The 288,358-nt window shown below is 43.3% G+C and overlaps 4 protein-coding genes, 1 long non-coding RNA gene and 1 pseudogene across 15 annotated transcripts in view; 4 read left to right on the top strand and 2 right to left on the bottom strand.

The window, feature by feature from the left end:
- Nucleotides 1–10,992: 10,992 nt before the first annotated feature.
- On the top strand, nt 10,993–51,317 carry si:dkeyp-73b11.8 (BPTI/Kunitz domain-containing protein). Its single transcript, XM_063070963.1, has 6 exons — nt 10,993–11,231; nt 32,395–32,586; nt 35,904–36,077; nt 43,494–43,538; nt 47,932–48,019; nt 50,846–51,317. The coding sequence occupies exons 1-6, from the start codon at nt 11,147–11,149 to the stop codon at nt 50,907–50,909; spliced, it is 648 nt and encodes a 215-aa protein (XP_062927033.1). The 5' UTR covers nt 10,993–11,146; the 3' UTR covers nt 50,910–51,317.
- LOC134358398 (sin3 histone deacetylase corepressor complex component SDS3-like) lies at nt 37,647–42,458 on the top strand (annotated as a pseudogene).
- Nucleotides 51,318–66,756: 15,439 nt separating the features above from the next.
- On the bottom strand, nt 66,757–79,829 carry LOC134358578 (uncharacterized). Its single transcript, XR_010020902.1, has 3 exons — nt 79,769–79,829; nt 77,530–77,610; nt 66,757–67,359 (listed from the first exon to the last, which is right to left on the bottom strand). It is a non-coding gene; the product is annotated as an uncharacterized LOC134358578 (long non-coding RNA).
- A 141-nt stretch (nt 79,830–79,970) lies between these two features.
- On the top strand, nt 79,971–198,765 carry usp3 (ubiquitin specific peptidase 3). 3 transcript variants are annotated; one of them, XM_063070960.1, is made up of 15 exons: nt 79,971–80,360; nt 95,748–95,808; nt 100,562–100,699; nt 109,339–109,422; nt 148,742–148,823; nt 149,567–149,649; nt 159,526–159,639; nt 171,713–171,826; nt 172,933–173,079; nt 173,218–173,324; nt 173,402–173,482; nt 183,027–183,145; nt 188,626–188,739; nt 190,598–190,665; nt 197,003–198,765. In XM_063070960.1, the coding sequence occupies exons 1-15, from the start codon at nt 80,270–80,272 to the stop codon at nt 197,169–197,171; spliced, it is 1,572 nt and encodes a 523-aa protein (XP_062927030.1). In that variant the 5' UTR covers nt 79,971–80,269; the 3' UTR covers nt 197,172–198,765. The 3 variants fall into 3 exon arrangements, with proteins under 3 accessions (XP_062927030.1, XP_062927032.1, XP_062927031.1); XM_063070961.1 differs by lacking the exon at nt 79,971–80,360 and adding an exon at nt 94,425–94,579; XM_063070962.1 differs by lacking the exon at nt 95,748–95,808 and having other exon boundaries at nt 80,224–80,360.
- A 19,989-nt stretch (nt 198,766–218,754) lies between these two features.
- Nucleotides 218,755–228,798, top strand: fbxl22 (F-box and leucine-rich repeat protein 22). The gene is made up of 2 exons (XM_063070252.1): nt 218,755–219,349; nt 226,150–228,798. The coding sequence occupies exons 1-2, from the start codon at nt 218,916–218,918 to the stop codon at nt 226,490–226,492; spliced, it is 777 nt and encodes a 258-aa protein (XP_062926322.1). The 5' UTR covers nt 218,755–218,915; the 3' UTR covers nt 226,493–228,798.
- Nucleotides 228,799–247,176: 18,378 nt separating this feature from the next.
- Nucleotides 247,177–288,358, bottom strand: part of herc1 (HECT and RLD domain containing E3 ubiquitin protein ligase family member 1) — a 270,719-nt gene continuing 229,537 nt past the window's right edge. For 5 of the 9 annotated variants that reach the window (XM_063070950.1, XM_063070953.1, XM_063070952.1 and 2 more), the window contains exons 62-79: nt 288,304–288,358; nt 287,176–287,241; nt 286,972–287,097; nt 285,481–285,619; nt 285,185–285,366; nt 284,302–284,457; nt 274,810–274,932; nt 274,493–274,595; nt 271,528–271,697; nt 270,272–270,410; nt 268,644–268,813; nt 268,370–268,539; nt 268,066–268,231; nt 266,272–266,348; nt 265,389–265,641; nt 260,515–260,667; nt 251,622–251,927; nt 247,177–248,537 (exon numbers count right to left, since the gene is read on the bottom strand). The exon at nt 288,304–288,358 is cut by the window's right edge and continues 239 nt beyond it. In XM_063070950.1, the coding sequence (XP_062927020.1) occupies nt 248,352–248,537; nt 251,622–251,927; nt 260,515–260,667; nt 265,389–265,641; nt 266,272–266,348; nt 268,066–268,231; nt 268,370–268,539; nt 268,644–268,813; nt 270,272–270,410; nt 271,528–271,697; nt 274,493–274,595; nt 274,810–274,932; nt 284,302–284,457; nt 285,185–285,366; nt 285,481–285,619; nt 286,972–287,097; nt 287,176–287,241; nt 288,304–288,358 (2,740 nt within the window). In that variant the 3' untranslated portion in view covers nt 247,177–248,351. The remainder of the gene's footprint in view (nt 248,538–251,621; nt 251,928–260,514; nt 260,668–265,388; nt 265,642–266,271; nt 266,349–268,065; nt 268,232–268,369; nt 268,540–268,643; nt 268,814–270,271; nt 270,411–271,527; nt 271,698–274,492; nt 274,596–274,809; nt 274,933–284,301; nt 284,458–285,184; nt 285,367–285,480; nt 285,620–286,971; nt 287,098–287,175; nt 287,242–288,303) is intronic. The other 4 variants (XM_063070957.1, XM_063070954.1, XM_063070958.1 and 1 more) reach the window with 1 other exon arrangement.

The following is a 288,358-nucleotide window of genomic DNA, read 5'->3' as shown; positions in this document are numbered from 1 at the left end:
TATGTTTCTATGTTTCTTGCTCCAGACTATCAACGTATTTCTCCCTGAACTCACTATCATCCATGTCCTACTCTTGGGGAATACAGATAAGAAATATCCATTTAGGACCTCGGTGTCTAGGCCAAGATTAGCTCTTTGATCCCTAAGGGGATTGACTTTTTCCCTGGTTACTTTCTTGCTCCTAATACCTATATACAATGATTTATGATTCTCCTTAATCTTATCTGACAAGGATATTTTTGTGGCCTTGTTTCCTAAGTACTCTCCTACACACTCTAAATTCCTCAAGGAATTCACTCCATCCTAGCCTTCCATTGTAATGTCCTCTTTGCGCCTGTGTGGGGAGCCAGAGAGCACTGGGCTTTGAAGTTTTTAGAACACCTGAATTCGTTAATTGCTGTTTTACGAGAGTCGTTAATCATTTAAGAGTTCCTTGTGTTTTTTCTCGAGCAACTTGCTCTTTGTAATGTGATCTCCTGGTGCTTTCTGTTTAAGCTTTTTAAGTTTATTTTGATGGGCTCAGGGATCCTGTGTTATTTGTGCTATTTAAGTGAATGCCTGATTACCCCTAATTGTGGGATCCTAGTTTTGAGAATGTGATGGCTCGTAGCATCACTCAGCTGACCCACTGATGTTCTGTCCAAGTTCACATGAATTGATCACCGTCTCTACACCAGAGTCCTTCTCTGCTCCACACTTGGATTCCAACACTGCTAGTGCACATCTATTCCTATAATGTCCTTCCTTTACTCCCCATCAAATCTTGATTAAACTTTGTCTTCCACAGTTCCCCAGTCAATCCTAACCCGAGCATTCTGGTCATAAGCTCTTCCTAACTCTCTTTTAACAGACTCCTAAGTTATCAGATGTTGTTTTATCCCCAAGCATCTGCTTCCAGTTGACTTTCACCAGGTCCTCTCTTACACTATCGAAATCAGTCTTTCCCATCTTAGTTTATCCCTCTCCAGAACTATTTTTAAACCTACTGATTTTTGGCTATTGGTCCCAAAGTGTTCCCCCAACTCTACCGATTGTCTGATCTCATTTGGAAATACAAGGTCAAGTACAGACCCATGTCCACAAGACCATAAGACATAGGAGCAGAATTAGGCCATCTGGCCCATTGACATGGCTGATCCTTTTTTCCCCTTCTCCTCCACCCGAGTTCCCAGCTTTCTCCCCGTAACCTTTGATGCCATGTCCAGTCAAGAACCTATCAATCTTTGCCGTTAATACACCCAATGACCTGGCCTCCACAGCTGCTTGTGGCAACAAATTCCACAAATTCACCACCCTTTGGCTAAAGAAGTTTTTCCGCATCTCTGTTTTGAAAAGGCGCCCCTCTATCCTGAGGCTGTGCCCTCTTGTCCTAGACTCTCCCACCATGGGAAACATCCTGTCCACATCTACTCTGTCTAGGTCTTTCAACATTCGAAAAGTTTCAATGAGATCCCCCCCTCATCCTTCTGAATTCCGGTGAGTACAGACCCAGAGCCATCAAACAGTCCTTGTATGATTCCTGGAATCATCCTTGTGAACCTCCTCTCGACCCTCTCCAATGCCAGCATATCTTTTCTAAGATGAGGGGCCCAAAACTGTTCACAATACTCAAGGTGAGGCCTCACCAGTGCCTTATAAAGCCTCAGCATCACATCCTTGCTCTTGTATTCTAGACCTCTTGAAATGAATGCTAACATGGCATTTGCCTTCCTCACCACCAACTCAAACTGCAATGTCAGGCACAGATGTAAATATATTGTCCCAAAATACTACCTTAACAAATTCACCCCATCCAGTAGTTAGTCCCAATCCCCCAAGTACATACTGGGCTTGTTTTCCTTGGAGTAGTCAAAACTGAGGGGGAGCTGGTAGTTATACAAAGTTATGAGAGGCATAGACAGGGCAAATTGTTGAAGCTTTTCCCTCTGGCAGAGGTATCTAAAAGTAGTGGGCATAGGTTTAAGGGGATATGTTAGAGGTTTAGAGGGGACCTGAGAAAGAATTGTTCACCCAGAATGAGATTGCACTCTGAAACATACTGCCTGGGGGGGGGGGGTGCAGGCAGATACACTCACAACACTTAAGAACCAAGGCAGCAAAGGCTAGGGACTGAGTGCTGGTAAATGGAATTAGCATAGATGGAATTTAATGGCCAGTATTAACATGATGGGCCAAAGGGCCTGCTTCTGTATTCTAGGACGCTACTAGCGCTTTTCTCTTAAACCAGAGAACTGCATCCCATGCTGCTGTCTTGTTCACCTTGTCACCTTTCCTGGGTATTCCTCTATACCCATCTTCCTTCGAGGGGCTCGGTCTATGATGGTGAGCCCAGGGCAGGGGTGCTCTGCGGGCAGTCCCAGCGAGTAAGTGCGGGCAGTACACCAGCACAAGTTGAGCCACAGCTGTCTCAGCTCCAGAGACCCAGGTTAAATCCCGACTCTCAGGTCCCATCCCTGTGACTCTGTCGGTTTGCCTTGGGTGCTCCCTCATCCCAAAGACGTGCAGATTGGTAGGTGAATTGACCAGTGTAAATTGCTCCTGGTGTGCAGGTGAGTGGTAGAATCGGGGGTGGGGGGGTAGTTTATGAATGTGGGGAGATTAAAATGATCAGCCTGCTGTCATGCTTCATGTCTCTGGCTTGATTCAGTAACCAGCAGGATTCTCCCGTTCGGTGGGAGGCTTGCATTCGGAAGCCACCATTTTGAACACTCTGCAGTGAATGTATTTCTGGTCTTGTTCTACGTCCTTGTCACCTGCTTATCTCTGCGGTGTGCTGATGTCATAGTCGGGCTTGCCCTTCTCCTCTCCACTCTTTGAATAGTCCCAGTTATTATTGATCTCGGTTTCATTTCTCACGTACTGCCTAGTGAGTTAACCACTAACTCCACAGTGGGTTCATCTCGACCCTGAGCATTAGGTGTAAGCTGGAGATGTGGAGCAGGACTGAGCAGACACTAGTGGGCTGTTGGGAAAGGTGTGGGCAGTGCTGGGATTCTGAGTAAATGAGTCCTGTTCACTGCATCGGTGGGAACCGCTGAGCGGTCCCAGAAACAGGGCGGTTGGGGACGGGGCAGACAGGTGTGGGGTGTGTGGAGGAACCGAGTGGATCAGGAGGAGAGTGCGAAGGGTCAGAGGAACAGCGGATTCCCTGAAATTGGAGCACGGATTGTTGGAAAAGCACACACCAGATGCCCACTTTGCTGAGCATCTGTGATCAACCACCATGGCCATCTGGAGCTCCTGGTTGCCAGCCATTTTAATTCCCCTCTGCATTTCCACACAGACCTGTTTGTCCTCGACCTCTTCCACTGCCAGGGTGACTATAAATGCAAACTCCTCATGTCCTGCCTGGGTAGTCGACAACCCAATACATTATCCGGAACACTGAATTCTCCGAGTTCACCTGCTGCAAGTAAGTTTCTTAACGCACTGGGCACTCTTGTGCATATGACAACAAACTTCACTTTGACATTGAGGTCAGAGTCACAGGCAGCTTTTCAGAAGTGTCCAGACAAGCACTCAGATTGCCTTGACATAGAAGGCTACAGACCAAGTGCTGGGAAATGGGACTAACGTAGATGGGTGGCCACTAGCTGGCATGGGGACAGCAAGCTGAATGCCTATTTACAAGTCGTATGATTCTATGACTATGAAAATAAGTTGTGGAGAGAAGATAACCACAGAGTCCAACCCAAAGAAATGGGACATTGCTGTCTTGTGAAGGAAAATAATGAACTGAAGTCTATGATCTAAACAGTGGGAGGTCACACACCCTGAGTTGCAAAGGTAACTGAGAGTCCTAGTGCACGAAGGGCTAGTATACAGATGGTGGAAGACCAACAGAATGTTACCATTGATTGCCTGGGAAACTGAGTACATAAATAGGCAGACAAAAAGGCGCTGCAGATGCTGGAATCTGAAGCAACACACAATCTGCTGGAGGAACTCAATGGGTCGAGTAGCATGTGCGGGATGAAAGGAAACATCGATGTTTGGGATTGTTTTGGATCACATTGGACTCTTGTCGTCAGATTTTCGTCTTGTCTTATGTAAGGTGTATGTGACCCCACTGCAGCCTCCTTATGTCCTCCTCACAACTTATTTTCATGGCTTATATTCACTTATAGTCTATCTCGGCACTTGGTTGATAGCCTTTTTTCTCAGTGGGCTTGAGATATCAGTGGTCATTTCTTTGGAGGTGAGTGAGCGCAAGTTTAAAACATGAGCCGCGCCTTTTGGAGCTTTTCAGCAGGCTTGAGATAGCGTGGCTTATTAGGCACTTGGCAAAAGCTTATAAAAAGAGGTGATGTTTTAAGTGGAGTGGCCATTGTGCGAGTGGGCCAACGTTAGATTGGAGTGCTGAGGATTTGGTGAGGAGAGACAGAGGCTAAGATAAGTTTCTGGTAAGTTTCTTTCTTTCTTTGTCTATTGTCTAGTAAGAATGGATTCAGGGTCAGGTGTGTGTTCTGCATGTCAGATCTGGGAGTCTGGGAGACTTCCAGGCTCCCTGATAACTACATCTGCATGAGGCGCTTCTAGCTGCAGCTCCGTATGGACTGGAGGAACTGGCGCTGCAGCTGGATGACCTTCAGCTTATATGGGAGAATGAGGAGGTGACAGACAGGAGCTCCAGAGAGGTCGTCACCCCTCACTTGCAGGAGTTGGGTAGCTGGATGACTGCCAGGAGAGGGAAAGGGGAAGGAAATAGTCAGACAGTGCCAAATACCCCTGTAGCTGCACTCTCAATAATGGGTATGCCACTTTCGATCCTGTTGAGGGAGGGGGTGACCTGCCAGGGGAAAGCTGTAGCAACCAAGTCTCTGAGTTTGGTTCTGGGCTCAGCAGAGAAGTGAGGGGAGGGGGTGGAGAGACGAGGAGTGCAATGGTGAACTGGGTTCAGTAGTTAGAGGCACAGACAGGATTTTCTGTAGATGTGAATGAGACTTGCGGATGGTATGTTGCCTCCCAGTAGCCACGATCCTGGATGTCTCAGATCACGTCCACAGCATTCCATAGGGGAAGGGTGAGCAGCCAGAAGTCACGGTACATATTGGTTTCAAGGACATGAGTTAAATAAGGCATTAGATGCTGAAGAGAGAATATAGGGAGTTAGGTAAGAAGCTGAAAAGCAGGACCTCAGCAGTGGCAATCCCTGGAGGGTGTGAACAGGATGATTTAACAGATGAATGTATGCTGAACTGGGGCAGGGGCAGGGTTTCAGATTTCTGGATCATTGGGATCTCTTCTGGGGAAGGGATGACTTGTAGAAAAGGACGGGGTGACACCTGAATTTGAAGAGGGCGACTTGCTGGGAAGACCTGCTGGAGCTGTTAGGGAGGGTTTAAACCAGTTTAGCTGGGAGGTGGAATCCAGAGTGATAAGCCAGAGGATGGAGCAGTGATATACAGGTAGATACAACATGAAGAGAGACTGTGTGGAAAGATAGGTAGCTGACAGGACAAGATTGCAGTTGGTGGGATGGATTGAAGTGTGTCTGGTTTAATGCAATAAGTAGCAGCAAGGGTGATGATCGTAGAGTGTGTGTTAATGCATGGAACTACTCCGTCGTCACCATCGCAGAGACTTAGCTGTCACCAGGACAGGAATGGCTGCTTAATGTTTTGGGCTTTAGATCTTTCAAAGGGGACAAGGGAGGGAGGTAAGAGAGGTTAGGAATTGGCATTACTAATCAGGGATGGTATCACAGATGTGGAAAGAGTAAACATTGTGGAGGAATTGTTTACTGGGTCAATGAGTGGCATTTATAAGGAGTGTCATGTTTTGTAACTGCAAAACACTAAATTAATTCGAAGAAAACAGAGAATCTGAAGAATGTGGGTCTGGCTTTATCTTTACTTTAACCGAGGCACGCACATATCACATGATAGAGTGACGATGTATGCAATTCATGTATTTTTACATATAACCCGTAATGAATTATTTAGAGGAAGAAGAATGCTTAATCAAACAACATTTATAACAGATTACTCAAGTACACAGCAGGGTGAATGTACTCAGTCTTACTCGACCCCCCTCCACCCCCCTCATCGAGAATGAGAGGCATAGGTTTGAAGTGAGAGGGGAAAGATTTAGTAGGGTTTTGAGGGGCAACCTTTTTACATGAAGGAGGAAGTGGTTGAGGTATAACACTTAAAAGTCATTTGGGTAAGTTTATGGATAGGAGAGCTTTAGAAAGACGTGGGCCAAACGCAGGTGATGTGACTAGCTCGGTGCTTGGTGTGGGTGAGTGGGGTTGCTTCCATACTGTATAATTCCATATCACTTTGGTGCATGGGTCACTGACTGGAGGGCACTGGTAGAATGAGGGGACTGTTGCCCAGAGAGAGGCATTGTGGTCAGGAATTCACTGTCTAGAAGAGGCTTTTGAAGGAGAATTAGAGAACTACAATTCACAACTGTGAAGTGGTGCGCTCTGGGAAAGTGGCTAAGTCTTACAGCAGGGCCTTGGGAAGTATTGCAGGGGGAATACAAGGATGTTGTTCCCGGAAAGTGGTAATGCGGGCAAACAAGATGCAATGCAGGCAAACAATGTTGAAATAGTTTTTTGATATGCTTGCCTTCATCAGTCAGAGCACTAAATATTGTTGGGATGCCGTGTCACAGACATTAACGAGACCGCAGTTGGAGTACTGTGGGCAGTCCTGGTCCCACCTATAGGAGGATGTCATTGGGCTGGAAAAGGGGCAGAAACAATTCACAAGGATGTCACCGGGACTGGAAGGCTTGAGTTATAAAGAGAGATTAGATAGGCTGGGTTTTCTTTTCACAGAACTGCATGAGGCTGAGGGACAACTTTATTTGAGGTTAATAAAGTCACAAGGGGCTTAGATAACGTGAACGAGTCTTCTCCCCAGGGAAGTGGGTCTAAAACTCGAGGGCAGGCATTTAAGGGGAGAGAGGAAAGATTTGAAGGGAACCTGAGGGGCAAATTTCTCACACAGAGGGTGGATATGAGGAACAAGCCAGAGGACATGGTAGAGAGAGACAGGTACAGTTACAGTGTTTAAAAGGCATTTGGACAGGTACTAGGAAAGATTTAGAAGGATATGATGCGTATACGGGACTAGCTCAGGTAGGCAACTTGGGATGAGCAAGTTGGGCTGTATAACTCTAAGCTTAGGTTTTTCTCTAAGACAACCCACCCACTGAAAGGTCTGAAGTTAATGGCTTAAGGGCTCAGGGAATCAAGTCAGACAGAAGCTGCGGAGAGGGAGATAGAGTGAATATTTTCCACTGATGACCTTCCATCAATCGCTTTTTGTCCCCTCACCGCACACACTTCCTAACCTGGAGTGTATCCAGGGCTTTCTGCTTTGTTCTAGATTTCCAGCATCGGCTTTTTGATTTATTTTGGTGACGTTGGCTGAGGTCTACATCTCAGCCAAATTCTGAGAAGAAATAGTCCGTGAGCCAGTCGGGTTGGTCGGTACCATCTGAGGGGAATAATGCTCATAGTGATTTTTGGCAAGGTATACGTCTCTAGAGTTAGAAAATATGTGATAGCACTGCACCAGTGGTAGCTTTATTGCTTCAAATAAGTAATCACTTTTTGTATATATTCCATATTAACATCACCACAGCAGAAAATGTTACCCCACCACCCAAAAGGTAAAAAACCTCATTTGGAGAGATTTCTGGGGTCTTATCAATGTCATGATATTTTCCATATTGTTGTATCAAACCAAAACAAGCTTAAGCTTTTGTCATAGCATATAGAATTACAGTACAATAATTTAAACGTGGGGTTCCACACGGCCATAACCTAGGCCCCATTTGGTTGCAAAATGAATATACTTAATCAAAAATTGCTTTCCATACTTTGTTTTCCATACTTTCATAACCTATTAATAATCATAATAATTTTCCAAGTCTTCCACATCTTCATCTGAACTTTCCACACTTTCTGAGGTGGATGCCTGGTTCTCACAGTCTGCCAGTCTACACATGTCAGTACACCTGAGGCCATTTGCAACACACATACATCTTGGGAGTGAACAATGTTTTGGACAGTTACAGGGCAGTAGATCCAGGACGGCATCGGGTGCTGGCTGGCCTTCCATCCAGTGCACCACCAACTGTTCAGTTTCCTCTTCTCTCTCCATCTTCCATCCTCTGCCAACAGGGCTTGGCACTTGTGGGTCCTTCTCCAAAGATCTTCTCCATATATCAGTCTGGTAGTTGGCTCGCTGTGCATGTTTTGTTAAGCAGTCCTTGCATGGTGGGAGTTGATGACTTTCGATTCACCTTGACCTTGAGCTCATTGACCTTGGTGGTCGATGCTTTTGGGGCATACAGGAGACATGTAAGTGCCTCCAGTTTGTCCATCAGTTCTGGGGAGAGGTCCCATTCCTGACCCAACTCTAAGAATGTGTCCTGAGTTTCCCTGTTGCTGGTCAGAAGTTTCAGGGCACTTGTCTTCCCTTTGCCTGCAAAAGCCCTTACAGTGTCACATCCTGTATATGCGTGAAACCCGATGAGAGCCCTACAAACCTCTATGCCAACAGTGGCAGCAACCTTCCTGATGTCTACAAGCCTTGTACGGGTTCTAGTGCCACACTTCAGGAACAATGGGGCCTCAATCTCATCACAAAATGCTAAAGACATGATAAAGACATCTGTGTCTTCTGAGCAGATCACTACAGATTGGTATCCCTCTCTTGTGGCATGGGCAGCATGGAGAAGTAGGCGGCCATCTGCTTCTTCTTGTTGACACTGAAGAGCTGACACCTCCTCACTGTCTTGAGATGTGATTCTGTAACAATTGTCATTCACAGTTGCATATAGAATCTTCTCCTGTAGCTTTGCTCTGTACTCTGCCTTCCTCCATTCATGGACTATGAAGCTAATGAGACTATTTTTGTTACTGACTTTGGTCAGGAAGCTCCTCCACTGCCTCACCATCTGTGTGCCTGTGATACCTTGCAACTCATGACCAGTCTCTTCACCCCATAGAGATCTTTCACTATTCTTGATAGAGTTCTCCTTGTATGTGTCGAACACAACATCTGTTCTGCTACTCTGACTGCCTTCCCTCAGAGCCATACCCAGATTTGTTGTGGCAACATCTCTGAAAGTAACTTGGTCACCTTTCACTCTTTGGACCAAGTTCATTCCATCAACCACTGTAGCAGAGTTTCCTGGGAGTTGTTCTTCTACTGCTACATTTTTCTGCAAGGTTGTGGCTAAAGTAGCTTTATTTGTCTTTCTCAGTGATCCTTCTGGTGTGGACAGGGCCCAGGGCAATGGTCCAAGGGGATGAGAAAGGATATCCTCCATGCGTAGACTGCACCCTTGTGACATCACTATGATGTGTCCAAACAAAGACCTGTCTGCGGAACAGTCACAATGCGCTGGAGGAACTCAGCAGGTCAGTCAGCATCAGTTGAAAAGATTAGTCGACGATTCGGGCCGAAACCCTTTGTCAGGACTGAAGGAAGAACTTTGGGGTGGGTTTGAAGAATGCTGGTAGTTGAAGAAAACAGTAATTTGAAAGACAAAGGGGTGGGGGAGGGGAAGCAGGAAGGTGATTGGCAGGAGAATCAGGATGTGGTTGAAGAGTCAGAGAGAGGCAGAGATCACAGAGGGGGGGCAGTGGGAGAGGGTCTCACTGAACTCCCGTCGAAGAGAGGATTTAAACTTCTTCAGGGTAGGCACACCTTGAAGAGCCTTTGCAGCGGAGTAGCAAATCGTAAACACAAAATAATCTGCTTTCAAGATGATCGCCCTCCCATTTGATTTCATTTCTCTCTTCTTAAACTTATCACTGAATGTTTTCAGCTTGTTGGTTTTCATTGGGTCATGGAATTTCTTTGCTGGTGGGTCTTCCTCTAGTCTCTCATCCTTAAAGGTTGCATAGAATTGCTCACCAATCTCATATGCCTTCATCAGGTCGGAGGCAATGTCCTTAGGGTCTGCCTTTGCCGTAAAGATGCTAATGAGGTCCCGCTTCGTTGCAAATGGGTTGACCCATTCATGTATGAGGCTAACCACTGCTGAAACTGCTTCCTCATCTTTCTGGATTCTTGGCCGCTGTAGCTCTGCATGACAAAGCTCTGATTTGTTACCTTGCACCATCTCCCTTAACTGTCCCAGGAATGCACTGTGGTGCTCAGCTATTATGTAGTAACGCTTGATAGCTCCAGCATTCAGGCTGAACCGTGATGTGCCTCCAGGAGTCTGTGTGTCTTTGTTCACTGTGGCTTCAATAGCCTGGTCCACAGGGATCTGCCCAAAGGGGTTGTTACTTGACAGCTGCACTGAGAATTGGCCTGTCTTGAAGGCTTCATACACAGAAAGATTCTTCTCTGGGAAGTTCATCATCTGAGCGAAGTAAGGGGACAAGTACCTGGCATAATTCATCTTATCATAGGCAAAGCACCATGGGATCATGGTTCTTATAGCATGGAGGTGCAACGAGAGGTGCGCAGAAGCCCAAATACTATGGTCTCTACCACGTCAATGTATGATATCCAGAATGCGGATAGCTCTCCATTGCTGTGACGGAGGTGTTCCAGAAAGTCTGTCCACAGGGTTATCAGCTCAGCTAAGAGTGGACTTTGCAGCAGATTGTTCAGCTTCTGTTGGTTCAAGTCACTGGCCGTGTCGTTCACATGGTCTAAGAACGATTTGAAGAAGCTACCACCGCAGCAATGCTATCACATATTTTCTAGCACTAGGGGTGTATACCTTGCCAAAAATCACTATAAGAATTATTCCCCCCAGAGAGTACCGGTGGCCCAAGTGCGGGGTCCTGGCTCACAGAGTAAAACAGTGTTGTCATGATCGGAGAGGCAGAGAGGCAGCGTCTCTGGGAGTGTCAGCCTGGTTATGTATTCATATCGAGAGGGCCCGTCCTTCTAACACAACAGACTATTTCTTCATTGGACATAACTTTGAATTTTCAGTAGGACGTCCTGGTAAAATATTAAACAGATTATTATCATTTTGTACCGGTGCACTGTACTTTTTATCAGACAAGGAACAAAGGCCACTGTCTCTGAAGTACCTCGCAGCCTAGATGCGGCAGTTGCACTGAGTTCCGTTCTGTGCACCCATGTTTCTCGCCACTCCTGAAACAAAGTGACTCTTTAAAGAGGCAAAAGACCAAGGATCTGTCGACAGCACCATGCAGCATCAGTACCATATGACCCAGGGCCTGGTACTCCTTGTGGTCCATTTCACTGCCCTCAGCCTGGGCCAAAAGCCAGAAGGTAAGCCTCCCCTTCCTTTCCAGTCTTGATGCAGGGTCTCAGCCTGAGATATCAAGTGTTTATTCCCCTCTTTGGAAGCCGTTTGACTTGCTCAGTTCCTCCACTACTTTGTACGTGTTGCTCAACATTTCCAGCGCTTGCAGGATCGCATGTTTCTGGTGTGAAGCTCCACCTCGTAGGAGGGAGAAAGGGAGCGTGAGTGGGATAATCAGCATTCATGAGAGGAGATAGGGTGTGTAAAGTATCTCTATCACCACTCCTGAAGTGTTTGCTGAGATTAAAAAAGGATCAGTATTCACCAAAGGATCAGTAGCACGCACCAGACTGCAGCCAACACTCTCGAATAGACACAACCAAACAAAAGCAGGAGCAGACTGCCAGTCATTACAAACTGATCTGCCCCAGGCCGCAGCACTTCCCTGCGCCATATCTCCACGGCCCTCAGTTCTCCAACCTTCCAAACACTTATCTGCGTCCTGGTTAAGTCCCTGCAGTGACCCTGGCTCGACCACTTTCCGGAGTAGAGACTCGCCTTCCTCTGCGAGATGTACAGTACTTCCAACACATCCCAGTTTTAAGCAACTGTCCCCTTATCTTGTACCTATGTCCTCGCCGTTCCGTGTTTACCCAGCAACTGATACGTCCCAGCACCAACCCAGCCATGCTCCCGTGGGAGCCTGTTGGCTTGGGTGAGATCATCCCTCATTCCTCTAAACCCTAGAGCAGCGGTGGCAAACCTTTTACATTCCATGCATTAATTTTTTCACGCATGAGTTCAGATGCAATTTTTTCACACATATTTTTACAAGAATTGAATGGGGGTACAAGAGCTGTATGGCGCATCTGAACTCATGAATGAAAAAATTGACGCATGGAATGTAAAAAGTTGGCCACCCCTGCCCCAGAGAATACAGGTCTAATTAAGTTCATTAAGTTAAGTTCAAGTTTAATTAGCATTCAACCATACATGAATACTCATAAATACAGCCACATGAAACAGCGTTCCTCCGGGGGCCGAGGTGTAAACCACGTACCGACAGTCCGACGCAGTACAAGGCTCGTATCGCACGCATCAAATAGCAAGCAAACATGCAACCACACAAAAAATACAGAACTGTGCTCAAGTCTTAGGTACATATACATAGCTAGGGTGCCTCAGACTGTAGTAATTTTAAGTATTACATTATACTGCTACTGCAAAAAAAACAAATTTCATGATATATGTGAGTGATGATAAACCTGATTCTGATCTGGGTTTCCGTTGAGGACTGGGAGTGGGAAGGGAGCAGGGAGAAGGGAGTCATGGTTGGGAAAATGGGAAGGGAGAGGGAAGCAACAGAGAGACATTCTGTAATGATGAATAAACCAATTGTTTGGAATCAAATAACCTTGCCTGGCATCTCAGATCTGGGTGTGTCTGCACCTGCACCACTCCCCACCCCTCCCCTGGCTCTCCTTCTCTGCCACCTGTCCCACGCCCCTCCCACAGCACTCTCCTCCCCCTTCTCATCGTCCTTTGCTGCTGCCAGAGTTACAAACTCGCTGTTCCTCGTTGACAAAAACTCTTGGGAACCCTAGCTGTAAGACTTTAGCACAGTGCTGTATATATAGCCCAAGAGTCTGAGTGTCACATCTTGTACGTTGATGGTTTTCAGCATTAAGTAACTGCAGTTCTGAGCAGTCTATACACACACACACACACACACACACACACACACACACACACACACACGTACGTGCACTCCAGTTGTCATTCCACTGATCGAACACCAGAGGGCAGCACTGATGAGCAGGACCCCCCCCCCCACCAACCCAACATGGTTGCTGCTGTACATCGCCCTCTGGTGTTTCCTATCCTAAACTGCTGTAATAGGCAAGCCCCTGGCTTAAGGCCCAGTCCTCGCTACAACCGAGGCCACACAGTCACACAGTTCCCCCGCCATCTGTCTCTCCAAAAAACAAGGGAAGCAGACTTGCAGTGTTTTACATTATCAATGTCAAGCAGGGTATTGCAACTGAAAGAGAAACGTCCAAGACTGCACACTGACTCCGATATCTTCCATAAGCAGGCAGTAACACAGTCCACATCAAGTCCAGCTCCCCCACCAATGAGCAGCTCACTGAGGGGGTAGACTTGCAGAACCTAAAGTTGTTAATGTCCAACGTTGTCTTGCAGTCATAAAAAGGACATTTTAAAAAGACAAAAACACTTTTGGTTGACCCCCTAGAGACCGGAAGTTACCTGTGTCCATTTATTTCAGTTGTCTGTGACAGAACATTTTATGATGGAGGGCCTGGGGTTTCCGATCTTCCTTTTACTGGAAGGGAGGTTGGACAGATTAGACCGGTAGAGCTGATCTCTGATTGACTACATGGGACAGTGGTCCCCAGAGTGAACTAGTTCAGGCCCACTCCTGCTGCAGTGAGCACTGACATGGCCTGTTTAGGGAGCACGGAAAGGGGAGGAGATGCGGTGGAATACAGTGGCAGAGCAGTGACAGAGACAACTGAGACCGCAGAGCTTCACCAAAGTACAATAAGTCTCCGAATCACAGACGCGTGCCAAGCATCTCAGTCCGCCCCCTCATCCCAAAGCATAGCCCAACCTTACTGGTATTGTCCAGCATTATTTTGGGAATCCTCATCACCTCCCATAGAGGACCCAAATAGAGCTGGTGCAGAATCTGAGACACAGCTCAGATCCATGGAGATCGTAGGCCCATGGGTGAGAAGCAGAAACCTTTAAAACAAAAATTGCTTTATTTTAGAGTTTTTATTTATTTTAACGGAGTAATTTTTTCATCAGTTGGGTTGAGATGTTCTTCGATCTTGACAATTTAGTTGCAAACATTTCGTCACCATACGAGGAACATCATCAGTGCGATGTTAATTGTGATGTGTGCTCTGAAAGCTTGGCCTTTATATACTTATCAATCAGCTGAATGGCTGTCATTATGGAAGAAAGCTTTTGGATAAGACCACTGTGGATTACAAAATCCACTGCAGGGACGGCAGTAAATATTACATCGGCCAAACTGGGAGAAAACAATCCACAATAATCCATGAACATCAACTGGATGCAAAGTGGCATGATCAACTCTCCCTCATCTCTACCCGTGACCAACTCTCCCTAGTCTCTACCCGTGACCAACTCTCCCTCGTCTCTACCCGTGATCAACTCTCCCTCATCTCTACCCGTGACCAACTCTCCCTAGTCTCTACCCGTGACCAACTCTCCCTAGTCTCTACCCGTGATCAACTCTCCCTCATCTCTACTCGTGACCAACTCTCCCTAGTCTCTACCCGTGATCAACTCTCCCTAGTCTCTACCCGTGACCAACTCTCCCTAGTCTCTACCCGTGATCAACTCTCCCTCGTCTCTACCCGTGACCAACTCTCCCTCGTCTCTACCCGTGACCAACTCTCCCTCGTCTCTACCCGTGACCAACTCTCCCTCGTCTCTACCCGTGACCAACTCTCCCTCGTCTCTACCTGTGACCAACTCTCCCTCGTCTCTACCCGTGACCAACTCTCCCTAGTCTCTACCCGTGATCAACTCTCCCTAGTCTCTACCCGTGACCAACTCTCCCTCGTCTCTACCCGTGACCAACTCTCCCTCGTCTCTACCCGTGATCAACTCTCCCTCGTCTCTACCCGTGACCAACTCTCCCTCGTCTCTACCCGTGACCAACTCTCCCTCGTCTCTACCCGTGATCAACTCTCCCTAGTCTCTACCCGTGACCAACTCTCCCTAGTCTCTGCCCGTGACCAACTCTCCCTAGTCCCTGCCCGTGACCAACTCTCCCTCGTCTCTACCCGTGACCAACTCTCCCTAGTCTCTACCCGTGACCAGCTCTCCCTCGTCTCTACCCGTGATCAACTCTCCCTAGTCTCTGCCCGTGACCAACTCTCCCGTCTCCGCCCGTGACCAACTCTCCCTAGTCTCTACCCGTGAACAACTCTCCCTAGTCTCTGCCCGTGACCAACTCTCCCAAGTCTCTACCCGTGACCAACTCTCCCTGATCTCTACCCGTGACCAACTCTCCCTAGTCTCTACCCGTGACCAGCTCTCCCTCGTCTCTACCCGTGACCAACTCTCCCTAGTCTCTACCCGTGAACAACTCTCCCTAGTCTCTGCCCGTGACCAACTCTCCCAAGTCTCCGCCCGTGACCAACTCTCCCTGATCTCTACCCGTGACCAACTCTCCCTAGTCTCTACCCGTGACCAGCTCTCCCTCGTCTCTACCCGTGACCAACTCTCCCTAGTCCCTACCCGTGAACAACTCTCCCTAGTCTCTACACGTGACCAACTCTCCCTCGTCTCTACCCGTGACCAACTCTCCCTCGTCTCTACCCGTGACCAGCTCTCCCTAGTCTCTACCCGTGAAGATCGAGAGGGACACAAATTCAACAGTGAAAGTCATGGCGCAAGCAAACATGGAGAATTCCCAGAAGCATGGTTTTCCACGAGCAATTCTGTAAACATACATTGTACAGCTCGAAACTACTTTGAGCCAATGTGGGCAAAATCCCAGACCAGCATGGCTGACGTTTGCCACGCAACCATTCAGCGATGTGATTTCCTCCCTACGTCACAACTGAGTTTCTATAATGATGACCAATCGGCTGATTGATTAGTACATAAAGGCCAAGCATTCGGAGGACACACCACGATCAAAAAAGATCTAACGATGTCTCCTCACATGGTAACAAAACGTTTCCGAGTGAATTGCCAAGAACACAACCATCAGCCACCCGAGCTACACATTTTCTGAATTATTTCTAATTGTTTCATCATTTTACTTCACTTGATTCAAGCTCCTTAGTTTTAGGATGATGGAATGTTAGCCTCAGTCATCTTAAAAATAATAAGGTTGAAATAAATTAACGTAAAATGGGAGAGTTTCGACAGTAGGCAAAGCTCTTGGCCAGCTCCCAGATGCGTCCAGTCCCGACCTGTTGGTGGGGTAGGGTTGTCTCCAAACTCATATCCCTGAGGAAGGCTGCCTGTATCCGGTTCCAACCCCAAAACTAACTCGCCCACATCTCACCGTGCAAACACCCTCTCAGGGTAATAACTCATTCTCACCCATCAATACACGAAGTCAATGCCAAAGTAACCGGGTGTGGTCATTTACAGCAAAGTACATTTATATTCCTGTCTTAAATTAAAGAAACATTCCTGGACTTTACTAAAGAACCTTATCAAATAAAGCCAAGTTGAGGGCAGGGAACGTATGGAGGGAGATGGGTGTTATGGGGAGAGTCGGAGAGAAGTGGGAAGTTTCAGAAGGAGATCCAGACCACCAGCACTTGGCAGCTGAAGGCAGCTCTGAGTAATACACAAGCTCTCTGATGAGGAAGAGTGCAAAAGGTGTCGATCGATGGTAAGGTTGGGGAAGGTCACAGTGATAGGAAGAGAAGGAGCTGTAATAGAACGTTAAAATCCTTTAACGTTTATGATCATCAAACAAAGATTAGATTAAACTCCCAACCATCAGTGGAGAAACATCCAATAAAATGTGTTCAATTTGCTACAATTTATAGTTATTAAACCTTGTGATACAAAGTGCGTTTATAATATTTAACTGATACACTCATTGAAAGTTCTCAAGCTGCTTCAGATCTTATATCATTTTTGTATTGATTGACTTAAGACAGGATTATTTGGAATACAAAGAGTTCACCCTGGGCTTGTAAAATAAATATAGAAGATACTAGAAAAACTTAGGCAACATCTGTGGGGTGACAAACAGTTCTCATGTTTTTAAAATTCATTTCAGGATCCAGGCATCACAGTCGAGGGCAAAATTTAATTGCCCATCCCTAATTTCCCTTAAGAAAGTGGTGGTTGAAAGTGCTCCCACAGGACTGTTGAGGAGGTTTAGACAGTGGGATTGAAAGACCGGTATTGGTTGGTGTGTCACGCGGAGGGAACCCTACACTGGTGGTGCTCCCATCCGTGTACTACCCTTATCGTGCTTGGTGCTAGAGGTTGGATTAGCATGGCTGAGTTTGTAAATGCTACTCACAGTAGCCACTGGGAGCCATTGTAGGGGGAGAGAAGGGCTCGGGTGCCGGATGAGGTGCCAGACAAACGCTTTAACCCTGTCCTGGATGGTGTAAAATCTCTTGAAAACTATCGAGTCATTCAACACAGAAACAAGGCCTTTTGGCCCACAACATCTGTGCTGACCATCGCTCATCTGGATTTGGGTCTGTATCCTTCTGTTGGCATTGGAACTGGAATTGGTTTCCTAATGTCACACATCAGAAATACAGTGATCAGCTTATCTTGCATACTGTTCATACAGATCAAATCACTGCATAGTGCAAAAGTTCAAAATTCTAAGTATATTTATTATCAAAGTACGTATTGTATGTGTCACCATAGACACCCTAAGATAGACTTTCTTGTGGGCATACCAAAGAACTCCACGTAAGAATAATAGCCATAGTAGAATCAATGAAAGACCGCAGTAGATTGGGCGTGGTTTTAAGCATTCAGGCTTGGAGATGCCGGAAACGGCCATGAGTGAAAACGAAATGATTTCACTACTTCAACAAGTTAGGACCTATGAGAAATTTGAAAGTATCAACAATCATCTTGAATGTTACAATGAAAATGAAGATTTGGAGGGTGCAATCGTTGAAAGCATTGTATGAAGGCAGTCCATTTTTTGCAGTAGGTGTCTGCGCTGAATTTGTTCATTTACAGTCAAAAGAACATGATGCAGATGAGTTCCTCCAGTGATAACTATTAAGACCTAATACCCAGTTATATACCTAAGAACAATCGTGACCATGATTGCTCTTGGCAAATTTTTCTGCAGAGGTGGTTTCCCACTGCCTTCTGGGCAGTGTCTTTACAAGACAGGTGACCCCAGCCATTATGAAAACTCTTCAGAAATTGTCTGCCTGGCGTCAGTGGTCGCAGAACCAGGACTTGTGATAGGCACCAGCTGCTCATACGACCATCCACCACCTGCTCCCATGGCTTCATGTGACCCTGATTGGGGGGCTAATCAGGTGCTACATCTTGCCCAGGGGTGATCTTCAGGTGAGCGGAGGGAAGGAGCACCTTATGCCCCCTTTGGTAGCGATGTATCTCCTCCATACCACCTTGCCACACTAATAGTATTGGCAGAGTTCTGATTTGCCCTGTATTTCATTTAAATACATAATTTGTTACTCAGTTAAAAGGTAGTTTGTCATTTTTATACCTTTTTAATTATTTCCATCAAACTTTGGTTAATTGTGGCAGCCACTTAATTGGGCCAAAATGTACAGGTCCCAATGGGTCCCAATTAACCAGAATCCACCGAACTCTGGTTTTCTGGTTTTGCACAGAGCTGTGTGGCTTTGTATCATTTGACATTATATCTGTGAGGAAGTGGTTGCAGTTGATACCAAGTGTTATGGGCTGTAATACGCCTAGTTGGAAGATGCAATGACATTTCTTGAGCTCACCTCAGGCATTGTTGGAGCAAGGTAGGAGGTCAGGGGGAGTGGGATAGTGAATTAAAGTGGTGACTGCTATGGAAGGCTTTATAAGGCATTGGTCAGAAGCAGTTTTTGACCCCATATCCAAGAAAAGATTTTCATTGGAGAGGATCCAGAGGGGGTTCTTGAGAATGATCCTAGGAATGATAGGGTTAATATTTGAGGAGTGTTCGATGGGTCTGGGCCTGTACTGGCTGAAGTTTAGAAGAATGGGGGAGGATCTCATTGAAACCTATCGAATACTGAATGGCCTAGACAGAGTGGACATGGAGAGGATGCTTCGTATAGTTGGACCGGGGGTACAGTCTCAGAACTGAAGTATGACCGCTTAGAAGACACGAGGAGGCATTTCTTTAGCAAGAGGGTGGTGGCTCTGTGGAATTAATTGACACAGATGGCTGTGGAGTCCAGGTCATTGGGTATGTTTAAAGTGGAGGTTGATAGGTTCTTATATAGTAAGGATGTCAAAGATTACAAGGAGAAGGCAGGAGAATGGGGTTGAGAGGGATAATAAATCAGCCATGATGGAATGGCGGAGCAGACTCGATGGGCCGAATGGCCTTATGGAACAAAAAGCTCTGCAGGGTGGTGACCCAGCCTGCGTCTGGTTTCTCCGCACGGTGACTACTGAATGCAGCAGCTGTGGTGGACAAGGTGCAGGGGAATCTCCCTCTGATTCGACGGACTGCATGGCTCCTGGAAGGAGGGGAGGGAGAAGTGAAAGGTCGGGCACTGCATCTTCTGGGAAAGTGATGCGAGAAGAAACATGGAAAGTGGAGACAGAAGAACGGAACAAAGAATGGCGGGGAGGGGACACACCCTTTGGAATGGTGGAAGGGGACAGGGAGGTGTATCTATAGGAGAGGATATTGAAAGTTGAAAACTGCTTCCAGCTAATGTCGTTTTGTGGCTTGGGCAGGAACATGGATGGGAACGTTTAGAGGGATGTGGGCCAAAAGGATGTAGGCACCTTGGTTGGCCTGTTTGTCTGCTCCTTACGTCTCAGACTCTGGCTGTACTCAGTGGTATCCCAGTAAAGCATATATTACATTATAAGACACACAGAGAACTATTACTAAAAGTAAGGATTTAATTTTGTGGTCCTTGTAATGTAAAATTGTGCTATGGTTTTGAATGAGGAGACACTGTTGGTTGCTCTGGTGGGATTGGACACGATGGGCCGAAAGGCCTCTTTCTGAGCTGTAACCTTCCAATGATTTTATCCTTCTTCGGCACGGTGCCACACTGATCTCATGGTAGGAGAACAGAAGCACGAACAGGTTGTTGTGCACAGACTTAATCTGGACTATTAATGACCTATGACCAACCATGCATGACCATAAACAAGGCATAGCATGATGCCTGTGGTTAGAAATACGACAAGACCACCATAAAGCCCTTTGCTCTCCACGGAGCGTGGCCGTACCACTTCCCTGGCCTTTGGATCTCATCAACTACCCGAAAGAGCAGAAAGGTGCGTTCTGAACTAGAGAGAAAAATGCTCAAGTGACAACAACGGAATAGCTGAGAGAGGTTGAATGAAGAGTCCGAGAACATGGCAGCGTCACCAGGAAGGGGTTGTGAAGGAGGTAACTGGCACAGGAGTCTGACAACAAAGGAGAGGGAACTGGTCTTGAGTCTGGTTATCTGGGCTTTCAAGCTCCTTTATCTTACCACAGAAACTAAAAGAGAGAAAAGGGGAAATTTTGACAATACTGTTAATGATCTTGAAGCAACACCCCATGAAGGTGGACTATAGGGAAGGAGGTGTTGTGGCTATGATGGACTGGGCAATGTTTCCGGCTCTCTGCAGGTTCCGGTGGTCTAGAATAGAGCAGTTGCCATATCACCAACCCATTAAAGTCAAAGTAAATTTATTATCAAAGTATGTAGTTTTGATAATATTATTCCACCTTGAGATTCATTTATATTGCAGGAATTTACAGAAAAATAAAGAAATGTATTAGAATTAATGAAAACTATACACAAAGACTGACAGACAACCAATGTACAAAAGAAGTTAAACTCTGCAAAGAATTTAAAAATAAGTAAATAAATAATACCGAGAACACGATTTACAGAATCCTTGAAAACAAGTCTGTAGGTTGTGGAGTCAGTTCAGAGTTGAGGTGAGTGAAGTTATTCACACTGGTTCAGGAGCCTGATAGTTGAGGCTAATAACTGCTCCTGAACTTGGTGGTGTGGGACCCAAGGCTCCTTTACCTTCTGCTTGATGGTAGTATTGAGAAGAGAGGGGGTCCTTGATGATGGATGCAGCTTTATTGTGGCAGCACTGCGCTCAATGATATGCAGGACTTTGCCTGTGCTGCTTTGGGCTGTATCTACTTTTCGTAGACTTATCAATTCATGGACAAAGGTGTTTCCATACCAGGCTGTGATGCAATCAATCAGGATACTCTCCACTTTGCATCTGCAGAAGTTTGTCAAATTTTAGATGACATGCCAAATCTATGGCAACTTTTGAGTAAATAGAGACACCATCCTGCCTCCTTTGTGATGGCACTTACATGTTGGACCCAGGACAGATCCTTGGAGATGGCAATGCCAAGGAATTTAAAGCTACTGACCCTCTCCTCCTCCCATCCCCTAATGAGAACTGGCTCGAGCACCCATGTTCTCTTCCTCCTGTAGTCAATAATCAATCCTTTGGTTATGCTGACATTTTTTAGATTAGATTATGAGGACACACAGTCCTCTTTCATTGTCATTTAATAATGCATGCATTAAGAAATGATACAATGTTTCTCCAGAATGATATCACAGAAACACATGACAAACCGACTGAAAAACTGACAAAAACCACATAATTATAACATATAGTTATAACAGTGCAAAGTGTGACGAGAATACACATAAATTAAGATGTTTGCTGGCCTGGGCTAGCATCAGTGGCATCAGCAGTTGGTCTGCCACCTGTCCTCAGGGGAAGGAGAGATAAGGAACAATGAAGCAGCATCTGGAGATGTGTAATGAAGGGACGGGAGAGAGAGCTGTCTAGAGCGGCTCCCCCTTTGAACCCTGAACTGTTTGAAGTGATGGACAGGCGAAACCCCAGCAGGGGGATAAAAAGGGACAGGTTCGCTAAGGCAGGACACACACGACACCCGAGGTAACGAGACCCTGGAAGCGGTGCGCCTCTCACAAGTCGGTGGAAAGCTCTTGGACGGCTGATCGGGGGATCAGCCTCAAACGCACAGGGTGGAAAGGTACGATAAATGGGAACCCGGTGTGTGTCCGCCCTTGCTTGGGTGCCGGGTTCACTGCAGAGGATCGACTGCATCTGGAGGAGGGGTCACAGTCGGTGACCTCAGGTGACATCACAAAGGACCCGCCCGAAAGCTGCTTGTGAGCAATATCGCCGGTCTGTGAGTGGAAGCCGTTTCTGAATGATCAGTCGTTCTCGTTCTCTCTCTCCCTCCACCCCCCCACGTTGTCCATCGCCACGGCAACGATTACTGCGTCTAACCCGATAGTTAAATATGCTTTGCGCATTTGGTTTCAATTCAGAAAATTTTTTGATCTTAATCAATTCGGGTTAGCGATTCCTATTTTAGGTAACATATTTTTTCCTCCCTCTTTTACGGATCGCACTTTTCAAACTTGGAAGACTAAGGGTATTTTACGGTTTTTGGATTTATTTTTAGATGGTTCCCTTATGTCTTTTGAACAATTATCTAATAAATATAACTTATCAAGAATACATTTTTTTAGATATTTACAAGTTAGAAATTTCCTAAGTACTATACTTTCTTCCTTTCCAATGCTCCCTCCTATATATATTTTAGATTCAATAATTAACCTCAATCCATGTCAGAAAGGTGCATCGGCTATGATTTATAATATTATTATGAAACTTAGGAAAGCTCCATTTGATAAGATTAGGGTAGATTGGGAACAGGAATTGGGGCTTACCATTTCTGTGGATGACTGGGGGCAGATTTTACAATTAGTTAATACTTCCTCTATTTGTGCTAAACATTCCCTAATTCAATTTAAAGTGGTTCATAGAGCACATATGTCCAAAGATAAGTTAGCGCGTTTTTACTCGTATATTAATCCTTTCTGTGATAGATGTTCGGGGCAGATAGCCTCTTTAACTCATATGTTTTGGTCTTGCCCTACTTTGGAAACTTTTTGGAGAGATATTTTCAATATTATTTCTAAGGTATTAAATATAGATATCTCTCCTCACCCTACTACTGCTATCTTTGGACTACCTAAAATTTCTAGTAATCTTTCCCCTTCAGCCCGTAGAATGATTGCATTTCTTACTTTAATGGCGAAAAGATGTATTTTACAACATTGGAAAGAGCTTAATGCTCCAACTACCTTTTTTTGGTTTTCTCAGACGATTTTATGTTTGAATTTGGAGAAAATTAGAAGTAACCTTTATGATTCTTCATTTAAATTTGAACAGATTTGGGGACCTTTTATTCGATATTTTCATTTAATGTAATATTTACCCTTCTTGTTTTTTTTTCACTGTTTTAATGGAGGTCGGGATTGAGGACGTGATTTTAAGTTTAACTCTGTTTGGTTTCAAGTTAGCCCATTGCTTTGCCTTGCTTTTAGTTAGTTGCACGGTGGGTTTTTTTTTGGGGTTTTTTTTTCTGTTTTTCCATTGATATATATAAAATTTAGTAAACTATTATGTTATCTTGGTTTCTTATGCTTAAATTACATTGTAGTATTTTCTTTTTGGTATTGTTATCTTTTGGAATTTTATTATACTTTAACATTGTATTAATGTTTATATGGCTTACCTTTTTTGTATACTTACTCAATAAAAAGATTTAAAAAGAAAGAACGATTACTGCGAACTAAACTAAATCCAACTGGACTTTTGTGTCACTTTGAAATTGGCCATTTACCCCTAGACAACGATAGAGCTTGATTGATGCTGTTATCTTAATTCTGTGCACATGTGTGTTTATCATTGCTGAACTGTTGCATTTATTATCCTTTTGATTACTGTGTTGCTTGTTTCTTTAATAAAACTTTCTTAGTTCTAGTAATCCAGACTCCAACTGAGTGATCCATTTCTGTTGGTTTGGCAACCCAGTTACGGAGTACGTAACATAAGCAGTACCGTAATTTGATAAGAACAGACCATAGGCACACGGTAAAAGTCTCAAAGTCTCTCGAAACTCCCATCATCTCACGCAGACGGTGAACCTCCAGCACCACAAACTTGCCTATGCAGCATCCTGGAAGCATCCGACCACAGTCTGACTCCGAGTCCGTCCGAAAACTCCGAGCCTCCGACCAACTCTCCGACACCGAGCACCATCTCTGCCGAGCGCTTCGACCCTGGCCCCGGCAACAGGTAATAGGCAAAGACAAGGATTTGGGGCCTTCCCCTCCGGAGATTCTCGATCGCACAGTAGCAGCGGCAGCGAAGCGGGTATTTCAGAAGTTGCTCCAGATGTTCCTTCGTGCTTCTCACGGCTGTCTCCATCAAATCTGGATTGTGCACAGCCCCCTAGTTACACATACGATATTCATTCGGAACAGCCACACGTGCTGCGTCGCGCCGCCATCTTCTCTTCCCTCCACATTGAGTGAGAGGTTGTTGTTGTGGCATCATTCAGCCAGATTTTCAACCTCCCTCCCCTGCTGACACCTTTGATTTGGCCAACAAGAGCTGCTGATGTTAAAGGCCAGGTTGTTAATTTGGCACCATGACACAGGCTTGCAACCTCGTTCTTGTACTCTGTCTCATTGGTGTTATTGAACAATGGTAACCAGCAGCAAACTTAACGATCAAGTCGGCACAGTATTTGGACAAACAGTAATGAAAAGCTATGAGAAGAATTATGTGTAATGGCCAACAAAGGAACGACAAAACAAAAATATCCACATTAGTAAAGGTGAGAAAGTTCGATGATCCTCATAGAGGGATCAGAAGTGGAGAGACTGAGCAATTTCAAGTTCCTGGTTGCCAATATCCCTGAGGATCTAACTTGGACACGACATATCGATGCAGCTACACAGAAGGCAGGATAGCAGCTATATTTCATCAGGAGTTTGAGGAGATTTGGTTTGTCAACTAAAACACTCAAAAGTTTCTACAAATGTACTGTGGAGAGCGTTCTGACTGGCTGCAACACCGTCTGGTATGGGGAGGCTACTGCACAAGATCGAAGTAAGTTGCAGAAACATGTAAGATTAGTCAGCTGCATCATGGGTACTGGCCTCCATAGTATCCAAGACATCTTCAAGGAGCGGTGCCTTAGGCAGGCAGCATCCACCATTAAGGATCCCCCATTACCTAGGACATGTCCCCTTCTCACTGTTACCATCAGGAAGGAGATACAGGAGCCTGAAGGCACACACTCAGTGACTCAAGAACAGCTTCTTCCCCTCTGCCATCCGATTTCTGAATGGACCCATGAAAACTACCTCACTACTCTTTTATTTGTTTTTATTTGGACTACTTGTTTTAACAGCTATTTAATAGACAGATATATATACTTACTGCAATTCAGTTACTTTCTCTATATTTATTTATGTATTTCATTGTACTGCTGCCGTAAAGTTGACAAATTTCACAACATACGCCGGTGATAGTAAAGCTAATTCTGAAACGCTCTGGACATTGGAAACAGGCACTTGTGCCATGTAACTGGCTGTGAGCTTTCCCAGTGGAACAGAATCCACGTGAAGGCCCAGAGTAGACAACAAGTCAGAAACTCAAATCCCTGAACTAAAATTAATACTGGCTCAAGTAGCTCAAAGTTACATCAGTCAGTGTGCGGACGGGGTAAAACTCAGAGGGATACACAGAGGAAAAGAGTTAACTGCTTGCGGCAGCTGGTTCCACAATTTCAGGGCAGCAGTCACGCAGTAAAGATCCTCATGGTGACAAGCCTGCACCCCAGTTAGCTCCTGTAGGTTGTGCATCCGTATTCTGTCAGGGAGAGGAGGAGAGTCAGTGAGTGTTGTGTAGTGTATCATTCAATGTGGTGTGCGCACGCAGTGAGATTGGGGCTGTCAGTGGGCTAGAGCAGTTAACCTTAACCTCACCAACCAGGGCTGTTGGACTCCTCAGGAATATGGAATTTTTTTGAATATAGCAGACATTATATATATCATGATTATATAACAAGAGAGTGAACCCTCAGAAGGTGTCAGGTCCCGATGGAGTATCTGGTAGGGCTCTGAAAACTTGTACCAACCAACTGTTCACAGACATTTCTGATTTCTCATTGTTACAGTCGGAGGTTCCCACCTGCTTTGAAAGGGTGACAATCATACCAGTGCCCAAGACGAGCAGGTGAGCTGCCTTAATGAGTGTTGTCCAGTAGCACTCCTCACATCTACAGTGATGGAGTACTTTGAGAGGTTGGTTATAGCTAGAATCAACTCCTGCCTAAAGAAGGGCCTGGGCCCACTGCAATTTGCCTATTGCCACAATAGGTCTACAGCGGATGTGATCTCAATAGCTCTTCACACAGTCTTGGATCACCTGGACAATACTAATACTTACATCAAGCTGCTGTTTATTGACTACAGCTCAATCATTCCTACAGTTCTGATTGAAAAGTTTCATTCCCTGGGCCTCTGTACCTCCCTCCGCAACTGGATCCTTGACTTCCTCACCAGAAGACCACGGTCTGTGTAGACCTCAAAGATGTGTGCTTTGTCCACTTCTCTACCCTCTCTACACCCAGTACTGTCTGGCTAAGCATAGCTCAAATACCACCTATGAGTTTGCTGATGACACACTATTCCTGGCAGAATCTCAGATGGTGACAAGGAGGCATACAGGAGAGAGACAGATCAGCTGGCTGAGTGGTGTTGCAGCAACAACCTGGCACTCGACGTCAGTAAGACCAAAGAAATGATTGTAGACTCAAGAAAGGGTAAGATGAGAGAAACACACCAGTCCTCATAGAGGGATCAGAAGTGGAAAGAGTGGGCAATTTCAAGTTCCTGGGTGTCAGGATCTCTGAGGATCTATCCTGGACCCAACATATCGATGCAGCTACAAAGAAGGCATGACAGCAGCTATATTTCATTAGGAGTTTGAGGAGATTTGGTACGTCACCTAAGGCACTCACAAATTCCTACAGATGTACCGTGGGGAGCATTCTAACTGGCTGTATCACTGTCTGCTGTGGGGTGGGGGGTGGTGGTGCACTGCACAAGATCGAAATGAGCTGCAGAGAGTTGTAAACTCAGTCAGCTCCATCATGGGCACCGGCCTCCGTAGTAACCAGGACGTCTTCAAGGAGCGATGTCTCAAAAAGGCAGCATCCATCAGTAAGGACCCCCATCACCCAGGACATGCCCTCTTCTCATTGCTACCATCAGGAAGGAGGCACAGAAGCCGGAAGACACACGCTGAACGATTCAGGAACAGCTTCTTCCCCTCTGCCATCCAATTTCTAAATGGACATTGAACCCAGGAACACTACCTCACTAGTTTTTTTCTCTTATTGCACTACTTACTTAATTTAACTTTTTAAAATATATTTATGTATATACTTACTGTAATTCACAGATTGTTGTTATTATGTACTGCTCTGTACTGCTGCCGCATAACAACAAATTTCACGACATATGCCAGTGATATTAAACCTGATTCTGATTAACACAAGACATTCTGCAGTTGCTGGAAATCCAGAGTAACACACAAAATGTTGGAGGAACACAGCAGCTCAGGCAGCATCTATGGAAAGGAATAAAGATTTGACATTTTGGGCTGAGACTTTTCATCAGGTTTGAAAAGGAAGGGGGAGAAGGCAGAATAAGAAGATGGTGGTGGGGGGGAGGTGATGGAGTACAAGGTAGAAGATATTAGGTGAAGTCAGCTGAGGAGAAGGTAGGTGGATTGAGGAGGGGGAATGGGGTAAGAAACTGGGAGCTGATTGGTGGAAAAAGTAAAGGGCTGAAGAAGAAGGAATCTGATAGGAGAGGAAGTGGACCAATGAAGAAAGGGAAGGAGGAGGGAGTCCATAGGGAGATGATAAGCGGGTAAGGAGAAGAGAAGAGGTAAGAGGGAACTCAGAAAGGGGAATGGAAAAAGAGAGAAAGGGGAGGGAGGGAGGGGGGAGAAATTTCTGGAAGTTAGAGGAATGATGGTCATGCTATCAGGTTGGAGGCTACCCAGATGAAATATCAGATATTTCTCCTCCAGCCTGAGAGTGGCCTCATCTTGGCAGCAGAGGAGGCCATGGCTGACATATCTATGTGTAGCAGACGTTAAGGTGGCTATAGACTTTATGTGGCTTAAACATGAATCGGGTCTGTCTCACTGGGTTTGTTTTGCTACTGCTGCGCCTGGGCAAAGGTTAAAGACTGACCTCACAGTGTAAGCCTCACTTGGCAGGTTAATGCCAGTGCTTGTGGCTTCACTTTGGCCCTTGATTCACAGCTACCAATAAAGACTGGAGCTTGCCTGGGTTGGTTCCGCAGAGCAGTGAGGAATTACCTCATACGCCATATCATAGGTAGATAAAACTACAGTGAGGGGAAGAGATTTAGATGTGAGAAAGGTCTTCTTCACCCAAGGAGTGGAGGAAACTGGGCCACTGACAATATTTTAAAAAGTGTCTAGACAAGTTCCTGAATCACACAGGGCTAGAGCCTGGTAGCTCAGCTGGTAGAGCACTAGACTTTAATGTGAGGGTCGAGTGCTCAAGATGCTGTCTTCATGCTGGGCATCGACTCCCCATCACCACATTCATCCCATGAAAAAGACAACTTTTGATGGCTTGGTAGCTAACACTAACAGTGCCAGCAACCCGGTGCAATTTCTGCCGCTGTCTGTGAGGTGTTTGTGCGTTCTCCCCTTGACCACGTGGGCTTCTTGCTGGTGCTCCAGTTCCCTCGTCTTTTCCACAGGCGTATGGGTTAGTAGGTCATGTGGGTGTGATCGGGCAGCGTGGGCTCAGATTGGCCTGGAACACCAAATAAACAAATAAATAAATAAAAATCAGAGCGGGGGACCAGGATGGGATTGATATGGAAGGGTGATCACTGGTTGGCGTGGAAAGTTGGGCTGAACGACCAGCTTCCATGTGGTACGATTGATTCTGTACAGTAAGATTTCAGCCTGGGCAGCAGGTCTATGCATCTGCCCCCAAGACTCTGGAGGAGCAGGTTTGGAAGCAAATCACAAAGAAAGATAAAAACCAAGGATTGCAACTTAGACGCATTATCATAGAACACTACAGCTCGGAGTCAGGCCCTTCAGCCCATCTAGTCTGTGTTGAACTATTCATCTGTCTAGTCCCATTGACCTGCATCTGGATCGTGCCCCACCACACCCCTCCCATCCACGTACCTGTCCAAATTTCTCTTAAATGCTGAAATCAAACCCGCATCCACCACTTCTGTTGGTTGCTCGTTCCACATCCTCCCAATCAAATCAAATCGTTCAAACCATCCACAGATACAGCTGAACGAGACAACGTTCCTCTGGTGCAAAGGTGAAAAACATTCAGAGTAGCAAGCAAACTTGAAAATAGCAAGTAAAATTCAAAAGGTGAGTATATAATTCAGGAACAGCGAGAAAAGAAGCATATTCACTCAAAAAACTTTTATATTGTCCAAGACCCTGAGCGACAATGTCTGGCAATCGATGGTACAGTCTTCCGGCAGTGTACAAACGCAAACAATCCAGCCTGTCATTCCACCACTCAAACACAGGAGGGGAGCACTGACGGGCAAGGCCAGGACCGGCCGAGCGTGGACACCAAGCTGTAGCACTTCTGCATCTGTCACCTGGTCTGCAGCAGCAGGCAAGCCTGAGGCTTTGAGGCCTGGTCCTCGCTACAGCCAAGACTACACAGCTCCCACGTCATCTGTCCCACCACCAGACAAGGGTAACAGGTCTTCAGCACCTTATATTATTGTCCAACAGAGACTTGCAATGGCAAGTGAAATGTCCAAGAAAATCTCCCGCGGTTATACTGCACCAACTCCGATGCTTCTGAGCAGTGGGCAGCAATACAGTCTGCAGCCAGTTCAGCTCTTCCATACCTCTGACATCCTGAAAGACTCCTCCAAAATCCTGATCGGCTCCTTCTCCTTCTCCGACCCAGCCGCTGGCTTCTCCTTCTCCGAGCCGCTGGCTGGCTCCTTCGATGCCCCGGCCAGCTGCTCAGAACAACGAGCAGCTCACTGATGCGGTAGACCTGCTGTACCTGTAGTTCTTGGAGTCCAGTGTCGCCTTACAATCATGAAAACCACAGTTAACAAAGAAAAGATCACCATTGGTTGGCCCCCGAGAGGCTCCTGCAACCCAACGCGCTGCCATCTAACTCCACCCTCTGAGTGAAGTCCCCCTCATGTTCCCTTTAAAGATTTCACCTTTCACCTTTCACCCATGACTCTAATTCTAGACTCAATCAACCTCAGTGTAAAAAGCCTATAACCCTCAGAATTTTGTATACAGTGTACCTCTATCAAATCTCTCCTTAGTCTCCTTTGCTCTAGGGGATAAAGTTCAACCCTTCCCTATAATTCAGGTGCTCAACACCTTTGTAAATTTTCCCTGCACTCTCTCAATCTTAATGATAACCTTCCCTAGGTGGGTGACCAGAACTACACACAGTGCTCCAAATTAGGCCTCACCAATGTCTTATACAACTTCAACATAGCATCCCAACTCCCGTACTCAATACTTTGATTTATGGAGGCCAATGTGCCGAAAGCTCGCTTTATGAACCTATCCACCACTTTCAAGGAATTATAGTTCTGTATTCCCAGATCTCTCTGTTCTACTGATATTGACTGGGATCACAGTAGTGAAACACTTAGGCAACCTCACGTTCAGTGTCAGCAAGACCAAGACGTGGATTGTGGACTTTAGGAAGGAGGAGTTGGGAGTGCACGCACTAGTCCTCATTGAGGGGTCAGTGGTGGAAAAGGTGAGCAGCTTCAAGTCCCTGGGTGTCAACAACACATTGACACAACCATACTGAAGAAGGTATGTCAGTGGTAACTATTTCATTAGGAGTTTGAAGTGATTTGGCATGTCACCAAAGACTAGCAGATTTCTAAAGAAGTACAATGGACAGCATTCTGACTGGTTGCATCATAGCCTGGTATGGAGCCTCAAATAGAAAGGATTGCAAGGTGCTGCAGAAGGTTCTAGACTCACAGGTACAACCCTCTCCACCAATGAGGACATCTTCAAAAGGTGTTGGCTCAAGACGGTGGCATCTATCACTAAAGACCCTCACCATCGGGGACATGCCCTCTTAGTGCCACTACCACCAGGGAGGTGGAGCAAGACCCCAGAGGCTCACACTTAATGTTTTAGAAACAGCTTCACCCCTCCGATATCAGATCTTTTGAGTGGTCCATGAAACTGTGAACCCTACCTTGTTATTCGTCCTTTGTGCTATTTATTTATTTTTTGTATCTTTTTTTATATGCCTTGAACTGTATTGCTGACACAAAACCACAGATTTCATGACATATTTTTGTGATAATAAACCTGATTCTGATTCTGGGGGGAGCATTATTTTTAAGAGCTCATATATATCATGTGAGTAAGAGAGATTTTGTCCTCTAGAGAACGGATAGAGCTGAACTTAGTCTCGGAAGCTGCTCTGGGACAAATGGTTGAAGAGTTAGGAGAGCACTTTGGAGATAATGACCATATCTCTGTAAGTCTTACTGTTGCTGTGGAGTGGAACAAGAGTAGTCCTGAAACTGAGGCTCTAATTTGGGGGAAGGCTGATTCTTTTCATCCCTCTTCCCTCCGGGAGAAGACTCAGGAGCTTGAAGACTCATACGGCCAGATTTGGGAACAGCTTCTTTCCAACTGTGATAAGACTGCTGAACGGATCCTGACCCGGATCTGGGCCGTATCCTCCAAATATCCAGACCAGCATCTCGGTTTTTTTGCACTACCTTACTTTCCATTTTTCTATTTATGATTTATAATTTAAATTTTTAATATTTACTAATTTTTATTATTTTTAATAGTTTTAATATTTATTATTTGTTTAATCCAGGGAGCGGGAAGCGCAGAATCAAATATCGCTGTGATGATTGTACAGTCTAGTATCAATTGTTTGGCGACAATAAAGTATAAAGTTTAAAGTATTCTGAAGTGAGAAGAAACTGGCTGCATAACCTACAACCCAATGGGATGAACGCTGAATTTTCCCGTTTTCAGATCATCCTTATTCCCTGTGTGTTCCCCTGCTTCTCCCACACCTTCTGATCCACCCCCAGTTCTCCCATTTGTGTTCCTTTCCATATAATCCCCTCCATCCTCCCATCACCCATGTTTGTCCACCTACTTACAATGCTGCCCACCAGTCCCCACCCCCAGCCATTTCCATCCACTTACCTCTCCCCAAATTGTCCCCATTATCATCCTCCTTCCTTAATGGATTCCAATGCTACCTCATCCTCTATCGCTCCTTGGTACACCTATTATCTACTGACCCCTATCTCATCTCATCCCCTTTTCTCTTTACACCAACTGTCTCCCCTCTCCACTCACAGTCCTGGTGTAGAGTCTCGACCCAAACCATTGATGTTCCGTTTCCCCTGCTCCCCCCTCCATCAGATGCTGTTCCTCCACCAGGTTGTGTGTTGCTGCAGCTTCCAGAACGTCCAGTCCCTTGTGCCTCTTTTCTTGTAATAACCTACTTCCTTACCTGCTTTACAGCTTGCAACCTGCCGATGGATGAAGGTCAGACAGGAAATAATCCTTCTGTGAGATTTTATTACGACAAACCTACAGACCGCTGTAAGATTTTTGCATATAGAGGGGCAGGAGGAAATGCGAACCGCTTCGCCGCTGACAAGGCCTGCATGAAGAACTGCTCAGATCGTGCAGATGAGACCTATCCAGAGGGCGGTATGTAACATCTTGATACACAATGTCTGTCTGGGGTCTCAGACCCAGTCTATTGGTGAGAGATCAGTAGCAAAGCAGGAACTGCTTCTACCTTGCCAGTTCTATGCAGTGGCCACAAGTCTACCTGAAATAGATGGCTTTAACCAGAGGCATGAGGGTTTGAGGGCAGGAGGTCAGCCCAGAGAGGGGTCAGCTTGAGGTGCAGGCGGCTGTAACTATTACCTCTCCTCTAAATATTCCAGTCCCACTCAAATCCCAACTCAACCTTGGAAAAAGGAGGAAAGTTTCGACACGACTTGGGTTAAGGTGATTGTTAGAAGGAGCTGAGGAATCAGTCTTGAGGTGGGATGCTTCCCCACGGCACTTGCTCCACCCCTGGTGTCCGTGTCTTCATCGGACTGAGCTCCCAGTAAGGGACTTCACTCTCCAATCCTCTCCACCTTCTCACTCTCTAAGTTGCCGGGGATGTTTCGTCTAGAGAGAGCAGTGCAGCAGAGCTAAGTTTCCAGCAGCATTTCCGGGAGAGGTCGAGAGGTGGAGAGCCTTAGGGAGTGAAATCCACAGCTGGACAGGTTATGTCCAGATCTCGGACCCACAGGAGAATGCAGATGTTGAAACAGAGTGACACACAATCTACTGCAGGAACTCAGTGGGCTGGGCAGCATCTGAGGGGTGAAATGGACAAGTTGGGACCCTTCGTCAGGAATGAAAAATAGAGGGGAGGAATACATTATATATATATATATATATATACACACATTAGATTAGATTAGATTCAACTTTATTGTCATTCTGCTGAGTACAGATACAAAGCCAATGAAATGCATTTAGCATCTGACCAGAAATGCAAAGAATAGTGTTATTTACAAACTAACTGCGAATAAAAAAAGTGCTACAGCACACAAATATATAAGTACTGAGACAGTACAATACGGATGCAATACTGCTTAGCGCTGTGATGAGAGGTTCAGCAGACGTAATAGGATGAGGTAGCCTCAGGGAAGAAGCTCTTCCTGAGCCTGCTGGTGTGGGAGCGGAGGCTCCTGTAACACCTAACAGATTGGAGGAGAGCAAAAAGTCCATGGTTAGGGTGAGATGCATCCCTGATAATGTTTTTCGCCCTGCCCAGGCAGCGTTTATGGTAGATGTTCTCAATGGTGGGCAATTGGGTGCCGATAATCCACTGGGCAGTTTTCACCACACGCTGGAGTGCTTTGCAGTCCAATACAGGACAATTGCCGTACCACACTGAGATGCAGTTGGTGAGTATGCTCTCAATGGTACAGTGGTAAAAGTCCGTCAGTTCCTCCAAATCCTCGTTTACCCCCTGGTAGAGTGGTGAGGGCTTTGGGGAGTAAGGGTGTTGCATGTCTGAGATACTTGAGTCAACAGCCTGCTCTGGCACTGAGTCCCCGGCAGGTAATTCCTCACAAAATCCCCTTGTCTGTGCCCCAGAGCAGTGTTGTTAGAGGTGTACAATCACAAATAGGGCTCAGGGGTGACATAGTGATGTAGTAGGACATTCAGCTGCCGCACTGCGCCAAAGACCTGGCTTCAATTCTGATCTCAGGTGCGGCCCGTGTGGAGGTTGCACGTTCTCTTCTGACACGTGGGTTTCCCCCGGGCGCTCTGGTTTCCTCCCACATCCTAAAGGCGTGCAGGTTGGGATCGGTCAAATGGCCGCTGTAAATTGTAGGTAGCTGGCAGGAGAATCAGGTTGAAGGTGATGGGCACACAAAAGGGTAGAGACTGCAAGAGACAAATTGGGGAAATGGGACTGGCGAAAATGCAGTGAGAGCTGGCAAAGACCCAAAGGGCTCTTTGGCCTCCTCCTGCACTGTAATGATGTGAGAAAGACCTCCATCTAGTGGCAAAATCTTGCATCTTCAGGGACACTGCCATGGCGTGGAGGACCAGCAGCCAGTTGCTAATGGGATGAGTCTCTCTGATCTCCATGCTGCTTATCACTTGGAGTAGAACCTAATCTTACACTGAACAGCACAGTGAGGCATGTCTGAGCTGGAACCATGATGCGTGAATTGGTGAATGATTCTGATTACATCGGGAAGAGGAGCAAGGATCAGCCACACCAGGGTCATAACTGAACTCCCTCACATTCCCTTACACATTCACAACTCTTAAACAGAGTTCCTCTCCTGTTCTCAATCCTAACAGGCAATCTCCTATTCCTGGGGCTAGAATTCAGAGTTCCAGACTCACTGGCAAGAGGAAAGAGCTTTCACAGCTCAAAGTAAATTTATGATCAAAGTATGTATATGTCACCATATACAACCCTGAGGTTCGTCTTCTTGCAGGCATTCACAGTAGAACAAAGAGATACAATAGAATCGATGAAAAAATACACACAAACAGAAAGTGGCTTCACAGGTTGAGAGGATGGTTAAGAAGGCATGCGGTATGTTTGCCTTTATTTGTTGAGGCAGTGAGTTGAAAAGTCAGGATGTTCTGTTGCTGATTTATAAAACTCCAGTTAGTCTACATCTGGGGTATTGCATACATTAGTTGCCCCATTATAGGAAGGATGTCGAGGCTTTGGAAAGAGAGAAGAGGTTTCCCAGGATGCTGCCTGGATTGGCGGGCATGTGATCGACTGACAGGGTGGATGAGTTTGGGTTCTTTTCTCCAGAGCGGCGGAGGCCAAGGGGAGATCTGATAGAGGTTTATAAAATTATGATAGACAAGGTAGGGTAGACACCATCTTTTTCCCAAGGTTGAAATTTCTAATATCAGAGGGCGTGCATTTAAGGTGAGAGGGAGCAATTTCAAAGGAGATGTCCGGGGCAAGTGTTTTACAGAGAGAGCTGGTGCTTGGAATGGGCTACCAAGGGTGGTGGTCGAGGCAGATACTTTGGAAACTTTTAAGAGATGTGCAGGTAGGCACGTGAATGTGAGGAAAATGGATGGATATAGACATTGTGTAGGTAGAAGAGATTAGCTTAGTTGGCCATTTGATGACTAATTTAATTGGTTCAGCACAACACTGTCGGTCAAGGGCCCATTCCTGTGCTGTACTGCTCTTAAGTTCTCTATAACAAAGTCTGTTGCATTCCAGTAGCCAGAAAGGCATGATTCTGTTTGTGACATGGCGCACAAAAGAAAACAGGATAAAAAGAGCAGGAGGCCACTCAGCCCCTCAAGCCTGGCCCACCATTCAATATGACCAAGCCCTCAACTCCTTTTCAGTGCCAGAATCCCATACTCTCCATGCCACTGATCTTCCTTGACCTTCCTCAGCAGCACTGCCCATTCCCCCTTGTGACTGAGGTGACCTTTCTTCCCCTGTGCTCTCTTGACAGACAGGGCTTGCCTGCTGCCGAAGGACCCGGGGGAATGCAAAGGGCGGTACCTGCTGTTTTACTTTGACCTTGCAAAGAAGAAGTGCAAGACCTTCCTGTACGGGGGGTGTGGAGGAAATGGGAACCGGTTCTTATTTTCCAAAATATGTGCCAAAGTCTGTGCGACCAAAATGGGTAAGTAACTTACACGGGTGCTGCCGGTCATTGGGGAAGGAACTCAGTTCCATATCGTCCTAGTGGAGGTAAATGAGGAGGGGAGTTGTGTTTTTGATTGGGGAGAACATCATGGCATACCTAGAGGATATTCGGAAGGTTGTGCATTGGCACTATATGGGTGGAACTTACGAGAAAGAATGGGATTGTACTATAGTTATCCTCAACATCCACAGGAATTAGAGGAACAAATATGTAAGGGGGTCAGAGATAGCTGTAAGAATAATAGGGTTGTGATGGAAGGTGATTTTAACTTCCATGATATTGAATGGGATTGCCATAGTGCCTAGGACTTAAATGGAGTAGAATTTAAGTATGTCCAGGAATGTTTGCTCAAGCAATATGTCAATGGCCCTCCTCGGGGGGGGGGGGGGTGCAATATTCGTGCCTCTGTTGAGAAATGAGGCTGGGCAGATGTTAGTGGGGGTGCACTCTGGGACCAGTTATCTTGGTTCTATTAATTTTTAAATAGTTATGGAATAAGATGGAATTGGTCCACAAATTAAAGCTGTTAATTGGGCCAAGGCTACTGTTGATGGCATTAGATGAATGCAAAGGTTGATAGGGAGACACTGTTTGTAGGTAAAGGGATATCTAGGAAGTGAGAGTCTTTCGAAAGGGAGATTGGAGAGTTCAGCAGCAGATCAAGTGTATCCTTGGACATTGTGAAAAGCAAGAGAGGGAGTTGCTGGGGTCGTTGTATCATTGTTAGCTATGGGTGAGGTACTGAAAGACTGGAGGCTAATGTTGTGCTTTAATTTAAGGAGGCCTGCAAGGAAACAGAACTACAGGCCTGTTGATTAACACTAATGGTGTGAAAGTTACTGGAGGGAATTCTGAGAGACAGAATCTACCTCCACAACACACACAAAATGCTGAAGGACCTCAGCAGGTCAGGCTGTATCCATGGAAATGAATAAATAGTGATATTTTGGGCCAAGAACCTTCTTCAGGACTGGAAAGGAAGGGGGAAGACAACAGAATAAAAAGGTGGGGGAGGGGAAAGAGGATAGCTGAAAGGTGATAGGTGAAGTCAAGTGGGTAAGAAAGGTACAGGGCTGGAGAAGAAGGAATCTGGTGGGAGAGGGAAGTGGATCCATAGGAGAACGGGAAATAGGAGGAGATCCAGAGAGAGGTGATAGACAGATGAGAAGAGTTAAGAGGCCAGAGTGGGCAATAGAAAAGGAGGAGAGGAGGAGGGAAAATTTTTTTACCAGAAAGAGGAAGTGATATTCATGCCATCAGGTTGGAGGCTACCCAGATGGAATGTAAGGTGTTGTTCCTCCACCCTGAGGGTAGTCTCATTGTGGCACAACAGGAGGCCATGGACTGACATTTTGGAATGGAAATGGGAATTAAAATGTTTGGCCATTGGGAAGATCTGCTTTTGGCGGGTGGAGCGGAGGTGCTCAATAAAGTGGTCCCCAAATTACTGTGGGTCTCACCAGTGTAGAGGAGGGCACATCGGGAGTTTGGAAAGACAAGGACTATTAGAGATAGCTTGGCTTTGTGTATGGGAGAACGTGTTTTATGAATTTGCTTGAGTTTTTTGAAGATGTGACTAAGAAGATTGATGAGGGCAAGACAGTATATGTTCTCTACAAAGTCTTTGACAAGGTCCCGCATAGTAGGCTAGTCTGGCAGGTTAGATTGCATGGGATCCAAGGTGAGCTAGCCAAATGGATATAAAATTGACTTGATGGAAGGAATCAGTGGGTGCTTGTGGAGGGCCATTGAACTAGGCCCCAGGCTGGGTGACAGCTTTTCAATCCAAACAACAGGAATTCTGCAGATGCTGGAAATTCAAGCAACACACATAAAAGTTGCTGGTGAACGCAGCAGGCCAGGCAGCATCTCTAAGAAGAGGTTCAGTCGACGTTTCAGGCCGAGACCCTTCGTTAGGACTAACTGAAGGAAGAGTGAGCAAGGGATTTGAAAGTTGGAGGGGGAGGGGGAGATCCAAAATGACAGGAGAAGACAGGAGGGGGAGAGATTTTAATTCCACATCCCATTCCCATTCTGACATGTCTATCCACGGCCTCCTCTACTGTAAAGATGAAGCCACACTCAGGTTGGAGAAATGACACCTTATATTCCGTCTGGGTAGCCTCCAACCTGATGGCATGAACATCGACTTCTCTAACTTCCGCTAATGCCCCACCTCCCCCTCGTACCCCATCTGTTACTTATTTTTATACACACATTCTTTCTCTCACTCTCCCTTTTTTTCCCTCTGTCCCTCTGAATATACGCCTCGCCCATCCTCTGGGTCGTCCCCCCCCGCCCCTTGTCTTTCTTCCCGGACCTCCTGTCCCATGATCCTCTCGTATCCCCTTTTGCCTATCACTTGTCCAGCTCTTGGCTCCATCCCTCCCCCTCCTGTCTTCTCCTATCATTTTGGATCTCCCCCTCCCCCTCCAACTTTCAAATCCCTTACTCACTCTTCCTTCAGTTAGTCCTGACGAAGGGTCTCGGCCTGAAACATCGACTGCATCTCTTCCTAGAGATGCTGCCTCGCCTGCTGTGTTCACCAGCAACTTTTATGTGTGTAGCTTTTCAATCCATTGGGTTTCAATTTTCTAAGTTGCTCTCTTTACTTTTGTACTGTATAGCCTACTTTATAATAAGGGACTACTTTATGTTTTAGTAACACGTTGTTGCATGCATTAGGCACGTATTGATCTGTACGTGTGTGCCGAGTTCGGATTCTGCTAGTAAAGAACCATGAAACTTAGCTCCCGTCTCCAGCGTTTTTACTAATAGCATTGTTGTGTAACCTGGCCACATACACAACAAATTGGCGACGAGGTTAATGAACCTACATCGTATCGGAATGCCGTGTTTTAATTGATAACGACACTCGGTGGAAGAGCACAAGGAACGAGCCAAGGAGCGGGAGAAGGAGGCAGAGCGAGGCCGCGAGTCTGAAAGGAAGCGGGAGCACAGCCGGGGTCAGGAACATCGGGAGACTAAGAGACACAGTCGGAGCCGCAGCACGTCCAGCCGAGACACAGCCGGCGCTGACCCCCAGGGACTGAGGGTCTGCCTGCCCCAGAAGGGAGATCAAAAGGAAAGACACACACACATCTAGATGGAGTGCACTCGTGGCGCTAGCAAAAAGGACATGTGACTCAAAAAGAAAACAAGGGGAAAATGGGGCTAAATTAACATAACAAAGATGGCGATGATTGGAACCATTACAGCATTTGATACTGGCATTGAAGACCGGGCAACTTACGTTGAGAGAGTGGAATTATTTTTTTTAATTAAATGCAGTCGTGAACAATAGCCAGATCAGAAATGCTGATCAAGTCAACTAGTTCCCAAAGAGAACTCTGATAGGCCAATCAGATGGTTCACTGCTGCTCAGCAACAGAACACAAAAAAAAAACAGGCACAAGAGTCGCTAGCCCCTGTACCCCAGAAACACACCTGAGCGGTGTGGCAGAGTTATGTGCTATGCATGATCTGACCTGAAAGCATCATGTTGACTCATAACAGATCGTGTTCACTGTGGAACAGTTTAGTCAAGGATCGGGTGATCAGCACAGATGGACAGATGGACAAATTGTACCTCCACTACCCCAATTGTGAGGCTAACGGTGTTAATGATGAAAAGAAAGCCAGCATCTTACTCAGTATTATGGGAGCAAAAACATACCGGCTGCTGTGGAGCTTGTTAACCCCTGAAAAGCTAGCTGACAAAACGTTCAAGCAAACAGTAGACACTCTCCAACAGCATTTAACCCCAAACCACTGGTCATTGCTGAAAGATTTAAATTTCACAATCGGAATCAGAGCACAAATGAAAGCATTTCTGAATATTGTGCTGAATTGCACAAATTATCAGGACATTGGCAATTTGGAGCTGGTCTATCGGACACATTGAGGGACAGGTTAGTGTGTGGCATGCACTGTGAAACCACACAGAAGAAGCTCTTGGGTGAAAGGGACCTTACATTAGAGAAGGCACTGAACATTGCAATATCAATGGAAATGGCAGCATGGGGTGTTTCAGAGATATAACAAAAATCTCTGGAATATGCTATGAATAAAATGTGACTGAACAGAAATGAATAAAAGAGATGTTACCATTGTAGGAACATGTCACATGACCCTGATGACTGTTGGTTTAAAGACAAAGAATGCAGAAACTGTGGCAAACAGGGCCACACTGGCAGAGTATGCAAAGCTAGTAACAGCAGAAAAAGGACAAAATACAGAGAAACAAGAAAACCCAGAAAGGAAAACACAACAATGTACACAAAATTGCTGTGCAAAATCCGGATTTGATGGGGACAGCTGTGAGAAGCGCAGAGGAACATCTGGAGTAACTTCTGAAATGCCTGCTTCGCTGCCACTGCTACTGTGCGATCGAGAATCTCCGGAGATGAAGGCCCGGGCCAGGGTCGAAACGCTCGGCAGAGATGGTGCTCGGTGCTCAGCGTCGAAGAGGTGGTCGGAGGCTCAGAGTTTTCAGACAGACTCAGAGTCAGACTGTGGTCAGATGCTTCCAGGATGCTGCATCGGCAAGTTGGCGGCACTGGAGGTTTACCATCTGCATGAGATGATAGGACTTTCGAGAGACTTTGAGACTTTTACTGTGCCATGGTCTGTTCTTATCAAATTACAGTATTGCTTTGCACTGTTGTAACTAAATGTTATATTTATGTGGTTTTTGTTAGTTTTTAAGTCGGCTTGTCATGTGTTTTCATGATATCATTCTGGAAAAACATTTTATCATTTCTTAATGCATGCATTACTAAATGACAATAAAAGGGGTCTGCGTGTCCTCATAATCATAATCATAAATGGAAGAAAGCAGTTCTGATGAAAACGACTCAGACAAAAGTGAATTGTCTTGTCTGCAACTTCACAGCATGAAAGAGTCAGATGATTTAAGAGTAATATGGATCACCCCACAGGTGGCAGGCATGAGACTGAATATAGAGTTGGACACAGGCTCAGCTTTAACAGTGATCTCTGTACATGACCACAAATGACTGTTTTTCTCACATACCTCTGAAACGAACTAAACTACTGCTAAAGACTTACACATGACAGAAAGTGCATCCCAAAGGCAAAACTAAAGTGACAGTGACCTACAGAGGCAAAACACAGCAGCTGAACCTCTATGTACTGAGAAATGGAGGACCACAGTTGCTGGGATGTGAATGGCTCAGGAAAATCCAATAGATGGCACACCATCAAGGCACTAGATGTGTCAACAAAGGAGGGCAGCTCGGCGGGGAAGGTGTCCGCAGCTCTCCTCTCACCCATTGTCGACTATTACAATGACAAGGAGGAGCTAGACAGCGTCAACGATGAGGACGAACGCAGTATCCGTGGCCGCAACTTGGATGAAGATACAGAGGATGCAAGGGAGACAGATATTGCCAATAAACAGGATGATGAAGACTACCCGGAAGTAAAAGAGCAGATGTACCAGGAGAAATTGACATCTCTCAAAAGACAGCTACAGCAGTTACAGGAAGACACTTTGCAGGAGCATCAGAAAAGGGTGAAGAAACTAGATCAACAAGACAAGGAAAGAATACGAAATGCAGAGCTTTTTCTGCAACTGGAGACAGAACAAATGGAAAGGAATTATATTAAAGAGAAAAAAGCAGCAGTGAAAGAATTTGAAGATAAAAAGATTGAGTTAGAAGAAAGGAAAAAGATGATTGAGAATGAGAGGCTAACAATGGAACTCACAGGAGATTCTATGGAGGTAAAACCAATAATGACTAGAAAACTAAGGAGGAGACCCAATGACCTTGCTCCAATTGCAGACAGAAGATGAAAACCTGCACCTGTGCAGTTAAATTACTTGTTAACAGATGAACAGATAATGGAAGATCTGCGAACTCGCGATAAGCTTAAATCTCCGAAAAGACCAGCATCTCCGTCTTCTCCTGAGCATCTTCCCAGCACTCCTGCTGAATCACCAGCACAAAGATATGAAGCATGAATAGAAGATGGAAAGTTATATTACGATAAGAGATGATATCATAAAGGTCAGGCTTTCTATTTGGAATCTAAGGAGAATATGAAGATTGGCTGTGTAATTAGCTCAGTTGGAACAAATGAGATATGGGTGAGGAAGACAAGTGATAGCACAAAGATGCGTATATATCTAGGACAGCTACATAGAGGAGTCTTCATTATACAGAGGTGATCTGCTGCCTAGAACTCTTAGCAAGTTGAAGGTGCACATCTTCTTAACCCTCTATGCTCAGAGATCAACTTCTCGTGATTTTTACATGAAAATATGTATTAAAACAAACAAGTTTATTGACAGACTGAAGAACACTCCATTTGAAGACACTTTCCAATGCCATCTCAGTTTTGATGATTGTACATATTCTTAAGAATAACATTCACCTTTTCACAGATTTCACATTGTTTTCGTCATCTTTGCAAGATGGAGGTGACTACTCTTCATGGCTGGAACCTGCCAATTTGTGGATCGTTCAATTTATTCCAGTCAATAGAGTGAAGACCTATTTGCTTCAGTGCCAGACAATTTAGAGAAGACACCACCCCCCACCGAGACTTGAGTTATAAATGTGTCTTAGACCAAAAGTTAAAAAAAAGGCTTGTTATAATTCGATATTATTACGCTACTTTGTTATAACTTGATATTATTAAGTTGCTGAGTAAACAAATGGTAGGCGTTTGTATGTTAAGGGTAAACATATTTGTTTAGCATAATGCCCCAGTAAAAAAAAAGTTGATACACTATTAAAATAAAAGGGGAGGAGTGTACCGTGTAGCCTACAGTATAATAGGGGACTACTTTATGTTTTAGTAACACGTCGTTGCATGTGCTATTAGGCACGTATAGATCTGTACGTGTGTGCCGGGTTCGGATTCTGCCAGTAAAGAACCATGAAACTTAGCTCCCATCTCCAGCGTTTTTATTTATAGAGCATTGTTGTGTAACCAGGCCACATACACAATTTTATTTCCCTTTCCGTACACCCTCCTCTCCTTCCCCTCCCAGATTTCCCTTCAAACTTTGCTTTGAGGGATGGTTTGCCAGTCCTGCCTGTATACCATTACTCTTGGCTATGTTCAGGTTATTCATGAGAGTCAAGATCTCAGTGAGCACTGCAAAGTCCACTTTAGAAACGGGGACTCTTCAGCAGTCAGGAGCCTGAAGGTCTGGGCACTGACTCAGGACATGGAACTGAAGGTCAGGAGTTTGAAAATGAAATTCCAAACTCCCAAATCACAAGGGCATTCCTACATGGGAATCATCATTATTTTCCAGTTGGCTTCCCTCAGTTTGAGACACTAGTCTTTGTTGAACTGTGCCAACATAACCAATTGCGAGCAGATCCCTAACTTTCTGCTTTGATGCTGTTTTGACAGAAGGACCACCTGGTGAGGCTGACGATGAATCAGAGGTGAACGAAGGTATGTAGAACTCAATGTCTGAATGCCTTTGTTCTTAGTCCTCTTTGTTAAATCCCAACTACATCTGTCTTTATCATGAGTGACTACCTTTACCCACACATTCCCACCCGAATTTTCCAATTTTGAATGCTGTAGATGTAGAGAGACAAGTATGAGTAAAAGGAAGGGGCTATCTACCCTGATAGAGTGAGATCAGCGTGGTTTGTATCTAACCTCAAGCCATCTCATTTACTAAATAAAAATCTGTCATTCTTGGATGTAAAGTTATGAAGCAAGAGTTACGATTATTGTGGGAAAGAGTCTCACATTGAACTTTCAATGATGTAGCTTTTTAATTTCTATCTTCTGGCAAAAGCAACAGTTTCCCTCAATCCATCACATGGACTCCATTCTGTACCCCATCTAAACCACACCCCTTGTATTTTATTTATTTCAGGATGTGAATGTCATTGGAGAAGCCAACATTCAGTGTCCACTTGTAGATGCCCCTGAGCCAAGGAGGTAGTCAGCCACATGAGTCACGTACAGGCCCTTCAGGTTAAGGACAGCAGATCTTCTCCCTCTGTTAGCCATTTGGGGTCTTCCATTCTTACTGTAATTTGACTTGTCTATTTAAATTTCAGAGCTACTTGAGGATTTTAGTTCCCCTAACTGACTTCCTGGGATTTGGACTCATTCCTATTGATCAATGGCTGCCAGTCCAGTGACCTAACCACTGCACCACCACTGTCATTGACCTCTACATTTGAAGGAGCATATGGCCAGTTTGAGACATCTTTCCTCAGAGTGGCCCATTGTGGAACTCCTTAAATGTTGCCTATTCAGTGAGCTGCGCACAGGAATGACGTCCTGCAGACACACACTCTGGTGGTGGAGGAGAGAGGAGTCGGCGGAGAGAAAGAGGTTGTGAGGAAGTTGCCACAACTCCTCTAGGTTAAGGATCAAATATCAGGGTAGAGCCTACGCCACAGTAGCTAGCATTTATTGACCCCAACAAAAGATCAATGACTATCATGGTGATAGTAGATGCCTGAAAAATGATTGAAAAAGAAGATTCAGCTGAGGACTCAGGAAAAAAAAAATGCTGGTAGTTGTGTTCAAGATGATGGGAGGAGTTTATTTAGATAGATGAGGAAGACCAAAGCTATGGATTAGAGTCACTAACAAGGAATTTTGAGGCAACATCTTCACCCAGAGAATCGAGATGTGTGTAATGCATTACCTCATAGAAAGCCTGTAGCAAAAAGTACACTTGCATTTCCTGGGAAGTGGGCTAGCTTGATGAGAAATGGAATGGAAGGATGTTCTGATAAAGCGACCTTAAGCAGGGTGCAGGTTGTAGGTAGGTGAAACGCACATAATTGAAGACAGGACTCCACTACTTTGTAAGGTTGACCATTTTCAACAGTCCCTCGGGACTGATGATGATTTGCTTCCAACTCCCAATTCTGTGGGCTCTCATCTGCCTGATGAGGCCAACATGGGACCTGTGGACTCAGCCACAAAAAAGGCAGATCGGCTTTACCGGTCAGTACATCCTCATCACTGATATGGCGACTTGCAACAAAAACAAACATTATTTCAATGTAGCAGAAACTTCCTAAGGTGCATCACAAGACCCTTATCAAACAGAAAAAATTGACTCCATGACACTTGCAGAGGTGACAGAGCACATTAGCAATAACCTGATGACAAAATTATTTTAAGAAGCACATTCAGGGAAAGAGAAATGAAGAGTAGTTTAAAGAGAAAGCTTCAGAACATTGGTCTTGGCAGCGAGGAGCATGACGATCAATAGCAAAATGATTAAATTCAGGAATGCGGAATATTATTGGAGAAGGTGGATAATCCACAGGGGCTGCTGAAGACCACTTACACAGGGAAAGGGATGATCGCAGAGTGACTTGAAAACAAGAATGTATTAGAATAAAATGGAATAAATCCTCTCATTGAGAGCCTAACTGTGTGGATGATAGTGACAGATGTACAAAGTATCACCAGTGATATTAGCACACTAGTTGCCCAGCAGGATTAACTATAGAGATTGGTCACAAAGTCACTGAAATGTACAGGACAGATGGCAGATATGAAGAATGCAGTTGGCATGAGAGCCACACTGGGCAGCCTGCCAGTATCTTCCTGGGGGTTGAGGGGAGGAATCGTTCCTGTTTGCATCAATTGCAGTAGAGAAGCTTCCTTCTGGGGACATTGAATCTTCAGTAGGTGTTTAGTCGTTCCTCCTCCAGAGTGAAGTGACATTTCAACACCATTACGTTGTCTCTGACCATTGTCTGGCAATCCAATCTGTCAGCTAGTGTCCCCTACTTTAAACAAGTCTTGCATCTCACTCCATCTTGTCAACTTCAGCTAAGAGTGTTCTTACACATTATTTTACATTAGATTTTTTAAAAAGGCAGTGGCCAATGATTTTTCTCTTGGTATGGTTGTTTGTGGCCATTTTAAAATCATTTTGAAGTTTTAAGTAATGGTGAAAATGGTAATGTGGATTCATTGAAATCTGATTTTAAAAAACACATGAAGCATTAAATGCAGACCAGCTTTCTCATGACTGTTCAGCTAATTTTTATATTGTTAAGCACTTTGTTTTAAGGCTGTTATAGACAAAGATCAAAGTAATCTAATGGACTGATACATTTGCCTTGTTGAGTAGGAAAGAGTACACACAAGCTAAATAACCCATAATTTTCTACCAAATGAGAGTCTTAAAAGCAGTGTGGTGAAAACCCCGACAGGCCAGACTGCAGAATGAGCCAACACCTCATGGGTCTTCCCCCTGTTGCATTGGCTCCATTTTTTATTCTGCAGATACTAGCCAGCTTGCTGGGTATTTCAGATACATCCGGTATTTGTTTCAGCATCTGCTTTGTTTCTCATTTTCATCCTGTGTATGTCAGCGGACACAGATGACGGATCAAGATGATATTGGTAGCTTGGTGCAAGGTGGGAAGAAGGGACCAGATTTTTGGTCGTGTTAGATTAGCAGAACCGTGCAAGTGGAAAGAATAGGTGAGGATGGGGCCAGGCCTGGTATTTCCTCTCACTTATCCTACCATCCTCTCCTATCGTACACTGGAAGCATTGATGTTGGGTTGAGTTGCAGAAAGAGATGTTGGTGCTTTAAAATGCTGAATGGATCAGACTTGTCAAGAACTGGCTGGACATCCAAGTAACTGGTCTCCATCCTTGGCTCAGCTTGCCCATGGTGCAGTGGCACAGGCAGTAGAGCTGCTGCCTCACGGCTCCAGTGACCTGGTTTCAAACCTGACCTCCGGTCTTGTCTGAGTGGTCTTTGTCTCCATGTGAGATGCTCCAATTTCCTCCCACATCATAAAGATCTATGGGTTGTTCGCTTAACTGGCCGCTGTAAATTGCTCCCCATGTGTATGTGAGTGATAGAATCTGGGGGAAGATGACGTGAATGTAGAGAGAATAAAAAGGGATTAATGTAGAATCCTTTGGGCAGGTGGGGCTTGTCAGCCTTGGACGTCTCCCCACCTAGAAGGAAAACTCTGATTTTAAACTTCCGCTGCCTTGCAGCCATAACCACCCATGGGAAAGGCTTCAGGAGTAAACCCTGAGGAAGAAATCCAGAGCCGGGGTCCCTAAGGCAGTTTGATGTTGTTTACAACTTCACTCTGGCAACCTCTGCGACGACACTGGTGCCAAGCTGTATCAGCTCTTGTCCTTCCCTTGGGCTACATCGGTGACGTGGAGAGGGGGAACCCACTGCATGGGCAACAGCCAGTTCTTCAGATCTTCCTGCCCAGAAGGAAGGGTGAAGATGCCAGAATACAAAGGTGGTTGGAGGGGAAGGAGACTAGTTGGAAGGTGATAGGTGGGAAAGGTCAAGGTCTGGAGAAGAAGGAATCTGACAGGAGAGGAGAGTGGACCACAGGATAAAGGGAAGGAGGAAGGGACCAAGGAGAAGTAATGGGCAGGTGAAAAGAGGTAAAAGATCAGAATGGGAACAGGGAAAGTTGGGGGGTGGGGGAGAATTTGTTAACCGGAAGGATAAATCGATATCCATGCCATCAGGTTGGAGGCTGCTCAGACAAAATATAAGGTGTATAATGTAGACGGAATATAAGGTAGGATTGGTGTTTGATGACTGTCATGGACTGTAGAGAGTTCACTTCTGTGCTGTGTAACATTGACTAATTAATATGTGTGATATAGGATTCCACTGAGTAGGAAATAGTGGGGGGTGGAGAGGGTGAGTAATGGGGTTGGGGAGTTGATCTTAAGTGTTGAATTTAGCACAGCATCCCAAGATTTGTTTGTGGAAGGGGTGATGGGTGGATGAACTCACTCTGCAGCAACACAAGGTGTTAATATTTTGTTAAATAATGAATAATGTGCTGTTCTCTTACAGCGTTGGTTGTGGGACTGGGAATGGGATGTGCTGTGGTGATCACTCTCATTGTTGCACTGGCTGTGTTCCTCATCCAGAGGACAAAAAGGTTTGCTCTTTTATCCTCTAACCACCCCCTTGCAGAAATTATACTTCCACATCAATTGGGTTAATATTACAGGAATGGAAGGCGTGTTAGAAATTTGGTTACACGGCCCCAATATCTAGGGGCTCTGGTATCCTCCGTGGCACACTGGATTGGGGGAGCCCACAGTCACACTAGGGTCAACTTGTGTCCTTATGTTCTCAACATCTATCATTTGATTTTACAGCACCTAATGAACGATCTGTTTTACAGTAGTTACCTCCTTCTAGTTAGAGAATCATGGCCCAAGAATTGATCCGGAATTTTTGGGGGCTTTTAGAATGGTGGATGTGACCAACATGGACCTTTGTGCTGGATGGCCTAATTATAACATTTGAGACTAGATATATAAAAATCTGCAATCAAGTATTGGAGAACTAAAACATAAATTGCTGGGAATACTTAGCAGGCCAGACAGCATTTGTGAAGCGAGAAGCAGTTAATGTTTTAGGTTGATAACATTTTTATTTTGTTTTAAAAAACTGCAATTTCTAAAAATGCCCTTCCCTTGGACAACATTGGTGTCGTGGAGAGGGGAGACTTGCAGCATGGGCAACTGCTGGTCTTCCATACAACCTTGCCCAGGCCTGCGCCCTGGAGAGTGAAGACTTTCCAGGCGCAGATCCATGGTCTCGCAAGACTAACGGATGCCTCTTAAATAAAAGAAGTATTAAAGACTATTCATCAGAACTGAAAAAAAGGGAGAAAGCAAGCTAGTGTAAGTAGCTGAGAAGACTGAAGAGGGCAATGGGTGGAACAAAAGGTGACCTATGGTGAGGTGGAGTAGCCGTTAAATGAACAGTTAAGCCTCTTTGTGGATTGTGTTGCTTATGTTGTGAAGTCTGGATGTGTTGTATGGCCATGCAAATGTAAATAAAGGGATGGGAGGAATAGCAAACACAATATTGGAGACTTCAGTATCCAGCCCCACAGACTGTAAGGTGCCCAGATGAGAAGTGAGCTGTGGTTGCTTGAGCTTCCATTGCACCTTGCTGTAGTAGTGCAGGCGGCCACAGGAAGAGTGGGATGGTGAATTAAAGTGGAAGGCAACTGGAAGTTCAGGGTCACTCCTACAGATTGAACTCAAGACACTCTGCAAAGCCTTCACCCCATCTGCATTGTTTTTTCAGTGTTGAGAAGACCACACTGTGAACATCAAATGCAAAATGCTGGGGGAGCACCTGTGGAAGGAAATTAACAATCAACGTTTTGGGCTGAGACCCTTCTCCAGAACTGATGAAGGGTCTCCGCCCAAACCATTGACTCTTCATTTCCCTCCACAAATGCTGCAGTTACACTCTGATGAAGGGTCTCAGCTCAGAACGTCGACTGTTTATCCCCCTCCATAGATACTGCCTGACCTGCTGAGCTCCCCAACACCTTGTGTGCTTTGCTCAAGATTTCCAGCACTGCAGAATCTCTTGTGACTCCAAATGCAGTACAGTACATCAGAAAAAGTGCAAGTGAATTGTTGCTTCATTTGGAAAAACTGTTTGAGTCTCTGGACGGTGGAAAGGGGTGACAGGACAGGCATTACAGCCCATGATGTTGCATGGGAAAGTGCTATACAATCCTATGCTTTGTCTACACGAAATGCAGATGCTGGAACCTGGTGCAACAGACTACTGGAGGAACTCAGTTAGTTGAGCGGCATACAAGGGTAGAGAAACTGTTGCTGCTTCAGATTAAAACACCAGCAGGACTATGAGTGGAGAGGGGAGGCGGCCAGTAGGAGAATGAGAGAGAAGTGTTGAGACAGAAACATGAGGTAATTGGTGGGTTCAGGGCAAGTGAAGGATGACAGGTAGATGGAAGGAAAGGGATAGAGATGGGAGACAGGTACAAGTAGGTGATAGATGGAAGCAGGGGTGCAGGGAGGGAAGGGTGAAGGTGGAGACAGCAGGTGGAAGCAGAACAAGATGGGGGAAGGGCGGGGAGCTGATGGGTGAAATCTGTGTGGAATGAGGGGGATGGGAGGATGAAGAACATAGAATAATACAGCACAGTACAGGCCCTTCGGCCCACAATGTTGTGCCGACCCTCAAACCCTGCCTCCCATATAAGCCCCCACCTTAGATTCCTCCATATACCTGTCTAGTAGTCTCTTAAACTTCACTAGTGTATCTGCCTCCACCACTGACTCAGGCAGTGCATTCCACACACCAACCACTCTTTGAGTAAAAAACCTTCCTCTAATATCCCCCTTGAACTTCCCACTCCTTACCTTAAAGCCATGTCCTCTTGTATTGAGCAGTGGTGCCCTGGGGAAGAGGCGCTGACTATCCACTCTATCTATTCCTCTTATTATCTTGTACACCTCTATCATGTCTCCTCTCATCCTCCTTCTCTCCAAAGAGTAAAGCCCTAGCTCCCTTAGTCTCTGATCATAATGCACACTGCATTATGAAGTGAAATGCAGAGCTGAAGAAAGGGGACAAAAATAAGTGGATCGGAGGATTGGAAGGTGGAGGAGGGAAACACACCATGGGTGAGATTGCCTGTAATTGAATTATTATTTTGCTGTTTGATATCTTAAAGATTCCTGCCCAGAAGGTGTTATTTTACTAAGGACTGGGTGTGGGTATTGAGTACTTTTTGTTCAGTCTCAACCGATAGCTTGACTAACCTATGGTTCTACGTAGAGGTTGCATGAAACCTGCTCAGTGTATTTGTACGGGCAATGGACAGGTGGGGATAATGGGCATGAGTGCACTAGATACGTCCTCCCATTCAAATGCATTGGGTTTACTTCCACTGTGTTTAATCTCTTTCTTTGTTTCATTACTGAAGGAACAGGAAGCCAGTAACAAAGTACATTGAGGATCCACTAACCAGAGGGATTGAAATGAAATAAAATGGAAGAAATAAACCAATAAAGCTCAAAGCTTTCTGATAAATATTTATGGAATATTTTGATGTAATTAGTAAGCTGTTCATTACATTTCTAACTGTTCTACTTTACTAAGCATATTTCATGCCAATAACCATTACTGTCAATGGTGCAATTCTATAAAATGTGTCTTTCACAATGGATGCATGGGGCTGTGAACTGCACTTACACCAAGTCTGCCCACAGGCTTCCTTGTTGCAGCTCCTAACACCCCTACCTCAGGGTCGGAAAGTGCAGATCCAATTCCCATTCCTAATCCGTGCATGTAGCCTAGTCTGGTGCCATTGTGCAGCACAGGGAGAGTTTTGTACTCCCATAGGTTAATCTGAGATGCAAATTAAAGATCAAATTCCTCTGTGCGGAAAACCAGGGAGAGTTTGTCAACTAATATTCCCAGAAAATATATTTATTGTCATTTATTTCAATAGTGTTAGTGGCAGACTGGAATTGATTTGGAGTCATACAACAGAGATGCAAGCCTTCTGCCTACCAAGTCTACATTGTCCATCACACCAGTTGACATCATTCTGACATTAAATCTACATTCCCATTAGCTCCCCTCTAAATTTTATCATTCACCTCAGCAATGGTGCAATTTTACACTGGCTAACTAATCTACCAATCCACAGGTCTTTAGGATGTGCGAGGAAACTGGAGCACTGGAGGAAATCCACTTGGGTCACAGGAACACGGTGTAAATTCCACACAATTAGTAACAGGGGTCAGGATTTAACTGGAATTGCCAGCACTGTGAGTCAATAGCTCTACTAGCTGTGACTCTGCGCCACAAGCAAGGCTCAAGGAGGGAATTTCTGGGTTTAATGAAGTTGCAACTGAAGGTACAGACATCAGCGGTGCAGCACATAAATTCAGCATTGATAAGTCCAGGGACGTGAACAAGAGGCTGAAACCTGAGGTTCACTGCAGTGAGAGTCGTCGTGAGGTAATGACAGGTTGAGAATTTACACCTGTGTGAATGACAGATAATGGGTAAGGCCAGGATTGGGTGTCATGGTGCCCTCTGTAGGTAACCAGCCTCATACCATTGACTTTGTGGTGTTGTCAACTACAGCACTGATAACACCCTTCCTATAGTCAGAACCTTCAGGAGTCAGAACTGAAGCATGTATAAGACCTAAGATGTGATCAGAACTAGACATTTAGTCTAACGTGTCCACTCCACCTTTCGATCATGGCTGATTTATTATCCCTGTGAACACCATTCTCCTGACATCTCATAACCTTTGACGTCCTTACTAATCAACCTCCACTTTAAACTTACCCAACAACTTGGCCTCCACAGGCATCTATGGCAATGAATTCCAGAGATTCACCGCCCTCTGGCTAAACAAATTCCTCCTTATCTGTCTTAAAGAGATGTTCTTCTATTCTGAGGCTGTGCCCTTTGATCCTCGACTCTTCCACTACCGGAAACATTCTCTCTGAGCCCATTCTATCTAAGCCTTTCAATATTTGCTAGGTTTCACCGAGATATCCCCCCCGCCCTTATTTCCTTCTAAATTCCAGTAAGTACAGGTCCAGAGCCTTCAAATGTTCCCCTTTCATTCCTGGGATCATTCTCATAAGCCTCCTCTGAACCCTCTCCAATGCCAACACATCCTTTCTCAGATTTGTGGCCTAAAACTGCTCACAATACTCCAAGTACAGTCTGACCAATGCTTTGTAAAGCCTCAGCATTACGTCCTTGCTTTTATATTCTAGTCCTCCCGAACTGATTGCTAACATTGTATTTGCCTTCCTTATTACCAACTCAACCTACAAGTTAACCTTTAGGGAATACTGCACTAGGACCGCGCCCCCACCCCCCCCCCCCGCACTCCCTTTGCACCTCTGATTTCTGAATTCACTGTCTTTATTCCTCCTACAAAAATGCATGAACATTTACTTCTCTACACTATATTCCACCTGCCACTTCTTTACCCATTCTCCTAATCTGTCCAAGTCCTTCTGCAGACTCCCTGCTTCCTCAACACCACGGACTCTTCCACCTATCTTTGTATGATCTGCCAACTTGTCCATAAAGCCATCAATTCTGTCATCCAGATCATTAACATATAACGTGAGAAGTAGTAGACCCAATACCAACTCTTCTGGAATACCGCTAGTCATCAGCATTCAACCAGAAAAGGCCCCCTTTATCCCCACTCTTAGCTTCCTCCCAATTGGTCAATCTTCTGTCCACAATAGATTCTTTCCTGTAATATCACGGACTCTAATCCTGTCTAGCTGCCTCATGTGCAGCACCTTATCAAAGGCCTTCTGGAAAACCGAGTAAATAACATACACTGATTCTCCTTCAGGCACGCACTTCCACCACGATTCAGCCTCTGTCAGAAGGTTTATGTTGGGCTTCTTCCAAAAGCTTTATTGCAGAGATCTAGACTGGTAACCCTGAAGAAGTACTGAGGGAGAGCTACAGTATCTGAGTTACCATCTTTCAGATGTGACAATGAATCAGGCCCTCTTAGGTGAAAACTATTAAGTAACCAGGAGATCTCTTCCTGATGTCCTGTCCAATACTTATCCCCTCAGCAGGATCAGGCCATCTATCCAATAATCATCAATAATCATCCTGTGTTCAAATTCATTGCCTTCTTATATTACTACAATGATACACTTCAAAAGGAAACATTGTCTTCACTTCAGGATGTGATCAAGTTGCAAAAGAAGCATGAAGAAATACAAGTATTCCTTTAATTGTAAAACTTTGACTTCTGCCTTTTATTTTCTTTAGTGACCTCAGTTGACCTTCTGTTTGGGTGCCTGGTAGCTCAGAGTAAAGAGTGCTACCTGGTTGGTGACTGATAGACTGCTGAATCTGTTTACCCAGTCACATTTTTAAATGAACTTTTACATTGCGGTTTGTGGTCAGAATGCGAGCATTTGCTGCTTCACAGCCATTAAATGCCTTAAAAGATATCTGCCTGACACAGGTGATACTCCCTGCACTATTTGCAAGTATTGCAGTCACAGTCAGAGATGAAAGTCTGATCTGTGGGTCAGGTGTTTCCACTAGCTCTCAACATTCCAGCAGGTGTAATGAATAACTGGTTTTCCACTGTAGAAGTTATGAAATAATTTTGCCCTTAAAAATTGGTGTCGGTAAGGAGGTGGCTGTTGGTACCTGTGGACAGGATTAGTTCACACATCTTACTCAATGAACCTTAGATCACAGATTTTCAAAATCAAATGGCATAAGAAGTAACTCAGCACTTAGTGTTTGGCCAGCAATTCTGTACAGCAATTAATTCTCAAGCTCAGTGTTCTCTTTCATTATTTGTCCAAAACAATACTGTATATTCCTATAGGTCAACTTCCAGCACTCTCAGGCAAAGCATTTAAGATCACAGACCTTCCACCGAATGAAAGAAACATTTGTTACGCCACGTACAGTATGAATCCTTTGGCACTGCCTTAAATGGTAGAAAGAAGATTTTGAAAGGATTTTGATTAGATACATCATAAATAAAATACCACAAACTAAGAATTGGAAAGTGGGATTAGCGTAAGCAACTCTTTAAGGTGGCATGGAAATAATGAACCAAAATGACAGAATGTGCATTGTGGTCCAGATGCCGAAAGAGAAAGAGACGTTTAAGCCAATCAATGACTTTTAATAGGAACTTTGCAGAAATAAAGGAAAAAAAACAATAAACACTAGGCCAACAGGAATTTTCAAACTAAAGCTAATGCTGATACAGTGGTTTGGCAGTAGAAGCTTAATACTGAACAAATACCATTCCTTAGCGTCAGTCTAATGGTACCCTTCTTTCCCGGAAACACAACGGTAAGTAGGAAGCATTGACGTAGCTCTGCGTATGGTCAAGTCATGACAAGACTGGAATGAGAGGAAGGGAGTTAAATACCACCCCAATGAAGCACTAATTGCTGGAACATGAGTACTCATGAGCGTGATTGCTGAACCTGTACTGCAGCCAGCCAGCCTGCCTGCACACCCCGCAGCAAAGCCGACGGTTGTGACAGGGACCCCCTCCCAAGGTACCAGAGATCTGTGCCTGCCAGAAGCCCTGGATCAGGGACTGATCCAGAATGACATGGGCCAGAATCGGAGAACGTTTTTCAGGGGCATAGCCTTGTGGACCCTGGACCCTGCTCCGCACTCAGCGAGATGCCCGGTGGCACCACATAGAATAGACCATGGAACCGTCCAGCAGGGAGGAGGGGGAGGGGGTGTGACTGGAGCCAGGGGAAGGTAGACAGCAGCTTGGGCTGAAACATGAAACACTGAATGGATCTTCACTGATGGTGGTAGACGCAATCTATATGAGGCCTTGTTGATAGCCTTCTCCCCTATGAATGGTCCCACATAGCACAGGGACAAAGATGCCGGCCAGACTTTCTCCCCTGGCTTGAGAGGCCCCACCTGTCAGCGAAGCCGATCAGCCTGCTGGACATGTTGTTTCTGAGCGCACAGCAGAGAAGCCCTGTCCCATCTCCATGTGTGCTTGTGGCGTTGGACCAACTGTTCAGCAGCGGGAACCCCCCACATCAATCAACTGGTCAGGGAAAAGCAGTGACTGGAATCCACTTTGGCATTCAAAGGGAGATATGTCAGTGGAGGATGACTGGAGGTTATAGTGGGCAATCTCTGCCCAAACCAATTCTGAATTCCAGGAGGTGGGGTTGTAAGAGATAAGGCAGAGCAAAGTAAGAGATAATCCAGTTTCTGATTCACTCTCTCATTCTAGCTGTTAGATTGGGGGTTTAAACCAGATTAAGAGGCTGGCTGTGGCTCCACAAGAGTACAGAAGCCCTTCTAAAAATGGAGATGAGCTGTCTCCTCAATCGGACACTATGTCCTGATGGAAGCCACCCAAGCCTGAACACGTGCTGAACCACGAGGGTGGCCATCTCATGAGCTGACAGGAGCTTAGGGAGAGCCTTGGGGAATCCATCCACAACCACTAGAATGGTTGTGTTTTCTTCAGACAGAGGCAGACCAGTGATGAAATCCACCAAGGGATGGGACCCGCAGCAGGCAGAGCAGATCCAAAGGGCACTGATATGACATCTTGTTCTGGGTACCAGTGGGGCATACAGAGACGAAGTTGTGGATGTCCTGGGACACAGATGCCCACCAAATTTGTCTGTTGATAAATTCCAGGGTCTGCTGAATTTCTGGATGTCAAACCAGAAGAAAGTAATAACCCCATTCCAACACTCTGGGGCACAGTGTGTCAAGAAAAAAACAGCTGGATGGGAGGTGTCTCACCGGGGCCTGGATCCAAAAATTGGGCAGCCTTCACCTCCTCCTCAATTCCCCAAATCAGTGGAGCAGCAATACACAACCAAGAAAGGATGGGCTCTGGATTAGTGTTGCCTTCAGACCCTCTGAACTGCTGGCAGAGAGCTTCAATCTTAGTATTCTTACTGTCAGGATGGTAGGTGAGGGTGAAACTAAACTGGGTGATGAAGAGAGCCCAACAGGCTAGACAGGAGTTGAGTCCCTTAGCATCCCAAATGTAGGAGAGGTTCTTGTGATCTGTTCCTATTCAAAAGGGGTGCTTTGTCCCGTGCAACCAGTGCTGCCATGCATCCAAGGCCCCTTGAGAGCCAGAGGTTCTCGATTTCTGACATCGTAGTTAAACTTGCGATGGGAAAGGAAGATACAGGGGTTCAGCTGGTCATTTACAGAGCAGTGCTGGGAAAGTACATCTCCACTGCAGACAGCTAATGCATGCACCTCCACGATGAATCAATGGGATGGGTCTGGGCATTGCAGCACCCGAACAATAGTGAAGCCTCGCTTTAGTTTTGAGAATGATTGGTCTGCTTCACTTGTCCAAAGGAATCCTGCAGAGATCTTCTTGGTGAGTGCATTTATGGGGGCAGCAATGGAACTGAGGTTTCTGACGAAGTGGCAATTAAAGTTTGCAAATCCCATGAAGTGCCACAACTGTTTGACCGTAGATGGTTTGGGCCACTCTGTGGTAGCCTGAAACTTACACTTGTCCATTTGAACACTGGAAGGGCTGAGGATATAGCCAAAAAGTGACACCTGTTCCCTTGTGAAACTCACACTTCTCTGGCTTGCAATACAAGTTACTCTCAAGGAGCTGTCTGAAGACCCTCTGGACATGCTGGAAGTGTTCCTGCTGAGAGTGGAAATAAATCAGAAGTCGTCCAAATACGTGAAAATAAACTGATTCAACAAGTCCCTCAGCACAGCAGGGGCATTGGCCAGACCAAAGAACATCACGAAACACTCACACTGGCCAGTGGAGTGCTGAAGGCTGTCTTCCACTCATCTCCTTCTCAGATATGAACCAGGTTGTAAGAATTGCACAGATCTATCTTGGAAAATAGAGTTGCTCCTTGGAGATGTTTGAACGCAGAGGCAAGTAGGGAAAGAGGGTAACAGTTCTTCACTGTCATTTTGTTGAGATGCTAATAATCAATGCAATGAAGGAGCATGCCATCCTTCTTGCTCACAAAAAAAAAGCTAGCCCCTGCTATTGAAGTTGACGGACAGATAAACCCTAAGACCAATGCCTCCTTGATGTACTCTTCCATGGCCACCATTTCAGGATGAGAGAGGGGGAAAAACAGCCCTGGAGAGAACTAGTACTGGGTAAGAGGTTAATGGTGCAGTCATATGGCCGGTGTGGAGATAGAGAGATGACCTTTTTACTGAAGACCTCCAGAAGGTCAGCATATTCAACCGGAATACCAGACAGGTCCACACCAGCAGTTGATACCAGACAGGATTTGCAGACAGGGGCTTTTAGTCGGAAAAGTGCAGAAATAAAGAAAAAAAAAACAATAGTATCACTATATGCAGATGATTTACTATTATATATTTCTAACCCTCAGAAATCTGTTCCGCCAGTATTATCTTTGCTTGCTCAGTTTAGTAGTTTTTCTGGTTATAAATTGAATCTTAGCAAGAGTGAGCTTTTTCCATTAAATATGCAGGCTCCCATTTATAGATGTTCACCTTTTAGATTGATTACTGACTATTTTACCTTATTTGGGGGTTAAAATTGCTAAGAGGCATAAGGACTTATTCAAGCTCAACTTTTTACCGTTAATTAGTCAGGTTAGACAATTGCTTACTAAATGGTCCCCATTGTCTCTATCACTGATTGGCCGAATAAATGCTATTAAAATTATTATTCTACCTAAATTTTTATATCTATTTCAAGTGGTACCAATTTTTATTCCTAAATCTTTTTTTGATACTATTGATTCTAAAATTTCCTCTTCTATATGGCAGAATAAAAATCCTAGGTTAAGTAAAAAATATCGACAGAAGTCCAAGAAAGATGGTGGTTTAGCATTGCCGAATTTAAGATTCTATTATTGGGCAATTAATATTCAATATTTAATATTTTGGACACAAGGTTGGGATATAATTCCAAGTCCACAATGGGTAAACCTCGAAAGTTACTCTGTACAAGGGTTTTCATTAGTTTCTATTTTAGGATCTTCACTGCCCTTTGTGCTTTCTAAATTGAATATATAAATGGTTAATCCAATAATTAAACACACATTACAAATATGCTTCCAATTTCATAAATTTTTTGGTTTGAACAAATTATTATTATCAAGCCCTATCATATCTAATTTTTTTTCCCAACCCTCTGTTATGGATCAAGCCTTTTTGATATGGAAAATGAAGGGTATTACATGTTTCCGTGACTTATTTTTGAATAACTGTTTCATGTCTTTTGAATAGTTGTCTGATAAATATAACTTGCCCAGATCCCATTTTTTTTAGAGATTTACAAATAAGAAACTTTTTAAATACCATGCTGTCTACATTTCCGATTTCATACCCAACTGATATCACAGAAAAATTTTTAGGCTTGAATCCTTATCAGAAGGGATTAATAACAACTATTTATGATATAATTATGAAAATACAGCCAGGTATATCTGATAAAATTAAAAATGAATGGGAAAGGGAACTTCAACTTCATCTACCTATAGAGAAATGGGAGAAAATTTTTCAATTAGTTAGCTCTTCCTCTATATGTGCTAAACATACACTGATACAATTTAAGGTAGTGCATAGGGCCAACATGTCTAAAGATAAACTAGCTCGTTTTTACTCCCATATAAATCCTATTTGTGACAGATGTCACTCTGAGGTGGCCTCTTTGACTCATATGTTCTAGTCCTGCTCTCTCTCGGAAAAATTTTGGAAAGATATCTTTGATATAATTTCGACAGTTTTGCGTTTCGATTTACAACCCCATCCTATTATGGCAATTTTTGGTTTGCCAATGACGGAACATAGCTCTTTATCCTCTTCAGCCTGTCGTATGATTGCATTTGTTACATTAATGGCCAGAAGGTCCATTTTATTGAATTGGAAAGAGACCAATCCTCCTACTACATTGCAATAGTTTTCTCAAACTATATCATGTTTAAATTTAGAAAAAATCAGAAGTGTCAGTTTTGATCTTTCGGTTAAATTTGAAAAGACATGGAAGCCATTTATTCAACATTTTCATATGATATAGTTTGACCTTTTCCGAATCCTTTTTATTAACTTCGAATATATGAATAGAGAAGCGGAGTTGACGACATTAATGAATGCATTTGATTTAATATATTGTTTCAGCCCTGTTTTGTTCAGTTTGTTTTTTTTTGTTTTTTTGGGGGGCGTTTCTTTGTGATTTTTTTTCTTTTTATTTTTTTTCCCTTCATGATATCCAGAGTTTGAAGTTGATTACACTTGCACTATTTGTAGTTTCTCTTGTATATGTTTATTATCAATAATGTAATTCCAATCTCTTTATATCACTATTGTTCTTACGCTTATGAACTTGAAAACTAATAAAAAGATTAAAAAAGAAAGAAAAAAACAATAAATGCCATTAACTGGAACAGTAAAACAAATACTAAATGCAATATGACAGCTCAACAATAGTAGCTTAATACTGAATAAATACCACTCCTTAATAGCGTCAGTCTAAATAGGAGTCTTCTTTCCCGGAACCAGGACAATGATAAGCAGGGTGTGTTGATGTTACGCTACTTTTGGTCAAGTCTCTACAAGACTGAAAATGAGAGGAAGGGAGTTGAATACCACCACAATGAAACATTAATTGACTGGAACTTACGTTCTCACGAATGTGATTGCCGAACCCGTCCTACAGCCCGCCTGCAAGGGCACACAGAGTCAGTAGTTGTAGTACCAAATGACAACTTAAAAAAAAATCTATGATATACTTTATTTTCAGGTTTTAAGAACGAGAGATGAAAGAAAACAAAGAACAAGAAATACTGATGCAGTATTAACATCTGTGGTAGAAAAATGTAGAAATCTATACTAAAGGATGCACTATCTTGATAAGAATAATAGGACTGAGCAGAGTCAGCATAAATTTATAAAAGGGAACTCACAATCCATGTCAACAATTTGGCTGAGGAGATCAGATGTTATTTTCCAGGTTTGCTGATGACATAAAACAAAATGGGATGGGAAGGATGTAAACTAGATTCAAGGGAATGAAGACACCTGAATGGGTGGGATTAAAACATAGCAGGTAGAATACATCCTGAACAAATATGAGGTCATTTAAAAAATGGTGACAGATTGAGAATGCTGGTGGTTGGAAGAGTATGGGCTAAGTGTTGAGTATCCACTGGTCAGTGTGGGTGTGATAGGCTATATGGTGAGTCGCCATACCTTGCCTATTGGTGTACATACATCACATGAAAGCTAATATAGTTCAGCAAGCAACTGCAGATGCAAATGGTATTTTGATCTTTACTATGAGACAATGCAAATTTTGAAGTAAAGTTGACTTACTGCAGTTGTTAAGGTCCTACGTGAGACCACAATTGGAGAATTGTGTGCATTTTTATTTTCTTTACCTAAAGAAGGACAAACTTGCTAGACAGAAAATACAGAAACTATTCACTAGACTGGTTCCAAGGAAGATGAGTTTGGCTGGTGAGATTGAGTGGACTAGGCCTGTTTTAGAATAAAAGGAGTGGGCTTGACAGAATAGATACATGGAATTCCCTTGTCAAAGGAGCCTAGAAACAGGAGTTGGGAGCTGGGAGACATTAACTCAGAATACAGAGCAAGGTACTTGGTACCAAGTTGAGCAGACTTTTTTTCCATTTGCAGAGCAGCAAATCTTTAGAAATCTCTATCCCGGATGGTGATGGTTCTTAATCATTGATATCATTCAAATTGAAGATCAAGGTGGCGCGGGCTACTGTTTCTGTTGAAGTCATGGCTTAGATGTAGTGTTTTTAGTAGGTTCTTAGGGATCAATTGGGGACAGAAATGGGAACTAAGGGTCAGGTTAGGGCTTAGGGATTGAGGATGTGGGGTCAGACCAGAGTCTGACCACTGCTCCATGTTCAAAAGCCGGTGATGTGGAACAAAGGACATCTGTGGTAGGAAATCAGGCTGGCAGACCGGCAAGCATAGGGCTATTCCCCTCCCCCTCCACCCCTTACGTCACCAATCACCTCCAGGATTGGAGTTCTGTATGAGCAGGAGGCACAGGCGACAGTGACTCCCTCAGTATGCAAGTTAGAGAGACCGGAGTTCGAGGCTGATTGTCTGGGGTCCCAGTTTGCAGTTCATGGTCTAGAGTCTGGTGTTCTCATCTAGCATCCTTATTCATCATAATCGGCAAGTCCTGACGCTACAGAAGATCAAAGTCCAAACATTGGTTGGAAGTCTGGAAGTCGAGGCCAATGATGGAGCACTGAGTCCACGTGTCCGCTGAGGAATTCAAAGGTTGAATGTCTGCTGGAGGACAAGCCCGGCCTGTCCTGGGGTTGGAGAACTGTCTGTGTGCATGGGTGGGTAGGAGGGATGAATGTGGCTTGTTTTCCTGTTGTTTTGTTGCAATTGTTCTGTCGTTGCTCTGTGAACGTTGTGGACTTGCTACGCTGGTGCTGGAATGTGTGACGACATTTGCGGCTAACCAAGCACATTCGAAACAGAGGTCAACATTCCAGTTAAGATGGTTGTGTTGATTTTTAATGCAAATAACACATTTCACTGTATGTTTTGATGCACTGTACATGTGATAAATAAATTAATGTGAATCTGAGATTAATAGATTTCTGGGTGTTAAGGGAGTAAAAGGCTCTGGGGATGCTGTGGGAAAATGGGGCTGAGGTAGAATATTAGCACATGATCTTGTTGAATGTTGGAGCAGGCAGAGAGTTTACTCCTAATCCTAACTCATACATTCTTAAGATTTTTAGTTTTGATTATCAGCAATCATTTGGCCTCCATCAACTCCTGTGTGTTAAAAACAGCTTCATCCTTATTCACACCATCAACACTCAGACCTTTGAACCTACTTAATTTTCCCTGAAGCTTCTCTGCTATATAAATAGAAAAAGTCATTTGGATGAATAGTCAAGGCTGGGACTACCCTTACTAGAACACAAGAAATAGGAGCAGGAGTAGGCCATCCAGCTCATCGGGCCTGCCCCGACATTCAATAAGATCATGGCTGGAAAGCTGCAAATGTCACTCCATTTTTCAAGAAGGGAGGGAGGCAGAAGAAAGGAAATTATAGGCTAGTTAGCTTGACTTCAGTGGTTGAGAAGATGTTGGATTCAATTGGTAAGGATGTGATTTCTGGATTCTTGGAGATACATGATGAAATAGGGCAAAGTCAGCATGGATTCCTTAAGGGAAAATCTTGCCTGACAAATCTACTAGAATTCATTGAGGAAATAAGCAGGATAGACAAAGGAAAATAGGTGGATGTTGTTCACTTGGATTTTCAGATGGCCTTTCACAAGATGCCACACATGAGACTGCTTAACAAGAGCCCGTAGTATTACAAGATAGATACCAGCATGGATAGCGCATTGGCTGATTGGCAGAAAGCAAAGAGTGGGAATAAAGGGAGCCTTCTCTGATTGACTGCTGGTGACTAGTGGTATTCTGCAGAGGTCCGTATTAGGACAGTTTCTTTTTACATTGTGTGTCAATGATTTGGATGATAGGATTGAGGGCTTTGTGGCCAAGTTTGCAGATGATATGAAGATAGGTGGAGGATCAGCAGTATCGAAGAAGCAAAGAGACTGCAGAAGGACTTAGGTAGATAAGGAGAATGGGAAAAGAAGTGGCAGATGGAATACAATATTGGGAAATGCATGGTCATGGATTTTGGTAGAAGGAACAAAAGTGTAGACTATTTTCGAAATGGGGAAAAGATTCAAAAATCCGAGGTGCAAAGGGACTCCAGAGTCCTCACACAGGACTCCCTAAAGGTTAACTTGCAGGTTGAGTTGGTAGTGACAAAGTCAAATTCAATTTCATTTCAAGAGAACGAGAATACAAAAACAAGGGTATAAGGCACTGGTGAGGCCTCACTTGGACATTGAGAAGTTTTTGGCTCTGTATTTAAGCAAGGATGTGATGACATTGGAGAGGGTTCACAAGAATGATTCTGGGAATGAAAAGCTTATTGTATAAGGAGTGATTGATGGCTCTGGGTCTCAAGCCCTTTTGAACCTTGATTTTTGATTCTTCACCTCTTAAAAAAAAACTAAGCCTTCATTCCTTCTACCAAAGTGCATTCCCATACATTTCTCTACACTGTATTCCATCTGCCACTTTTTAGTAATGCTGCAGTCTGATCACCAGAGCTTCAGGCTTTGATGCTCCTCCTTCCAATTATTAGTTAATTACTTTCACCTGTGTCGTTTCAGTTATCAGTGCACCTGTACCTTCTTTTGCTTCTCTTCTTAAGTTCCTACTGGTTTGACTGTCTTTGCTCAGTCTTGACTTTATCTACCACATGCGTAGTGTTTCCTGTGTTTGCTACAAAACAATCTTCAAATAAAGATTCTTCATCCTCTTCTCTGGACTCTTCTGCACTTGGGTCCACCTGGCCTATGTCTCTCTTAGTAGGCCATGGGTTAACAACACAAAACTTTGCCTTAACAATCCTGATTCAACCCAGCCTGCCAACCATCTCCATTACAGCCTGCAAACATATCCCTCTTCACCAGGGAAATGAAGAGAATGTTTGACCACCCAGTCAGTGGACGAGAGATGGCCAATCTATCCTCCAACTTCATCAGGGTACCTGTACCATGGATAACTACATGATTGAGCTATGCACCCTAGTGGTAGAGAGTGGTTGGAACACAAGACATCTTGTATCCATGTTCCAGGTGAAACTAAAGATGAATTGGCAGCTAGAGATACAGTTGAAGATCTTGAAACCCTTACTGATAACTCCTTCTGGATTGACAATATCTCTAGGAGAGGAGGAGAGCACCGCAGTGAGTCATCTAGGGTCACCAATTTTCAACCCCCTTCAGTCTCATTGTCCTCAGTGCAGTCAAGCACAACCTCCACCCAGCTCCCCTCAACTTCCTCCAAAGGAGAGGATGCAACTGGGCAGAATCCAACAGGTGACTGGGACTGGAGAATGAAGGGAAAGTGCTGCCTTACTGTGTTGAGCTGCATATTTGTTCTGCCTGTCCTGAATTGACAGGAAAATATCCAGATCGGTTCAGGGAAGGGAGGTCCATGACAGGATCCATCACTCCTTCCAGGTCTGCTGCATCTGGGGCAGTGTTGTCTATCTCTATTTTCTAGAGCAAACAAGAACATGCTCTTGGAGCCTTCATGCATTCTGATGCAGCAGGCAATTTTATGGACTTCGGGTTATCAAGACATCTCCAAATTCCCCCGGCGCATCTCATGGCCACCACCCTGAACAGAAGACCTCTGGGCCCTGGGAGCATCTGCCATTGCTCCCATCTGTCTGCATACCAGTTTCACTTTATTCTTACTCTTGAGTTCCCATTGATCTTAGGACACCCCTGGTTGGTCCTCCACAACCCACAAATTGACTGGTGCACTCCACAGATAGTCTTCTCGCTGCCAGGTCACCTGCCTTCCCGCCAATCCTGAGCTGCCTTGAGTATGCAGACAACACATATCAAAGTTGCTGGTGAACGCAGCAGGCCAGGCAGCATCTGTAGGAAGAGGTGCAGTCGACATTTCAGGCCGAGACCCTTCGTCAGGACTAACTGAAGGAAGAGTGAGTAAGGGATTTGAAAGTTGGAAGGGGAGGGGGAGATCCAAAATGATAGGAGAAGACAGGAGGGGGAGTGATAGAGCCAAGAGCTGGACAGGTGATAGGCAAAAGGGGATGAGGCTTTTCATTCTAGGACGAGGGAGATGTATTCCTTTTTTAAAGAAGGGGGCTTCCCTTCCTCCACTATCAACTCTGCTCTTAAACGCATCTCCCCCATTTCATGTACATCTGCTCTCACTCCATCCTCCCGCCACCCCACTAGGAATAGGGTTCCCTGGTCCTCACCTACCACCCCACCAGCCTCCGGGTCCAACATATTATTCTCCGTAACTTCCGCCACCTCCAACGGGATCCCACCACTAAGCACATCTTTCCCTCCCCCCCCCCCGCATTCCGCAGGGATCGCTCCCTACGCAACTCCCTTGTCCATTCGTCCCCCCCATCCCTCCCCACTGATCTCCCTCCTGGCACTTATCCGTGTAAGCAGAACAAGTGCTACACATGCCCTTACACTTCCTCCCTTACCACCATTCAGGGCCCCAAACAGTCCTTCCAGGTGAGGCAACACTTCACCTGAGTCGACTGGGATGATATACTGCGTCCAGTGCTCCCGATGTGGCCTTTTATATATTGGCAAGACTCGACGCAGACTGGGAGACCGCTTTGCTGAACACCTACGCTCTGTCCGCCAGAGAAAGCAGGATCTCCCAGTGGCCACACATTTTAATTCCACAACCCATTCCCATTCTGACATGTCTATCCACGGCCTCCTCTACTGTAAAGATGAAGCCACACTCAGGTTGGAGGAACAACACCTTATATTCCGTCTGGGTAGCCTCCAACCTGATGGCATGAACATCGACTTCTCTAACTTCCGCTAAGGCCCCACCTCTCCCTCGTACCCCATCTGTTACTTATTTTTATGCACACATTCTTTCTCTCACTCTCCTTTTTCTCCTTCTGTCCCTCTGAATATACCTCTTGCCCATCCGCCCCCCCCCTTGTCTTTCTTCCCGGACCTCCTGTCCCATGATCCTCTCGTATCCCCTTTTGCCTATCACCTGTCCAGCTCTTGGCTCTATCCCTCCCCCTCCTGTCTTCTCCTATCATTTTGGATCTCCCCCTCCCCCTCCAACTTTCAAATCCCTTACTCACTCTTCCTTCAGTTAGTCCTGACGAAGGGTCTCGGCCTGAAACGTCGACTGCACCTCTTCCTACAGATGCTGCCTGGCCTGCTGCGTTCACCAGCAACTTTGATGTGTGTTCCTTGAATTTCCAGCATCTGCAGAATTCCTGTTGTTTGAGTATGCAGAGGTGTTTTAGAAAGAGAAAGGCCACAACATTCCTGCCTCATCGAATCTATAATTGTGCAATTGAATTGCTGTGCGGAACCTATTTGCACTAGGAAGACAGTACTCCTTGTCAACTTCAGAAAGGGTGGCCATAGAAAAAGAACATCCATGATGCTCTAGGAACTGGTTTCATCCACACCTCCAGATCCCCTGCTGGTATGGACTTCTTCCTTGTGGCAAAGAAAGATGGTTGACTCCGACCATGTACAGATTATTGAGGGCTTAACAAGATCACAGTGAAGAAACATTTCCCTTGCAACTGGTGACCACGGCTTTCTAATTGATGCAAGGGGCAACCATCTTTACTAAATTGGATCTCTGAAATGCATACAACCTGGTCCGCATTCAGGAGGGTGATAAATGGAAGGCCACTTTTAACACACCCACTGGCCACTAGGAATATTTCATGATGCCATTTGATTTAGTTAATGCCCCGGTGGTCTTCCAGGTCTTTATCATCAATGTTCTCTGAGAAATGCTAAATTACTATGTCTTCTGGATGATACAATCATCATCTCCAAAATCTACCACAGACACGCTCGACGAGTTCTTTAACGTTTATTCCAGAAACAACTATTTGTCAAACTGGAGAATCCAAAGAGTGAGCTTCATGTCTCCACAATCTCCTTCCTCAGGTTTACTGTCTCCAAGGGGAATCTGCAGATGGACCCCAGAAAGACCCAGGCCATCAGGGACTGGCTGCAACCCACCATGATCAAGCAGTTCCAGCAGTTCTGGGGTTTGCTAATTTTTACCGGACACTCATTGACAACTTCAGTTGCATCGTAGTATCCCTTACTGCTCTGACAAGGGGAACCTCCAGATCATTTTGCTGGACAACAGAAATTGCTTTCCATAAATTGAAGAGTTGCTTCACAACGGCTCCCATTGTTCTTCCTGACCCAGAGCTGCCATTCATCGTTGAAGCAGATGCATTAAATATTGCGGTTGGAGCTGTTCTCTCGCAATGACCTCTGTCTGACCAGAAACTCTATCCCTGTGCTTCCTTCTCTCAGCAGTTCTCACCTGCGGAAAAGAATGATGACATAGGGAATAGAGAGCGGTTGGCAGTCAAATTAGCCCTGTAGTGGAGACACTTAGCTGAAGGGGGCCAAATATTTACCATCCAGGTTCAACGAACCAGAAGCTGTACAGGCTGTTTGAAAAACCAAACCTGGTCGCCGTCCCAGAACCCATCCTACTGAGGTCCAGGCTGGTGGCACTGTACTGATAGGAGGGCACAACAGTAGGGGGCAGACCCAGGAAATGGCCTACTAAGTCATTTCTTCATTCCTAACTCTGTCTGTTCAATTATGTTACAGTGATGGCACACATCACGTGTCACAGGACATTCAGCATCTGTGCAAATGGTGGAGTTCATCAAGTGGCAGTTCTGGTGGCCGCACATGGATGGGGATGTTAAATCATAGTTACAGTCTGTCACAACTGCATCCAGAAAAAGGAGCCCAGATTACGTTCACAGGGGCTGATACATCCAGTGCTCATTCCTTCCCAACCTTGGTCACATATTTCCATGGACTTCCTAATCAGTCCGCCACCATCATGAGGTAACTGATGGTGGGCCAGTTCTCCAAGGCCTGCCACTTTGTTACTCCAACTCAAGCTTCCCTCAGCTCAGAGACTGGACAGCCTTATTCCGTAACACATGTTTAGAGTGCACAGCTTTCCCTTCGATGTTGTTTCTGAACAAGGCCCTCAGTTTACCTCCGGGCTCTGGAAAGTCTTCTACTAACTCATTGGAGCTATGGTCAGCCTTTTATTGGGATTTCACCCTCAGTCCAGTGGGCAGAGGGAGACCAACAAGGACCTGAAGAAGACCCTGTGTTCTTTTACCCAACCACCTACAGTGCTTTAGGACAGAGTTTGTTCATAATACTCTGCACCATTCTTCTACGGGTATGTCTCCCTTCAGGTTTCAGTTTGGTTACCCATCCTGTTCCCTGAGCAGAAGTTCAATGTGAGAGTCCTGCATGCTGAATAGCTGGTCCATTGTGGCTGGCAAAAGTGGATTAAAGCTCAGGCAGCCCTCCTGAAGGCTCCTCTCCAACAACAGCAGCATATCAACTTTCAAGGGTTGCTGGGGTGTTCATTCTGTCCTGGCCAAAGAGTCCAGCTTTCCACCAAGGACCTTCCTCTGTGGATTGAGTGTTGAGAAGTGGCACCACGTTACATCAGACCATTCAAGGTTCTTCATTTGGATCAACCCAGTCACTTACTGTATCCGGTTGCCCCAAACCATGTGTATCAATCTCAACTTCCACGTCTCCTGTCTAAACCCTTCTGTGCAGTCTGCTCGCACCAGTCCTGAGTCTTCCACCATCAGCCCCCCACTCCCTGGCTCCTTTTATCGATTGTCTAATGGCATACACCGTCCATCAACTGTTGGGGAGGGGTTGGGGTTCCTGTCATGCTTTGGTCTGAACCCTCCAGGCTCTAATGCTCTTCCTCCTCCGATTAATAGTTGATTATTTAATCTGTGTCTCCTTTTAGCTATCAGTGCATTGCTTTGTTTCTCTAAGTTCCCTTTGTTTATCTTTGCTCACTCTTGAGTTAATTTACACTGCGTGTAGTGATTCTTGAATCTTAGCTTGCTTTCTACAAACTAATCCTCAGGATTCTTTGTTCAACTCTATCCTTGTCTCCAGTCTCCTCTGCACTTGAGTCCAACTGTTCTATGTCTCTCTTGGTAGGCTTAAAGATACGGAACTTCGCCATAATAAACCAGGTTCAACATAGCCTGGCAACCACCTCCATTACATCTTTGCCCATTCTCCTAATCTAAGCCCTTCTATAGACTCTCTGCTTCCTCAGTATTAACTGCCCCTTCACCTATATTTATATCATTCGCAAAATTAGCCACAAAGCCATCAATTGACATCTAATATGAAGAGGTCACAACATCAATTGCTGCAAAGCACCACGAATAACTTGTGAACAACCAGAAAAAGCTCTCTTTATTCCCACTCTGCTCTTGCCAGATCTTCTATCCATGCTAGTATCTTTCCTGTAATACTTTGGGCTTTTGTTTAGTTGCCTCATGTGCGGCACTTTTTCTAAAAAAGAACAATTAAAAAATTTTTTAAATCAAATTACATCTGCCAGATGTAATTTAAACCTGAATGTTGTACATAAAGAATTTTACATCAGTTATTTTTAAAAAAGTAAAAAAAAAACTTAAGCTATTTCCTGATCATGTTGATAAACATGGGTGAATTAGGAGATTGGCCTTTAGTCAAGTATGCTGCTTTACATGAGTTCGTCTTTGCATTGGATTAGGAGTTAAGATGGGGCAACAACTGGGGCAAGACTGATAGAGGTATAAAAGCAGTCATAGCATCATTGACGGCAAGCCCAAATGGGTGAACTGTGTGTTGCTTTAGAACAGGGGTTCCCATTCTTATTCGTGCCATGGACCAATATCATTAAGCAAGGGTTAATCTTAAACTTGGGTTGGGAACCCCTGCTTTAGAGTATAACAGGCTTTGAGAAAATGTTATAATTAGAGGAGCCTGTTTTCACAAAGCAAGCCCAGTGTAAGATAGCCCACTAATTATGACAAATAGGAAGAGAATACTAGAAGTCCTTAGTGATTCCAGCAACATCTGTGCAGAGGAAAAAACTGAAGAACATAACCTTTCATTGGAACTGGTAATAGACTAAGATGTGTTGGCTTTAAGATGCAGAGATAAGGGAAATGCAGTGCCTTTTGTGGGGCAGTCCATGACTTACACTAAATAGATTAAGTTTTTTGATGAAGGTGATTGATGAGGGTAGAGCTGTGGATGTTGTCTGCATGAATTATAGTAAGGCATTCAGAAAGGTTCTTCATCATCCAGATTAGGATGCATGGGATCCATGGTGACTTCGCTGCTTGGATTCAGAAGTGGTTTGCCCACAGAAGACAGAGGATAGTGTTTAATGAATCTTATTCTTGCTGGAGGTCCGTGGCCAGTGATGTTCCACAGGGATCTCTGCTCTTTGCAAAATATACAGTGTATAATTGATTTGGTTGAAAACATGGATGTGTGATATAAGTTTGCAGATGGTACAAAGGTTGCTATCATTAGTGTAGAAGACTGCAAAAGGATACAGTGGGAAATAGATCGGTTACAGATACTAGCAAAGAAATGGTATCTGGGTATATATGAGGTGTTGCATTTTGGAAGATCAAATGTACACAGTGAATGGTAGGACCCTTAATAAAAATGATGTACAGGGGAATCTTTTCCAAGTCCTTAGTTCCTTGAAAGTGACTGCATAAATGATAGGGAGGTAAAGAATGTGTATGGTACACTCGCTTTTATTAGTCAAGGTATTGAATTCAAGAGTTAGGAGGTCACGTTGCAGCTTTATAAAACTTTAGTTAGACCACTTCTGCAGTACTGCATTCAATTCTAATTCACAGGAAGGGTGTGGAGGCTTTGGACAGGGTGCAGCAAAGATTTATCAGTATATTGCCTGGAATGGAGGACACCTGATACACATTTATAAAATTGTGAGTGCATACACACGGTAGAGAGCCACTATCTTTTCCCTGGGGTCAAAATGCCTAACACTAGAGGACGTACATTTAAAATGAGAAGGGGGAAAGCCCAAAAGAGATGTGCGGAGCAGGTTCTTTTACATCAAGAGTGGTGGTTGCTTGAGTGCACTGCCATGGAAATAGTGGAGGCAGATACAACAGAGATACTTAAGAGGCTTTCGGATAGGCCCATGACCATGCAGAGAATGGAGGGATAGGGACCACGAGCAGAAAGAAGGGATTAAAATGATTAGGCATCATTACCATAATTAGTTCAACACAACACTGAGACTGAAGGGCCTTGTTCCTGTTCTGTGTTCTAAGAGGGCAGACTAAGCCTCAGTTTCATCTCTCACTGGTGGTCCTGATGGTACAGCCCTCCCTCAGTATTATAGAAACTTAATAGCCATGTCAATCTGCCTCCAAATCACATGGGACTTGAACTGACAACCTTCTGACTCAGAGGCTATCTGCTGACATGCGTATAACGTCAGATAAATGCTGGAAACAAAATAACTCTACATTCTCATCACTTTCACCCTCTCTGAGGAATAATTTCAGAATTTGTTTTCTGCTGCTGATATGCAGGCCAGGAACTGAAGTACCCAGACGCCCTAATAATATGAATAGGATTGTTAATTGACAAAATGCCCCTGCTACACTTCTAGATAAAAGGTCATCGTATCCTCCTACTCCCGTCCCCACATTACATCAACACATTTATTTATGGAGCTATGGGACATCTGCTAGTCCTTATCAACCTTGTTCCTCTGCTAGTTACACTGGCAAAACTCTCCCATTCACAGGCCTAATAAATTCAACCAGGTGTAGTCTGTCCAAAGCAAAAACTTTTATGAGTAGACAACAACAATTTAAAATGACAGCACGAAAAGACACAGAGGCTTCTCTACTCCCAGTATCGTTCCCAATAATGAATAAAAATAATTCTTAAGTGTTTCAACGTTTCTAGTCATGGATTTCAGTCAACCAAAGCTCCGTGAATACACCACCGTTGTACTCATAGGACAAAATTATCTTTAATCCACTGGTGCTCAATGGACTAGGGATTCTGCAGACACCAGATCCAGCGATAGTGACCTGACTTAGGTGGGTCAGCCGAGGCAGCGCAAGGGGAGGCAGAAATGTAGCAAGAGAGTTGGGGCACTCACAAGGCTGAAAGCTAATTTAACCATGCCTGTCATACCATCACTTCTTCTGGGCAATGTCTGCTTTCTAGAAAATAAAATGCACTCAATGAGATGGAGAATGAATGTGCAGAAAGAGTTGAAAAACTGCTACCATCTGGTTTTCACTGAAAAGTGGCTCAACAACAACATGCCCACCTTAGCGTTTTAACTTGGCGGGATGACTATTTCAGCCAGACAGAAACTCCCTGTTGGGGAAAGCCAAAGGAGGTGGAATCTCTGTGTACACTAACAAAGGTTGGTGCACAAACACATCTGTAGTTAGCAGTCACTGTTCTGGGGCAATTGGACATCTTACAATTAAATGTCGACCACATTACTTGCTCAGGGAGTTTATTGTCATGTTCTTCACCGCAGTCTACTTCTCCCCACCCCCCAGCGAGAATGCCAAGGACACACTGGGAGAGCTTTCTACAAAACAAACATCCAAACGATCTCTTCATAATTGCAGGAGACTTCAATCACGTGAACATGCAGGACATTTGGTCTCCCTGACCACATCTCCATAATGTTAATCCCAGCATACGGACTGTTGCTGAAAGTGGAGAAAGCAGTGAAGAGCACCCAGTGCATATGGCTGGGCATCAAGGGCATTACTGACTACACAACAAAAAACAGTGCAGACTGTACCAGTGGCATTGCCCTCTAGATGCTCTAAACAACTTTTATGCACATTTTGAGGCATGCAACGCAATGCCAGCCATGAAAACTTTTCCCAGGTGAGCAGCCATTGTCTGTAACAGCAGCAAATGTGAGAATGACTCTGCCGCGTTAACCCCCATAAGGTGGCCAGGCCAGGCAACACACGCCAAGTACTCAGGCAGTGTGCACACCAGCTCACTGACGTCTTCAAGGAAATCTTCAAAACTTCCCTCAAGACTGCTACCACAACGAGTTTCAAATCAGCCACCATCATCCCTATACCAAAAAACTGTACATCTTCAGAACTAAACAACTACCACCATGAAGTGCTTTGAACGGCTGGTAATGACACATATCAAAAACTCCATTCCTGTCACATTGGACACACCCAATATGCTTCCCAACAGAACCATTCTACAACAGATGCCATGACACCTGTCATGTAGCTGGCCCTGACACACCTAGAAAACAAAGTCACTTATGCCAGAATTCTGTTTTTGGATTTCAGTTCATCATTCAACACTATTGTCACACCGACCTGGTGATCAAACTCCTATTCCTCTGCCTCAGTGAAGTACATCACTGTGCAACTCGGTGTTGGACTTCCTAACCACAGATCTCAGATAGCCAGGATACACAACCACTCCTCCCTTCCCATCATCCTCAACACAGGCTGCCCCCAGGTCTGAGTGCTTCCTCAATGTCAACAAGACAAAGGAGATGGTTATCAACTTCAAGAGAACTTGCACCACTCACAACTGTCTTTACATCAGCGGCACAGCAGTGGAAACTCCTGGGAGTGCACACCTCACACCACCTTTCATGGTCCCAGAACACGAGGCCCTCCATTGGCCAGGGTTGACCATGGATGTTGTACCCTAGCTGCCAACGTTGTAGGTGCAGTGCCATCAGTTGATACACAAGCGACGACAGTATGACACGGAGAGGAAGCTGTTAACCACGTAACAGGCTTCCCCTTTCCATGTTACTGATGAATCCAAAGGAACAGCAGAAACCAACAGAGTCTGGCACCAGTGGCATCACAGGAGTTGCCAGTCAGCACTGAACTCAATGCAGGACTGCCTTAGGGTCTCTGGATTTTTCCTCAGGGTTTACTCCCAAAGCCTTCCCCATGAGTGGGTATAGGCGCAGGGCAGCAGAGGTTTGAGGTCAGAGTTTTCTTTCTCCTGGTCCCAGAACACATTCTATACAATCAGGAAAGCTCACCAGTGCCTCTGCTTTCTGAGGAGGCTGAACTATGCCATCTATACTCATATCTTTCTACAGATGTGCAGTAGAGAGCATCCTAGCATACTGCATCACTGTAAGGTATGGAAACTGCACTGTGGCAGACAGGAACGCTCTACATTGGACGGTCAAAACTGCCCAATGCATCACTGACACCAGCCTTCCCACCAAGGACATACTGTATATACAGAAAGGTGCAGAAAAAGGGCCAGCACATCACAAAGGATCCCACGCTCCCTGTTCATGGTCTGTTTGTCCTACTCCTATCAGGAAGGAGGTTATGAAGCATCCACATCAGGAGCACCAGACTCAGACAGTTACTTTTCCCAAGCAGTGAGGCTGATCAACACTCTTACCCACTAACCCATCCCACTATCAGTACCTTATCATTTCTTATTAGTCACCTTATGTACCGACACTCCTGTGCCTAGCATCACTATATGGACATACAATCAATCCATGTATATAATCTATCTTATGTATTTACATTTATTGTGCTTTTATAAGTGTTCTTTTTCTATTGTGGTTTTTGTGCTCCATTGGATCCGGAGTGACAATTGTTCTGTTCTCCTTTACACTTGTGTACTGGAAATGACATTAAACAACCTTTAGTCAATAGATTCCATTTGTAAGGGACATTTAGCACAACAGAATATCCTATGTCATAAGCCAGATCAAAGATGATACTGAGGCAAATGTTTGAGAGTTAGTTCTAAGGAGACAGGGGTGAAACCAATGATAGATTTGAATAAAATAATTAAAATTTCTACTCACTGGATGATTAGAGCCAAGGGTTAGTCTCAGAATAAGAAGTTAGCCGAGCAGGACTTCCTTCACCAAGAGGGTGGTGAATCTGTGGAATTCACTTCTCAACAGAATTGAGAAGAATTAGCTGCCCAGTATATTCAAGGTGGGGATTGATAGGACATTAAGGGACAAAGGCATCTGAGGATAGCCCAGGAAAGTGGTGCTAAAAGATCAGTCAAATGGCTTACCCTTGCTTCAATTTCTTGTACCTAACCATGATAGAATGCAGGTTCTTGAGCCCCGGGGTGAAAGGTGAATGGGCTGATGCGAGTCTGGCCCAGGCTGCAGTTCTGGATTATCTGTTTACAGAGAGTTGAATGAAGTAAACAGGGAAGGGACACACTGGAAGAGACAAGTCTGGATGGAACAGTTGTGTCAAGAAAGGGATGGAATACTCTCTCCTGAGGACTGTGAAGACTTCGAAACAGAGATCTTTTCATTTCTACATACCATAGAGTGCAGATGCTGGAAATCTGTAGCAACACACAAAGGAGCTAGAAGTCAAGCAGCATCTGAGGGGAAACAGGTAGTAAATGGTCTGAAGCTTGCCTTCGTCAAATACAATACCAGATTTTCAGACATTCCAGATTTATTTCAGGTAGTTGCTAAAGAGTGAAGTCAGTGGGAATCAGTTTGTGATTGGGATTGAATATTACTGTATAGCTTTTCATTTGCAGCATTGTTTTTGGACATCCTATTTTAGGGATGGCATTTCAGAGAAGTTTCACGATATTGATTGTAGTGTAACAACTTGGAAGCTAAATCTCTAGAAAACTTGATTTGAAAATGCACCAATTTGACACGATTTATAATTAAACAATGGTTAATATTAATCAATCCAAATGACGAGATAGTATTTTCACTGTAAAGGCCACACACAGGGATAGTTAAGGTTCTGTAAAAGTTCTATGGAATGCTAAAATAATTGCTATAAGTTTACTGGAAGGGTGTTCTCTGGGATTGTTTGATCAAAGAATTGTGATTGGGAGCTGTTGTGAGAGGCCATCTGCAGCAATTAAACTGTGACATACAGAGCTAAAGCAGAGTTTCATAAGGAAATGGAGTATTTAAAACTCATTATCAATAGAAGTTCTTAGCTTGTATTGGGACAGTATCAGAGATCATGACAGTGATCTGTTGCATGAGATACGATAAGAAGCACAGAAACATGCCCCCAGAATCAAAGGCTTCTGCAGCAGACAGAGGAGCTTGTTGACATAATAAGAGATAACGAGAGACCTAGATTGAAGCAGTGAAATACCTAGGCGGCAATCAGTCTCACAGTTGTCTGTGTCTGATTGGCTCAGATGTGATTAATTAGTCCCCAGCATTTTGAAAGACCTGTGTAAAACCATAAAACAAGAAACATCAAGCACATCTGAAGTAATAACCTAAGAACAGCTATTGCTTAAGGAAGTACATATATTTGGAACTTGGAGAAGATTTTGAACCATTTCACGTATGTTGCATCCAAGTCCAAGTCTCTGTTTTCTGGTCAAGACGGTGCTGAACTGTGGTGTTGGTTAATGTCGTGGCTCAGACTTCAGGTTAGAGGTTAGGGGTAGTAAATTAAGAGCCTGAGGAAGAGTTCAAGTCCAGGTTGAAATGCTGAGTAATCAAACATCAGCGATTCCAGAAGTCGTGTTGCTGGCAATGAGAAGACCAGTGAGCCCCAAGTTGGAGTGAGGGCCTAGCTTGGAGGTCTGCACAGGCGCCTAGTCTCGGACATGAGCAGGAGCCATGAGGGCCAGTGGCCCCGCAGATCACCGGGGCTGGAGGTCTGAGCGAATCCAGAAGTGGCAAAGTCCAGAGGGCAAAGCAAAGGTGAAAACCTGAAAATTTAACGACTGCAGCTGAGGCCCAAAGGAGTCCTGAGGGCCAGGGTCAGGGTTCCATGTGAGTCCAGAAGACAAGGTCTGAAAGATAAACTCGTGACTGGCTTCCTAGGGTAAAATCTGAAGTTGGAGGTCTGATGTCTACCAGACTGAGAATCGTGGACAATGACTGGAGGCCCAGAGATGGGCTTTCCTGGCGTTGCAGGCTTTTCTGGGTGTGCGAGTGGGTAGGAAAGGGGCTCATTTTGTTGTTGTAGTTGTTGCTACTTGTGTGTTTACTGGAACATTGCAGGCATGCTATGTTAGCAACACTTGCAGGCTGCTCTAGCACATCATTGCGTGTGCTGGTTGTTAACAAATGACACATTTCACTGGATATTTCATTTAAAAATCTGAATCTGATTCATTGTATTAAAAACAAGCAGGAACAGTAAATTAAATGTGAACTGTAAAAGTCAATTGAATGTGTACTAATAAAGATTTGTATTGTACTCAACTTTAGTTTGAGTATTTTCTGGGAATAAAGGTATTTAGTAGGTAAGGCCATCACTCCTACTGGGGCATAGGCCCATCGACAGCAGATAGCCAGAGTCCCTTGTCCTGGGCCCATCTTTCAAGTTGTCCCCAGGTATAGCCCATCTGCAAAGGTCGTTCCTCTCTCAGTGATGAAGTCTTTGGAGTTTTTGAGTGGTTCTGGGACTTTACAGGATGAGGTTGCTAGGATTGTGAATTTTTGAAAGTCTACACTATACGACTCTGGAGACCTTCAAGACTGAGATACAAGTTAGATCTGACGGGCGAATTCAGATTCATGGGAAGCAGGCAAGAAACTGATGCTGAAATCAGATTTGCAAAGCAGGTTCAAGGGACTGAACTCCTGTCCTCTACCTAGAGTTTAAATTCCTTGCATCAATACCTTCAAAATGCTATCAACATGCCCAAGGTCCAGTTCTGGATCCCAAAGGTCGGAGCTCTTGACCGGACTGCTATTAGTTTCCTAAGACAGAGGAGCAGAATTAGGCCATTCAGTCTATCGAGTCTTCTCTGCAACTTGATCATGGCAAATCCATTTCCCTCTCAATGGTATTCTCCTGCTTTCTCCCAGTAACGTTTCACGCCCTAACTTATCAAGAATCTATCAACCTCTGCCTTAAATACATCCAATGACAAACTCCATAGCCCCCTGTGGCAATGAATTCTGCAGATTTACCACCCTCTGGCTTAAAAAAAACCCCTCCTTATCTCCATTCTAAATGAACATCGCTCTGTTCTGAGTTGTGCCCTCTGGTCCTAGACTCCCCCACTATAGGAAACATCCTCTCCACATCCACCCTATCTAGGCCTTTCAACATTTGATAGGTTTCAATGAGATCCTCCCTCATTCAAGTATTGGTCCAAAGCCATCAAACTCTCCTCATACTATAACCCTTTAAATCCCGGAATCATTCTTGTGAACCTCCTCTGAACCCTCCCCAATGTCAACACATCCTTTCTTAGATAAAGGCCCCAGAACTGCTCACAATACTCCAAGTGAGGCCTCACCTCACCAGCAACTTATACAGCCTCAGCATTACTTCCTTGTTTTTATATTCTAGTCCTCTCAAAATGAATGCTAACATTGCATTTACCTCCCTCACCACCAACTCGACCTTCAAATTAACCTTTAGGGAATCCTGCATGAGGACTCCCAAGACCCTTGACACCTCAGATTTTTGAATTTTCTCTCCCCATTTAGAAAATAGCCTATGCTTTTGTTCCTTCTAGCAAAGTGCATGACCATACACTTCCCGACACTGTATTCCATCTGCCACTTCTTTGCCCATTCTTCTAAGTCCTTCTGCAGCCTTCCTGCTTCCTTAATACCTGCCCCTGCACCTATCTTCATATCATCTGCAAACTTGGCCACAAAGCCCTCAATTCCATCATCCAGATCATTGACAAACAACGTAAAAAGAAACTGTCTCAACACTGACCCCTGTGAACACCAGCAGTCAATCAGAAAAGGCTCCTTTTATTTCTACTCTTTGCCTCCTGCCAATCCTCTGTCCATGCTAGTATCTTTCCTGTAATAAGTATGGCTGCTTAGTATCATGTTAAGCAGCTTCATGTGCAGCACCTTGTCAAAGGTCTTCAGAAAAGCCAAATATACAACATCACCCGATTCTCCTTTGTCTATCCTGCTTGTTATTTCCTCAAAGAATTCCAATAGATATGTCATACAAGGTTTTCCCTTAAGGAAACCATGCCTACTTTACCATGAGCCGCCAAGTACCCTGAAACCTCATCCTTAACAATCAACTCCTAAAGCTTCAATCAGGCTAACTGACATATAATTTCATTGCCTCTACCTCACTCCGTTCTTGATGACTGGAATGACATCTACAAATTTCCAGTTCTCCAGAACCATGCCAGACTCGAGTGATTCTTGAAAGATCATTACTTATGCCTCCACAATCTCTTCAGCTACCTCTTTCAGAACCCTGGGGCTGGGATGTAGTCTATCTGATCCAGGTGACTTAGCTACCTTCAGACCTCTCAGCTTTGCAACCACCTTCTCCCTAGTAATAGCAACTGCACTCACTTCTGTTCATTGACACTCTCGAACTTCTAGCGTTCTTCCAGTGAACCATGACGCAACAAAATTCTAATTCAGTTCATCCGCCATTTCGTCGTCCCCTTTACCTCTCCAGCATCATTGCTCGGTGATCTGATATCCACACACCTCTAAATCCTAAAAAAAAACTTTCAGTACCCTCTTTTGCTATCATTGGCTAGTTTACCTTCATATTTTCTCGCTTTTTTGTTGCCTTTTGGTGGTTTTTAAAACCTTCCCAATCCTCTAACTTCTCACTAATTTGCTCTATTATTTGCCCTCTTATTTTGCTTTTATGTTGGCTTGGACTTCCTGTCTCAGGCACGATTGTGCCTTCTTTAGGCTGGACCGATCCTGCGCCTTCCGAATTGCTCTTAGAAACTCCAGCCATTGCGGCTCTGCCCTCATCTCTGATCGCGTCCCCTTCCAATCTACTTTGGCCAGTCCCTCTCTCAAACCATCCCCCGCAGCCATACTTCCTCTGGTTCCGGGCCCAGGCCCCGAAATCTGGTACAATAATCGTCAGGCCGGGGGCCAAAGAGCCGGGCCTCAGGTTACTCACTCGCTCCGCGGCTCTGACTGCCAGCGCCCCAACACTGACTGGTATTGGTCGTCGTTAGGGCGGTCGTTATGATGTCACGCTGACGGCAACAAATGACCGTCACGGAGGATTGTGACGTCAAACGCCGGGACAAATCTCCTGGGAGACGGGGTGAGGGACAACAGTTGTCAAGGCGATGGGTGGGCTGGCGGTTAATTGAGGAACTAATGGCGGAAAGTCTCTGTTGGAGCCCAGCCAGGGCCTCTACCCTCGGCTCTAATAAAGCCCAGAACCACCCTAGCGCTTTCGCCTCTCCCCCAGGCAGCAGGCTGGCTCCGCGCTTCACTAGGCCCGAAAAGATGTCGGCCTGAGGCGGGGCCTGTCGAGAGGCTAGTTCCGCATCGTCCCCCTCCCCTTCCTGCGCTCAGCTCAGCCCCTTCCCTCCGCCTCCTCCCTCTCTCCTTCCTCCTCCGGAGCTCTGCACCGAGAGCGCCGCTTGCTGCCGGTTTCTAGCCCCTGAACATGGAGTGCCCCCACTTGGCGACCAGCGTCTGCATCGTGCCGGATTCCACCAAGTTCCCCAATGGGTCGCCGTCCTCCTGGTGTTGTGCCGGTGAGTGCCGCACGGTTCCGCTCTCCACAGGTCCTGGCCGTACTTTCCCTCTAGTCTTTGCATTGTATGTATATGTGTGTTTGAAAAGGGCAGCGCTGAGATTTGCTGCATCTCGCCCGGTGCCAAGCCATCAGGAAAGGCCGGGCCTCGGCAGGCTTGAGCCCGGCCCACTGTGCCAAATTAAAATATGGGAAAAAGCTGGTTTTGTTGGTGGATGGGTGGGGGGAAAGGGGAAATAGAAGGTTCGCTCTTTTCAGTAGAGCCTCACCTTTGTGTAGGGTGGCTGGCGCCGGGGCTTAGACTCGAGGTCATGTTGGCGCATTCTCTCTTAATCCTACTCATAAGTCCAGTGCTTTCTCCGCTTCTCTTTAACATGATTTAATGCAAGATTGCGGCTGTTCTGAAAAGTCTCTCACCAATTGAATTAGACTGCCTGGAGGCTGGATTTAGGCGAAGTTTTCGGTGCGGAGTTATTAAGCAGAGCCCAATATGCCTATACTGTATGTATGTGAAAAGTAACCCCTGTGGATTGACATTTTTGCCACGTACCATCCATAAAATCATGATATATAGCAGGCATTTCACTTGGGGGGGGGGACGCCGGGTTTCTTCTTACAAAATTGCGGTATTTTGTGAGAGAGTAAGTGGATTACTCTGTAACCTGAGCATTCGATGACTTTCTTTGTATAAAGGCGTTCGGAGTCAGACCAGCCTGACTTTCTTCTACTAGAATATTATTAGGCCTCGCATTGTTTCCATTGTCTGGGCTGCCCAGGCGCAACGTCTGAAAGAAACTTGCTTTAGTCGCGCCTAGTGAATTTGACTCTATACAGGCAGATTCCTCGTAGAATTCTCCGAACAAGAATCCCATACAATTATAAAGCCGATGTGGTGGAGGCACGATGGGATTGCCATCTAATCAGCTTTGTCTGGCAGTAGCAAGACGGTGATGAATACAATAGGATTTTCAGTTTATTGATGTGAAGTTTTATTTTGCATAATTATTAGATTTAAAGGCGAGTACTTAAGTCGAGATTTTTAGAAACAGTTTTCAGTAAGATAATTTTCACAAATGCTAGTCTTTTGTGTGCGGAGGAATGCATGGAAGTTAAACACCTTGAAGTCTCGTATAGCTGTCTTTTTGTAAATCTGAATACAGTTATGAGAGTTTGTTTCTGTTTAGCGTTTCTAATCCTGACTTCAGAATATTAATTTCTTGTAATGTTTTTTCATTAAATAAGTTGGGTGCTGTGGAGAAACTTCTGAAAATTGTAATCACGGATACAATTTGTTTTTTTTAACACTATACATTATTACTATTTAAAATGCTTAAGTTTTTCTTGTTTTTGAAACATTTTCATGCAAAAAAAATACCAGTTTGCAGTGTTTAAAATCCTTTTTGGTGTTTTGCTGATTATTTTGGATTCAAATGCAGTGCTCTAATGACACATTTGCCATCTGACTCTTAAATAAGGACTCTGATACAGTGTTGAAATAGAGAACAGTTGTGACTCACCTGTGATCTGATCAGGACTATAATCTTTCTGGTTGTAGTATAATATTCCTTTAAATGGAAGGCTTGCCTGCCATGCAGTTCTAAATGTTATAAATTGGTATTATCTTCTGATATATTGTCACAATGATCATCAAAGCAGCCAAAGAACTGACATGTATAATTAACTGGCTCCTGTGTGACATTGTGAATGGGAGTAGAAAACTGGGCAACACTGTCCTCATTTATGCCAGTAGAACACTATTTTGAGATCATAATTGTAGCAGAGGCCATCATGCGAGTAATTAGTGTCAGCATGTTCACCTCCTGGCTAAGAGTCCATTTCAAGTGTTAAAATCAGGAGAGAAGATACTTGGGCCAGTTTGACTGTGGTTTATTTTAAAGAGTTTTCTTCATGTGTTATCCAGTCCCCTGTGACATCTACTTTCGGATCTGTTTCTGTTAGTATTCCAAGCTCCATTTTTTCAGTAAAGCTCAAATCTCTGCTTTTTTGTTTCTTCAGACAGTTATCTTCAATCTGAACCCTTATGTTGCTGGTCTTTATTGCAGAAACTGGTTTTATGCATATACTATGTAAGAATTTTCAACACTCCTGGTAAGATGAGCACTGATAATCTTAAATTTGTCATTGACAAGACCCTACCTAACTTCAAAAAAAAGTTGATGCAGTCAAGAATTTTATGTCCAGGTGAAGGGTCTTCACCAGAAACATAGAAAACCTAAAGCACAGTAAAGGCCCTTTGGCCCACAAAGCTGTGCCGAACATGTCCTTACCATAGAAATTACCTAGGGTTACCTATAGCCCTCTATTTTTCTGAGCTCCATGTACCTATCTAGGAGTTTCTTAAGACCCTATCATATCCACCTCCACCACCGTCATCAGCAGCCCATTTACACACTCACCACTCTCTGTGTAAAAAGAAAACTTACCCCTGACCTCTCCTCTGTACCTACTTCCAAGCAATATATTTTCCTCCATAGATGGCAATTGACCTGTTAAGTTCCATTAGAGCTGGGGTCCACAGGCCCCTTGCAATGGTATTAGTCCATGGCATTAAAAAATGTTGGGAATTTTTAAGACCATAAGACATAGGGGCAGAATTAAGACATTCAGTCCACATCATGGCTGATCCAGCATCCCATTCAACCCCATACATTTGCCCGCTCACCATATCCCTGGATGCCTTGACCAATCAGGAATCTATCAACTTGTGCTTTAAATATATCCACAGACTTGGGTTCCACTGCAGTCTGTGGCAGAGCTTTCCACAGATTCACCATTCTTTGACTCAAAAAAAATTCCTCCTTCTGTTTTAAAAAGTCACCCCTCAATTTTGAGGTTGAGCCAGCTAGCTCTGGATACCCCCCACCAGAGGAAACGTCCTCTCCACATCCACTTTGTCTCGTCCTTCCAACACTCAGTAGGTTTTAGTGAGATCCCCACTCATTCTTCTATATTCCAGTGAGTACATGCACAAAGCTACCAGATGCTCTTCATATTTAACCACTTAAGTCCAGGAGTTGTCCTTGTGAATCTCCTCTGGACTCTCTCCAGTGATGATACATCCTTTCTGAGATAAGGGGCCCAAAACTGTTGTCAATACTCCAAGTGCAGCCTGACTACTGTCTTATAAAGCTTAAGCATTATCTCCTTGTTTTTATATTCTATTCTCCTTGAAGTACATGCTAACATTGCAGTTGCCGCCTTTATCACAGACTCAACCTGTAAAATAACCTTCTTGGAGTCTTGCACGAGGGCTCCTACGTCCCTCTGCACCTCTGATGTTTAAGCCTTCTCCCTATCTAGATAATAGTCCACACTATTGTTCCTTTTACCAAAATGCATTTTTATGCATTTCCCAATACTGTATTCCATCTTGCCATTTTTTTGCCCATTCTTCCAAGTTGTCTTAAGTCCTGCTGCAATCGCATTGCTTCCTCGGCACTACCTACCCCTCCACTTTGTATCGTCTGCAAACTTTACCACAAAGCCATCACTTCCATTATCTAAATCAGTGACAAACAATGCGAAAAGTAGCGGTCCGAATAGTGACGAGTCACTGGCAGCCCCCTTTTATTCATACTTGCTGCCTCCTGCCTGTCAGCCATTCCTGTACCCATGCCAGTATATTTCCTGTAACGCCGTAGAATTTTATCTTGTTAAGCAGCCTCATGTGAGGCATCTTGTCAAATGCTTTCTGAAAATCTAAGTAAATGACATTCCTCGAAGAATTCTAACAGATTTGTCAGGGAAGATTTCCCTTTACAGAAATGACGCTGACTTTGACTTGTTTTATTATTAGTCTCAAAGCACCCTGAAACCTCATCCTTGATAATAGACTTCAGTATTTTCCCAATCACTGAGGTAAGGCTAACTGGCCTATAATTTCCTCTTTTTCTCTTCCTCCCTTCTTAGAGTGGAATGACACTTGCAATTTTCCAGTCCTCTGGGACCACTCTAGAATCAGGTGATTCTTGAAAGATCATGACCAATGCATCCGTTATCTCTTCAACCTCTCTCAGGACTCTGTATTGTAATCCATCTGGTCAATGGACTTATCCACCTTAAGACCTTTGTTTGCCAAACACTTTTTCCTTTGTAATAGCAATGGCACTCACTCCTGCTCTCTGACACTCACAGACCTCTGTCATACAGCTAGTGTCTTCCACAGTAAAGACTGAAGCAAAGTACTTATTAAGTTCATCTGCCATTTCTTTGTCCCCCATTACTACCTCACCAGCATCATTTTCCAGTGGTCCAATATCACCTCTCACCTCCCTTTTATTCTTTGTATAACTGAAAAAACTTTGTAGTGTCCTGATTTATATTGGCTAGTTTGCCCTCATATTTAATCTTTTCCCTTGTAGCTTTTTTAGTTGCCTTTTGTTGGATTTTAAATCTTCCCAGTCATACCACTTCCCATTCACCTTTGCTACCTTATATGCCCTTTCCTTGACTTTTATGTAGTCCCATGTCAGCTGCATTTATTGAGTCCTACCACTTGAGAACTTCTGTGGAACATGTCTATCCTGTGCCTTGTGAACTATTCCTAGAAACTTTAGCCACCTCTGTTCTGCTGTCATTCCCGCCAGTATCTCCCTCCAATCCACTTGGGCAAGCTCCTCTCTCATGTCTCTGTAATCCCCTTTATTCCTCTGTGACTTGTGCTTCTCCCTCTCAGATTGCAGTATGAATTCAATCATATTATGATCACTACCCCCTAAGGGTTCCTTTACAATAAGCTCCCCAATAAGATCAGGGTTATTGCACAACACCCAATCTAAGATGGCTTTTCCCCAACTAGGCTAAGCACAATTTGCTCTAAAAAGCCATCTCGTCGGCATTCAACAAATTCCCTCTCTAACGATCTGACACCAACCTGATTTTCCCAATCCCCTTGCATATTGAGGTCCCCCATTACAACTGTGACATTGCTCTTATTACATGACCTTTCCAGCTCCCTTTGCAATCTCAACCCCACATCTTGGTTACTATTTGGAGGCCTATATATGATTCCCATAATGGTCTTTTTACCCTTGCAGTTTCTTAACTCCACCCACAAAGATTCAGCATTCTCTGACCTTATATTACCTCTTTCTAAAGATGCAATTCAATCTCTTACCAATAGAGCCACACTGGATCCCTTTGTGTATTCCCCAGCTTTCCAGCATCTTCAGTCTCTTGTAGCCAAGAGTTCTTCTGTAGCAGTTTACAAAGTAGGCCCATTTCAGTCAAGTAACAAATTGATTTGTATGGTACTTAGAATTTGAAATAATACAACCATTAAATCATGCCTGTAAATGTTTTACCTTATCAAGTAAAATGTTTCAATACGAGCCCCTTGGTGCACTGCAGTTCATTGCTCCATTCCTGGAAAGTGATTGGTTTGGTTCATGGGATATGAAATTGGATGGGCAGGCAGGCAATCTGGGTGAATTGAAATCAGGTTTATTATCATTGAATTGTATATGTGAAATTAGTTGTTTTGTGACCGCCAGTCAGTGCAAATAGACATTTTTAAAAAAATACTATGAATTGCAAAAAAGTGCAAAACAAGATGGTGTTCAGGGTTCATGGACTGCTCAGAAATCTTGATGGCAGAAGGAATGCTGGGCTTGTTGTAGTAGCGGCTAGATGTTGCAGAACGAGCAACATTGCAATTGTGATTCTTTGTTCTTGTGAATAATTTGTATTTACGGTAATGGCAAACTGATTCCTAAGCTGTTGGTGATATTGTTTATCTAAAAGCCAAACGGTGCAGAACTTGGAAATCTTAAAACCAGAAAGTGCTGTACGTCAGGCAGGGTTTATGGGGAAGGGCACAGGCTTAATGTTTCAGGCCCTTGACTTTTTTAGTATCAGAACTTAAGATGTAACTCTATAGAGCAGATGGTATTTTTCTTGCATGTTATGCAAGCCCATGCTCCCCACATGCCTAAGCATTAATGTGGATTAAATTGCCTACTTTGGTACTTATTCCCTCCCATATAAACTAAGATCCAAATCTTTTTGATGGGTCCTTGCAAACCTGCAATTTCTGCTATCTAGAAAGACAAGGGCTGCAGGTGCTTAGTTACGCCACTATTGCCAAGTTCCTCCCAAATCAAGCATAATACTGAAATGATAGGTTGGAACTTGGAAACAGTGTCATGCCTTCATTGTCACATGTAAAAGATTTAAAGCCCCAGTATCTCCCACATATTTGAGGAAATAGCAGGCAGGGACAACAAAGGCAAATCAGTGCATGTTGTTTACTTAGATCTTTAGAAGGCCTTTGACAAGGTGCTGCACATAAGGCTGCTGAACAAGATAAGAGCCTGTGGTATTAAAGGAAAGATACTAGCATGACTAGAAAATAGGCTGACAGGCAGAAGGCAAATAGCGGAATAAAGAAGGCCTTTTCTGTTTGCCTGCGGTGACTAGTGTTACTCAGAAATCAGTGTTGGGTTCACTACTTTGTGTTTTATGTTAATGATCTGGATTTGGAATTGATAGCAGTACAGCCAAATTTTCAGCCGATACAAAGATAGGTGGAGGCATAGTGTTGAGGCGGGGAGTCTACAGAAGGATCTAGACAGGTTGGAAGAATGGATATAGAAGTTATAGTTAGAATTAAGTGTAGGTAAGTCATGCACTTTGGAAAAAGGGTGAAAACTCAAAAATCAAAGTACAAGGGGACTTTGGGAGTCCTGGTGCAGGATCCCTAAAGGTTAACTTGCAGGTTGAGTTGGTAGTAAGAAAGGCAAATACAGTATTAGCATTCATTTCAATAGGGCTAGATATGACATCAAGATCTAATACGGGCTTTGTAAGGCATTGGTCAGACTGTATTTGGAGTATAGGGGGGCAGTTTTGGGCCACATATCGAAGAAAGGATGTGCTGACGTTGGAGGGAGTCCCAAGGAGGTTTGCGAGGATGATCCCAGAAATGGAAGAGTATAAGGAGCATTTAATGGCCCTGAACTTGTTGGAGTTTAGAAGAATTTGGTGCGGGGGGCGTGAGGTGATGGTGGATCTCATTGAAACCTATTGAATATTGAAAGGCCTAAATAGTGGATGTGGAGAGGATGCTTCCAGTAGTGGAAGAATCAAGGACACAGCTTGAGGTTAGGATGTCTGTGTAGAACAGAGATGAGGGTACTGAAGTTGTGGAATACATTGCCACAGACAGCTGTGGCGGTCAAGTCACTGGTTAAATTTAAAGTGAAGGTTGTTGGGTTTGTGATTAGTGAGGGTGTTGAAGCTTACCGGAAGAAGTTAGGAGAATAGGGTTGAGAGGGAAAATAAATTGACCATGATCAAATGGCCTAATTTTGTCCCATATTTTGTGGTCTTGCTCAGTTGGGTGTGGATAGCTTCATATGGAATGTATTGAATGCCATCTACTGAAGGGCATTTGGGAATGGCTATAAATGTTTGTCTTGCCAATAGTTTGCAAATTATGTAAATAAAATTAATATTACAATGTGAGTAGATTAATCTTGGTGTTAGAAATACATCATGTGGTAGTAACAGTGCGACTGTTTTGAAATGAAAATCAAAGGTTATTATAAATATGGACCCAAGTGTGAAATACATCTATGTATTTTCAAAGATTTAAGTTTTTTTTTGTAGTTGAAGCATTTGGTTATCTGTAATCTGCCTATGGTGAATAGTTGTTTTAATACATAAAGTTACTGAAAAATTTTACGCACTGAACTAGCAAAAGGGTGTTCACAAACCATTTTGTAAATGTACAATAATAAAATTGTGTATCATGTGCATTGCATAATGGCTTTAATAGAGAATGCTGCGAGTGGAAATACAACTTTTCAACAATAGTTTTGCAAAGGATGAAGCAATCATTTGCTCTATTTTGGAGGCTTGTTTCCTGCTGGTGGTGGGTTTTGCAAGAGGAAGTGCAAAGTGTGAGATCTGGTTAGGAGTGTTCCTCTTTTAATTCACTGCAGGCCCTCAGTGATAGAATTGGTGGAATTAAATTGCGATATAAACTGTGGGTTTTCTTTTGCAGATGTTCATCAAGCAATTTGAGGAATTAATTGGGCATCAAAAATTGGAAGTCTGGTGAATTTAATACCAGAAAACAACATAGGAAAGGGAGGAAGTGCTTTTTGCAAGTTTTATTTTTCAAATATTTATTTCAGTATTTTTTAGAATAATATTGTTGTGGCAATCCTGTCTTGTAGCTTTTGTTTATGTCTGAGGAAGGGCGTGGAACTCTGCCTATTTTCAAAAAGAACCTCTCCTGAATCCTACAGATGAAATTAGAGTTAAATTGGCAATTACATTGTTTTTGTAGCTAAACAGTCCTTTCCCTCCACATTTTTCATTTTTGTCTAGTCATTTATATTACTAAATGTTACTTTTTCTGCATGCTACAGTTCTTGAGGAGATGTTTGTGCATAAATAGGCACTTGATAAGGGCCAGTTAAAAGTGAAGTTTAAGTAGTGAGGTTATTACGAGAGCAAGCCAGTGTTTGAGTGGGGACTTCAGACTTTGGCTCATAGAGGCGAAGGTTGTAGGTAGATCATTTAATTTTTCTTTCTTATTGTACATTTAGAGCAGTGGGGATGCCAGGCAGAATAGTGGAATGCTTCTCTGCAGGATATGGGAAGGCAAGGAGACCTTCAGTGTCCCTGAAGACTACACCTATAAGAAGTGCACTCAGCTGCCATGTTAAGGAATTGGAACTGGATGATCTCCAGATCATTTGGGAGGCTGAAGGTTTTTCCGACAAGCCATAGAGGGAGGTTATTACGCCCAATGTGCACGAAACAGGTTGTTGGGTGACCATCAGGAGGAGGTAAAGGGGTAAGCAGCCAGTGCAGTGTACTCCTGCATAACAGCTATACTGCTTTGGATACTGCTGGGTGTGGGAGGGGGGTGACTTGGCAAAGCAATGCCACAGCTGTCTGTTCTTCCCTCTCCCTCCCCCACCCCCACTTCCCTTCTGAACCATAGAGGCAGAGGCAGATTCAGGTCTGGCACTGAGTCTACCTCTAACTCTGAAGGGAAGGAGGGGAGAAGAGGTGATCAGGAGTATAGGGGATTCATTGCTTAGGGGAAGACATAGGTGAGAACAAGATTTTTGGATGGTATGTTGCCTCCCAGGTGCAAGAGTCAGTGACATCTCAGATTGAGTCCACAGCATTCTTAAGTGGGAGGGTGAACAACCAGAGGTTGTGGTCCACCTTGGTACCAACGACATGGGTAAGAAGGGTGACGAGGTCCTGCAAAGTGAGTTCATGGAGTTCGGTGTTAAGTTGAAGGACAAGATTTCCAGGGTTTTGATCTTAGGATTGCTACCCATGCCACATGCTAGTAAGGCTAGAAATAGGCAGATCATACAATTTAGCATGCGGCTGTGGAGGTAATGCTGGAGGGAGGGCTTCATAATCATTGGTCTTTGGGCTCTCTTCCAGGGGAGGTGGGACCTATACAGAAGGGATGGTTTGCACCTGAATTGGATGGGGGCTAATATCCTTGTTGAAAGATTTGCTAGTGCTGCATAGAGTGGGGGTAGGGGAGTTGCATGGGCTGGGAACCAAAGAGCCAGACAGATAATGGAGTGATTGTGGGTAAAACTGTTCTTAAATCTACATACAACGTCAGGAATCAAAACATGGAGCATGATGGTGCTGAAGTTCTGGTTTGTGTATGCTTCAGTGCAAGTAATGGAGGAATCAAGAACCTATGAATCTCTGCCTTAAATGCACCCAGCAACCTGGCCTCCACAGCTGCCTGTGGTAACAAATTCACCACCCTTTGCCTAAAGAAATTTCTCCACATCTGTTTTAAATGGACACCCATCTATTCTGAGGCAGTGCCCTCTTGTCCTAGACTCCCCCCACCATGGGAAAACATCCTTTCCACATCTACTCTGAAACCTTTTGAATGTTGAAAGGCCTAGACAATGAGATTCCCCCTTCATCCTTCTGAATTCCAGTGAGTGCAGGTCCAAAGCCATCAAATGTTCCTCCTATGATAACCCTTTCATTCCTGGAATCATTCTTGTGAACCTCCTCTGAACCCTCTCCAATACTTCGATGTGCTGGCAAAACTTCACAATACTCAAGGTGAGTGCTGTATAAAGCCTCAGCATCACATCCCTGCTCTTATATCCTTGACCTATTGAAATGAATGCTAACATAGCATTTACATTTTTCACCACCGACTCAATCTGCAAGTTAACCTTTTGGATGTTCTGCACAAGGACTCCCAAGTCGCTTTGTATCTCAGACTTTTGGGTTTTCTCACCACGACATCAAAGATTATGGGAAGAAGGCCAGGAGTGGGCTGAGAAGGGGAAAGAAAGGATCAGCCATGATAAAGTGGTGGAACTGACTCAATGGGCCAAATGGCTTAATTCTGCTTCTGTCTTATAGAAAGCCAGATGAACTCGGGGCATGGATCAGCGCATAGAATGAATGCATTGTAGCCATTAGTGAGACTTAGTTGCAAGAGGGGCAGGACTGGCAGCACAATGTTCCAGGGTTATGTTGTTTTCAACGTGTTAGGTTGAGAGCGATTGAAGGGAGAGGGGTGGCATTACTAGTCAGAAAATGTAATGGAATTCTTTAGATAGGACAGACTAGAGAACTTGTCTACTGAGGCTATATGGGTGGAACTGAGGAATAAGAAAGGTACGACCACATTAATGAGATTATTATAGACCGCCCAATAATCTGCAGGAATTAGATAATTTTTAGGGAGATCAAGAGGAAATGAATAATTTTTATAGAGGTTACAGACTGAAGCAACAAGCATAAAGCTATGATAGAGGGTAATTTTAACTTTCCGCATATTGACTCGGGATCAGGGCTAGATGGGTTAGACTTTGTTAAAGTTTCAGGAAAGTTTTCTCAATGCATAGAGGTTCGAAGTAGAGAGAGTGTGATACTAAACTCTTAAGGAACGAGGTAGGACAGGTGACAGAAATTTGTGTAGGGGAATACTTTGCATCCAGTGATCATAATGACATTAGTTTCAAGAAGAGTCAGAAAGGATCTGTGGATTAGGACAGGTTGCTTTCTGGCAAAGTTGCACTTGGTAAGTGGAAGGCATCCAAAAATGAAATTTGGAGAGTACAGAGTATGTATGACCCTGTCAGAATAAAAGGTAAGGGTAACAGGTTTAGGGAACCTTGGATTTTTGAGATATTGAGTCCCTGGTTAAGAAAAAGGAGGTGCATAGGAGGTATAGGCAGCAAGAAGCTAATGAAGTACTTGAATATAATAAATTCAAGAGAACACTTAAGAAGAAAATCAGGAAGACCTACAGAAAGCAAAAAAAGTTCCTATGGCGGACAAGGTGAAGGAGAATCTCAAGGGCTTCTACAGATATGTTAAGAGCAAATGGATAGCGAGGGACAGAATTGGTCCTCTGGAAGATCAGAGTGGGCCGCAAGAGGTGGGGAGATCTTAAATGGATTTTTGCATCTGTATCCTATTGGGAGACAGACACAATCTATTGAAGTGAGGCAAAGTAGCAGTGAGTTCATGGACAATATACAGATTAAAGTAGGAGGTGTTTGCTGTCTTGAGGTAAATTGGGGTGGATAGATCCCAGGGCCTGACAGGTTGTCCCCTGGGACCCTGTGGGAGGCTCGTGCAGAAAGTGCAGGGGTCCTTGCAGAGGTATTTAAAACTTAGCCATAAGTGAGGTGTTGGAGAGTAACTAATGTTGTTCCATTTAAGAAAGGCTATCAGAATAAGCCAGGAAATTATAAACCAGTGAGCCTGACATGAGTAGTGGTGGAAAGTTATTGGAATGTGTTCTAAGGGGCTGAATATATTGGGATTGGGAATAGTCACTGTGGTTTGGTGCGTGGTAGATGGTATCTAACCAATCTTGGAGTTTTTCAAAGAAGTTATCAGGAAAGGTGAAGTGAAGCCAGTGGATGTTGTCGCCATGGCCTGTAACGAGGCCTTTGACAAGGTCCCGCGTGGGAGGTTGGTCAATAAGATTCAGTCTCTTGGCATTCAAGATGAGGTACTAAATTGGATTAGACATTGGCTTCACAGGAGAAGCCAGAAAGTAGAAATAGAAGGTTTCTTCTCTGACTGGAAACCTGTGACGAGTGGTGTGTTGCAGGGCATTGTACTCAGGCCATTATTTTGTCATCTATATCAATGATCTGAATGATATTGTGGTAAACCGGATCAGCAAATTTGCACGTGACACCATGAATGGGAGAGTAGTGGACGGCAAGGAAGACAATCAAAGCTTGAAGTGGGTTCTTGACCAGCTAGAAAAATGTGCTGAAAAATGACACATGAAATTTAGTGTAAACGAGTGTGAGGTGGAAAACCCTGCATAAGACTTGGCACAGTGAGCTGTAGGGCACTGAGGAGTGTGGTGGAGTGGAGGGATCTTGGGAGTACAGATCCATAATTCCTTGCAAGTGACATCACTGGTAGATGTGGTCATAAAGGAAGCTTTTGGCACATTTTCCTTGACAAATCAAAGTATTGAGTACAAGCAGTTGGGATGTTGAAGTTGTACAAGATGTTGGTGAGCCTGATTTGGAGTATCGTGTGTAGTTTTGGTTGCCTAAGATGTCAATAACGTTGAAAGATTGCAGCGAAAAGTTACAAAGTGTTGCTGGGGCTTGAGGACCTGAGTTATAGGGAAAGGTTGAACAAGTTAGGACTTTAGAAGAATGAGGGGAGATTGATGAAAGTGTACAAGATTGAGTATAGATTGGGTAAATGTAAGCAGGCTGTTTTTTTCCCCCACTGTAGTTGGGTGAGACTACAACTGGAGGTCAAGGGCAAAATGTTTAAGGGGAACAAGAGGGGGAATTTCTTCACTCAGGGTGGTGATTATTGGATGAGCTTCCAGTGGAAGTGGTGGATGAGGGTTCGATGACGGCATTTAAGAGAAATTTGGATTACCGATGGGATGAGTACAGAGTGCTATGGTTCAGGTGCAGATCAGTGGGACTAGGCGATTAATAGTCTGGGTCAGACTTGTTGGCCTGAAGTGCCTGTTTTTGTGCTATAATGTTCTGACTGAATGAAATTGTTTTGAGGTGTTTTTTTTTTCTGTGGGTTCTGAATAAATTATGGTTCCAGAGGGTTTTAATGCAACGTATGAGTTAATTGTCAAGTTGGTGAGATTTGTCATTTTTAAATGAGGCAAATGGGAATAGATTTCAGGAAGTTTGCTTTACATCTGATTAGCTATGTCTGATATGAGGGCCATGTGGAAATAAAACTGGAAAAATCAACGGAAATGGATGGTTGTAATCCTGTTATGAAAACTAATTTTGCCAAAAGTTGCAGTTGTGTTGCACATGGAGTTAGGAAACTAGACCTGTTCTAATGTACCAACTGTTACAATTGTATGTGCAAATTAATTTTTGAAGTTGCAGTTGACATGGGCACAGTGGAATCCCAAATAGTTCATCATATTTCTGTAACTAACAACTGAATTAAAATTCATGATGTTGATTTGACTGTGTATAAAGATTTAAAGCAAGACAGTTACTGGGCATTGCTTAGTTTAAAATCTGAAACATGCATTTGTGAAAATTTGTTATCCTAGTGATTGAAATAAGATTAGCTTTCACTAGTTGGTTTGAATTTGAGCTGAAGTTCAGGGGCTGCTTGAACTTATTTATTCACTTATTCCATTCATCTTTTGTTCCATGGAACGAACTTCTGCCATCCAGAATTCAATTTTAAACTGGTTAGTTGAAAATGTGAGTTGGTCAAATAGTCTGATTCATTTGGAGTTTAAAAAGTTGCTGATAAATAATTAATGGCCATTACACCTCAATACTTAATCGTCACCTAAGGGCTTGCTGCTAAAAGTTTATCTATTATACAGTAGAACCACTGAAGCATTAATTACCTGTACATGTTGTTCCCTGAAAACTATGCTATTTGTTAATTTTTAAAGATCCTCTAGGTCAGCATTAGTTTTAAAAAAAAGTTGACGTTCAAGGTTGATGACCTCTCATCGGAGCTTGATAAGTTAGAAATGTACACAGAAGTAACTACAGATCCTAGATTCTGGAACTACAGAATGTTTTTGGTTGAGACTAGTACTGATGACTCTCTTGCCTCCTTGACACTGATTTTCTGATGTTTTGTTTTTCTTTTCCAAGTTAGAAATGTAATAAATTTTAAGGAAGCGTAGAACAGGAATAGGAAGGGGAGGGGGCAAGCAGTCAGTGGTGCAAGAAGATCCTTTATCAGGTGAAAGACTGATTTAAATGTGTTTTTTTTTAACCTTGTATATATTTTGTTTAGTCTTCTAAATAGGTTAGTAGGTCACATAGTGAAAGTCCAGAATTCATGGAGGTATATTTTAATGTTCTGTAGTATTTGCAGATCTGACTGTAACATTAACACTGCATATCTAGCTTCTAGGCCTTGCTAGTAGAAAGAAAGTACTTTTTCCAGCACCTAATCATTATACAGTGGTGAAAATCTGAATGATGAATGACAATGAGTTTCGTAATAACTAGTATCTGCTATCCAGTGAAGAATTTTGAGAACTTATAATGCAGCAGTAATTTTATGTGAGATCCCATTACAAGTGAGTGAAAACTCTGGGAGAAATCCCCTAAGACTGAGAATTTTTGTTTTTGCCAGTGTCTTCTAATCGTTGCAGTAAAGTACTTTGAGTTCCTTTCTTCCTGTAAAACAACTTGAAACTTTGGGAATTTAGCAAGGAAGTGATTTTTATTTTCTAATTTCATTCCAGCACCTATGTTCATTGAAGCTAATAATTTGTTTCACCACAGATATTTGGGTGTAACAGCAGGAGGTTCTATGGCATAAAAATACAGAGTTTCTTTATTTGTTAAACATAATTGTGTATACTACTACATTTGAAATTGAGCATACTTCAGTCTAGTGGCTGGAATCTTAAACTTTTAATTTCATAAGAGTGGAACCGAACAGGCTTCATTTTATAAGCTTGAGAAAAATGTATTTTGTGGAAGAGTAATTTTTTTTTGTATTTCACTGTTGAGATGCTTTTGTATGTTGAAGGAGTTATATAAAGTTGTTTTTCCATAAGAAGTAATCGACAGATCTCCAAGGCTATCGCTGGTTGCCAGTAGTGAAGATCTTGTAAAATGGGGGTTACGGTCTGCAAGACATTTAGTCACTGGCATAGTCAAGACATTGTGAAGTTTAGTGATTTGGTATTTTAGCAAAATCTTTCAATGCATCCTTAAGATGTTTGTTCTCTGAATTACAATTGTAGAGTACTGCAGCTTGAATGTGGCAGAGGGATTACTTAATATTTACATCTATTTAAAATATGTTGATTTTGTAATACTGTGGAGATTCCACATTGTGAAAATTATTTAATGACATTTCTGAAAGTAAGACGATTTGCTCTATTCTTTTGCAGTTTGTCGCTCCAATAAAAGTCCTTGGGTCTGTCTGATGTGTTCGAGTGTGCATTGCGGAAGGTATGATTAAATTTTGAGTTGCATACTGTCCTTAAGATGGAATCCAATTTTTTTTTTGCTTGGTGATATTGTTTGTAAAAGCTGATAGGCTTGTTTATCCCTCAGTTGGAGTACAGAGAGTTGTCCTTGGTACCAGATTGTAATCACAGCATGATTTTAACTTGCAGTTAAAGTTCTATAGCTACATTTGAAATATTGCTTGCCTTTCAAATCTGTCGTTAGTTTAATGTTGTATCACCTAGAAATATGGAAAATGAAACTTCTGTTTAGTTTATTGTAGGTTGAGCTGACTAGATATATAGAGCAGTGAAGCAATTTTGTCATTCCAAGTACTGTCTTTTAAGATTTGAATTTCTATTTCAGGCCAAGCACAGGATTTGAGAGTGGAAAGTAATTTCTGGCAAAAATGATTTATTATCTTTTTTTGTAGACTTTTTAATGTTTATATGATCCGTGTGATTGAAATCCTGGTACACAGCATTATCTATATGGGCAAAACTCACTTGGAAATATCAGCGTAAAATTAATAATTTTTATTACAAAATAATCTGCAGATGCTGGGGTCAAAGCAACAGTCACAACACGCTGGAGGAACTCAGCAGCTCGGGCAGCATCCGGGGAAACGATGAGCCGACGTTTCGGGCCGGAACCCTTCGTCAGGACTGTAGGGGGAAGGGGCAGAGGCCCTATAAAGAAGGTGGGGGGAGGGTGGGAAGGAGAAGGCTGGTAGGTTCCAAGTGAAAAACCAGTAAGGGGAAAGACGCGTTCCCAGGAAGGAGACGTGGCTGCGGTAGCAGGTCTGGGCGAGGATCTGGTCGGAGAGAGGCGGAGATCACAGGGGGAGCAGTGAGAGAGGGTCTCACTGAACTACCGTCGAAAAGAAGATTTAAACTTCAGGGTAGGCATACCACGAAGAGACTTCGCAGCAGAGTAGCGAATCGTAAACACAAAATAATCTGCAGATGCTGGGGTCAAAGGGTCATAATTTTTATCCATTTCTGTTCTTGTTTCTAGTTCTTTCAACGATTGCAGAGGCACTTCTTAACCACAACCACCTTGTATTTTTTTCAATATCACTGGACCAGCTGCCCTAAATTTATTTCCTCATATCATTTGAGACAATTTACCTCTATTGTTAAGATGAGGTTTAACCCAGTGTCACTTGAACCTCTGAATCTCATTGTCTAACTTGCTGTTGAATGTAATTGTTAAATTCTGCAAGTTTTCAGCCTGCATCCCTTCAAAGATTATCCCCCGGGGTTTTCTATGAAGTTATTTCAAACTTGTATAGTGCAGTAAATCCATGTTCTTCATTTTTGTTTTTAACCACAGCTGATCTATTACTTAAATGTTTTACATTTGCAACCATAAAGATACAGTTTTAAGTCATCTGTCTATTCATGTATATATTCAGCATGATATATTTTTGGTTACATTCTGCCCAGTTTCTGGGTTTGCAGTGGGGATGGTATAAACTTTGCATAAAATCAAAGCCACAGTATATTTAACACCCAGCTAATTGTAATGACGTCACAAAAACAGATTAGGTCATTGACTTCCTGGAGCATACAACTTCCAAAATATCAAGCAATCTGCCATGTTTGTATTATCTGAAAACTACCTGATCATCAAAATACTTAGTCACACTCTCTAAGTGTATATAAAACTTGTCGACCTATACTATACAAAACAAGCAGCCTAACGCTGCACCTATAAAGTCCTGGTGCATGGGACCTTGCACTTTGCTTTTACCCATTGAACTGATTTTTCTTAAATCCAATTTGCTTCCAACTATTTTACCAGAATATTGAAGGAAAGTCTGTTTATGCTATTCATATATCCACCCTTGAGTTTTCCCAATAAGTTGTCTCTACTTGTCATAAGCTAACTTTTCAATTTTGAAATGTTTAGCTTATAAGTTTGTAAGTTATGTTTTTTAGATAGGAATTCTGTTTTTCACATGTAAAAGTAATATTCTGATTACGCCCATACTTGGACCATTGAGAGGATTAGTTATTTCCTAGTTTGAAATGAATTGTTTAAAAATAACATTGCTCTGTTCTGCCACCTGTCCTCCATGATGCTGCCCAGCAGGGATAGTAAGGCAGTTTGTACTGTGATTTTATAAATACATGATGGTATGTTCAGGTGGTAGGCTAAATCAGCTGAGATGTACATGTATATGTGTTTGTATATACACACAACAGTGGATTCTGTTTAATTGGGACTAGTATATTTTGGCCCAATTAAGCAGCTGCCCCAATTAGCCAAAGTATCATTGGAATAATTAGGAAGGTACAAAAGAGATAAACTTGCATTTAACTGAGTAACAAATTGCGTATTTAAATGAATACATATTCATTAGAACACTACCAATATGATGGTTGTCCATTATATTTGATGACACGAAACCTGAGTGGGAGAGTTCTTAAAGTGGTAAAGCCATTGCATTGGGGCACTTCCACTTTCTTGACCTTGGAGGTCCAGTGTCCAGTGGTGTGTCTTCCCTGGTTCCAGTGGATGACCATGGCTTCTACTGTCTTGTTATGCCCTGAGTTCTCCATGCAGTGTTACAGAGCAGCCTTCCTAGCTCTTGGATCTCACTGTAGATCTTATCTGCCTAGTCCACCAGATTTGACTTTGCATGCTAGGACAGACGTGTCCCTACCTCACTGGGGTATGAGACCCGTCGGCTGCCTTCACCTGGTTTAGCGTGCCTGTCAAAGCAGTGTCATGGGGTGTGACTTCTGTCACATGCAAATAACTGCTTAGAGCCACAGGTGAGAGTTGACTGTCCAGTGGGGACGAAAGGTTAATATTCAAGGTGATTCTTGATGCCTTCAAGTTTTTTTCGTAGTTCCTAACTCGTTGAAGTAGTGAAGTAGTTTCATTTTCACTTCTGTCGTTTCTGGCATTTTCCAAGTCTGAATGTTTGAATCTGCAGTGAGCAAAACAGTTCTAAATCGTCTTGCTGTTTATTTCTCACCAACTATCAGTGAGATGTGTTACTGCTTTTTGAACAGAAACACGTGCAATTGACACTATTTAAAAACAGTTCACTCTAAGCATGGTGTAGTGTCTAATGGCCACACAAGTTCACATGACTGATGCTAGTTAGAAACTGTTTGCCAACAGTTTCCTGTCCCAATTAAGTGACATAGTGTCCCAAAAAAAGGGAATTCCTGCTATTTTCTTGATTAGTTTTTATTCTTTAAGAGTAGTCCCAAATTAGTGGCTGCCACGGTTAACTGATGAACTAATTTACTGGAATCCACTTTGTTTTTTTTTCTGGTGATCTTACCAAAACATAGATATTGCATTGCAGCAAAATACACAGTTTATTAATTTCCTTCGTCTCTCATCAAACTTCATTGTTTTTGTACTTTTTGCTGCATTATCCTGCAGTGTGGTATCTTGGTGATCTTGAATCCATCTTCAAATGTTTTCTTGATGCCTCATTTGTTAATTGTTCCAATGAATCTAGTCATGCTTCATCTCAGTATTAGCTGAGGGTTAAATGTTACCCAGTGCACTAGGAAGTTGACAGTTACCAGGAATGGCAAAAAATTTGCTGGAGGAAATTGCTCAGACTCGAGCAGCACCTGTGGAGGAAAGTAATTGTCAGTGCTTCAGACCAAAACACTGACAGTTCCTTTCATTCCATATTTACTTCCCAACCAGCTGAGTTCCTCTAGCAGATTGCTTGTTCTAGATTCCAGCATCTGTAGTATTGTGTCCCTGCAGTTATTGCAGGATTTGTATTTAGTGGGGTTCTTTGAGGTATTAAACCTGTTTGATCAGGACATTACAGATAAAGCTACTGTTGGCTTCTAAATTGTGCCATGCGATATTGTATCAGATGATTAAGCGCAAAAACCTGTAATTCCTTAACTCAGGTGGCACCTCTGACCTTTCAGCAATGCATCAACACTGAGATGGCATGCCAATTTAGTTTTTGTTTGTTATTCAAATTGCATTTGCTCTCGGAAGCCCTTATTGCCACCGTTGGATCCTTAGCTGTCTGTCACCTGGCATTGCTTGAAAGCTATCAGCAAGTAAATATGCACAGACCCTTATGCACTGACTGTCAGAGTGTTGAACGAAGATTGAATGTTCGAGGTATGAAAAATATTCTGGAATTTTCTAAAATTCAGTGCATATTTATGTAAAATCTCCTTGCTTTAATTGAATTTGCGCATATGGTCGCATAAATTAGTAGCGTAGGAGGAGACCATTTGTCTTGTTAGTCAAAAATGGAATTATTGCATTACCCTACACTTCCAGCTTAGTTTGTAGTTTATGGCTATTGAGTTGCTTATCCAAGCAACTTTTATAACATGTTGAAAGTTGCCTCTGGCATCCTTTACATGATGAATTCCAGATCACACTCTTCTGTGGGTTTTCCTGATTTTCCTTCTAGTCCTTTCACTGTATACAGGGACATATGTTTTAAGTTATTGCTTGTTCTGTTAAAAAAAAAGTTTGTTTAGTTCCTCTGTCCACCAGCCACTCACCTTCCCCTTCACCTGGTTTCACCTATCACCTACCAGCTGGTACTCCTTCACCTCCCCACACTACCTTATTTTGACTTCTGCTGCCTTCTGTTCCAGTCCTGATGAAGGGCCTTGGTTCAAAACATCAACCTTTTCCTCTCCATGAGTTCCTTCTTGTGTTTAAGTCAACGTTTTTTAAAGTTCAGACCTTAGTATGGTGAATATTTTAAAACCAAAGGCCTTTGCATTTTTATTTGCAGATATGTGAATGGACATGCCAAGAAACACTATGAAGATTCCCAGATTCATTCCAACAATGTCAAAAAATCAGAAAAGCATGAAAAAGAGAAGTTGCAGCATGCAGTATGTATGGATTGCAGCAGTTACAGCACCTACTGGTATGTGAAGCTTGGATACTAAATCTTTTAATGCAGATAATAAATTGTTTAAGCCACAGGGCTTGGTATGCAGTTTTAATGTACCTACCATTTCAAATTTAAAGGTTTTCTTTGTTTGACCTTCAGAGCTAAATATCATTTTCCTTGGGAAATTCAAATTCAAGTACATACTGGTTTGTATGTGTTTTGACTGAAACTGATAGCCCTTTCAACAGGCTGAATATCAAAGCACATAAACCTGACTGTTTCTCTGCACTGGAATGAATGGACCTTGGTCATTTGACATTTCATCATATCATAATCCGAGGAAGTTTCAAGTTGTTTCCTAACCATTAGAAATCAGTCATTTCTTTTCTTTACTGTTGGTTGACAACATTGGTCAGAGAATGATGAAAAACTTGGCTGTAGGTTTGGTTATTACCATTCCAATATTTTTCAACCCCAGAACAAATACAAAACCATGAGCTGATATGAAGCTTCACAAGGTAACAAAAATTCCTTCCATGTTTTGCTAAATAGTGAAGAAGGCTTTAAAATGCCTCATAACACAGCACCCTTGCAATATTCACCTGAACATTCTGCTGTTCAGTATCCATCCTCATGTGCATACATTCCTCTTTAAATGATTAGATGCTGTGCCTTCTGCCATCTAGGATCCAGAAATCTTCAGATATTCCCTCTTAAGGCCTTTCCTACTTAAAACCCATTTTTTTGGATTGAGCATTTGACTGCAGGTCACGTTAGGCATGAATACATATCTTGATCCCATCGATCGACAGCACATTTATGATAAATGCAAATTGTAAATGCAACTTAACTAAATTATGCATTTTAATTTGATTATTTGAATTGCATGTTTTTAGTTAACCAAAACTCCTTGGATTGGCTACTGTGTTCCCTATAATGTCAGCATTGTGTATCGTATTTGGGCATTGCCAGTGCTCAGAAAGGTTGATGCTTAAAATGTATTTTCAAGGGAAAATTAATGGTGTTCTGTGACTTCTTGATATACAGTGCCTTAAAAGTATTCAGCCCCTACAACTATTTCCATATTTTACTCATTTTCTAAATTTTAAATGTTTTGAAGTAGGACTTTTTTTAGATTATGAAGACACGCAGTCCTCTTTTATTGTCACTTAGTAATGCGTGCATTAAGAAATGATACAATATTTCCTCTGGTGTGATATCACAAAATACAGGACAGACCAAGACTGAAAAAACCTGACAAAACCACATAATTATAACATATAGTTACAACAGTGTAACAATACCATAACTTGATGAAGACGTCCATGAGCACAATAAAAAGTTCAAAGTCTCTCAAATGTCCCACATCTCACGCAGACAAAAAGGAAGAAGAACTCTCCCTGCCATGCCCGACCACAATCCGTCTCTGAGTCGTCTGAAAACTTCGAGCCTCCGAATCAGCTGTCCGACACCGAGTACTGAGCGCCATCTTTTATAGATTTTTGAGCTAATCTATAAAACATTATGCATAATGTTAAATCAAAAATTCAAAAACCAGTCAACAATTTATCAAAATTTGAAATTGAGGCTGAAAAAGGGTTCATCCCCTTTGTAATTACTACATCAACTCTCCTCAGATGCAATACTGTATATTACCTTGACTCAATTTGTTGATGTAGAAAATTGGAGGATTGCCTGTTTTCAATGAATTCATAAGAAATTCTCCCTCTCTGTAGGGTCCAAAAGTATGGTAGATTTTCAACCGAGCAAACCAAAATAAATACAAATCAGCATTCAAGGTAAGTCGGGAGTTATAATAGAGAAGCACAAATCTGGGGAAAGGTACAAGACCATCTCAAAGGCACTGAACATACTTCAGAGCTCATGGAAAAAGTGGAAAAATATGAAACCACAGCCACATTGCCTAGGTTGGCCAACCACTAAACTTAGTCACCGGAGAAGAATGGCACTTGTAAGAGAGGCTACTGTAACGCCAGCAGTCACTCTGAGCTGTGGAAGTCAGTGGCTGCAACTGGAGATGAAATTCATGGCTCCATAATCTTGAAGGCCTTGCACAGAAAGAGTATTTATGGAAGAGTGGCAAAGAAGAAGCCCTGACTTAAAAAAAATCCTTGCCGTAAAGACTTTGCAAAGTGTCACTTAGATATTGTAAGGATTTGGAAGAAGGTGCTGCGATCAGATGAGACTAAAGTGGAACGTGGCCTCAACACTATGGTATATGTGGTGTAAATGTAATATTTTTTGCATCAGCCAGATAACACCATCCCTGCTGTAAAGTATGGTGGAGGTAGCACCGTGCTGTAGAGATGCTTTTCAGCAGCAGGAACTGGCAATCTGATCAGGATTGATGGGAAGATGAATGCTGTTAAATATAGAGAGATTCTGGATAAAAACCTGCTAGCCTCTGCCAGAAAGTGTAAACTGGGGAGGAAATTTATCTTTCAGCAGGACAATGACCCAAAGCACAATGCCAGAGGAACCATGTAGTGGCTTCAAATGAAGAAAATTAATGTCCTTGAGTGGCTCAGTCAGAATCCTGACCTTAACCCGATCAAGCATCCCTGGCAAGAATGCTATCCACTGCCACTCCCCAACTTTGAACAATTTTGAAAGAAGGAATGGGCAAATCTTGCTCCATCATTTTGTGCAAAGCCAATAGACTTGTATAAAAAGACTACGGGTTGTAATTGATGTGAGAGGTGGTTCAACTAAGCACTGAGCAAAGAGGGATGAATAGCTTTGAACTGCTGACATTTTAATTTTCGAATTTAAAGTTTTACATGCTTTGCTTTGCAATTTTCCTTGTGTTGTTTTTTTGGCTCTGCTGTGTGTGTGGGGGGGAGCTTGTGATTCATAAATAAAAACTCTAGGTTAAATTAATCAAAATCCCTAGTTCTAATATTCATTTATGTGAACAAAGGGTTGAGGCCTGAATACTTTTGCAACGCACTATAGTAATTATAGTTGGGAGAAGCTGACACTGAAAATAATGCTGGAAACAAACTAAAAGAAGTTGACAGCCTTGTTATGCTGAGACAGGACAGTTACAAGGTGACCTTAAGATCTGTAATGAGCCCTGTGTTCATTCAATTTGGGTGAAATCCAAAAGGGCTGTCTTGCATCTCAGTGATCTGAATTGAAGCATCAAATACATTGGATCTTAATTTTTATCTCCTGAAGTTGTTAAATTGCTTAAAGAAATTAAATGGAATGTAGGGAGCCGATCACAAGAGAAAATCTGTAGATGCTGGAAATCTGAGCAACACACAGAATGTTGGAGGAACTCAGCAGGCCAGGCAGCATCTTTCGGGGAGGGGGGGGGAAGTACAGTTGCCGTTTCGGGCGGAAACACAGAACAACATGGAATGTAGAAATCTACAGCACATTACAGGCCCTTCAGCCCATAATGTTGTACTGACCATGTAATCTACTCTAGAAACTGCCTAGCATTTCCCTGGCGCATAGCCCTCTATTTTTCTAAGCTCCATGTACCTATCTAAGAGGCTCTTAAGACCCTATTGTATCTGGTTCCGCTGCCACCGGCAGTGCATTCTATGTACCCACCAGTCTGAGTAGATAAACTTACCCCGACATCCCCTTGGTATCTATTTCTAAGCACCTTAAAAGTATGCCCCCTCGTGTTAGCCATTTCAGCCCTGGGAAAAAGCCTCTGGCTATCCACATGATCAATGCCTCTCATCATCATATACACTTCTATCAGGTCATCTTTCATTCTCCAACACTCCAAGGAGAAAAGGCCGAGTACACTCCAATCCAGGCAACATCCTTGTAAATCTCCCCTGCACTCTGTCTATAGTATCCACATTCTTCCTGTAGTGAGGTGACCAGAACTGAACATAGTATTCCAAGTGAGGTCTGACCAAGGTCCTGTATAGCTGTAACATTACCTCACGGCTCTTAAGCTCAATCCCCCAGTTGATGAATGCCAACACACCACACGCCTTCTTAATACTGTCAACCTGCACAGCAGCTTTGAGTGTTCTATAGACATGGACTCCAAGATCTCCCAGATCCTCCATACTGCCAAGAGCCTTACCATTAATATTATATTCTGTTTTCAAATTTGATCTACCAAAATGATCCATTTCACACTTGGCTGGGTTGAAGTCCATCTGCCATTTCTCAGCCCTGTTCTGCATCCTATCGATGTCAGAAATTAAAGCGGGATATCCAGACTATCCATAGCACCCTCAACCTTTGTGTCGTCAGCAAACTTACTAACCCACCCTTCTACTTCATCCAGGTCATTTATAAACATTGGAATGTAGGGGGAATAGGTTGTAGGGATGGGGCAAGGGAGTCAGACGGCTCCGTGGACTGAAATGGCCTCCTATATGACAAGGAAATTTATTCCCTTTCAACATTCTTTTTGCATTCCTTAGTTTCCACCTTACCCCTCCCCCCACCCAATTCTTGTTGACCCTGGTCAAAAGTTACAGGGAGAACACGCAAACCCCACACAAGTAGCACCCGAGATCAGGATCACTGGAACTGAGACATCCTTACCAGAAGTATCAATGTGCTGCCAATTGAAATAGAATCCAACCCCTTTGCTGATCTTCAAGAACACTCCAAGCAATATAGCAGTACCTGAGGCTTGAAGGACTGCAGCTGGTCACTGCACTGGATTGTTCCCTGACATCAGAGAGCTCCCTTATGAATAATCAGGAACCAATTCGTATTTTCTTTGAAATTTAATTTAAATAGAAGATCAAATGAGTTATGAATGGAATTTCTTATGATAAAGCTGTATGTATGTTTGAACTTCTGGTTAATTTCCAATATTTTCAGTTTTGGAGATTATGATGAGATGTTCTCTTTATTTCAAATATTTAAACAGCCTTGGGGAGCAAAATTTACTTCACATTCTCATTTTGTTTGTTTCTCACCTGTCCTAGTAACAAAATAGCCTTGGCTGGGGACAATAGATGGTTATACAATCATTGCATTGTAAGCTTTTGTTACTTCTGTGCCATTGATGTGCCATTGATTTGCTTTATGCAAGTAGAGCCACTTTTGCAGTATTGCTTCACAGCTGCTGCTTAAATTGTCTAGCATTGCACACATTTCATTTTGTACCCAAGAGGATTTGGCAAATCTGTGAATACCAGAAATTGAAGTTGCTCCTTTTTTGGAATGTAGCTTTTATTTTCCTGGGTTAGTTTAAATAAATTGAAATCATATTTGTGATTCTGCTTTTGTTCATCAAAAACATGTTCTCTTGTGCGTGCTTGCTTTCTTCCTCCTCTGATTGATCTTCCTGAGCATACGCAATGAAACGGGAAAAAAATCCAGATAGGTATACCAGAGAGCCCAGAATTAATAAGACTATTATCAAAGTCTTTCTTGTCTTTTTATGATGACGTAGACTTCTTCTATAGACCAGAAGAATAAGAAATCATTGAACTTTTTTTCTATCACATATTTGACTCTTTACACAATGAATGCAGAGGCTTTCTGTGCTTTAGACTGTAGAACTAGGGGTTATGCTTACAAGAAATGTATTAATTTAGGGATGAGGTGGAAGATTGTGAGTCTTTGAGGATCCTCTCCTGCAGGGAGACATTCACGAGAGAGTGCGTGATGTTTGGAATTGAGGGGAGTAAGGGTAATCTGCGAAGGTGATGGGATGGATTAGCTGTCATTGTGAAGGAGGAGGTGGTGTGCTTGAAATTGCCAATGATCAACTGATTCTGTTTCTTATGCAAGCTGTTGTCCTCTTAAATTTGTTCACTCATTTAAAAATAGTCGAAAACTGGAAATGCATTCTCTTTGGTACGTTAGACTACATTTTACTGTATAAAATATGGGGCATCAGATGCGGAACATTGAAGTGTAAATGGGTTACTTTCATGTAGACATATTTGGAGCAGCAGTATTTCTGCATTTATGTAACTCACTGGGGATGTGAGCTATTCTGTCATTCAGCCAGATTCACTGTCTCATGAATATTCTAAATGATCAATGCTGCCATTTTTCACGTAAGGTGACTTATTTTACTACTGTATGCTGACTAATGCTAGAACTGACCTATAGATCAAAAGAAGTTGATTTGAATCTGAGGAATTAAAAATTTTAATTTGGAAGGGTGTTGTTAAGTTCCTGAATTTACTACTTTATTAACTTGCTCCTTCCCTCAACCATTTTGGAAACTGATTTCTTTTAAATAGTGCTCACTAAACTTTAGAAGTAAGGAGATATGAAACTACAGATTCTGTAAATTGGAACAAAATACAAACTGCTGGTATCAGTTAGTGGACTCAAGACCCTGGATCAGTTTCATCATAACTCCTGCCATTCAAGATGCTGCTCAACCCGCTGAGTTCTTCCTTCAGTTTGTATTTTGCTTTAGAAAAATGTAATTAATGCTCAATTCTAAGCAAAATGTATTGGAAGCCTTAGTCACACATCAGTACATATTACAAGCGACCGTCTTGGGTTGGAGCACTTGCCCTTACAGAATTCAGAAATCACTACCCAAAATTTTGAGATGCAGTATACAATTCACACTTAGCAGAATTTGAGGGATAGGTAGGGACGAAGTAAAAATGTACTGTTTTCTAGGAATGCAGTCGGCGCCTGTAATGTGTGGGTCGCTTGTATTTTCTTCAGGCCATAGGCTATTTGGTCCAGTTTTATTGTGTATCTGAAAATGTGTAAGAGTTCAGTCATTGTTGGACTTCAAACAAGTTCACTTGCTAAATATAGTATCTGTTAAATAATTAAATTTTCATCAGTGCACCGGTGCATGGAAGTTGCTGTGTAGATTATCTGTTGAGGGCCAAAAATGTCCGAAGTTGTACTTTCCTTGACAATTTAGCATTTTTTTTAAAAATACGACTCAGTTTCTTCTGTCTCAGCTAATTTTCCTGACTGAATTTGCTCTTGCTAGATGGGTGTTTAAAATGATGAAGGCTTTTTCCCAGGGCTAAAATGGCTAACACGAGAGGGCATAGTTTTAAGGTGCTTGGAAATGGGTACTGAAGGGATGTCAGGGGTAAGTTTTTCCACACAGAGTGGTGGGTGCGTGGAATGCACTGCTGGCAGCAGTGGTGGAAGTGAATGCAATAGGATCTTTTAAGAGCCTCTTGGGTAAGTACGGAGCTTAGAAAAATAGAGGGCTATGCACTAGGGAAATTCTAGGCATTTTCTAGAGTAGGCACAACATTGTGGGCCAAAGGGTCTGTAATGTGCTGTAGATTTCTATGTTCTCACTATTGGGCAAGTGTATTGAGATACAATTCTATATTGTGCAACATACTTTTGTGCACATTTCTAGTCAATTATACAGTTCAATTCATCCACGTTGACCAAGGTGTTTTCAAGCTAATGAATGGGTTGAGGTTTAAATAAATCTGATATTGATAGAATTGATGAGAAGCATTGCTGGTCCCATTTATTTATTCTTTTAAAGAGGTAAAACTTGCACCCCAAAGATTTGAATTATGTTAATGTCACTCCACTTTTGGTGGAGCTACCACTGAATAATTGAGCATAAATCTATGCCATGTCGTTTTTGTCAGTCCATGAAATGTAAGTAAATTGATTTTATAATTTAGACTACATCTATGTAAATTAAATAGGCTTCAGAAGCCACACAATATTAGTAAACCTATTGGAATGTTTACTGTAAAACCAGTATAAATCAGTTAATCGAATATACTTGCTGCCAGACGATTCTTGTGTTATAGTTGTTTTTGTGTCCAAGAAAATTTGAACCTGTCTTTTCCCTTTGTAATTATTTTCCTATTTGCACATTTACATTTTTAATGCAAATGTCCTTGTTATCTTGCTCTGTTGTTATGGTACTGCCTGTTGGTCTATTTATGATAGAAAAAGCTGACCTATTACTAATGCAAAAATGTGCAGCTTCAAGCTAGTCAAGCCACTACCTCAGTGATTGAGACAGATGTCCAAACCTGACTCTGGGTTTTCTCCAGTTTCCCCATGCCAAATATGTGTGGATTAGTAGGTAAATTGGATTTGTAAATTGTCCTGATGAGGGTGGGTCTTAAAATCTAGGTGAAGTTGATGAAAATATAGAGAGAAATTAAAAATTGCACTTTGCCCTAGTCCAGCCTTTCTAAAACTGTTTGCCCTGGAAGAACCCTTGAAATAATTTTCAGGTCTCAGGGAACCCCTGTGTAAAGATTATTATATCTAGAGCTCATAGTACGTTAATATGATCAGTAAATTGTAGATATAATCCAAAAATAATTGTCAATGCTTTTTTGAGTAGAGAATGATTTTTAGCCAACCTTTCTTAAGAAAAGAGTTAAGCTTGGCTTACCTTTCTTAAAATTAACTTTTTCTTTCCCTTTCATAAATTTTAAAAACTCAAAAGGCACACCTAATAAATTTCTGAATTCTGAGTCAAATTTGAGATAAGTACACATTGATTTCACCTTCAACTGAAATGAAACAATTTCTATCCTTGCTCTTGATGCTTGTTAAACAAGACAAAGGTTGCTCACATGTAAAAAGTTACATTCATTTGAAGGTGACCCTTAGTTTTAAAATCATGTAGACATTACCACACTGGATGAGCTAGTTCTATCAAGGGGTATGCAAGTGTCTAGTATTAAAATGAGTCAACCATATTTTCCTAATTTGTGTTTTGTTACTTCTAGTTATAGGTGCGATGATTTTGTGGTGAATGATACCAAGATGGGACTGGTGCAGAGGGTCAGAGAGCATCTACAGAACTTGGAGAAGTATGTGCGAATAAATTAATGGTTCTTCTGTAATCCCTAGAATATTGAGGTTTGTTTCATGGACTCTCTCATCCATCTTTAGTCAGTTCAGAAATGATTTTGGTATGATCCTCCTAAGATTGAAAGAGAGATAATAAATCATGTATGATTTGCCCTTGCATTCAGAATTACTAAAAATCTCCATGTAATTTGCACCGTGTGGAAAGACTTCAATGTCTCTTCAAAATACCAAAGCATTTTTCCTTGGCGGGGGGCGGGGAGGGGGAGGAAAATCAATGTATTTATGTACTCTGAACTGTTCGTTGTTGGAGAATGGCTATTATCATTAAAGCGTAAATTGAATAGTTTAAGGGTAGATTATTTGTATTGGTTTGTAGTATTGGTCTGTGTCAACCCTAATTCTCCCTTTGGATGATTTGATACATTACATTTACCACAATGAACTTTAAAATAACTGAGCACATTATCTTTAAGGTATTCATTAAGTTGATATATTTAGCTTTCTGGAACAAAAGAGCAGGTTCATGTGCAGTCCTTACTTTAGTCTGAGGGAATTAAATATATTACCTAGTATTAAGATGACGTAAAGCTATGAGGGAGTATAACCATGAGGAGAATGTAAGGCTCCAGTGTCATTTAGGTAATGTGATTTGGGTAAGTGGGCTAATTCATGACAGACAATGTAAGGCTATCCACCTTTTATAAAGAAAAATTATCAGAATGATAAACCTTCCCTTTTCCGAACTGTGACCTGGGTATTCGTACCTCAATTGCTGAAAGCACAGTCAGATGTTGTAATCGGTTAGAAGGTAGTAGAAATTGTGTGGCGTTATATCCTGTTGCAGCTGTACAGGACCTTAGGACTCTGCCCGCTTGTGCAACACGAAGTGCTGGAGGAGCTCAAGTCAGGCTCCACCTATAGAGGGACTAAACAGTTAACATTTCAGGCAGAGACTATTCATCAAGGTTGGAAAGGGGAAGAAATCAGAATAAGAAGATGGGAGGAGGGGAAGGAGTACAAGTTGGCAGGTGATAAGTGAAACCAGTTGAGCAGTTTGGATGCAGGAGGGGTTACTGAAGTAAGAAGCTGGGAAGTATTAGGTGGAAGAGGTGAAAGACCGAATAAGGAGGAATCTGTTAGAATGGTGGACCGTGGGGGGGAGAGAAGGAGGGGTAGCACCAGGAGGAGGAGATGGGCAGTTGAGGAAAAAAGTGGTGAGACAGGAACCAGAATGGGGAATGGAAAAAGAGAAAAGGGGGAGGGGGAGATAAATTTACATAAGTTAGATAAATTGATGTTCATGCCAATAGATTGGACGCTACCCAGGCAGAATGAGATGTAGCTCCTCCAACCTGAGTGTGGCCTCAATTCAGCAATAGAGAAGGCCATGGAGCAACGTGTCACAATGGGAAATTGAATTGAAATAATGGTTGGCCTCAAGGAAATCCCACCTTTTGAGGCAGACAGATCAAAGATGCTTGATGTAGTGGCCCTTCAATTTATGATGCGTCCGAAGATTTTTTGATTGGTCAGGGCATGAAGGGATGTAGGGGTTGGGTGGCGGGGGAGGGGTGTGGGGTGGGAGGCAGGAGAATGGGACTGGGAGAAGAAATGGCGGAGCAGACTTTATGGGCCAAATGCCCTAATCCTGCTGTTATATTTTTTAGTCTTATTATGGTCTTATCTCTGAAGAGGAGGCCATACTGGGAGTACTGGATACGGTAGATGACTGACTCGCAGGTGAAGTGTCCCCTCAGCTGGAAGTACTGTTTGAATTGGTGAGGGGGAAAGTTATGGGCAAGTGTAGCACTTGTCCTGCTTGCAGGGATAAGTGTCAGGAGGGGACTCAATGGGAACGGACGAGTGGACAAGGGAGTCATGTAGAGCAATTCCTATGGAAAGTGGAGAGTTGGTTGGGGGGGGGAGAAAAGAAAAGATGCACATAATGATGCGATCCTGTTGAAGATGGATGGAAGTTGTGGAAAATTGTGTACTGGATGCCTAGGCTCATGGGGTGTAAGGTAAGGACAAGGGAAACCCTATCCCTGTTATGGCGGTGGGAGAATGGGACGTGATCAGATGTGAGAAATGGAGAGGATGCAGGTGAGGGCAGCATTGATGGTAGTGGAAGGGAAGCCCCATTCTTTGAAGATACAAGACTTCTCAGTTCTAGAATGCAAATCTTCCTCCTGAAAGCAAATGCATGGAGATGGAGGAACTGAGAAAAGAGAATAACATTTTTGCAAGTGACAGAGTAGGAAGAGGTAAGCCAAGATAGCTGTGAGAGTCATTAGGTTTATTTTTTTAAAAAGTCAGTAGATACTCTGTCACCAGAGATGGGGGTGACAGATCAAGAAAGGATGAGAAGTGTCAGGGGTGAGGTCAAGTAAAGATAGCACTAAGCTGGCTCTGTGGCACAGAGGGGAAGTGGGGAAGAAGAAGCAAACTGTAGTGATGAGATTCATTGGTTCGGGAACGGAAGGGAGGTTCTGTGGACGCGATTGAGGTTCCCGGATGATATGTTGCATCCTGGGTGCCAGGGTTAGGGACATCTTGGATCGAGTCCACAGCATTCTTAAGTAGGAGGGTGAACAGCCAGAGGTTGTGGTCCATGTTGATACCAATGACATGGGTAGGAGGACTGACAAAGTCCTGCGAAGTGAGTTCAGGGAGTTAATTGCCAAGTTAAAGGACAGGACCACCAGGGTTGTGATTTCAGAATTGTTACCCGCGCCATGTGCTAGTGAGGCCAGAAATGGAAAGACCATACAGTTTAACACTTAGCTAAGGAGATGGTGCAGGAGGGAGGGCTTTAGATTTTTGAACCATTAGGCTGCCTTCCAGGAAAGGTGAGACCTGTGCAGGAGGGACCTGGGGGGGTGGGGGGGTGTTAAACTGAGTTGCAGGGGAATGGGAACCAGAGCGACAGAACAAATGAAGTGGTTGTGGAGAAAGGAGTTGAGCCTACGTGAAAGTCAGGAATCAAAAGGTTGAGCTTGGTGGGACTAATGTTCTGAGCTGCATATATTTCAATATAAGGAATACAGTAGAAAAGGCAGATTGTAGCCATTAGTGACACTTGGGTTGCAAGATGGGCAAGACTGGCAGTTCAATGTTCCAGGGTTCCATCGTTTTAGATGTAATAGAATGGGAGGGGTTGAAGTGGGGGGAGGGGTGGCATTACTAGTCGGGAAATGTCATGGCAGTGCTCAGGCAGGACAGTCTAGAGAGTTTGTCTAGTGAGGCTTTATAGGTGGAACTGGGGAATAAGAAAGGTATGACCATGTTAGTGGGATTACGTATAGACCACCCAACAGGCCACAGGATTCAGAGGAACAATTTTATAGAGAGATCAGACTATTTCAAGAAACATAAGGTTGTAACAGATGATTTTTAACTTCCACATTGACTGGAACTCCCATACTCTAAAAGGGCTTGATGGGAAAATGTTCAGGATGTTCAAATATGTTCGGGAATTTTTCCTTATCCAGTACATAAAAGTCCCAACTACAGAGTGTGTGATACTAATTCTCTTGGGGAATGAGACAGGGCAGGTGACAGAAATTTGTGTAGGGGAACACTTTGCATCTAGTGACCATTACTTTCAAGGTAATTGTGGAAACAGATAAGTCAAGTCCTTGGGTTGAGATTCTAAATTGAGAAAGGCCAATTTTGGTATCAGAGATGATCTGGTAAGTGTGGATAGAGACAGGTTGTTTTCTGGCAAAGGTGTGCTGATAGGAACATACAAACTCTGTACACTCAATTTATTCTTACGGGCCTAGAGAACAGGTTTAGGGAACCTTAGTTTTTGAGAGATATTGAGGCCCTGGTTAAGAAAAAGGTGCATAACAAGTATAGGCAGAAAGGAACAAATGAGGTTATTGAGTATAAGAAAAATAAGAGAACACTTAAGAAGGAAATCAGGAGGGCTAAAAGAAGGCATGAGGTTGCTGTAGCAGTCAAGGTGAAGGAGAATTCCAAGGGCTTTTACAGATATATTAAGAGCAAAAGGTTAGCAAGGGACAAAAATGGTCCTCCAGAACAGTGGTCCCCAACCTCTGGGCTGCGGACTGATACATTGCCACGAAGAATGCAGCGGTAGTCGGAACGTACCCAACACATCTTTAAGAAAAAAGCCGAAATAAACAAGCTAAATAATGTCCTGTATGTTCTTGAAGGCACACACTGATTCATCAGATTTTGATGAAGTCGGTGATTACTGTAGCGTATTCATTCAGTTTCAAAGGTGAATCCCTGAATATTGCTCAGTCCACTGACTCAAAGCAGTCCTGTAAGTTCTCCTCCACCTCCCTTGACCACATCTTGGTCCTCACCACTGGTGCTATGGTCTTTAGTCTCTGCCTATACACTGGGAGTAGAAGTACAACCAGGTGATCAAACTTCCCAAAATATGGGTGTGGATAGGCGTGGTAAGCATTCTTGATTGTGATATTTTCAGCAGTCAAGTGTGTTACTCTGGTTCCACGTGGGTGATAGGGTGATGGTAGTAGTTCAGAGACTACTTCAAACTGGCCTAGTTGAAATTCCCCACAATAATGAAGGATCACGGTGCACAGTTTCATGCCTGCTGATTAGAGTTTAGCTCCTCCAGTGCCAGCCTAACATTGGCCTGAGGTGGAATGTACACCACTACCAGGATGATGGTGGCAGATGAAAAGTACAGCATTTGATCCCTAGATGTTCCAGGTCAGTTGAGCAGGACTGAGACAGAACCACCATGTTTGTGCACTATGATGAGTTAGTTATAAAGTGTACTCCATCTCCTCTGCCTTTAAAAGACTGAACTATCCTGTCTTTACGCTGAATGGTGAAGTCATTGAGCTGCAGGGCTGTGTCCAGAACTGGAGAATAGCAATGTACACAGCTATCCTTTGTGTCCTTCTGGTACAGCAATCTTGCTTTGAAGTCTTCAATTTTATTTTCCAAAGATTGTACATTTGCCAAAAAGTTATTGGGAGTGGGGGTCTGAAGCCTCTGCATTTGATTTGTGATCCAACTTACTGTCTACACTTCCTTTTCCTGCACTTACAACCTGAGTCTGCAGACTGGGAACTGTTAATTTTGAATATTGATAGATTTTTTAAAAACATCTGAAAACTATGTTACTTACTGAAGTACCCATGGCTATGCATGGCAGGTAGTGTCTAACCAATTTTAGAGTTTTATGAGGAAGTTACCAGGTAAGTTGATGAAGATAAGGTAGTGGATATTGTCTGTATGAACTTTAGCAAGGCCTTTGACAAGGCACCGCATAAGAGGTTGGTCAAGAAGGTTCAGTTGCTTGGCATTCAGAATGAGGTAGTAAATTGGATTAGACATTGGCTTTGTGAGAGAAACAAGAGAATGGCAATAGATGGAGACCTGTGACTGGTGATGGGTTTGTCATCTATATTTCAGCAATCTGAATGATAATATGGTAAACTGGATCAGCAAATTTGCTGATGGCACCAAGATTAGGGGTGTACTGAACAGCGAGGAAGACTGTTGAAGCTTGCAGCAGGATCTGGACCAACTGGAAAAATGGCAGATGAAACTTAATACAGACACGTGTCATTATTGCATTATGGGAGGACCAACTAGGTTGGGTCTTGCATGGTGAGTGGTAGAGCACTGAGGAGCATGTAGAACAGAAGGATCTTGAAATACAGATCCACACATAAATCCTTGAAAGTGGCAGCACAAGTAGGTACAGTGGTAAAGCTTTTGGTACATTGGCCTTAATAAAACAATGTATTGAGTACGGCCGTTGGGATGTTATGTTGAAATTGTATAAGACGTTGAGGAGGTCTAATTTGAAGTATTGTGTACAGTTTTGATCACCTGCCTACAGGAAAGATGTCAATAAGGTTGAAAGAGTTCATGTAAAATTTACAAGTATATTGCTGGGACTTGAGGACCCAAGTTATAAGGAAAGGTTGAATACATTAGGATTTTATTCCCTGGAATGTAGAAACTTGAGAGGAGATTTGAGAAAGTATGGAGATTTGAGCAGTATAGATAATGTAAATGCAAGCTAGCTTTTTCCACTGGGGTTGGGTGAGACCATAACTAGAGATTATGGGTTAAAGGTGGAGTGTTTTAAGGAGAGCATGGGGAACTTCACTCAAGCGGATGGTGAGAGTGGAATGAGCTGCCAGTGCAAATGGTGGATAAGGGTTCCATTTCAATATTTAAGAGAAACTTGGATAGATAACTGGATGTGAGAAGTGTGGAAGGCTATGGTCTTGGTGCAGGTTGATAAGACTTGAGCAAGTTAATATTTCAGCATGGACTCGATGGGCTGAAGGGCCAGTTTTGGTGCTGTAGTGTTCTATGGCTCCCACATTTGAGGGCAGAAGTTGGGGAAAAGCTGAGCATGGGTGCGGTTAACAGCTCTAATGCAGTTTTCAGTGTAGAGTAGAAAAATGGTTGTGTTCAGGATTTAGTCAGTATTTGAGGAATGATGTTCTTGCCTTTGGGGAAAAGTGCAAAAACAACTTGTAACGGTAATTCTCAGGATGACAGGACTTGACAGATTAGATTGGTCAGGTCTATAATCATGGGAATACTGAAGAATGAGAGAAAATCTTAATAGAAACCTTGTATAGTTCTCCTGGAACTGCATAAACTAAATACAGAGGATGTACGGCCAGAACCAAGGATCACAACCCCGTTCACCTGGTCTCACCTCACACCTGCCATTTTGTACTCCTTCTGTCCCACATTCTTATTCTGGCTTCTGCCACCCTTCCTTTTCAGTCTTGGCCCAAAATGTGGACTGTTTATTCACTCCATAGAGCTGCCTAACTTAATAGTTCCACCAGATTTTTTTGTTGCTCTCAGACTCAGGATGTGCATATGTCACTTTAATAAAAATGAGAAGAAATTTCTTAACCTGGAGTGTGGAATTTTCTCCACATAATCATTGGAGGCTACTAAATATACTCAAAATAATTGTGTATATTCAAGGAGTTGGAAGATGTACTTAATGAAGAGATCAAGGGGTATGGGAGAACGGTGGAAATGGGGTACTAATCCATATGACTATGTTGAATGCAGGGACAGGCCTAAAGGGCTAAATGCTGTACTTTATATCTCTATGTCAACTGTTAATTTATCATATTATATCAATATTGTCTTTCTCATTTATATACATTGATAACATTATTTCATGACCAAAAATGCCACTGGGTGTGATATTTTCTAAAATTTGGTTATGAAGCCATCTTTTCAAGTTAAGAGTTTTAGTAGGTGGTTTACTAATTGTGGAGGATACATGGAGTATCAGACAAGGCCTAGGTATGCTGTTGACTATAACTACATGCTTTCATTTAATTTTTTAAATATGTTTCTTATTGGTTTCTGAGATGTGTTCTCATGTTACGAAATTGAATGTTGATGTACTTTAACATCATCAAATGTGTTGTACATTTGACCATTTTATTCCACAAATTTCCTTACTTTTATGACAAATTTCTCATGTTTTTGTGTACTTTCAGTGTTGTTGTAGTCTGCCAGGTTTTTAAGCTGAGCAGAAGATTCTGTGCTTTTCTATACATGTAACAAAGTTGGCATCTGCCTTCATGGCTGCTTCTGCCATGTTGAAGCCACTAAACTTGAGGAGCACACCTTGTATTCCATCTACGTAGCCTCCAACCTGATGGCATAAGCATCAATTGCCCCATCTTCCAGTAATTTTTCCCTACCCCTTCAATTCCCCACCCTGGCCCCCCGCCCTTTTACCTCTTCTAAAGTGCCTATTGTCTCCCCTGCTGCTCCTTCATTTTCTCCCATGGTCCTCCCTCTTCTATCAGATTACTTCTTCTCTAGCCCTTTACCACCTATCACCTACCAGCTTCTTTCTTTATCCCCCTCCCCCACCCACCTGGCTCCATCTATAACTCTCCAGCTTGTACTCCTTTCTTTTCCCCCTCCTCCTAGTTCTGGCACCTTTCCCCTTACTTTCCAATTTTGATGAAAGGTCTTGGTTCAAAATGTCAGTAGTTTATTCATTTCCATAGATGCTGCCTGACCTGCTGAGTTCCTCCAGCATTTTGTGTGTTACAAGTGATATGTACAGCCTAGTTCAGTAGTTACCTTGAAACAATTTTTATTTTCTTGCATACAATTTATTGGCTCATTTATTACCATCTCCAACACTACCTTGTCACTGGCAAGTGAATATTTCAAAGAAGTGAGATTGCTTGTTATGAATATTTCAAAAGCCATGTGCAACATTTTTATAGCAAATGGAATGAAAATATAAATTGTGCCCAGTTCATATTAATTGACAGTTTGAAAAGAAGCAGCTATTTTGAAGACAGGTGTTTTCTAAATTTTTTTTGTAAATCACTTAAAATGGTGAAATTCAAAACCTGGATATATACTTTTATATATACAAAGCGAAACCCAGTAGCATGAATGGCCGCGATGCTCAACAGAAGAACTCAACACCTTCTATGGTCGCTTTGAAAAGGGAGAATATAACTACAGCTGTGAAGATCCCTGCTGCACCTAATGACCCTGTGATCTCTGCCTCAGAGGCTGATGTTGGGCTGTCTTTGAAGTGGATGAACCCTCGCAAGGTGGAAGGTCCAGATGGAGTACCTGGTAAGGCTCTGAAAACCTGTGCCAACCAGCTGGCGGGAGTATTCAAGGACATTTTCAACCTCTCACTGCTATGGGCAGAAGTTCCCACTTGCTTCAAAAAGGCAACAGTTATACCACTGCCTAAGAAGAATAATGGGAGCTGCCTTAATGATAATCACACTCACATCAACAGTGATGAAATGCTTTGAGAGGTTGGTCATGATTAGACTGATCTCCTGCCTCAGCAAGCACCTGGACCCATTGCAATTTGTCAACAATAGGTCAACAGCAGATGCAATCTCAATGGCTCTTCACACAGCTTTAGACCACCTTAACAACACAAACACCTATGCCAGGATGCTGTTCGTCAACTATAGCTCAGCATTTAATACGATCATTCTGACAAACCTGATTGAGAAATACAGAACCTGGGCCACTGTACCTCCCTCTGCAATTGGATCCTCGCTGACTATCAACACTGGTACACCTCGGATGTGTGCTTAGCCCACTGCTATCCTCTCTGTATACCCATGACTATGTGGTGAGGCATAGGTCAAATACCATCTATAAATTTGCTAATGATATAACCATTGTTGGTAGAATCTTGGGTGGTGACGAGAGGGCGTACGGGAGCGAGATAAGCCAACTAGTGGAGTGGTGTCGCAGCAACAACCTTGCACTCAACGTCAGTAAAATGAAAGAGCTGATAGTGGATTTCAGGAAGTGTAAGATGAAGGAACATGTACCAATCCTCAGAGGGATCGCAAGTGGAGAGAGTGAGCAGTTTCACGTTCCTGGGTGTCAAGATCTGAGGACCTAACCTGGTCCCAACATATCGATGCAGTTATAAAGAAGGCAAGACAGCAACTATACTTCATTCAAAGATTGAGATTTGGTATGTCAACAAATATACTCAAAAACTTCTATAGTTGTACCGTGGAGAGCATTCTGACAGGCTGCATCACTGTCTGGTATGGGGGGGGGGCGGGTTGCTACTGCGTAGGACTGAAAGAAGCTGCAGAGGGTTGTAAATTTAGTCAGCTCCATCTTGGGTACCAGTCTACAAAGAACGCAGGACATCTTCCAGGAGTGGTGTCTCAGAAAGGCAGCGTCCATTATTAAGGACCTCCAGCACCCAGGGCATGCCCTTTTCTCACTGTTACCATCAGGTAGGAGGTACAGAAACCTGAAGGCGCACACTCAGCGATTCAGGAACAGCTTCTTTCTCTCTGCCATCCAATTCTTAAATGGACATTGAACCCTTGGACAGTACCTCACATTTTTTAATATATTTGTTTTTTGCATGATTTTTGATCTATTCAATATACATATACTGTAATTGATTTACTTTATTTTGTTTTATTGCTACTTCTATATTATGTATTGCATTGAACTGCTGCTGCTAAGTTAACAAATTTCACGACACATGCCGGTGATAATAAACCTGATTCTGATAAAAATGTCTTTTTGGGTATCTTAGCCATCAATCTTCTCCAAAGTTATTACTTCCATAATGCGGTTATACTACTGGTGTATCAATATTGAGGTAAATAAGGATCTGACTAGTGAATTAGTTTTTTGTTTCAGAAGACTGCTAGTGTGTCTTCTGGAATGTTGGTTTATTAAGATTTGTTGAGTCAATTAAGTCACCAGTATTTACGATTGAGTATAACGATATTAAGTATAATTGAGCATTTAGCTTTGTGTAAACTTTCATTCCTGATGTTGGCAGGTAGCATGATTAAGCCCTAAATTATCTTATTTTTGTTTATTTATTGAGATACAGTGCGGAATAGGCCTTTCCAGCCTTTTGAGCCACACTGCCCAGCAATCTCCTCCCCCCCCACCTGTTTTTTAAAATCAAAACTTAATCATGGGACAGTTAATCAACTAACTGGTACTCTTGTTTCTGTGGGAGGAGATCAGTGCATCCAGGGGAAACCCACATGGTCACGGGGAGAACATCCAAACTTATTGTAGGTAGTGGCAGGATCTGAAACCTGGTCGCCAGTACTGTAAAACACTGTGCTAACCTTGCGTCCCATTTTGTCTTGTGGTTATTACTTGTGAAAGGTGGAAGTCAAGTCAATGATACCAAACCAGTAAACTATTTGTACAAAGACAGTGTGTGATTCTGGTGTAACTTTAGAATTCTGAACTTGCATTGACATTTAGTGTGGAAACCATTGCAAACTACTAAGTAGCATTTGGTGTGGACGGTTTTTTCAAAAAAAAAATCAATGATCATGAAATTTGTATTCACTACTGTGAAAGATATAGTCATGATGAACTGTTGCTGAATAATAGATATCGACATCCCATACATCATCTGACCACAGCTGGCTTGCTATTGTGCATGGATTATATTTGTGTTTCAAGTTTGGTGTCTGTTTTTGTTAAAAATTCATAGTGGCCTCAGTGGTTGACCTCTTGTCTATTCTGGAATATGGTGCATCTTCCCTTGAATAGAAATGTTTTAAAATTCTGTTGCTTTGTTGCAAAGTATCATTGATCAAGACTTGTAACAATTGAAATAATGCCTAGTATTTTCCTCTCCTTGGTACAGATTTAAGTTGGAAAAGCTAACTTTGTTTTGTATTTTTAAAACCATTATTAGATGTTAGTATCAAGAGCAATTCCAGCCTTTATTATACATCATGGTAATTACCATCTATTGAACCCTAATACTGAAGTTGAAAACCAAAGTGCATTGAAAGAAGAGCAGTACATTTCCAAATTCAGGTGGAGGATATGTAGAGATAAAGGATTGCAGATTATGGAATTTGATAAGAAAGGAACATTGAGCTTTACAAAGAACTGCAGCTTTTGGTGGTGGGATTGCTTTTGCAGCAGAATCATACCAAACATCACACCTTTCTGATTTCCTCAGGGACCTCTCTCTTTCTGTGACTCCCTGGTTTATCTATCCCCTCACATCCCTCTCTGTCCCTTGGCACTTTTCCCGCAACCACAAGATATACATTTTCCTACAGCATCTCTCTCGCGCTCTCTCACTCCCCACCTTCTTGGGACCCAAACAACCTTTGAGGTGCAGCAGCAATTCGTATACACCACCTCCAAACTGTCATTGGCATTCGATGCTCTTGTCTCCAACAGTGAGACCAAAGTGGAGAGCGGGCTACTGCTTTGCTAAGCACCTTTATTTTTTTGTCTGCAATATCTATCTTGACTTCCTGGTTTCAAGCTGTTTCAACTCTCCTCTCCATTAGAACTTGAACCTGCTTGGCAGTTGAGGACACTAATGCCATAATGATGCCAAATGTAAACTAGAAGAACATGACTTCATTCCACTTAAGTAATATATAACCCAATGACATGAACGATAAATTTTACAATTTCAAGTAAACCACAACACCTCGTGCTCTTACACACTCCCTTCTTTCCAATCCCTCTTTCTCCTGCCCACTCACCCAACCAAAAACCTGATTCCCACACACTCAAATCACTCAGTCCCCTATCCCCTCCTTCCACTTTTCCCTTCTGTCCAGCTTCCTTTTTGTGGTTCTACTCGTCACTTAAGATTTCATAATTGGTAACCCCTTGTTTCTGCTCATCATCCCATTGCTTCAGTTGTTACTACTTCCATCTCTCCCTTCCTCCAAGTGGCTGCTTTCACACATCTTATTATTGATTACTATTTCCTGCCTCACCACCCCCCATCTCTTTATACTGATCCCTCTAATCTGTCCAGTTGGAGTACCTCTGCCTGCACAAATGCTGCCTACCCTCTTGAGTTCCTCCAGCAGCTTGTTTTTTTTTCCCCTTCAAGCTCAAATGCTGTATTACTTGGAGGGCAGGTATTAGTTGGTGGTGTTTCCTTGCACTTGCTGCCCTTGTCCAATTAAGAATCATAGGTTTATTTTTAGTTGTAGATGCAGGCTAGTCAAATCACTATTGTTTGTTCCACACATACAAAATGCTCGAGGAACTTAGCAAGTCTGGCAGCATCTATGGAGGGGACTTTTTTTTTAAATGCATGCCGCAGACAGGGTTTATTTTTGGAAGATGCACTAAGAGGTACCAGTCAACTCTGGGTCACAGCAGCTATGGCAGGATTTGATGCTGTTACTTTCTGTAAGGCAAAATCTAACAACTTAGCTGCCTGTGATGCTTCAGTCCTTGATGAGCTCAATGCCTTTTGTGCTCATTTTGAAAGGGAGAATCACGTTACACCTGTTCAAATCCTCACAGCATCTGGCAATCCTGTGCTCTGTCTTGGAGGCTATTGTTAGAATATTTTTCAAAGCGGTGAATCCTTGCAAGGCACCAGGTCTCAGTTGTGTGCCTGGTAGTGTACTGAAAATGGCCAGTGTGTTTAAAGACATCACTGCTGTAGTCAGATGTTCCCGCCTGCTTCAAAAGAGCATCAGTCATATTGGTGTCCAAAAAGAGCGGGGTGAGCTGTCTCAACTATTACCCAGTAACATTCACATCTATGATGAAGTGCTTTGAGAGGTTGGTCATGGCTGGAATTAACTGTTGCCTGAGCAAGAACCTGGACCTACTGTAACTGTTTCTCCACCCCCCCCCCCCCCCCCAGGCTGACAACAAGCACAATCTCACTGCCTCTCCACTCTGCTTTGGAGCACCTAGACAACAGCAAAACATTTGTCAGGCTGTTGTTTATCAATTTAATGCACAGCATTTAACACCGTCATTCTCCTCCCACCCCCAGTACTAATCACAAGCTTCAAATCCTGGCCCCTCTACCTCCCCTGCAACTGGATCTTCAGGAACCAAGAGATCACTGTCAATGCAGATCAGTGACACCAAACGTAACAGCACCTCAACTATGCATGCTTACACTTATGACTGTATCACTAGGCACAGCTCAGGTGCCATCCATAAATTTACAGATGACACCACTGTTGGCAGAATCTCATGGCAACAAGGTGGTGTACAGGAATGAGATTAGCTGGTTGAGCGGTGCCACAATTAATAATCTTGCACTCAATATGAGCAAGACTAAGGAACTGATTGTGAACTCATACCAGTCCTCACTGAGGGGTCAGTGCTTTAAGAAAAGGTCAGCAGCTTCAAGTTTCTGGGTGTCATCTCAGAAATCTTCTTTAACATTAATCTAACATTAATATTATTAAGGCACACTGATGTCTCTATTTCATTAGAAGTTTGAGGGGACTTCCTATGTTACCAAAGACAATTGCAATTTTCTATAGATGTACAGTGGAGAGAATCCTGACTGGTTACATCAGTACTTGGTATGGAGGTTCCAGTCTGCAGGAGATTATAGACTAGCCACATCCAAGGCCACAGTCCTTTCCTTCGAGGATATCCTGAAGAGGTGGAGCCTTAAGAAGGTGGCACACATCAGGGGCCCCCCTCCTTTTACAGGGAAGAAGTACAGCAACTTGAAGAACCACACAATATTTTAGGAACCGCTTCTTCCTTTCCACCATCAGATTTCTGAATGGTCCGTGAACACTCTTTACTATTCCTCTTTTGCACTAATATTCTCTTTTGAGCATTTGTGAATGGAATTAGATGTTGTCTTGTCATCAGCAGCAGCGCTGTTTATGAAGTTCTCAAAGGTCATTAATGAAGAAGTTGTAGATGGTTGTGTCCATGTTATAACCGAGAAAACTCTTGACCACTTTATTTCCTGTGATACATGACTTCAGCCAATATAGAATATGCCCCTGATTCCCACTGGCTTGGATCATAGGACTCTTGGATTTTGCACTTGACCTTGCACTTGCATTCTTGTCTCATCTTTAGACCAAGTCCCTGGAGGTGAGTGGAACTGTAATAAAAAAAAAACCCAAGCTGAGTATCAATGAAAAAGTTACTGGTGAATAATTGCACGCCGATAGCATTATTTACTCAATCTCCTAAAAGTTTGCTGGTCATTGAAGGTAGTTAATTAGGTAGAATGTATTTGTTGTGCTTGGCAGATGAGACAAACGTAGTCAATTCACATTGTTGGATAAGTACCAATGTTATGGCTGAACAGGAGAGCAGTTAGGGGATTGACATGCTAGTTTTGGAAAGCAAGTCTCCAACTGTAAAGTAAGGATATTGTGAGGCCTTGTTAACTATATTCATTGCTTCCATATGTTTCTTATTAACTCAGTGAATCTAAATTATCATTTATATTGGAGGTCTTGATCCAATTTTCTTGTCAGCCCCAATCTCCTGCCTTGTCCCTGTACTCCTTCATGGCTTGACCAGTCAAGAATCTATCAACTTCTGCCTTAAATATACATAGTCTTGGCCTCCATAGCTGCCTATGGCAATAAATTCCACAGATTCACCACTCTCTGGTAAAGAAATTCCTCCCTGTCTCCATTCTAAAAGGGCACCTCAATTTTGAGGCTGTGCGCTCTGATTTGAGACTCTCCCACCTTAGGGAGTGTCCTTTCCATGTCCACTCTACCAAGGCCTTTTACCATTCAATAGGTTTCAATTAGGTCATCCCTCATTCTTCTAAATTCTACTTAATACAGGCCCAGAGCCCTCTCCAGTTTCAGCACATCCTTTCTATGATAAAGGACCAAAACTTGCTCACAATATGGCTTCAGCAGTACTTTATAAATTGTCAACATTACATACTTGGTTTTATGTTCTAGTCCTCTTGAAATGAATGCTAATATCACATATACCTTCCTCACCACAGATTCAACCTGCAAATTAACCTTTATGAAGTCCTGCACAAGGACTCCAAGTCCCTTTGTGCCTCTTTTTTGTATTTTCTCTCTATTCAGAAAATAGTCAGCCCTTTCATTTCTTTACCCATTCTCCTAATCTGTCTAAGTGCTTCTGTAGCCTCTACTTCCTCAAAGCTACTTGCCTATCCACCTATCTTCATATTGTCTGCAAACTTTGCAACAAAGCCACCAAGTCTGTCATCCAGATCACTGACATATAACATAAAAAGAATCGGTCCCAGCACAAACCCTTGTGAAACACCACTACTCACTGGCAGCCAGTTAGAAAAGGCTTCCTTTATTCCCACTCTTTTGCCTCCTGCCAATCAGCCACTGCTTTATCCATGCTAGAATCTTTCCGGTAATATCATGGGCTCATAACTTGTTGAGCAGCCCCATGTGTGGCACCTTGTCAAAGGCCTTCTGAAAATGCAAGTACACAATGTCAGCTGATTCTCCTTTATCTATCCTGCTTGTTATTTCTTCAAAGAATTCCAACAGATTTATGAGGCAAGATTTTCCCTTGAGGAAAGCATGCTGACTACATGTCCTCTGTGTACCCTAAAACCACTTCCCTAGCAATCACGTCTTCTCAACCATCAAGGTCTAGCCTATAATTTCCTTTCTTCTGCCTCTCTCCGTTCTTGAAGAGTGGAGTGACCTTTGCAATTTTTCAGTCTTCTGGAACCATTACAGAATCTTGTGCTTCTTGAAAGATCCCTTGAGCAACCTCTTTCAGAACCCTGTGGGCTACACCATCTGGTCCAGGTTACTTATCTACCTTCAGACTTTTCAATTTCCAAAGAACCTTCTCCCGAATAAAGGGAACTTAACACACTTCATAACCCCTGACTTCTGGAACCTCCAGCATACTGCTGGTGTCTTCCACCGTGAAGACTGATGCAAAATACTTATTCAATTTGTCTGCTATTCCTTGTCCCCATTACTACCTCCCCAGCATCGTTTTCCAGTGGTTCAATAACCATTCGCCTCTCTTTTACACTTAGTGTCTGAAGAAACTTTTGGTATCCTCTTTAATATTATTGGCTAGCTTGCTTTCATATTCCATCTTTCCCTTAATGAATTTTTTTAGTTGCATTCTGTGGTTTTTAAAAGCTTCCCAATCCTCTAACTTCCCATTAAATTTTGCCCTCTTTGGTTTTTATGTTGGCTTTAACTTCTCGTTAGCCACAGTTGTGTCATCTTGCCTTTAAAATACTACTTTCTCTTAGGGGTGTATCTATCCTGTGTCTGCTAAATTGCTTCCAGAAATTCCAGCCATTGCTGCTCAGCCGTTATCTCTACCAGTGTTCTTTTTCAAATCACTTTGGCCAATTCTCTCATGCCTCTGTAATTCCCTTTATTCCGCTATAATGCTGATACATCTGACTTCAAAAATACGACATTTCCTTCCATTGTTATGCTGATGACACACAGCTTTATCTCCCCTTGAAACCAAACGACCAGTCAAATCTAGTCAGCCTCATGAACTGCTTTGAGGACATAAAGTGTTGGATGGCACAGAACTTCCTACAGCTCAATGAAGGCAAGTCTGAAGTTGTCCTATTTGGCCTCCCTGACTCCATCAAAGTGATTACCAACAGTCTTGGTAATCTGTCCACCCTTGTCAAACCCTATGTCAAAAACCTTGGTGTGATATTTGATTCCACCTTTAAGTTTGACAAGCAAATTAATGCAGTGGTAAAAGCCAGTTTTTTTCCAGCTTCGTACTGTTGCCAAAATCAAGTTGTTTCTCCCTTTCAAAGATCTCAAGAAAGTCATCCACGCCCTTATATCGTCCCGCTTGGACTACTCCAACTCCCTGTATACTGGGATTAGTCAGTTGTCCCTGTTCCGCCTGCAACTGGTCCAGAACGCCGCACCCAGGCTCCTGACAGGTGCCCAGAAGAGGGACCATATTACTTCTATCCTGGCCTCTCCCCACTGGCTACCAGTACAGTTTAGAATTGATTTTAAGGTTCTCCTCTTTGTTTATAAAGCCCTAAGTGGGCTGGCCCCCTCCTACATCGCAGACCTTCTAACCCCTTATTCTACTTCCAGGTCCGTCAGGTCGACTGACTTGGGGCTCCTGGCTGTCCCGCGATCTAAATTTAAGTTCAAGAGTGATCACACCTTTGCTGTTGTAGCCCCTAGACTGTGGAACAGTATTCCCCTCCCTATCAGATCTGCCCCCTCCATTGACTCTTAAGTCCAGGCTCAAAACTTACCATTATTCACTAGAGTTTGAATCTTCCTGATGTGGCTGATTTTTGGCTTGTGCCTAGGCTCATGTGTTTATTTTGTGCCTATAAGCTGTGTGCCTTGTTGTTTATATCTGTGTTTCTTGTATTTGTGATTTTGTACAGCACCTTGGTCAACATGAGTTGTTTTTTTTATATGTGCTTTATAAATAAATTTGACTTGACTTGACTTTAGCTTCTCAATAGGCCAATAGATACATTTAATGTTAGAGAAATGTATACAATATACATTCTGAAATTCTTTTTCCTTCTCAAATTTCAGGGCGAATTTGATCATATGATCACTTCCCCTAATGATTCTTTTACCTTAACCCCTCTAATCAATTCTGGTTCATTGCACAACGCCCAATCCAGAATAGCAGATCCCCTAGTGGGATCAACCATGAGCTGCCCTAAAAAGGCATCTCATAGGCATTCTCGAAGTCCCCCTCTTGCGATCCAGCACCAACCTGATTTTCCCAATCTACCTGCATATTGAAATTTCCCATGACTATTGCAACACTGCCCTTTTGGCATGCATCCCGTTGTAATTTGTAGACCACACCCTTACTACTGTTTGGGAGTCTGTATACAATTTCCATCAGGGTATTTTTACCCTTCAGTTCTTTGGCTCTATCCACAATGATTCAATGCCTTCCCACCCTATGTCATCTCTTTCTAATGGTTTGATTTCATTTTCTTACCAACAGAGTGACACTAACCCCTCTGCCTTCCTGTGTGAACTTTTGGTACAATGTGTATGTATCAATATGTAAGCTCCCAGCTATGATCCTCTTTCAGTGATGCCTACAACAAAATGCATGCCAATCTGTAAATGTGCTTCTAGTTTGTCTACCTTAATCTGTATACTGTGTGCATTCAAGTATAACACCTCAGTCCTTTGTTCACCCTTTTCAATTTTGTCCGCCTTTTTCATTGCAACTCACCCTGTTGACTGCAATTTTGCCATATCATCACCCCCTCCTTTCTACGAGTCTCATTACACATTGCCTCTGTTTGTAAACCAACTACCTCATCCTCAACACTATTGCTCTGGTTTCCATCCCTCTGCCAAGTTAGTTTAAACTCTTCTGAACAACTCTGGCCAACCTGCCCTTAAGGGTATTGGACCTCCTCGGGATCAGGTGTAATCCGTCCCTTTTGTATTGGTCCCAGCAGAGATCCCAGTGATCCATAAATCTGAGCCCCTGCACCAGATCCTGGCTTTGTTGGTTGCAAATGTTTCAGTTTTGTCTTTGGCATTCACGTTGGCCTCTGATTGTTGAAGAAAGGTCTTTGACCTTTCCATATTATATGATAGAGGTGGAGAGCTCAGATCTGATCCATTGGGTTATATTGCTTTGTCTATTTCTGTTTAGCTTGTAATTTTTTTTTTGTTTTGCATCTTGTCATCTAATCTTCAAGTGTGCATTTTGCTGCTCAGAGTACTTGTGCATGCCTATTTGAATCAGAATTGGTTCCCTGTTTCATTTTGAGAGAAATGCCAGGTTTTGAGCACATAGGTTACAGAATTTATTTCTTCTGTTCCTCATTATGGCTGGCACAACTGGGAAAACTATTTCCTTGGTGTCAGATACCAGGGTTCAAACCTGACCTCTGGTGCTGTCTGTGTGGTTTGCATCTTCCTCTCGGTTTCCTCCCTTATTGTTATGACTTGCTGATTGGTAGGGTCAGTTGCATTAAATTGTGTAGAAGATGGGTAGGACCTGATGAGAAAAGGGGACAATTAACACAATTTAGTGCAAAAGTGTGGTTGATTGTCAGCACAGACTTGGAGGGCTCAATGGTCTGTTTCTATGCTGTACTTATCTATGATTCTGTTGTCTATGGTGCCAGTTTTGAGCTGACAGATCTGCTCTGAATCCATGTTGTGCTACACACAAATGGTGTTGCTTCTTTAAAGATGGGAATTTCTGCATAAATACTGTGCTGTGGGAGCTCAACTTAACTTTTAAAGTTGTTCTGATGTCCTAATCATGGATTAAGTTGGAAACTCTCGAGCATTCCTCATGAATTTTGTTGCTTTTGTATTGTCCTGTATTAAGTTGTTCACAGATTAACAAATACCACTATGCAGTGCTAAACTGAGGCAATAAAAAAGGCTATTTGGTGGGGATATGGTAAATGAGTGAGGAGTAAAAGCCTTGAAGGGAACTGACTGGCTGAACAACATGTGAAGTGGTTGCTCCTGCACATCTTTAGAATTGAGCTAAAAGATGTGTATGTGTACATATCTGAGTATTAAATTGTGTAACTAGATTATGCAATTTAAGGGCAAAATATACTAGGTGGGGAGAAAGTTGTGGAATAGTGCAAAAGATGGTAGAAAATAAGCTCTTTCAAAAAGGAATTGGATAGACACAGAAGGAAAATAGATGGGTAGAAAAAGACAAAGGATTGTATCCATATAGTGTTTTGGAAGAAGATATCGTAACTATTGATCCTGCAATGTCTGAAGCTCAACTCTAAACTATTTGCTGTACAGAAAAAATGATTATGGAACAATCTTTTGGTATGTCTTCTCTACATTTCACAACTCGTGTGTTCTTTTGAATATCCTTTTGCTCCCTAATTTCTCCCATTGACTGGATAATCTCACTGCTTATCCTCAATTGTACTCAATAAGAAACATCCCTCCCCACCACACCTCATAAATCTTCAGCTTAACAAGCTTTTTACTTCCTTCCAAATTCTACCAAAGGATCTTCAACCTGAAATGTTAACTGTTTTTTCTTCACACCTGCCACCTTCCCAATCAGCCTTCTCTGCTGAGTATGTATCTCCAGCATTTTCTATTATTTTAGATTCCCAGCATCTGTAGTTTTATTGGTTTAATTCTATACACCACTCTTTGTTTTTGGCTGGAAAATGAGCTAGCTGCCTTTAATGATCTTTTCTGTCGCTTCTGCCCCTGCAATGATAATTGTTTCTTCAGTTCTGTGGTTTTTATTATCTTTGTGAAAGCAAGACCAATAAATGGTTAAACAGTTTCTAACCACACAGATCTCAATGATTTTTTGTTTGTATTGGATAAAAATTCCTGACATTGAGTTGTGCTTACCTGAATTATATCCTGTGGCTATATTTATAATTGCACTCATTTGATATGGACAATCATAGTGTAAATTTGGTTTGTGCTTTAGGCTTCCCAATGATGATGATGAGAGGGGGAATGCTGAGACAGGGTGACAGATAGACTGAGGAAAGAATATGGACAGGAGTAGAGTTGAGAGACAGAGGCATATGGAAGGAAAACAGATGGTGAAGGTAGAGACGAGGCTGAGGATGATGAGCAGTAACACAAAAGGTACAAGTGCTGGAATCTGACAGGTCAGTGGAAGAAGGGGAGTTGAAATGCTTTCAACTGGGAACTCAGGACACCAATACATGTTGATTTTTTTCTTTGTTACTTAAAGTAATTGAAATTATAAAAGCAAAATGCTGGAAATACTCAACAGTTCAGAAGACATCACCTGTACCACTTCCCCCACCGCCATCCAAGAACCTAAAGAGCCCTTCTAAATGAGGTAAAGAATCAGTGTATCTACAAACTTCATTCCATGTTTGTGATACAGTCTCTGAATTAGTGATGTAACTGGTTTGCATAGCACCTGTGTTCTGTCTATAATGGTGTCCTGAGTTCCCAGTTGAAAGCATTTCAACTCCCCTTCTTCCACTGACCTGTCCATCCACAGCCTTCATCACTGCTAGGTGGAGGCCCAATGCAACTACAAGAATAACACTTCATTCTGTGAGAATAGTCAATATATGCATCCTCACAACACTCATACAGTAAATTGCCATATCCATTTACCCATCAGATTCCAGCACTTGTACCTTTTGTGTTACTGCTCATCATCCTCAGCCTCGTCTCTACCTTCACCATCTGTTTTCCTTCCATATGCCTCTGTCTCTCAACTCTACTCCTGTCCATATTCTTTCCTCAGTCTATCTGTCACCCCGTCTCAGCCTTCCCCTTCTCCTCATCATTCTGGCTCCATTTTGCCCTGAAGTAGAGCCTTGACCTGAAACACCAGCATTTTCTTTCCTCCCAATGATGATGTTTGAGCTGCTGAGGTCTCCAGCGGTTTGTGTGTTAAATCTGAGACAATAATTTTCTCTTTCAAAAGATGGTGTTTGATCTGAGCACTCACAGCATTTTGCTTTCATTTCAGGTTTTCAATGTCAACTGTTCAAAATGTGAAAGCTCATTTGCTGCAAAATGTCAGATATTTGATGCTGATTCATGCACTATTTATCATGATGTATACATATATGTCGATAATTGTGTTGATTAGCCTGTTTCCAGTCGTGGTTTTGCTTGAGACTGCAACTTTTACAGTCCAGTGGACTCCTCATGTTCATCCTGCTGCTGTCTTACTTAGCAAGGTGTGACAATTTGTGGATTCCCATTTGCAGGTTGCAGTTATGGACAATCGTTTAACACTAGACAAGATTTATACAGCATTGAAATAGTTCCTATGGCCCAATTTGCCCATGCTGATCAGGGTGCCTACCGGAGCTTGTCCCAGTTTCCTTTGTTTAGCCGCCAAAACTTTCCCTATTCATGCACCTGTCTAAATGTCTTCAAAACATTTGTAATTGTACCTTTATCTGCGGCTTCCACTGGTACCTCATTTAATATCCACCAACCCCACCCCCATTAATCCCTATTAAGGTGGTGATTGCTTTAAACTGTTGGAGGACATATATTAGGCTATAATTTGCATCTCTGCACCTACTCAGACCACTTGACTGCATAGTTGCTATTTAGTATCACAAATAAGCACATTTTCTGTAGAGCACTTGAACACCCAAAGTGAAAATTGGTGTAATTAAGTAGGACCAATAATCCATTCAGTTTTCTCAAGCATTTAGTGCTGTCCTTTGTGCTGAATTGACCAGAGTTACCTGTCCCTTTTATGGATGCCCAACAGGAGGAAGTAGTTTAGGGTGTGATGAGTTTTATTTGTTGCCCTCCCTTTGCCGGTACGTGGTAATCTGCCTTAATGACTTACACTTACATTTACCCAGTAGCACTTACATTTGCAAGAAAGTTTGAAGCCTGCATTTACCTGTTTTTCTGCATTAATTACTCATAAAATATGGTGTGATCTTCACTTAAGTCACAATAATAGACAAACACAATCTGCCTAATCTACTAACACAAACAATTCTACTTCTCGTCAATACTGAGTGCACCATTTAAACAATCACAGAAGAGCTTCAAAAAAGTATGTGAACCCTTGTACTTCATAACTGGTAGAACCTCCTTTAGCGGCAATAACCTTCACCAAATGTTTGCTGTAGCTACTGTTCAAACTCGCACAATAGCGAAGAGAAACTTTAAAGGAAGACTCCATACAAAACTGTTTCAGTTCATCAACATTTCTGGGATACCTTGCATGAACAACCCTCTTCTGATCATGAAACAGCATCCCAGTTGGGTTAAGGTCTGGATTGTGACTTGGCCATTCCAAAACAGTTTCTTTTTAAGTCATTCTGTTGTTGATGTACTTTTGTTTCGGATCATTGTCTTGTTGCATCATACAACTTCTATTAAGCTTCAGGTGATGGCCCACTACCCTGACGTTCTCCTGTAAAATGTCTTGATACGATTTTGAATTAATTGTTCCCTCAACAATTGCAAGCTATCCATGCCCTGAGTCTGCAAAGCAGCCCCAAACCATGATGCTCCTTCACCATGCTTAACAGTTGGGATGAGGTTTTGGTGTGCAGTGTCCTTTATCTTCCAAACATAGTGTGCATTTCTGCCAAAAAAGTTCAAGTTTTGTCTCTTCTGTCCACAGAAAATTGTCCCATAAGCCTTGTGGGATGCTCAGGGCGTATTTTACAAACTTGGATGTGCAGCAATTTTTTTTCTTTTGGAGAACAGTGGCGTCCTTCCATGAACAGAGACTTTAGCAAGATCTAGACATTTTTGCAGGTCTTTTGCTGTTACCTTTGGGTTCCTTTTCACCACCTCTAGCATTGCACATTGTGCTTCTAATGTGATCTTTGCAATACGTCAACCCTTGGGGAGAGTAGCAACAGTACTGAATTACACGCTCAAAATGCTGGAGGAACTCAGCAGGCTAGGCAGCATCTAGGAAAAGAGTAGTCGATGTCTCGGACTGAAACTCTTAGGCAGGAGTGGAGAAAAATGCTAAGGAGTGGGTTAAAAGGTGGGGGAACGGGAGAGAGAAACACGAGGTGGAAGTTGCCCACAAATTTACCTGGTCTATTTTCGACACCTCCCTCCCCTTTATCTCTGGAGATGTCTATTATAAACCCACAGACTCTCGCTGCTATCTGGACTGTGCCTCGTCTCACCCTGTTACTTGTAAAAACACCACCCCCATCTCTTAATTCTTCCGTCTCCACCGCATCTGCTCTCAGGATTAGGCGTTTTATTCAAGAACGAAGGAAATATCCTCCTCTTTCAAAGAAAAAGGCTTCCCTTCTTCCACCATCAACGCTGCCCTCAACCGCATCTCTTCCACTTCAAGCATGTCTGCTCTTACCCCATCCTCTCGCCACCCTACCAGGGATAGGGTTCCTCTTGTCCTCACCGACCACCCTACTAGCCTTGTGTACAGCACATAATTCTCAAAAACTTCTGCCACCTCCAACAGGATCCCACCACCAAGCACATTATTTCCCTCATCCCTCCTCCACACCACTTTTCTGCTTTCCGCAGGGATCACTTCCTACACGACTTCCTTGTCCATTCATCCCTCCCCACTGATCTCCCTCCTGGCACTTATCTTTGCAAGTGGAACAAGTGCTACACCTACCCCTACACCTCCCTCACTACCACTCAGGGCCCCAAACAATCCTTCCAAGTGAAGCGACACTTCACCTGTGAGCCTGTTGGGGTCATGTGCTGTATCTGGTGCTCCTGGTGTGGCCTCCTGTATATCGATGAGACCCGATGTAGATTGGGAGACACTTTGCCGAGCACCTACACTCCGTCTCCCAGAAAAAGCGGGATCTCCTGGTAGTCACCCATTTTAATTCACTTCCCATTCCCATTCCGATATGTTCATCCATGACCACCTCCACTGTCGTGATGAGGCCACACTTAGGCTGGAGGAACAACACCTCGGATAGCCTCCAACCTGACAGCATGAACATTGATTTCTCTAACATCCAGTACTGTTTCCCCACAGCCCCCCCCCGCCCCCTCACCATTTCCCATCCCCCTTTTTCCCCCCTTACCTCATCTCTTTACCTGCCCATCACCTCACTCTGGTGCTCCTCCCCACTTTCTTCCATGGCCTTCTGTCTCTTTCACCCAAGACCTTGTGTTTCTCTCTCCCCCTCCCCCCACCTTTTAACTCGACTTAGCTTTTTTTCTTCAGTCCTGCAGAAGGGTTTCGGCCTGCAACGTCAGCTGTACTCTTTTCCTAGATGCTGCCTGGCCTGCTGAGTTTCTCCAGCATTTTGTGTGTCTATTACTTAGTTTTCCAGCATCTGCAGATAACCCAGAGGTTCACATACTTTTTACAATTCTTTGTGTTAATTAGTTTAGGCAGATTGTGTTTGTCTATTATTGTGACTTAGATGAAGATCAGACCGTATGTTGAGTAATTAATGCAGGAAGTTAATTCCAAAGGTTTCCCAAACTTTTTCTTGCAACTGTACACCCACTGTGATGAAGTGCTTTGAAAGGTTGGTGATGAAATTTATCATCTCTGGCTTGAGGAGCGACTTGTACCTGTTCCAGTTTGCCTACCGGCACAACAGGTCCACAGAGGGTGCCATTCCATTGAATCTTCACATCACCCCAGAACATCTGGACAGCAAAGATGCATACATCAGAGTGCTCTGTTGACTACGGCTCAGCATTCAACACTTTCATCCCCTCAACTTTCTTGTGCAAATTGATCACTTGCAGACCCCAGTCAGTTTGGATTGGCAACAACATCCCCTCCTAAAATCTCCATCATCAAGGCTGTGTGCTTAGCCCCTACTCTACTCACTTTATACATATGACTGTGAGGCTAAGCACAATTCTAATGCCATATTTAAGTTTACTGACGACACCACTGTTGCTGGCTGAATCAAAGGTGGTTTTCGAATCAGGTTATAGGAGGGAGATTGAAAATCTGTCTTGAGTAGTTTTACAATAACCACCTCTCACTCAATGCTTGCAAGGCCAAGGAGCTGATTATTGATTTCAGGAGGAGGAAACAAAGTGTCCAGAAGCCAGTCCTCATTGAGTGATCAGAGGTAGAGTGGGTCAGCAATTTTAAATACCTCGGTGTTACCATTTCAGAAGGCCTGTCTTGGGCCTAGTACGCAAATGTAATTATGAAGAAAGCATGGTAGTACCTCTATTTCCGTAGAAGTTTTGAAGATTCAGCATGACATCTAAAACTTTGACAAATTTCTATAGATGTGTGGTGGACAGTATATTGACTGGTTGCATCACAGGCTGATAAGAAACCACCAATGCCCCTGAACAGAAAATCATACAAAAATGAATGCAGCTGGTTCATCACGGGTGAAGCCCTCCCTATCATTGAGCACATCACATCATGGAGCACTGTTGCAAGAAGGCAGCATCCATTGTCAAGGACGCCCACCACCCAAACCATGCTTTCTTCTTGCTGCTGCCATCAGATAGAAGGTGCAGGAGCCTTGGGGCCCACAGCACCAGGTTCAAGAGCACTTATTACCCCTCGTGATTTTTATTAAAGACCTGGATATGGAGGTGGAAGGGTGGGTTGGCAAGGTTGGTGGTGTTGTAGATAGTGTAGAGGATTGTCGAAGATTGCAGAGAGACATTGATAGGATGCAGAAGTGGGCTGAGAAGTGGCAGATGGATTTCAACCTGGAGAAGTGTGAGGTGGTACACTTTGGAAGGACAAACTCCAAGGCAGATTACCAAGTAAATGGCAGGATACTTGGTAGTGTGGAGGAGCAGAGGGATCTGGGGGTACATGTCCAAAGATCCTTGAAAGTTGCCTCACGCGTAGCTAGGGTAGTTAAGAAAGCTTATGGGGTGTTAGCTTTCATAAGTCGAGGGATAGAGTTTAAGAGTCACGATGTAATGATGCAGCTCTATAAAACTCTGGTTAGGCCACACTTGGAGTACTGTGTCCAGTTCTGGTCGCCTCACTATAGGAAGGATGTGGAAGCATTGGAAAGGGTACAGAGGAGATTTACCAGGATGCTGCCTGGTTTAGAGAGTATGCATTATGATCAGAGATTAAGGGAGCTAGGGTTTTACTCTTTGGAGAGAAGGAGGATGAGAGGAGACATGATAGAGGTATACAAGATATTAAGAGGAATAGATAGTGGATAGTCAGCGCCTCTTCCCCAGGGCATCACTGCTCAATACAAGAGGACATGGCTTTAAGGTAAGGGGTGGGAAGTTCAAAGGGGATATTAGAGGAAGGTTTTTTTACTCAGAGTGGTTGGTGCGTGGAATGCACTGCCTGAGTCAGTGGTGGAGGCAGATACACTAGTGAAGTTTAAGAGACTACTAGACAGGTATATGGAGGAATTTAAAGTGGGGGGTTATATGGGAGGCAGGGTTTGCACAACATTGTGGGCCGAAGGGCCTGTACTGTGCTGTACTATTCTGTTCTATGTTCAACCATCAAACTTTTGAACCAGTGAGGATAACTTCACTCACCCCATCACTGAACTGTTTCCACAACCAATGGATTCACTTTCAAGGACTCTATCTTGTGTTCTCGACATATATTGTTCTTTTTCTATTGCATTTGCAGTTTGTCTAGCACGTAAGTTGTTTGTCCGTCCTGTTGGGTGCAGTCTTTCATTGGTTCTGTTGTATTCCTTGGGTTTACTATGTATGCCTGCAAGAAAAAGAATCTCAGTGTTGTATATAGTGACATATATACTTTGATAACAAATTTACTTTGAACTTTGAAAATCTTCCATGTAGTCTTGTTTTTATTTCAGCAGTCAATTTGAAATAATAAAGTAAAGACTTTTGGCCTGACCCATGTTCATTTACTCCCCTCTGTATCAAGCTAATCAACAAGTACTGTATTTCCTGCCAGTTCCTCACATTAGACTTAAAGGCTATTCATGTATAAAATATGGGTTATGTTTCGTATTAGTAAATTAAAGAGGATTAATACAAGTCAAGTTTTACCAAAATAGTTTTGCATGTAATATATCAGAACCCATAATGAAAGTTGAAGGAAATTGGCCCGAATTATGTTTGGCATAACATAATTCTGGTTGGATTAAGACTGTTTAAATACAATATTTCTAAAACATTTTTAAAATTGCAAGATTGAACTAGAAAGTCACTTATTGGTAAATTCATTATTTTCATGTAGTCGAGAAATTATTTTTGGATCTGATTTTAATACAAGTAGCAAAAGCAAAATCTTTTGGATGTTGAATATGGGCCAGGTGTGAAATGTAGAGAAGTCAGGGAGTAGAAGAAAGAACAAAAGGAAAGAATAATATGCATGTTAGGCTGATCTGGGTGGTTGGATCATCTGAGATCCAGGGTGAGCTAGCAATCTAAATCCAACATTGGTTTGGTGATAGGAGTTAGAGTTCGTAGATAGTTCTTTGGGATCTGTGACCAGTAGTGTACTGCAGTGATCAGTGCTGCATCTCCTGTTCTTTGTCCATCTGTATTAGCAATTTGGACGAGTATGGTAAGTTTGTGGATGATGCCAAAGTTTGGTGGTGTGGTAGACAGTAAAGAATATTATCTAAAGTTCCAACAGGATTTGCGTCAACTGGGAAAGTGAGCAAAAGAATGGCATGTGAAATTTAACTGAAGTATGAAATTAATGCATTCTGGAAAGCCAAACCAGGTCAGGTCCCCTACTTACAGTACCTCAGATTCCAACCATCCTTTGGGTGAAGAGCTCTTCCTCATTCTCTCAACCTCCTAGATTTTCCATTAAAACTAAGGCTCTTTGGTTTTGGATATCTTTACTGTGGGGGGGGGGCAAGTTAGTTACTATCTACACCCCACATAACTACCTCAATTAGGCTTGCCCCTTAACTATATCCACCATGGAATGCAACCCCATCTTATTCAGTCTCTCTAAACTGAAATGTTTCATCCCACTTAACATTGCGAAGTAACAACAGGAACTGCACACAACACTCCAATTGTGCCCTAAACAGTTTTATATTCTGTACCATAATGTTCCTGCTTATTAATAAAGGCAAGTATCAGATATAGCATAATCACTTGTGCTGTTATCCTAATCTCCTTGGAATCTCTGCCATTTCTCAGTCCAGTTTGCCACTATCTCAGTATTATCCTGCTGCCCAAGGCTGCTCAGTAGCATGAATTGTCATGTAATTAATTATGCCTGCTGCATTAACACTATTAATCAATAGTGTGGGTTCCAACATCAATCACTACAACAATCCTGTGTCGGCCTCTGCTGCTTATTACAAAACCACTTTTTGATCCAATTACTTAAATTGTCCTTGATCCCATGGGCCATGGACTAGTCTCCCATGGGAGAATTTGTCAATGTCCACAAAGTATTTCAGCTGCACTCATCAATACATTGCGTCACCCTTTCGAAGAGTTAAATCAAATTGATTTGACAGGATCTCTCACTAATCTATGCTAAATATTTTTGATTTAGTCCTGCCTTTCTTGAGAATAGTTAATTATAGATTAATCATGCACCACACCGACTGGTGGTATAGTGGCATCAGTGCTGGACTTCGGGACAAAAGGTCCTGAGTTCGAATCCAGCCGGCTCCCCTGCACGTTTTCCATCCGTGCTGGGTTACAAGCTGGTGATTTCTTTGGAAACACACCCGGCAGAAGGCAATGGCAAACCACTGCTGTAACTTGCCTCGTACATGGTTCCCCACCACGTCAGAGAGGCGTGGAGGGAAACCGTCCAGTAATTGAATGCACCGTACCTTTCCTTTCCTAATCATAGAACGTAGAATAGTACAGCACAGGAAGAGGTCTTTTGGCCCACAATGCCATGCTTCTCCAAATACTCATAAATCCTATCCCTAAGAATTATCTTCAATAGCTTCCCTACCACCAACGTGAGACTCACCCGTCTCTAACTTTGATCCCTATTTCCCTTCTTGCACAAAGGAACAACATTAGCTGCTTGCCAATCTTCCAGGATTTTGCCTGGTACTAAAGATTATCCTAGAAATTGTCTCTTAATATTTCCTTCTATAACTTCCCCACTATAGACTGAAATTTTTTTAAAAACTGCAGAAGCTGTAAGTTTAAAATAAAACCAGAAAATGTTGGAAATGTCAGGCTGCATCTGTGATAAGTGAAACAGGTAAAGTTTCAAGTGTAAGGCACTATGTTAGAATTTACAAACTGTTTCAGATGGAAATTAATCCCTCTATTCTGGCCTGGCTTTTCCAGCACTTTCTGTTTCTATGCCTACCGCTTAGACCTATAATCATTTATTTTTTCCCCCTGCTGGCCTTGAATAACTGTAGCATGTTTGTTCACCTTCAGTCACTTGGCACTTTAAAAGGTAATGCCTCAAGAAGGCAGTATCCGTCATTAAAGGACCCCCCCCCACCCCCAGAACTTGCCCCCTTCTCATTTTTACCAGCAGAGAGGAGGTGCAGGAGACGGAAGAGAGACACGTTTTAGGTCCAGTTTCTTCTCTTTCTGTCATCAGATTTCTGAATGGTCCCTGAACACATTTTTGTTTGGTTTTTTTTGCACTTATTTATATATGTATATATTGAACCCAATTCTGATTCTTTGCCAGTGGTCAGTGAAGATTTTAAAAAATTGCTAAGGCCCTAGTTTCATCAGGCCCCGGGAGATGATCCACCTTGTTCTAGGATTACACCATTACTCTCGCACCACCATCCTAGATCCCTGAATTCATCAATTATGATATCCTCAGTGAATGCAAATGAGAATTCATTTAAGACCTCATCTACAGTCTCTGAATCCATGTTACTCCTTTGGTCATTATTGAATCCCACATTCACTGACCTATCTTTCCCTTAATGTACATAAAATACTTAAGCATTTCCTTGATCTGCTCCCCCCAGATGTTAAATGAGTGTTCAGAGGTGTTCTATTTCATGAATCACAAAATATTAGCAGGCATATCCCACAAGTAGTTGAGGGAAATTATACTGTAAAAGATTTGGAGATTAAGGCTTTGTTGCCATTACACAGGGTTTTGAAACTGTCAATGAAATGGATTTAAGGGATAGGGATACTGGCACAGGGGGAAGAGTTGAAATCAGCATAGATCAGCCAATTGTAAACACAAGAAATTCTGTAGATGCTGAAAATCCAAAGCAACACAAAATACTGGAGGAACTCAGCAGTTCAAGCAGCACTATCTAAGAATGGATAAAGAGTCGATGTTTCGGGCCGAGCTCCTCCATTCTCATAGCTGCTGCCTAACCTGAGTTCCTCGAGCATTTTGGTGTTGCTATAGATCAGTCAAGGTCATGTTGAAAGAAAGGGCAACCTTGAGGGACAAGCTGGCATTTTCCTGCATTCTTGTGATATTGCATGCTTTCTCTTTGACCTTTTTTTTTAGTACATACTACAATCTCTGCACCTGTGAACTTGTTTTCTGTTTCCATTAACATCCAAGTCCCTTGGACTTGGGACTTGCCCATGCCCTTCAATGGAATGTGCATATTCTCGTCCTTTTGAACGACTCCCACTTATTGGATGTCAACTTGTCTAAGTCTACCACTTCCCCCAGTTCAGGATTGAACTTTCATCAATCCTTAGCTCTTCCAATAATCTGTTTGAAACTCTTAAGTTATAATCAATGTTTTTTCCACTCACTGATGACCCAACCACTTGCCTGTCTGCTTTTTTAAGATTGAGTTCAGTGCTATCCCTTCCCTCTCAATGTCCTGGTCTTTGATCTTAACTGGAAGGATTTTTTGGTTTTGCACATTTGTAAAATGTTTCTCTTTCTACAAATGCTGCTTGACCATTTGTGTGATCCCAATTTTTTTTGTTGAAAATGCACTTAAAATGACAATTGCCCATTTTTCACAATGCAAAATAATTAAGTCTTTCCATGTTTTGAATAAAACCTTATACAAAATGTCTGAATGCAAGTTGTTTTTTTATTCGATTGTTTTCTAGAGAATTGCCCTTTGGGAGTTGGCTATACAGGTTCTCAAAATTCCCATTTTTAGTCTTTGATCAGATGAAGGATTTTGTAGCACTTCATTCAAAGCCCCAGAGTTCAAGTTTATTGAATCGTATTTCAATCAAGTTTATTGAATAAGTGCCATGAAAATCATAAGCCTATGTAAACTTAAATTAGCTATGTCCCCTTAGTTCTGCTTGTGTATTTTTCCTTATTCTAATCTTTCTTTCCAAGAAACAAATGCAACTAATTTCAGATATGCTATTGCCATTTTGCTTTTTAGTGAAGCCCTTTGCAGTAACTGCAGTATATGAAGAAATATTCCACCACACTCATGCTGCTAATTCCTTTCCTTTTCCATGAAGTGCTAAACTCTTCATTGATCAGTTGCCATGTTTTTTACTGTTATTTTCTGCCTTTTGAGTTTCTTTTGTCATGGTTATGCTTGAGCAGAAACTCTTGAGGTATATTCTGGAGCGTGATGTATGCAGAGTTGCTGAATTGATCAAGGTAACTTGGAGACAATTAAAGAAATTTTAGCTACTATGAATAGATTTGTATGCAATACATAGAACATATCCTGTATTACACAGCACAGTACATTGTAAGTTTTCAGGTGGTTATGGTGATCGGGTGTTCCTTGTAGGAAATCAAGGACATCTCCAAGTTAAGACCTCTTGTGCATGCAACTTTGGTCACCAGAGGTGGAAACATTGATGCGACCTGATAAATTTGTAACTTTAAGATGGTCATGCTTTAGTGCCATGCAGTCTCATTAGACAAACATTAGCAAATACAGCAATGTGTACTGATTCACTTAATACTAATATTACGTTTTATTCCTGATCAAAAAGCTGCTCATCAAAAACCAGCATCTTGTAGGAATACTGCAATTCCACTCCTGTCTTCATTTCTACCACAAATCAATAACCTTCCCAAATACAGTTAATATAGAGTCCTCTCCATCTGAAGTTTCAATCAGCCATTGCTTTTGTAAAAACACTTTTCATTTTGCGTGTCTTTGCATATCAGAAATTAATTTCTTGAAAATGCCTTTCAAAATTACTGGTGTCCGATCTATTTTCCCTGTCTCTGCATCTACCTCACGATCTACATTAAAATAAAAAATGCTGGAAGTACTCAGTAAGTCAGTAGCATTCATAGATTAAAAGCACATTAAAAATGTAATCTGTTACACTGCCAGAGGACTACCTGGCTTGGAACCTTATAACAGCATAAGTAAAGTCTGGCAGTGGTAGTATGACTTAACATTCTGGCTAGGTGGTCTCCCAACAAGTTCATTACGGGTAGGGTGTTGGTGGTTAATTCTGTTAGGAGTTTGCCCATGAGTCTAGAACTTTATTTTAAATTGAATATTACCTGATTTTCTTTCAAAGTGCCTTGCCCCCTCTACTGCCTTAAACCAAGAGAGTAGTAGTCTATGTTGTCAGTTGCTGAATTAGGTTTTACTGTACTACATTCTCCAAAGGCACTGCGTTCCAGATTGATTCTGGAACTTAAAAAGACAGTAATAAATTCCTGTTCTCTACGATAGTTTGCCTTTGTACTGTTCCTGCTTACAGTGGCCAGTTTTGTATGAAATTCTGAATGTAGAATCTTGTCTCAGATGGCAGTCTACACAGTTGTTTACTTTTACAGCCTCACATTCATTCTACTCCCAATCGCTTCATTTTATCATTTCTTCCCCAAGTCTGCGCTTGCTTTCTGCACACATCACCTCTTCTGTCAAACCTGTTTCATTTTCCTTTGATCCTTCTTTCCTAAAAAATACATCACTTATTGCTCAAAGTTGGTTTTGATCAATATTTTCTATCTGGCACTTTCTTTAACTATCTAAAATAAGCATCTATACCCATTAGATAACCCACCCTAAACCTATCTATTGAAACAAAACTCATTCAAAGTCGAGAGAGAGTTTCGTTGCATCTTGCCACTCTTTTGTTTGCATGCTTTTTGACCTAGTGCTTGTCATCTCCCTTTGAACTCTGAATATCTTTTGTCAGTGTTCCCTTTCATCCCATCCACTTCTGGCAGTTTGCATTTGACTACTCAAACACTGTCTAAATTATTGTCATATAAAGGTATCAAAACCACCTGACATTAAGTCTGACACAAACTTATTCCCTATCTTTCAAAGAGAAGGTTCCAAAATTTTTCCTGAGCCTGAGCTTGTACTTAGATTTAGGAATAGACTGCTATACAACCAACGCCTTTCTACAACTTTCAGAACAGCATTCTAGCTGATCTCATTGTAACCTTAGCTTCAAACATTTTGCCTCTTTGGTATCAAGAACCTGTCTATCTCTGCCTCTTAGAAAACAATTCTAGGGTCTTGACCAAGATCTTCGTCATTTTTAATCTCAGGCAAAATCCCAGAGAGTACTTAGATTAGGTTCCAGATTGTATATGTAATAGTAGTTTCAGCTTTCATCATGCTTGCTTATGTTCTTGTTATCACCTATTTTGTCTGTGAACTTTCATTAACTTGAAGTATATTTGGTTCCATACTTCTGTAGATTATTTGTCTGCATAGCTGAAGTGTAATTCAGTCAGTAGCTGCTAAACTGGCTTCTTATCTAAACTGGCCTAAACCAGTTTGAAATATAGAAGGAAACTGTGTGCTGTCATTTCTTTGTTACAGCCAGTTAAGTTTCACCCAGGTACAGCCACTTACAGTTCTTTACTGCTTCGCTTTCTAGAACATGCTGACCCTATCGGAGCTGTACTATGATCAACATCTAATAAAACAGCTGTAATAAGATTTGAGCTGCATCCTTGGCCTCAGAAGAATCTCCTAGATAACATCATCTCCAGATCTAACATAGCTAATGTTGTTTCTTTGTTCAAATAGTGAAATAGAGACAGTCCTGAAAATTATAGACCCGCGGCTTTCACGTTAGTGAAAGTTATTGGAGGAGGCTTTTGGGGAGGATTCTTAAAGATAGAATTTTGAAAAGTATGACATAACTACAGACGGTCAGCATAGTTTTGTGCAGGTCATTTCATGTCTTACTGAATGAGTTTTTAGAGGAGGTGACAGTGGTAATTAAAGGCAGAGCAGTGTGTTATCTACATGGTTTTTACTAGGCATTCAATTAAGGTCCTTCTAAGATTAAAATGCCTGGGATACATAGTGATTTGGCTATTTTGATTGAGAATCGCCTTGTCATAGAAGTGGGAGGTCAGTGGAGGTGTTCAACAAGGATCTGTTATTTGTAATGTATATTCATGACCTGGATGAAAATGTGAATGGGTGGATTAGTAAGTGTGCAGATGACACAAAGATTGGTAACGTTGTGGATAGTGTAGACGATTGCCAAAGAGTACGGTTGGATATAGATCGTGGAATGACTGCTTGAATTTAGTCCATGCAAGTATAAGATATTGCACTTTGGAACATCAAATGTAAAGGGAGAGTACACAGTGAATGGCAGGGTCCTTAACACCATTGATGTACAGAGGGATCTTAGATTCCAAGTCTATAGCTTGCTGAAAGTGGCAGCACAAGTTGATAGGGCGATAAGGTGTATACATGTGTTGCCTTTATTTGTCAGGATGTTTGAGTTGGGAAGTTATGTTGTGACTTTATAAAACTCTGGTTAGGCTCCCTCTGTAGTATTGCATTCAATTTTGGTTCCCCATTATGGGAAGGTTGTCAAAGCATTGAATGTGCAGAAGAGGTTAGCAGAAAACTACCGAAATTAGAAGGCAAATGTTGCAAGGAATGGTGGCAAATTCTGGTTGTTTACTATTGAGCAATGAAGGCTAAGGGGTGGCCTGATAAAAATGTATAAAAAATAGTGCAAGACATAGATTAGACAGCTGGTATCTTTTATCCCCAGGGTTGAAATTTCTAATGCTAGAGTGTATGTATTTAAGGTATGAGGGGAAAGTTCATATGTTGGGCATTTTTTTTAAACACAATAGTTGGTGACTGGATTGTGCTGCTGCAGTTTGTGGTGGAGGCAGATGTTGATAGAGGCATTTAAGAAGCTTTAAACACATGAATATGCAGAGAATGGAGGGAAATGCACCATCTTCAAACAGAAGGGAGTAGTTTAATAAGCATCATTAGCTTAATGAATTCAGCACAACATTGTGGGCCTAAGGGTCTGTTCTTGTATGGCACTGCTCTTCCTCTGAGTCCTTATACAAATTATAAAAAGCTGAGGACCCAGTTGATCCATATGGTGCACCATTACATCTATCAGTGGCATTTTCTTTTTCCACCCGTAGATAAAGAAGCTTAGATAGTGGCCAAATATAAATTCCCTTTCTCTAGGACTCTGCCATTACCTTGAATTTTAAAAAAAATACCTTATGATGTCTTCAATAATAGCTGCAAGCATTTTCCAATGACAGATGTTAAGCCTGCAGTTTCCTGTTTTCCCTTTCCTGTTGAACATTCTTGTATGGTTCCACTTTGACTTACTGGATACATGCAGACTGTGCCCAACTCTTGTGGGTTTGCAATTATTTATGCACCTACTGCTTTGAAAGGGGATTCTCGTCTTTCTTTGATGCTTACTACTTTTGGGGATATTGTAATTATATCAATGTTACCTATCTTTCCATGGCATTCAGTTTTGTCCTCATGGTTTTCCCTGCTGTCTAAGATTAGTATCAAAGATAATCAGCATAGAGAAAATGGTCTGAATATGTTCAATTTGTTTTAGTAGGTAATTATTATGTATATTTGAATGTGGCAGGAAGCTTGTGGACTTGATTTGTGTCTCAGCTTTTATGAGAATTGGTCCAGTATGAAATAGCAAAAAGAATGCCAAGAAAATTTCATACTGTTCATTGAACCATTTCTGCTCATCAACCATTGTGGATGGATCCTCAGTTTAACTCAGCATGAGTTATTGGCTGTAGTGCCTTCAGTAGTGCATCACTTCAATGGTAATGTCTAAAATAGCTTCCTAAAGTCCTTGAGATTTGAATTTACAATCTCAGGTGTGGGTGCTACCTGCTGCCTCCAGGAGACATAACAAAGAGTGACAATCTTTTGTAATGGAAAATGCAATGTATGCACAATCTGTTATGAATAGTATCTGGTGCGATACAGAATGGTAGAGTTCTATAGCACAGAAATATGGACCCTTACCGTGATACCTATCTACTCTAATACCATTTGGCTGTATTAGACCTATATCCCTTTAGTAGTTTATTAGAGTGCCTTGTATAATATTATCTGTCTGCTCCGACGACTCATTCCAAATATTCACCACCCTCTAAAACTTGCCATTTCCCTTGTCACCTTTAAATGTGCTGTCTAGTTCTGAATTCCCCTGCCTGGAAAAAAGATTCTCTTGCTCATCCTGTCTATGCCCCTCAATGTTGTAAATCTCTAAGGTCACTCTCAGAGTCTTATGCTCCCTTGAAAAAAACCAGCGTATACGATCATAACTACAGCCCTCTATTCCAAGCAGCATTCTGATGAATCTCTTTTGTACTCAGTTACTACTACATCCTTCCTATAGTGTGGTGACCAGAACTGTACACAATACTCTTTAAGTATGGTTTAACCAATGGTTTGTACAACTACTACATACAGTACATAGATTTCATTCTATTGTGATGCATACTGTGCGACAAAGGGTATTTGACCTGAAATACTAACCCTGTTTCTCATCTTATAAATTGCTCCTAACCTGGGTATTTCTGGTATTTCTAGCATTTCCTGTTTTTATTTTAGGTTTCTAGTGTCTAGATATTTTTTCTTGTCACTTAATACTACGAATAAAACTAGCTGTAAACAAACCTGAGGAATTTGGGAGGTTGACGTCTTCATCAAATTTAGTCAACTTAATGGATACCTACAATTTAGAATAAAGTGCTAAATTGAATACTTGGGATTGAATATTGGATAATAAAATTGAATATTAAATTGAATGCTATTCTAGTAGGACAATTACAGCAAGTAACTCTTGTAAATCTACTGTCACTGATGCATTTTAGAAGTAGAATTAATGAAGGTTGAATTAATGTTTGTACAACTATACTGCACTATTGGAAAGCTAATGAGATTGAATAGACAGCTTTGAATAGCCATAACAGTATCCCTTAATGTCTTCATAGTTGTAATACATCATTTTCAGGGCCAATACTTGTTGAATTAGTGTAAAAAGGAGGGATCATCAGGACTAGCATGGCTATAGTTGAAACTGAGCATTTCAAAAGTCACCATTGACCAGAAACTGAACCGGACCTGCCTCACATGCTGTCTGCAAGAACAGATCAGAGCCGGGATACTCTGGGACAAATTGCTCCTATTCTGAATTATGCCTTGTAATATGGTAGAACATTGTTAATTTATCTAAATCTGTTATATTGTCCATGAGAATGCATTGTAACAATTGTACTTGACAGCTCAGGGCATCCAACACCTAAAAGTGCTAGTGAGTAGTGAACAAATGCTTCAATCTTTTGAATTTGAATGAAGTTGCATGCTAATTCTGTCTTGGCAGTATATTCTTTCATTGTATTTGACTCAAATCCTGCAATTCTCTACGTGACTGCACTATGGCAGTGCCTTCATCACATGCAACACCGTTTTAAGGTGTAGTTTCTACCACCTTGAATTCAAAGAGTGATAACAACTCTTGCACTTATTGAGTACATCCGATATATTGTTAGTGTTTTATTTAACTCTTTCATTTAATCATATTTTCTCCATCACCTGACTATCTCTCACCTCATCTAAACAAAATCAGAGAATGCTGGAAATCAGAAAGTTGAACAGTTCCTGTAAATGAAAAACCCAATAGAAAATTAGTTAGCACTGCCAGTACACCATGAGCTTGGAACCATTGCTTGAAACAATTAGCAGAATTGAAGCCTGATAGTAGTGCAACATATTTTCTGGCTATGGTTTCACCAGCGTATTCTCTGGGGGGGATAGGGTGCTTGTTAACTGCTGGCTTGTTCAATCTCAACTTATTTTTTTTATTTCCAAAATAAAAATATTTTGTGTTTAAGACATGTCTTTTGTAGTATGGCATTCTGAATACCCTTTCCCTATTATACTCTCAATAAGAGAAGTGCACCAGTGGCCTGAATGAGGAACTTGTTTTGAACAAATTGACTGTTTTTGTCCAATTATTAACTTTGGTGGTCATTGACAACTGAACCAAAGCTGCTTGCCAATTGACAAAGCAGTTTATTCCTGATACCATGATGTGACTAATTATTTGCTTTACTCACCAAGATTGCACATGTGTAACATTTACCACCCCCTCCCAAAGTTTTTTAATGTTAAATTTCTTGTATATTGTTGAGAATGGAGGTAGGGAAATTGAGAAGTCATTTTCTTTATAAGTGAGATTCCAATACAAGAAGTCATTTTCCTAAAGGCCATATGTAGACGTGCAACAACCTGATTTAGAAATTAAGAACTTCAGGCATGGTCCTGCATTGCTAGTTAAAGTTTATGAGCTGTCATTTGTTTTCTGCTCATGGTGCATGAGTGATGTTGGTACCTGATTAGTTATGATCAACTGATCACATCTGGTTTCTTGCAGTATGTCTGTGCGAATTTGTCCATTTGTGCGGTGTGACATTTGTTTTGAATAATGAACTATTTGAACCCAGCTGTGATATTAAACACAAATATTGTATTGTCTGGTGAAAGTAATGCAGTTTTTAATGTCTTCTCCACAGTTCAGCATTTTCCGCAGACAGACACTGCAAAAGAAAGCTGATGGAAAGTTCGTCCATGAACAACAAGTATTTGAAACTTAATGTAAGTACAGAGCATAATTACTTTGCACTTAATTAGAACACGACTATACTTGTTCTAAAAATTTTGACGTTGTGTTTGCTCAGTACAAATGATTGGATATGCATTGCCTTTTTACTGAACTCTAAGGCATATTTGGAAAGAGACTATATATTTGGTATGTACAAATTTGCTTGTCTGTTTTCACGTTATTGTTCAGAGGTAATTCACTCTACTTGTTTGAGGATATAATCCTGATGTTGAAGTTTTTCTGGAGAATTAGCGTTTTATCTATATTTCAAAAATCTTCTACAATGTAATTTATGTTGAAGTGAGTAACTGAAAAGTTTTGAAAGCTCTCTGAAGATCCTTGAGTGATTTTTTTTTCCTTGTGGGGTTTATTGGTGATGGCAAAGTAACGACTGGAATTTGTCCTGCACTAGTGCCCGAACACTTGTGATGTGTCCATAAGGGAACAGGGAGTGTTTAAATTTTATTTGGTTTATTTGCCAGAATTTGATTTATGCACTAAGAAATGTGGCAGGGATGAGAGACTCCCTTTGATCTTAAATAGTCTAGATTGTCAGTAAAAGCAAACCATTTGTTATTGACTGAAAGGAGTTTCCTTTTGAAGCTTTTTATACAGGTGATTGCATCTCATTGTGAAACCTCACTTAGGATTTTACCAGTCTACTATTTTGCTGCAAATATTCATGCATCATTAGGTGTCTGGATTGCCTACTGACAGATCACCTAATTGTTGACAGGGAGGAACTTCTGCCATATGCGCTACGGGACTTCGCAATCTTGGGAACACCTGTTTTATGAATGCCATCCTTCAGTCTCTCAGGTAACCGGCTTAGCACTCACTTATTACATCATAGATTGGCTGAGTCGTAGGTGATTACAGTAAACCACTGAAAGTTGATGTGTTTTGTTCCAACAGTGGATCCTGCTCTAGTGAAGTCAACTATGGTTGTGAAAAGGGAGCCAAAAAATGTAATTATAAATGTTATCCCAACAGTTTCAAATTTTTCAGAAATCTGCAAATTTAAGAAAACTTCAGGTTATGTATCTTCATCAACATTAAGCTGTTTTTCCTCAAGCAAATTATTTTATTGTGGTGGAAGGTATTGCCACCATTCCTCATGGAAGCTTTTTCCTTTTTTTCATATATTGGAGTGCCAGTTAGTGTTTTTTTTTGCAGTAGAATTGATCAAATATTTTAAAGTAAAAAGCCATATGTACCTACAATTTGAAATAAAAACTAACTACTGGGAATAGGCAACATCTATGGAGGGTGAATCAGTTAACATTTCAGGCACATGATCTTTCACCAGAGTAAGAAGTAACTAAACAAACATGTTAGCTGCCGGTGACTAGTAGTGTTCCGCAGGAGTCAGTGTTGATACCGCTTCTTTTCATGTTATATGTTGGTGATTTGGATGATGGCATTGATGGCTCTGTGGCCAAGTTTGCAGACAATATGATAGATGGAGGGGCAGGTAGTGTTGAGGAAGCAGGGAGTCTGCAGAAGGACTTAATAAGATTAAAAGAATGGACAAAGAAGTGACAGATGGAATATGGGGTAGGGAAGTGTATGGTCATGCACTTTGGTGGCAGGAATTTTCTAAGCAGAAAGCAAATTTAGAAATCTGCGATGTAAAAGGGTTTGGGGGTCCTTGTGCAGGATTCCCTGAAGGTTAACTTGGAGGTTGAATTGGTGGCAAGGAAGGCAAATGAAATGTACAGAATATTTGCCACTCGCTTGGATGAGTGCAGCTCCATCAACACTCAAGAAGTTTGACACCATCCAGTACAATGCAGTCCACTTGATTGGTATCCCTTCCACAAGCATCCAGTCCCTCCACCATTAACAAACAGTTACAGCAGTGTGCACTATCTACAAGATGCACTGCAACAATACACCGAAGTTCCTAAGGCAGCACCTTCCAGACCCAAGACCACTACCATCTAGAAGGACGAGAACAGCAGATGCCTGGGACCACCACCACTTGGAAATCCCCCTCCAAGTCACTCACCATCCTAACTTGGAAACATATCACTGTTCCTTCATTGTCGTTGGGTGAAAATTACAGAATTCCCTTCCTAACAGCACTGTGGGTGTACCCTACACCTCAGGGACTGCAGTGGTTCATCGCCACCTCCTCAAGGGCAACTAGGGATGGGCAGTAAATGCTGGCTTAGCTGGTGACACCCACATCCGCAAATGAATAAATTTTTAAAGAGACAGTGGGTATATTTAAAGTGGAGGTTGATAGGTTCTTGATTAGGGAGTCAAAAGGTTATAGGGAGAAGGCAGTAGGTTGAGGGATAATAAATCAGCCATGATTGAATGGCAGAGCAGACTCTCTGGGCCAAATGGCCTAATCTTGTGTCTTATGGTCTCGTGTCTATGATGCAGCCAGTATGGGGAAGGGAAGCAAGAATAAATTGAATCTTTCTATGAGGTGATGATTAAGATTGTACAAGAGTGAAGGGAGAGGGTTTGTGTAGATAAGAGAGATGAATGAGGGCTTTTGAAGAGGGGAGAAAGATATAGCTACTAGAAATTTGAAGTCAAAAGAATGCTGGAAATGCTTGGCAAATTTAAGTTTCTCTGAAGAGAAAAATCAAGTTATTATTACAGCTGGGTGACCCTGTCTCAAAAATTACTAGTTTTGGCATAAGCAGGAAAGACTTGACAGGTAAAAATGTCTTCTGTCTGTAGTGTCTAATGTCTGCTATCTCAGAATATGGAGCTGACCATTCCAGACAGTTGAGAAACATTCTCTTCACCCAGACTGATATATCTTCGTAATTCAATGCCCTAAAATGGCGGAGGTGAAGCTTCAATCTCCAAGTATGTTCTGGACAGTTTTATAGATTCTTGAATGTTAAGAATTTCAAGGAATATTGAGGTGATTCTGTCTACACTCTCTATACCTCTCGTCCCAAAAGCTGTAGGATTGGGCACTCTTCAGCTATGTGAACTCCCAGCGATAACATTTGTAGGTACTAGGTGGTCTTCCCATTATACTTTCTTCACTCATAAGTGCATGTTGCACTTTTTCCATTTCCAAATTTGTTCCAGACCTGGAATTTTTAGGTTACTCTAGATAACAATAAGAAAATAAAAGTTCTTTGGCTCCTTCTATGAACATTTTACCCTTTTCCTAATTATATCTCCCTGTTGTAACTGAAGGTGGGGTAACAGTAGTGATGATCTGGTCCCAGTAAAGTGTCTGTGTAAATTCCAGTTTAACATTGGTCCAGGAATTTCTGAATTTCTTTGTGTATTAGTTTCCTACATACAAACATTTGAACGCCATTTTCTATATAGCACCTCTTCCTGATATGAAACACTTAGCAAGTATATATGTTTGCACTGTTCCTGGATTTTTTAAAAACATTTAAGCTAAAGTGATGAAATGACTGACGTACGAGTGACTAGCTTCAAATCAGTTCAGTGAGGCACCTATAAATATACCAGTATAATTATCAGTATTGATTTAGTGAATGCTTTTTAATATGCCCAAGTAATTGTTGTAAATAAACTATTTTAAAAAGTGAAACACAAGCAAAAGCAGGATTATATGTGAGGATACATGAACTCATTGGCTTTAATTTAAAATATGCCTTTGGATGTGTTGAAACAAGTACAAACAGATCCAGCTACCCTGAAAATGTAACATCAACAGATGATGAACACCTGTTTAGTTTTAATATTCTGTCTATTGAAAGTAATTAGTGATGTTGGTCGGCTTGTGGTGCAGTGAAATCAGCGCCGGACTCCAGAGCGAAGGTTCCCGAGTTCGAATCTAGGTCGGGCCACCTCCAAGCACGCTTTCCATCCGTGCTGGGTTGAGTGTCGAGCTAGCCACTCGGCCTCGTAAAAAATACAAGGGTTGAGTCAGGAATGTTCATAACGTGACCTGGTTAATCCTGACACCATGTGCCAGACAAGAATGGCTGAATGTCTGGTGCGACATGCTTTAAAATAAAATTAGTGATGTCCATTTAATATTTGTTTCAAACAGTTAACTGAAAACTTCTGGAAGCGATAACGAATGTATTTTGAATTCAAGTATGATTGATCAGACAGGTGCTAAATTTTTGTTTACAGTACCATGCACATGGGGTTTTTGAGATCTCATTGTTGAAGATTAAAGCACTGGGTATAAATAATGAACTCTTCTCATTGAATTAAGAGTAGAGAACAATTATCTTAATATAATTGAAAGAGTAATTGTTTGGATTTGATGTAAATATTATGCATACTTGATTCCTTGACTTGAACTAAAATCAAAGGTTAATTGTGTGAAAAATATAGCTGATTTCAGAAATCTGAAATAAAGGTAGAAAATGTTAGAAATGCTCATGTTTTGTTTACAAACTATGCATAGAAAAACATCTGGTGATTTTCTTCCCCCGCCCCCCCCAAACAAAATTCAAGTTTTTATGAAAAGTCTGTTCTAATGAAATATGGTCGACCTGAAATGTTAACTCTGACAAGTTGTGTGACGGATTTGCTGAGTATTCTTAAGATTTTTTTGTTTTAAAATATACACCTACATTGCTTTTCACTCTGATTGAGAAGTCTAGTTTTTAACTGATAGTCAGGGATAGGATTGCCTAACGAGTTTGATCAATTAAGTGTATGCAGACTCATTGTAAGTGAGAATCTGCCTTTCTGTTCTGTCACCAAGAGAGTTGTAACTTGTAATATTTGACAAGGGGGTTATACCTGACTCCCTCAAATCCCATCGTCAGTTCCTGGGCCCTCAGAGGCTCCATCTTCCTCTCAGCCCAACCCTCCCCTCTCCACAAACACCCCCAGCCTCCCCCCCCTCCCCCCTCTGATCCCAGCTCTCAAGATTCCAGCCTTGAACTCCAGGCCGGGTCTTTATGTGCTGCTATTGTGTCCCTTTCCCCCACCACCACTCTGCAACCCCATCTCCCTCAGATCCCACCGTCAACTCCTGGGTCCTCAGAGGCTCCATCTTCCTCTCACCCCAACCCTCCCCTCTCCATTGACACCCCCAGCCTCCCCCCCTCCCCCCTCTGATCCCAGCTGTCATCCATGCCGGGTCTTTACCATCCCCTTTAACTGTCGAAGGCAGAGCGCTGTGTCCTCAGTAAGGGCCTCATCTTTGTCCCCCTTCGCCCACACCTCAGCGAGTTCCGCATTCGCCATGATGTGGAACTCTTCTTCCGCCGTCTCCGTCTCCGAGCCTACTTCTTCGGCAAGGACTCTTCCACCCCCACCGATGACCCCTTCTCCCGTCTTCAACCCTCCTCTTCTTCATGGACACCCCGCTGTGGTCTTCTGCCTGCTCTGGATCTCTTTATCGCTAACTGCCGACGGGACATCAACCGTCTCGACTTCACCGCACCTTGTCCCCATTCCAACCTCACTCCTTCGAAACGCTCTGCTCTCCACTCCCTCCGCACTAATCCTAACCTTATTATTAAACCCGCCGATAAGGGGGGTGCTGTTGTAGTCTGGCGTACTGACCTCTACCTTGCCGAGGCACAGCGACAACTCACGGATACCTCTTCTTATTTACCCCTCGATCATGACCCCACTAAGGAGCACCGGGCCATTGTCTCCCATACCATCACCGACCTTATCCGCTCAGGGGATCTCCCATCCACTGCTACCAACCTTATAGTTCCCACACCCGCACTTCCCATTTCTACCTCCTACCCAAGATCCACAAACCTGCCTGTCCTGGCCGACCTATTGTCTCAGCTTGCTCCTGCCCCACCGAACTCGTTTCTGCATACCTCGACACGGTTTTATCCCCCCTCGTTCAATCCCTTCCTACCTATGTTCGTGACACTTCTCACGCTCTTAAACTTTTCGATGATTTTAAGTTCCCCGGCCCCCACCGCGTTATTTTCACCATGGATGTCCAGTCCCTATATACTTCCATCCCCCATCAGGAAGGTCTCAAAGCTCTACGCTTCTTTTTGGATACCTAATCAGTTCCCCTCTACCACCACTCTGCTCCGACTAGCAGAATTAGTCCTTACTCTTAATAATTTCTCCTTTGGCTCCTCCCACTTCCTTCAAACTAAAGGTGTAGCTATGGGCACCCGTATGGGTCCTAGCTATGCCTGCCTTTTTGTTGGCTTTGTGGAACAATCTTATGTTCCGTGCCTATTCTGGTATCTGTCCCCCACTTTTCCTTCGCTACATCGACGACTGCATTGGCGCTGCTTCCTGCACGCATGCAGAGCTCGTTGACTTTATTAACTTTGCCTCCAACTTTCACCCTGCCCTCAAGTTTACCTGGTCCATTTCCGACACCTCCCTCCCCTTTCTAGATCTTTCTGTCTCTGGAGACAGCTTATCCACTGATGTCTACTATAAGCCTACTGACTCTCATAGTTATCTGGACTATTCCTCTTCTCACCCTGTCTCTTGCAAAAACGTCATCCCCTTCTCGCAATTCCTCCGTCTCCGCCGCATCTGCTCTCAGGATGAGGCTTTTCATTCTAGGATGAGGAAGATGTCTTCTTTTTTTAAAGAAGGGGCTTCCCTTCCTCCACTATCAACTCTGCTCTTAAACGCATCTCCCCCATTTCACGTACATCTGCTCTCACTCCATCCTCCTGCCACCCCACTAGGAATAGGGTTCCCCTGGTCCTCACCTACCACCCCACCAGCCTCCGGGACCAACATATTATTCTCCGTAACTTCCGCCACCTCCAACGGGATCCCACCACTAAGCACATCTTTCCCTCCCCCCCTCTCTGCATTCCACAGGGATCGCTCCCTACGCGACTCCCTTGTCCATTCGTTCCCCCCCCCCCATCCCTCCCCACTGATCTCCCTTCTGGCACTTATCTGTGTAAGTGGAACAAGTGCTACACATGCCCTTACACTTCCTCCCTTACCACCATTCAGGGCTCCAAACAGTCCTTCCAGGTGAGGCAACACTTCACCTGTGAGTTGGCTGGGGTGATATACTGCGTCCGGTGCTCCCGATGTGGCCTTTTATATATTGGCGAGACCCGATGCAGACTGGGAGACCGCTTTGCTGAACATCTACGCTCTGTCTGCCAGAGAAAGCAGGATCTCCCAGTGGCCACACATTTTAATTCCACATCCCATTCCCATTCTGACATATCTATCCACGGCCTCCTCTACTGTAAAGATGAAGCCACACTCAGTTGGAGGAACAACACCTTGTATTCCGTCTGGGTAGCCTCCAACCTGATGGCATGAACATTGACTTCTCTAACTTCCGCTAATGCCCCACCTTCCCCTCGTACCCCATCTGTTACTTATTTTTATACACACATTCTTTCTCTCACTCTCCTTTTTCTCCTTCTGTCCCTCTGAATATGCCCCTTGCCCATCCTCTGGGTCCCCCCCGCCCCTTGTCTTTCTTCCCGGACCTCCTGTCCCATGATCCTCTTGTATCCCCTTTTGCCTATCACCTGTCCAGCTCTCGGCTCTATCCCTCCCCCTCCTGTCTTCTCCTATCATTTTGGATCTCCCCCTCCCCCTCCAACTTTCAAATCCCTTACTCACTCTTCCTTCAGTTAGTCCTGACGAAGGGTCTCGGTCTGAAACATCGACCGTACCTCTTCCTAGAGATGCTGCCTGGCCTGCTGTGTTCACCAGCAACTTTGATGTGTATACCTGACTCTTTCTACTTTACTTAGCAAATTACAACTTGAGCTATAATTTGCAATGGTCCTGGAGCCCAGAAATCTAGGCTGACAGTGCAGTGATTACTGAGCAACTGGTCCATTGCAGGTAATAAATGATTGTAAAAGATCTAGTACACAATTGCAAAGAGAAGAGAATTTAACCAGTTATGTCCTGGATAATTATCCATTTATTGACCATAAATGAAACAGATAATTTTCCTTGCAGTTTATGTGAGCTTCCAGTGTTTACATTAGTGGCTGCCATTCAGAAGGTGTCTTTATTTACTGAAAAGTATATTGGAACATTTGGCTCAGCGTGTGAATGGAAACTTTGTGTTGTGTAAATAAAAGCAAAATGTGGAAATGTTCAGCAGGCCAGGCAGTATCCATGCAAAGAAGTCAGTAAATTTATTAAAGTATTGTGTATGTCACCATATACAGGTTGAGTACCTCTTATCCGAAATTCCAAAATCAGTAATCCAACTCTTCTAGAGCGCTGACGTGTCACAAATGGAAAATTCCACAGGATGCTAGGAAGGTTTCCATGCAATGTGTGGGTCTCTGCACACCACACACAGTTCTGAGAAGTGACCTCACATATGTAATGTAGGTCACATCTGGAATTTTTCTGGGTAGCGGATGACTTCCTCCCACACCGTTCTGACGTCGTTGGAATTCGCGTACAAGGCAAGTTACAGCGGTGGTTTGCTATTGCTTACTGCCGGGTGAGTTTTTTTCAAAGAGATCACCAGCTCTTAACCCCGCACAGATGGAAAGCGTGCCGGGGAGAGCTGGCTGGGTTTGAACTTCGGAACCTCCGCCCCGCAGTCCAGCGCTGATGCCACTACGCCACCAGCCAGGTCTCACATATGTAATGAACAGAAATTAATGAAAAACAGAAAAACATGGCATAAAGCAAAAAATGAAGATCTTGCTCATGTATTGTCAGCTTCGGAGTGAACATAGGCCACTTAACGTACTAATTGTGAAATAAACAAGATCTAATACAATGAGCTGAAAATTTATAGTAATTGTAAATATTCAGCAGGCTGGTTGCAGAAATTTAAGAAAAGGCACAGCTTTAAATTTTTAAAACATCTGATTACGAAAATCTAGCACCAGAACCAGTCTACAATGCTGATTGTTTCTATCCCTTACATAAAACCTTCTTTAAAAAAGTAAAATACAAATAGTGTACTGTAACCTTTTAATCAAAATGAGGTGTCGTAGGTGGAGACTGAAAGCCTGCCGTTGCTTGTTGTTCAGCAACTGATTTTGATTTTCTCCCAATGCTCCTGAGCTGCTTTTGTAGCCCTGAACATATTTTCATTATATTGAAGGTATGTGATAAATTTTACTGTCGGGTACTTTTGTGATGAACAAATGTAATACAAAGATTGCTGCTTACTGGTAGCACATAAATTCATTTGAAAATAATGGTGATCCCAAACTTTCTCATTATATATTCCAAAATCCAAAACATTTTGGTCCCCAAGCATTTTGGATAAGGGGTATTCAACCTGTTCTACCTTGAGATTAATTTTCTTGCAGGCATTTACAGGAAAATAAAGAAATACAATATAATTTATGAAAAACTATACATAAACACTAAAAAAACAACCAATGTACAAAAGACAAATTATGCAAACTTCAAAAATTAATAGCTATCACTGAGAACCTGAGTTCTAGACTCCTTGAAAATGAGTCTGTAGGCTGTGGAATTGGATCAGAGTTGAGGTGAATGAAGTTATTTACTTGGTTCAGGAGGGCTGATGGTTCTAGAGTAATAACTGTCCTGAACCCGTTGGTATGGGAACTCAGACTCTTGTGCCTCCTGCCCAATGATGGTAAGAGTGCATGGCCTGGATGGTGGGGCTCTTGGTGCTAATTTCTTGTGGCAGTGCTCCTTATAAATGTGTGTATTGGTGGGAAGGGCTTTGCCTGTGTTGGACTGGCCTATCCACCACTTTCTATAGACTTTTCTATTCCTGGGCATTGGTGTTTCCCTACTTTGCCATGATGCAACCAATTAAAATATTCTCCACTGTGCATCTATAGAGGTTTGTCAAAGTTTTACGTGACATGCCAAATTTTCACAAACTTTTAAGAAAGTAGAGGCACTGTCATACCTTCTTTGTGAAGGCTTTTATGTGCTGATCCCTGGACAGATCCTCCGAAATGATAACACCAAGGAATTTAAAGTTACCAATCCTCCTCATCTCCAATCCTCTCATGGAGCTCAGGCTTTTCACTCCTGTAATCGATAAGTAGCTCTTTGGTTTTGCTGACATTGAGTGGGAGGTGGTTGTCACACTGTTCAACTAGATTTTCAATGTCCCTCCTATATGATGATTTGCCACAACCTTTGATTCGGCCAACGACAGCGGTATTGTCAGCAAACTTAACTTTGGAGTTGGAGCTACACATTAGCTATATATATGTGTGTGTATGTATGTATATATAGAGTCTACAGTTGAGTAAATCGAGGATCCATTTGCACAGGGAGACTTAGGTCTTGGCACTTAGTGATTATGTTTGAGGGGATGATGATGTTGAATTCTGAGCTGTGTTCAGTGAAGATAATCCTGATGTATGCACCTTCGTTGTCCAAATGTTCCAGCTATGAGTGAAGGTCCAAAGAGATGGCATCTGCTGTTGACCTGTTGTGATGGTAGGCAAATTGGGCATGAATCCAGATCGCTCTTCAGGCAGGAGTTGATGTGCTTAAATCCACTGTGATGAGTACTTTGAGAGGTTGGTCATGAAGTGCTACTGGATGATAGTTAATTGAGACAGTTAACATTACTGAAAGATCGACTTGAAATATCAAATGTTTCTCTTCCCACAGATGCTATATGACATGGTTATTTCAAGTATTTTCAGTTTTTAATTCAGATTCCCAATTTCTGCAATTTATTCTGTACACTTCATTGGTCAAATTATTTTTCTTTGGGCATGAATTATTTATCAGTGATATTTAAGCTTTTCTAGTTTAAAACGCTATAAAGACATCAGTCAGTATTGTTTTTAACAGCTTTTTTTTCCTTCCCACTTGCAGTAACATTCAGCAATTCTGCTGTTATTTCAAGGAGCTGCCAGCAGTGGAATTGCGTAGTGGTAAAACTGCAGGTAGACGTACCTATCACACCAGAAGCCAGGGCGACAACAGTGTGTATGTTACTATCGTTTTCTTTTTAAACCCCAGTGCACAACAACATTGAATAGTATAGGCATGAGCAAACCAATAGTTGAAAATGTATTTTAATATCAAACTTGGAACAGTAGCCAGTATTGTGGAATACCATTTTCATTGAATCTGACAATTTATGTTGTCATAATTTTGTACACTGTTGATGACTTTAAAGCAAGTAGACTGAATTGTGTACTAGGACAGCTAATTAGACATTTTAATAAGGTTTAGACTTTTCAGGATTTGGTGTTTATGCCTTATCTGATTGCCATGTAGTCATGGGAGGTGGGTGGGTGGGGAGAACAAATCAGTTCTAAAAGCTTAAGTTCTTTGTATGAATTGTATATTTTGTAGCCTGGGGCAAACTACACACTCAGGACAACAAATACTTTTTCAGGTTTTAATTCCTTTATCTGTTTTAGATATTTTAGTACCAGAAGAGGGTCTCAAAACAAAATGAATGAATTTACAACCAGTTCCTGCCACTACAATCTCAGTTCACACCCTTTTGTATCGACGAATTGCATATGCAGTATAAAAATACATAAAGCAAACCGCACAAAACTAATACAGAGCTAATATGGTAGTGGCAATTCTGAAGGAACACAATACAAGCAACATTAGAATCCCACCAACCTTGTACCTTAACATAGCAGCGAAAATGTAAGCAAATACATCTCATCTAAGACGTCTACTACTTTTTAGTACACACGTGCTAAGCTTCCAAACAGAGACTAAACATTCACGTTACACTGTTACATTCACAATCAGTCATGATACAATAAAGTTGGACAAAAGGTACGCTTTGGCACAACTTTTACAAGATATTCCCTGGTAGTTAAATTGCAGGAAGAGTAACCTACTTGGCCAGTAAGGAAATTTGCACAAGCCACACTATCCAGCGCCGAAGCCTTCACTCGTGAAAATCTAAAGCATCCACATGCAAAACATGTCAAATTACCGATATTCACCAACAAGCATAAACAAATTCACATGGATATCGTCAATTAATACTCACCATTCCTCACGATGCCCAGTATCTCTGGGAGGAACTTAATCCCAAAGCCCCACCAGCTTCTGCAGAAAACAAAAAATGGTCTCCTCACTATCCCGTGCATGCGTAATGACATCATCTCTACCCAGATGGATGCCTAAGTACACTTTTAACGATAATGAGTAAGATTCGACGGTCACCCAGTTACATTCTCCCCTGCATTCAAGTAATCGTCCTCAATTACTCGCCGATTACAAGGGTACTTTTAACCTTCTTAACTGCTGCTCTAAAGATCTTATTATGGCCTAATGGTCTGTTCCTCAGGTAAACCAGCGCATCTGCATCAACTTTGGGACAGTAAACTTTGTCCTCCTGCCAGGCAATGTGTTCTGCCACCTTCCGTTCAGAGTATTCTTTTGCTCTGGCATGCGCATCCCTCAGTCGGCTCTGGTGTGCAGGTAGCCAGTCATGTTTCCGGTCCACAGTCTGCTCTTGTCCGAGCAGAGCATCTACGGGCAAGCGGGGATCCACCCGAAACAACAGATAGTAAGGTGAATACCTGGTGGTTGCATGAGGGGTCGCATTATATGCATGCACCAACTCAGGTAGATGTTCTGGCCATCTGCACTGCTTTTCTGGAGGCAACGTACGCAACAAATCATGCATCGTCCTGTTGAAACGCTCGCACTGCACGTTGCCAGTAGGATGATGAGGTGCCTTTTGATCCCAAGTCGGAAATGCTTAGATGAATTTAGTGAAAACGTCCGTGACCACTAAGACATTCTCACGTCCGTTGGTTGCCGACTCCAACACAGTGAAATCTACAGCTACAACTTCAAGCAGCCTAGAAGCCAGAAATGACTTCATGGGGGGACGGATCCTAGGTTGTGGCATCTTAGCACACAACGTGGACAATTTTTGATCCACTGTGCCACATCCTCGGGTATGCCCAACCAAAAACATCGGCTTCTCAACAACTGCAGAGTATGTTCTATGCCTTGGTGGCCCATAAAGTTTTGTACATACTCTAACACTTTGCTGCTCAAGCTGATAGGTACCAGAAGCTGATAACACTCCCCAAGCTTCTCATCCTCAACTACCCTATACAGTAACCCTTTACGCTCCCTGATACTGTCCCAGTGCTTTAACAGAGACAAAACGGGTTTAGGCAGAGTTTTACGCTCCTGGGCTACTCAGCTTTCTTTTCTGATCCCACAAGTCTCTTAGGACACCTAACACAGGGTCTTGCTGCTGAAAAGTATGCAAGTTCCTATTAGAGTAACTTGGGAGGGTTGGAGCGTTGGAGTGTTCCCTTGCATCGGACCACTTGCATCACTAGTACCAGCTTCCCAGGCTTGAATTTGCTTAACCCTACAGCTGTTTAGACCAGCGGTAACCAGTGCTGGGTCAAGAGCAGTGCCACGATTGATCAAACTACAGACTGCCACAGACCCATCAAACGCTGCATCCTCTGAGACAGGCTCAGGCTCCCCTGCAAATGGCTGCCTAGCGAGCACATCAGCCACGGTATTGCTCTGACCCGGACGATACTAGACATCGAAGTCAAACTCTGACAGCTGTGACATCCATCTCTGCTCCACTGCTCCCAACTTGGCAGTTTTCAAGTGGGATAGGGGGTTACTGTCAGTGATTACAGTGAATTTGGAACCCAACAAGTATCCACGAAACTTCTCTACTACAGCCTACTTAAGTGCAAGCAGCTCCAATTTCATGCTGCTATAATTCCTATCATTCTTCTCGGCATTCTTTAATCGCCGCCTTGCATATGTAATAACCCTTTTTGCCTCTCCCTGCTGTTGGTATAACACAGCTCCTGGCCCATGATTGCTGGCATCAGTCTCCACTATAAAGGGCTGGGAGAAATCGACAAAGCCAAGGATAGGGGAACTGGTCAGTTTCTCTTTGAGCAAGTCAAAGGCGGTTTGACATACTTCCATCCAAGACTGTTGTAACAGCCAGTTTGTTTTACTGGGACTCCTTGCATTAGTACACAAATTCACTACTTCATGCAGTGGACCTGCAATCTTTGAGAATCCCTGAATGAATCGTCGATAATAACTTCAAAAGCCAAGAAACCATCTTAAGACCTTAACTGTAGATGGTACTGGCCACTGCTGAGCAGCTGAGACCTTCTCAGGATTGGTGCCTATCCCCTTGGCTGATATCTGGTGTCCTAAGAACTTGACCTCTGACTGCAGAAAATGACACTTCTCCAGTTTTACCTTCAGACTAATCTCCTTGAGGTGCTTAAGCACAGTGTCGAGCCTCTCCAAGTGTTCCTGGAAAGTCTGTGAATACACCAGAATATCGTCCAAGTACACAAGCATGATTTGGAAGACTAAGTCATTCAAGGTTGCCTGCATGAGCCCTTGAAAAGTCACCGGTCCATTGCAGACCCCAAACGGCATGCGACGGTATTCATACAGACCAAACAGGGTCGAAATAAGGCCAGGCAACATCTCTAGGAAGAGGTACAGTCGATGTTTCAGGCCGAGACTGACGAAGGGACTCGACCTGAAACGTCGACTGTACCCCTTCCTAGAGATGCTGCCTGCCCTGTTGCGTTCACCAGCAACTTTGATGTGTGTTGCTTGAATTTCCAGCATCTGCAGAATTCCTCGTGTTTGCGGGGTCGAAAAAGCAGTCTTATGCCTATCACGCTCCTCTACCGCCACTTGGTGGTAACCACTTGCGAGGTCTATTGTCGAGAAAAATTGCGCTCCCCGCAGGACATCAAAACTCTCAATACGCGGGAGCGGGAACGCGTCCTTTCTGGTCTTAAGATTCAGTTTCCGATAATCTTATGCTACCATCAGCCTTCTGGACCAACACCACAAGTGAGGCATACGCATTATTGCTCTCCTGAATCACACCCTTGTTCAACAACTTTTTCACTTCATTGTACTAATTCGGCGGAATGCAATGGTATGGCTGTGAAACAGGCTCATCATCAATTAACTGAACTTCATGCTTGACCTTGTCAGTGTACCCAAGGTCTTCCTCTTCAACTGCAAAGATATCCAGGTACTTAACCAGTAACGCTCTTAGCTGAGCTTGTTGTTTTTCACTACCCCCAATGTCAAGCTTGTCTAGAATTGACTTTAACTTGTGATTACTACACTCTTTCTTTGCACCCACTGTCATGTGAACAATGCCAGCTGAAATCCGCTGAAATCTTACTGCACATTGTTAATCACCATCAACGCACTTCACCTTTGACAGGATACCCAGCCAGGTCCTAGGTGCGAGCCATACATCCTCGCGAGAGAGGTTTAAAATCTGTACTGGCACTATACGATTACCAGAGTCAATGAGTAGGAATGACTACGATACCTCCTGGTAAAGGGGTGTTAAATGGCTCAAGTAACATTTTATGGTCACTACCAGTATCGCCAGTGGCCTTGCTAGCCGCAATGGTGACTACAGATCCAGCAGGTATGTGCTCAGTATCTTTTCCCAATACTCGGACTGTTGCTTTCTTTTCGGTAGCGTGCATCTGCACTTTCTGGAAAACATCTCTCCAATCAGAATCCGGCTTCCCTTCTAGGGTGGTGTCAAACTCTGCATAGATAAGTTACCTACACTGGCTGATAACGTTCATGCCTACAATACATGGGATAGGTGGTTTGGTGCTAACAGGATCCCTGACTACTAGAAAGCCACAATTTGGTACCTTCATGCCCATTGCTTGAACCTCTAGCTCTAGATACCCAAGGTAAGGAATATCAAGACCGTTTGCAGCTGTTAGCCTAAGCCAGCCAGCAGTGGACAACATGTCCTTGTCCTCTCCATTCAAGTGTTCTCAAAAGAACTGCTCGGTCAGGGTGCTTGCTTGACTACCTGTGTCCAACAGACAACGGACAGCAATACCTGATATTTCAAGCTCAACAACTGGATATGTTCCTATAGCGCTTTTTAGCAACTGGTCACGGGATAGCTGTAAATTATCTGTATCTATGAGGTTCCGCTGAATTGCCCGACTCCCAACCTCTTGAGGGTGAGAGGATGCAGGCTCCACTTCCCTTGCACCCTGCTTCCATGGGCAATTCTTGGCCAAATGCCCTCCCACCTGACACTTGAAACATATTGGTTGCCCATCTTCTGTGTACCTAGGCTGTAAATTATGTCTGCTGCTAGTAGCGCATGTAATGTCCCTCTGTACAGTGAGATCTTTCACTGCTTGAGTCAGTTCACAAAGGGCTTTGCCCTGCTCTGTGACTACTTTAAGGATGTCATCTAGTGTGACAGACTCAGGCTACATCCACACAACGCCGGATAATTTTGAAAACAAAGCTTTTTCTCTTTGTTTTGACCCTCCGTCCACATTGAAAAAGTGTTTTCATCCCCTGAAAACGGAGCTTTTCTAAAACACTCTCCAGAGTGTGTAAATTTGAAAAGGATTGTTTCGTGTTGTAGTGTGGATGGGGTAAACGGAGAGATTTAAAAATGCTGTCACGACAACACAACAACAATGCTTTTTCTGCTTCTGCTTGGTACTGCGCAAGCACTACCGGACGGCTGTTATAACGCACAGTCAGTGTGAACGGCATGAGAGTTAAATTATAAAGTGAGCTTTTTGGACTCGATCCCCTAAATTGATTTGATTGAGTCTATCTTTAAAAGTATTAATGTCAGAAATACTGCGCAGGTCTGGCGGCAGAAGATTCCACTCTCTTGTTGACCTTGGGTAGAGGACGGCTTCATGCGTGTGTTGTTTACTTTATTGTCTACTTTAATAGCTTGTTTGGAGTCGAACATCTCCCTCCACGTTCTCCACTGCTTTGCTGACTTTGTAGTCATTTGTAACTCACAGAAACAGCTCGACTTCATTGTCTGTCTAAACGAAGAAGTCCAGTCTGCTTTTTCCAGTGGAGGTTTTCTTTGTATTCCTCGAAGACATTGTTGAAAACTTTCTTTTGCTGTTATTGTTGGTACTCTAGTTTTTGACCAATGGAAATAGCACAACGCCGCTGCGGAAACATAAATATTATACCGTTTCCTCTTCGCTTGTTTTCTGTAGATATGTCTGCACATGCACAGTAGGAGTAGGTTTGCCCAAATATCCGTTTTACTGTGGACAGAAATATTTTGAAAAATATCTAGTGTGGACGCCTGTCATTTTTACTTGAAACCGGCGTTTTCAAAATTATCCAGTCTAGAGTGGACGTAGCCTCAGGTTCCTGAGCTTTAAGAATCGAGCACTGTGCCGGGCTATTGTTAGACTTTGACTTTCCAGACTTTGTATTTCCTAGGGGCTCTTCTATGCGCAACAGACGAGCCTCCTCTTGCACTTCTTTCATTGAGGACTCGGGGTGGTCCCGCACGAATCTGTGGAGCTCCCTTCTGAGGGAAGGATCCCTGATCCCCTCTATAAATTGATCTCTCTGCACCACCCTCTCATTGGCAACGGCATCAGGGGAGTGCTTCAGTAGTAAGTTAAGAGCTTGGGCTAGGGCATGGGAATCTCTTACATCTTCACCCCCACGCTGTTTGCGACTGTAGAAGCCATGCCACAGCTGGGGTGCACTGCGCTCGTCTCTAAAAGCTTCCCTGAGATAGGTGAACAAGTCATCAGCCCGGTCTTCCCCAGCATCACTGCGCATATGTGCTTCCTCTAAGGCTGCACCCCTGAGCAGGGACATAAAGTCATACTGATCCTGGTCAGACTGATTTCTAGTATGAAGTGCATGTTGTACTTCTTCAATAAAGTCATCAACAGACCTCCCATCTTTCTCAACATCCCCCGTAAATGGAACAATGTGTCTTTCCCTTGGGACATGTACATAGGACATTTTGCTTAATTTATCTATGGTTGCTATGGCTTCATCATATCTACTATGCAATTCCCTAATTTGTTCATTCAAATCAAGTTCAACTGGTGTGTCCTCTGAGTGTAACATAGTAAGAGCTTAAGTCTTTAAAGTTTTCACAACAAGCCTGCAACAGGAGTTGCTGCCTTCCTTTGCTACAAACGTGATGGCTTCACAGCCCGCAGTTCCCTGGATCCATGTCTCCGTTCTGTGTCCTGACGTCAGTCGCTGACATCTCAGCCCATTACCGAGGCTCTACCACGCTCTCCATGCGGCAACAGCCGCTCCCTCCCTCCCTCCGCCCCAAAGGGAACAGCGGTCCTGGTCTTCACCACTACCATATTAGGTATTATATATTATACTGCATACAACAATCAGAGATCCTCTAAACTGGCTTGGAATTAACCCCACTCCTGGTACCAAATTTTGTAGCCTGGGGCAAAGTACACACTCAGGACAACAAATACTTTTTCGGGTTTTAATTCCTTTATCTGTTTTAGATGTTTTGGTGCCAGAAGAGGGTCTCAAAAACAAAATGAACGAATTTACAGCCAGTTCCTGTCGTTACAATCTTAGTTTAATTTCCGATCCACACCCTTGGGTATCGACGAATTGCATGTGCAGTATAAAAATGCAGTATAAGAAGGAAACCGCACAGATCTAATACGGTAGTGGCAATTCTGAAGGAACACAATACAAACAACATTCGAATCTCACCAACCCTGTACCTTATACATAGCAACGAAAATGTAACTGGATACATCTCATCTAAAGCGTCTACTACTTTTTAGTACACACGTGCTAAGCTTCCAAACAGAGACTAAACATTCACGTTACGCTGTTACATTCACAATCGGTCATGGTACAATAAAGTTAGACAAAAGGAACACTTTGGCACGACATTTGCAAGATATTGCTTAGTAGTTAAATTACAGGAAGACTGACCTACTTGGCCGGTAAGGAACTTTGCACAAGCCATGCTATCCAGCGCCGATGCCTTCACTCATGAAAATCTAAAGTATCCACATGTAAAACATGTCAAATTACTGATATTCTCGACACCAACAAGCATAGATGAATTCACATGGATATCGTCAATTAATACTCACCGTTCCTCACCATGCCCAGTACCTCTGGGAGGAACTTGATCCCAAAGCCCCACCAGCTTCTGCAGAAAACAAAGATGGTCTCCCCACTATCCTGTGCGTGCGTAATGATATCACCATCTCCACTTAAAGGCACAGACAACTATTTTAGCATTACCTGGATGGATGCCTAAGTACACTTTTAACAATAATGAATAAGATTCAGTGGTCACCCGGTTACATATGCCGTGAGATTCTCAAAATATTTTTAAAATAAGTCTTCATGTATACAAGAAGGACTGGGTGGGAGAAGAGGATCCACAAATATTTTAAGTTTGATGGCAAAATGAGGGAATGGAATTTAGCAGACAGTTTTCGTTCGTTTCAAAAACATTGATTAAATAGAAACATAGAAAACCTAAGCACAATACAGGCCCTTAGGTCAACAATGCTGTGCCGAACACGTACTTACCTTAGCAATTACCTAGGGTTATCCACAGCCCTCTATTTTTCTAAGCTCCATGTACCTATCCAGGAGTCTCTTAAAAGACCCTATCGTATCCACCTCCACCACAGTTGCTGGCAGCCTGTTCCATGCACTCACCACTCTCTGCGTTTTTTAAAAAAAGAAACTTACCCCTGACATCTTCTCTGTACCTACTTCTAAGCACCTTAAAACTGTACCCCCTCATGTTAGCCATTTCAGCCCTGGAAAAAGTCTCTGACAATCCACACAATCAATGCCTCTTATCATCTTCTACACCTCTTATCAGGTCACCCCTCATCCATCGCCGCTCCAAGGAGAAAAAACTGAGTTCACGCACCTATTCTCATAAAGTATACTCCCCAATCCAGGCAACATCCTTGTAAATCTCCTGTGCACCCTTTCTATAGTTTCCACATCCTTCCTGTAGTGCAGTGACCAGAAATGAGCACAGTACCTCAAGTGGGGTCCTATATAGCTGTAACATTACCTCTCGGCTCTTAATCTCAATCCCACGGTTGATGAAGGCCAGTGCACCATATGCCTTCTTAACCACAGAGTCAACCTGCGCAGCTGCTTTGAGTGTCCTATGGACTCGGACCCCAAGATCCCTCTGATCCTCCACTCTGCCAGGAGTCTTACCATTAATGCTATATTCTGCCATCATATTTGACCTACCAAAATGAACCACCTCACACTTACCTGGGTTGAACTCCATCTGCCACTTCTCAGCCCAGTTTTGCATCCTATCAATGACCTGCTATAACCTCTGACAGCCCTCCACACCTTTGTATCATTCCACAATGCCCCCAACATTTGTGTCATCAGCAAATTTACTAACCTATCCCTTCACTTTCTCATCCAGGTCATTTATAAAAATCACAAAGGGGTCCCAGAACAGATCCCTAAGGTACACCACTGGTCACCGACCTCCATGCAGAATATGACCCGTCTACAACCTCTCTTTGCCTTCTGTGAGCAAGCCAATTCTGTATCCACAAAGCAAGGTCTCCTTTTATCCCATGCCTCCTTACTTTTTCAATAAGCCTTGCATGGGGTTCCTTATCAAATGCCTTGCTGAAATCCATATACACTACACCTACTGCTCTACCTTCATCAACGTGTTTAGTCACATTCTCAAAAAATTCAATCAGGCTCATAATGCATGACTTGCCTTTCACAAAACCATGCTGACTATTCCTAATCATATTATGCCTCTCCAAATGTTCATAAATCTTGCCTCTCGGGATCTTCTCCATCAGCTTACCAACCACTGAAGTAAGACTCACTGGTCTGGAATTTCCTGGGCTATCTCTACTCCCTTTTTTGAATAAAGGAGCAACATCTACAACCCTCCAATCCTCTGAAACCTCTCCCATCCCCATTGATGATGCAAAGATCATTGCCAGAGGCTTAGCAATCTCCTCCCTTGCCTCCCATAGTAGCCTGAGGTACACCTCATTGGTCCCAGAGACTTATCCAACTTGATTTCCAAAATCTGCAGCACATCCTCTTTCCTAATGTCCATATGCTCAAGGTTTTCAACCTGCTGTAAGTCATCCCTACAGTCGCCAAGATCCTTTTCCATAGTGAATATTGAAGCTATCTCCTCCGGTTCCACTGTTACACTTGATTGGTCCTGTTCTCCCACATCTTATCCTCTTGCTCTTCACATATTTGTAGGATGCCTTGGGGTTTTCCTTAATCCTGCTCACCAAGGCCTTCTCATGGCCCCTTCTGGCTCTCCTAATTTCATTCTTAAGCTCCTTCCTGCTAGCCGTATAATTTTATAGATCTCTACCATTACCTAGTTTTTTAAACCTTTGCTAAGATTTTTTTCTTCTTGACTAGATTTTCAACAGCCTTTTTACACCACGGTCCCTGTACCCTACCATCCTTTCCTTGTCTCATTGGAACATACCTATGCAGAACACCACGCAAATATCCCCTGAACATTTGCCACATTTCTGCTGTACATTTCCTTGAGAACATCTGTTCCCATTTTATGCTTCCAAGTTCCTGCCTGATAGCTTCATATTTCCCCTTATTCCAATTTTACATTTTCCTAACTTGTCTGGTACCTATCCCTCTCCAATGCTATGGTAAAGGAGATAGAATTGTGATCACCATCTCCAGAATGCTCTCCCACTGAGAGACCTGACACCTGACCAGGTTCATTTCCCAATACCAGATCAAGTACAGCCTCTCCTCTTGTAGGCCTATCTGCATGTGTCAGGAAACCTTCCTGAACACACCTAACAAACTCCACCCCATGCAAACCCCTTGCTTTAGGGAGATGCCAATCAATATCTGGATATTAAAATCTCCCACCGCAACAACCCTGTTATTACACTTTTCCAGAATCTGTCTCCCTATCTGCCTGATGTTCCTGTTAGTATTGGGTGGTCTATATTTTTTAAAAAACACCTAGTGGAGTTATTGACCCCCTTCCTGTTCCTTAACTTCCACCCACAGAGACTTGGTGGACAATCCCTCCATGACTTCCTCCTTTACTGCACCTGTGACCCTATCTCTGATCAGCAGTGCCACACCCCCACCTCTTTTGCCTCCCTCCTTTCTGAAACATCTTAAGCCTGGCACTTGAAGTAACCATTCCTGCCCCTGAGCCATCCAAGTCTCTGTAATGGCCACAACATCACAGCTCCAAGTACTGATCCACACTCTAAGCTCATCTGCTTTGTTCATGAAGCTTCTTGCATTAAAATAGACACATCTCAAACCATCGGTCTGAGCACGTTCCTACCTATCGTCCCTCTCGCACTGTCTCAAAGTTTTCTCTATTTTTGAGCCAACTGCCCCTTCCTCCATCTCTTCAGTTCTGTTCCCACCCCCCAGCAATTCTAGTTTAAACTCTCCCCAATAGCCTTAGCAAACCTCCCTGCCAGGATATCGGTCCCCCTTGGATTCAAGTGCAACCTGTCTTTTTTGTACAGGTCCCAATGATCTAGAAATCTGAATCCCTGCCCCCTGCTCCAATCCCTCAGCCATGCATTTATCCTCTACCTCACTCTCGTCCTGTACTCACTGTCGTGTGGCACAGACAGTAATCCTGAGATGACTACTTTTGAGGTCTTGCTTCTCAACTTTCTTCCTAACTCCCTGTAGTCTGTTTACAGGACCTCGTCCCTTTTTCTACCTATGTCATTGGTACCAATATGTACCATGACCTCTGGCTGTTCACCTTCCCACTTCAGGATATGATGGACGCGATCAGAAACATCCCAGACCCTGGCACCTGGGAGGCAAACTACTATCTGCGTCTCTTTCCTGCGTCCACAGAATCGCCTGTCTGACCCCCTAACTATAGAGTCCCCTATTACTGCTGCCTTCCTCCTTTCCCTACCCTTCTGAGCCACAGGGCCAGACTCTGTGCCAGAGGCGCAGCCACTGTTGCTTCCCCCAGGTAGGCCATCCCCTCCCCCAAAAAGTACTCAAACAGGAGGACTTATTGTTAAGGGGGACAGCCACAGGGGTACCCTATCATAATAGCCTTCCATATTAAAGAAACAAACCAATTTGAGGCAATGGTTCAAATGACTCTGTAATATAGTTCTTGTAGTTTGAGAAAATGCTGGTACTGTCTGAGCACTTGGGTAGTGCTATTGATGTTCCACCCTTTTATCCCTGCTTGATACTGCAGTTCCCTAGTAGAAGAGTTCCGGAAAACACTCTGTGCTTTATGGCAAGGAAGCCAAACTGCATTCTGTCCTGAGTCTCTCTTCTATGTCATTTGGAAGATCATGCCAAATTTCAGGTAGGCATCAGATTATCCTTTTGTCCAAATCAGTTGAAGCCTTTCTTACACAAGAGTCTGCAGGTATAATGAGCAAAGCAAAAACTGCTGGAGGAACAGAAGGTCAGGATGCAGCTTGATTTTTGCTCTCTGTACAGATACTGATGTGTTCTGGAAGTTTATAGTATCTGTTAATCATTGAAGGAATTGATTTTCTGTAGAAAAGTGGTGTAAAATAAATTCATAATTGTATTTCAAAGGCATTTTGAATGGAAGATTTCAAATTATGGGCAAATATTTTATGCTGTTAATTGAGTTTAATATGAAAGCTTGCTATAAAATTGTTAAAAGATGTGGCATTAGTTTCTGTTTCTCTGGCAATTAAGTGTGAATTCATGCATTAGGATAGCTAATTTAGACATTTAAGACAAGGTTTAAACTTGAAAAATGTATTGTAAATCTCAATGCACTCGTCTTTCAGTGACATTTGATTTGAGCTGTAAATAGTAACTCTAATTGACATTGTGTGTTTCAAAAAAGCTCTTTACACTGCACTCACAAAGAAAGTGTGAAACACCAGGGAGTGACCATGCTGAATTTCCACAAACTAATTATGCTTTCATCAAGAGAGTTGAAAGTGTTGCCATTTGCTTTAAAATCACCCTAGAGTTGTTAATGATGTGAAGTGCTGATTACAATAGAGAGGGAGCAGCAATTTAGGTACTATAACAACTGTCATTTGTATGTAATTGACTTTACAAAATATGGATGAAGGCAAAATCTGTTCTGCTTTTTCCCATGGCATAATTCCCTCACTGTATATCGTGTTCAAAGCTTCATCCCTGATGCAGCATTTTCTTACTTAGCCTCAGAAGGTGGAATGGAATACATGAAATACTACAGCAAAAGAGGTCTGTAGATGGAATTGATTTCATAGCAAATCTGAACTGTTTGTCTGAAATTGTCCCTTTTGCACATCAAATAACTCAGCTGACATACAGTATCACACTGAGGATAATGGAACAAAAGAAGTAAAGTAGTCTGAGATTTGTAATGGAAAGAATGTATTTAAGCGATCAGACATTTACTGTGCCAAGTATCACATGGTTAATTTTATTTCTCTGCAGAGGATATCAGCAACAAGATGCTCATGAATTTATGCGATACTTGTTAGACCATCTACACTTGGAGCTTCAACGAAGCTACAATGGTATGACAACTTCATTTATTTTGCCAGACAGCTCGAGCATCTCTTCCTCCAGTAAATGCTGCATGTAAGTCCCTGATTCTTGTATTTTATGTTAGGGAAGAATGGAGAATGTGTTGTGTGTTAATGTTACAGCATAATAATAGCAACAACATGGCTTTTTGCTTCCTTATTTACCTGTTGCTTGTAACATGATTATTTTCAGAAATGGTGTTTCAACAGTTGTCACTAATATATTCGGAGGAATACTCCAGAATGAAGTCAACTGTCTAATATGTGGAACCGAATCTCGAAAGTTCGATCCATTCCTTGGTAAGTTTCTTTGTATTTTTATGTTTTAGCTGTTTCCTATATAAGAGCTTATTTCTAAAGAAATTTTCTGTTTCAAGATCTTTCGTTAGATATCCCAAGTCAGTTCAGAAACAAAAGATCCAAGAATCAGGATAGTGGACCAGTATGTACTCTACGTGGTAAGTTTCTGTTGTGTGTAATTTTTACATAAAATTGAAAGATAAAAAGATGCAGTACTAAGTAATTTATAATGAGAGTTTAAGATTTGGGTAAGCAACTGGATTGTCATAAAAATCTATTGATTAGATTATGAGGACACGCAGTCCTCTTTTATTGTCATTTAGTAATACATGTATTAAGAAATGATACAATGTTTTTCCAGAATGATATCACGAAAACACATGACAAACGGACAAAAACCACATAATTATAACATATAGTTTCAACAGTGCAAAGCAATACCGTAATTTGATAAGAACAGACCATGGCACGGTAAAGGTGTCAGTCCCTTGAAAGTCCCATCATCTCACGCAGACGGTAAACCTCCAGCGCCGCCAACTTGCCTATGCAGCATACTGGAAGCATCCGACCACAGTCCGACTCCGAGTCCGTCCGAAAACTCCAAGCCTCCGACCAGCTGTCTGACACCAAGCACCATCTCTGCTGAGTGCTTTGACCCCGGCCCCGGCAATAGGCAAAGCTGAGGATTTGGGGCCTTCATCTCCGGAGATTCTCGATCGCACAGTCGCAGCGGCAGCAAAGCAGGCATTTCAGAAGTTACTCCAGGTGTTCCTTCATGCTTCTCATGGCTGTCTCCATCAAATCTGGATTGTGCATGGCCCCCTAGTTACACATACGATATTCATTCGGAACGGCCACACGTGCTGCGTCACGTCGCCATCTTCTCCTCCCTCATTACCTGATGCAGTGTTCTGAGGGAGATTTTGTACATTTGTCTCATCAAATCCATGCTGCTTTCTTTTTACAGTCTGTTAGTTTTTAGTGCACTATAACCCAAACATCTTGTGGAGGTTGGACGTATGCATAGGTTTGTCACATACATTTGTCTTTCTTTTGATATAATACATACTGTACTTCATTGCTTTCTTTATAGCCTCGCTCATTTAAGATGCACCATACTCTGGGAATGGCTGAAGGTGACTGAATCAGTTTCTTTACTCAAATTGCTCTGATCCATTGAGTTAGTGCTCTGATTTGTAAATGCCATTTGTTTACTGTAGTCAGTGCCCTCAACTCTTCACAACCTTTCTGCATGCATGTAACTTGCATGCATGCTGAGTTTTGTTAAAGCTGTTGAATATTAACCCAGTGAAATCTATTTTGTTAAATATGCGGGAGTGAAGAGGGAAAACGTTTATTTCTTTTTTAAAAATCAAATTATTTTAAAACCTGTTTGTTTTCAAACCTCCTTGGATATCAGCAAGATGGTGCCAGCATACATTGACTCTGAGGTACCAGCTTTCCTCTAAATATATTTCTGAATTACTTTCTCTACAATCTGCAGTATGTAAATTTCCTCTAACGGACTACGAAATCCCATCAGTGATCTTCAGATCTGACAGTCGACGATTGAATACGGAGCAGAAATCATGAGCTCCAGCAGAGCAGTTAAGTGCGGTGCCTTTAAGGGTCAAAATGGTTGGAAGTGCAATAGGAGCGGCAGAATTCAAACCAGGCTGAAGCACAGAGAGACGAGGTCTCCTCTATCCCGCATCTTGTTGGCAAATATGTAGTTGCTGGAGAATAATATTGATGATCTCAGGGCAAAGCTGCTGTATCAAAGACAGATGAGGCAGATCTCAATTATTTGTTGCAGTGAAACTTGGTTAACAATGAATATGCTGGACGTAGTTATCTGACCAGAAGGTTTAACGATTTTCTGAATGGATCAAACCGCAAACTCTGGTAAGGAAAAAGGTGACGGCATGTGCTTGTGTTTTTTTTAATCAATTCTTGGTGTACGGACGTTGGGAGTTAAGTCGACCTCTTGTTCCCCTGACTTGGAACACCTAACAATTAAATGTAGACCATTCTATCTACCACGGGAGTTCTTGTCCGCGACCCTGACCGCAGTTTATGTACCACCAGCAGCACTTGCGCATCTCACAATGTCATTTTTAGGTAAGAAACAGCTGATCCCAATGCATCTCAAATTATAGTCAGTGACTTTAGCCAAGCCTTTTTGAAGAAAACCCTGCCCAACTGTCACCAGCACGTAACCTTTTGCACCAGAGGCCCCAACAAGCTGTCACTGCTACACCATGATAAGGAATGCCTATCGTTTTTTCCGAGACCGCATTTTAGCAAATCGGACTACTTGGCTGTATTCCTACCTGCATACAGACAGAGCTGAAAAAGCAAGGCATGGTCGCAAGAGGCTGAGGAATGGTTTCAGAACTGCCTTGAATCAGTGGATTGGGTCATGTTCAAGAATTTAACTGAGAACCTGATTGACTACACCAGGGCTGTAACATACTTTATTAAAACAGCTTTGGATGAGTGTGTTCCCACGAAATCGTTCAGGGTTTGCCCCAGTCAGAAGCCTTTGATGAACCATGAAATCTGGAATTTGCTGATAGCCAGAGCAGAGGCATTCATGTCTGGAGATCAAAAATGCTACAAGAGGTGCAGGTATGATCTCCAGAAATCCATTTTGCGGGCAAAGTGGAGGTTCCGGACGAGTCTGGAATCAACAAGGGATGCTTGACAACTGTGGCAGGGTTTGAATGCCATAACTACCTACTAAGTTAAATCTTGTGACATAGAGGGACAACGGAGCTTCGCCTCCAGATGAGCTCAATGCTTTCTGTACTCACTTTGACCACCAGAGCAAGGAGGACCCATCGCACACCCCCGTATCTCCTGAAGATGCTTTGGCTTCAGTATCTGAAGATGGTGTGTGGGCTGCCTTCAAGAGAGTGAATCCAAGGAAAGCACCCCATCCAGATGGATTACCTGGCTGAGTCGTGAAGACCTGTGCTGACCAACTGGCTGTGCATTCATGGATATCTTCAACCTGTCGTTCCAGCAGTGTGTTACCCACCTGCCTCCAAACAGGCTCCAATCATACCGGTGCCCAAGAAGAGACCTCAGTGACTATTGCCCTTTGGCACTTGCGTACATCCACAGTGAAGTGTTTTCAGAGGCTGGTATTAAAGCATATCAGCTCCTGTTTGAGTGACAACTTGGATCCAGTCTCAGTTTGCCTTCTGAAGCAGCAGATGCCATCCCATTGGCTCTTCACACAATCATACAACATCTGGACAGCAAAGATGCATACGTCAGGATGCTCTTTATCGGTTAAAGCTCAACATTTAATACTATTATCCTCTGAAAACTAATCAGTAAACTCCAATTCTGGATTTCCTCACTTACAGACCCCAGGTAGTTCAGATTGGCAAAAACATCTTTCCCACAATCTCCATCAGCACAGACGTACCACAGGGATGTGTGCTTAGCCCCCTGCTCTACTGGCTTTACACCTATGACCATGTGGCTAAGTACAGCTCCAACACCATGTACAAGTTTGCTGATGACACCACTGTTGTGGGCTGTATCAAAGGGGGTGATGAATCACTGTACAGAAGGGAGATTAAAAATTTGGTTGAGTGGTGTAATAACAACCTCTCAATGTCAGCGGGACCAAGGAATTTATGGTCTCCGCGTAGGCAGTGTTTTTTTGTCTGTCTAACTAAGCACTATGCTCGCAGGAACTTCTCCATCCACTGCTGGAAGAACAAACACTATCAAACTGAATGTTCACTATAAAGGCTGTAGGGTGTTTAAACCAAAACTAATAAGTGAGCAATGTTGGGAGGAGTTGAGGTGGACAGTAACTTTGATTCTAAGAACATCAAAAATGACCGACTTCTGTTGTAGTTATCATTGAAGCTTATAGTTGTTTGCTGCTATGGAGTTCTTGCCCTCTTCCTTCACTGTGGGCTTAAGAACACCGACTGGTTGGATGGAAGTCATTTTGATGTATTTTGTGAGCAATTTGCAAATATATTGGAACAAAAAGCAATTAGACCATAAGACATGGGAATAGAAATAGGCCACTTGCCCCTTCGAGTTTGCTCCGCCATTGAATCATGGCTGATCCTTTTCTATCCCCCCACTCCCCGGCCTTCTCCCCATAACCTTTGATGCTGTGTCCGATCAAGAACCTATCAAGCTTTGCCATAAATACACCCAACGACCTGGCCTCCACAGCTGCCTGTAGTAATAAATTCCACAAGTTCACCATCCTCTGGCAAAAGAAATTTCTCCGCATCTGTTTTAAATGGACACCTCTCTGTCCTGAGGCTGTGCCCACTTGTCATAGAATTCCCCCACCATGGGAAATGTCCTTTCCACATCTACCATGTCTAGGCCTTTTAACATTCAAAAGGTTTCAATATGATCCCTCCTCCTCCTAAATTCCAGCGAGTACAGACCCGGAGCTATCAAACGTCCCTCATATGATAACCCTTTCATTCCCAGAATCAACCTTGTGAACCTCCTCTGAACTCTCCAATGCCAGCACAACTTTTCTTAGATGAAGAGCCCAAAGCTATTCACAGTACTCAAGGTGAGACCTCACCAGTGCCTTTATAAAGCCTCAGCATCACATCCCCTGCTCTTGTATTCTAGACCATTTGCCTTCCTCGCCACCGACTCTACCTGCAAGTTAACCGTTATGTTTTGATATCGTTTGCTAGCTTGCTTTCATATTTCATCTTTTTCTTGCTCATGATTCTTTTAGTTGCTCTCTGTAGGGTTTTAAAAGCTTCACAATCCTGTCTTCCTACTTTGTTGTATGCCCTCCCTTGTCAGCCAGAAGGGTATTTCTTTGTTTTTAGAATGATCTATCCTGCACCTTCATCATTTTCCCCAGAAACTCATGCCATTGCTGCTCTGCCAACATCCCTGCCCGCATCTCCTTCCAATTTACTCCCTCATACCACTGTAATATCCTTTACTCCATTGAAATATGCTACGTCAGACTTTACTTTTTCCCTATCAAATTTCAAGTTAAACTCAATCATATCATGATCACTGCCTCCTAAGGGTTCTTTTACATTAAGCTCCCTAATCACCTCCAGTTCATTCCATAACACCCAATCCAGTATAGTTGATTCCCTAGTAGGCTCAACAGTTGCTCTAAAAAGCCATCTCATAGGCCAGGGGTCCCCAACCTTTTATGCACCGCGGACCGGTTTAATAGACAGTATTCTTGCGGACCGTCCGACTGGGGGTGGGGGGGGTGGGTGTTAATCACTACCAGAATATAGGTGATAAGTCAACTATAAATCACTTATAAGTGGCTAATACACTCAATTTCATTATCTAATGAATTTAATATTAAATATTATACACAGCGCACATTTTCCTCGTATGAACATATAAAATCATTGCAACACACCCATAACATTGAATCAGTGGGAGTCCTGGACTTGTTTTCCTACAGCAAGACAGTCCCATCGAGGGGTTATGGGAGACAGCGATTCTCGAAGGGGGTTCCTTATGTCCAGCCTATTCCGCAATTTAGTTTTCGTTGCATTCATTGCAGAAAAGCCCACTTTGCAGAGATATGATGTTGGAAATGGAAGCAACGTTTTCAGTGCTTTCGTGGCTATATCAGGATATTCAGCCTTGACTTTGATCCAGAATGCCAGCAGAGATTCTATGTCAAACATACTTTTCAGACCGCTGTCATTTGCAAGCTCAAGGAGTTGATCTTCCCGTGCTGATATGGATGACGCGTGGGTCATGACCTCGCGTGTGTTCAAGTTCAACAGTGGGCGCGACAGGGAATGAGGAAAGGTGCAGCTGACTCATATCGTTTCATATCACCAAATCATATCGTTTCCTCGCGGCTGGGTAGCACATGCCCGGTGGTTGGGACCACTGTCTTAGGCATTCAACAAACTGCTTCTCTGGAGATCCATTACCAACCTGATTTTCCTAATCGACATGCATGTTGAAATCTTCCATGACTATCATAACATTGCCCTTTTAACATGCCTTTTCTATTTCCCATAGTAATCTGTGGTCCACATTCCAGCCACTGCTGGGAGGCCTGTATATAACTGCATCTGCAATTATTATGCATCTCATATGTGGATTAAGCAGAAATCTAGTTGCTGCTTCATGGCATTCAATTATCATTCAAATTATTGATCCCTGATGGGCATCAAATTCTTCCATTTAAATAAAACTGCATCTCAGCAGTGATGTCAGGCAGGATAAGTAGGGGTGTGTTCTGAATTTGCTACTAAAAAATGTACATTTCTACAAATAGTCAACTTTGGCTTGTTTTATGTTGGAGAATTTTGATGCATAGTTTTTCATTAGTAGTGAAGTGATATATGCGACTCACTTTGAAGAAAGCTACATGCAGATCTCCTATGAGATTAATTTCTTCCTTTTAACATCAGTTGCAATTGATCCTAGCCTGCAATGCGATGCTAGCAGCCAGCTCTGCAACCGGTCAGATTTAAGAATTCTGACTGACAGAATGATGGGAACTTAAGCTTTAACTTAAATATTTTACATGGGAAATAAGATGAAAGTATCCAAAAAGTTAGAGGAATGAATATCAGTTTAAGTTTAAATAACTTTATTGAATTACTGTGGACTTTAGACATAAAGGTCAGCCGGCATTCTACATGTAAAATTGGTGCTACAGAACAAGAGGCACTGTTTAGTTCCACCACACATAAACATGGCTTTTTAAAAAGCTTACTTATTCATCACTGAGCAAAGCATGGCTTTTTTGGAGTTAAGAATTTTCAAAACAGTTGATTCCTACTCATTACACTGTCAAAGACTGCAATAGTGCACTTTTTGGAGATAGTGAATCCTTGTTAGTGACTTGTGATTTTGGTCTTCCACGCGTGTGACAGGTTACTGATAGTTTCTGTCATGCATTGAAAACAGATGGCATCACTGTTTTCAAATTCTAGGCCATCTGAGTCCAGACTGTATATAATAATCACAAAAAACTAATGTACATTAGTCACATAATTATTAGTATCTCATTACCTTGACCTGGAAAATCTAAAGTACTTGACTAAGTATTTTTAATGACAAGTGAAAAGAAAAGCAGCAAATTATGAATGACATGTATATGGTTGTTTGCCAATTAACCATTTACAACTGTCATTTTTTAATACATAGGAAGTTACTGGCCAGCAATGAATTACATCACAAATCTACCCAATCAAGTACTTGGTTTCCATTTCCCAGTATGAAGCTAGAAAAGTCATGAGACTGTTTTATTTTGCAGAAAGACTAAATGTGTCCAAGTCATTGATTACATAATTATGTAAGTCTGCAAGGCTTTCTTCCTCTTATACTGGATTCCTTTGTCCTCGATCTGAAATCTCACTTCACATTTTTGGTCAGGGTCAAAACAATCAGCTCCTGTCTGAGTGGTGACGTAAGTCAGCTCCAATTCGCCTAACCAAACAAGTCTACAGCAGGTGCTATCTCGATGACTCTTCACATAATCCTGGAACATCTGGACAGCAAAGATAAATGCATCAGGATACACTTTATCACTTCAGCTCAGCATTTAATACCATCATCCCCTCAAAACTAATCAGTAAACTCCAAGGCCTGGACCTTGTACAATGGGATTCTGGATTACCTAACTTACATAGACCCCAGTGAGTCCGGATCACTTTCAGCACAGGAGCACCACAAGGATATGTACTTAGCTACAGTCATGGGTGTAAATTGAGTAGAGTAGGGGGTAAGTACCATATATATTTGCTGATGACACTGCTGTTTGCTGCATCAACGGTGGTGATGAATCTGTGTGCAGTAGGGAGATTGAAAATTTGGCTGAGTGGTGTAAGAGCAACCTCTCAATCAATGTCAAGAAGACCAAGGAATTGATTGTAGACTTCAGAAGAGGGAAACCAGAGGTCCATGAGCCAGTAATCATTGGAGGATCAGAGGTGGAGAGGGTCAATAACTTTAAATTCCTAGGTGTCACTATCTCAGAGGACCTGTCCTGGATATAATTGTGAAGAAAGCACGACAGTGCCTCTACTTCCTCAGGAGTTTGCAGAGAACCTTGGCAGACTTCTATACAGGTGTAGTGGAAAGTGTGTTGACTGACTACATTACAGGCTGGTTTGGAAACACTAATGCTTTTGAGTAGAAAATCCTACAAAAGGTAGTGGATTCAGCCCTGTACATGTAAAGCTTCCCAACCATTGAGCACCTGTACATGAAATATTGCCATAGCAGCCATCATAAGAGATCAGCAGCACCCAGGCCATGTGCTTTTCTCGCTGCTGCCATCAGGTAGAAGGTACAAGAGCCTCAGGACTTGCACCACCAGGTTCAAGAACTGTTTCTACTCAATCATCAGGCTCTTGAACAAAAGGGGAGAACTACACTCATTTAAGGACTCATTTATCTTATTTCATGGTAGTTGTTTATTGCTATTTATTTATACCTGCACTTGCACAGTTTGTTGCTGATTGATCCTGTTTAGTTAGATTTGCTAAATATGCACGCAGAAAAAAAATCTCAGGGTTGTATGTGGTGACATGTATGTACTCAGCTAATAGATTTTACTTTGAACTTTTTTCTGCCCCCTCGTCCGATATATCCACCACCCAGTGGAAAAACTTGCTGCTCTGGTCCCTGTTAAAATTTCCCCTTTCATCTTAAAATAAGCCCTCTAGTTTTAGGTTCCCCTATCCTGCTACCTTATCTATGCCCCTTGTGATGCTTGTGCTTCTCTAAGGTCACCCATCAGCCTTCTAAGCTCCAGAATAAAAGAAATCCCAACCTCTCCAGCTGCTTATCAAGACCACCAGTCCTGATAATGTCCTTGTCAATCTTTTTTGCATTCTTTCTGTTGCTGGGCTATCAGAAATAAAAATACTCTGGTCTCAACTGTGGTCTCACCAATAACTTGAACAGTCAGAGCATGGCATGCCAACTCCTGTACTCAGGACCCTGACAAATGAAGGCATGCATGTCAAATGCAGCCTTCACCACCCAGTCTAAGTGAATCTCAGCTTTCAGGGAACTATGTATTATGTCCCCAAGTACAACAGTCTCCAGGGCCCTACATTTCTGTTCTCTGGTGGCACCTTCGTGTTCCTCTGTATTTTTCCCCCCTCTATTTCTGTGTGATTCTTGTAACTGAATTACTAATTATTTTAAATTAAGTTCACAACTATTTTTGTTATTGCCTGATTTATTTTGGTGAATGTGATTAAAACTAGCACAGCAAGTTTTGTTTTCCATTTATCTATTAGAACACCTAATGGCATCCTGGGACCTGATAAATGAAGGGGAAAAAAAAACACGGTAGGCATTGTGCATTGACTTTCCCAAATACCGACATTAGAACGCTACCCAACAAAAGATTTGCGATGTGGTTTGGATGTATTTGGGCATTGCAAATTACATATAACGTTAGTTTAAAAAAAACACAACTGCTATGGGTTATTACAACATATTGGACAGCAAGGCCTGCAGTTCTTAGGACAAGTCATTCAAGTGGGCATTTCCATTGCCCATCAGACTGTCTTGCCTACTCCAGTAACAAAATCTGAACAAATTAAGGCAAGGATAAAATCACTGATATATATTTCCACTTTCAGTTTCTTTCTGAGGTGTTATGCAGGCACTTATAAATGGAATGTTTAGTGAAGTCAGTGATTACAGTCAAGTTGATTTATTTTGCTCCAGATTGCCTGCGCAGTTTCACGGACTTGGAGGAGTTGGATGAAACAGAGCTATATATGTGTCATAGGTGTAAAAAGCGACAGAAGTCCACCAAGAAATTTTGGATTCAAAAGTTGCCAAAGGTTAGTATTTATTTGAAAAATAATAAAAATGCAGATACAGGAAATATGAAATAAAACCTGAAAATGCTGGAAATATTGAATTGAGCAGCATTCATAGAGAGAGAAGATTAACATTTCAGGTTGGTTACCTGTCATTGAAAACAGATGAAAGATTGTCAACTTGAAAGAGTAACTGGTTCTGTTGTGTATCTAATATTTGAGTAATTTTTTGTATCTGTGTGTATATGCATTTATTTAATTGCTATATGTAAAAATACATTAATTATATATGTCATCATGCTACCATGTGATACCTGCACACCTCACTTAAAGTAAAAACTAAGTTACACCGGTAATTTTGGACTCAATGTTTTGAAGTTACAAAATACAAGTCTCCATCCACAGATGCAGATCAATTTGGTATTCCATTTTCTGCTTGAGTGCTTTAAGCAGCTAAGTTACTATATTTGACGGAGTTTAATTACATTTTCTGTCTTGACTGTACTTACCAATTTCTTGCTCTCCTTTGAGTTCTAAAATGCTCCTAATCTTTTGGTGTGCTGCTTTTTGTCAACTTCATAAGTTTCTTCCTTGGGTTTTCATGTGGGGACAATGTTTCCTATTTTTTTAAAAATTAAAAATAGTGGGCATTTGCAATATTATAGAGGTTGTACCTAACTTAAGACATGAGAGCATATTTTATTCTTGTTACATACACCTGTTAGGGTGCATTCTCCAGTTACCTTATAAGGTAACCGTAGCCTTCAGCCAGGAGCAGATGTCATCAGGTGGTCCCAACCTTCACAATGTTTCGACCCTTAACCACGACACTCTCCAGTTGGTGGGCCGGTAGTAGCGTGCAAATCACTGCCCATCTGCTCCTGGCTTCCAGGTCCCCTCCTCTCGCTTACTCCAAATCCAACAAGAGGCTCGTTCTACCTCTTTCTCCCATCCTACGAGCTGCTTGTTTTTTGCTCCTTTCGGTCAGGCCCAGAGCTGACAACAACCGCCATGCTGATTTGGCTGGGAAACCTCTGCAGCCGATCTCCACAGGGAACAATCATGCCTGCCATCCCTTGTCTTTACACTCCTGCAGTAAGGGCTGGTACTTCAAGGCCTTTCTCTCGTGGGCCTCTTCCCATCCATCCTCCCAAGGCACAGTCAAGATTATTTTCTTGTCTTCAGTTGACCACAGTACAATATCCGGGCGTAGGGTTCTGTGCACCACATCCGGGAACTGCAACTCCTTCCCACATCGACCCTCATCTCCCAGGACCTGGCCATTAGCAGCAGATTGGACTTTGGTTGTTTGGTTACGAAAGGCCTGGCTCCCTCTTTGATGAAGGTGATGGCCTTCCTCAAATCTGTGCCAGCCGTCCTCTTCTTGCATCTCTCCCGCTGTAGTGTGTCAGCAAGAGCCAGAAGCACCTTATCATGGCGCCACCTATACCGTCCTTGAGTTAGAGCTTTCAGGTATGCTTAATTTACTATGTTGCCTAATAGTGTAGATTATTAGCCGTATTTATTAATGATTCAGGAAGAATTTTCATTTTTGGAAGTGATGAGTAATTTTGAGTAATTTTTTTATATCTGTATGTATATGCAATCATTTAATTGTTATATGTAAAAATACATTAATTATATACGTCATCATGCTACCATGTGATAGCTACACACTTCACTTAAAGCAAAAACTAAGTTACACTGGTAATTTTAGACGACTCAATGTTTTGAAATTACAAAATACAAGTCTGTGTACGTGTACAAGTACACCCTATCCTCGTTATATGCATCTTCAGACAATGCTGATTCACAGTTATGCGAGGAGCATTGCTTTCCCGCTAATACAAGTCAGGTGCGCACGCTTCAGTCTCACTCCTGCCAGTCTCGCATTGGTTTTGGCAAGGTGTGGATGCGCAATCTTAAACTTCTGTTGGTTTTACCTACAGTGCAGTGATTTTGCACTTGAAGTATTTAACTATGCCTCCTAAGCGTCCGATTTCATGTCCTGGGCCGTCAGCCGAGCATCAGAGAACCACTTTAACACTTGGGGGAAAAAAAGTTGGAAATTATAAACAGCGCGGCATTAGCTGAATGTAACACAGCTCTGGGATGCTACTGCCAGCAACAGAATCTTGCCTTTAAAGTTCTTTTGTTGCTTGACAATGCACCAGCCCATCCTAAACATTTGGACAGCATTCATCCTAACATAACAGCGCGTTTCCTGCCATGAGCTATCTCTCAGATGCTGCAAGCAACAGACGATTTTAAAAATCCCGGGGGTTTACCAACGGTGAGGGAATGGTGGAACTCGGAACACTTGGCACAAATGGCGATGGGCATGGACCAACATTTAGAACGGAGTCAGCATTTCAGACTTTCCCTGCCATCAACCCTTCTTCCCTGCAAGCAAATTTAGAACAAAATGCTGCCAAGCAAACAACCCTCACCACTTTATTCAAATCGGTAGCACCTTCTGCCGGCAGTTCTAAGAGTTCTGTGAGTCTTCCTTCACCCCTTGATGTGCTTGATATGATCCTGCCAACCACAGCCATCCACCTCATCTATGTAAAGCTGCCGGACAACCACAACAACCACTTATCTCTCGGACCGAACACACCTGCCACTGTTAGTGAGTACTGTACACCCTCTGACGTTAACTTTCATTGAATATTACCTTAAATTGATGAAATATAATACAATTGTTGTCTTGTAGTACTGCTTTTGTGTCGTATTGGTATGAAAATGTGAATAAATTACAGATAAGACATATTTAGGAAGCCCCCTGGAACGCATTCCTGTTTTCTCCATTTAAATAATTATTCACATTATGCGATTTCACATTATGCGTCAACTTTGAGGAACGTATCCCTCGCATATAACGAGGATAGGGTGTATACTAATACAAGTAGCCAGAATAAAATTTATAAACTGCATGAAACTTCTGGAACTAGACGTTTAAAACTTTCCTCCAAATTGGTTTACCCCGTTATCCATAATTCTGTGTGTCTGTTGAATCGATTAATGATGTCGATGACAATTCCATTCTACTTGTTACAAAGGTCATTTTATTCATTTATTTGAACTGAATGTTGCTGTCAAGGTTAGCATTTATTGCTGATCCCTCATGCTCCTTAAGTGGTGAGTCATTTTCTGCCAAGATACTCCTGCCAACTAGTTTGAGGCAGTTCTAGGAGTGGCAATTCCACGATGTAGATCCAGCTGTGATGATTAGAGATGCATTTCAAAGTCAGCTTGGCATGTGACCTTGTGGGTTGTTCTCAGATTCTTGCTCCCTTAGTAGAAACAATGTATTTGAGATGTATTGATGTAGTTTGGACATGTTATTGCAAAGGCTGCAATTATGCCATCTACACAACGCAGACTGCACCATTGGTGGAGGGAGTTCATGTTACACACCTGAAAGGAGATAGCTGTTCAATTGAAAGATTTTGGGACATTTCAGCAAAGTAGTTTTCTTTATCTCCACTTGTATTCATTACGCTGTTGTCACTGGTTAAATGTGTTTCAGGTTCTCATTTTATGTAACATCGGCGCTGTAAAGAGAAGCCATTATCCTGCCTTTTTAAGCAACACACATCAAAGTTGCTGGTGAACGCAGCAAGCCAGGCAGGATCTGCAGGAAGAGGTGCAGTCGACGTTTCAGGCCGAGACCCTTCGTCAGGACTAACTGAAGGAAGAGTGAGTAAGGGATTTGAAACTTGGAGGGGGAGATCCAAAATGATAGGAGAAGACAGGAGGGGGAGGGATAGAGCCAGGAGCTGGACAGGTGATGGGCAAAAGGGGATATGAGAGGATCATGGGACAGTAGGTCCGGGAAGAAAGACGGGGGCGGGGGACCCAGAGGATGGGCAAGAGGTATATTCAGAGGGACAGAGGGAGAAAAAGGAGAGTGAGAGAAAGAATGTGTGCATAAAAATGAGTAACAGATGGGGTACGAGGGGGAGGTGGGGCCTTAGCGGAAGTTAGAGAAGTCGATGTTCATGCCATCAGGTTGGAGGCTACCCAGACGGAATATAAGGTGTTGTTCCTCCAACCTGAGTGTGGCTTCATCTTTACAGTAGAGGAGGCCGTGGATAGACATGTCAGAATGGGAATGGGATGTGGAATTAAAATGTGTGGCCACTGGGAGATCCTGCTTTCTCTGGCGGACAGAGCGTAGATGTTCAGCAAAGCGGTCTCCCAGTCTGCGTTGGGTCTCGCCAATATATAAAAGGCCACATCGGGAGCACCAGACGCAGTATATCACCCCAGTCGACTCACAGGTGAAGTGTTGCCTCACCTGGAAGGACTGTTTGGGGCCCTGAATGGTGGTAATAATTATTCTCCGTAACTTCCACCACCTCCAACGGGATCCCACCACTAAGCACATCTTTCCCTCCCCGCCTCTCTCTGCATTCCACAGGGATCGCTCCCTACACAACTCCCTTGTCCATTCGTCCCCCCCATCCCTCCCCACTGATCTCCCTCCTGGCACTTACCCGTGTAAGCGGAACAAGTGCTACACATGCCCTTACACTTCCTCCCTTACCACCATTCAGGGCCCCAAACAGTCCTTCCAGGTGAGGCAACACTTCACCTGTGAGTCGACTGGGGTGATATACTGTGTCCGGTGCTCCTGATGTGGCCTTTTATATATTGGCGAGACCCGGCGCAGACTGGGAGACCGCTTTGCTGAACATCTACGCTCTGTCCGCCAGAGAAAGCAGGATCTCCCAGTGGCCACACATTTTAATTCCACATCCCATTCCCATTCTGACATGTCTATCCACGGCCTCCTCTACTGTAAAGATGAAGCCACACTCAGGTTGGAGGAACAACACCTTATATTCCGTCTGGGTAGCCTCCAACCTGATGGCATGAACATCGACTTCTCTAACTTCCGCTAAGGCCCCACCTCCCCCTCGTACCCCATCTGTTACTCATTTTTATGCACACATTCTTTCTCTCACTCTCCTTTTTCTCTGTCCCTCTGACTATACCCTTGCCCATCCTCTGGGTCCCCCCCCTTGTCTTTCTTCCCAGACCCCCTGTCCCATGATCCTCTCGTATCCCCTTTTGCCTATCACCTGTCCAGCTCCTGGCTCTATCCCTCCCCCTCCTGTCTTCTCCTATCATTTTGGATCTCCCCCTCCCCCTCCAACTTTCAAATCCCTTACTCACTCTTCCTTCAGTTAGTCCTGACGAAGGGTCTTGGCCTGAAACGTCAACTACACCTCTTCCTGCAGATGCTGCCTGGCCTGCTGCGTTCACCAGCAACTTTGATGTGTGCTGCTTGAATTTCCAGCATCTGCAGAATTCCTGTTGTTTATCCTGCCTTTTTATATAGATTTTAAATGGAAATGCATTAATACATTTATTAAAAGCATGATTCCTCTTCTAATATTTCTCTGTTGCAACCCAAGGCTTTGAAGGAAACTATTATTTTGTAACTAAATTAGTTTTCACTTTTAAAACACCTCTTTCCTCCCCCTCTTTAGGTGCTATGTTTGCATCTGAAGCGATTTCATTGGACAGCTTATCTGCGAAACAAGATAGACACATATGTAGAATTCCCTCTGCGAGGCCTAGACATGAAGTGCTTCTTATTGGAGGTAAATGCTCTTTAGAATTGTTTGCCTGTTTTATAAGTATTTAAATTGTTATAGCGTTAAGACTTAACGGAAATGTGTGTACATAATGGTATGGGAGCCGTTGTGTACCATTGTAACTTGTGCCCCACCCATCCAGCACCGCCCTACAGAGCAGTGATTCCTGATGAGGCCCTTGATTCAGTGCCTTAAGCACTTGTGGCAAATACCTGCCTTAAACATCTTTGGCTGTGTACTGCTGTGCCAGGAGCCTTGTGTGAACCCCTGCTCTTAAACCTCTTCCCAAAAGTGAATGTCCATGAGCTTGGTGTGATGTTGGCTGTGAGGCCCGGTGGTGCGGCTGCTCAGCAGTGGGGTGGTCTTGGAAACTACAGTCTCTGGCATTGTCGGGCTGTTTTAAACCACTCAACCACCCAGATCCTGCAATCTCCTCGTCATTACCTTGTTGGATGTGTTAGAAACCGATCGCTCCTCATTGCTGCACACAGTTCATTGCACAGTTCCCTGTGGAACCTTGGTAGAATTTCTCTCTGGTAACAGGCTCGATAGGCAGCCTCTCCACACTGAAATTTAGTTCACTGCTAGATTCACACTGGCTTCCCAACAGAGCAGCACTGAGTAGTTGGAAGGGCAGGGGTTCACAGCAGATTCCCAGCACAGCAGCCTGGGAGTAACTTGTCCATATGTTAATGACCTACTTTTGTCCTCTGTTCTGTCAGATTGCATCCTACATGCAAACAAAGTACCAGCGTGTGTGTGTGCGTTTGTAGCTGAACATCTTGTATTTTTTTCATTTACCTTTTCATATTGGCTCCCTCATTAACTTTGAGAGTAGCATATGGATTAATTCCACATGTTCTTATACTTTCCTTTTCCTGGTGGATTATGGTAATATACTATACATGCACAATATTCTGCACATCATATTTTGCAGTCTTAAGCATACCCACTCTACAATTCCCTGTGAAAGCAACAGGCTGGGGACTTTGAGCCCAGATTTTGTTAGAGACAAAAAAAAAGATTGGTTCTTTGCCATCTGTTGCCTGGCATCCGTCCTGATCTTCTGCACTCTTTCCTCCAGTCATGCTGTGTGGACCTTTTGAACCTACTGCATCCTGCTATGACCTATCAAAGTGGTGGTGCAGTAGCAGTTTTGAACACAGTAGGGGTACTCAAATAACAAAGCAAAGAAGTGAACGGGGTAATGTGCGGGTGACTGACTGAATTTTAGCCAGGATGCTTGGGGAGCTTCCTACTCCTTTGATTAGTAACATCCAATAAGTCCTGTTGTGAGGTTTGAACATGGGGCCAATTGACTTGTAACTGAATATTTTATCACAGATGCAGACAGGTCCTTCTCTCGCCCCCCCCCCCCCTCCAGTAAGTTTGTTTATTTTTTATATTTAGAGAAATAGCACGGAACGATCCCTTCTGGCCCAACAAGCCACACCACCCTGCAACCACCTATCTAACTTAGCCTAAGCACAGGACAATTTACAATGACTGGTTAATCACTGACTGGCATGTGTGAACTGTGAGAGGAAACCCATGCAGTCGTGGGGAGAACACACAAGCTCCTTAGAGACAGTGCCAGACTTGAACTCCAAATTCAGGAATGCCCTGAGCTGTAATAGCATCACGCTAACTGCTACACTACCGTGGTGTAGGGTACCATCTTAGGTTCCTCAGTTTTTTTTAAAAAATACAACCAATTTAGCAGTTTATAAACTTGCAGGTATGAGACTACAGGAAAACTGTGTCCCTGGTGGATTAAAGAGAGAAAGCTTTTTTGAAAATGTGGTTAATTTGAAAGAACAGGGAATGGCTGGTTTAACGATCTGCACCTTTCCCCCTTCTCTAGCCTGAGAACAGTGGTCCGGAGAGCTGTCTGTATGACCTTGCAGCAGTGGTGGTGCACCATGGCTCAGGGTAAGCACCTGCTTTTGATTCTCTTATCACATTGTAGACCACGGTGATTAAACTTGACGTGCAATACAGTGTTTTAGGGTTTAAATGGTGTGGCAAGTACAGTATCAAATAGCTTAATCTATTCAAACAACTTAATCTAATCACCAGATTTATAGATGTGGTATAAATAGTGAATATGGATCAAATAGAGATGATGCTGATGCGGAGGTGAATTAAGTTGATGTTTGAGTATACTGTCAGTGCTCAGTTAGCCGCAACTAGATCAAACAGCCTCAAGAATCCTTCTAAACACAAGTATTAAGACTAAGTAAATATTAATAGTTTTAAGTTAAATTTTCTTTCTCCTAATCCTACACCTGTTACAGTTTTAAACAATTTATATAAAAACCTTTTAAATGAAATGCTTTTCATAGTTGTTGTAAAGCTAGAAAGGCTTAAAATTGCTTCCCATTTTGTCCAGATGTCTTGTTTAGAAGAAAATGTTTGTGGACGTGCCAGTGTAACCATGTACATACATAACAAAATGTCATTTTAGTCATTTCCTGTTGTAATGTGACTTGCTATGGATTGTTTGTTTCACTTTGCTTTCGTTAAAAGTCCTATACTGAGTGGTAGTCTTGCACTAACTAGTAATCCTACAACACTGTCCCTGTGGGATTTTGGTACCAATGTTCATTGCGCACCTCCCTAGTTACAGGTTTGTCAGAAATGGATTTGTAAGAGTGAGACCAAATTCCCCGTTGTTTCTGCAAAACTGGTGACCACCTGGCTTCCTCTATCTGTCCCAGGACTAATGTGTTCACATGCTGGCCAGTTCACAGCAGGTGTCAGAGTTGTGGAGGAGCATGGTGATCCGCTCTTTTCATCAGGAGGTAAACAGAAAATGACATGAAGGTGGTGAGATCCAAAAGAAGGGGAAAAGTCAGACCCTTAAACTGCTCTAAGCTGGGTAATTAACTGCTTATCTTAAGCGATCTCAGGTCAACTTGGAAACCCAATTGGCGGCATCTTTAAAGCCAGATATTTGTCACAAGACCAATTGGTTGTTTTCAGTTGAAATTGTAATTCAGCTAAGTGTTCTGTTTTAATAAAATCCCCTGTTACTGTTTAGATTCAGACATTAATGTTTGTGTTCAGACAACCATAGGAAAATAATGACATGTTTAGGTATGTTCTTTGATTGGCTCTTGGTTGTGCTGGAGTGCAGTAAATCAGCAAATAACTTTTAAAGAGCTTTTTGTTTTTCACTGAACAAAAATTGCAATGAAAATTGAAAGTTGGAGAAAGATGCTGCTCATTGGATTAAATGTACTCTGGTACCTGACAAGTTAAAGACAGTTTTCAATATTATCTAACACTGTCCTCTATGGAGCATAATTTGGCAAAGCAAATGCAGTTTTGCATTCTGTTTCTAGTACAAGGCTGGTTTTATGATGCTGTAACTGTAGACCTCTGATAAGATGCATTTTGGCTACTCTGTGGAGTTCTCATTACTGAGACTATGGAAGCATTCAAACCCCAGATACAGCCAGCACAGATGAGTGAAGCTTGTACCCAATGTATGAGGAAAGATTCGAGAAAGCTCAATTCTTTAGTTTTAGATCAGATGAAAGAGATAATCTGCAGATATTCACATTAAACACTTAAGTTACATTGGGGGATTGTTTTGAGTAATACTTGCCACAAAAAATTAGGCCTTAAAAATGGGCATCTGAAAGCTAATATGCAAGTTGGAGCCATTTAACAAGCATTAGTGGAGGTGGCTCACAGCTAATCTTTCACTATACCTTCAAGTGGACAGGAGTTTTTATAGTAAATTCGGTAGGATAAAACCTAGAATGTTCACAAAAATGCATATGGGAAAGATCCACTTACAGTATGGTGATAAGCATGCTCCATTAATAGAAACATGATTTATATTAATCTGTAGACCAAAGTAAAGTTCCACCACTTACAGCTTCAGTTCATTATTATGGTGCACCCCTGTTTTATTTGTGCACTGGCAAATGAAAAAGACCCAGTCATGCTGGCTTAAACAAAGTGCACATTGAAAATATCAAATAATATGTAGTTATGGTAATGCTGGAAATTACTTTTGGGAATAGAATTTAGCAATTGTGCCCTTATACTGTGGATAGAGAATAGTTAGATATCAGTACGTTGGCATTGGAGCACTGTTGCGGTGTGGTGAGCTAGTGCTTTCCTCTAATGACTGTAGAGGTGCAAGGTGAGTCATGGGGATTTATCTCTTGGGAGCCTGCTGACCTGTGCTGTGGCGCTCAGGTGGATGTGAGTTTAACTTTGTGCACACTTGCGTTCAGTTGCTCTCCTCTTTGCTCAGCAACATCTTGGAAAATGGTTGAATAAGTTTGAGGTAACTAATGGAGACCGATTAGGCATTGCAGAACTCTTTACCAGGATTGCTTGGCAAATTTTAGCCACTAAGATCAATGTGGCTAACTTCTTTCATAGAGGTGTAACACAAAAACAGACCCTTTGGCCCATCACATCCATGCACCCCTTCTCTACATTGACCCCGTTTGCCAGTTTTAGGACTGTGCTTCATGCTTTCCTAATCTGTGCCTCATAAATATAGTAATTGTACTTTATTCCATCACCACCTCCTGCTGCACGTTCTAGATATCAGTAATGTTCTGTGTTTATATAAAAATAGATTCCCCTAAACTCCTTCCTCTCACCTTAGATCAGTGCCCTCTTGTTTTCGATTCCTTTAGTATGGGAAAATGATTCTGACTATCTATGTCTCTGTTAATTTGCTATCATATTAACCCTCAGCTTCCTTTGCTCTCGGAAAAGCAATACCAGCCTATCCAATTTCCCATCACAATTAGTTATCCTCAACACCATCCTAGTGAATCCCTTCTGCATTCAATTCAATCACACACTTCCTATAGTGTGGTGACCAGAATTGCACACAGTCACTTGGCATTCAAGGTTGTAAGTTGGATTAGACATGACTTTGTTGGAGAAGCCAGAGAGTTCTTGTAGATACTTGCCCCTCTGACTGGAGGCCTGTGACTGGTGGGACGGCGCAGGAATCAGTGCTGGGTCTGTTGTTCTTCATCTTTATCAATGATCTGGATGATAATAGGGTTAACTGGATCAGCAAGTTTGCAGATGACACCAAGACAGAGTATAATGAACAGTGATAAAGACGATCAGAGCTTGCAGCAGGATCTGGACCAGCTGGAAGACTAACAGACGGAATTTAATGCGTGTGAGGTGTTGCACTTCAGTAGGACCAACCAACTACAGTGAACAGTAGGGCACTGAAGAGTCCGTTAGAACAAGGGGGATCTGGGAATACAGGTCCATAATTCATTGAAAGTGGTGTCACAGGTAGATGGGGTCATAAATAAAGTTCTTGGCATATTGGTTTTTATAAAGCAATGCATGAGTACAGGAGATGGGATGTTAACCTGAAGTTGTGTAAGACTTCAGTGATGCCTAATTTTGAGTATTGTGCAATTTTCAAAGGTACATTTAATATTAGAGAAATGTATACAATATACATCCAGAAATTCTTTTTCTTTGCAACCATCCATGAAAACAGAAGTGCCCCAAAGAATGAATGACAGTTAAATGTTAGAACCCCAAAGTCCCTCCCAACTAGCAAAATAAAGCATCGGCGCTCCCCGCCGAGCACTCAAGCATGCAGCAAAGCATCAGTAAAGACACAGGCTTGCAGTACCCCAAAGACTACTCGTTCATCCAGTATTTGACATACCACAGGCTCTGTCTCACCCTACTAAGGGAAAAAGAAATGTCCCCGTTTCACAGCGAGAGGGGAGACATAACAAACAACTGCTTGATTTACGATGTTAAAGAACTTGGGTCCCTGGGCACACAACCAGCAGTCAACTAACACACATCAAAGTTGCTGGTGAACGCAGCAGGCCAAGCAGCATCTATAGGAAGAGGCGCAGTCGACGTTTCAGGCCGAGACCCTTCGTCAGGACGGAGGGTCTCGGCCTGAAACGTCGACTGCGCCTCTTCCTATAGATGCTGCTTGGCCTGCTGCGTTCACCAGCAACTTTGATGTGTGTTGCTTGAATTTCCAGCATCTGCAGAATTCCTGTTGTTTACAGCAGTCAACTAGCTGCTTTCGATCGTCCGTATATTCCCACGATACACCAGTTTCCCGCGGAGACACCGACCTCGAGTCCACCCACCTCCAGAGCCACGAAATCCAGGAACCCTGAAGGTGCACTAGACTTCTTGGCCACATCTTTGGTCACCTACCTACAGGAAAGATGTAAATAAGGTGAAAGAGTACAGAGAAAATTTACAAGATGTTGCTGGGACTAGAGGACATGAGTTAAAAGGGAAAAATTGAATAGGTTAGTACTTTATTCCTTGGAGAGTTAAAGATTGAGGTGAGATTTAATAAAGGTATACAAAATAGAGGGGTGTAGATAGGGTAAATGCAAGTGGGCTTTTTCAACTGAGATTTGGTTGGACTACAACTAAGGTTATGCGTTGGGGTGAAAGATGAAAAGTTAAAGCAGACCATGAGGGGAAACTTCACTCAGAGGGTTGTGAGTGTGGAGTGAGCTGCCAGTGCAACTGGTGCATGTGAGCTCGATGTCAATGTCTAAGAGGAGTTTGGATAAATACACAGATGGTAGGGATCTGGGTGGAAGTCAATAGGACTAGGCAGTTTAACTGGTTTGACAAGGATTAGATGAGCCAAAAGGCCTGTTTCTGTGCTGTACTTTTCTATGTCTGTAATACGATTATTTGTTTATTATATGGCTTGTGAATAGTTTCATCATCTGCTGTACACATTGAGCCTCCCTTGTGTGGATGGTAAAATGTGCATTCATGTTACAGTAACATTTAGTGATATTGGTTCCACTGGCAAAGCAAGGCTGCAGTTCACATCAGTGCTGTTTGTCATGGACTCGCTGGTCTAGAACTGCCACACTAAATGGCTGCAGACAGAAGAGTTCCAGGCTTGTCCCAGTGATCAGCTTTGGTGGTTATCTTCCCTTGTACCTACTGCTCTTGTAGGTTGTAATTATCATGAGTGAGAGTGGTGCTTGCTGCTGCAGTATATTTTGTTGATGGTTCACACTATGGTGATGTGGCAGAACAAACTGTAAGCAGTGTCAGATTGATTCACCTCTTTCACTACTGCCCTGCAGACTTTGAGTCCTGGCGGTAGTGTTTATTTCATTGTTTGGGATACAAAGTACTGTCTTGTTGAATATCATAAAAATGCAGATGCTAGAAATCTAAAATAAAAACAGAAGATCCTTGGAGATGTTCAGCAGGTCAGTCAATGTCTATGGAAAGAGGAACAGTTCACATTTCGGGTTGGAGTGTGAGAATGCTAAATTTAAGTTGTGGCATAGATTGGACATTGGGAAATCTCTTGGTAAACACCCTCTGCAGGTTAAATCTAATGTTTGTTCACATTTCAAGTTAAGATGAAGAGCTTTCAGCCTGAAATGTGATTTTGTGTCTCTCCATGGATGTTGTCTGACCTGCTGGGTGTTCCCAGCGTTTTGTTTTTATCCCATGTTGTTTGGTGTATCTGGGGTGGAGTGAATGAGCTCTTGGCGTGTGTGTTTTCTCCAGATTACAATTAGTTCACGGCTAGGCTATTTATCATGACAAAAGAGAAAATCTGAAGATGCTTGAAATCCAAGCAACACACACACACACACACACACACACACACACACACACACACACACACACACACACACACACACACACACACACACACAATGCTGGAGGAACTCAGCAGACCAGGCAGCGTCTATGGAAAGGAGTAAACAGTCGCCATTTCGGGCCGAGACCCTTCATGACTGGAGAAAATAAGATGAGAAGTCAGAGTAAGAAGGTGGGGGAAGGGGAGGAAGGTAGGTGGTAGATGAAACCACCTCCACTTCACCATTCCCATTTTCCCCTCTCACCTTCTTACCTGGCCCCCCACCTCTGTGGTGCTCATCCCTCTTCCCTTTTTTCCATGGCCTTCTGTCCCCTCCTTTCATTCACCCCTCTCCAGCCCTCATCTCTTTCATCAATCGACTTCCCAGCTCTTTACTTCACCCCTCCCCTTCTCCTGGCTTCGGGAGGGTCTTGGCCCAAAACTCTTTACTTTTTTCCATGGGTGTTGCCTGGCCTGCTGCGTTCCTCCAGCATTTTGTGTGTGTTGCTTTATTTATGATGACATTTGATTTTTAAGTGTTTGGGTAAAATGAATGCAAATCTTACAAAGATCCTAAAATTTGTAATTTTCCATAAAATTAATTGAAACAATCTGTTATGAGTGGAGCAGTAATTGCATTTTCTTCTACCCTCTTAGAGTTGGCTCAGGTCATTATACTGCATATGCAACTCACGAAGGACGCTGGTTCCACTTCAATGACAGTACTGTTACATTGACTGAAGAAGAAACTGTAGTGAAGGCCAAGGCCTACATCTTGTTCTATGTGGAACGCCACACCAAATCGGGATCAGGCACCAAATTTTAATGCAACCTAACGTTTTTTATATGCAAGTGTTTCCCAGCCAATACTGAATTGGAGCACGTACAAACAGTTCTACATTTCCACAAGTACTTGATAGCTCGAGGCTTCTTTTCATCCTGCACTTTTAAATTGCTGATGATAATTTTGTTTTTGCACCATCACTCGTGCTGATACAGCAATCGAGGACAGCTGGTTAATTTTAGTGTATCACAGAACATTTTGAAATCTAGTGGGTGCTGTTGATCAAGAATTTGGAGACTCTGACATTGAAATGTTATTTTAAAATGGCCTCTTTAGAGTAAATTGTAGGATAGCATTTGTTGTCCTCAAGGTGCATTTACATCAGATTTCAAACCTCTTACATAGCATCTTGGTTTGTGATTTCCTAATGAAACACAAGATTGTATGTTGATTTTAGCTATCATTTCTCTCTGGTAGAATGATCTGAGTAATAGGACAAGTCTAATAAAGTATGTGGGCAGAGTCCCTGAGGGGTTTTGTTTTAGCAGGTGTTACTATTTTCATGGCTTCTTCAAACAAGTACTGTGTATGTCTAGGACCTGGTCTTAGCATTCTGATACATTCAGTGTAAATGCACCTTGACTTTGCAGTGCTATATCTTATTCTCTTGTATATGCCCAATAATTTTTTTAATGAAAAGAGTTCATTGTCTAATTTTGTTGCCAATTCTCATGCAACCATTGTAAACACTGGTAACTCAGAACAATGGCATTCTGCTCCACATGCACCTATCTTGCACAATTAGGTTTGTGCTTTTACATTGTAATTTGGGTATTCAACTTTGTTATTTTTTTTAAAGAACCATTGAATCTTACAGGAAATGAGTTTTCAAAGGGGAACGATGGAGCAAAAAAAATGGAACCGCTGAGTTTTAAAAATTGGACTCTGATTTATCCCAATACTTTGCTGGGCAGAGTAGGGTTTATGTACATCACTCACTGGCAGTGATTTGCTAAGGTTTGATTAGATGCAGGCTGGAAAGAATAGCTTGTAATTTGTGTTTTTTACCTGATGAAGAGAAATGAAAAGATGCCAGGTTACCCGAGAGGAAACTTGGCAGTTAATCTTTAACAAATTGTGTACACAACATGGAACAGTGGGTACAGCAATTGACTTTTACTCATGTAAAATGGTATATTTTCATGCCAGTATAAGTCCTTTTTATCAAAGGCGCATTCTCATTAATTCTGTTATGGTGGCCTAAGTAGTGTTTTTGGAACTGAATGTTTAATTCACATAATGAGATGAAATGATGTATTTGCATGCGGATGTACTGTGCTAGGCAGCAGCTGCGGAAGAAAAAGCCAACAAGCAGTTGGGAGGTTTTCAACAGATCAGTCTCTTCAATGTGAAAACACATTCTAAACTTGAATTGCTTATTAAAACTGTATAAACTTATTTAATGCTAATGTTTTTGGTTGCAAAACATGAACTGACATAGTAATAACATGAGATTTATTCAGTTTAAACCCCACAAAAACCTGATTGTATATGTACTACTATGGCTGCTTATAATGGTATGTATATTAGTAAATGTTCATGTATTGTTTCACTGATAGTAAAGTGCAATGTTAATGATGCAAGACTTTGTGCTGTGTCTTTATTTATTTAGATGTGCAGTGCGGAATAGGCCCTACGAGCCGTGCCACCAGCAACTCACAGATTTAACCCTAACCTCACCACTAGACAATTTACAATGACAAATTAATCTATTAGCTGCCTTTAGACTATGGGAAGAAACCAGACCACCCAGGGAAAAAAAAACATGCGTTCACAATGAGGACATATAGATTCCTTGCAGATGATGTTGGAATTGAATTCCAAACTCTGACACCTCAAGCTATAATGGTGTCGTGCTAATTGCAACACTGCTGTGGTCATTAATTATAAACCTTTTCCTAATCCCTTCTCACTGCAGCTTTTCTAGTTAAAATTGATTCTGAATCAATACTTGTCAATTAGATGTAATTCTGGAATTTAATATTATCGGCCAATCATTGTGCAGCTTAGCAAGCCTTTATAAAGTCTATTCAATTCTTTTAACCACCTTCAGCTGTTTCAAATTCAGTTATCTTTTAATCTCTGTATCCCTTGGAAATGTAAACCCATTTGTGTGCACTTGCTCTTTTGAAAGATGTGGCTATGATTAAAACCAGCTCCTCAAGTGTTTCCAGGCATCCAATGGGCATAAAAGAACTACTTGAATAAATGCATATTCCTCCTTTCTGTAACTGGGTATTTCCCCTTAGCAATGTGTATGTCCTGTCTTCTTAGCTCTGAAAAATATTCCTGTATCCGAGAAATGTGGAATTATTTTTCACCTGTGACATAGCAGTTATTTTTCAATATCTCCTGAGTTTATCAGTGGCTCTTTTATTCTTTCCACCCCCAGAGTTGTTGACTGCTCTTGAACCAGGTGTAAAGGTAGAGACGGGATAATTTGGGTATTACGGTATGTATGTAAACCTCATAGTCCAAAGACTGTTAGGTTAATTGGTATTATGTATGTAAAAGTTCATGTATTGTTACAATAATATTACAGTGCAGTGTCACTACTTGAGCAAATGAATGTTGATCTGTTTTGCGAGTACAAAATTATTTATTTAAAGATACAGTACAGAAATGGCCCTTCCAAGCCAGAGCTCTGCTGCTCAGAAACCCACCTATTTAACCGTGGCATAATCACAAGGCCATTTACAATGATCAATCAATGAGAGGGGATCTGGTTGAAACATAAGATTATTAAGGGATTGGACACACTTAGAGGCAGGAAACATGTTCCTGATGTTGGGGGAGTCCAGAACCAGAGGCCACAGTTTGAGAATAAGGGGTAGGCCATTTAGAACGGAGTTGCTTTCAAGAAAGGGTTAGATAGAGCTCTTAATGATAGCGGAGTCGAGGGATATGGGGAGAAGGCAGGAACGGGGTACTGATTGTGGGTGATCAGCCATGATCACAGTGAATGGTGGTGCTGGCTCAAAGGTACGAATGGCCTACTGCACCTATTGTCTATTAACCAGTATATCTTTGGACTGTGGGTAGAAACCAGAGCACCCAGAGGAAACCCATGCAGTCACAGGGAGACCGTACAAGATAATGGTCAATAAGATCATGGCAGATGGCACAAAGTCTGGCAGAAGCAATGGAGACTGTCCAAAGAAATTCATCAGAGAAAAGATTGTCCTGTCAAGATAGGCTAAACAGTTTGGGTCGGTATTCTTCGGAGTTTGGAAGAACGGTGGATGAGCTGGTACCGAGACTCAAGCTCCTGATGGAACATGATGAGGTGGATGTGACGTTTTCACCAGTTGGGTGAGTCCTGAAATAAGGGGACACAGTTACAAGGGCCCAGCCAATTAAAGTGGAGGTGAGTAGAAAGTACTTTTTGCAGAGGGTGGTGAAATTCGAATTCTAGTCCCAAGAGAATTGTGGAGGCTAGATTATTTGGGGGTGGGGGAAGGAGGGTATTTAAAAAGATTTTAAAAATGCAAACAACAGGAATTCTGCAGATGCTGGAAATTCAAGTCCTGACGAAGGGTCTCGGCCTGAAACGTCGACTGTACCTCTTCCTAGAGATGCTGCCTGGCGTGCTGCGTTCACCAGCAACTTTGATGTGTGTTATTTAAAAAGATAGTGGGTTTTTTTAATTTAAAAGGCTAGGGAAGTGAGAGTAATAAGGAAAGTTGAGGAGACGAGTCCTTGGGCAAATCAGCCATGTTCATATTGAATGGCAGGGCAAGCTCGCAAGGTCTGGTGGCCTGGCTGAACTATTTTCTTTTGTTCCTATGATCCTTTAATACTGTGCGATTTCCCTGGACTAACCTTAAACCCATTGATTTACTTAATATTTAAAAATCTTATCGCTGTCTGAAATGTCCAGATGGAGCCAGATGTGCTGTCTGAAAATCTGGCTCAAAGACGGTCTTATCTGTATTTAGAAACTTCTTATTTGTCCTGAGTGACCAACCCCTTTTTAAGGAAGCATTCAACATTGAATTGGTCTAAGGTAAAAGAGGAAGATCATTCACATGCACTGTTTCTACATTGAAGTTGCAAAATAATTTGTAGCTTTTGCAGGAGATTTTCCAAGCGCCAGCTCCCATCCAGCAGCTTGGTTATTGTTATTGCCTTCAGATATTCAAAGGGGGACATGATTAGGCTTGCATTGATTTCTTCCACCAGGGCAAAAGTGGACATCAGTGTGATTTATTTATTTTTTTATTAAAGCTTGGGTGATGCAGTGTCAGCCAAGCATGCAATGTACTGATAACAGTGCTTTCATTTGTATAACCACTTAGACTTTATTTCCAAACTTGACCCCTGCAGGCACCTTTAACGGAAGCAGAGACCTGTGCTTTCTGTTTTATCTGAAAGACTGGATCGCTGAAAGCAAGTTGCAGCAAAGGAGACACACGCAAGGCCTTTAGGAATGGCTTTACAATATATTGGCAGCTATTTCAAAGCTAAGTGTCAGTCCACCTGCAATTTCAGAAGATATTAGACAACTTGTTGTAAGTCCTGGTTAGCAAAATTAAATACATGGAATTATGTGGTAGTATGCATGAATAGGAAATCATTATAAGGGTAACACTAGGGATCATAGTAAATGGTGGTTTGAAGGAGAAGCTGCTTGTTTCACTGTCAACTTGGGCATCTTAGTAATTAAAAGAATTTGCAGGATTGATTTTGTTTTTGGTTTTAAGTGAATATTTTGAGGTTTATAGGGCATGTAAGAGGTCGAAAAGAAGACATGAAAAGCCCTTGGCAAACAGTGTTCTAATTAGGTTGTCTTAGGGACCAAAAAAGGAAATCTATGCAGCCAGTGGGCCCAAAAAGGGTATTTCTGATCGTTTTTCACCAGGAAGAAGAATGTGGGAGGTGTTGGAGAGGAGGGGTACGCCCATATTTGCAACAATGCGGTTTTTAACCGTAAATGAGGTACCAGAGGATAATGTTGTTCTCTTGCCCAAAAAGTGCAGTAGGGATAAAGAAATGCAAGTTGGCGAACCTTACAACAGTAATAAAGGAATTATTGGGAAATGAAATTGTAAGGGACAGGATTTTTATTCGGATTGAAACACAAGTACTGGTAGGTTATACACATGGGAAATCCTGTCTCAACTTTTGAACTTATTTTTTTAAGGTAGTGCAGGAGGTGTTGTTTCCCATGTCCTTTAGAAAGGGCTTCAATAAAGTCCCACTTTATCGACTGCTCCAAAAGGAGCAAGTAGAACCCAAGATTTATTGGCAAATTGGATCCAAGATTGGCTTGGTTAAAGGTGGTACAGGGTTGTTTTTCTGACTGTAAGTCTGTAACCAGTGGTGTACTGCAGGGATGGGTGATGGGATCATTATTGTTTGTCATATATGTAAAGGACTTGGATAAGAATATAGATGGTCAGGTTACATTTAAGATTGTTACGTAACCAGCAACAATGAATATCAATCGAGACAGGTTATATAAAAACAACCAACCATTTATTAAACATGGATAAACAAAAAAAAACAAAAACCTTAACTGGAAGTTAATCAGCCGTTCAACAAATCGTCACTCGGCACTGGTTCTTTAAAGTGTTAAATGCGAAAACAGTTCTTAAAGTGGTAAAGTCAGATATAGTTCTTAAAATGGTAAATTTGCAAGTCCAACAGATTTATACGTTCAATTGGGAGAGACTTCTCTGGAGAAGGATTTCTTCATAGACATGACTTTCCTGCTGGTTCTGTCCAAAGGATTCAAGATGCAGGAAATAAACAGTTTAAAATGACTGACTTTAAATTCTAGAGAGCAAACCTTGCATGAACTCTTTTCTCTTTTGGCAAGCGTTATCTTCGATGCAGGTCACTACTCCTTCAACGAAGACTCAATAAGGTCGATCCTTTGTTAAACTGCCGAACGATACTGACTCCTCTCAATCCTTCGGGTCCTGTACTTCGATAAAGTCTTCACTCTCCCGTACTACTGCTGGAATAAGGTACATCAACACATCTAGCAAAAATTGCCAATCCAGCACTATTGTACCTTGCAACAGAGCGTAACACTCCGTTTTTAAAAATGAAACCGTGTCATAAAATAAATACGCAACAAAAACGGAGACACAGATGCACGTTCTAGCTGGAAAACTAAAAACTAACTAACTGCGTCATCTGGGGTCTTCCCTTATATACCCGTGGTGCACATGTCATCACGTGACCTCACATCGGCGGGAAAATTACATCAGGTGACCTCCAAAAGACCATTACATCATTCTCACAAAAAAAAACACAGATCTCCTTGAGGCATGTAACAAGATGAAATGAAAATTGGAGGAGTTGCAGATAGCTAAGAAGGTTGTGAAAGGATACAGGGAAGTAGATTAGCTGTTATATAGAAACATAGATAACCTACAGCACAATACATGCCCTTTGGCCCACAATGCTGTGCCGAACATGTACTTAAGAAATTACCTAGGGTTACCCATAGCCCTCTATTTTTCTAAGCTCCATGCACCTATCTAATGGTCTCTTTTTAAAAAAAAAAATCCTATTGTATTTGCCACCTCCACTGTCACTGGCAGCCCATTCCACACACTCACCACTCTGTTTAAAAAGAAAACCACTTACCCCCGACATCTCCTCTGTACCTACTTCCAAGCACCTAAAACATAAAAAAAAATAGAAAACATACAGTGCAATACAGGCCCTTCGGCCCACAAAGCTGTGCCGAACATGTTCCTACCTTAGAACTACCTAGGCTTACCCATAGCTCTCTATTTTTCTAAGCTCCATGTAGCCATCCAGGAGTCTCTTAAAAGACCCTGTCGTATCCGCCTCCACCACTGTCACCGGCAGCCCATTCCACGCACTTACCACTCTCTGCGTAAAAAAACAAGAACAAACAAACAAACTTACCCCCGACATCTCCTCTGTACCTATTTCCAAATACCTTAAAACTATGCCCTCTTGTGCTAGCCATTTCAACTCTAGGGAAAAGCCTCTGACTATCCACATGATCAATGCCTCTCATTATCTTGTACACCTCTATCAGGTCACCTCTCATCCTCCGTTCCTCCAAGGAGAAAAGGCCAAGTTCACTCAACCTATTTTCATAAGGCATGCTCCCCAATCCAGGCAACATCCTTGTAAATCTCTGCACCCTTTCTATGGTTTCCACGTCCTTCCTGTAGTGAGACGACCAGAATTGAGCACAGTCCTCCAAGTGGAGTCTGACCAGGGTCCTATATAGCTGCAACATTACCTCTCAGCTCTTAAACTCAATCCCACGATTGATGAAGGCCAATGTACTGTGTGTCTTCTTAACCACGGAGTCGACCTGCGCAGCAGCTTTGACTGTCCTCTGGACTCAGACCCCAAGATCCCTCTGATCCTCCACACTGCCAAGAGTCTTACCATTAATGCTATATTCTGCCATCATATTTGACCTACCAAAATGAACAACCTTACACTTATCTGGGTTGAACTCCATCTGCCACTTCTCAGCCCAGTTTTGTATCCTATCAATGTTCCATTGTAACCTCTGACAGCCCTCCACACTATCCACAACACCCCCAACCTTTGTGTCATCAGCAAATTTACTAACCCATCCCTCCACTTACTTCCTCATCCATGTAATTTATAAAAATCACAGAGTAAGGGTGCCAGAACAGATCCGAGGCACACCACTGGTCACCGGCCTCCATTCAGAATATGACCCATCTACAACCACTCTTTGCGTTCTGTGGGCAAGCCAGTTCTGGATCCACAAAGCAATGTCCCCTTGGATCCCATGCCTCCTTACTTTCTCAAATAAGCCTTACATGGGGTACCTTATCAAATTAAAGATTAAAGTCTGTCAAGAGCCTTGTGGCCCATCAGGCAGGTGCTTATGCCGGTTTCCATGGCATGAAGCGACTGAGAGTACGAGAGTATGAGACTCCCCCCCCCCCCCCCCCCCCCCCGGATAGGATGCCAGTCTATCGTGAGGTTAACCCCCAGCATTTTTGCTGGTACCCATTCTCAGCTGGGTAGACTGGAGAATTGTGTGGTTAAGTGCCTTGCTCAAGGGGACACACGCTCCCCGGCCAAGGCTTGAACCCACGATCTTCAGATCGCTAGACCAATGCCCTAACCACTTGGCCATGTGCCACACAACCTTATCAAATGCCTTGCTGAAATCCATATACACTACATCTACAGCTCTACCTTCATCAATGTGCTTAGTCACATCTTCAAAAAATTCAATCAGGCTCGTAAGGCAGGACCTGCCTTTGACAATGCCATACTGACTATTCCTAATCATATTATGCCTCTCCAAATGTTCATAAATCCTGCTTCTCAACATCTTCTCCATCAACTTACCAACCACCGAAGTAAGACTCAGTGGCCTATACTTTCCTGGGCTACCCCTACTCCCTTTCTTGAATTAAGGAACAACATCCGCAACCCTCCAATTCTCCGGAACCTCTCCCATCCTCACTGATGATGTAAAGATTATTGCCAGAGGCTCAGCAATCTCCTCCCTCGCTTCCCACAGTAGCCTGGGGTACATCCCGTCCAGTCCCGATGACTTATCCAACTTGATGCTTTCCAAAAGCTCCAGCACATCCTCTTTCTTAATATCTACATTCTCAAGCTTTTCAGACTACAAGTCATCCTGACAATTGCCAAGTTTCTTTTCCATGGTGAATACTGAATCACAGTATTCATTAAGTACCTCCACTAATTCCTCTGGTTCCATACATACTTTTCCACTGTCACACTTGATTGGTCCTATTCTCTCACGTCTTATCCTCTTGCTCTTCACATATTTTTAGAATGCCTTGGGGTTTTCCTTAATCCTGTCCGCCAAGGCCTTCTCATGGCCCCTTCTGGCTCTCCTAATTTCATTCTTAAACTCCTTCCTGCTAGCCTTATAATCTTCTAGATTCCTGTCATTACCTAGTTTTTTGAACCTTTTGTAAGCTCTTCTTTTCTTCTTGACTAGATTTACAACAACCTTTGTACACTACGGATCTTGTACCCTACCATCCTTTCCATGTCTCATTGGAACATACCTATGCAGAACTCCACACAAATATCCCCTGAATATTTGCCACATTTCTTGGGTATATTTCCCTGAGAACATCTGTTTTCAATTTATGCTTCCAAGTTCCTGCCTGATTCCTGCCTCATATTTCCCCTTACTCCAATTAAATGTTTCCCTAACTTGTCTGTTCCTATCCCTCTCCAATGCTATGGTAAAGGAGATAGAATTGTGATCACTATCTCCAAAATTCTCTCCCACTGAGAGACCTGACACCTGACCAGGTTCATTTCCCAATATCAGATCAAGTACAGCCTCTCCTCTTATAGGCTTATCTACATATTGCGTTAAGGAACCTTCCTGAACGCACCTAACAAACTCTACCCCATCCAAACCCCTCAATCTAGGGAGATGCCAATCAATATTTGGGAAATTAAAATCTCCCACCACAACAACCCTGTTATTTTTCCTCCTTTCCAGAATCTGTCTCCCTATCTGCTCCTTGATGTCCCTGTTACTATTGGGTGGTCTATAAAAAAAACACCCAGTAGAGTTATTGACCCCTTCCTATTCCTAACTTCCATCCACAGAGACTCCGTAGACAATCCCTCCATGTCTTCCTCCTTTCCTGCAGCCTGACACTATCTCTGATCAACGGTGCCACACCCCCACCTCTTTTGCCTCCCTCCCTGTCCTTTCTGAAACATCTAAAGCCTGGCCCTTGAAGTAGCCATTCCTGCCCCTGCACCATCCAAGTCTCTGTAATGACCACAACATCATAGCTCCAAGTACTGATCCACGCTCTAAGCTCATCCACTTTGTTCATAATACTCCTCACATTAAAATAGACACATCTCAAACCATCGGTCTGAGCACGTCCTTTATCACCTGCCTGTCCTCCCTTTCACACTGTCTCCAAGCTTTCTCTATTTGTGAGCCAACCTCCCTTTCCTCCGTCACTTCAGTTCGGTTCCCATCCCCCAGCAATTCTAGTTTTAACCCTCCCCAGTAGCCTTAGCAAACCTCCCCACCAGGATATTGGTCCCCCAGGATTCAAGTGCAACCCGTCCTTTTTGTACAGGTCATATCTGCTCCAAAAGAGGTCCCAATGATCTAGAAATCTGAATCCCTGCCCCCTGCTCTAATCCCTCAGCCGCGCATTTATCCTCCACCTCATCGCATTCCTATACTCACTGTCACGTGGCACAGGCGGTAATCCTGAGATTACTACCTTTGAGGTCCTGCTTTTCAACTTCTTTCCCAACTCCCTGTAGTCTGCTTTCAGGACCTCCTCCCTTTTCCTACCCATGTCGTTGGTACCAATATGTACCACGACCTCTGGCTGTTCTTCCCATTTCAAGATATCATGACGTGATCAGAAACAACCGGGACCCTGGCACCTGGGAGGCAAACTACCATCCGCGTTTCTTCCTGCATCCACAGAATCGCCTGTCTGACCCCCAAACTACAGAGTCCCCTATCACTGCTGCCATCCTCTTCCTTTCGCTACCTTTCTGAGCCACTGGGCCAGACACTGTGCCAGAGGCGTGACCACTGTTGCTTCCCCCAGGTAGGCTGTCCCCCGCCAGCAGTACTCAAGCAGGAGTACTTATTGTTAAGGGGGACAGCCACTGGGGTACTCTCTAGCACCTGCTTCTTGCCCTTCCCTCTCCTAACTGTTACCCACTTCTCTGTCTCCTGTGGTCCCAGGGTGACTACCTGCCTATAGCTCCTCTCTATGACCTCCTCACTCTCCCTGACCAGACGAAGGTCATCGAGCTGCAGCTCCAGTTCTCTAACGCAGTCCCTAAGGAGCTGCAGCTCGACACACCTGGTGTAGATGTGGTCGTCCTCTTTTTCATACAGAGGGTTGTGGTTCTGTGGAATGTTCTGCTTCAAAAGGCAGTGGAGGCCAATTCTCTGGATTCTTTCAAGAAAGAGTTAGATAGAGCTCTTAAAGATAGCAGAGTCAAGGGATATGGGGAGAAGGCAGGAACGGGGTACTGATTGTGGATGATCAGCCATGATCACAGTGAATGGCGGTGCTGGCTCGAAGGGCTGAATGGCCTACTCCTGCACCTATTGTCTATTGTCCATTGTCCAGGAGGCCAAGAGTCTTATCGCCTCAGCCCCGTTGAGCCAAAGCCTTCCTACTCTGTCTCCCACTACTCTGACACCTGCTTCTCTGATGCCTGCTCTGTAAATCTGTCTTCTTTTTAAACTCCTTCCCGCCGTTCTCACTGGCCGATCTCCACAATCTTGCGCAGCCGTGCCCCATTCAAACCACTGATGAAATAACTGTGCCCTCTCATGCTAGCCATTTCAGCCCTGGGAAAAAGCCTCTGACTCTCCACACAATCAATGCCTCTCATCATCTTATACACCTCTATCAGGTCACCTCTCATCCTCCATCGCTCCAAGGAGAAAAGGCCAAGTTCACTCAACCTATTCTCATAAGGCATGCTCCCCAATCCAGGCAACATCCTTGTAAATCTCCTCTGCACCCTTTCTATGGTTTCCACATCCTTCCTGTAGTGAGGTGACCAGAACTGAGCACAGTACTCTAAGTAGGGTCTGACCAGGATCTTATACAGCTGTATCATTATCTCTCGGCTCTTGAACTCAATCCCACGCTTGATGAAGGCCAATGCACTGTATGCCTTCTTAACCATAGAATCAACCTGCACAGCAGCTTTGAGTGTCCTATGGACTCAGACTCCAAGATCCTTCTGATCTTCCATACTGCCAAGAGTCTTACCATTAATACTATATTCTGTCATCATATTTGACCTACCAAAATGAACCACCTCACACTTATCTGGGTTGAACTCCATCTGCCACTTCTCAGCCCAGTTTTGCATCCTATCAGTGTCCCACTGGAACCTCTGACAGCCCTCCACACTATCCACAATACCCCCAACCTTTGTGTCATCAGCAAAGTTACTAACCCATTCCTTCTCCACGTGATTTTTATAAATGACCTGGATGAGGAAGTGAAGGGGTCCCAGAACAGATCCCTGAGGCACACCACTGGTCACTGACCACCATGCAGAATATGACACATCTACAACCACTCTTTGCCTTCTGTGGGCAAACTAACTCTGGATCCACAAAGCAAGGTCCCCTTGGATCCCATGCCTCCTTACTTTCTCAATAAGCCTTGCATGGGGTACCTTATCAAATGGCTTGCGGAAATCCATATACACTACATTTTTCTCGGCAGTTGATCGGGACAGGACTGCGCAAGCGTGTGTAAGTCGGTCCGTGAGGCAGCGGGAGTATTTAAAAAACAGCAGTTTAATGGAGCGGGCAATGGAGTAGAGGGAGACAGAGTAGGAAGGCTTTTTCTCGAGAGGCTTTGGCGAGCAGAGGCTGAGGACGAGCTTCACTCCAAGTGAGGTAAGGCCGCGTAAGTTCCTTTAAAAGGAGAACGGTCTGCAGCGGTATTTTATTTGAAGCAAGGAAGGCAGCGAGGCTGTAGCGTACTGGGTAGGTCATGAGAGCTGAGATCGGCCCCGTGGTTTGTTCATCTTGCAGCATGTGGGAAATCAGGGATACTTCCAGTGTCCCTGACGACTGTGTGTGCAGGAAATGTGTCCAGCTGCAGCTTCTGGCAGACCGCATTGAGCAGCTGGAGCTGCGACGGGATTCATACTGGAGCATCCGCGATGCTGAGAAAGTGGTGAATAGCACGTTCAGTGAGTTGGCCACACCACAGGTAAAGGCTACACAGGCAGAAAGGGAATGGGTGGCCACTAGACAGCATAGCAGTAGGCAGGTAGTGCAGGAGTCCCCTGAGGTCATCTCCCTCCTAAACAGATATACTGTTTTGGATACTGTTGGGGGAGATGTCTCATCAGGGGAAGGCAGTAGCAGCCGATGGCACCATGGGTGGCTCTGCGGCACAGGAGGGAAGGAAAAGGAGTGGGAGAGCTATAGTGATAGGGGATTCGATTGTAAGGAGAAAAGATTGGTGTTTCTGCGGCCGCAAATGAGACTCCGGAGGGTATGTTGCCTCCTTGGTGCAAAGGTCAAGGATGTCGCTGAGCGGCTGCAGGACATTCTGGAGTGTGAGATGAACAGACAGTGGTCATGGTGCACATAGGTACCAAGGATATAGGTAAAAAATGGGATGAGGTCCTACAAGGTGAATTTAGGGAGTTAGGAGATAAACTAAAAAGTAGGACCACAAAGGTAATAATCTCTGGATTACTACCAGTGCCTCGTGATAGTCAGAGTAGAAATAGGAGGATATTTCAGATGAATACGTGGCTTGAAAAATGGTGCAAGGGGGAGGGATTCAAATTTCTGGGGCATTGGAACCAGTTCTAGAGGGGGTGGAACCGGTACAAACAGGACGGCCTGCACCTGGGCTGGACTGGAACCAATGTCCTAGGGGGGGCGTTTGCTACTGTTGCTCTGGAGGATTTCAATTAATGTGGCAGGGGGATGGGAACAAGTGCAGAGGGACAGAGGGGTGTAAAATGAGGGTAGAAGCAAAAAGTAGTAAGGTAAAAAGTAAAAGTGGCAGGCCGGCAAATCCAGGGCAAAAATCAAAAAGGGCCACTTTTCAACATAATTGTATAAGGGCCAAGAGTGTTGTAAAAGCAAGCCTGAAGGCTTTGTGTGTCAATGCAAGGAGCATTCGTAACAAGGTGGATGAATTGAATGTGCAGATAGTTATTAATGAATATGATATAGTTGGGATCACGGAGACATGGCTCCAGGGTGACCAAGGATGGGAGCTCAACATTCAGGGATATTCAATATTCGGGAGGGATAGACATGAAAAAAAAAGGTGGGGTGGCATTGCTGGTTAGAGAGGAGATTAACGCAATAGAAAGGAAGGATATTAGCCGGGAGGAAGTGGAATTGATATGGGTAGAGCTGCCTAACACTAAGGGGCAGAAAATGCTGGTGGGAGTTGTGTACAGGCCACCTAACAGTAGTAGAGAGGTTGGGGATGGCATTAAACAGGAAATTAAAAATACGTGTAATAAAGGAACAGCAGTTATAATGGGTGACTTCAATCTACATATAGATTGGGTGAACCAAATTGGTATGGGTGCTGAGGAAGAGGATTTCTTGGAATGTATGCGGGATCATTTTTTTGAACCAACATGTCGAGGAACCAACTGGAGAGCAGGCCATTCTAGACTGGGCATTGAGCAATGAGGAAGGGTTAGTTAGCAATCTTGTCGTGCGAGGCCCCTTGGGTAAGAGTGACCATAATATGGTGGAATTCTTCATTAAGATGGAGAGTGATATAGTTAATTCAGTAACAAAGGTTCTGAACTTAAAGAAGGGTAACTTTGAAGGTATGAGACGTGAATTATCTAAGATAGACTGGCAAATGATACTTAAAGGGTTGACGGTGGATATGCAATGGCAAGCATTTAAAGATCGCATGGATGAACTACAACAATTGTCATCCCAGTTTGGCAAAAGAATAAACCAGGGAAGGTAGTGCACCCGTGGCTGACAAGGGAAATTAGGGATAGTATCAATTCCAAAGAAGAAACATACAAATTAGCCAGAAAAAGTGGCTCACCTGAGGACTGGGAGAAATTCAGAGTCCAGCAGAGGAGGACAAAGGGCTTAATTAGGAAAGGGAAAAAATATTATGAGAGAAAACTGGCAGGGAACATAAAAACTGACTGTAAAAGCTTTTATAGATATGTGAAAAGAAAAAGATTGGTTAAGACAAATGTGCATCCCTTACAGTCAGAAACAGGTGAATTGATCATGAGGAACAAGGACATGGCAGACCAATTGAATAACTACTTTGGTTCTGTCTTCACTAAGGAGGACATAAATAATCTTCTGGAAATAGTAGGGGATCGAGGGTCCAGTGAGATGGAGGAACTGAGGGAAATACATGTTAGTAGGGAAGTGGAGTTAGGTAAATTGAAGGGATTAAAGGCAGATAAATCCCCAGGGCCAGATGGTCTGCATCCCAGAGTGCTTAAAGGAAGTAGCCCAAGAAATAGTGGATGCATTAGTGATAATTTTTCAAAACTCTTTAGATTCTGGATTCGTTCCTGAGGATTGGAGGATGGCTAATGTAACCCCACTTTTTAAAAAAGGAGGGAGAGAAAAACCGGGGAATTATAGGCCGGTTAGCCTAACATCGGTGATGGGGAAAATGCGAGAGTCAGTTATCAAAGATGTGATAACAGCACATTTGGAAAGCGGTGAAATCATCAGACAAAGTCAGCATGGATTTGTGAAAGGAAAATCATGTCTGATGAATCTCATAGAATTTTTTGAGGATGTAACTAGTAGAGTGGATAGGGGAGAATCAGTGGATGTGGTATATTTGGATTTTCAAAAGGCTTTTGAAAAGGTCCCACACAGGAGAATTAGTGTGCAAACTTAAAGCACAGGGTATTGGAGATATGGTATTGATGTGGATAGAGAATTGGTTGGCAGACAGGAAGCAAAAAGTGGGAATAAACGGGACCTTTTCAGAATGGCAGGCAGTGACTAGTGGGGTACCGCAAAGCTCAGTGCTGGGACCCCAGTTGTTTACAATATATATTAATGACTTAGGCGAGGGAATTAAATGCAGCATCTCCAAGTTTGCGGATGACACAAAGCTGGGCGGCAGTGTTAGCTGTGAGGAGGATGCTAAGAGGATGCAGGGTGACTTGGATAGGTTAGGTGAGTGGGCAAATTCATGGAAGATGCAATTTAATGTGGATAAATGTGAGGTTATCCACTTTGGTGGCAAGAACAGGAAAAAGAGATTATTATCTGAATGGTGGCGGATTAGGAAAAGGGGAGGTGCAACAAGACCTGGGTGTCATTATACACCAGTCATTGGAAGTGGGCATGCAGGTACAGCAGGCGGTGAAAAAGGTGAATGGTATGCTGGCATTCATAGCAAGAGGATTCAAGTACAGGAGCAGGGAGGTACTACTGCAGTTGTACAAGGCCTTGGTGAGACCACATCTGGAGTATTGTGTGCAGTTTTGGTCCCCTAATCTGAGGAAAGACATTCTTGCAATAGAGGGAGTACAAAGAAGATTCACCAGATTGATTCCTGGGATGGCAGGACTTTCATATGATGAAAGACTGGATTGACTAGGCTTATACACTCTGGAATTTAGAAGATTGAGGGGGGATCTTATTGAAACATATAAAATTCTAAAGGGATTGGACAGGCTAGATGTAGGAAGATTGTTCCTGATGTTGGGCAAGTCCAGAATGAGGGGTCACAGATTGAGGATAAAGGGGAAGCCTTTTAGGACCGAGATGAGGAAAAACTTCTTCACAGAGAGTGGTGAATCTGTGGAATTCTCTGCTACAGGAAACAGTTGAGGCCAGTTCATTGGCTATATTTAAGAGGGAGTTAGATATGGCCCTTGTGGCTAAAGGGATCAGGGGGTATGGAGAGAAGGCAGGAACAGAGTTCTGAAATGGACGATCAGCCATGATCAGAACTGAATGGCGGTGCAGGCTCGAAGGGCCGAATGGCCTACTCCTGAACCTATTTTCTATGATTCTATGTTTCTATTTACTCCTCTACCTTCATCAATGTGTTTAGTCAGATCTTCAAAAACCTGAATCAGGCTCAACAGGCAGGACCTGCCTTTGACAAAGCCATGCTGACTATTCCTAATCATATTATGCCTCTCTCTAACTTATCCAACTTGATGTGCTTTCCAAAAGCTGCAGCACATCCTCTGTCTTAATGTCTAAATGCTTAAGCTTTTCAGTCCGCTGTAAGTCATCCTTACAATCGCCAAGATCCCTTTCTGTAGTGAATACTGAAGCAAAGTATTCATTAAGCATCTCCGCTACCTCCTCCGGTTCCATACACACTTTTCCACTGTCACAATTGATTGGTCCTAATTTCCCACATCTTAACCTTCCTGCCCTTCACATACTTGTAGAATGCCTTGGGGTTTTCCTTAATCCTGCTCGTCAAGGCCTTCTCATGACCCCTTCTGGCTCTCCTAATTTCATTCTTAAGCTCCTTCCTGCTAGCCTTATAATTTTCTAGATCTCTCACTACCTAGTTTTTTGAACCTTTAGTAAGCTTTTCTCTTCTTCTTGACTAGATTTACAACAGCCTTTGTACACCATGGTTCCTGTACCCTACCATCCTTTCCCTGTTTCGTTGCAACGTACCTATGCAGAATGCCACACGAATAACCCTGGAACATTTGCCACATTTCTGTCATACATTTCCTTGAGAACATCTGCTCGCAATTTATGCTTCCAAGTTCCTGCCTGAAATCTTCATATTTCCTCTTACTTCAATTAAACATTTTCCTAATTTGTCTGTTCCTATCCCTCTTCAATGCTATGGTAAATGAGATAGAATTGTGATCACTGTCACGGCAGCAGAAAAGGAGGAAGTTATGGAGGGATTATAGACTACAGAGTCTCTGTGGATGGAAGTTCGGTACAGGAAGGGGTCAATAACTCTACTGGCTGTTTTTTATAGGCCACCCAATAGTAACAGTGATATCGAGGAGCAGATAGGGAGACAGATTCTGGAAAGGTATAATAATAACCGGGTTATCGTGGTGGGAGATTTTAATTTCCCAAGTATCTATTGGCATCTCCTTAGAGCGAGCGGTTTAGATGGGATGGAGTTTGTTACATGTGTTCAAGAAGGTTTCTTGTCACAGTATGTAGATAAGCCCACAAGAGGAGAGGCTGTACTTGATCTAGTATTGGGAAATGAACCTGGTTAGGTGTCAGATCTCTCAGTGGGAGAGCATTTTGGAGATAGTGATCACAATTCTTTCTCCTTTACCATAGCGTTGGAGAGGGACAGGAACAGACAATTTAGGAAACCATTTAATTGGAATAAGGGGAAACATGAGGCTATCAGGCAGAAACTTGGAAGCATAAATTGGAAACAGATGTTCTCAGGGTAATGTACGGAAGAAATGTGGCAAATGTTCAGGGGATATTTGAATGGGGTTCTGCATAGGTACGTTCCAATGAGACAGGGAAAGGATGGTAGGGTACAGGAACCATGGTGTACAAAGACTGTTGTAAATCTAGTGAAGAAGAAAAGGAGAGCTTACAAAAGGTTCAAAAAGGTAGGTAATGATTGAGAGCTAGAGGATTATAAGGCTAGCAGGAAGGAGTTCAAGAAAGAAATTATGAGAACCAGAAGGGGCCATAAGAAGGTCTTGGCAGACAGGATTAAGGAAAACCCCAAGGCATTCTACAAGTATGTGAAGAGCAAAAGGATAAGACGTGAGAGAACAGGACCAATCAAGTGTGACAGTGGAAAAGTGTGTATAGATCCAGAGGAGATAGCTTTGCTTCAGTATTCACTACGGAAAGGGATCTTGGTGATTGTAGGGATGACTTACAGCAGACTGAAAAGCTTGAGCATGTAGATATTAAAGAAGAGGATGTGCAGGAGTTTTGGAAAGCATCAAATTTGATGTCAAGGGACCCAACGAGATGTACCCCAGGCTACTGTGGGAGGTGAGGGAGGAGATTGCTGAGCCTCTGGTGATAATCCTCGCATCATCAATGGGGATGGGAGAGGTTCTGGAGGATTGGAAGGTTGCGGATGTTGTTCCATTATTCAAGAAAGGGAGTAGGGATAGCGTAGGAAATTACAGGCCAGTGAGTCTTACTTCAGTGGTTAGTAAGTTGATGGAGAAGATCCTGAGAGGCAGGATTTATATACATTTGGAGAGGCATAATATCATTAGCAATAGTCAGCATGGCTTTGTGAAAGGCAGGTCATGCCTTACGAGCCTGATTGAATTTTTTGAGGATGTGACTAAACACATTGATGAAGGTAGAGCCATAGATGTAGTGTACATGGATTTTAGCAAGGCATTTGATAAGGTACCCCATGCAAGGCTTATTGAGAAAGTAAGGAGGCATGGGATCCAAGGGGCATTGCTTTGTGGATCCAGAACTGGATTGACCACAGAAGGCAAAGAGTGGTTGTAGACAGGTCCTATTCTGCATGGAGGTTGGTCACCAGTGGTGTGCCTCACGGATCTGTTCTGGGACCCCTACTCTTCGTGATGTTTATAAATGACATGGATGAAGAAGTGGAGGGATGGGTTAGTAAGTTTGCTGATGACACAAATGTTGGGGGTGTTATGGATGGTGTGGAGGGCTGTCAGAGGTTACAGTGGGACATTGATAAGATGCAAAAATGGGCTGAGAAGTGGCAGATGGAGTTCAACCCAGGTAAGTGTGAGGTGGTTCATTTTGGTAGGTCAAATATGTTGACAGAATATAGCATTAATGGTAAGACTCTTGGCAGTGTGGAGGATCACAGGGATCTTGGGGTCCGAGTCCATAGGACACTCAAAGCTGCTGCACAGGTTGACTCTGTGGTTAAGAAAACGTACGATGCATTGGCCTTCATCAATTGTGAGATTGAGTTTAGGAGCTGACAGATAATGTTGCAGCTATACAAGATCCTGGTCAGACCCCAAATGGAGTACTGTGCTCAGTTCTTTGTGAGATTGAGTTTAGGAGCTGACAGATAATGTTGCAGCTATACAAGATCCTGGTCAGACCCCAAATGGAGTACTGTGCTCAGTTCTGTTTGCTTCACTATAGGAAGGATGAGGAAACCATAGAAAGGGTGCAGAGGAGATTTACAAGGAGTTGCCTGGATTGGGGAGCATGCCTTTTGAGAATAGGTTGAGTGAACTCAGCCTTTTTTCCTTGGAGCGAAGGAGGATGAGAGGTGATCTGATAGAGGTGTATAAGATGATGAGAGGCATTGATCATGTGGATAGTCAGAGGCTTTTTCCCAGGGCTGAAATGGCTAGGATGACAGGGCACAGCTTTAAGGTGCTTGGAAGTAGGTACAGAGGAGACATCAGGAGGAAGTTTTCTTACGCGGAGAGTGGTGAGTGTGTGGAATGGGCTGCTGGCGATGGTGGTGGAGGCCTATACGATAGAATCTTTTAAGAGACTTCTGGACAGGTATATGGAGCTCAGAAAAATAGAGGGCTATGGGTGGCCCTAGGCAATTTCTCAGGTACGGACATGTTCGGCACAGCTTTGTGGGCCGAAGGGCCTGTATTGTGCTGTAGGCTTTCTATGTTTCTTGTTTTTAAAGTTCCCAATGGTCTAGGACCAAGAGACATCACAGAATCGTTTTTGTTTTATAACCCTGCTCAAGCTCTCAGGTCTTTTCCCGCCAGTCTCTTAAATTTAAACCATCTCCCTCAAAGGATAATTGGCAGGTCAGCTTTTTTGAACTACTCTCCTGAAATCATAAAAGGATGCGAACCTGGTTGAATCTTTTAAATGCCAACTCAAAACCTATTTACTTAACCTTGCTTTCAACTAACGTCTTTTATCGTCATGTTTGCACTTTATCACATTGTAAAGCACTTTGAACTACATTGTCTGTTTGAAAAGTGCTTTATCAATAAATTATTAGTATTATTAATCCTACTGCAGTTAATCCGACCCCTTCCCGCTCTTATACCAACCTGTGCGCCGTTGCCCCTCTCCGCTGCCACGATGACATCGAATGCAAAGCGGAAGAAGAGCTCCTCGTGTGCCGTAGGTAACTTCCCTGACGGCTCTGACGGCACCTCCCAAACCCGTCACCCTGGCCACTGAGAAGGACAAGGAGCAGCGAGGGTTAGGGAACACCACCAGCTGCAGGTTCCCCTCAGGGTCACAGGAATATCTTGTTAGTCTGCATTCTGGATCTCCGACCCCAACAGCTCCACGGAGGGACCTTCACGGGGAGGGCGGGGCTGGTTCAAAGCAGGCCTCACCACCATCTCCTCAAGAGAAATAACCCTGTCCCTGAAAGTGAATTAAAAACTTTACAACTTTGTATGGATGGATGAGAATGGAATAGAGACTAATGTATCAGAGTTCAAATCAAATCTTTGGAAGTCATGCTAAAGTCATGCCCTTGTCTTGCCTGGTTATATAAAGAGAACAATGAACCTGGACTGGCCTTTTGAGACCTAATGGATTCCTCCCACCATGAACCATCTCTGAGAAGCTAAAACCAGTCTGAGGTTCCCCAAGTGTGTGCAGAACTGACTATTTGCTTTTAGGAAATCTAAACACGCCAGTATTGACTCAAACGTCTCTCAGTCTTCATCACTGCTGAAGTGCAAGGCAGGGTTTTATTGTTGAGACCCTGCCTCCCTAGTGCTGCTTCTATCCACGCTACCTCTCCACTCACTGGCACCGTACCCGTGAAGTGCCTCGCCCACTAGCTGGCTTTGTGGGCTGCCTGGCACACGCTTTTTACTAACATTGACCTTTGGCCCACATGGTGCCTGTTCAGCACTGACTCTGCACTCTTAAAGTGCCTCCTCTACTAACGCTGTCCCCGTGAGCGTGTGAAACCTCTTGCACTTGCACAGGCGTGGGTTCCAGGGTAGCACCGTCCCGTGAGTTGCTGCAGAACTCACGCTGAGAGCTCGGCTGCGAGGTTAAACTGGTGTTTTGCAGCTCTGTCGGCTGACCTTGTTGTTAGGAGTTAACTTCCAGATGCAAATGAAGTTCTGCTGGAATATGGAATGTGTATTTCAAATGGTCCGGAATAAACGAATGCTTTGGATAGTTGAGGTGAGGTATAAATCAAAGGTTTCAACATTCTGCTAACATTCTGAGTACTTGTTGTTCATTACAGGAACTAACATCACTGAACTGAGATGTTGTTGGACTCCAGGAGAGGTGCAGGCTTCTAAATTTAAACAGCAGTTGTCACCCTCAGAAAGGGCCACATTCCTAATCCATATATGTGCATGAAAGAGCTTAGGCAGACTGGATGGGGCAGATTTCCCAGACACAGCTTTGCATTCCTCTTGGTGGAGTGTGGATGTGAATGCCTGTTCCCAATGCGGCTGACAGACTTAAACCGTGAATGCCTGCTTCACATTTTCTCCTTTCTGGATAAGGAGAACAGGAAAAGTATGTCCAGTACTTGCCAAGTGCTGCGGGAAGTCTTCCACGACCCTGCTCTGTGGTCCCTGCTGTCTTTCTCTTCGCCATCAGAGCTAACGAAGGACAACTTCCTGCTGAGCTCTGCGTTGCGCTCCCTGTCTATCTGCTGGCACTCCAGCCGGGTGAAGGTCTGTAACATTGAGGACTGGGCGAAAAGCAGCTTCCAGAGGGACATCTGCAGTCGCCACTGTACTCTGGTCAACAGCTTCTTGGCTGAAGTAAGCAACAGGTTGGTGGGAAGATGGGAAACTTGCTCTGAGCAGTGTCTGTCTGTGCAAAGCTGCTTATTTACTTAGTTTTAGAAGATGAATTAAAGAATTTGTTTAAGACTGTAGCAAATTCAAGTTTGTATTGAACTGAAGGCTTCAAATCAGAGCTCTCAATGAGGCAAAGAAGTTGGCAGCCAGAGAGAAACTGACACCTACCCTCAAGTTAACTGTAGATGCAGGGGTGGTGCCTGAGGACTGGAAAGCAGCCAGTGTCACACCCTTGTTCATTAAAGGACACTGGGATAAACACAGTAATTACAGCCACTCCGTTTGCCCGTAGTGGTGTAGGGGGTTCTAGAATCAATAATCAGTGACAAATTTAACAAGTGTTTAACTTGGACAAGTGTGGATTGCTTAGAGTAGACAAGGGTGGAATTGTCGCAAGTAAATCATGTCACTAAGTTGAAAAGAGACCTGTGCCGAACTGAGACCAATGATGGAGGTGATGTTGATTAAACACTTGTTAACTTTGTCACTCCACCTCCAGTAGAGAGAGAAGGCTCAAGTGACTACGGATTAGGATTAGGATCGGAATCAGAATCAGGTTTATATAACATCACTGGCATGTGGCGTGAAATTTGTTAACTTAGCAGCCGCAGTTCAATACAATACATATATAGAAGAAAAAATAAATCAATCCATCAATTACAGTATATGTATATTGGAGATTAAAAATCATGCAAAAAAAGAAATAATATATATTGAAAAAGTGAGGTAGTGCTCATGGGTTCAATGTCTATTTATAATCGGATGGCAGAGGGGAAGAAGCTGTTCCTGATTCACTGAGTGTGCGCCTTCAGGCTTCTGTACCTCCTACCTGATGGTAACAGTGAGGAAAGGGCATGCCCTAGGTGGTGGGGGTCCTTAATGATGGACGCTGCCTTTCTGACACACAGCTCCTTGAAGATGTCCTGGGTAGTTTGTAGGCTAGTACCCAAGATGGAGCCGACTAAATTTACGACACTCTCAGAATGCTCACCACAGTACAACTATAGAAGTTTTTGACTATATTTGTTGACATACCAAATCTCAAACTCCTAATGAAGTATAGCCGCTGTCTTGCTTTCCTTATAACTGCATCGATATGTTGGGACCAGGTTAGGTCCTCAGAGATCTTGAGACCCAGGAACTTGAAACTGCTCACTCTCTCCACTTCTGATCCCTCAGATCACTGATGTGGGAATTTTGAGCATAAAAAGTGTTACTGGAGGAACTGAGTGAGTTAGGCAGTGCCCGCGAAGAGAAACAGACTCGACATTTCTGGTCAAGATCCTGCATCTGGATTGAAAGAATGAAGTGAGATTGTCTTGGGGAGGGGAATGGGGCAGCAAATGACGTGTGAATGGTACATAAAGGCGAAGAGGGGTTGATTGGTAGATGGAGTAAAGAGTAGGAACAGCGATAGAGGTTGGGAGGATCAGTGGAGACAACAAAGGGCTGCAGATTATGAAATGTGAAGAGTAAAATCCAGGAAGGGATGACGGCCAGAAGGGAACAAGGACCCAGAGGGGAGGGGGCAGTGTGCGAGTGAGGGACAGAAGGAGTGGGTGGGGGAAAGCAACTGGTGATAGGGGGCTGGAGCAGGTGAAAGGACCAAGGCAGATCAAAAGCACAAAGGAAGAAACAGAAAGGGAGTTGGATAGGCTTGCCATCTAATCTGAAGCCTATGGAATAGTCACTTGGGAGGGTGGGGTTCAGTAACAGGGCAGCAGAGTTGTAGCACGTAGGTTTGTTTGTAGACTAGAGGGAATCGCCTTGAATAACTTGTTTCTCTAATAACAGACTTGGGTATGCAGGGTACAACTTTGAAATCTGCAGATGATACAAAACTTGGCATTGTGAACTGTGAGCAGTCCTGATGGAGATGGAGACTTTTTGATGTAAGGGAGCAAATGAACTTTACAGATTGTTGATATAAGGGAGACATGAAATTTAATGCTGAGAAATGTGAAGTGTTACATTTTACTTGGAATAATGAAAGGTAAATTCTAAATCAGGTACAAGAACAGAAAGGCCTGGATTGTGTTCATGGTTTGCTGAATGTGATGGGGTAGATTGAGCAGGTGGCTACAATGTGTAAACAATCCTGGACTTTATAAATAAAAGCATAGCCTACACGAGCAAGGCTTTATCAAACACTGGTCCAGCCACGGCTGGAAAACTGTGTCCAGTTCCGGAAAACATTCTTCAGGAAAACTGAAAGCTCTTTTTGAGAAGATTTTCCAAAATTACTCTAAAGATGCAGAACTTCATTTAAGTGGACAAACAGAAACAAGTTGGGTGGGAATCCGACAGAGGTATCTAAAATCACGCATGGTACAGAAGAAGAGATGGAGAGACACTGCTCCCATTGCCAAAGGTACCAAGAACCTGGCACAAAACAAATGAACTGAACATGAGGATTTGTTAAATGCAGGGAGTAGGTGGGTGTGGAATGTAACTGTTAGGGGAGGTAGTGATGGGAATGAGTGCCATTCAGAAGGGAGCTGGATGGGTGTGTAAAGGGAAAAAAAGAAGTCCAGGGCTACTTGGTAAAGACAGGAGACCCCCTCTCCTGAGATATTTGAATCCCACTCCTAGCTTGACTATCACCATTACTATTAGCTGTTTGGTCACAAGCCTACACTAGACACTGAATACTGAGGAATGATGGACACTAAGTTTGGAGGGGGGAACGGGAAGGAGGTCAGTGTAGGGGGAGCAAATGGCAGTTGCTTCGGAATTCCCCTGGACCAGAAGGTTAACAACGGCATTGTACAAACATTCCTTATGCACTGTGTGCGGAGGCCGGGATCAGGGTTTGTTCAATGCGGACTGTGAGCCTGTTACGTACATTCTCTATAATGAACAGAATGACAAGTGGATGTTGCAGGACCTATCGATCTGATAAAACACCATCACTTCCTACTTTCCTTCCAGTCCTGCCAAAAGGTCTCGACCCAAAACGTCGACTGTACTTTTTCTAATAGATGCTGCCTGGCCTGGGGAGTTCCTCCAGCATTTTGTGTCTCTTGTTTGGAATTCCAGCATCCATAGATTCTCCCTTGCTTGTGATTCCAATACCTCTCACTGGTTTCCGGATCACCCAGAAAATGCGCGGATAACTCTTGGCTTCTCCACTGCACTCTCTTCCTCGCCTTTCCTTTCCCTCACCTCCCTGTTGCCCCTTTCATGGTCACCTACAGACAGGAGGAGTTCATGAACCTTCTTGACTCAGAGACCATTTGTCCCTTTTGAGAACACATTCATCTTTCATACAAAGTGTAAAAGAGAGGTGAAGTGGATATCGCTGGAAAACGATGCTGGAAAGGTAGTAATGGGGGACAACAAAATGGCGGAAGGACTGAATAAGTATTTTGCATCAGTCTTCACTGTGGAAGACACTAGCAATATGGTGGAAGCTCCAGATGCCAATGGGTGAAGTTACCATAACTAGACAGAAGATTCTTAGGAAACAGAAAGATCTGAAGGTAGATAAGTCACCTGGAGTAGATCGTGTACTCCTCAGAGTTCTAAAAGAGGTGGCTGAAGAGATCATGGAGGCATTAGTAACAATCTTTCAAGAATCACTGGAATTCATTTTCACTGGAATCAAATTGCAAATGTCAGTCCACTCTTCAAGAAGGGGGGAAGCAGAAGAAAGGAAACTATAGGCCAGTTAGTCTGACCTCAGTGGTTGGGAAGATGTTGGTGTCAATTGTTAAGGATGTCTCAGGGTACTTGGAGGCACATGATAAAAATAGGCCGTAGCCAGCATGGTTTGCTCAAGGCAAAATCTTGCCTGATAAATCTGTTGGAATTCTTTGAAAGAGTAACAAGCAGTATAGACAAGGGAGATTGGTTGATGTTATGTACTTGGATTTTCAGAAGGCCTTTGACAAGGTGCCACACATGAGATTGCTTAACAAGCTACGAGCCCATGGTATTACAGGAAAGATTCTAGCATTGATAAAGCAGTGGCTGATTAGCAAGAGGCAAAAAATGGGAATAAAGGGAGCCTTTTCTGACTGGCAGCCAGTGACTAGTGGTATTCCACAAGGGTCTATGTTGGGACCAATTCTTTTTGTGTTATATGTCAATGATTTGGATGATGGAATTGATGGCTTTGTCGCAAAGTTCGTAGACAATATGAAGGGGGGCATGTGGAGGGGCAGGTAGTTTTGAGGAACAAGAGAGGTTACAGAAGGACTTAGACAGATTAGGAGAATGGGCAAAGAAATGGCAGATGGAATACAGTGTCCGGAAGTGTATGGTCATGCATTTTGGCAGAAAAAATGAAAGGGTTGACTATTTTCTAAGTGGAGAGAAAATACAAAAAACTGAGGTGCAAAGGGACTTGAGAGACCTTGTGCAGAATCCATAAAGGTTAATTTGCAGGTTGAGTCTTTGGTGAAGAAGGCAAATGCAATGATAGCATTCATTTCAAGTGGACTAGAATATAAAATCAAGGATGTAATGTTGAAACTTTATAAAGCACTGGTGGGGACTCACTTGGAGTATTGTGAGTATTTTTGGGTCCCTTATCTTAGAAAAGATATGCTGAAACTGGAGAGGGTTCAAAGGAGATTCATGAAAATGATTTCAGGATTGAATGGTTTGTCATATTGATGACTCTGGGTCTGTATTCAATAGAATTCAGAAGAATGAGTGGTGACCTCATTGAAATCTACTGAATGGTGAAAGGCCTTGATAGAGTGGATGTGGAATGGATGTTTCCTATGGCTGGACAGCCTAAGACCAGATGACAGAGCCTCAGAATAGAGAGGCATCCTTTTATAACGGAGATGAGGAGGAATTTCTTTAGCCAGAGATAGTGAGTGGTGAATCTGCGGAATTCTTTGCCACAGGCAGTTGTGGAGGCCAAGTCTTTATGTATAGTTAAGGCAGAGGTTGGAAGGTTCTTAACTGGTCAAGGCATGAAGGGATATGGGGAGAAGGCGGGAGATGGGAGCTGAGAGGAAAATTGGATTAGCTATGATGAAATGACGAAACAGACTCAATGGGCCAAATGGCCTAATTCTGCTCCTATATCTTATGGTCTCACCCATTTTCTAGCCCACCACCCCTGCCCTCACCTCCTCCTTTGATATCCTCCACAGCAAAGAGCTCCATTCCTTCACGTAGACTGGATGACGGCCTTGCAGAACTCCTAATGGGTGACCTGGAGCTTAATTCTCCACTCCACTACCATGCTTACCCTGTAACTTGTTCGAACAGCTCTCAATGTACCTTTGACCCACTGCAGTTTGCACTCCATTTAAGCATGTTACAGGCCTTGGGTCACAACACTGAATTCAGGAATTTTGGCTAACCCTCAAAATTCTCTACATCAGGCAGTGAGTGTCATCTGTGTCCTGAATTTTGGGATTCCTCCTCAAGACTCTCACTGCTTCCCTCTTCCTTTGAGAAAGTCCCCTTCATTGACCAATATTTCAGTTGTGGGAGGCTCAATCCCACACACTGAGCACACAGAACGGGTGATTGTGTCTACTGGTAGCTACCAGTCACAAACTTCACTGCCCACCATTCTTTTGTTGATTTTAACCTCTGTGTAGAATAATTGATTATGTTCAGGGCACTATTAATGCCCCAGTGAGATGATGCCAATGGATAGTTTTAAAGCGGAGTCACTGGGATTACGAGAGGAGCACAGCAGGCAGATTCCCTCAGACAAACCAGTGAATCTGTCAGTGTTTATTGGGTTCATTGTCCCGGACACAGGGAGAGTTCTTTGCTCGTGGGATCTTTCTCACCCATCACAGAGAGCAGGTACAGCCTCGCCTAACGGGCACAATATTGTGTGGCACTGGCAGCAGTTGCCCTACCCCTGCCAGTGAGTTCAGGACAATGGGCAAGTCCTGCATTTGCCGGCTGTTTTTTTGACAGCTATGTCCTGGCTGCGCTCTGCAAGGATTCCAGGCACGACTGTGAAGTTGTGACCAAACCCCAGTGACTTGTCTGAATCAAAAGGAACTACTGTGAGGGGCGTAACATAGAAACATAGAAAATCTACAGCACAATACAGGCCCTTCGGCCCACAATGCTGTGCCAAACATGTACTTAATTTAGAAATTACCTAAGGTTCCCACAGCCCTCTATTTTCCTAAACTCCATATGCCTATCCAGGAGTCTCTTAAAAGACCCTATTGTATCCGCTTCCACCACCGTTGCCAGCAGCCCATTCCACACACTCACCACACTCTGCGTTAAAAAAAACTTACCCCTAACAGTAATGTATTATTTTAATTAATTGGGTTAAATGTTTTATTTGTCTTAAGTATTTTGTTCCCAATTTAATAGCTTTTGAATTTCTTCAAATGTTTGATCATTTTATGTTTTGAACAGTCTTGATGGCTGGATAAGTAAAGGGCATGTTTTAACCAGCTGTGAATAATTTCTACTGCCCCTCCATGAGGTATACTCTGCACCCCCATCAGCATACAATGGCACTTACACAGGTAAACCCCTGCCGTGGTACTCAGGATTACGCATTAGCCTGTCAGATTTTTGCTATAGGTTCGTGTGCAAGAGCCCTTTCCTGCCGTAGGAAATTCCTTTTCAATATTTTGCAGACGAATTTGTTTCCGGAGAGTATAGTGCTGGGAGCTGCTGTTGTTGCTGCATTTACAGTGAGATTGAAGAAGCAGACTCATTCTGGTCACAGTCCCTGTTCCTTGAGCTGCTGTATGGGGATAGGATCTGGGGCTGAGCTGATAAATCTGCTGCCACAGTCTTTGTAATCACTGTGCTTTTTTTTCAGATGTCCAAACTTGCTATCGTTAACCCTTTCAGGATGTGGACACCTTAACGACGGCTGCATCACCCAAATCCTGGAGAAATGTCCCAAACTAAATACTTTGAAACTGGAGAACTGTGCGCGTCTGACTGATAAAACCCTGGAGGCAGTGGCCACCTACGGGACCAACGTGAAGATGCTGCATGTGGACTTCTGCAGGAATATCACACAGGAGGGGCTTGACGTGATCCGAGGGGCCTGCCCTTCCCTGTCCCTCCATGCAGAGCACAGTGCCACGATGATTCCCGATCTGCCCGATTCACGCCACAGCCTTGGGAAAGGGATGAAGAAGCAATTGCTCTGGTAACAGTGGCTGAGCACCACGGACTACTGGGAGGCGGGCACTGCCCATGTTGTGAGTCCGTGACTACAGCCAGATCTTTACAAGAACAGACAGAAGACCACAGGCACAGCCTCACTGTGAGGAATGGGGGTGAAGTTGAAGAGTTGCTGTGGGTCCATCTCATGCTTCCTCCAGTCTCAGGGGGGCTGTGTGTGGCCCAAGAGGTCCCTGCTCTCGATACCTTCTATCTAAGGCACTCACATCTGGTGCGGATTTGATGTGTGATTCAAAGGCTCTGACGACAATTGCATCCGGACCTCCACTTCAGCCAGATGTTCCCACAATGAGCCACCCGGAGGTACTAGGGCCAGAGCCAATTTGAGAAACACGCAACTCCCTTGTCCATTCGTCCCCACCATCCCTCCCCACTGATCTCCCTCCTGGCACTTACCCGTGTAAGCGGAACAAATGCTACACATGCCCTTACACTTCCTCCCTTACCACCATTCAGGGCCCCAGACAGTCCTTCCAGGTGAGGCGACACTTCACCTGTGAGTCGACTGGGGCGATATACTGCGTCCGGTGCTCCCGATGTGGCCTTCTATATACTGGCGAGACCCGACACAGACTGGGAGACCGCTTTGCTGAACACCTACGCTCTGTCCGCCGGAGAAAGCAGGATCTCCCAGTGGCCACACATTTTAATTCCACGTCCCATTCCCATTCTGGTATGTCTATCCACAGCCTCCTCTACTGTAAAGATGAAGCCACACTCAGGTTGGAGGAACAACACCTTATATTCCGTCTGGGTAGCCTCCAACCTGATGGCATGAACACTGACTTCTCTAACTTCCGCTAATGCCCCACCTCCCCCTTGTACCCCATCCGTAATTTATTTATATACACACATTCTTTCTCTCTCTCCTTTTTCTCCCTCTGTCCTTCTGACTATACCCCTTGCCCATCCTCTGGGCTTTTCCCCCCTCCCCCTTTTCCTTCTCCCTGGGCCTCCTGTCCCATGATCCTCTCGTATCCCTTTTGCCAATCACCTGTCCAGCTCTCGGCTCTATCCCTCCCCCTCCTGTCTTCTCCTATCATTTTGGATCTCCCCCTCCCCCTCACACTTTCAAATCTCTTACTAACTGTTCCTTCAGTTAGTCCTGACGAAGGGTCTCGGCCTGAAACGTCGACTGTACCTCTTCCTAGAGATGCTGCCTGGCCTGCTGCGTTCACCAGCAAGCTTGTTGTGTGTTAGTTCAATTTATAATTTCAGATGGGAGATTGCCGGAAAGCCAGCCAATCCGAAATTTCAGCTCCCAGTATCTTATTTTTGGGATGTTCCTAACTTTGAATTGGAATTGGTTTGTTACTGTCACAGTGAAAACCTTGTCTTGTATACTGTGCATACAGATGAAACCATGACACAGTGAGTACAGTCAGGTTAAAGAAGGTAAAATGTAGAATAGAGTGCAACGTCGATAGAGAAGGTGCAGTGCAGGTGAACAAGGTCATGACAAGCTAGATTCAGAAGTCATGAGTCCAAGTTATCGTACGTCAATCGTGCAAAGACTGACTGCGAGAACAACTCGCTCACCAACCCAAGTCTGTATTTCAGAAAAGAATTGCTAACAGTTGCTTAGCTCTGAGATTTCACTCTTGTCTCTGATTTCGGTGGAGCTGCAGGAACCTGTCCCTCAGCGCAGCCTGAACCAACTATAACTTGCAGATAAGATGCCAACCTGTCTGCCCTGTCCACTGCGGGGAAATGATCCTGGAGCCTCTTGCATAGAACGTGACAAAGGAACAGCTCATTCGGATCAACGTTGATGTGGAGGCTTCTCCAGAATCTCTCAAATTTGTCTTATTCACCTAAATTCATTTTCCATTTCTTCTGTAGACACCTGAGCATTTTGACAATTTGTCTCAGCTGCTTCCTCTCGCAGTGAGTTCCATCCTTCTGAATGTCATTTTGGATTCCTGGCGAAGGTCTCGCACTGGCAGCCTCTGTCTTCTCTCATTCCTGGAAGTTGAAACCCTTCCCTGGGTGTCAACAGGACCTGGTTTATCTGGGGGTGAGGGCGCATGTTTGATGGATCAGACTCAGAGGGGAACCCCCATATTCTTCCATGATCTTTCTTTTCCACCCTTGGTGCAGATATTAATCAGGGTCCTGGAACAACCCCAACCCAGAGCTCGGCCTGACTGACTGGCTTGACCCAGTCAGCACAATTGATTTTCCAGGACCTGGCAGTCTCCAGTGCCAGGGTGGAGTCCACATGTATCCACCCCTTTAGAATGGTGTTCAGTCAGGGGAGAGGAGGGGGTGTGGTGTTCGGTGAGGGAAGTGGAGATGTTGTGTTCGGTGAGGGAGGGGTTGTGGTGTTCGGTGGGGGAGGGGGGTGTGGTGTTCAGTGAGGGGGGTGTGGTGGTGTTTGGTGGGGAGGGGGGTGTGGTGGTGTTCGGTGGGGGAGGGCTGTGTTGTTCAGTGATGGGGGTTGTGGTGTTCTGTGAGGAGGTTTTGTAGTGTTCGGTGAGGGGAGGGGTTGTAGTGTTCGGTGAGGGGGGTAGTAGTGTTTGGTGAGGGGGTGTTGTGGTGTTCGGTGAGGGGGCGTTATGGTGTTCGGTGAGGAAGTGTTGTAGTGTTCAGTGAGGGGGGGTTGCAGAGTTCGGTGAGGGGAGGGGTTATAGTGTTCGGTGAGGGGGGTTGTGGTATTTGGTCAGGGGTTGTGGTGGTGTACGGTGGGGGAGGGTTGTGTTGTTCAGTGAGGGGGGGTTGTGGTGTTCAGTGAGGAGGGGTTGTGGTGTTCGGTCAGAGTGGGTTGTGGTGTTCGGTGAGGGGGGGTTGTGGTGTTCAGTGAGGGGGTGTTGTGTTCGGTAGGGGAGGGTTGTGGTGTTCGGTGAGGGGAGGGGGGTGTTGTGGTGTTCGGTGGGGGGGGTTGTGGTGTTCGGTGAGGGAAGGGGGGTGTTGTGGTGTTCGGTGAGGGGGGGTGTTGTGGTGTTCGGTGGGGGAGGGGGTGTGGTATTTGGTCAGGGGTTGTGGTGGTGTACGGTGGGGGAGGGTTGTGTTGTTCAGTGAAAGGGGGGTTGTGGTGTTCGGTGAGGAGGGATTGTGGTGTTCGGTCAAAGTGGGTTGTGGTGTTCAGTGAGGGGGGTGTTGTGGTGTTCGGTGGGGGAAGTGGGTGTTGTGGTGTTCGGTGGGGGGGTTGTGGTGTTCGGTGAGGGAGGGTTGTGGTGTTCGGTGGGGGGTGTTGTGGTGTTCGGTGTTCGGTGGGGGGGTTGTGGTGTTCGGTGGGGGGGGTTGTGGTGTTCAGTGAGGGGGTGTTGTGGTGTTCGGTGAAGGGAGGTGTTGTGGTGTTCGGTGAGGGAGTGTTGTGGTGTTCGGTGGGGGGGTGTTGTGGTGTTCGGTGGGGGAGGGGGGTGTTGTGGTGTTCGGTGAGGGGGGTTTGTGGTGTTCGGTGAGGGGGGTTTGTGGTGTTCGGTGGGGGGGTGTTGTGGTGTTTGGTCAGGGGTTGTGGTGTTCGGTGAGGGGAAGGGGGTGTTGTGGTGTTCGGTGAGTGGGGGTTGGCGAGGGGAGGGGGTGTTGTGTTGTTCGGTGAGGGAGGGTTGTGTTCGGTGGGGAGGGGGGGTGTTGTGGTGTTCGGTGGGGGGGGTTGTGGTGTTCGGTGAGTGGGGGTTGGTGAGGGGAGGGGGGTGTTGTGTTCGGTGGGGGAGGGGGGGTTGCGGTTTTCGGTGAGGGAGTGTTGTGGTGTTCGGTGGGTGTTGTGGTGCTCGGTGAGGGGGGTTTCTGGTGTTCGGTGGTGGAGGGGGGTTGCAGTGTTTGGTGAGGGAGTGTTGTGGTGTTCGGTGGGGGAGGGGGGTGTTGTGGTGCTCGGTGAGGGGGGTTTGTGGTGTTCGGTGGTGGAGGGGGGGTTGCAGTGTTTGGTGAGGGAGCGTTGTGGTGGTGTTTGGTGAGGTGAGGGGGGGTTGTGATATCCGGTGAGGGGAGGGGTTGTTGTGGTGTTTGGTGAGGGGAGGGGGTGTTGTAGTGTTCAGTGAGTAGGGGTTGTGATGTTCGGTGAGGGGAGGAGTTATAGTGTTCACTGAGGGGGGTTCTGGTGTTTGGTGAGGGGAGGGGTTGTGGTGTTCGGTGAGGGGAGGGGTTGTAGTGTTCGGTGAGGGGAAGGGGGGTGTTGTGTTCGGTGAGGAGGTGTTGTGGTGTTCGGTGAGGAGGTGTTTTGGTGTTCGGTAAGGGGAGGGGTTGTGGTGTTCGGTGAGGGGAGGGGTTGTAGTGTTGTAGTGTTCGGTGAGGGGAAGGGGGGTGTTGTGGTGTTCGGTGAGGAGGTGTTGTGGTGTTCGGTAAGGGGAGGGGTTGTGGTGTTCGGTGAGGGGAGGGGTTGTAGTGTTCGGTGAGGGGAAGGGGGGTGTTGTGGTGTTCGGTGAGGAGGTGTTGTGGTGTTCGGTAAGGGGAGGGGTTGTGGTGTTCGGTGAGGGGAAGGGGGGTGTTGTGGTGTTCAGTGAGGGGAGGGGTTGTAGTGTTCGGTGAGGGGAAGGGGGGTGTTGTGGTGTTCGGTGAGGGGAGGGGTTGTAGTGTTCGGTGAGGGGAAGGGGGGTGTTGTGGTGTTCGGTGAGGGGAAGGAGGGTGTTGTGGTGTTCGGTGAGGGGAGGGGTTGTAGTGTTCGGTGGGGGGAAGGGGGGTGTTGTGGTGTTCGGTGAGGAGGTGTTGTGGTGTTCGGTAAGGGGAGGGGTTGTGGTGTTCGGTGAGGGGAAGGGGGGTGTTGTGGTGTTCGGTGAGGAGGTGTTGTGGTGTTCGGTAAGGGGAGGGGTTGTGGTGTTCGGTGAGGGGAGGGGGGATTGTGGTGTTCAGTGAGGTGGGGTGTTGTGGTGTTCGGTGAGGTGAGGGGGTGTTGTGGTGTTCGGTGAGGGGAGGGGTTATAGTGTTCACTGAGGGGGGTTCTGGTGTTTGGTGAGGGGAGGGGTTGTGGTGTTTGGTGAGGGGGGTTGTGGTGTTCGGTGCATGGCTGATCCTGGATCCCACTCAACCCCACACACCTGCCTTCTTGCAGTATCCTTTGATGCCGTGGCCAATCAGGAAACAATCAACTTCCATCTTAAATATACACACGAACGGCCTCCACTGCGGTCACTGGCAGAGCATTCTACAGATTCACTACTCTCTGGCTAAAAGAATTCCTCCTTGCCTCTGTTCTAAAGGGTCATCCCTCAATTTTGAGGCTGTGCCCTCTAGTTCTGGATACCCCCACCACTGGAAACATCCTCTCCACATCCACCCTATCTAGTCCTTCCAACATTCAGTAGGTTTCAATGAGATACTCCCCAATCTTCTGAATTCAAGTGAGTACAGGCCCAAAGCTGCCAAACACTCCTCGTATGTTAACCCCTTCATTCCCGGAATCATCCTCGTGAACCTCCTCTGGACTCTCTCCAATGACAATACATCCTTTTCGAGATATGGGGCCCAAAACTGTTGACAATACTCTGAGGCCTGACTAGTGTCTTGTAAAGGGCCAGCATTATCTCCTTGCTTTTATATTCCATTCCCCTTGAAATAAATGCCAACATTGCATTTGCCTTCTTTACCACAGACTCATCTTGTAAATTAACCTTCTGGGAGTCTTGCACAAGGACTGCTAGGCCCCTCTGCACCTCTGATGTTTGAACCTTCTCCCCATTTGGATAATAGTCTGCACTATTGTTCCTTTTACCAAAATACATTATCATACATTTCCCAACACTGTATTCCATCTGCCAGTTTTTTGCCCATTCTTCCAATTGTCTAAGTCCTGCTGCAATTTCATTGCTTCCTCAGCACTACCTACCCCTCCACCTATCTTCGTATCATCCGTAAACTTTGCCACAGAGCCATCAATTCCATTATCCAAATCATTGACAAACAATGTAGTGGTCCCAATACTGACCCCTGAACACCACTAATCTCTGGCAGCCAACCAGTAAAGGCCCCTTTTATTCCCACTCACTACCTCCTGCCTGTCAGCCTTTCTGCTATCCATGCCTGTATCTTTCCTGTAACACCATAGGATTTTACCTTAACCAGCCTCATGTGTGGCACCATCAAATGCCTTCTGAAAATCCAAGTAAATGCCTCTCCTTTGTCCACCCTGCTTCTTACTTCCTTGAAGAACTCTAACAGATTTGTCAGGCAAGATTTCCCCTTACAGAAACCATGCTGACTTTGACTTATTTTATCATTAGTCTCCAAGTACCCCAAAACCTCATCCTTAATAATAGACTCCAACACTTTCCCCAGCCACTGAGATTAGGCTAACTGGCCGATAATTTCTTTTCTTTTGCCTTCCTCTCTTCTTAAAGAGTAGAGTGACATTTGCAATCTTCCAGTCCTCAGGAAACATGCCAGGATCAGGTGATTGTTGAAAGATCATGACCAATGCATCCATTATCTCTTCAGCAACCTCTCTCAGGACTCTGGGATGTAGTCCATCTGGTCCAGGTGACCTATCCACCTCAAGATCTTTGAGTTTGCCTTGCACTTTTTCCTTTGTAATAGTTATGGCACTCACTTCTGCAAAGTACTGTGCTCATTAAACTCATCTGCCATTTCTTTGTTCCCCCATTACTACCTCACCAGCATCATTTTCCAGTGGTTCAACATCAACTCTCACCTCCCTTTTACTCTTTATATAACTGAAAAAACTTTTAGTATTCTGCTTTATATTATTGCCTAGTTTGCCCTCATATTTCATCTTTTCCCTTCTTATAGCTTTTTAGTTGCCTTTTGTTGGATTTTAAAAGCTTCCCAATCATCCTACTTCCCACTCACTTTTGCTACCTTATATGCCCTTTCCTTGGCTTTTATGCAGTCCTTAACTTCCTTTGTCAGTTACAGTTGCATACTCCTGCCATTTGAGAATTTCTTCTGTGGGACATATCTATCCTGCGCCTTGTGAACTATTCCCAGAAACTTCAGCCATCTCTGCTCTGCCATCATCCCCACCAGAATCCTCCTCCAATCCACCTGGGCAAGCTCCTCTCTCATGCCTCTGTAATACCCTTTATTCCATTGCAACACTGATACATGTGAGTTATGCTTCTCTCTCTCAAATTGCAGTGCGAATTCAATCAGATTATGATCACTACTTCCCTGCTTCTCTTGCTCTACCTGAAGTCTCTGACAACACTAGTCTTTTCCTGGAACACTGGATTTCACTTCTGCCTTAGGAACATGATAGTCAGGGTTAAAAGTACAAGGTTCAAAGCTGAGGCTCACGACTGTGTTCCAATGTTTAAATTGCCAACTCATCTCCTGGCAGTAAATTTTTTGCCCATTCTTTAAATCAACATCGTGACTCCTAGACATTCCTAATGTGCTGCTAATTTCCCCAATTAACCTGCACACACACCCAAAACCTGTACATTTAAATCTCTTATCCCTAACTAACTGTATCTATGGATGAAGGCTATATTGGATTGATATTGGAGTATGTTAAAGGGTCAGTATAAGATTGTGGGCTGAAGGGTGTGTACTGTGCTCTATCTTCTATGTATCTAGGAGAAGCAGATTCCTCAGTCTTCTGGCAAATAGTTGTATGAATATATACACATTTGTTACATTTAATAGATCTGCAACATATATTAGACACTATAATTCTTCTGAGAAAATAGAATGTGGAAACTCTCAGTTAGGTCCCCTTTCAGAATTTCAGTGTCAAACTGAACACTCCTCCTTGGGGAATATGGGGGGGATTGGTCAGCTGGAAGCCGAGGCGGAGGTACTGGGGGCCTGCAGCCCGGAAGTCTCTGTCCAAACAATAGTCAGCTAATGGCGCAAATGACTCAGCAATTTAGTCGTGACAAAAGAAACTCACATAAGAATAAACTTGACTTGACACCTCATTTTTGCCTGAAAATGTTGCAGCTATTCTACGCATTCAAAAGGACCAGACTTTAAAAAAAATCCAAAGTGCTGGAGGAACTCAGCAGGTCAGGCAGCATGTGTGGGAAAGAGTAAACAGTCGATGTGTCCGGCCGAGACCCTTCTTCGTGTTTCTGACTCTTTAAAAAAAAACCCACACCTTTCACAGAATCAGCTACATGTTACACAGATAAAGGAACTTCAATGGTCACTTCATTTCACCCTTTGACAGACATTCCCTTTGTTCCAGCCGCGGCCCTCCCAAAACTTCGACTAGCTTGCTTTATCTCTTTCGCAGTTCTAATGAAGGATATTGTTGCTGCCTGATCTACTGTGTTTTTCCAGCATTTCTTTTTTTATTGTTTTGGAAAAGATGGTGGCGTTGGTGGCAGATGTCCACCCATGTCCAGCAGTGTGGAGGGAGTTACATAGCTCTGCTGCGGCAACTCAGAGAATGCTTTGCACATTGGGAGGTCAGTGTCACATCAAAGCGCTCCAAACAACTTTAACATTGGGCCAAGTACTAATGCAGCCTGTCATCCACGTCAACAAAGTAACTTATCTTTACAATTGTAAAGACGTCCCTTTAACCAGTCTCTCTCCCTGAGTTACCCTTTTCTAAACTGATCTTCGTGCACTGTCTACATCAGATGAAACATGAGTTAGCTGCTTCCCCTGTTCACTCGGGTCACCGGCTCTAGATTTCCCTACCTCTGTCAGCACCAGTTGCACAAGGAAAAGTAAACTCTGAACAGACAGAGGCGGCTGTGTAACGAAACCTAGCTGGTCATGCTCACAGGTCAGTCAGTACCTTTTGTCATTGAGGACGGACTGTTGCCCGGGGGATATCAGGAACACCATGGTTCTGTCACCAGCGAAGTGATTTGCAGAGCACGTCACATCACGCCAGCCACAGCGACCCTGATCCTTCGGTTGCCCGCCGTGTCTGTGCTCTCGTTGGCTGCTGAGTCAAAGCCCAACATGAGTTTAAGGAAAGTAATTTTATGTAACATGTACGATTTATATCTGTTCGTATCTGTCTTGGTGCTGCGAGCATTTTGTTTCATTGTGCCCCTACCCGTATCTTTCTGTACTTATGCACACAATAAACTTGACTTCGCACACATTGCACGTTGCAGCCTCAAGGACGAAGTCTTTCTTTCTATTTCGACCAGACCAGGACTGGCCATTTGTTTTTGACTCATCCAAGTCGACCAGACTAACAAACATCCCAAAGATTTCACAGCATCGGCCACACATTGCACAGATAAAGCGCTACCTACATCATTTCACCCCTTGTTCCAGCCACCGCCCTCCTCAATCTTCTTGGCTCCTTAGATTAACCTCCTCCTTTCGCAGGTCAGATGAAGGGTTTTGAAATGTTAACTGCTGCTCCCTGACCCATCGTGTTTTTCCAGCATTTCCTGCTTTTATTTTGGAAAATGTAAACACGTGCCATGCACAATGACGCTGGCAGCTTGGCATATAATTCACATGTCAGGCTAACTTTATCACTTTACTTATTGCCAAGCAATAAAACAAAAGAAAAACATTGTTAAAGCTAGTAAAACCGTGCAGATGAAGGAGTCATTCTGCCTACTTAGCTGTTAGCTTTGAGGGAAGTGACCCAAGCAGATGGGACGATGTGAAAATGAATAAATAATGAAAAAATAAATAACACTTCTAAAAATAAAACACATTGGTGCCATTCTAGCCCATATAAAGTCCTTCAGTTGGCACTAGCCGATGGAGCACCAGAAAAGGTAAAGAAGTGAACAGAGCCCCTCGAAGTCCTCGACCCTCCACTCCCAGCCAACACCAGCCGCAGAAATCTGTCACTCCACTATGGCTCCTGTCTGTTAACTTCTTCACAGAATATATTTCAAAATGTGCAGAATTTTCTTGCTTTGCACAAGAGATGTTAGAGAAAATCAGAATCCACGTCGTACTAGAACACCAGCGTGTTATTCCTCTTTCACATCTATTATTGTTACTGGCATTTCTTATGGCTGCACTGCACTGCCGACACTAAACAGTCAATTTTACCACCATTGTCAGTGACAATGGATCTGATTCTGAAATCCTGGACGCTATCCATCCCGCAGTAAATGGTGCTGAGTGATGGAAACCTATCCTACCTGTGGAAAATAGAAGCCAGCTTGCGGGTATATCCCAGTCTCTCTCTGCATTCACCTTCCACGTAGTTGTGCAAACCTCATCTCTGTACAAATGCAAACACGAGGAAATCTGCAGATGCTGGAAATTCAACCAACACACGTAAAAAATGCTGGTGAACGCAGCAGGCCAGGCAGCATCTATAGGAAGAGGTACAGTCGACGTTTCGGGCCGAGACCCTTCGTCAGGACTAACTGAAAGAAGAGATAGTAAGAGATTTGAAAGTGGGAGGGGGAAGGGGTATAATCAGAGGGACAGAGGGAGAAAAAAGAGAGAGAGAAAATAATAATAATAATAATAAATAAATAAGGGATGGGGTACGAAGGGGACATGAGGCGACACTTCACCTGTGAGTCGGCTGGGGTGATATACTGCGTCCGGTGCTCCCGATGTGGCCTTCTATATATTAGCAAGACCCGACGCAGACTGGGAGATCATTTCGCTGAACACCTACGCTCTGTCTGCCAGAGAAAGCAGGATCTCCCAGTGGCCACACAACTTAATTCCACATCCCATTCCCATTCTGACATGTCTATCCACGGCCTCCTCTACTGTCAAGATGAAGCCACACTCAGGTTGGAGGAACAACACCTTATATTCCGTCTGGGTAGCCTCCAACCTGATGGCATGAATATTGACTTCTCTAACTTCCGCTAAGGCCCCACCTCCCCCTTGTACCCTGTCCCTTATTTATTTATCATTACTTTTCTTTTCCCTTTTTTTCCTCTCTTTTTTCTTCCTCTGTCCCTCTGACTATACCCCTTGCCCATCCTCTGGGCTTCCCCCCTCCCCCTTACTCTCTCCCTAGGCCTCCTGCCCCATGATCCTCTCATATCCCTTTTGCCAATCACCTGTCCAGCTCTCGGCTCTATCCCTCCCCCTCCTGTCTTCTCCTATCATTTCGGATCTCCCCCTCCCCCTCCCACTTTCAAATCTCTTACTAACTCTTCCTTCGGTTCGTCCTGACGAAGGGTCTCGGCCTGAAACGTTGACTGCACCTCTTCCTAGAGATGCTGCCTGGCCTGCTGCGTACACCAGCAACTTTGATGTGTGTTGCTTTCTCTGCATAAATACCAAGTCTCTCTAAAAGCAACGGTCCTGATCACTGGAATCTGATTAAGTAACTGGCTGCTGACTAAAGGACCGATTGGCATTGCTTACTTTTGAATCAGAATCAGGTTTATTATCACCAGCATGTGACGTGAAATTTGTTAACAGCAGCAGTTCAATGCAATACATAATCTATAATAATAATAATAATAAATCTTATTCAGTATACTTTATACAGTATATGTATATTGAATAGATTAAAATCGTGCAAAAACAGAAATACTATATATTTTAAAAAAGTGAAGTAGAGTCCAAGGATTCAATGTCTACTAAGGAATCGGATGGCAGAGGGGAAGAAGCTGTTCCTGAATTGCTGAGTGTGTGCCTTCAGGCTTCTGTACCTCCTACCTGATGGTAGCAGTGAGAAAAGGGCATGCCCTGGGTGCAGGAGGTCCTTAATAATGGACGCTGCCTTTCTGAGACACTGCTCCTTGAAGATGTCCTGGGTACTTTGGGGGCTAGTATCCAAGATGGAGCTGACTGGATTTACAACCCTCTGCAGCTTCTTTCAGTCCTGAGCAGTAGCCCCCCACCTCCCATACCAAACAGTGATGCAGCCTGTCATGGTTCATCTATATAAGTTTTTGAGTGTATTTGTTGACATGCCAAATCTCTTCAAAATGCTAAAGAAGTATAGCTGCTGTCTTGCTGTTTTTAATAGTTGCATCGATATGCTGGGACCCGGTTAGATCCTCAGAGATCTTGACACCCAGGAACTTGAAGCTGCTCACTCTCTCCACTTCTGATCCCTCTGTGAGGATTGGTGTGTGTTCCTTCGTCTTACCCTTCCTGAAGTCCACAATCAGCTCTTTCGTCTTACTGATGTTGAGTGCCAGGTTGTTGCTGCGACACCATTCCACTAGTTGGCATATCTTACTCCTGTACGCCCTCTCGTCACCACCTGAGATTCTACCAACAATGGTTGTATCGTCAGAAAATTTGAGCTATGCCTAGCCACGCAGTCATATGTATATAGAGAGTAGAGCAGTGGGCTAAGCACACACCCCTGAGGTGCGACAGTGTTGATCGTCAGCGAGGAGGATATGCTATCACCAATCCGCACAGAGTGTGGTCTTCCGGTTAGGAAGTCAAGGATCCAATTGCAGAGGGAGGTACCGAGGCCCGGGTTCTGCATCTTCTCAATCAGGATTGTGGGAATGATGGTATTAAATGCTGAGCTATAGTCGATGAACAGCATCCTGACAAAGGTGTTTGTATTGTCCAGATGATCTAAGGCTGTGCGGAGAGCCACGGAGATTGCGTCTGCTGTTGACCTATTGTGGCCATAGGCAAATTGCAATGTGTCCAGGTCCTTGCTGAGGCAGGAGTTCAGTCTAGTCATGACCAACCTCTCAAAGCATTTCATTACTGTCGATGTAAGTGCTACCTGGCGATAGCCCGCTGCTTTTAAATAGTTCATCTCATGTCAGATCTTAAGTAGCCCAAAGACATAATAACAGGCCACATCTAAGCATGAATCTATACTAATTCACTTCCCAGGGATTAGTCCAGATGATGGTCCCAACCCAAAATGTCGACTGTTTATTTCTGTCCACGGATACGAGTGTTTTCTGATTGAACTGCCCATCTCCACACTTGTATAATGCCTCCACACGCCCCAGGGAGTTGGTTCCGGATTCCATTACACCTCGGAATACAAGAATATTCTTCCTCAAACCCCCTCTGAATGAACTCCCTTACCTTAAACCTATGCATTTTGGCTAAGTATCAACCCTACGCTTTGTATTGGCCCACAAGGCTACGTCCACACTAGACCGGATAATTTTGAAAATGCCAGTTTCACATAAAGACAATAGGCGTCCACACCAGGCATTTTTGAAAATACATCCATCCACATTAAAACGGGAAACACACAAAAAATGCTGGTGAGTGCAGCAGGCCAGGCAGCATCTCTAGGAAGAGGTACAGTCGACGTGTCGGGCCGAGACCCTTCGTCAGGACTAACCGAAAAAAGAGCTAGTAAGAGATTTGAAAGTGGGAGGGGGAGGGGGAGATCCAAAATGATAGGAGAAGACAGGAGGGGGAGGGATGAAGACAAGAGCTGGACAGGTGATTGGCAAAAGGGACACAAGGCTGGAGAATGGGAAGTATCATGGGATGGAAGGCCTTGGAAGAAAGAAAGGGGGAGGGGAGCACCCGAGGAAGATGGAGAACAGGCAAGGAGTTATTGTGAGAAGGAAAGAGAGAGAAATAAATAAATAAATAAATAGGAGGGATGGGGATGGGGGAGGGACATTAACGTAAGTTAGAGAAATCAGTGTTCATGCCATCAGGTTGGAGGCTACCCAGACGGAATATAAGGTGTTGTTCCTCCAACCTGAGTGTGGCTTCACCTTGACAGTAGAGGAGGCCGTGGATAGACATATCAGAATGGGAATGGGACGCGGAATTAAAATGTGTGGCCATTCGGAGATCCTGCTTTCTCTGGCGGACGGAGTGTAGGTATTCAGCAAAACGGTCTCCCAGTCTGCGTCGGGTCTTGCCAATATACAGAAGGCCATATCGGGAGCACCGGATGCAGTATATCACCCCAGTCGACTCACAGGTGAAGTGTCGCCTCACCTGGAAGGACAGTCTGGGCCCTGAAGGGAGGAAGTGTAAGGGCATGTGTAGCACTTGTTCCGCTTACACGGATAAGTGCCAGGAGGGAGATCAGTGGGGAGGGACGGGGGGGACGAATGGACAAGGGAGTCGTGTAGGGAGCGATCCCTGTGGAAAGCGGGGGGGGGGAGGGAAAGATGTGCCTTGTTGTGGAATCCCATTGGAGGCGGCGGAAGTTACGGAGAATAATATGTTGGACCTGGAGGCTGGTGGAATGGTAGGTGAGGACCAGGGTAACCCTATTCCTAGTGGGGTGGCGGGAGGATGGAGTGAGAGCAGATGTGTGTGAAATGGGGGAGATGCGTTTGTGGGCAGAGTTGATGGTGGAGGAAGGGAAGCCCCTTTCTTTAAAAAAGGAAGGTTACCTGTGAAAATGCCATCCCTTTCTCTCAATTCCTCCGTCTCTGCCTCATCTGCTCTCAGGATGAGGCTTCTCATTCCAGGAAGAAGGAGAGGTTCTCCTTTTTTAATGCCCATCTTCCCCCTCTTACCGCATCCTTGCTATTTATTTATTTTCTCTCTTTCCTTCTCACAATAACTCCTTGCCTGTTCTCCATCTTCCTCTGATGCTCCCCTCCCCCTTTTCCTTCTCCCCAGACCTCCTGTCCTGTGATCCTCTCATATCCCCTTTGCCAATCACCTGTCCAGCTCTTGGCTCCATCCCTCCCCCTCCTGTTTTCTCCTATCATTTCAGATCTCCCCTCCCTTCCCACTTTCAAATCTCTTACTAGCTCTTCCTTCAGTTAGTCCTGACGAAGGGTCTCGGCCTGGAACGTCGACTGCACCTCTTCCTAGAGATGCTGCCTGGCCTGCTGCGTTCACCAGCAACTTTGATGTGTGTTGCTTGAACTTCCAGCATCTGCAGATTTCCTCGTGTTTGCATTACCAGGTATCTGGGCGAATCTCCCGCTGCTGGGCACACGCAGGTCACATCTACCGCAACAAGCGGAGAGGGAACGGTTCATTATCTCCGATCCGCGGCGGCCGTGTGCTATTTCCATTGATCGCAAACCAGAGTACCTACCACAATGTCCTCGAGGGATACAAAGCAAACCTCCGCTGGAAAGCGCAGGCCGGACTTCTTCGTTTGGACAGACGACGAAGTGGAGCTGCTGCTGCGGGTTACGAACGACTACAGAGTCAGCAAAGCAGCGGGGAAGGTGGACTGGGAGTCGTGCCATCCTCGGCCGCTACGAGGAGCAGTACCTCGCGGCAGAATCCCTGGGGAGGGACTGCCCGCACAAGTTGGACGATATAACCAAGACGATTATTGTAACCGAACTCAAGGCGATTCGCCGCGAATACCGGCAGGCGGTGGACACGGTGGGCTCGTTCTGCTGTACCGGGAGTTGTGTGAGCAGATCTGGGGGGCCTCACCAGCCAGGCGGCGTGGAGGACGGGGTCGACGCACATCACAGCGACCGATGTCCAGCCTCTTCGACCAGCGCGTCCGACTCCGACAGTTCGGACCAAGCGGCAGGCGATGGTGTGGAATCTCGCCGTGAAAGACTTGCTGCGCCTTTGTCCACTTACAGACTGGACAAACTTAAAAGGAAATTGTCAAACGACGGCCAGTTTTTGGCTCTCGCGCAGGAGGACTTAAAACTAAAAAAGCAAATGCTGGAGCGTATGGAGGCAACCGACAGGGCTTTCAGAGACAGTATGACCCGGCTGACGGCGAACGTGGAAAAACTGACTCACTCTGCTCTGGAGGCATTTGCAATGATGAGCAATATGATGCCCCCCCCCCCCCAGTACTTTTCACCGCCACAATACCAGCCTCACAGCCACTACACACACGGACACACTGACCCCCGGGTGGCCCCACACCCACAGAGGGGTCACCCTGGAAACATCTCCTACAGCCACAGTCTCTTCACCGATGAAAGGGACGACAGCCACAACTAAATGCAATAAGGCGTGTTACTGGGCAAAAGTGAAATTTGCTGTTACCTCATTTGTTTGCCTTTACTTTTGCCATGTCTTTCTGTATTATTTTGCTGTATTTAACATGAGCAAAAAACGAGTTACTGGGCAAAAGTGATTTTATTTTTACCTGAGTAAAAGTGAAACTTACAATTTTCCTTTTTTGGCCTTAACATTTTTACGTATAAGCCAAACATAAAAATGACATTTTGGAAGTAGTGACAATTACATCTATTGAATGTTTGCACAAGCAATACATTAATAAAGTACCTTGTTAAATGCATAAAACATGTCTGCATCAGTGTTACCTTGTATTTCCATTCAATTAGGCTATTACACATCTATTGTCAGAGAAGTACTTGCATAAATAGGTAAACCACCTTCATACAAGCAAGGACAGAAAACAGGGCAAAGTGAGTATACTTATTTATTCAGTAGGTTATGGGTCAAAGTATTTGGTGCGTACAACTCTAACTCTTCTGGCTTTCAGTCTCGTTGCCATCTGTTCTGAAATAGTTAGGTTGTGTGGGGGGATTGAAATTCTTTGTCACACTGCAAAGCTGCAGTAACATTCTGCTCAGGGACAGTCTCCTTGTTTGTCTCACAGAAATTGTGCAGCACAAAGCATTTATCCGGTCTAGTGTGGACGTAGCCTAAATTCGAAAGTGAATTTCACTCGCATTGAAATTACCCAGCTCTCTGCTGACAGTGTTGACTGTATACACAGAGATTACCAGAGTCGGCTGTGGACTCTGTCTTTTTGCCCCCACGATCATGAGATGTGTTGTCAATGAATAGCTCTGAGATGTTCCCCAGCCCTGGGGACAGGAGCGGCAGTGGTCCCAGCCGAGGACAACCAGTTTGGATGCTGTTCTTCCTCAGACTACCCCTGGGGGACAGGTCTTCCCCACGACATCATCGACGCCGGTTCAGGTGGTGACCTGCTTCCGGCTGAAGACGGTGTTTCTCATGGGAACCACCTCTGTGTTTGATGGGACGGTGCCCACCTCTACTACTTCCTCTGGCAGCTCATCCCATTTACCCACCATCCTCTGTGGGGAAAAATGCCCCTCGGGTCTCCTTCTAATCTTCCGACTACCTTATACGCACACCTTCTAGTTTCAGACTCTCCTACCCTCCCCCCCTTAATTTTCACACCTCCATGAGGTCAGACCTCAACCTCGCTCTCACTTTTCATTTTCATGAATTACTGGATTCAAACAGCTTCTCAGGGCAAATTGAATCTGCTGAACCACTAGACTATCAATGTGGAAGGACAAGAGGCTACTGGAATAGTCGGAGAGCAGCAAGTAAGCTTTGACAGAATACGGATTCTCTTACCACTCCACCTCCAGATTTCAGCCCCTCCAGTCTCTTGTGAATTAGATTCCTCAGCTAGCTCTTTATTTTTGTGGAGGCCTGTTAGCGCAAGTTAGCTACAATGAAGTATTACACATCCAAAGTATTTCATCTGTTATGGAGAGATCCCTTGGAGCTCTGAGCGCTTTAAAGATACCAGGAAATGCCCTTGTTTTCAGCCACCAAAATCTGTCTATATTGGGGTGACATAATGGAAGCTGTAAGTTCCTGGTGGGAGGAATATCCACAGATTTCGGGCTCAACTGTAAAGTATTGATTGCGTTGCAGGAAGCAGAAGGAACCGACGCCTACCGGTCTGCTGACAACCAACCCCAGACTGACTTTCACTGATTGGTCATTGATCCTATCAATACCGTGAAAGTTCTTGAGTAAACTATTTAAATAGTCGTGCTTCGGGATATACTGTTGAGTTCTGAGATTTTTGTAGCTGTGCAGTTTTACTGAATAAAGGTGTATTTCGTGTTCCAGCTTTGTTCCATCTCCTGGCTCCAAGTATCATCAGTTACAGGCCAGTGGACACAACAAATTGTTATAAAATTGTTAAACATATGTTTTTTTTAAAAAAACACATCTATCCTGTAAATTTGAATATTTGTGAAATAAAGTTGTGAGTGCAGAACAATTTCTGAAAATGTGTTTTAGACCCTTGAACCTGGAACAGGTTCAGATGCCTGTGCTGACCAGGATCACCTGCCTGTCAGAGTGGCTGGCCCCTCATTCCCAGCCTGTTCATGTCTCTGCCTGAACACCTCAACTGTTGCTTCCATCAATTCACCTGGATCCTGGACTACAGTTCAAAATACAAAGCTGCAGAATCCAATTACCAGTGAGCTCAACAAGTCCATGTAATCAGATATTCCAACCTTGTCTCAGTCTTCCAGATTTACCTTACCTCCTACTTTAAGATTGTTAGCCCCCCCAACCCACCCCTTTGCCACATTTCCAGTTGTCCATCAGCACTCCATCTCTGCCCAATGAAGCAGTGGAGGCTACCTCAGTAAACATATTTAAGACAAGCTTGGATAGATTATTGCATAGTAGGGGAATTAAGGGTTATGGGGAAAAGACAGGTAGGTGGAGATGAGTCCATGGCCAAATGAGCCAAGATCTTATTTGAAGGGCAGACAGGCTCAATGGGCCAATGGCCTACTCCTGTTCCTAGTTCTTATCCCAGCACAGACTTCCACTGTTGTTCTTGGCCGTTCTCCTTTCTCAGCAACCTAAAGGTTATCAATTTCAAAGTTCACTGTAAATTTATTATCTAAGTACATATATATCATCATATACAACTGACATTCATTTTCTTCTGTTCATTCACAGCAAATACAAGAAACAATAGAATCAGTGAAAGACCACAGCCAACAGGGTGAGCAACCAGTGTGCAAAAGACAAACTGCAAATGCACAGCAAAATAAATAAATAATAAAAAATAAATAAGCAGTAAATATTGAGAAAATGAGAGGAATCCTTGAAAGTGAGTACACAGGTAGTGGGGACATTTCAATATTGGGGTGAGTAAAATTGTCCACTCTGATTCAGGAACCTGATGGTTGCGGGGTAATAACTGTTGTGGTGTGGGTCTCAAGGCTTTGTATCTTCTTCCCAATGGCAGCAACGAGAGGAGAGCATGGCCTAGATGGTGGTTTTTCCTATCTGAAACTCTGGTTAATGTATTTCTTACAACAGAGATGCAAATAACCTGACAAAGATCTCCCATTTTATTTTTGATTTCCAGATTTTTGCTTGTGAATTGAGTTGTGGAAATGCAGCACAGGGGCACATCATCTAACCCATAATGCTTGCCCAGAAACCTTGAAACAGAGGTGTTTCCATCTCCATTTCTTATCCATGACCTGGTGAATCTCTTTACATCAAATAGCCATACAAATTATTCAGTGGGTCAACTTCCATCATTTTCTCATTGACCCTAGATCTAAACAACCCTGTGGGTGAAGAAACATAGAAACATAGAAAATAGGTGCAGGAGTAGGCCATTCGGCCCTTCGAGCCTGCACCACCATTTATTATGATCATGGCTGATCATCCAACTCAGAACCCCGTCCCAGCCTTCCCTCCATACCCCCTGACCCCTGTAGCCACAAGGGCCATATCTAACTCCCTCTTAAACATAGCCAATGAACTGGCCTCAACAGTTTGCTGTGGCAGAGAATTCTACAGATTCACCACTCTCTGTGTGAAGAAGTTTTTCCTAATCTCAGTCCTAAAAGGCTTCCCCTCTATCCTCAAACTGTGAACCCTCGTTATGGACTTCCCCAACAGCGGGAACAATCTTCCTGCACCTAGCCTGTCCAATCCCTTTAGGATCTTATACGTTTCAATCAGATCCCCCCTCAATCTTCTAAATTCCAACGAGTACAAGCCCAGTTCATCCAGTCTTTCTTCATATGAAAGTCCTGCCATCCCAGGAATCAATCTGGTGAACCTTCTTTGTACTCCCTCTATGGCAAAGATGTCTTTCCTCAGATTAGGGGACCAAAACTGCACACAATACTCCAGGTGTGGTCTCACCAAGGCCTTGTACAACTGCAGTAGTACCTCCCTGCTCCTGTACTCGAATCCTCTCGCTATAAATGCCAGCATACCATTCGCCTTTTTCACCGCCTGCTGTACCTGCATGCCCACTTTCAATGACTGGTGTATAATGACACCCAGGTCTCGTTGCACCTCCCCTTTTCCTAATCGGCCACCATTCAGATAATAATCTGTTTTCCTATTTTTGCCACCAAAGTGGATAACTTCACATTTATCCACATTAAATTGCATCTGCCATGAGTTTGCCCACTCACCCAACCTATCCAAGTCACCCTGCATCCTCTTAGCATCCTCCTCACTGCTAACACTGCCACCCAGCTTCGTGTCCTGATAGTTCTATTATGGGCTTTCTGTCAATTATTTTGAATTGAACTGTAGTTGGGAGCCACTCAACAGACGAGGTGAGCTGAGTTGATTAATGAGTTCCTTGCTGATGAAAATGATTTCGCAGAGGCAAGATGCAACCAGTGCAATAAAAGACAGTGTTCATATTCAATCCAAGTTCATTTTCTCAAAAAAAACTTATTTCCATCCATCACTTTAAACACTCTCTGTAGGATTTGCACACCATGACTGCAATATTTATTTTTAGGCTTCTGATTTTACAGCGTCTGCAATTATTTGATTTTTGATTACTTATTTCTTCATTTTGTATTATGAAGTAAAACCAGTGTTCTTGTTGTGATTGGGTCTTGGAGCTGCTCAATGAATTCTTCTACGTCCTATCATCTTCTAGGTATCAAACTATTGGTAGAAGATAAGTAATCGAAGCCTTCAGAACAATTATAAGCAAAACTGATGTTGACAGCCTTTGAGCTACGGTTAACATAGGGCAGTATAATACAATATGGACCCTTCAGCCCATGATGCTGTGCCAGCCTAACCCTCATTTTTCTTTCATCAATGTGCCGATATAAGAGTTTCTTAGATGTCCTGAATCATCTCTCTTCACCATCACTCCTGGCACTGACAAGTCCTGTGTAAAAAGTCTACCTCTGACATCGCCCTCTACTCCCCCCCCACCCCCAATTCCCTTAAAATTACGCCTTTTCATATTCACCATTGCCACTCTGGGGATAAAGGCACTCTCTGTCTCTCTATGCCTAGTATCTCACGATTCCCTTAATATAGAAAAATCTACCCATCTTAGTGACAGATCTTACACATTTCGGAAAGAGAATTTTAAAAATTCACTATTCTCAGGGTGAAGAAATTTATTCTCATTCTGTGCTGAATATCCAACCATTTAACTTGGTAACTATGGCCTCCAACTAGATACCATCTGGGAGTTAAAATGTACTGGAATTAAGCAGGATAATGAATCAGCTCTAATGGTAAAGCAGACCTGAAGGGCCAAGTGGTCTAATTCTGCTCCTTACAATCTTACAGGTCTTACAATGTGATGCTGCTGTCCCACAACCCTGCGTGTATATTTTATACATTGCAATTGGGTCATTATATTTACTGTTCCATCATTGGAGATGGGGAGGAGAAAGCAGCAATTGTGATAGGCTTCCTGATTTGCAACAGCTGTAATGGAGAGAGACAATTACTGTTCATGAAGACCATCAGAAGATCCAATCCTGTGAATCTTCAAATGTTTGTTCCTCCTGGAGTGTTCCAGCACAATGCCTTGTTCCAGTACTGTAAATCCGGTCATAACATCTTTTGAAATACTTCTCCTTGGGGCAAAATAGTGAGCATTGAGATGTGATGTTAATAGTTGGATCAATGAGGATTAGCACAGACAAACAGCTTTAAATTAATGTTTTATTCTTCTGGTGTATTTCTGATAGGAAACCCAGCACAGGCAATTCAAATTAAAACAAAAATAAATAGAAGAATATTTATGTAAAATTGCTCTCCCTCATGAACAATTATACACAATGTACAGTTTGTAAAACTTTAATTCTGTAGCCCTCTTTTGCTGGGAGGGATAATTTCTACCATTCTCAAAAATGCACCAAATTATCTCCATGCAGACTTATCAAAATTGAACAAAAAAAGGAAACAAAACCAGTTGAAATGCATTTTCTTTTTCAACTTGTTTATAGTTGAAATTAAAGTTCAAACAATAACATTTGTCAATCACATTCATTTTTCTTCAAGTACATATACAATTAAAATATTCTGGGCTTCTCACTATAACTGCAGTAGTCACTTACACGTACAATATCAGAAGACTTGCTCATCATCCCCCTAGTGCAGCAGTTTTTTTTGTTCAAAGAATCAATAATCTGTATCTGAGCCTTCTGTGTTGTCCACATTGCGCGACAACATGTAATTGTCCATGTCAATGGACCTGCAGTTGTTGATAGCGTAGCGCAGTCGCTCAGCCATGACCGCCTGGGTGGAGTAAGGTGGGAGCCGTAGCTGGAAGAAGCAGGTTTGTGAGGTAGGCAAACTGTCATAAGGCTGTGCGGGAAGGAGAGAGACATTGTAAGTGTTCAGAAACAGAGTAGAGACAAAACAAATGATGTAAATAATCTATTTGATCAGATCAGAATGCAGTTACAGTTCATTTCTGGAGTCACGGATGTTTTGATTAACGTCAAACACTGTTTCATTAGAATATTGAGTCATTTCCCAAGTTGCTCCAGTTTCAATGATAGAGACATTTCACGAGGCAGCCAATGATGGATAGTAAGGAACATTCTACAGAGCCTTTGTTTAATTATCAATGGACAGGCTGGACTATTAATGAGCTTAATCAAGTTGGATTTGTCCTGTAGCCCATATGTACTTAATACAGGATCAACCAGGAAGGTTGAACCAACTCTCCTGGGTGAGGACTAGCCAATACTGGGCTTCATAGAATAGGCCTCAGAGATCCTATCCTCAGCACACCAACAGTGTGACAGAAATGACAAGGCTGGGGCTGGACCGTTGCTTCTTGTCGGATGTATCAAGGTGTTTAAAGCCTTCTGAGTCACCAACCATAACGTCCAATTTGGTCCATCACAGCATACTGCACACACCAAGGCAGATGCAGACAAATTAATGAGCACATCCCACTGAAGTATATTCCTCATAAATATATAAAACAAAAGTGTACAACTTATATACATACAAATCCTTGACCATGTAGTGAGAGTGCTTGTCTACCCGCTACATAAAATGGCCATCTTGGCAGTTCAGCCCCCAAACAAAGTCAATGTCATCATGCCATGTGTGAGGAATATTGCCAAGTTCTCATTTGCAGCAGTGTAAAGTAAAAGAACATCAACACTGCTGCTTTCTGCTAATTATGCAGAAAATACCAGATACTATTTGCATGATGCAAGTTAAAATGTGAATTTAATTTGTGAAGATTTTCTTCCCTGGGAGCTATCCAATTTAGTAAAAATGTACTTGGGTAGCTAAAAAAAAGTGTATGAATACAAATTCAAAGGGAATCAACATTTCAGAGTGTGACTGAAATGTTTTTGCTTATCCTTGATAAACCCAGACTAAGGGATGGAGGTTTTCTGCAAACAGTTGCTATTGCATTTGAGAAAGTTTATTGGATTTTGAATATGAAAATTAACATTCATACTTGAAATGTGGGGTCTGATATACATACACAGGCACGAAAATGTTTCCTCAGTCTGGGCGGGTTAATTTATGAAGAGAGGTTGAGAAAAGCCAGCTGACGTTTACTGGAGTGTAGGAGAATGAAAAGCTATTCATTGAGACACAGAGAGGCTGCTTCCTTAGGCTGGAGGATCATGTGAGAAAGGTCACATTGACAATGTGGTGGGTCAGCAATTTAGAACTGACAAGAAAACATTTAGTTTACTCAAAATAAATTCCAATTTTTGGCTCTGTCACTGAGGCAAAGGTCACGGAAGGCTATGACTGATAAATTTTTGGACACTAAGGGAATGGATGGGAAAGCGGACAAAATACAGCCGGGCAGCCAGGCAAGATTAAGGGTCTGTTTATTTTACTACTGCTCCTCTTTAAATCAAGCTCCCAAACTACCTGACGTTAATCAGCCCCCCACTTCAGTTTGTCTCTTCAGGTACTCTTCCACAACTCCAGAGACTCAGATCAAATCCAAAGGCAACTGTGTTAAATGCTCCCTGATACTAGAAACAACACTACCGTCAGGAGCATGTTATATGCACGACCGTGGGACACTGGAAATGAACTGGTGTAATTTAGGACTGGGAGATCATTTTGCTGAACACCTACGCTCTGTTCGCCAGAGAAAGCAGGATCTCCCAGTAGTCACACATTTTAATTCCACATCCCATTCCCATTCTGATATGTCTATCCATGGCCTCCTCGACTGTCAAGATGAAGCCACACTCAGGTTGGAGGAACAACACCTTATATTCCGTCTGGGTAGCCTCCAACCTGATGGCATGAACATCGACTTCTCTAACTTCCGCTAATGTCCCACCTCCCTCTCGTACCCCATCCGTTATTTATTTTTATACACACATTCTTTCTCTCACTCTCCTTTTTCTCCCTCTGTCCCTCTGAATATACCCCTTGCCCATCCTCTGGGTCCCCCCCCCCTTGTCTTTCTTCCCGGACCTCCTGTCCCATGATCCTCTCATATCCCTTTTGCCTATCACCTGTCCAGCTCTTGGCTCCATCCCTCCCCCTCCTGTCTTCTCCTATCATTTTGGATCTCCCCCTCCCCCTCTCAAATCCCTTACTCACTCTTCCTTCAGTTAGTCCTGACGAAGGGTCTCGGCCCGAAACATTGACTGTACCTCTTCCTAGAGATGCTGCCTGGCCTGCTGTGTTCACCAGCAACTTTTTTGTGTGTTGGTGTCATTTGTCTTTTGTTGGCTCATGTAGAGAAAACACTGGCAAGAAGCAGATGTGTTGAACATCCTATCTCAGCACTGGACTGGATGTCTGCAACCGGCCTGCCAAGCAGTGGCCATGACCTGTGGCTTTGCAGGATTCGTGGATCTGGGAGCTAGTGGGATGGATTGCGAGCAGTGACTAGGCTTCAGGATTCTGACACCCTGCTCCCAAAACAGTCTGACTGCTTTTCCACAATTCAGAAACATTTTAAACTGTTCAAATAGATTTCAATATTTTTAATTTATATTATCTTTGAATTGAGAAATTAAGAAAATAAGCTGAACCATTTGGTCCCGATGCAGGGTTTTGATTAGAAACATGACAATTCCTTTCCTCCCACAGATGTCGCTCGACCTGCTTAGTTGCTCCAGCCGGTTGTTTATTAATCTATGTGCACTTACCTCTTTAATTCCACTGGCAAGTTAACCCAAATAAATGGGGTCATGCTACTTACAGCAGCCATGGTTGCCCTGAACTCCATCAGCCCCTCAGTTCAGGATGTTTGTACTTCATTGTTGGACTTGGCTGGGCTTCAGCTGGTCTCTGACTTCTGTGTTTCAGTATGCAGGTACAGAAGTCATTTGACAAGCTAACCCGTGAGAAGGTAGCCAGCAATTCTCGCTCTTCGGATTACTGGCCAGAGTGGATGTATTTCTGCCTGCTGGGCTTTTACAGTATCAAAAACGTTCTTACCCTATCAACTTTCATAATCTGAAACCGCTGAGAGATGTCGGCCGTGTTCGCTGGCAAACGGGACCTGCCAGACACAAAGCGCATGAAGAGTACTCTCTCTTCGTTGGAGAATTCCTCTAATGTTTTCCAGAACCACTGTGCCAATTGATGCTGCTCATCCACCTCCCGATACCGCACAACTTTCTTCAGGACTTCTACAGAGATTTCTGGAAGCCCACAAACCATCTGCTCCAACTGTTTTGCAGTGAGGAGAGACAGCAGTGGCACTGGAATGATCCAAGACATCCCTTCTCGAACAGCAGCCACCTGAACCAATAAAGAAAATACCTTTACATCTCAGCAAAGTCTCCTAACTTTTGCAAATGAACTTTCTGCATTAGACTAATCAGGAATACGGAACTGCAATCAAGTAGTTTACAGCAGTTTGCGACAAGACCAGCATCAGAGATGAAGAAGACTTTTGATTGCAGAGGATAGAGATGGCCAGGCAAACAAAGCAGCAAACTATTAAATGGAATTTAATCCGAGGAACTGAGAACTTGTACCACTGGGGAGTGGAATAACATTTAGTGATATGGAGGAACATGGAATCTTAAAAGGTAGGACAGGTCAATACCTTGACAGAAGGGCAAGCGGGATGCTTCCTTTTATTAAGACACAAAATGGGGCATCACAGTAGCATAGTGGTTAGCACAACGCTTTACAGTACCAGCAATCTGGGTTCAAGTCGTACCGCTGCCTGTAAGGAGTTTGTACCTCCTCTCCGTGATCACCTGGGTTTCCTCCGGGTGCTCCAGTTTCCTCCCACAGTCCAAAGACCTACCGGTTAGTGGGTTAATTGCCCCGTGATTAGGCAAGGGTTAAATCGGGGGTTGCTGAACGGTGTGGTTTGGTGAGCCAGAAGGGCCTACTCTGTGATGTATCTCATTCATCAATCAATCAATAAATTGGAGTGGAACTGTGCACAGTAATAGACACGGCACCAGGTGACAGCCACAATACAGGAAAGGTCTGATTGTACCGGACAGATTTACAAAGACGTTGCCAAGAAATGTATTGTTATATGATTGAATAAATTATGGATATTTTCTTTGGAAAATAAAACAGGCAAATCTTTCTTTTGGTACTGGGCAATAACCCACGTGATGTATATTTAAAGGAAGTGGTTGAAAGATTGAGGGTAGTGGAGATCTGCAAGGGTGGCAGAGACAGGAATTCTTATCGCAGATGTAAATTGGATATGTATTTGAAGAACTGTAATCTAGGATTACCTGAATTAGGATGGGCAGCTCTTAGTGGGCTAAATGTACTTTAAATTTTCTAAAATGGACCAGGGTGAAGATACAGTGTGTCAGGATGGGCAAATAATATCGCCAATATTAGAAAAAAGAAACTAGTTGAGATTTGTAGGGGTGTGGGTGGCGGGAGGCAGGTCAGGAATACGAGAAGGAGAGGAATTAGGAAACGGTAAAGGTTGACCAAAAGCAAAGTTCAAGGAAAATCTTTCAAAGATAAATAATAAATATTGGGTGATTAATAAATGCTCCCTAGACTATCCAGGGTTGCACACCAGCAGTGCTGTGATAGAGGATTATACAAACTTGTGGGAAGGTGTGAAGCGAGGCATGTATCAGCTGACTAGACAGAAAAAGCCTGCAAGAATACGGTGAGGGAGCCTGGGTGAAGAAAGTGGAAGTGAAATCCTGTCTAAGTGTTTGAGCAGAGCAGAGCAGAGCAGAATGAGTCTTAGGAGGTAGACAGTGAAAGTACTGGGGGTTCCAAAGAGGTGACATGGTGACAGCAGAGCCATGGATTGTTGTGACAACAATAAGACAGCAAGAATAGTGGCAAATGTAGATGGTTCTTAGTAATGGACCAAATGTGGAAGTTGAGGAAGTGTAACGTTGTTAAGTTTAACACAAACATAGTACGTGACCAGAACAGGGAGAGAGCTGAGCTTTGCAAATATTGAGTTAGGATATCATGCCGAACCACTATTTGACAGGTAGCCTGTTGGAAGAGCAGCAACTGAGAATCAAAGGTGGGAACAGAGAAATAGAGATACCACACTGCTGGAAAAATGGTGAGAACACCACCATGATACTGAGATAGAGGTTTGATGAGAAAATGTCAGCAAGGAAAATCAGGGCTCTATTGCCAATCTTGACTGGGTCTCCTGTGAATCTGACCCATAGTCAGTAGAGCTTGAATATATGGTGTTCAAAGGTGAGCAAAACACACCATGTCACCTTTGTAGGTGATTGGAAGTGCAGCCACAGCCTACCCAAATGCAGAAGGTATCATTTGTGATGCCTGCCAGGCTCCCTTAAACACCACCTAACAGTACATTGTCCCAACGGTTGCAACCAGCACAAATCCTCAGGTGAGCTCCCCACTTTGCCAAGTGACAACTCTCACGGTCTTTCATCACTCCCTCTCCATGAACCTCAGCTGCCCCAATCGTATGTCACTTGCCTGTCTCTACTAACCAGCTGTCCGATTTCTTTCTCCCCTTACCCTGGACTATGCCTTGACCACCCCTCTGACCATTGGTCTGCTGGCTTGATCACCAATCTCTACTGATTGCAAGCAGCTGGTTACAAAATCCTACCAACATTCCCCCTTCCCTTCCCTAACCCTCCCAGTCTCCTCCATCTGGCAATCTGCCTACAATTCCCTGCGTTTCTTTCCTCTACAAACCTGGATCCATCCTGACTCATGTTTCCATACATGCTTTGTGAAGAATTCCCTTTATTATAGAATCTGTTCAGTAGCTCGTGATGCACTGGATTTCCTGTACCCTGAACAGACAGTAACAACGCAACCATTGTGCCTTTACTGCTGCCATTCAATTTCTATGTCAAGACTGATATATTAAAAAAATGACGCATCAGGGTAAAGTTTTGTGATATATGCACACAATGAGGAGCTAGAAATTACTCATCTGTATTTTAAGTATCATAAAGTCAGCACTGTGTATTATTCCATGAATATTTGTGAAAGTCATGTAAAAAGTAAGACCTTTCCTTTCTTTGAAAACATCTTTTTGGCACATTAATTCTATCAAAGGTCTCATCAATCCAATAATCCAATTCCCCCACTTTTCCCTGAAATCTATTCTCTCACATGCCCATTAAGCTCCCCCCCCATCGCCCAACCCTTCTGATTCTTTCCCCTTGCCTGCCTGCAATAAAAGAGTTTACAGGAAGCAACTATCTTATTAACTGGCACATCTTTGGGATCTGGGCAGAACCCAGTGAGACAGTACCCAAGGTTGGGACCAAACACGAGTCATTGGAGTCGAGGCAGCAGCTCTATGCGGAGCCGCTGTGCAGATTGCAAGATTCACAGAATGGTGTCTAGTTTATCTGCAATGTGATGTTGAGATCATGTAGGTGCAGCATTCTTTACTGATGCCATGCAAATCGCTGTAGCTGTCAGCATTTGCGTAGTAGGTGCATCCCTGAAGCTCTTGAAGGGACCCACACATTGCAAGCACTACTACTACTACGTCAACTCAGGCCTGGGGGGCCGGTGCAAACAACACTCTTCCAGTTACAGAGGTGTAATGCTACTGTATGGATGGACGCTGCAGTGATAAGAGGGAGCATAGGACTGAGCCCTCAGGTGGTCAGAGGACCCAGATAGACTGTCAAAGGACAATGCCTTACAGGAGCCAGATACCCCACAGAACCACTGGCAGGAGGCTGCCAGGAAGATATCCATCAGGATACAACTGCAGACCATGAATGCCTGCAAGCAGACAAATCTCAAGGTTGTATGATTTATACATATTTTGATAATAGATGTACTTTGAACAACAGAGACTCGTGTCCATGTCCCCTCTGTCTGGTCTTTTGGATATTTAATCCCCAATCATCTCCATCCTGCAACCTCGTTTCTGAAAGCAACATGGACGATGTATACTTGAAAAAAGGCGTTCAATACGGCATTTAACAAGTGAAACTTGTGGCCACATTTGCAGACAATACTAAGATAGGTGGAGGGCTAGGTAGTCTTGAGGAAGCAAGAACTCTGCAGAAGGACTTAGAAAGATTAGAGGAATGGACAAAGAAGTGGTAGATGGAATACAGTGCAGCAAAGTGTATGGTCATGCACTTTGGTAGAAGGGATAAAAGTATAGTCTACTTTCTAAATGAAGAGCAAACTCAGAAATCAGAGGTGCAAAGGGACTATGGAGTTCTCATGCAGGATTCCAGGTTGAGTCAGTGCTAGGAAGGAAAATGGAACATTAGCATTCATTTTAAGAGGACTACAATACAACAGGATGTAATGCTGAGGGTTTATCGGCATTTGTCAGACTGCACTTGGAGTATTGTGAGCAGTGTGGAGTCCCACTATCTAAGAAACAATGTGTTGTCACAGAAGAGGGTCCAGAAAGAGGTTCACGAGAATGATCTGGGAATAAGAGTTAAATGTATGAAGGCATTTAGAAACACAGAAAACCTACAGCACAATACAGGCCCTTTGGCCCACAAAGCTGTGCCGAACATGTCCCTACCTTAGAACTACCTAGGCTTTACCCGTAGCCCTCTATTCTTCTAAGCTCCATGTATCCTATTGTTTCTGCCTCCACTCACCACTCTCTGCGTAAAAGACTTACCCCCGACATCTCCCCTGAGCATTTGTTGGCTCTGGACCTGCACTTGCTGAGTTTTATGAGAATGAGGGGGGAGCGCATTAAAGCCTACAGATTATTGAATGGCCTAGACAGAGTGGACGTGGAGAGGATGTTTCATATAGCTGGGGAGTCTCAAAGCAGAGGGCACAGCCTCAGAATATCAGTAAGTCCCTTTAGAACAGAGGCGAGGAGGAATTTCTTCAGTCAGAGGGTGGTGAATGTGTATTCATTGCCACAGATGGCAGTGGAGGCCAGGCCATTGGGTCTATGTAAAGTGGAGCTCAATAGGTTCTTGATCAGTAAGGGCATCAAAGGTCATGGAGAGAAGACAGTAGAATAGGGTTGAGAGGAAGAATAGATCAGCCGTGACAGTGTCAAGTGGCTCAATTCTGCTCCTATGTCTTATATTCTTATAAAAGACTTATCCATAAGATAAAGATGCACAGTGTTGCAGGTAATATATTAGTATGAATAGAAGACTGGTTAACCAATAGAAGGCTGAGAGTTGGGATAAATGTGTGTTTCTCCGGTTTGCAATAAGTAGAGTTGAGTGCTCCATGGGTCAGTGATGTGCTTGTAACTATTCAATATATATAAATCATTTGGTAGAAGTAATCAAGAGTAGCATATCCAACTTTGCATATAACAGTAAATTAAATGGAGAAACGAATTACGCAGCTGGGGAGAGTCTGAGAAGAGATATTGATAGATGAAATGAGTGGGCAAGTGTCAGGCAGGTGGAGTACATCCTTGGTAAATGTGAGGTCATCCACTTTGGAAGTGAAAATAGAAAAACAGATTAGAACTTAGAACATTGAAATCTCCAGCACATTACAGGCCCTTCAGCCCACAATGTTGTGCTGACCATGTAACCTCCTCTAGAAACTGCTTAGAATTTCCCACCACATAGCCCTCTATTTTTCTAAGCTCCATGTACCTATCTAAGAGTCTCTTAAAAGACCCTATTGTATCTGCCTCCACCACCATCACTGGCAGTGCATTCCACACACCCACAACTCTCTGAAAAACTTACCTCTGACATCCCCCTCTGTACCTACTTTCAAGCACCTTAAAACCATGCCCTCTCGTGTTAGCTACTTCAGCCCTAGGAAAAATGCCTCTGGTTATCCACATGATCAATGCCTCTCATCATCTTATACATCTCTATCAGGTCACCTCTCATCCTCTGTCGCTCCAAGGAGAAAAGGCCAAGTTCACTCAACCTATTCTCATAAAGCATGCTCCCCAATCCAGGCAACATCCTTGTAAATGTCCTCTGCACTCTCTCTATAATACCTACATCCTTCCTGTAGTGAGGTGACTAGATCTGAACACAGTACTCCAAGTAGGCTGTAACTGAAGTCTTGTACGGCTTTAACATTACCTCATGACCTTGAACTCAATCCCACAGTTGATGAAGGCCATCACACCATACGCCTTCTTAATAACACTGTCAATCTGTACAGCAGCTTTGAGTGTCCTCAAGATCTCGCTGATCCTCCACATTGCCAACAGTCTTATATTCAGTCTTCAAATTTGACCTACTGAAATGAACCACTTCACACTTAACTGGGTTGAACTCCATCTGCCACTTCTCAAGCCAGCTCTGCATCCTATCAAAGGCCTGCTGTAACCTCTAACAATCCTCCAGACCATCCACAACACCCCCAACTTTTATGTCATCAGCAAACTTAGTAACCTACCCTTCTACTTCCTCATCCAGGTCATTTATAAAACTCACAATGAGGAGGGGTCCCAGAACAGATCCCTGCGGAACACCACTGGTCACCGACCTGTGTGCAGAATATGAACCATCTCCAACTACCCCTTGTCTTACGTGGGCAAGCCAATTCTGGATCCACTAGATAGTTGAAAGGTCGCAGCATGCCCTTGTGCAGAGGGACTGGGGATTGCTTCTGCATAAGGTTGGTTTGCAGATGCAACAGGTTATTAAGAAGACAAATGGAATGCTGGCCTTCACGTCAGAGAGATTGAAATTAAGAACAGGGAGGTTTACTCTGCAACCACACAGGATACGGTTGAGGCCACATATGGAATGCAGCATTCAGTTCTGGTTTCCTGACTTAAAGAAACATTAAAGAAAATAAACTGGCTTTAGAAGTGATGCAGAAGAGAGTCACCAGGTTAAACCCTTATATGGGGCGGGGGTGGGCGCGGTGGTTAACCTATGAAGAGAGATTGACTCACCTGGGACTATACTCACTGGAATTCAGAAGAAATAAAAAATTATGAAAGGGATAGACAGAGGTAGGAATGTTGCTTCTATTGGTAAGTGGGACATAGCTACAAGATTCAGGGAAACAGATTTAGGACAGGGATGAGGAGAAACTTTTCACAGAATAGTGCATCTGTGGAATTCTTTGCCAAGGGAAGCAATAGAACCTACTTGATTATGACACAGTTAGTTAGATTTTTGCATCACAGGGGAATTAAGGGCTACAGAGGAGCAGGTAGGTGGAGCTGAGTCCTAAGCCAGATCAGCTCTGATCTCTGTAAGCAAACAAATCTCAAGGTGTATAATTTATACATTCTTTGACAATAAATGCACTTTGGATCTTTGAATGGGACAGCAGGCTCGATGGGCCACATGGCTGACTCTTGCTTCTATTTCTGATGTTCTTGTGCCACAGTTGCTAAGAATGACCCTGAAGCCAAGAAGCTGAGTGTGGCTGCCAGAGTTCTCCATGGATAAGGCAGCTAGTAACTGAGATTGCAGGTGGTCACCGATCTCAACAGCAGCAAAAGGAGCTGTTTGATTTTGGCCTTTTAAACAGCATGGTTTCAGGAGAAACAGGATTAGTGACAGCTGGTCACCATACCTTTCAGACTAGAGGATGTAAATTTCACTGCAGATGAATTTTACACATTGTACAGCTATTGATGCCTCTCAGGGAAGAAAACAAATTGCTATAGAAAAGGAATTTGTCAAGAGGTGTTAAGACATCTTGAAATGTATCCAAAATCTCTCTACGGTGTTTGTCAACCTCTCCAGCAGTGGAATTTAGTTGGCTTAAGGGCACAATTATTGGAACTCTGATAACCTCACTGAATCTGTCATATGATGAAGATCAGTATGCAGTCCCTTTAAATGGATGAGCTGGGAATCGACACAGCATTACTGAAGGCTGTATTAATAAAAATACTGACAGCTACAGTGTCTAAATTTCAGATCCCGGACTTAATAGCTGTCTACCCATTGGTACCTCAAGCTTAAAAAAAACTTACGAAGTTGCAAGTAACCTGTCAAATGATGCTTGCTAAAGACAAGAATACCTCATACTCAATATCTGCATGACCATGGTCCTCTATGCCAGCCTGATCCCACTGCATCACATTGCCCCTTTGACACCCTGTAAAATGCAGAACACTTCTTCTCTCTCAGGAGCCACACCTCAGTGCTGGCAGCCATTCATGATGAAATTAACCACTGGCTTCAAAGCACCAGTGATTTACTAAGGAAGAGTGGCTTAAGATCGAGATCTCTGATGTGGCACAACATTCACGGTCTACCCATGCCCCCTCCTTTATGTTTCTGAGATCTGTACAGCCTACAGCAGACGACTCAAAGCACCACAAAATACGCTCCGGAAAGTCCACCAAATTCACTGGAGATAAGTTTTCTGTCTGGGCAACTGAATGGAGACCATAATTACACTAAATTAGCTCTACTGGGCAGGTTACAGAGCTAAGCACAGTCATTGTGCTTGAAGCTTTGTCGCAGCAGATTACCAGCTGGAAACGGGAAAAGACAATGACTTTATATTCAAGATGTTCAAAATTGTTTTGAAGAGATACAACATCCATGCTGATTCAGAGTGGGAGTGCCCTCAGCTTATCCAGACCGCTAATCCTGTCAGACTCCTGCCCATCCATGGCTCCCACAGTGCCCTCACTGGTCACTTCAGCACCTACAAGCCCATGGCACAAGCAAGGCAGCCAAGGGAATACTTATGAAGACAGAGATGGAACTAAAACAATAAACACACGTACTGCACCAAACTGGCATTCGTGTGCTCTAATAATGAAAAACATAAAAGCTCTTCACAATGAAGTAAAATTACGTATAGGACACAAATTGTCAAAGCAGGAGAAATAGCACTTTGCATGTATTCCCACTATGTTCTAATACTAAGTATTCAATTTAGTTAATTTTAAATAATAGAAAAAATAAAATGTGACCGAATTAGTTTACGAAATGAATTAGGTCTACTTAAAAGTTGGTGTACTTACTTGACGATCGATTTCATGCAACCGATAGTCGACTGCCCTGTCCACATACTCCTTCCTATTGGAAAAGGTGAGTGGGATGCTGTTCCCACCTGGGATTATGGGCACCATTTTGCCATCTGCACTTTGCCCCACAAACGAATCAAGAGGTATCATCTGAAACACACACAAAAAAAAGTATTACTAAATCAGACCAAACATCCTGTCTACCCAAGAGAATAGCCTGAAATTTGAATTCAAGTTTCTCCAGAACGGCTCTTCAATATTTATTTGGCAAAATATAAAGAAACCCAACATCAGTTTGTAATAACTTTACATGAAATGGAATACATAAAATTAAATACTAAGTCCAAGGGGTTAGAAATGTTTCAATGGTGTATTCAATAAATGTTTTACATAACACAGGAAACCCCTCACATTCTTGAGGAAGAACCACTTGGTTTTCCAGGACATGAGTTTTATTAAATGTCAACAGCAAATATATACAACACAGACTTCAATTAATGTGCTCTTTTGCTCCATGCTGTGTTATAACAAGCACGCTTGTGTAAAGACTTGACCAAAATTTGACCCATCAAAGTAAACAACTCACACAAAGGAGGATTCATGTGCCAACTTTGAAACTGATAGGCTACTTGTATACTGTTCTGATGAGATCTTTCCACACAGGTCATCTCTGTACATCTCCTCCTTCCTGTACCATTGAGTTCCTCTCCACTCTAGTTGATACAGTCCTTAAAGACCTCTTATCTACTTTCTGCCGTTTCTAGCAGCTTCAATAAGAGGCTCATATTCCCCTGCTCTTTCTTTTCAGTGCTTTGAAGGGACTTTTCTCTCCTGACTCCCTGGTCTACTCTCTCACACCCTTCCTCGTGCTCCTTTTCTGCTCAACCACAAAAACGCAATATTTGTCCTTTCACTTCTTCCCTGACCAACCATGGAAAGAACCCAAACAGTTCTTCTGAGTGAAGTTGTGATTCACTTGTACCTCTTCTAACCTAATCTGTGACATTTAATGTTCACATTGTGATCTCTTCTGCAGAGGAAAAATCAAATGCAGATTGGGTGACTGTTTACGGAGCAACTCCATTCAGTCTGCAGGGGTGACTCACAGCACACAGTCCGACTCATTCCCCATCCCATTCTGACCTGTCTCTGGCCTTATGACCTGTTGTAATATGCTCAGTGTAAACCTGGGGAATGGCACCTCATCTTCCGTCTGAACATGGGTATAATATTGAAAGCCACAACTTCAGGTAACTTGATTTCTCCAGCTCGTACCATCGCTGGCCATTTCTACTGTATCACCCACCTGTGATATTGGCTCAGTTTTTCTCTCTCCATTGGTGCAGCCTGATCTGCTGGGCATGGGTGACAGTCCTGCATTTTGCAACTAAAAGGAGCAACTGTCATTATTTCATGGCTTTTGTTCCTTTTCTCTTTCCAGTTGCCCTTTAACTCATCAACTGGATGTACTCTACAACTTATCTCAATGATGATGCTGGTCTCACGGAACAGATATTAGAACATTGAATATACATCACAGGAACAGGCCCTTCATCCCACAATGTTGCGCTGAACCAAATAAGTTAGTAATCAAGTGCCAAATAAACTAATCCTTTATCGCTACAATGTCCATATCCCTCCATTTTCCTCACCCTCATGTGGCTACCTAAACGGGCCACAGTTTGAGGATAGAGGGGAAGCCTTTTAGGACCGAGATTAGGAAAAACTTCTTCACACAGAGAGTGGGGAATCTGTGGAATTCTCTGCCACAGGAAACAGTTGAGGCCAGTTCATTGGCTATATTTAAGAGGGAGTTAGATATGGCCCTTGTGGCTACGGGGGTCAGGGGGTATGGAGGGAAGGCTGGGGCGGGGTTCTGAGTTGGATGATCAGCCATGATCATAATAAATGGCGGTGCAGGCTCGAAGGGCCGAATGGCCTACTCCTGCACCTATTTTCTATGTTTTCTATGTTTAAAAGTCACTAATGTGTCTGCCTCTACCACCACCAAGGCAGTGCTTTCTGGGCACCCACTACTCTCTGTGTAAAAAGAAAACAACTTACCCCTCATCCCCTCTAAAATTACCCTTTCTCACCTTAAATGCATGCTCTCTGGTATTATACATTTATTAATATCAGAGATATTACAGTATGTTACATTAGATATTCATCCCATCCCCATTCTCATTGCGTAACTAAGGATATTTAAATATAAATGCTGGGATACTACACTGCCAAATGGAGTCCAGGACAATTATCTGGAGCACCTGCAAGAATGTTTTGTGCTGCAGTTGATAACCTGTGCCCTCCTGACAATCAGATTCAAGATACGATAAGCAATGCTCTCACTGTTCTGTACGTAGAGCAGGAAAATCATCGCTTATCCCTTCTTGAAGCTATTGATGGTTTGAATCAGATGACAGAATCTGAGACACTACTATGTGCCAGACTGATTCTACGAGAAGCAAAAAGCATGCAAAAGTGCATGGTGAGTTTGCACTGAATGGCAGAGGAGTGGCTTTGTTGGCTAAACAATGAGATCAAATCCTTAGAGAGAAGTGACAATGTAACAGAAGATATAGATCCTGTGGGTAGAGTGAAGAAACTGGAAGGGTAAAAAGGCCCCAATGGGAATTATATACAGGCTTCGAACTGTAGCCAAGATGGGGGACAGAAATTACAACCGGAGACAGAGAAGGCATGCACAAAAGTCAATGGTCATGGGGGAATTTCAATATGCAGCTTGATTAGGAAAATCAGATTGGTGCTGGACCCCAGGAGAAGGAATGGTGTTTTGGAGAAGTTTGTGGTTGGGCCCACTAAGGAAAAGCCAATTCTGAACCACATTTGATAAGAGGAGCTTAAAGTAAAGGAACCTTTATGAGACAGTGATCGTAATATGATAGAATTCACCTTGCAGTTTGAGAGGGAGAAGCTAAAATCAGATATATCTGTATTCCAGGTGGAGTAAAGGGAATTACAGAGGCATGAGAGAGGAGCTGTCCGAAGTTGATTGGAACGGAACACTACCAGGGATGATAGCAGAACAGCAAAGGTTGGGGTTTCTGGGAGCAATTCGAAAGGTGCATGATAGATTCATCCTAAATATGAAGTAGTATTCTGAAGGAAGGATGAGGCAACCGTGGCTGACAAGGGAAGTTAAAGGCAATATAAAAGCAGAAGAGAGAGCATACAATCCAGCAACAATTAGTGAGAAGCTAGAGGATTGGAAGCTTTTAAAAACCAACAGAAGAAATCTTTAAAAATTGCAATAAGGAGAGTAAAGGTGAAATATGATGGTAAGCAAGCCAATAATATCAGAGATGACATCAAAGGTTTTCGGATATATAAAGAGTAAAAGAGAGGTGACAGTGGATATCAGACCGCTGAAAGGTAACACAGGAGACGTAGTAACGGGGCAAGAAATGACAGATCAACTTAATAAGTATTTTGCATCAGTCTTCACTATGAAAGACATCAGTTATGCTAGCAATTCAAGTGTCAGGAGGTAGAAGCGAGAGTAGTCGTTATCACTAAGAGAAAGCTAAAGAGATTGTGCAGGCATTAGTAGTGATCTTTCAAGAATTACTAGATTCTGGAGTGGCTCTGGAGGACCGGAAAATCACAACTGTTACACCACTCTTTAAGAAGGGAGGGAGCAAAAGACAAGAAATTATAGGTCAGTTAGCCTGACTTCAGTGGTTGATAAGATGTTGGAGTCTATTATTAAGGATGAGGTTTTGGGGTATTTGGAGCTACATGATAAAAGAGGCCAAAGTTAGAATGGTTTCCTTAAGGGTAAATCTTGCCTGAGAAATCTGTTGGAATTTTATAAGGAGATAACAGGCTGAACAGTCAAAGTGGAAGATGTTCACTTGGATTTTCAGAAGGCCTTTGACAGCGTGCCACACATGGAATTCATTACGACAATGGTATATTGAGTATATTTAAAGTAGATGTTGATAGGTTCTTGGTTGGTAGAGGCATCAAACGTTATGGGAAGAAGGCAGGATAATGGGGTTGAGAGGTAAAATAAATCAGCCATGATTGAATGGTGAAGCTGGCTTGATGGGCCAAATGGCGTAATTCTGCTCCTAAGTCCCATAGTCTTGTGGATCTCTGATATGACAATTACGTGAAAACAGCATAATGAGAAAGGGTTAGAAAACTCAGTAGTGAGCATTTTACACTATATAGGCGTGGAGAAACTGATTATTCTACGACTGCACCAGAGGGATTCAGAGATGATAAAAATGGAAGGAGGCAGATTGAATATGAAACCACTTTGTCTTTTCCATCAGAACAACATATGTAGCTACCGCTTCCGTGCTCGCCACAGACATTTTAGCTGGAAGGAAATAGTTTCAACACAGGGATTAGTCCTGAACCAAATGAGCTCAGTATAATTTAACATTTCTTGGGAGTCATCAGTTGAGGGAAGATAAGGAGATCTGTGGATTGGATGGGAGGAAACAAGAAAGCAATGTTACAAGAGAGGACAAAAAGATGTCACTTAGATTTAGAAGGGCAAGTGGCAATGCAAACCAGCTGCTGCTGACAGACCCACAATACATCTAACAGTTCCCTGTCATTATCATTCCTGGCAGCTGGCACTAAAGTCTAGTAAAACAGCAGAATATCAAGGCCATTTGACAGCACTTTTAGATTTGCTGCTCCCTTCACATCTTCACAATCTCAGCATTTCCCTTTTCCCCAGGGTCCAATGGTGTGCATGCCTGCAGTGAATCATTTTCCCTCGCTAAACTTGGGAAAGGGGAATGGTCATTTGGTATTATGCAAATAATGAAAGATGCTTTTAAGTTTATAATTCAATCATGAACAAATCTGTGACACCTTTACAGCATACTCACCTCATGGAAATTCTCCTCAGTAATTCCACTATCTTCAATGTGAAGAATGCTGTTCAGTGTTTGTACATAAAGCAAGTCCACCTCTTCCAGATCTTCTAAAGAAAGTGGAATACAGCAGAGCTGCTTCCACACCATTGGTGCTAAGTGGAGATCTAATGGTTTCTTTGTGCGAATGGCAACACCCATAAGAATGCCTAGAAACTTGAACTGCAGCAGATGCTCTTCCGAACAAGCAGAAGGGTTAAGAAGGAACCTGTGGGAAGACAAGTGCATGCATAATTTTGAATGAATAATTTTTCACTTGTTTCCAGTAATTAAAAGAACTTGCACAGGAGGCTGTGGAGGTAAAGAGTTATGATCATATAGGGAAAATAATATCTTCCCCTCTTTGTAAAGGAGGTGGCAAAGTGCAGATGCTGGTGTCATTTAAGGAAAATTGCCTCACTAGTTCTCCAGGATCCACTAGACAAAGGAACAGAATTAGGCCATTCAGCCCCTGAAGTCTGCTATGCTCCAAGACCCCATCCATCCCCAGAGCACAGGGTTAACACTCCGTGTATTGTGCAGCAAAATCAGCGACCTACACTTTATTCTAGAAAGCTTTAGGTTATTCGGAAGTTTAGGTTCTGATTCCAGAATTATATTTATAATCTAGAACTCTTAAGATGATTGTTCAGACTTTGATTATCTGTCAAATATTTTAGTGCTGAACAACGAAGAGAGATTGAAGGCTCTTCTGCTAAAAGTAATCTCAGGTTTACACTGATTAATGGACAACATTCCATTTGCTCATTCATTAAAAAAGTACAAAAAATAAAACATTTTCTTGCGTATCAGGAATCAGCCAACAAAATTTTCACAGGAATTAAGTACTAATTCTTACCTGTCTCTATTATAGCCTACTTCAGCCGTGACATTCGGAGTAGGAATGAGCAGGTCTACGATCCCCATTTCAAGCTCCTGTTTAACAAGTAAAGTGTATCTTGTTACTAAACACAGAACAGTAGAGCATCGTACTGTGTACAGGCCCTTTGGCCAACGATGTTGTGCTGACCTTTTAACCTATTTTAAGATCAATACAACCCTTCCCTTCCACATACTGTTTTTACTTTCATCCATAAGACACAGGAGCAGAATTGGGCCATTTGGCCCATTGAGTCTGTTCTGCCATTTCATCATGGCTGATCTATTTCCCTCTCAGCCCCAATCTCTGCCTTTTCCCCGTACCCCTTCAAGCCCTGACTAATCAAGAACCCATCAATATCTGCCTTAAATATACCCATTGACTTGGCCTCCACAACCACCTGTGGCAACAAATTTCAAATTTAAAATTTGCTGTTTTCTGCTGATACACTAATTCAGAAGACAAAAAAATAAACATCTAAAATAAATGTATATTAAAACAACCTAGGGTCTCCAAGACTTTTGCATGCTACTGTATGTGTTAAGGAGCATTCTGACTGGTTGCATCACCTCCTGGCATGGAGGTCTAAATGCACAGGATAACAAGAGCCTCAGAGGATTGTGGACTCAGCCAGTTCCATCATGGGCACCATGCTCCCCCACCATCCTCAAGAGGCAGTGGCTCAAGAAGGCGGCATCATCACCGAGGACTCTCACCACCCAGGAAGAGCCTCCTAAATGTCCCTAATGTATCTGCCTCTGACACCACCCCTGGCAGTACGTTCCACGTACCTACCAGTCTCTGTGTAAAAAATCTACCTGACATCCCCCTACACTTTCCACGTACAAAATCTACCTGACATCCCCCTACACTTTCCACGTACCTACCAGTCTCTGTGTAAAAAATCTACCTGACATCCCCCTACACTTTCCACGTACAAAATCTACCTGACATCCCCCTACACTTTCCACGTACCTACCAGTCTGTGTAAAAAATCTACCTGACATCCCCCTACACTTTCCACGTACAAAATCTACCTGACACCCCCTACACTTTCCACGTACCTACCAGTCTGTGTAAAAAATCTACCTGACATCCCCCTACACTTTCCACGTACAAAATCTACCTGACATCCCCCTACACTTTCCACGTACCTACCAGTCTGTGTAAAAAATCTACCTGACATCCCCCTACACTTTCCACGTACCTACCAGTCTGTGTAAAAAATCTACCTGACATCCCCCTACACTTTCCACGTACAAAATCTACCTGACATCCCCCTACACTTTCCACGCACCTACCACGCTCTGTGTAAAAAATCTACCTGACATCCCCCTACACTTTCCACGTACCTACCAGTCTCTGTGTAAAAAATCTACCTGACATCCTCCTACACTTTCCACGTACCTACCAGCCTCTGTGTAAAAAATCTACGTGACATCCCACCCACACCTTGTATTAGCCATTTCCACCCTGGGAACAGTCGGACTATCGGCTCTATTTATGCCTCTCAAGTCAACATTTTATACATATTAATCAGAATAACATACAAGAAAATCAAATTATGCAACTAACAATAATCTAAAACTCAATTACAATTGTTATTAATTAAAAATATTGTTAACCTTGAGGCAACATTAAAATTTTATAGTCCAAAAATTTGCTCAGAACCTGCTACTTTTTAAAACTTTGACTCGAATAGAAATGGGCATCCTTGCTCCATTTTAGGACACTCTGAAGAGTTATCATGCAAGTAGATGAAGTAAATATTACCTGACATATTTCTGTGATGGTATCGTCAAATACTCCACCAGCATCATCAGCACCCTCTCCCACCAGTTTCACCTTCCAAGCACGAGAAGGTAATCGCAGATCTGAAGCATTGAGCTTAACCACTTGTCTCGCAATCTGTACAAAGATAGGCTTACACTTCCGGCCTCTAGGAATAGAAGTAGAGATGCAACAAAACATTAAGGACATCTTTCGTCATTGTGAAGGGGGAAAAAAAACTGGAGCTATTCAAATTGATCTGTAGAAATAAGGCAATGCACAGCGGAAAATGTTTAATAAAACAAACCTGGTAGATATCCTTTTCACAGTGATCTGGGGGCCATAATTTTTGCCTTGGACCATTGTCTTTCCTATAGAACGCACCATTGGAAGAGTATAAACTCTTGGTGCAAGTAAAGGCCTCAGATGGCCTTGGACTATTCCCCATGTTCCAGCATTATAGTGCGATGTACTATTCTGTAATCACAATTATAAATATTAGTTCGAAAACTTTAATGTTTTTTTTAAAATGGACGATTCATTATTAAAGAGCTAGCTGTCCCGTTTCCAACGCTGCTTACCTGATTGTTGGGACTAAGATTAAGCAACCTCCACGACGAGTACATAAGGTCAGAGAAGTGGTAGAGCAACCGGAGCCTGGCCCTGATTGTTTCGATATTTATTTCCTTCAGTGAACTGAACTGCGGTGGAACCGAGTCTGGCAGACCCAACTGCAGAGGCACGGATACACCTACCAAAAGGAACAGCAGATTCTCACATCAAGTGCACAATCAAAAAACATTTCAGCATCATACTAATCCAATTTTTCATTCAAGTTTAGGTGAAGCTTCACCTTTTACTACAAAATTCAGGCAAATATAGAAATAAAACAAAAAAAAAAAATCACCATCCCGTTGTGGGGCAACATGATCAGAAGCCAGCAAGAGTGATTTTTCTAAATAAATTGTTCACAGGGTGTGGCTGATACTGGCAACCCTCCAATAATTACCCCCATCAAGGTGGTGGTGGTGCTGTGGTTTCTCCAGTTAACAGACTTGTAGTAAACAGACTCTTCTGATACCAAGCAGCACTGGACTTTCTCTATGGTATCTGTGGCCGTGAACAGCAGCTATCACCCTTTTCAGAATACCTTAAGGTGCCACAAGTTATCAGACTTGCTGGACACAATTCCAAAAGACTTAGAAATGAACAACTTTTGGGCAGCTGGTCCATCATGACCACTGATAAAGAGGAAAAAAAATTACTCTCCACAGGTCAACCAGGGAAAACGCAGAAAAGGCCAATCATGGATTTTCCCCCCACGGATTAATCAAACAATGGGTAATAGAACATGCAATAATTTTTCCTGACCTCCAATAAACCAAATTGTCTCACTTTCCACAGGCACCATAACCTCTTCACATTACGGCCCGGTATGGGAACATCAATGCCTTTGAGCTGAAAATCCTACAAAAGGTAGTGGATTTGGCCGAGCACATCACGGTAAAATCCTCCCAACCATTGAGCACATCTACATGAAACATAGCCGTAGAAAAGCAGCTTCCATCATGAAAAGACCTTGCCACACAGGCCATGCTCTTTTCTTGGTGCTGCCATCAGGTAGAGGGTACAGGTGCCTCAGGACTCACATCACCAGGCTCAAGAACAGTTACTACCCCTTAGTCATCAGGCTCTTGAACAAAACAGGATAGCTACACTCATTCAAGGACCTACTTAAAGACTGTTATATTGATGGATGTTGTATTTGTACTTATTGCTATTTATTTATATCTGCATTTGCACAGTTTCTGATGTTTACAGGTACAGTTCCATAGATTTGCTAAGTATACCCGCAGAAAAACAATCTCAGGGTTGTACGTGGTGACATGCATGTACTCTGATAATAAATTTTACTTTGAACTCTGATCAAGTTGTTAATTTACAAGAAACACAATTCAATACAAACCTGTACAATAAATACTTCAACTATTCCATTCGACCTTATAATAGTGGTTTATTTAGAAGAACCTTGATTTAAGGAGGGGAAATTCTTGCTCTACGTACATAGAATAGTAGATATTCACATTTATTAAAATGGTGAATATCTACTCAAATATTCGACAAAAATCCATTCAAAGTAATTATTAATGATTGAATGGAGTCATGCAACTTTTACAGTAAACCTGAAGATAAGCTGTTGCCAGCTCACCTGGTGCTCTTGGTGGTACTGGAGGGGCCGTCCATGCCACACTGTGGCAACGTCCTGCTGAAATCTGCCGAATACTCTTCCCCTGGAGTGCTGTGACTAGAATCGGCTCTCTTACATGATTGGTGTGTCCCAGACCCAGCTACACAGAGGGAAAAGGAGTGGAGATTGTAAACTGGAGACGAGGCACAACCGTGAACACTTCTGTTGTTCGACCAAAACCAGGAGCATCTGTTTTTACACCCACCCTCGAGATAAAAAGGCATTTACAGAAAGCATTTAAAATGAAAAATAATTATACTGTGAAGAAGAAAAGGGTTTCTGATTGTAAGTGATCCAGTAGCTGCACAGGTCAAAGTCATTTGGGTTTTAAAGTCAGCATTACTTTTCTCAACATTTAGTTACCGTACATCAAAATTAATAATGTGAAGTAGTCAATTATCTAAATTAATTGTGAGCATGTCAGACTTGCCTCCTGGTATGGAAGGTGCTACAGAATGAGAGGACAGGGATGACAGAGAGGGCATAGTCTGGGATAACTATACTTCCAGGAAGCATTGCAGTCAATTGTTCAGTTAGAAGAGAACTAGGAATCCCACAGTCTAATGCCCAGTAAGAATAAGGAAGAGGGAAAAGCTGGAGTTTTTAAAGAGGATAGTTATTAAAAAAATATATTCCCATTAACTATCTCAAAACCCTCTTCCAGTTTGGAGTGGGAGCAGTCTTCAGTGCAGGGAGTCCTGGCTGCATCTGATATCGTTGCTTGTCATTATGTAGTATACCAAGCTGGAAGCAAATACCCAGGCTGGAGACAACAGAAACTTCATAGGAAAGTCCTAAACACCCAGCCACTTACCCTGACATCAGTGTCCTTGTTAGGGGTGGAAAAAGCTTAGTTCTTACAGATTAATGTTGAAGTAGTGTCATCTTGCTTTCTTCTCAGATTACACAGCAGAACCTTCTGATACCTGACATCTCAGTAGTAATAGAAATCGCAACACCACCAACTCAAACCATTGCCTGCTTTCTGTGTGCCCACCTGCTTTAGTTACAATCTCATTTACAATTCGTTTTATTCCAATATTTTTACATTCACTGAGCGTCAAAAATATTCAACAGAAATAGTCTGCACACAAATCTCCAGTTGCTCTCGAGTAAGAGTTACAACCCGTGCCCTCTAATTCTGAATTCACATCTAATCGAGCACCTTACATTTTCATCATAGACGGGTAAAAGTTCAAGTTGTTCAAATTTCTTACCTGCCCTTCTGAATTGCTGCCCCATCCATAAACATCTCCAGACGATGAAAGACACAGCGTGTGCTCAGCACCCACCACTATGTCCTCAATAAAAACTCCATTCAGAGCAGGTACAAGCTGAGGTCTATTATGGTTGCGAGCACGACCCTCAGGCAAGCCTATCAGGCGGTCTGGGTGGACAGAAAAATGTATTAGATTGTCAGTATTTAATTTTCAATCCATAAATGAACAAATTTATCAAGACAGACCATTTATTCTTGCACCACCATGAGCACTAATTTACCAAGCTTTATAGTGCAAGGTCTGCTCTCATCATAAAATATACTTAGGTCACGTTTACAGCTGAGGCCTCTCCAGATTCCACAGACAATACAAAAGTTCACCCGCCAGATGCAAACCAGCACTCCCTGTGACCTATCCTTTTATGCAGATATGATCAAAAGTGAACAATGGATGGATATCACAAACAACAGAAAGTCTGCAGACGCTGGAAATCCAAGCAGCACACACAGAACGCTGGCGGAACTCAGTGGGCCAGGCAACATCTGTGGAAAAGTGTACATAGTTGATGTTTCGGGCCGAGACCCTTCTCTCCGGACCACAGGACAGATTTCTACTGTGTAATTTTGTCACTTCTGACAATGATTATCCGTCTTGTCGGATTTATGTTACAGATTAAATTAACACAGGAAAGGTGGTGGTCAAGTTAATCCGAACCTTTTCCCAGGATCTTACTGATTAGTGGAAATCTCTAACTAACCTTCATTTACCACATTTACAACAACCAGAACGTAAATAGAAATTATTGGAAATATTTGGGGGCGGTGGGGGGGAAAGAAGGGGGAGTCTCACGTGGACTCAACTGAGTAAGCTCAACAGGTTTCCTTCTCAAGCGAAATTGGTCAACCAGGTGGATTTTTAAATCAATAAACTGGTAGCTTCATGATCAATACTAATACAACATGCTATTTCTATAATCTCCTGATTACTTAATAGGCATCTGTTAGTCTCATGAGACCATGGATTTGCGCCTTGGAAGGGCACAGGCCTGGGCAAGGTTGTATGAAAGACTGGCAGTTGCCCATGCTGCAAGTCTCCCCTCTCCACACCACCAATGTTGTCCAAGGGAAGGGCACTACTAGGGCCGATACAGCTTGGCACCGGGGTCGTTGCAGAGCAATGTGTGGCTAAGTGCCTTGCTCGAGGTCACAACACGCTGTCTCAGCTGAGGTTTGAACTAGCCACCTTCAGATCACTGGACCAATGCTTAACCACTGATTACTTAGTGGGCACGTGGCCAACTGGTTAAGGCATTGGACTAGCAACCTGAAGGTCATGAGTTCGAGCCCCAGCCGAGGCAACGTGTTGTGTCCCTGAGCAAGGCACTTAATCACACAGTGCTCTGCAACGACACTGGTGCCAAGCTGTATGGGTCCTAATGCCCTTCCCTTGATGTCGTGGAGAGAGGAGACTTGCAGCATGGGCAACTGCTGGTCTTCCATACAACCTTGCCCAGGCCTGCGCCCTGGAGAGTGAAGACTTTCCAGGCACAGATCCATGGTCTCGCAAGACTAACGGATGTCTTTATTTTGATTACTTGGTTAACTAGATTTAGCTAATTTGGTGCGGTGGAGTTTGAATTTCATGTTCTTGGAAAAAATGGGTCTCTGGATTAATAACAGATCTCTCATGAAAGTCAATGACATGAAACGATAATTAACTCTGTTTCCCTCCCCACAGATGTTGCCTAACCTACTGAGCAGTTCCAGCATTTTCTGTTTTTATTTCAGGTTGCTAGTAACTGCAGTGTCTCATCTTTCCTTCATCACTGGTTTGTTAAACCAAGCTTTGGTTCATGGAATTCAATAATACATCAAAGTGCAAAGGAACCTGGGAGTCCTTGTTCAGGATTCCTGAAAGGTTAACTTACAGGTCGAGTCAGTGGTGAGGAAGACAAATGCAATGTTAGCATTTATTTTGAGAGGACTAGAATACAAAAGCAAGGATGTAACGCTGAGGCTTTAGAAGGCTACACTTGGGAGTATTGTGATCAGTTTTGGGCCCGTTATCAAAGAAAAGCTGTACTGGCATTGGAGAGGGTCCAGAGAAGGTTCACGAAAATGATCCCAGGAATGAAAGGGTTAACATAAAAGTGTCTGATGCTCTGGGCCTGTACTCGCTGGAGTTTAGAAGAATGAGAGCGCATCCCATTGAAACCCATTGAAATTTGAAAGAGCTGGACTGTATGGATGTGGAGAGGATGTTTCCTGTAGTGGGAGAGTGAAAGAGCACAGCTTCAGAATAGAGAAACAACCATTTAGAACAGAGGTAAGGAAAAATTTCTTTACCCAGAGGGTGGTAAATCTGTGGAATTCATTGTCAGATGGATATACAGGCCAAGTCAATGAGTATATTTAAGGTAGAGGTTGATAGGTTCTTGATTAATCAGGGCAAAGATTGTGGGAGAAGGCAGGTGAATGGGGTAGAAGGGGGGTAATAAATCAGCTATGACGGAATGGCGGAGTAGACACAAGGGCCTGAATGGCCTCATTCTGCTCAGATGCCTTATGGTCTGATCAATCAGTTCATATTGATTTATTCTTCTCCCATTTCTTTGTTCATTATAAGTTTCATTCATTATATTTATAATTAGCACCACAAAGCAGAGAATTCCAGAAATTCACAAAAAGAATTTGCTATGCATTTATTTCAGTTTTTAATGTCTAGTGAATCTTGTAGTTACGTCATCTTGTTGTGACTATCCTACTAGTGAAAACATACCAATATCTACCATGGCAAGCTCCCTTACCTTAGGATCTTATTTCTCTAAACTCCATGGAATACAGACCCAAACTAATTCCTACTAAATAGCCTGATGGTTCTTTGCATTGCTTCCAATGTTGCTACACATTCACTTCGTACATTCTAAATACGAATCCATCAAAATCCCCGATGACTGTCTTACCTTGGCCAAAGGTGTACACATGGCCATCTTTTGTCAAGGCAACAGAAAACTGTGTGCCACAAGCAACCTTCTTGGCTCCTACTCCACACAAAACATCTACTTTCTGCAAAAAGAAAATTTAAAACCTTTTACACTAAATAACAGCAACAAAAAAGCTGAATTATATACTTAATTACTTAGAAACATTAAACCCCACAAATGTAGCCATAGAAGTTGACTGTTTAAACATCTTGCTTTATTTGATGCCATCATGGAGCAACAGGGAGGAAAAATATGAATTAATATTATTATAATCGCCAAAGTTTGGTAAGCCATACCTGAGGAGAGGACTTGGCTGTTGAGTTGCCTAGACCAAGCTTTCCATAATCTCCATCACCAAAGGCCCAAACCATCATGCTATCAGCAGAGACAGCTAATGTGTGATTTAAGCCGCACGCAACCTAAAAGGCAATAGATCCAGTACTTTAAATCTAGTGGGAAACAATGTAAATGATAATGTGAACCAAATCGTAAAAGTTTACAGGTCTATTTGCAGATGCTGGAAAACTGACACCAGAAAATACTGAAAATCCTCGAGGATTTGAGGGGTTAACAGAGTGATAAGAGTCATACAGCACAGAATGAAGCCCTTTGACTCACCACATCCACTGTTGCAACCATCTATACTAATCTTATTTACCCACGAGGTCCATCGCTTCTTATATCTTGGTGATTCAAATGTTTCTCTGGAAGCTTCATCAACTTTTTGCGAGCATTGGCTCTACTACCTCCTTAGGCAGCACACTCCTGATTCTAACTAGCCCATGTGAAAACTCCCTTCTGTCCCTCTTACCCCCTCTGCCCTCATCTTACACAATGCCCTTTTAGACAACTCTTATTATGGGAATACAATTCTTACTGTTCATATCCCTCAATTTTGTATGCCTCCATCAGCTCACCGCTCAGCCTCCTCCACTCCGGAAAACACACACGCAGCTGTACAATCTGTGTAACTGAAATGGTTCAATCCGCTGAATCTCCTCTGCACCTCCTCCAGTCCAACTACATGCTTCCTACAGTAATGACCAAAACTGCATACAGTACTCCAAGTTTGGTCTAACCAAAGTCTTATAATGTTGTAATGTGACATTCCAGCTCTATATTCTATGTCATGGCTGATAAAGGCAAGTATCCCATATCCCTTCTTGAACACCATCTCTAACTGTTCTGCCAGTTCAGGGAGTTCTGGATTTGCATTCCAATATCTCTCTGCTCATCATACTCCCCAAGGCCCTACCATTTTCTGTTTATCATATCCTTATTTCTTCTCCTAAATTGCATCACATCGCACATATCAAGATTAAATACCATCTGCCGTCCTTGGCCCAACTTTCCAACTGATTTATAGCACGCTGTAGCCTTAGACAGCCCTCCTTACTGTCCACACTAGTTTTTCTGTCATCTATTAATTTTATAATCATACTTATTGGAAATAACTAACTCTCAATGGGAGTGAGTCATTGTTTGAGTTAGTGACTGAGAGAGTGACAATGTTTTTGGGCACGAACCATTTGAAAAAATCACGTCTCGTTGGGAGTGAGTTTTATTTGAGCTAATACAACGTTCAAGCTTCAAGCTCAGGTTTAATTATCATTCCACCATACATGAATGTAAACAAATGAAACAGTTTCTCCAAGGCCAAGGTGCAAAACCCAATACCAACAGCACACAGGACATATGGCTACAATTTCAGAAAAAGGGTCACAAAAAGAAAGACCAAGTCCCCTGAGTTGACCTGGTCCAGCTTGTTCATCTACCGAGTGAACACTGGAGTTAAGCACTGAGCAAACACTGGAGGGCAGCACTGAACCCAGTATGAAATCCAGTGACACACCGACAGCTCTGGCATATCTTTCACTGGCAAGTCCAAGGCTTGTGGTCCTTATCTATGCAGCTCCCCCGCACCAGTCTCTCTAATGAACCAGTGAACCAGGTTCGCAGTATTCTACATTATTAATGTCTGACAGGGCCTCGTGATCACAATAAAAAATCAAAGACAATCACATGCAGCCTTTTCTTTTAAAACCACACAGCATCTTGGCACAAAGGTACAGAACAAGTCCAGCTCCATCACTACTGAACAAATTGCTGATAGGTTAGTCCTGCAGTATCTGATGTTCTCAGTATCCAGCAGTGATTTTCAATCATAATAGAGACTTACAGGAAGAACAAATACACTTCTGATTGGCGCACCACCATCTTTCCATACACTAAAAAGAAGGGAGGTGTAAGGGGAGTGGGCCAGTACTAGAGTGGTCAAACCTCAGTGAGAACAGGCAGAGGCTAAGGGTGCTGAATCATTTATATTGATTATGGAACTCGGGCTTGAGAAGTTGGTGCCAAGCATATAACGAGCTCGCGGAGAAGAGGCTGAGTAAGTGACCATAAGTTCAAAACTCAAGGGTTTAAGAGAGAAGGTACAGGGAAGAACAGGCAAGCTTCTTTATTGACTGTAAATCCTTACTCCTTAGTTCAGTGTAGACAGGATGGTTAGGATGGTAGAACGCTCGTCCTGTCTCTCTGATGACTACAACTGCAGGGAGTACACCCAGGAGCTGCAGCTGGATGTTACCAGGACCATCCAGAAAGCTGAAAACCTCATAGGTGCAAGTTTTATTGGTCACAGCCAGAATGCAGGCTTCAGATAGAAGATGGGTGACCACCAGAGGAAAGGGGAGGAAGCAGTTAGTACAGGATTCCCTGTGGTCATTCCCCTCAGCAACAAGTATACCCTTTGGATACTGCTGAGTGGGGTAGGACCTATTTGGGCACAGCAGTAGCCAGGTCAGTGGCACTGTGGCCAGCTGTGAGGCTCAGCAGGGAAAGGTAAAGTCAGGCACAGCAATAGCGATAGAAACTCAAAAGTTAGGGGACGGATGGGAGTTTTTGTGGCCGCCACACCAGTATGGTGTGTTGCCTCCCAGGTGCTGGAGTCCAGGATGCCTCTGAGCGGCTACAGAATATTTTCAAGGGGTTAGGTGAGCAGTCAGAGGTTCGTGGTGCACATTGGAGCCCATGACATGGGTAGAAAGGGGGAAGAGGACCTGCACAGAGATACAGGGAATTAGGGAAGAGACTGAAGAGCAGGATCTCCAAGGTAGTGATCTCTGGATTACTTCTGGTGCTAGTAGATTATTACTGGATTACTTCTACAAGCCAGTAGGGGCAGGAATATGATGACAGCAGAGATCAGTAGTGGCTGAGGACCTGGTGCGGGGGGCAGGGCAGGGTTTCAGGTTCTGGATAATTGGAACCTTTTCTGGGGTGGGGCGACCAGTACAAGAGGGACAGGCTGCACCTAAACTGGTGGGGAACTGATATCCTGGCCGGGAGGTGCACTAGTGCTCCTCGGGGTTGACTGGGGAATGGGAACCAGAACACCAGTTCAGAATGTGGAGGGATGGAGAGGTAGGCAGATGTCAGGGCCGGTAAAATCAAGCAGGAGAAAAGTAGTAGGTATGATGGGACAGATAGTTTGAAGTGTGTGTTTATTAATGCTAGGAGTATTATGGGTAAAAGTGATGAATTTAGAGCATGGATCAGTGCTTGGAACTATGATGTTGCGGCCATTAAAGAGACTTGGTTGAGAGGAGGACAGGAATGAGAGCTTAATGTCCCAGGGTTTTGATGTTTTAGAAAAGGTAGAGAGGACGTAAAAGGTGGTGGTGGGAGAAAAGAGTTGCACTACTAATCAGGACAATATCAGAGCTGCACTTAAGAGGAAGCATAATAGAGGGTTTGTCCACCGAGTTTCTATGGGTAGAAGTCAAAATTAGGAAGGGTGATGGTATTGCACTACAGATCCCCAGTAGCCACAGGGACATTGAGGAACAGATATGCAGGTAGATTAAGGAAAAGAGTAAATAGGGTTGTTGTCAGTGGCAACTTCAATTTCCCTACTATAAACTGGGGACTTCTTAGTGCAAGTGGTTTACATGGAGCAGACTTTGATAGGTGCATCCATGAGGGTTTCTTAAATCAGTATGTAGATAGTCAAACAAGGGGAGGGGCTGTACTATACCTGGTGTTGGTAACAAGCCTGGCCAGATGACTGACCTTTCAGTGGGTGAGCAGTTTCTTAAGTTTTAAGATAGCTACAGAGAAGGATAAGACAGACCTTGCAGTAGAGTATTAAACTGGAACGCGGTAAATTACAAGAGCATTGGGCAGGAACTAGGGAGAGTTAATTGGGAACAGCTGTTCATGGGCAAGTCTACATCTGACATGTGGAGGGTACTTAAAAACCAACTGCACAAGCACACGACAAGTCAGAAGGACAGACAAGGCCAGCATGGTAAGAGAACCTTGGATGTTGAGGAAGATGATGAATTTAGTCAAGGAGAAAAAGAAGTAGTATGTAAAGCTTAGGAGGCTAGAATCAAACTGAGCCTTTCTGGATTATGAAGAAGCTAGAAAAGTACTTAAGAAGGGAATTAGGAAAGCCAGGAGGGGCCATGAAAAGTCCTTGGCAAGTAGGATTAAGGAGAAGCCCAAGGCATTCTATACATACATCAGGAGCAAGAGGATAACTATGGAGTGCATGGCACCACTCAGGGATAAAGGGGGGAACATTTGCTTGGTTGAAAAGGATGCAGGTGAGGTCCTTAATGAGTACTTTACACCAGTATTTACCAAGCAGAAGGATGCGGAGGATTGGGAGATCAGTGCTGAGTGTATTAATATGCTAGGGCATTTTGAAGTAAAGGAGGAGCTGGGTCTCTTAAAGAGCATTAAGGTGGAGTCCTTATGACCTGATGGGACATACCCTAGGTTTTTCAGAAAGGCAAGTGAAGAGATTGTTGGGGCTTTAACCAATATCTTTGTGCCCTCTCTAACCACAGGCGAGGTCCTAGAGTGCTGTCGAGTAGGTAATGATGTTCCATTATTCAAGAAGAGAATGAGGGATAATCCTGGAAACTACAGACTGATGAGTTTCACATCAGTGGTAAGGAAGTTACTGGGGGGAATTCTTAAGGATAGGATTTTTGAACATTTGGAAAATCACAGCCTAATTAGGGACAGTCAGTATGGCTTTGTATAGGGGAAGTCATGTTTTACTAACTTGATTGAGTTTTTGATAAGCTGGGGAGTGTAATTGATGAAGGCAGAGCTCTGGTCATTGTCTACATGGATCTTAATAAGATGTCTGACACAGTCCTTCATGGGAGACTCATCCAGAATATTAACATGCATGGGATCAATGGCAAACTGGCTGTTTGGATTCAGAACTGGCTTGCCCATAGAAGACAGAGGGTGGTGATTGAAGGGACTTATTCTACCTGGAGGTCTGTGATTAGTGGTGTTCTGCAGGGATCTGTACTGGGGCCTCTGGCGCCTGTGTTGTATATAAATGACCTAAATGAAAATGTAGAGGTGTGGGTTAGCAAGTTTGCAGATGAAACAAAGATTGGTGGTGTTGTGGATGGCACAGATTAGTAGCAAAGACACAGAGGGAAAAAAAATCAATTGCAGATATGGGCAGAGAAATGGCAGATGGAGATTAACGCAGCCAAATGTGAAGCGTTACTCCTTGGTAGGTCAAATGTAAAGAGACAGTACATTGAGCAGAGGGATCACGGGGTCCAAGTTCATAGCTCCCTGAAAGATGCCACACAGTTGAAAGGGTGATTGTTAAGGCCTATGGCATGCTTGCCTTTATTAGTTGAGGCACTGAGTTCCAAAGTCAGGAAATTATGTTACGGCTTTATAAATCTCTAGTTAGGCCTCGTCTTGAGTATTGCATAAAGTTCTGGTTGGTCACCCCATTTTAGGATTATAAAATGTCTCCCCATTTTAGGAAGGATGTTGAGGCTTTGGAAAGGGTGCAGGAGAGGTTTCCCAGGATGTTGCCTGGTTTAGAGGGCATGTGCTATCATGAAAGGTTGGACAAACTTGGGTTGTTTTGTTTGGAACAGTGGAGGCTAAGGGAAGATCTGATACAAGTCTACAAAATTATGGGAGACATGTTATAGAGCAGACAGACAGTATTTTTTTCCCCCAAGGTTGAAATGTCTAATACCAGAGAACATGCATTTAAGGTGTGGTGGAGTGTGTGTGTGTGTGTGTGTGTGTGTGTGTCTGTGAGTGTGTGTGTGTGTGTGTGTGTGTGTGGTGGTGGTGGTGTGTGTGTGTGAGTGTGAGTGTGAGAGTATGTGTGTGTGAGTGGTGGTGGTGTGTGTGTGTGTGTGTGTGTGTGTGTGTGTGTGTGTGAGTGTGAGTGTGAGTGTGTGTGAGTGTGTGTGTGAGTGTGTGATGGTGGTGGTGTGTGTGTGTGTGTGTGTGTGTGAGTGTGAGTGTGTGTGAGTGTGTGTGTGAGTGTGTGTGTGTGTGAGAGTGTGTGTGTGTGGGGGGGGGGTGGTAATTCCAAAGGAGATGTGAGAGGCAACTTTTTTTGAAAATACAAAGCAAGTGGTGGGTGCCTGGAATTTATTGCCTGCAGTGGTGGTAGAAGTAGATAATAAGGGACATTTAGATAGGCAAATGAATACATCTCATCAGTCTCTGGGATTTTTCCCCCTTCGTGCACTCAAAGATGCCTATCACTTTTGAACACAAATTTGAAGTCTTCATTTACGACCTTACTTACATCCCCTGGCTCCACACAGACTGTTCCTCTGGTTTATCTTTTTGCTCCTGATAAAATACCCAAGGATTTTTCTCAATTTTATCTGCCAATGATGATTTCATGGTCCATTTTTTACCTTGCTTTATTTTTCAATACTCTCCAATTCGATATTTCTCAAGGGAATCTTCTATTTCAGTTGTCCACTCTCCTGTTAAATGCTTCTTCCCCACCACCCTACCCCCTTTATCAAACCTCAATGTCTTTTGTCATCTCCCGGTTCCTAATCTTATCATCCTTATCTTTCACACAGGAACACATTGGCCCTGAATTCTCACTAGCTCCTGGTTTAAAGACTGGACCTTGCTTTACCTGCAAAGCAGCTGTTTCTAGCCATGGTCTGTCTTATACTCTGTCTACTTGTCTTTTCTATCTCTTCTGTTTGGAGTACTGTACTATAACCCCAGCAAAATGATGGCTCTTTTCTTATTTCTAAGTTCTACTCACATGGCCTCATCTTTCCAAAACATCCCTCCTGAGTAATGCCTTGATGTTCTTCATGTCCCCAAGCCTTTTAACGTACCATCATCAGCTTGAGACTTCTATACACTTGGGCACTGAGCTACCAGTTCTCCCCTTCTGAAGGTTCACCAGATTGATTCCTGGGAGGGCAGGACTTTCATATGAAGAAAGACTGGATGAACTGGGCTTGTACTCGTTGAAATTTAGAAGATTGAGGGGGGATCTGATTGAAACGTATAAAATCCTAAAGGGATTGGACAGGCTAGATGCAGGAAGATTGTTCCCGATGTTGAGGAAGTCCAGAACGAGGGGTCACAGTTTGAGGATAAAAGGGAAGCCTTTTAGGACCGAGACTAGGAAAAACTTCTTCACACAGAGAGTGGTGAATCTGTATAATTCTCTGCCACAGGAAACAGTTGAGGCCAGTTCATTGGCTACATTTAAGAGGGAGTTAGATATGGCCCTTGTGGCTACGGGGATCAGGGGGTATGGAGGGAAGGCTGGGGCAGGGTTCTGAGTTGGATGATCAGCCATGATCATAATAAATGGTGGTGCAGGCTCGAAGGGCTGAATGGCCTACTCCTGCACCTATTTTCTATGTTTCTATGTGTTTCTCTGACTGTAACAATATTGGTTCCATGGGTTGATCCACACTCCAACATCAGCCTCCTTGTATTAAAGCAAATGCAGTTTATCCTACCAGTCTTCCTATATGCCTCATCATTCCCCTTATGTTCTGCCTACTGGACTCACTTGAAGTTTATCCTCTGTGTTTGATTCCCTTTCTACCACTGTACACTACTGCTCTGATTCCCATCTCCTGCCAAACCCATCACAGTATCAGCAAACTTCCCTACAGGGATACTCTTCCCCTTGCAATTCAGGTGCAAGACATTCTCCTTGCACAGATCCCACCTGCTCTATAAGTAATCTTCATCAAGTACCTAAAGCCCCTTCTGCAGCACCAATTCTTCCACCAGGCACACATCAGATCTATCCACCCGTTCTGATACTTATTAGCATGTGGCTAAGGAAGTAATTTAGCCATTACAACCTTCTACCCAATTCCCTAAATTTCAAATTGCAGGAATTCATCCCCTTTTCTACAGACTTTAGTACCAATATGCAACATCACCTTTGGCTGATCCTGCTCCCCTTCAGGATTCCCTGGAACCACAAGACACCAAGAAGGCAACATACTATCTGGGAATCTTGCTTGACCACAGAAACACCTGTCTTTTCTGCTCACAATTGAATCTCCTAACACTATAAGCTCCCCTTGTCTTTTTTTCTCCGCTACTATCCAGCAGAGACAGCCATTGGGTCATAGACGACCCTGACTGTTTTTACTGAGAGGCCAATCTAACCAGTTCCCGCCTTCCTGCTGAACAGCAGATCTGCTTGAGAGCACGGGGTAACTTTCACAACTGCCTACATCTCCTACTCTTCCCAATGGTCACCAATCACCCTTTTGCCTTTGTTCCACAGGGGGTCCATTCATGGCTCCAGCAGTGTTATGAACTCGGTCAGGAGCTGTAGCTGAACACATGCAGGCACCAAGGATGCTGGAAGTCTCTCTGGTTTCTGCAGCAGGACCACTCCACTGGGCTGAATCCTCACTCCATGCTCTTGGTGATCCATAAACTTTCACCAGAACTAGATCTTTCAGTTTCTCCCTCTTCAATGCTGCTGACATGTGTGTTTCTAACACTTATTGTTTTCATTAGTTTGTTACTGGTCCCTTAAGGTTTTTACAGCCAGGGAGGTAGTGCAGATAAGAAGCTCCCACTACCTAGAAAATGTTTTGTGCAAATGGGGCTCATTAGCAATGGTTGGCAGCTCAGCTAGGACGAAAACTCTGATCTCAAACCTCCGCTGCCTTGCAGCTGTACCCACTCATGGGGAAGGCTTTCGGGAGCAAACCCCAAAGGAAAAATCTGGAGCTGGAGTCCCTAAAGCAGTCCTGTGTTGGGTCCAACCCTGACTGGCAACCCCTGCAATGCCGCTGGTGCCAAACTGTTATCGGTCTCTACCATTCCTTTGGATTCATCAGCTGTGTGGAGAGAGGGAGCCTGCTACATGGGCAACAACTTGCTCTCCTTATGGTAGACAGCTGGGACACAACATCCATGGACAACCCTGACCAACGGAGGCCCTCATAGTTCCAGGATTCAACTACGGGACCCACATTCTTTGATTTACAACTATGATCTGAACCTGGGCGCACACAGTAGAATTCCAAAGTTTGGAAGTAATGGGAAACTCAATAAACTAGGAATTCCAAACTTTAGGATAAGACAGACCTGGCGAAATGGACAGACACATAGCATCATATTTGGTACGAAGAACAATGAGAGTTATTATGAATTAAATGCTGATCAAGGTATTCTGGGGTGCAGCTGTGACCAAATTAAAAAAAACACAAAGCTCCATGGCTTTATTGACAGAGAACAACAGCAAGAAACTTTTATAAAACACCCATTCACCCTCAGTTGGAGTACAGGGGTCAGCTCTGTATATCATATTTAAAGTCCTTAAGTATGGGAGGGACAGTGTGAGGGATTTATTAGAAATGTTATTAAAGAGGGACTTTAATTGGAGACTGGGGTTGGGCAGAAGAGGCTATAAAGAGATTTCAAAATGACGAACCGTTCTGATGCGGTAAATGAGCAATGTAATACGATACCTGTCCAACCTGATAACCCTCCAGCGCCGCTACTCTCTCTGGCAACTTTTTGTTGGATGTGTTACCTAGTCCCAAACGGCCATAGTCGCCATTTCCAAAGGTGAACAACTTGCCATCTGCTGTGACTACTGCTGAATGCTTGAAGCCACATGACATCTATTTGAGACAGAAGCACACGATATTGAAATAGCACAATAGTTATATTAAAATAACACAAGATGATCAGACTCATTAACAAACACTGGCCAAAGGTTGACTAGGAGAGAAAGGGGGAGGTGTTTAGGAGGAAATGTGAAGAAAGAGGTTTGAAGGTTTATGACAAATTTGCTTGAGGGATTTATGGGGGATACCTCCAAATTGCTACAACACTAATATACTTTTACACTGAAGATGCCCCCACAAAGAATGTGGCTGAAGGTTCAGGGTACAGAGGAGAATGTTTTGCCCACAGAAGATGGCTGAGCTCCCTCATCTGAAGTGACCACCATCCAGTAATTAGGTAGCTCCCTGCCTGACTCTCATGAACCCAAGCCTGGATTTTATTTGGCTCCTGCTACAGGACGATTTGGAATCCTACATAATTAGAGAAATGGTGAAAAGAACTGAACAGAAGAACTTTAGCACATAGCTTGTTCCCAACCTTAAAACTATGATAGCAACACCTATTGTATCACATCTTTGGATCTGCAATTGCTGATGCCAAGTTCTAACAAACATGATTATTTAACGTGAAGGTAGTGGGTGGGAGAAGGATGTTCGGAAACCGAAGACAGGGTACTTGCTGGGAAGTGCTTTTACACAGATAATCAAACTTCTCCTCCAGAACAAGCAGCCAAGTCTAGCCAACAATTCATTTACTGAGTTTTCCTGCACACAATTTTACCTGGACAACTTCCTCTCCTTGTAGTGCCTCAATCTGTCGTGGTCGACGCTGCCGATCGCTGTTTCCGTGGCCCAACTTGCCATAGTCACCATCTCCCCAACTGAAGACTTCCCCGCTTTCCGTCAGAGCCATAGAGTGGCCATCGGACCCACAGGAAGTCACCAACTGCGTTACCACAAAACCTGTCACATACACAAGTGGTAGGACCACCAGTGCAAACAGACACAAGGTGATTTGAAGACATGACAAGAACCTTCATTTTTAATAAGCAGATGCTACTGTGCAAGTCTGGGTACCTTGTAGTGCCGAAATGACAGTTAACACGTGAAGATCATCTGAATTTCCCTGTCCAAGTCGACCATAGCTGCCTTCCCCACATGCCATCACTGTCCCATTAGCCTGGATAACAAAAGTGCAATTCTGCCCACAAATAACCTGCAAAAGCAAAATAATCAATAAAATTATTTAGAATATTTTGAGTTTGAAGCAGAGCCAAACTACATTTTATTTCTCATTTTCCAATGACCTCTCCCCTTCTCATGTAGCCTTCTTATGCAACTGAAGAAGATGCGACATACAGAACTTAGAACAGTACAGCACAGGAAGAGGTCTTTTGGTCCACGATGTCTATACTAATTACAAAGTCAATTTGCCTGAACATGGTCTATATCCCTTCATTCGTTCCCATTCACGTGTCTCTAAATGAAAATTAAATGTTGCTATCATCCTTATTTACCGGCTGTCCTTTTACCTCAGCCCTCCCCAACGTCCAGGTACCCGAAATGTTCTTCAGGGGAAGCAGAGATTCACCTGCTCTTGCAATCTGGTATACTGCATTTCATTGTACTGATGTGAAGTCAAACCCACATTTGATGACCACTTTGTGGAGCACCTCCATTCAATCTGCAGGGGCAATAGTTTCCTGAGTTTCCAACTGCCCGTAGTTGTAGCATGATCTATGTTCCCAGATACCAAATTTAATAATTTCAGATAATTCAATTAAAAAAAATGTATCAGAACTGGTCACATCCATACTGCTTGATGAGAGGATCATTTCCAGCTATTTTGGGTTTAGCATGGCTCTGGTCTGAATTTCTACAGATTTCACATGACCCTCTGCTGGCCTCACTGATCAACCAGTTAGACAGTGCTGTAACAATGGAATTAATTTAGCAATCCTGGCTTCATCCTGTCAAAATTATTTCTATTGTTCCTTCCATTACTTCCCATCTTCTCTGCCACTTAAAACTAACCTGTTTTCTCACTTTCCTAGTTCTGATGAAGGGTCTTTTACCAGCTATATTCCTTCTGCTTTTCTCTCCACAGAAGCTGCTTGGTCTGCCGTGCTTTTTCTGTTGACGTTTCAGATTTCCAGAATCTACAGTCTTTTACTTCCTTTCTAGTTTTAGTTTTACATTTTAATTCCTGACGCAGGACTTTGACACCAAACGTTGATCATTTCTTTCCTTCCACAGATGCTGCTCGACCCGCTGAATAATTCCATCACATTGTTTTTCCTCTAGTCCTTCTCATTTTGAAATTGCAAAAACTATCTGGCTTGTGAGTAACAGAAAATAAAGCATTTTCTCAAGGGCCAAAGTAACAATTAAGAATATCAAATTGATTATTTTGGTCTAGAAAGAACAGCTTTGCATTTAATGACTTGCAGTTTAGGAAAGGTCAAACTGAGTTGTTTCCAAATTTTTAATATCAATCACCTGTTTTGAATTAATATTCTTATTGTTAAATTGTAAGAATAATATGGAATTTAAACTAAGCAGTCTGACCTGTTGAGCTTGTGAAAACGAAGGTGCAATAGTTGGTATCATAACATTTCTTCCAGCTTCAGCCAATTGCCCATGACGTCCTGCTCCCCAAAGGTAGACATCACACTTTCCACCAAGGTGCCAGTCCTAAATTGATATGAGATGAGTTCTAATCTTTGCATGAACATTAAGCAGAGGAAATATACATGTAAAACTAGAGATTACCTCTGGTCTGGATGTTGCCCAGGACATAATTTGCTCATCCATTCCAGCAAACCACTTACTATTGTCCTGCAATTCAGAAGAAATGGCAGGTTGTGAAACTTACATGTCTTCCAAAGTTCCCACTGAGAATTCAATTTTTAAATAATACTATATTTATTGAAGTGATTGTATGAAAGGATATCAGGTATTTATTGAGTACAGATCGCAGACATTCACAATTGATCATCATGCTACAAATGCAAGTATAGTGTAATAACCAATTCCAATCTCCCACCGCCCACCCCAAATGTAGATTGGCCTGCTGGGCATGTCCCACAACCTTATCATTAGCAAAACATTACACAGACAGAATCTCTCCCCACTGATCTCCCTCCTGGCACCTACAAGCATAACAAATGCTACACCTGACCTTACACCTCCTCCTCCATCACTATTCAGGGCCCCAAACAGTCCTTCCAGGTGAGGCAGCAAGTCTGCTGAGGTCATCCCTTGTGTCCGGTGCTGCCGGTACAGTCTCTTCTACACCAGAGAGATCAGATGCAAATTGGGGGCTGCTTCATCGACTGCCTGCTGCAAAAGGCAAGATCTCCCCATGGCTATCCATTTCAATGTCATTCCTTCTCATTCCCATTCCGACACATCTGAAAATGGCCTCCCCTACTGCCACAATGAAGCAAAACAGATTGGAGGAGCAGCCACCACATATTCTGCCTGGGTAGCCTCCAACTTGATGGCAATCTCTAAATTCCCATAAATACTTCCCTCTTTTTTCCATTCCCCATTCTGGTTACACACTCATCCCTTATCTTCTCTTCACCTGCTCATCACCTCCCTCTGGTTCTCCTTTCCTTTATTCCATTTCCACTCCTAGTAGATTATTTCTTCCACTTATTACCTCCCAGTGTCCTACTTCTTCTCCCCTCCCCCACCCAGCCACCTTCCCTCCTCACCTATCACCCCTCAACCCCCCCCACACTTCCTTATTCTGGCCTCTGCCCCTTTCCTCTCCAGACCTGATGGAAGGGTCTCAGCCCAAAACATCGACTGTTTATTCCTGTCTTGCTGAGCTCCTCCAGCATTTTGTGTGCGGCTCAAGATTTCCCGTAGTTAACGAGTGGAGTATCTTACCATCACATGCGCCAGTTCCTCTGCTGGTGCAGGCTCTAGATCCGGAACAGTGAAG

Source organism: Mobula hypostoma, chromosome 18 (assembly GCF_963921235.1).
Source record: "Mobula hypostoma chromosome 18, sMobHyp1.1, whole genome shotgun sequence".
NCBI classification, from domain to species: Eukaryota; Metazoa; Chordata; class Chondrichthyes; order Myliobatiformes; family Myliobatidae; genus Mobula; species Mobula hypostoma.
The sequence above is the reverse complement of the archived record's forward strand: the minus strand, read 5'-3'. Positions and strand labels throughout refer to the sequence as shown.

Excerpts from the sequence above, each read along its gene's own strand:
- si:dkeyp-73b11.8 (XM_063070963.1), top strand. The coding sequence starts at position 11,147 with ATGCAGCATCAGTACCATATGACCCAGGGCCTGGTACTCCTTGTGGTC. Across the intron at positions 11,232-32,394 it reads CCTGGGCCAAAAGCCAGAAG|CTTGCAACCTGCCGATGGAT; the intron begins GTAAGCCTCCCC and ends CCTGCTTTACAG. Across the intron at positions 48,020-50,845 it reads CTCATCCAGAGGACAAAAAG|GAACAGGAAGCCAGTAACAA; the intron begins GTTTGCTCTTTT and ends TCATTACTGAAG.
- usp3 (XM_063070960.1), top strand. The coding sequence starts at position 80,270 with ATGGAGTGCCCCCACTTGGCGACCAGCGTCTGCATCGTGCCGGATTCC. Across the intron at positions 149,650-159,525 it reads GCCATCCTTCAGTCTCTCAG|TAACATTCAGCAATTCTGCT; the intron begins GTAACCGGCTTA and ends TCCCACTTGCAG. Across the intron at positions 159,640-171,712 it reads AGCCAGGGCGACAACAGTGT|TTCCCTAGTAGAAGAGTTCC; the intron begins GTATGTTACTAT and ends TTGATACTGCAG.
- fbxl22 (XM_063070252.1), top strand. The coding sequence starts at position 218,916 with ATGTGCATGAAAGAGCTTAGGCAGACTGGATGGGGCAGATTTCCCAGA. Across the intron at positions 219,350-226,149 it reads TTGGCTGAAGTAAGCAACAG|ATGTCCAAACTTGCTATCGT; the intron begins GTTGGTGGGAAG and ends CTTTTTTTTCAG.